At 45.2% G+C, this 249,271-nt stretch overlaps 1 protein-coding gene across 5 annotated transcripts; it reads left to right on the forward strand.

Moving 5' to 3' along the window:
- Positions 1-294: 294 nt before the first annotated feature.
- LOC146857170 (transcription elongation factor A protein 3-like) lies at positions 295-200,524 on the forward strand. 5 transcript variants are annotated; one of them, XR_014979861.1, is made up of 19 exons: positions 375-652; positions 29,500-29,562; positions 78,413-78,518; positions 84,850-84,988; positions 89,464-89,538; positions 98,491-98,571; positions 116,966-117,046; positions 118,308-118,388; positions 130,394-130,456; positions 138,084-138,161; positions 144,624-144,701; positions 146,327-146,404; positions 146,548-146,702; positions 148,003-148,059; positions 162,589-162,743; positions 166,717-166,863; positions 177,723-177,794; positions 199,304-199,558; positions 200,239-200,524. XR_014979861.1 is itself a non-coding variant. In XM_085647658.1 (18 exons), exons 1-18 carry the CDS (start codon positions 584-586, stop codon positions 199,310-199,312), a joined length of 1,587 nt encoding a protein of 528 aa, XP_085503784.1. In that variant the 5' UTR covers positions 295-583; the 3' UTR covers positions 199,313-200,524. The 5 variants fall into 5 exon arrangements, 3 of the variants coding, with proteins under 3 accessions (XP_085503784.1, XP_085503785.1, XP_085503786.1); XR_014979862.1 differs by lacking the exon at positions 375-652 and adding an exon at positions 13,188-13,538; XM_085647658.1 differs by having other exon boundaries at positions 295-652; positions 199,304-200,524.
- The last annotated feature ends 48,747 nt before the right edge of the window (positions 200,525-249,271 follow it).

A 249,271-nucleotide genomic window follows, 5' to 3' on the forward strand; every position in this document is an offset into this window, starting at 1 on the left:
GTAATCTGATGCACTAAGAGAACGGCTTCTGCCTGTTAAACAAATACACACTTTGTAATTTCGAACAGTCTGTGCCATATTTTAAGGGATATGGCGCATGATTTACATGGCAACTATTTTCAGGGCTCGGCTCGTGCACGAGCAAGTCTTCGAGCCAAACCCGACACTTGGGTCGGTCCTCCTTTTCAACTTGTTGGCTCGCCCACCTTCACTTACAACCCTGTCCGCCTGCGGCTACGGGCACTCGGGACACAGCCCAGCTTCGTGGCACCCAGAGTTGGGGGTCTAGCGCCTGCCCCATGAAGTCCCGAGTGCTAAGTATAGCCTGACACGCCCCGGGGCGCTATTATCGTCGCGCCACGCCTCTTCTCGGCGGTGTTTGTGCCCAGTGTTGTGAGAGCTCTCCCGCCACGCGCCGCTCGGCAGCCGAACCTCGACGGCTCGCGACACCCTGCAGTCCACCCCGCCCACCCGACTGTGTATGTCTCTTGAAATTCACCTGTAGAGGCTTTCCCAGCTGTGGAGTGCTGCTCGGCACCCCTATTCCTTGTATTTTGGTCAATTGAAGCCAAATAGCCTGACCATGGGGCGAGAAGACGAACTGATGAAGATAGCCAAAAAGCTGGAAAAAATGGTGGCACTGAAGAATCTGGTAGGTTATCTAGATATTTATCGAGCTATGACCCTCCCTCTGAGTTGCAAGCTAGTGCCTGATCGAAAAATGGTATAACAATATTATTGAACACTTCTGTATTGCAAACGCGAGGTGGTCTTTGTCTTTTAATAATCGATGCATTACAAAACTCGCTGGTACTCCTTTTATCTGCTTCAGGAGGCCGACTCTGTAAAGCTGGGATTCAAATCTGACACTTGCTACACACAGATCTCTGCAGCACGCGCTTTACAATGTAGTGTTAACCACGCTGATGACATGTTCAGCTGACACTCGATCACACGCAGTGGGCAATGCCTGCCACACTTGATGCCGCTCGCCATGTACAGTTTTTATCTGCACCCTCCATGTGGATTCATCTCAGTAGAGCTGATGTCTGACATGCATCGCCTTGACTCCTACAACGCCCCCCTCGCCACACCAGTTGTTTCTCTGGAGCTGGCAGGGTCTGTCGAGATGACACGGGTCGTGAGTAGCTGAACAGGTGCTTGGTGGAGGCGGAGTGAATATGGGACGTTTCCTAGCAGTCTATGGCCTGTGAATGTAAGGGTGTATGGGCAGGGCCAAAAGAATTATTCGATTCTGCGACCGCCCTGTTTTCCGCATAGTTATGGGTTTGCAGCATTTGCCACATATTGTATTAGCTTCTGCATTATTTGAAGCATTTACCCAACAAAAATGTGTCTAGCTCAAACGGATCAAAAGTTATGAAAAATGCAGCGGTATGTAGTGCTGTGTAGGGGAGGGCCCTTCACAAAAGTGGACTGGCCGAATTTCAAATTCTTATTTCTGTATTTGAGTGTTACCCTATTGCTACTGGAATGGAGCCTTTGCTTAGACAGCGTTAACGTATATAAAATACAAAATAAGGCAAAATGTGCCGCATTACGCCGCAAAATGAGTTTTTTGTTGCCACATAATTCAGGCAACCCGGCTATATAAATTGGTCCTCCCCTGTCGCATAGTTCTAGAAAAGTCAGTAGGTTTGTGGCTGGACTGGGCTCAATTGGGCTAAACCGTCGGGAGTGTTGGTACACAGTTATAATCAAGCGTTTAGCTGAGTAGGCGGGAATTCTGGAGCGGTCGGGCGAATGCCAGGCGCTGCTTGGCATGCCACTGACTCCGCCTCAGCCTGACCAGCTTTGGAGAGGCCCTGGCTGTCGAGAATCCTCTCGTTGATTAATACCTGCTTTTTTCAAGTGCCTCCTTGCCACTTTGCACCATACCATGCGCGAGTGTATCCAAACAAATGTCCGCATTTTACCCAACGTGTAAGGATGAAAGGCTGCATTTCCCGCGCTGGTACACGCTTTACCCACCTTTCTTAGTACCTCGATTATTATTGTATCTAACAATGACGTAAACCCCTTTGGAAACTACGCGGATAGGCTGTGAATATTGTCCATGTCACTTGAACCAGGCTACACCCCCGCCATTGGCTCTCCTAAAATCGTTACATCTCCATCCAAAAATTAGTATTTTCAGTTTCCCAAAGTAAACTCCATCAGTGTAGCGCCAAGTAAACTCCATCAGTGTAGCGCCATTGCCGCAGCCAAGTGGAAAAACTCTTGGGAACAAGGCAAATGCCCAGGGTGGGTCTGCTTGTGAGATAGTCCCGGAGGTTCGACGCCTAAACTCAGCAATATGTTGTGTGGGGGCAGTTGCCGCTAACAGATTTGAAAACCGACCGTTCTTCCTTGGTGAAACAAGCATTTACAATGCAACGGTCTCGGCATTGTTAAAGTTAGAGCTATTGGCATTGCTCGTGACATTATTTTTGTTTATGTTTTTAAAACATTTAAAGAAACGGCATTGTTATTTACAATGTCAATAGCTTAATCACTCTCAAAAGCGAGATTTATTATGCGAGCATTATTTGGGAAGTTTGGCAAATCCATAATTATGAGGAAAACGCTGCAGCATCGCAAAATGCCAGTGGACCAGACTAATATGCATGATTAGTATGTGGATTCCATGCCCATTCCATCTTTGTCCTCTCTGCTGAAACTGCTGTCTGAAGTGTCAAATTTTATTAATACTAAACAAAAATCGCACTACCGTGCCAGGGCCAGACTTGGCGTTGATAATGATTGTTTGAAAAGGGAACTTTGAAAGGATACGAACTTGACCAATTCTGGTTTCAAAATCTAAGAGAACACTGTAGAGGCATGCGTCTACCGACTGTTATATATAATTTGGGATATATTTCTTAATCTGTCGAGTTCAGCCACTGCATGATTATATTGTTGTCTCTTTTTGAAACTCATGAGCAGTAACATTGTCGTGGTGTCACTAGGGCTTCAAGTGGATGCTTTTTCAATATTATATACAAGCCACAGTTACTGCTAATTTATCTTATGCAACTAACAACGATTGACAAAGCCAATAGTCCTAACTTGTTGTAGGTATCATGTTACTTGTTGTATCATTATGCCTGGATGCAATGACAAAAGAGACAGCAAAATACAAGTCGTATAGACCCCGCGCAACACCGCCCCCCACCCCCACCCCCACCCATTTGTTTGTATCCCACTTAAAGCCCTGGGTAGGATACTCAACAACAGGGCCGAACTGGAACCCCAAAGTAGGCCTGGCAATTATGTCGGACCAGCTGGAGGGTCATGGGGGAGGTTAACTGTGAAGCACTTTTGCTACAGGAAACGCCCGATGCCCGGGCAAGCCAGCCCGGCCCTGCTCAACAACCCCGTTCTCTCCCGCATTTACCTGTGATCAGGCGCGCAACACCCATTGAACTCAAAGGGCTTCAGCCCCTCCCCCCCCCCCCCGGTCGTGTGTGGCAGCCCGGGATGAGACCGCTTCCCGGGCAGACACAAAGCCGCGCCTGAGCAGTTCACAGGTCTTTAAAAAGACCATTTGCATGTTAATGAGGGCTCGCTGTTGCTTCACCCCTTCTAAGAGCCCCCGCAGCTCCACTCTGCCTAGATTCAGCCCCCCCACCCCCGAAATCAGCGCCACTCTGCCTACTGTTTAAAGATTCAGCGCCCCCCCCCACATTTTCGCTTATTCCCCCCCCCCCCGAACATTAACTAGCAAGTGATTTCGCTGGTCGCTTTTTCACAAGCTCTGAACTTTGGCAGTGATGTTTCCCCTTGATAGAGAAGTTTCAGTTTCTGTATTTGGATTCCATGCCCATTCCTTCTTTGTCCTCTCTGCTGAAACTGCTGTCTGAAGTGTCACATTTTATTAATACTAAACAAAAATCGCACTACCGTGCCAGGGCCAGACTTGGCGTTGATAATGATTGTTTGAAAAGGGAACTTTGAAAGGATACGAACTTGCGAGTGCTTGCGGCCTGAAACAACAAGCGAAGTACCAGCAGCAACCCCAGAGGACCGAAGTTGCTGCGGGACCTGGAGAGCAAATTACCCGAGTCACCTCGAGGTGCAGGCATTCAACGCTGACTCTACAGCCTCGAACGGCCGAATGTAAAGCTATCGGCTGGGCCTGCCGATTCCGGACCCGGACTGCGGAGCTTGTCGGATCCGCACTGAAGTGCACTAGGGGACAATGCGGGGACGTGCTGGTCCCGAGTCATGTAATAACCCGGACGGATTGGCCATTGCACTCGGAGACTGTGGTGGAAGTACGCGGTTCGTCGCAAAATGGCGCCGAGTTGTAGCACCACAACATAAAAGGAAGGTAAGGAGGTCGAAGTACTGTTTGCCAGAGCGGAGACCATAGTCCAAGCACGGTTCATTGTGGCAGAGAAACCAGAGTTCTATAAAATAAATGTTCGTGAGGGAGGGGGTGGTTTTCGTAAAACGTGCCTGGCGCTCGGTAAAACAGCTTGAATTGTGTAACGATGACCCGCGAGCCGAGAGAGCGTGCACAAATGTTGATGTGAGAGACTGAAGACATTGAGAGTTAAAATCTGCAAGCGACAATTACTTTTATTTTCTTTGCTACATAAATGATCGAATTTAATGGAGGGCACCGAAAGACACCACCGCCTTTCTCCGAGGCACAGCAGAAATGCCTCGGAGAAAGGGAGCATCCTTTTCGGATTTGAGGGCGTGTTTTGCTGTTGTCTCCTCCCTGAGACTTCTCGCAAAAAACACGCCCCCCAATCCGAAAAGGACGGGGCATAATCGGAGTGACTGGACCTCTTCTCCAGTGGCTGGCCAGCATTTAAGAGGCCAGCCAATGGAGAACAGGAGAGAAGAGGGGCGGGTGCAAGCCCCTCTTCTTAAAGTCATTAAATCTCGCGAGCGAGACTGCGCAAGCGCAGCCATCGCTAGCCGAGACCTAAAAACATGTGCTGGTGAGGTAGGTGATAAGAGCACCTGGTATTAATTGGCCAATAGCAGTTCCACGCCTATTGTACGAATACCAGGTAAAGGGCCCATAGTGCAAAACTGTGCATTGTGGTCTTGTAATGCCGTGGAGGGGTTCAGGTGACGTCATAATCCACAAGGATTTGCAAATGGGACCAAAGCTAGCAGTCAAGACTGTGCCCCTTTTAGGATAGGGAGATCGAAGACTGTCTCAGAATTAATTTTAGTATTTGTATTTAGGGTTAGGTAGCAGAAAAGGGCAGTTAGGGTAATTTTAGGGTTTGGGGTGGGTAGTGGTTAACGGTGGTAAGGACATTTTTAGGGTTTAGGGGTGGGTAGTTCTAAAGGGAGGTAATAGTAATTATTTTTTTTTTTAAAGAGGGTTGATGACCTCCCCTTCCAGGGGCCGCGGGGATTCCCACAGGACTCAGCAGGTGCTGTCAAAATCTCCCACAAGGCTACTAGGGGTCAGAGGGCTGAGAAAAAAATATATTTTGGATTTTGGTTGTGGGGAGGTTCTTGATCCCCAGATTACCTCCTTTTTGTAACTTTCAGGACATAGGATATAACAAGTGATAGGAGGAGTTTAGTGGTAGAAAGGAGTCTTTAGTGTTCCAGGAAAGGTGGAGTTTAGGGGGTTAAAATTGGGTTTTTAGTGTTCAGCCATGGGTGGAGCATAGGGGTGAAGAGAGGTTTTTAGGGTTTAGGGATGAGTGAAACTTCAGGTGGAAGGAGTTTATAGGTTTCAGGAATGGGCAGAGTTAAGGGGTGGAGAAGGGCTTTTATGGTTCATTGATGGGTGGAAAGGGTTTTTAGGGGTATTGGGTGAGTGGAGTGTGTGGTGAAGTAGGGCCTTAAGGATTCATGTATGGGTGGAAAACGATTTTACGTTCGAGGATGGATGGAGAACAGCTTTTAGGGTTCAGTGATGGGTGGTAGGGGTAAAGACGAGTTTTTAGTAGTTAGGGATGTGACTTAAGTGCATCAAAAGTAATTATTTTTCAATGTGGCAGACAGAAATGCGAAACAAATCTCTGAATAAAACACTAACTAATAAAGCATTTGATAAAATGACAAGCAACCATACGCATGTGGAGCAGCCATCAACCGCAAATGTCTTGGTCTAGCCATCATATCCTGGGCCCCACATGCCCTGCACACCGCCACCAATGCCTAAGTGCAGTTTTAAACTTATATGGGTAGACAGGTACTACGATAAAAGAAACATTTGTGAGTATTTCATTCCCCCCTTTGCATCTCCATATTAGCTTGTTAATATATGTGCCGCCATACTTGCATGGGCAATGACTACACGCATCGTTTTATTGTAATACATAAAGGGAAATATGACCTTTGGGACAGATAATTGGGAAACTGTGATACTTTAACCATGTAACGACACCATTTGCTGCTTGAGTGGGTTGCAGGAAAATGTAAGGCTCGGTATTTGGTAGTTAAAACCAATCTCTGTTACTCTTCGTTAACAAACTCCCCAGTCTGCAAACATTGAAGAATATGGAGCGTCAGCCATTTTCTCTCCGGAATGCACTGTACCGGATGTGGTGCTGTCTGATGCACTTTAGACAGTAACTTCCTTATGAAGGAGCTCTGCTGTGTACCTCACTGTAAAGTGACTAGGACATTTACCACTGTATACACAGGAACACTAAATAATCGTGAGTGTTAAATTAATTTTTTCTGGTTTCTTAACTTTGCAGGTGCACCCCTTGCACTGGATCCGAGTCAGAGGACCAGTGTTGATAAATTATACTGCTTAAGAATTCAGGCAACAATCGTCAACTTCTTAATAAAAACTACCTTTCCTGTGCTCACAGCTGCATTTTTCAATCACTGCATGTCACTCTGAACATTGCAGGAGTTGATTTCAAATGCAAGGAAAACTATTATGAATCCCACTAACATTTTATTTTAAACTTTTAAAAATCTAATATTTATGATTAAATTGTGCTTGGATTGCTCTACACTACAACTTGTATAATAGGAGGGAGGTAGGCACATTCTTGTTGAAGTTCACCCGGTGTCCAGGGGCATGGTGTCTATGGCTGGCATACTCCAAGCACAGAGTGCAGAGTCGAGTTCTTCACCAGAGCTCATACTGTGGGCGCCTGTTCCTAGTGCTGCGCCCGACCCCTTAAGGCAAAGGCTTTTTCTTTATGTCTGACAAGTCTGCGAAAGCCCAGAGGGGAGCCAGGGATGCTTTTCTATAGCTTGCTTAGCTGCTTGACGCCAGTCCCAAGGCAGTGGAGGCAGAGACTGCAACAGTCCAGGGCTTAATCTGTAAAACGATTAGTGCCTGAGCCCAAAGATTCCTCAGAAGCGACTGGACGGCGCTGACAAATGTCAGGGTTGACGAATATCAAGGCCGTGTCGTCTTGAGTCCACCCAATGTCTCTTTCATCCACCACCACGCTCTCCCTATTCCTTTACCTCACTCTTGAAGGTTCTTTTTAATCTCTTATTTTTCCCTTTGTCACTGTTTTCTATTTTTCTCTTCCTCCTTTATCCTTGTTGTGTTTTTCTCGTTCTTGCTTTGGGTCAAAGTGTCATGGAGAAAAATAAGTGCCAGTCCCAAAAATGACTGCCAGTGGGCCCCACCTGCCACCTCTGGCTCAAATTAAGCACTGTTCAGCACACACTTTCTTGAGTAATATAGATATCTATATCTGGGTGACGGTGCTCGCAGGGTAGGGAGAACCACTGACCTCCTCAAAATTAAAACTTTGTGACCTAGGTCAACAGACATTTTTTCAAAATGTATATGCAGATCCCCAGCACTCGTCCTGACAGTAATTTCACAAGTGATAAATCAAGGTACATCAATAAGTAAAACTTCCGCAATGTAGGTGATGTTTCCTGTTCTTTATTCCTGTATGTCTCCAGGCTTGAAAGATCTCTTAAAACAATGACAGCCGACACGTGTTTCGGCGCAACATGGGTAGTATCCCGCGACTTTTTCAAGGCTCTGTCTCTAGAGTCAAATACTTATATCTCGTGGTTCTAATTCCGTCCCACGGGGGAAAAGTCATCCATAAAATTTCAAAAATGTCCAGAAGGTGTCCGGATGCCATACAGTATCTCATAAGACGTATCTCGTATAGAGAATGCCGGAGTGTCGACCCGTCCTCATCAATCAATATCCCCAACCGAGTGCGGGGCACTTTCTTGGACAAAGGAAGGGAGACAGTAGTTTCCATAAAGGGCCTTTCAGGTTACACACAGGCAGGGGCCCCGGAAGGGCTATGACTTGTTTACTTGTCTGCACTGTCACTAGTATGTTGTGACATTAGTTACAGCAAATGACTAAACGTCGTCAATTTCTCAATCTCGAGGACAGGTGGCATGACCTTGTGTTGACCTCGCATCCTTCAGGGCGGAGAGGCTTTCCGCCATGTTTAGTTCAGAGCTGCCCAGATTCACTGTCATGACCTCCTGAGTCTTAAGGGCATCGGCACTGAGGAAGGAAGCAGCCATCCTAAGAGGAAAGGACCCTGCTGTGCCTGACTGTAGTGAGAACTTCAGAATGGACCACCATCTGCCCCCACCAGCCTTATAACCAGATGCTAATGACAGCCGCTTGCACCCACCGACGTGTCCCCAAAGAGCAACCTGCATGGAATAGAAACAAACAAGCACTGCTGTAAAGGTCCACCAGCACTGGAAACCAGGGTCCGAGCCAAAACATGGGAGTTTCCGTGCAACAGTACCTAGAAACATTGCCTGCCTCTCCTGCTGCCCCCTTCCATGGCATCCCCAGCCTAAGTACAATGGGCAGCCCTGGGCTTGCACAGACTGGGGCATCAACAACAGCGATTAAATGCAAGTACATAGGTAATGAGAATAAAGTCCACACTTCGTGATTGACAGTCACAACTAAAGGCTGTGAGTTGGGGTGATCCTCATGTGAATGACATATCAGTCATTTGCTGAGCAGGGCTGGTCTTTTGCCCCTCTGATGGTAAAGCTGTCTCCAGTCAGATCTAAAAATTCAGGTACAGGGGTGCAACAAACATCATGAAAGGAGAAAAAGACAATTAGATCTTAAACATCAGATCTCCCTCTTACTGGGAAGCCAACTTACGAAGTCTACCCTCATATCCTCGGGGTTCTTTTCACTGATTTGAAATTAAGCAAAAATAACAAAAGGGAAAACCTATCCGCAGATGAGTAACTGAATAATATGCAAGACAGAGCGTTATCCTGATCATGTGTTCACCACTTACGTCCAGTGCTTAAGTTGTGAGAGAAGTAGTGCCAGGGCTCTCCTCAGAAGCCCACTGCAGCTTGCACCACCCATTTTCCCTGCCAGTGACAGTACCGATGCAACTACTAACCCTCGCACTCCTACAAGAGTGACAATTCAGACTATTCCAAGCCCCCAAAGATATGAGAATGGCTTGGGCAGCAGGTGTTAGCCCTTTTAAATGTTTATTTAGTAAACAACCGTGGTTGTGTTCATCTTTAATTTAGACAAACAGTGCCACCTAGTGGCAGACTATCACAAGTACTGATGTTGAAAATTAAGTGCCGGTGCCGAGCACGGGAAACCACCGGCTCAAATTAAGTACTGCTTACCTCATGCAGTTATCCCAAACTGCAACAAAATAATTGCATCTGGCGTGAATTAAATAGCAATCCTGCAATTCTAAGACAATGCCTGCTTTGTGTAGTTACTTCTGTTTTTTTATTGTATGACCTGTTTCCGGGGGCTGTTATCCAACACTTGGGTTGTATTGTCTTGATGGTCTACATGAAAGAATTACAGAAAAATTGTCACAATTCAAGTACAACAGCTTTATATGGGTCAGAGCTTGTTCTGGGGCCAACACAAACTATTGATGGAATTGAAAACTTGAGGACAGTGAAGGAAGTGTATATCAACTATCCATTGGTAACTCTCACTCCTCGTCACAAACTGCATTTTTAGGCAAGCCTTTTTGTGCTCTCTCCTCCCAGTACCCTAGGGTGACCAGACATCTCGGATTTCCCCGGACGGTCCCGGTTTTTGGAGAAGTGTCCCGGTGTCCCGACACTTTTCTCCAAATTGAGGAAATGTCCCGGTTTTTGGGTTGTGCCTGGGTTATTTAAAGAAATGTCCCGGTTTTTAAGGGAGAGTCAGGTGAACCTGCAAATTAATCACAGTGTTGTGCAGGCTCACATTTCGACGGGCCCTCTTAGAAACGGGAACAAAAGTTCAATTCTTTAAACTCTCCTGCTGTGCTGCTTCCTCTCATTTAAGCAGCACAGCAGGATTTAATGAGGTGTGACTCAGGGCTGCAGAGGCCATAGGGCTGGGCCAGGCCCACCAGCAGCCGGACCCTGGAGCTCTTCGCAGAAAGGGCGGTAAAGTAATGTGAACTTTTTTTTTTAAATAGAACCCAAATATATATATAGGATGTTTAGAAATATAAGCGGCAGGATGTTGGCTTGTGGGAACGGTAGTATGGTGCTTGGAACATTGGTGTTATTGGCTGGAACGTGAGCGTCACCCACAAGTGGAGGAGGTACTTACCAGAGGGGCTCATACGCCTGCCACGCCCACCATGTGATTTTCGCCTATCATAACAAAGCAGGCACCTTTTAAGTTTGGAAACTGACAGCACTGTTTGTTGGGGGAAGGCATCTGAAGAAGGAACTCTCCGAAATGCATTATGCTGTTCCAATAAAATTGCCGTTCCAAGCAAGCCTTTGTGTGTGCCCGGTCTTTCCGTGAGGGGAGCCTTGGTCGATATATATATATATATATATATATATGTATATAAAGCCCTGAGACCTAACAGGACATTTATCGTCCTATTTCTATGTCTGTGCCCGTCCCGGTTTTCATTCCCAAAATCTGGTCACCCTACAGTACCCCCTTTACGAAGACCAAGCATTGAGCCAGGCTTTGGAAAGGACAGATAAGCCCATCTTGCATGGACCCAGTTCTCAACACTGGGATGTTTCTTTAACGGTTCATTGTTTCCATGTTTGTGAAGTTCGAGTAGATCAACTGAAGTAAACCACAACTCCCAGAATGCACTAGATTGTTAAGTGAAAATGAATGCTCCGTGTCCTAGGTGCTGTAAAGGCATCTATCTGGTAACCTGACCCATAATCTACTGTGTTTGAAGAACGAGATACTCGTTTGTGATTATTGTCAACCACTCTCCTGTCAGTAGAGTTGTAGCCGTAGGGGAGAGAGGAAAATAGCATCAGCAGAGACAAAAGCACTGGGACGCGGCCCGTAGCAACTCTGGAAGTCCCGGGGAGTTACTGAGGATATCCTGTGTGCCCTTTCTGCTTGCTGAGGCCAGCCTCCCTTATTTTGTCACACTCGGGTTCCTCTTCGATTAAATGGTGCCCACAAAGTACACATTCCCCTGCCACGTGCCACTTCTGTTACAACCACTCGGCACGGCCTCAGCCGAGAGTTAGAGGTAATAAAGAGACACCGCCCTAATTCTCACTTGCAGGAGCTACTAGCTGATCCGGGGTGAGTTCACAAATCACCCTAGCCAATGCATGCATCACTGTGCCACCTGGGCACCCACCAGGGTCAGATTGGTAACACGGGTAATCACTGTGCCACCTGGGCACCCACCAGGGTCAGATTGGTAACACGGGCACTCGGGCAATGGCCGAGGGGCTGGTATGCGAGTTCCAGCTGTGGGCCGCTTATTTGGGCAGCCTGGGCAGATCTGGGCAGTGTCTGTGCTGTTCGAATGACGCAAATGGCCCAGTGGGTGCCGGAGTGGCCTTTCCGGAGGCAGATGGGTGTCCATTACCTCCCTTTTATCAATGGCAGAGGTGTCACTCCCTTTCTCTCCCTGGGCTGGCCCATTAATATATGCATATTGAGCGGGGGCAGGGGGCCTGAGCATAAGTGGCCTCACTTATTTTCAGGTGTGTTTCACCAGTGTGAACTAATCCGTGCATTTAAAAAGAAGTTAAGAAAATATGCCTCTGTCAGAGACCCTTCCCCCAACCCTTTCTTTAAAAAACAACTTTGCCGAAGCAGTGCTTTGTGTAAAGGCAATATGCAAATGTGTGCCACTTTTTTAGTGTGCCCTGGCCAATTTGTTATCCAAATTCAACCCTGGCCACCCACATTGCGTGGTTTGACTCTGCCCCAAACCAGAGGCCGAGCCACAGTGCTTGTTTTGCCATAGGTAAGGCCCGCCACCAAAAAGGAAACCGTCACAAGCAACATGGTGCCCAGGGCGGCTCGAGGTGTGCAGTGGCTGGCTTTTGTCAAGGCGGGCCTGGCGTCAGCTTCTATGAGAGCAGCCTGCTCCAATGCAGCGCCAGGTCATGGCTGCAATCGGTCTGGCTACTACAGAAATGCAAAGGATTCAGCACCCAAACCGTGTGATCGTCAGCATCCTCGCTTGTCCTTGTTTCCTTGGATTCCAGGGATCGCAGATGCAGTGAAAGGAGCGGCAAGGGGCAAGCAGCTGTGTATTATAGATTATAATTCGAGGAGATTGTAATTGGAGATGACAAAAATTCGTTAGCTATGGACTTTGAAACCAATGTAGTTTGTTTCTACAATAACAATCGCTAAAAGTGATATTCTTTTATACAGCGCAGGCCAAGGCAAAAGAAAAAAAACACATGGGGCCTACTAACTAATATTCTACCTACGCTGGAATCTCTGGGGCTTTCCGCTCAACTTTTGCACACCCTCAACAATGCACTGGCAGTTTCTGCTCTCACAAGCCTTTTTATTTTAAATAGCGCCGGCCAAGGCAAAAAAAGAACACACAAAAAACATGGGAGCCTAGTGTTCTACAGCCGCTGGAATCTCTGGGGATTTCCACTCAACTCAAAGGACTTCTAACATACATGTCAATATTTTAGAACAAGTAAGTGGGTGATTTTGAGAAAAAACTCTTGAGAATGTATCTTCCTCTGACTTCTATAGACGCAAAGGCGATTTCAGGCGAGAAACAGCTAAAATGAAGCCATTTTTTGCTTCACAAATAGGAAGTCTCCCGCGTGATTCGGGTCTATAGGCATGTATGTTCTGCCCACCTTTAATAATGCGCGGGCAGTTTCTGCTCTGACAAGCCTCTCCAGCTACTTCGCCCCTCCCCTCCCCTCTGCTGGCTCCCGCCATGAGAGCTCTGCTGCTTGCACCTGTTCCTGCTGCCACGAGCACCTATCATCTGACGCACGTGACGTGGAGCTTCTCCACGCTCTTACCACGTGCTCGTATCCGACAGTGACCTGGCAACTGTCCTGCCAGTCAGAATGCCCACCGTCACACAAATCTCACTGTGTGATCCTCGTCTCCTTTCAATGACAGTCTAATGAGAGAGTGAGTGGCTTCCTATCTAAGGCGAAAGCGCGAGGGGCACTTTCTGGGGCAATTAATACATTATGCCAAGTATGCAGCTCCCCTTCTCTGGTAAGCCCCCCGACACCTGTCAGCTGTGCTCAGTTCACGGGTTGGTGGGCAAGGACAGGGCTGTGAGAATGCAGAGACTCGGCGATTAACGCCAGCCCCCGACACTCAGGGTACACAGCGACTGGGCATGAAACGGGAAGAGAGAAATTCGAGGTAAAAAGTAAGTATATGGGCATAAGAGAAGAAATGTGCCAGGTTGTTTATTGGTGGGGGAGGGGTGGTTGGTGCCATGGCACCTGCGGAATTAATATTTAACTTTATACTGGCTCGTTGCAAAGACAAATGTTTACTCGCTAAAGCAGCCTGGCGAGGCGTCTGATTGGTGGATTGCGGGGGTGTGGCGGACATTGTGTAGATATGTAATGGAATTTAAAGTAGGCTTCAAGCTATGCCAAAAGGACTAGCAAAATCATACTCACACGCATGTTGATTTCGTCTGCCCACTTTCTGCACTTGTAGCCGAGAGGTCAAGAACTCGTGAGTATAGAACATTAACCCTCTCCTCCTCTACTTTATGGGAGTCAAAACTGTCACTAGACTCACCTCCGATCTCTCTCCAGCAGAAACGTTATTCACAGGATTATCCTGACATTGTCATTGTTGCCTGAACGCTGCTAGACACAGGAAGAACTCTGCAGCACCTGCTTTTAAATTCATGTTATTTTTAAACACTGCAACCCCGCCCCCGTCATCCAGGTCAGCGCCAGGTGGGGCTGCGGCGTTCGTACTGCCCTAAGGCCGCCCCTGACTTGGAGGATTCAGTCCAGTTCTAGATTTGACATCCAGAAAACCGTCTCTACTTTTGGAGGCCTTTTGTTGTGTATCCTGGGGCAGTTTTAAAAGCCCCTTGCAACACTTTCGCCACATCAGTGCGTCACTTTTGTGACCAACAGCGGCGTGAACAATGTGGCCAATTTACAACGTGACGCACCTAGGGAGATGCATCACGTTGTAAAGCCCTGCGTCACATTATACTTGTGTCAGCTATAATGTATGCAGAGTGGGTGCAGGAAAGCCTCATAGAAGTGACGCTGTGTCACTTCTAGGCCACCACTGTGTCAAAACCTTACGCCTGCTTGAAGCAGGTTTAAGGAGTGACGCAGCACAATGAGTAAAGGCCTCCACATGCATTGCTGGAGTTGTGTCGTGCTTGCGGCACGACGCCAGCAATGCCTGACTTTTGGGCCAACAGATGCGTCAGAATTTCTGACACATCTGTCAATACTTACGCCATGGTGCGCTGTATTGTAAATACAGCGCATCCATGGTGGCGCAAGGGTATTGCAGGATGGCGCAGGGAAACTGACGCATATCCACAGATGCGTCAGTTTCTTATAAATCTGCCCCCCTGTCCACAACTGGTGGCAACACGTGGAGAACAGTGTCCTCCCCTGAAGTATTGTATCGAGCTCCTGTGACTGTTGTGTCAACATCAGGAATGCAATGTTCAATTAGTCCTTCATTATTTAGTGTATCATGTTCACTTTTTGGGTGTTACTTAGACAAAAAAGACAAAGGAACCTTTATTGCTGTCAACTAAAAGCCGTACAGAACAATGCATCAAAATTGCAAATGTACAATTACTTTTTTTACTTAAAAAAAAAGGTAAGCTATGCAGCCTATTTATCCAAAAATTATAAGTACCTAAATGTATGCACTCATCTCAATAGTCGAATATGGTAATTTTTGATGTGGGACGAGCATCAGCGGGGCCAGCCTTAAGGTATTGGAACTGTCATAATACTATAGAAAAAGTGTCATAAAATGCACATCTAATAATCTGTCACCTCTTGGTGGAGTGCTGTGTGCCTGTCTGCCTGATGCATTAGAAGTTACCAAGTGGGGCGGGTCTAAGACCCGGTAGTATTAAAAAACAGACATTGAATAGAATCCCTTCAGGCTCTATGTTCACGTCCATAACATTTTGACCGTCAAAAACAATAATCAATTTCTGAACAATGAATGTAACATAAAAGTAATCCATTTCAGAGATTTAGTTCTAGTTTATATATTTTACATGTTTTACCAAATCCTGCTTTCCTTGAGAGTGTTATCTATTTCCAGGATGTTGGGTTTCTGTATTTGTTTGCATACAGCATACTACTACCTGATACTGCATACTTTGAACTGAGTTTCCTCCAGGGGCCGTGTTATTTATGAATAGGGCTCACTTTCCCTGTTAGTGCAACAGCGCACCTTAAAAAAGGTGTGCCATTTGTAAACAGGGAAAGTGCACCCTATTACATTTAATGCCTGCCCCTAGGGCAGCCCAAACTCGTCCTGCCTCAGGGGCAGCGGATTCAAGTGAAATACATAGCTGCTTTGAAGCAGCCGCTCCATGTTTCACTGTGCAGACGGTAACCCCCCTGCACTTTTAAGGGGGATTAGAGATCCCCTTGCAGGCGGGTGCAGTGAGTGACTGTACCCACCTGCAAGGGGTCATCTGCGGGCTCCATAGGTCATCTGTGAATCAACAAAGAGCGGGACAGATAGGGCTTAATAGAGGTCCAACCTACTTGCCCTGAATTAAGCTAGAAGACAATGAAAGGTACGGAGTTCCTCGGTGGCAAGTTGGCCACCTGGTGTGTACTCAAGGTAGTGAGGAGGTGGGGGATACCTCCTGTCGGAACTAGGACCCTCACACACCCAGCAAGCGCGGTGTCATGCTTCATCATATGGGTCTGCTCCTCGTCGAGCTGCAATGCTCGACGGGCACCCATAAAGGGGCTCTTTTTCGGAGAGCTTTAGTTCCTTGCCATATAGGTGCCGTGGGTGTGAGGGGCCTAAAGGTGTATAGATGTGGTGTGTGGATTAAACGAGGTAAGGGAATCCTTTGTGATTATTTTTATTCTGGAAAGGTCCCAACCTGACTAAAAAGGGAAGAGAGGGGGGTAACTATTTTGTTTTAATGTGACAAAAATTTGCTCTACCCCCAGATGGTCAACGTGTCTCTCGCCTCAGAATGTCACGAAGTGATCAGTTGGCGCTTCCTCAGGACCAGGTGACTAAAAAACTATCTACAGTGGGTGGTGTGGTGCAACGCTACCTACCACTCTTTCTATCCGAGGGTTAATGCCCTGGGGAAGGGCAGCAAACTTAGAGTATAAGAAAGGAGAACGATCAAAAACCATGTCAAGATAATGGCAAATGATCCTGGTTAAATGCAGTGGGTGTGTCTCACTATATACATTCTCAAAGTTAAACATGTAAAAACTTTAAAAACACACAGTGCTGTCATGCAAACCCATCAAGCTCTGTGTGTGCCTTCATATATACATATATCCCCTGTGTAACCGTATTCAGAAAGGTCATGGTTCAGACCATGGTGGGTGAGTGAACATATGCTCACCTCTTTCGTTTTCCTGTGCTGCCTCATCAGATCACAGTGGAGTAATTTGGACACACAGTGTAGTGTCCCTGTTGTATAAAGAGACAAAGAGTATCAGCTAGAAGTAGGCTGCAAGCACTTCAGATAAGCGCTCACTTCTTGGCTCTGGTTATCTATATTACGATGTGCAGGAGGTATAGATCAGGGTGGACTAGGCCCGAAGTTGTAAATCTAAACATATGACACGATTATTCAATATTATGGTGCTCAAGTCAGGCCAGTGTCTCTGGTAGTCTCGCCGCTTTCTATGCCCCTCAATTAAAATTATAATGAGGCACAGTGTTTAGCGCCTCAAGTAACCCAGCCGCGACTAGGACGGGTATTCAAAAATAAACAAACAAAGGTGTCAGTATGCCATTTAAGACTTAAGGCTGCTAACACCACTCTCCACTACCTCTTACCTTCGTTAGTTGCCGGTGTCAGAGTTAGCCTCCAAATGGTAGTGCTTACTCACCTGCTCCCGCTCGGAGCTTCGTGGCTCACCTACCCGCTCCGCTGCATCAGGAAGGTACCGTGTAACAGACGGGACCTGTTTTAAATACCTGCCTCTGAAGCCGCCGAGCAGGGTAAATTGGCCGCAGCTGAAAGGAATAAGCCTGGTGGTATCGAATGACGTCATATTTGACGGAATCATGGTGGCCATCCTAGAGTGTGGTTTAAATCAATCAAAGCTATCTCAGTATGCTGTAGGCGCACCCCTTATTAGTTTATAAATACGTGGTAATTAAGAGGTCATTTTTTATAAGTAAAGCTGATGCCTACTGTTGTAAAGTGCTAAAATTAAAAAAATTCAAGAAATGTCTTGTTTCATTATTAAAAAATACTGTTGTTCGGACTTCTAAAAACCCCAAGTCATAAAGGATGATAACACACAGAGCTTGATGGGTTTGCATGACTGCACTGTGTGTTTTTAAAGTTTTTACATGTTTAACTTTGAGTATGTATATAGTGAGACACATCCACTGCATTTAACCAGGATCATTTGCCAGTATCTTGACATGGTTTTTGATCTTTCTCCTTTCTTGTACTCTAGGTTTGCTGTCCTTCTCCGGGACATTAATCCTCGGATAGAAAGAGTGGTAGGTAGCGTTGCACCACACCACCCACTGTAGATAGTTTTTTAGTCACCTGGTCCTGAGGTATCGCCAACTGATCACTTCGTGACATTCTGAGGCGAGAAACATGTTGACCATCTGGGGGTAGAGTGAATTTTTGTCACATTAAAACAAAATAGTCGCCCCCCTCTCTTCCCTTTTTAGTCAGGTTGGGACCTTTCCAGAATAAAAATAATCACAAAGGATTCCCTTACCTGTTTTAATCCACATCTACACGCCTCTAGGCCCCTCACACCCACGGCACCTATACGGCAAAGAACTAAAGATCTCTGTAAAAGAGCCCCTTTAAGGGTGCCCGTCGAGCATTGCAGCGCCGGCTCGACGAGGAGCAGACCCATATGATGAAGCATGACACCTAGCTTGCTGGGTGTGTGAGGGTCCTAGTTCCGACAGGAGGCATCCCCCACCTCCTCACTACCTTGAGTACACACCAGGTGGCGAACTTGCCACCGAGGAATAACGAATGCAGCGAGCGAGTCTGACCACTACAATGGGGGCTTTGGGGAAAATGGTGCATTCTACAACACATTTGTCATTATATATTCAATTGTATTAGCTTTTAAAGCATGGTAAATTATGACCTTACTGTGCACCAGAAAACAACAGTCTTCATTGGGGCCCTTCAATCATTCCCTCACTATCACCCTCCAACAGTGCCTCATCTCGCCATAGCCTCTCTCTAATATGCTTAATTAATTTATTCATGTAACAATGCCTCTTCACCAACGCGTTTCAGCTCTCGCCTTGCTCATGGTGTGGTTCAAGAGGCGACATAGTCTATTACATGGTAGTCATGGTATTTAAAAAAGCAATACAAACATGCAGAATGCAAGAAAAGCAACAAACAATCACCGCCATCTTGGCATGTATACAGTGCGTTTCAAGGGGGTAAGAGCTGAAATCATAAATCGTAACGTACCAAATTTTGGGCACCATATATTACAATCTATCATAGTTATGTTACAATACTGTGGACCAATGTGTCATACAATTGTGTACTGGGTGTAATGTAACTCCTAAAAGACCCGCTAGATTCACTAACTGTAAACTAACCGCTTGTCGTAATGCTTGTTAAGCTGCATTAGTATCTCTGAACAGTGATTTTGTTGCAGGACCGCTTTGGGCCACACATTATCTATGTGTGCTAGTGCATAAACCAATTACCATACCCTCTTAGTGATTCTCAGAAATAGTTCTTCACCCCGAGCAAGTCTGAAAAGGTATCTCGTGTCGGAGGCCCCGTAGTTGTGGGGAGACCTCACACTCTGGGCGGAATCTCCACAATGAGAATTCTCATTAGGGAGATTCCTGCAAAAATGCGGAGACTCCCCCACGAGTGCGGAGACCTTTTGTGAATCAGGTGCTCAATGTTTAAGCCAAACCCTTAATTATATAGCCCACCCCCCCTTCGCAGACCTCACACTTTTTTCATCCCACTGAAAGCCCTGATCTCGCTCTTTTTCTTCACCAGGCGCTGTGCTGGTGGGATGTAGGCTGCTACACAGAGAAACAAATATCTTTGTCTAGTCATCAAAAAAGGACCAGAGGTTCTTTGCCATGCCTTAGATACTGCTTAAAGAGTGATCTTAATATCTGCTTCCTTGCAGATAGTGTCCATCCACAAAGTAGCTGGAAATGAGCTACTGTTTCTGGGCCACTTAAATCACAATCACATATTTCTGAGCAGAGGCGTAATACAAAATGATTGCCCCCTGCAGAATGTGATGAGCGTTCCCTGAGTCTCCCAGATCTCCCAGATATTCATTAGCTTGGACCTGAAAAGAGCCCCCCTGTAGTATTGGGGGCTCCCCGAATGGTTAGGGCCCCTCCTGCCCCATAGGGGCTGCAGGCACCTGCGTTATACCCCTGTTTTTGAGTGACCTTTGACCACCGTCCATTTCTTTGTGTATACAAGCAAAGTTCCCAGCCTAAATTTGAAATATACATTTCTTCACGCCTCTGGGTGAATTTTGTCTAAATACGGTTCAATGATCCTATTGGGCTTGTGCTCTAGATAGGTATAAAGCAGAGTGTGCTGCCTAGCTTTTCCTATTCACTGGACGTAGATGGTCCTCCCAAATGTTTTTCACTGTTATGGCTGTATTTTATTTAATACTACTTGGATCATTCCAGATGTTGTTGTATCCTGTCACCTTTAGGGTTTTCTTAGCATGCTTAAGCCATTTTAAGTTTGCCGCGCCACCCAGGGTCATAAAAGTCCATCAATGAGGTTCAATATATGTCTGCTGCAGGGTTTGACCAAACCAGGCCCAGAAGAGCAGAGTTTCAGCTGGATTACATGTTCCATACTTTGTCTGTGCAGCCCAGCATTAGAGCTTCCATCGGAGTTCATGGGCCTAAGCATAACAAGGTTTTTAGAAAACAATTTTAGATCTTTTGATGGTCTTTGGTTTCTTTTAGGCCCATAACCATGTGCTGTAGGCTGCAGCAGAAACTACTTGCATGCTATACACCCCCAAGGTGGGGTTAATTCAATGGGTTTTTTGCTTTGGTTAATATAGTCATAATAGGGGAGTCAATTCCTGCAGGTCCAAAAATCTCCTCTGGCCCTTTTGTTGTGGTTTGGTTAATTGAAGAGCCCCCTCTATTTTCACCTTGCAGCCTAGCACAGCCCTCACATTCTGGTTAATGTTAACTGCTTTTTTTCCCCCATTTGTTTGTTCCGTGGAAATCTGTGATCAAGGAATATACCCAGATAGCCAAAATGGGTTGTTTGTTCCAAGCTGGTTCCATTTACCCTTAAAATATTTCGTATGTAACTTTTTTTTGGTTTAAAACCATTACCTTCGGTTTGCTTGTATTGATGATCAGTTTTTTTCCAGGCACAGTAGGTTTCAAAGCCTTTCCAGAGGCAATGCAAAGCAAATTCGGCCTACTAGCAGAACAGCATCATTCACAAAAGGATATTGCCATTTATTTTTACTGCTCCATCAAGCAGTTAGATTGGACGGTAGTATCCCGGGTCAGAGCGGGAGCCTTTATTAAAGATATGCACAATGTTTGTTGATCTCTTGGATCTGTTTACTAGGCCTAGCTTGTAGACCACACCAAGAACTGATCGCAGCACTGAGATCCAAAATGGGGCCTGAAGGGACTCAGTCAGGACCAGGAGCTTGGTTTGGGTGTTCACTAAGGAGGACAATAGTCACTTCTTCCACTATTTGGGTAAAAGTATAGGTATTAAATGACATCTTCATTTCTTGCCATTGTTGCTCTCTTTCTTACCTCACATGGATGGCTTTGGGTCTTCCTGATCGTTACTTTTATAAAGAGCGGAGAAGTCTTCTTGGGTAACCCCGTCTCTAAACTAGTTGGAGGAGATCTGCATTGGCATCTAAATACTTCCCAGAACCTTCGTAATCACTGGCTTTCAGTGCACTATTTACTGATTACCAGACTTTACTTTGAACCAATTCATTTTCTTTATTTGTGTTTGGTATTTTTTCCTCAATAACCTCAAGGTCTCCTCACCTGCCTCAATTGTGTATCCGTGTGCCAATGCCAGGGCTAATATTCTTGAGGCATTTGTCATCGAACGAGCATCTTGCTGCTATAACTTCTTATTGCCATATTTTCTTTATCAGTGGTGTAAGTGCTAAGGAGGTCATCGCCGCTAGAATTTCAAAGGTGGCGCTTGCAGAGTAGTTCGCATAAGCTCAGTCCTGGATGCCACTTCAGTGATCTCCTGTCCAGTTCTGGAGCATTGTGCTGATATTGAAGAAGCGTCAGTTTCCACAGCCTGACCTGGAGTATGGGCAGCTCTTAAACCTTACGCCAATGTCTGGAGTAGTGAGTCTGGCTCTTGCAGTGTGATCTGGAATATTGTGCCCATTTCTGTGGTCTCATGTGAGCTTATTTTTTCTAGTTTTGGAGGCAGCATCTAAGGTATTGTGTTCTGTCATCACTACCGCATCTGATGTATTGTGTCCAGTTCTTGAGTAGTGTGTGTCGGTGCTGTTATAACTAGATTTAAGGGTCACATGTGGATCAACATTCCAGTTCTAGAGGGCTCTTCTGGAGTACTGTGTCCCTGCGTAGACTACAGTGCTCAATCATGGTGGTGCTATATAGAGTAATGTGTTCAGATCTGAAATAGCGCACCCACACCTGAAGTATTGTGCTCAGTTCAGGGGGAAGGATGGGGAACACATTTGGAGATTTCTCTGCATTTTTTGAATGTTCATCTGGAGCATCTTGTCCTTTTCTGAAATACAGTGTCCACCTCAGGGATATTATTTCCAATTGTTTAGACTGCATGTCCCGAGTGGGAGAGACAGGCTGGTGGCAGGGCAGTGGCAGGCAGTAACAAACAGAGGCATAGGTAACGCCCCTGAACCAGAAACCCCACGAGGGGCTTCTAAGACCCTGTACATCAGAGCAGTTTAGGGTGCGCATGGTGCGTACCGACTTTCACGTTCATAAAAGGTTAAAACAGTAGGCGAGGCTGTGCTTTTAAGCAGTGCTTAATTTGTAAAACAATAAGTGCGAGTCCCCTCATCAGGAGCATACCGCAGCTCGCACTACCCAATGCCCCTGCTGCCATCTACAGCACCAACACAACTTCTAACAACCACACTCCTACAAGTGCGACAATTCAGACTCTTCCAAAACTAGAAGAATAGCTTGTACGCAAGTGAATAGTCACTTATAATGTATTTTTCATTAATAAACAACTGTTGTTGTTCTCATTTTTCAATCAGACAAACAGCGCCACTATGTGGCAGACAGCCATAAATGCCGGTGTTGAGCAGGTGTCAAGCACCGGAAACCCACGACACAAATTAAGCACTGTTTTTAAGGAAACAACCACACCTACAAGTGGAGACCACAATGGGACCCTAGAGAAAAGGCTTTGGAGCGACATCTGGAGCCCTGGAGCAATGTGACAAAATGTATGTTTCGTAGAAGAATTATCAGCGATCATCTGCTGACTCTGGTGCTTTTTTGTGGGGGTGTCTTTTAATAAAGATGGGGAGCTCAGGGAGAAGAAAGGGAGATCTAATGTGCTGTGATGGATGGTTATAATAACCAAATAATGCACAGAATCAGTTCCAGGCCAAGGCGCGACCCCCCAGGAGGAGACAGGTAGGGGAAACGGGGAAAACAGTAATAGGAAATAGGGCCTGAACGGGGGGGGGGGTGTTTATGGTGAGAGGAGTCGCGGCCTCAGCCCTCACAGTGAGTTAGAAATTGGGGAGGCAGGCAGATCAGCCTGACAGGGAGTTAGAAATCGAAGGAACAGAGAGGTCTCGGCTCCACAGTGAGTTAGAACTCACCTCTTTTTTAGAGGGATGAACACGGTGGCGGGGTCCCTAAAATAGTGGCAGTGGCAAGCTTAGTTAGGAGTCATTTTCATGAGAAGTGTGTACGTAATTATATGCACTATTTGGGTGCCGCTCTATGAGTTTTCTGTTATTGCATCTGGACATATAAAAAACAACGAACATAGGATTAAAGCAAGCTAGACCTATTTGCTTTGCCAATGCTTGTTAGAAGTATCAGATAAATGAGTAACAGCAATTATTATATAGTGAATAATTATTGGAAAATGTTTCAATTCTGAAAATATGAGACTGAATTAGACATTGTTGTGACTGCAATATCAACTGCATGTGTTCAGTCAGGTTCCCCTGTCCTGAGTGCCTGACTGAGTGTATCTGGTATCCTTGTTTTTATTACTTTTTGGCTGTAGCTTCACACTAGCTTCACACTAATGTAGTTTGCATGCAGTAGCCTAGGCCTGTCCCTTGACAGAAGTACCTGCTGAGAGAAGGAAGGAGTCTGCAAATCCTGCAATAGGAGCGACTGTCTAGTAGCCACGACCCCGGCCCGATGGGTCCGCACGATCTGTGTATATTAGTGTTGACGGACTGCAAAGTCTCATGCAATTTCTGGTTTGAATCATGAAGACATGGCATGGCCTACCTCCTATGCCTGAAGATGTCGGTGGCAGCGTAGCCTAAGCTACTGTGCTTAGACATCCAGTGAAAATGACCTGGGCTGCCATGTCAAGTGATCAAGTGCAGTATTTCCTGAGCCACTGTGGTAACTCAGTGTATCATGAACTGAACCACTGTGCCAAGCAATTTAGTGTGGTGGAGCTACTTACATAGTACCAAGAAATGCACGACCACAGCATGATCTGAGCAGTGGACATCCCACCCACCCGGTAAGGCTCACCCGTCACCTCATCTGCTGCAAGGACCCTGCTAATCCACTGATGCCACCTGCTGTACCTGGAAAGCAGAGTGGGGCTGCAACACAGCCAGGACCAGAGAGCCCCAGCACCCTCCTGAGAAGCATTCGACCAACTAAGCAGCTGCTGATGTGACTTGGAGGAGGGCCAAACCAGGACATTTTGCTCACGTAGAAGCCCAGAAGTGAGAGAGCAGAAAAGCCTTACATGTGTTTTTGATCCAGCTCTATGTCCTGGCAGAATGTCCGCAACCCAGAAGTTTTCTGAGTATATGGTGTCACAGGTCCAGTACTTATACCAATTTCAACCTTTCAAGTATGCAAACTTCAAAGGAAAGTCATTGTAGTGCACCAGATCCTGCCTTTCCAGGCTCCAGACACACTACAGGAGGTGGAGACATCTTTGTGTAGGGACAGGCACAGCCCTAGTCCGGTGTCTGTGTCAACTCCTCCCACCACTCTAGCTCAGGAAGGCCCATCAGCATGGTAATGGGCCATCAGGTTATGCAGGGCACACCCCAGCTCTATTTGTGTGACTGTCTCGAGTGAATGCACAAACAGCCCAAATGTCATCCTGACCCAGACATGCATTCAGAGACAGAATGGTTAAAGTAAGAACATGCCAGCTTTCTAAAAATGGCATTTTCAGACCTGCAATTTAAAAATCAACTTCACTAAAAGATGTATTTTTAAATTGTAAGTCCAGAGACACCAAACTCCAATTTTCCAGCAGCTCCCAATTAGATGATACATTTGCAAGATGTTACAAGGCAGCTCCGATGCTAACCTATTAGAGAGATAGGCCTTGCTGTAGGGAAAAACTAATTTTGCAGTTTTTCACCACCAGGACATGTAAAACACACCAGTATATGCCCTAGCTTTTAAATACACTGCACCCTGCCCATGGAGCTACCTTGGGCCTACCATAGGGGTACTTTACATGTAGAAAAGGGAGGGTTTGGGCCTGGCAAGAGAGTGCACTTTTTGGCACATTCCCAGGTCTACCACTTTTGTTAAAATCTTGGAATGTGTCAAAATGCATGGATGTTGTGTGGGACCCTGGTACAGAGTAATGCAACGCAGCGATTTGCGCTGCGTTGCGTTACTCAAGATTTATAAAGCCACTCAGGGTCATACAAGGTGGCCTTGCCTGAACTTCATGAATCTCATTTTCAAATTGCGTCACCCTTGCACCACATTGCGTGGTGCAAGTGCGACGCATAGCGACTCATAAATATTGCCCCGAGTTTGGACAGTTGAAGACCTATGTGCCACTAATAATTACGGAAATAGAGGGGTTGGGCATGTGATGCTTGGGTCACCGTCAGATTCATTGTCTCTGTCCTCAGTTTTTTGGGTAGCACCTAAGTGTCATCTGTCTGTAAACTCTCTGTGCATGTCTGTTCTGGCAGTGTCTGCTAGCTTTCATTGCAGCCTTTATTCCAAAAAGTCTATTAATCCTGCATCCCCAGGGTTCCCCTTGCTTGCAATGTATGTTTTTGTTGAGAGAGTTCATTTCCGTCAGAAGAAATAGCGTCAGCTGTTTTCCTGGAGGAGGGGGCAGAGCTCTGCCTGACAGATGCAACCTGCCCTCCCATTCATTACACTTTATTACTGCCACCAGCAGGTGGCTGTGTAAGAGGGAAGCGGAGGGGCATGGGCGACAGCCTATATATACCATCTATACAGTCTATATATATATATCACCCACAGCCACTTCCACCATCGAAGCTGTATCTCAGGCTTCTGCGAAAAGCCTGTCAGTGCCCCCTGTCTTCCTTCTGCATGTATTACACAAATGTGTGTGTGTGTGAGAGAGAGATAGAAAGAGTGTGTATGTGTGTGAAAGAGAGAGTTTGTGTGTGCGAGAGAGATGTGTCTGCGCACGCTGAGAATTCAAAAGGTTGCAGGCCTTTACGCATTGCTTGGGGCATAGCTGTACAGGCGCGCAACACCCATTGGGCTCAAAGGGCTTTAGCCCCACCCCCGGTCAGCCCGGGCTGAGACAGCTTCCCGGGCACACACACAGCCGCACCCGAGTACTTCACAGGTCTGAATGGGGATTGGGAGCACACTGCCTCACAGTCCCAGCACAGTTCGCCCCTTTGCATCCTGGTAAATGCAGTACACAGTTCAAACTTACTTCAAAATTAACTGGAGTTTTTCACCAAAGTTGGTGCAGACATTGCTGTATATCTCTAGACACGTGTTTCTGGGTTGAGCCCGTCATCAGTAGAGAGCAGCAGTATTAGAGAGCGAAGAAAAAAATCATCTAGGGTTCGCTGGAAATGCTGCCAAGTTTCTCTCAGGTCACAGTACCACTCACAGGCACACAGGTTCATCTCCAAAGCCCGTCAGCTTGCTGGCTCAAGGGAGCCTATTAAACAGAATGGGGGTTGGGGGCACACTGCCTCACAGTCCCAGCAAGTTCGCCCCTTTGCATCCTGGTAAATGCAGTACACAGTTCAAACTTACTTCAAAATTAACTGGAGTTTTCCACCAAAGTTGGTGCAGACATTGCTGTATATCTCTAGACACGTTTTTCGGGGTTGAGCCAATCATCAGTACAGAGCAGCAGTATTAGAGAGCAATGAAAATCATCTGGGGTTCGCTGGAAATGCTGCCAAGTTTCTCTTAGGTCACAGTACCACTTACAGGCCCATAGGTGCATCTCCAAAGCTCGTCAGCTGTCTACAGATTTACAGCATTAACCTGCACCAACTTTGGTGGAATACTCCAGTGAAATTTGAAGTAAGCATGTACCATGAACTGCATTGACCAGAATGCTAAGGGGCGAACTGTGCTGGGAGGTGAAGCAGTGTGCTCTCACACTTTCCTACTTCACAGGTCTTTAAAAGACCATTTACTGGTTAATGAGGCTTTGTTGCTCTTTCAGCCCTTCTTAGAGCCCCTGCATCTTCACGCTGCAGATTGCTGGAAGAATTAGCACCCCCAACCCCCCCGAAATTTGACTCTAGTTGCGCCTCTGTAACTGTAGGCAAGGGAGTGTTTCCAATGACAATTCCAACTTTGTTTTAGGAAGGTGTGTGATAAAGGGAACCTGTGCCATTTTATTCAGTACTCAAGAGGGATGTGAACTGCCTGCTTTATTTGTGGGGACGAACACACGTTTCTAACATGATGTATTGTTTTGTTCAGTTATGGATTAAAAAACCCACTGTTTTACGAAATAATGGCAGATTGTGCGTTGCATAGTATATAACGAAAAACAGTAGCAACAAAGGAAGTGAATTTTCATTGTTCAGTCACTGATGGAAAGGACTGGACTTTGTATATTCAGTGATCCATTAAGTGGACTAGTTTGACTCTAATATAAAGGAATATGTTCTGTTTTTATTGACTAATCGGATTGAACGTAATGAGCGTGTTTAGTGGAAAAGAAAGTACACTCAGTCTTATTTAGGAAAGTAAATAAATATACACTGTTATGGAAGCAATGTGCAGTTTTATGCAGTCTTTGAAATGAAGATGCACTGATTAACTGAGAAATGTAAAGAAACTGCCATTGTTTTATACAGTAATGGAAATTAATGTGCTCTACTTTATTCAGTAGTGGGAAATAATGGAAAGAAACACGATTTTATATAGTAATGGGGATTAATGCTCACTGTTTTATTCAGTAGTGGAAAGGAATTCGGATTGGTACAGTACTTTAACAAAAATAATGTACAGTTTTATTTAGTATAGAAATCAATGTGCAGAGAGGAGTCAGTGTTAAAGGAACCTCTGTCTCTCCCTAATGAAATAGTTTGAAATTGCACCTTAGTCCATCATTTAATTGAATTTTCAGGGCAAGGGTAGCTAGAAACCCCCTTAACCATCACTCGCCAATACAATAGCCCCTTAGAAAGTGTTGCACTTGCTCCAGTGATACCTCCGTGGTGACAGCAACCATCTGCGCAGTGACGCAAGCAGGTACATTCTGAGGTGTTGGCATTTTTAAGTCACTCAACTGTGCCAATATCTGCCAACTTTCTTTGTGATGTACATAGTGGGACTGCCTTGGCAAGACAGGTGAGCCAGGGCACATTGTCTCTCTTTTGTATATCTTGGACGAGGTAGTCAAGGGGCAAAGTCATCCAAAGTATGAAGGCAATGTGGAGACTGTGTGATGTCATCAATGACGTCACTTGGTGACTTCCCCCTCCAAATCATGCAGAGTCTTAAGGATCATGATGGAGCCCTGTATGAGGAAGGGCGAGTGTCAGAATGTACCTTACTCAGGTAACAACACAGCCAGGGATGGATGTGGGGCGGTGTGACCAGTGCGAGTGCACTGGGCGCTGACCTGGAGGGGGTCACTGACCTCAGGTGGGAGCGCAGTGTTTAGCAATAACTTATGATTTAAAAGCACCTGCTGCAGAGCTACTTGGGCGTTCAGCTTACAGGAAGCAATAAAAATGTTAGGATAACGCATGTGATTAATGTTCCTGCTAGAGAGGGAGATTGGAGTTTTGTCTTTTGGCACTTTTTTTTACTTGCTTTAAAATACCTCAGAGGGTTCCTGCTGCAAAGAACAGATGTGTATTTTATGTGAATAGCTGAGTGGATTAATAAAGCCAGCCGTTACCAGCGCTTTAAAACAAATGAAATGTATCTGAGAGAGGGGCTATGGAGAGATGACGGGCACTTTTGCTGGGTGGTAGTGAGGGAATCCGAGGAGGAGGTCGTGGGTGGTGTGTCAAAAAAGATTGTTGCACTGGGAGCCAGCAGTGCTCAAGCTGGCCCTGGACACAGCCCAGGAGGCTTTGTATCCCCTACGTTTGAGAGCTACATACGGGATGAGCTAGTCAGTCTGGGATCTTAAGCTGGGGTTAACCAATCAGGTTATGATAAGAGAAATGTTCTAGGAGCACAGACCACCTTGTCCAGGAAGCAGCTCCTGGAAGCAGTACTGGTCCAGAATGGGCTCAGCTGCCCCTCTAGCTTCCCAGTCCAGCGGCAACAATGCTTCCTTTCCCACGCCGTTGTACAGGGCAGACATTTTACTGTAAGACTACCCTTTGTCTGTGTGTGAATACACGTGCTTTATATTTTCTTGAATCTGAGTAAAGTTTAAAACCTAGGAGAGGTTTTTGAGAGACTGCTTTGTGAATCGCGCGTGGCAGGGACTGCATCTTCTTATAGTCATGGCAGGGTAGGTCTTCGTGGGTGGGCTAGTGAGGCTGACAGATGGGTGATCTCTTGCACCCTACCCCTTGGGATCCACCCATATTCATATTTCATTTTTTTCTGAATGCCTCTCACTGTGTTTGCTTGTCATCCTATCCGCTTGCCTTGCAATGCCTTAAATGCTTCTGCTCGTCTTTCTCCAACTTCTTCTGACCACTCTCTCTTCCTCCTTGCTTCCTCCTCTTTTCATGCCTCTCTCCGCTTTGCAGGAAGGAGCCCTGGATCTGCTGAAGGAGCTCAGCCAGCAGCACATGACTGTGGAGCTGCTTCAGGTGAGGATTCAACGGAGAGGTGGTGAGTAGCAGCCGCTGACCCAGTGGTTCATTTGTGAAAAAAGAAGTGCCGGAGCCCTCGTCAGGTGGCCACTGCAGCTTGCATCAGTCCATTGCTCCTGTCAGCACCGCCCATGACAGAATATCAAGAAAACAGTCTGCACTACCTGTCTACTTCAGAAAAACGCAATTAAGTCGCTAAATATGCCACTCCAGCTGTATCATGTGCTCAAGCAAAGGAAAATAAGGTAGTTGTTTAAACAAACATTTTATTTTTGTTTTGCTATTATTCACAAACCTCACGTAAATGTATAAATCATGTCTTTACATCATAAAATATATACAAAAAGATGATATTGGCCCTCAATGATGAGAATTCCCATGGATTACCTTTCATACAGACCATTCATACATTCTCACACTCACATAACCCATTCATACTGTGAAGACACACTTAACATTCATCAAACATTAGATCTAAATGTGATACAAGGTCCCTATGCAGATGCAACAAAGAAATACACTTTTTTTTACACTTTCATAAGGCAATTAAATTGCTGGTAAGCGATCCACAGTTAATAGAGGTTTACATCAAAGGTCACAACGTAACTTTGAATAGATGAATGAAAAAGATTGATCAAATCAGCATGAATGTGTTATACATAAATCAAACAATAAGATGCATGTTGTGAGAAGTTGGCCTGATATATGCTGTCCACTAGTTCTAGTGGGCACCTTGTATCAGTCCAAACAACCCCTTATGGTGATAGGTTAAAGACAACCTTTATTGAAAGCTATCCTAGTGGTAGCTATGGAGAGTAGCCTTCAGGCTAAGTCTTGAAGGAATGTAAAGCAGCTTGTTTTACCAGTCTATAATCTCTTGAATGATCAAATGAAAGGACAACCATAACAGGTATATATTCAAAATATATGTATTTAAGATAAAACACACCCCTCTAGTCTCTTTATGAGGCTAGAGTTCGAAGTACTTAGTTTACAAGTGAGCAAGCATCAGTAATAGCACAAATACACATTTGGGCCCTAGGGGCGTACCAAACCATATACCAAAAAAGTGGTATAAGAACCACAACTAAACTAGACACAAGGCCTAGAGCCTGTAGAATCGCTGGGACCCCAAGGAACCACCCAAGGTAGTGACACAGGGGACCCACGGGGACTGTATGCAGTGTGTAAACACAACCGCGGGTTCCCGTTAGCTTCTATGGGCAATGTCGCGGTTGGAAATTTAAAGATTAGGGACACTTCTAATCGAGTCAGGACCGAACCCTTTTGGACTTAAGCAGTTCTAGGACTAGCACCCACGAGAGCACCGGAGTACTCGAGTTACCTCACCCAGGGAAGCCGGGTGCATAGGTGTCTTTTGGTGTCGGGTCGCTTCGTCGATTCCAATGGAAGCCTGCAAAGAACTGCTGGTGCCGTGAAGAGGAGAAGTGTCCGAAGAGATCCAAGCCTGGATCTAGGATGTAAGGAACCTGAAAGCAGAGGGGACAGAGTCTGGGTCACTAGCCAGTGACCGAGGGCAGGATGGACCAATGCCCACAGATGTCGGGTGATTCAGGTGAGTTGATGGGTGTCTTGACTCTTCAGCCACGAGGTCCAGGAGCATCAACAAAGTCCAAGAGCCGGATTCGAGCTGTCCCACAAATTCTGTCGAGTGCTGCGGTGTCGGTGACCAGATTGGATCCAACAAGCCTTGGCAACGGCAAGTCACTGGAATTCAGAGAAAGGACTGCGGTGCAGACCAGCAAGGTCTGAGGGACTCACCCAGCGAAGGTAAGTCGGGGCACGCCTGGAGGAATCAGGAAAGCCCAAGAAGAAGAAGAGTTGCCTTCATGAGGACTGGCTAGCCAACGGGCTAGTGATCGCGAAGGAGCCTCAAGTGGTCGCAGTTGAAATGGGCCCACAGGCCACTCGTGGAGTGGAGGCCCACAATCTTCGGTGCAGGAGGTGCTCAAGGCTGGGGCTACTCGGAGTCTAAAGCACAACTTTGAAGAGGACCAGGAAGATAGTGTTGCTGCAAAAGTTCACGGTGTCCAGGGGTCACGGTTCCACGTCACCCACGATAGCCACGGGCCTCAGCTTTGCGGTGGACTCAGGGCAGCCTCGGGGAAGTCTGGAAATCTACCTCTGGTGATGCAAAGACTTCAGCTTCCGGCGGGAGCTTCAGCAATGCAGACCAGTCAGTTGCTTCTTTGGTGCCTGCCAAGCAGGGGGAGTCACTCCTTGACCCCAAGGGAGATTTCTTCCGTCTTCTAGTCGTGATAGAAAGTCGAAGGTCCAGGATATATGTTGCAGAGTTTCATCCAGGGTAATATAAAGTCCTAGGGACTGGGTTCCTATACTTATACTAAGTTTAGGGGATGGACTAACTCTAAGGCCCCACCTATGGGTGGGCTTGGAAAGAGGGATAATTACACCCATTTCCTTTGTCCAGTTACGCGCCAGAGCAGGGGCAGGTAGCCCCTGCAACCGGTTTGAACTGGACTATGCACAGGGATACCAAATGTGCCCCCAGTGCAGGACTTCAAGCACCAGAGAGTGCTCCCGCCCAGCCCCAATACACATCAGCCTGTCTGGGGAGGTGGTTACACCTCCCCTCGACAGGAAACCTATTGTCCAGGCCTCCCCTGCCGGAGTTTCGGTCAGCAGCAGGCGGCCAGACCTGTGTCTGTGGCAGAGGCATCCATTTTCTGATGCCAGAGCTCAGGAAAGTTCTACCGGGTTTGACCAGTGTGGACATGTCTCTCCCTCTAGAAGGGTGGAATGCTACCCCCGCCCCCAGGACTGGTGGGGGGGTTGGGTAGTATTCCAAGATGTTTGACACCAAACACGACATGTTTTGATGCAGCCATTCCAAAGTTAACATTTACCGCGAGGTTATAATGCACTTAAGAGTATATGGTATCTCTGCATCACAGAACAGCCATAAGGAAGTATTTCCAAAAGCTGCAGAGGGGCTCAGCTCATGCTTGGGTACCCTCTCACACAAAACCAAGCACTCTGCCTTCAGGATTGTCAAGGCCTGCCATAGGAGTGGCTTATAGGTTTATATGTGTCTGTATATAGTTGTGGATATAGGTAGCCTATACCACTGTAAGGGGTGCAAGCACACCCTTACCCAGGCTGCAGTAGCAGACCTGTGGTGCCATTTTGGAGTGCTTCCCAGGGGTGGCATAATACATGCTGCAGCCCTTGGTAGGCCTCTGAGGTACCTATGCCCTAGGTACATAGTATACCATATACTAGGGGCTTATATGGCACTCCAGAATCCAATTAGATATGTACCTAATGTACATGGAAACCCTTTTAGAGAGGAAGCAGCTAGGCTGTGGTCCTGATTAGCAGGGCCACAGCCAGACTAAGGTCGAATAACAGTGAAACACCAGCAAAAAGTGGGGGTACCCATGTGAAGCAGATCCTACTCTCCTACACATGTGTAAGGAACAAAAGATTGTTTTCAATCAAACACACCGATGCGTGTTTCAGTGTTGCCACCCCCAATGTCAGGGTGTCACCTTCTTCAGGGCGTAACAGAAAAATATGTGTCAGGAGTCCATGGGGCCTATTGAATAGTGAAAAATATTGAATAATTCGTTTTTCAAATAAATTACAAGTTTAACAGATTTCTTTCATATATGTTACACAGTTGTGTATGTTGACATAGCACATGGTCTAGCCTACGAGTGTAGAATGATAAAATATTATCGCCTATTAGAATAACTATGCACACATTACAAAGGTACATTAACACAGAGGGGACACAGAGTAGAAAAAGAGAGTAGAAAAAAGGTTTAGTCCGCCACTAGTGTACAGTAATAATTAGGATAGAAAAGATGAATAAAATAAAAGACAACATAGACTTCAGGATGCCTAATTAGGGGAAATATTTACAACCCAAACCACAGTATGATCAAGTTTTCTTCATAGTTAGGTCTGGTCAAACACTGACTACATAAGTAGCTTGTCTGGTGGTGAAAGGAAGACCAAACAGAATAAGTTAGTCTACTCGAATAATTCAAGCAGAATGTTTGAAGAGAAAGATGAGTCTGCAGCAGAAAGCAAAAAACCAGTCTCTATAGCATCCAAGATTAGGATATAATCTGATGATGTCTGGACAAAGAGGAATTGATGACCATTTTGTTACTTGCCTGCACAGGAATGATGAATGGGGACAACCGGTAATGAAAAACGTTTAGGGATGACTGCAAATGAGTTCAAATTAGGGCACCCATCCACTAGATGGCATCATCAACCTATAGACGGAAACAAATAAAACAAATCGTGATCAAACTTACTATGGCCCCAAAGGGGGTTTGTTTAATCAAGATTCTCATGGTGGAACAGACGAGAAAACTGTTTTGATGTGGTCTCTATATAGAGAGTTTTGTCTCAACCAAAAGGCTGAGAAGGATGCATGAAGTATAAAAATCTAAACCGGAGACGTTTTTCAAGGCTTAGAAAGTCCGCCATAACTCGTACTTGCTAACCTGCTTGTAACTTGATTTAAAGCATACAGGCAACATTGCACCGATACTGTTGGCACTTTAGAATGCTCGATTGTGCATTGAGGCTTGAGATTAGAAGACTAATTGCTATATTCTTTGAAGCAAACAGATAATGTTACATTAGAATTGTTGATTTAAAACAGACAAGAAAACTACGGTCTACCTGGAAATGGACGGGGATCGGCCATCCAGGCGGAGAGTCTACTTTTGTCAAAGCTGCTCGAATGCCAAAAGTTTTAAATGCAACATCGAACCTTCTGAAACATTCAAATCATAAAGGTAAACGGCTCAGTCAGCCAGAAGAATCAAGCCTAGTAATTAACACGGGAACATAAGAGAGTTGAATTATGGAAACCCCCCACACCTTTCTGGTGAACAATTCTTGGACTACAAAGGAGCTGTGCTGCGTGTCCCAGCAGTGGCCCCGCACCAGCAGCGATGCCGAAGCACTGGCCTTCAGAAAGCACAACAGCCAATGAGAAGTGCTCTGAATGTGTCATTCAAAAACAGTCTTCTACAACCTCCTGTCGACCTGCTGGAGGCCCCAGGGCACTTGCTAGCTTAGACAAAGGTTGAAACTGTAAACTTTCACTTTTTATATCGAATATCATCCTGGTGTTAATCAGGTTTCAAAGACCTATTTTTGAGAGGCAAAAAAGAAACAGAGGCACTTGGAGAGAAAGTGATTTGCACACGATCACACAATTAGCGCTAGTGGGATACGCTAGGATTATATATACATACACCTCTGGTCTACAGGCTTCAAGGTATACATCTAGCAGAAAGACCCTACCTAGCCTCAGTCATTTTCCACCCATGGAATCTACCACCCTCCTGTGGCATAAATATCAAATAGTTGGAAAGAAGACTGAACAAGCAGGTGCCACATGGCCCCATGTCTTGTGTGAGACTGTCAGCCGAGGTTCATTTAAGAAACAAAATCTCGCGGCACCTTGAACCCACATGGAAGGCAGCTAGCTTGTCATTAAACAGTAAAACCGAAGCAGAAGTAAGTAATTTATGAAGCGAGTTAAAATACTTTGGGGCAGATTTACAAGCCCCTTGTGCCACTTTTGCGTCATTTTTAACATGGGAAAAGTGATGCAAAAGTGGTGCAAGGGGCTTGTAAATCTGCCCCTTTGTATGCAAAAGTATGTAGAGAGCACCTTTACGTAAGCCCTGACCTCAACCAGCTACATATTTTTAACCAACTATGCATTGCATTCTGGTACGTGTAGTTTAATGGGTAATGTTAATAAGCCTGGTGTGACAAAATCGCTGCACGCAGCCATGAGCCAAACAGCCTGTAAGCACAGTCAAAACGATGTCTCGACAGCATCAAATTAACTTTTTTCAAGACAACCCCATAAGAATATAGGTAGAAGTGCCGCTGGCCACCAGAGGTTCTAAGCGCTATACAAGTAGCAATTATAAACTTAAATATGTGCGCAATCTCAACTGGTCCCAGTCTAAGAGGGAGGCATCTTCTTCCAGCCCTGGATTCTCACCGACCAGCATACTGGGACTTGTAGTTTCACTTTTCTCACGGTAAGCACAGACCCCAAAAAACCCTCGCGCGCAGTGATGTCTGGAAAAACATTGAATGGTCAGGATGCAAGTCATCGCATCAGGCGCCCTCATCTGTCTTGCCAATGCCGCTGCCCAGTACAACAATCTTGATAACCTTGTTGGGCGCGCAGTCCGTGGACGGGTACTGAGAAAGTTACTCGAGTGGTGGGACATGATGGCATCCCTGTGTGTCAGACGCATTACCGCAAGCTCTGCCGGGGACTATTAACAGTGGAGTACTACATGCTAGAGATTCGGGAATAAGCTCCCAGGATTTCAGAAAATATTAAAAATCGTTCAGAAAACAATAAAGTAGGAATGTAAAATGCAGAATACTATGGTCACGAGATAAAAAAAGCAATCCCTGACGAAATATATTCATATATAATTTAGTGAGCTGTATGGCTAGGCTGGTTATTTTGTGGAGAGGAGTAGAGGGGTGATAAGTGAGGAGTTTCGAGGACCACCAGTACTTTTGAGGGCAATTCTTTGAACAAACAACGGCTACAAGCAGGGCCGGACTGGGAACTGAAATCAGCCCTGGCAAAATTTGGTAGACCAGCCCCCGTCAAATTTGGCAGACCAGCCCCCGTCCAGCGCGTAGCGAGCGAGCGCAGCGAGCGAGCCTGACTGCTATTAGGGGGGTTTGGGGGGGTTCTCCCCCCAAGACAATTTTGGAAAACAACCGACCAAAATTGTGAATTTTACAGCACATTTTTCATATTCAATTGTATCAACTTTCAAACCACAGTAAATAGTAGATGATGACCTTCAAGAGCACCAGGTTACCCACCCAGTCGTATGTACCCATAGACATTCTTTCAGAGAGCACCAAAAATAGGCACAAGTAGTAAACCAGAGAGAAGTAAAAGTGAGACCAGCCCCCACATGGTGTGTATCGAGCAAGCGCAGTGAGCAACCACTACTAGGGGGTACTATGGTGTACATGGACCTGCTGCTAAAGGGCAAAATGGATCCGTTATCAAGCTTATAAGTGAACAGGACGTCTTTCTCGTTATCTCCTCCAAGTTTCTCCCCCCAAATTTCCATTATTCCCCCCTTTCCTTTCCCTCCTCTCCAGCATTTCCTGGCTTTAATTGCGTCACTGGGGGATTTCAACATATGACACTGGCCTTGTAACCATAACATACAATTATCTCCTTTATCAGTACAATTTAGTGATCTTGTGCCATGGGGGGGGGGGGGGGGGGGGGGGGTCACAGTGGTGGACATTTAGTGTGGTATGGTAAATCTGGTCCCATTCTCAACAGATCAGTATTACAATTATTCAGAGATAGCAACGAGATTGTTGAGCAGGCAATGCAATGCAAACTGTGATGGGAATGTTTTGAAAAGTTAGGTAGAAACTTCAATGCGGAAGGCCGGTGTTATTTCTACGAGACTGCGTGATTTCTGCTACTGTACGGTACCTGTGCCAATCAATGCCTCTTCAGTGATCTGGCCTCAGGCTCTCCTCCTTACTGCAGCATGATGTTCTATTTATATCATTTTGTAGTGGCAGGCCACATGAAGTGAGTCAGTGTAAAATTGCTATAGATTTCGCATATTTGTGTGATTACATATTTGATTGCCGGCCTCAGTGAGGTAGCAGTACTTGCGAGATAAAGAACACAGCACGGAAATAGAAGCCACTGTTTTGGGGGAGGTCGCAGATTATCTTGTTGAATCAATGCGCTGCTTCAGAATGTACAACCGCATAAAAAGCTGCACCGTATAGAAGTGCGCGATCCCGGCTACTTGGAGAAGTGTCCAATAGCAATTGGTTTCATCATGACAAAGAAGTAATACCTTTCCATTACTTCTTTCCTCCCCTTCAACACTGAAGCGACCAATTTCGGCTTTAACTTGCTGGTATAGTCACGCCCTGCCCCCCCCCAAACCTCCCTCACTGCACCCACCAGCACGTCACCGCCTCCCTGAGTGTGTGTCTGTTTATGTGCGCCAGGGTCAGTGTTGTTTGGCACATGGCTGCCAAGTGCTAACTCGCTAGCCAAGCAGAACTGATTGGGGCCGTTTCAGTTTCCTCACACAGCAAAAGAGCAGGTCCTAGCAGCAGGAGGTGACTTTCAAAAGAGACACTAGCACTGAACACGCAAGTGCGCATTTTACCAGAGCAAACTCCTTTCTTGTGAAATCCGGAAAATTAAACAAAATATAGGTCACGATTCATGAAGCAACTGAGCCAGCGCATAGGGAACGCACCGAGGGCGACCTTCAACAGATGGAACTGATACAAGGGTACAAAGGCCCATTAGAGGTCAAAAGTTACATTGAAGAAGATGGTAGCAGCGCTAAGCCCTTTACTCTATAACCTGCACCATAAGATGTTAAATTACAATCCTATATCAGAATCGCGAATGATCCTGGAGCCCATAAGACACTTCTTGTAGGCTAGCTTCAAATTCTGTTCGCATTAGTTGGTGAAAACTTTATTAATAAGAACGTGCACGAGGGGCACACTTTGGAGTGCTTTAATAAAATGCTGCTCTCCAGAGAGATGTGATTTGTCTAGTACTATTTTTATTTAATGTATCCCCATAATGGTAGCGAGAGGAGAATGTTGCTGCAAGCGTGTGGCCCTAAAATAAACACCATCTTTAAAGAAAAGCAGCTGCCACCTTTGACTTGCCTATGTCTGTGTTTCAATGCAATGCCCCCTTCTATGTTGAGGTCACTCGCCGATATTGTTGATGCGATGCTGAAATTACTGAGATAAGTAAAGGCATGTAAATATTGTGCGCAGCTCATCATCTTGTCGCTGTGTGCCTTGAATACGAAGCACACTTCCTACAGCGAATACAAAATCAGGCACCGTGTTAGCAGCCGGTGAAGATGCGCTGTCTCCCAGCACACTACATCGGTTATTTAGCGTGAATACTGACTGCACAATCACAATGACATCTAGATACAAGAAAAATCCATGTGCACCACACAATAATTTGACACCGAATTGAAACATCTAACCTAATTCAGGAAAAAATGCGGACTACACTACAACAACAACCACCCTGATGTAAGGATTAAACGCAGCGCTGACCAGGCTGACTGTCACCTGTTGGCAGTATGTTCTGTTAAACTCGGTAATCCACATGGCTTGGACTCCGTCCCAAAAAACAGACTTCACTTTCATGTTCAGGACACAGCCTTTGTCCTGAACAGGAGCAAAAAAAAGCCCCCCCCACGTTAGCCTAAGCGGCGCAAGTGCCAGAGCCCAGTGGCAACACCAGGCAGTGGCCAGTGGAAAACAAAACAAAAGGACTCAGTCGTGTAAGAAAAACTTAAAAAAAAAAAAAAAAAAACTCTAGAAAGCCCTGTTGTCTGCTTCAAGTATATTTTTCAGCACAAGCTCCAAGTTGGGGCTTTTGCTGAAAATATATATTTTAAGCAGACTTGCTGACCCCAACCTTCGCCCCAGTTAGAGCCCCCCAAGAGTCAAGCAGCACAACAGCGCCACCAAAGGGAGCACAGTCACATGTATCCACATTGCTGCACTAGCATAGCCAGACTCTCGCAGGCACAGACTGGCACAAGCAGGCCAGGCAGGCAGCCAGCCACCCACCCACCACCACCTCGCTCCAGCAGCAGTGGACTCCGCCGGTGGAAGGAGGAACCAAAGGGTTGCCTGCAAAAGGGGGGTGTAGGTAGCAGGCCCGGCTCCAGGATTTTTTTTTGGGTGGGCTATAGGTACATTCGGGTGGGTCACTGCTGGCCCGATTTATCGCTTATATATTTAACAAGGCCTGCTTCTGGGCCCTCCTTTTATCTCTCCTTAGTCTTACAAGGTACAGTAAAACTCACTCTTTTCCAAGTCTCTTTCTAAATGTTATCACTCTCAAAAAGTGCTTTTCTTCCATGTAATGTCCCTTTGATGGGAAGAGGAGGTTTCTAAGGTGGGAGTATCTAGCAAGGGACTCTACTCGGGCTCCCTCAGTGCGAGCCTTCAGGGAGAAACCCTCTTTATTACTACCTCCACCTGACCCATGACTGTGCAGCGCTCTCCCTTACAGACTTGATTATCCACTTTTCTACCACCCCTCTCAATTACACCTTATCTCACAGCTGACCTTGGGACCCAGCCCCATATCAGCCACCATTCAGATCCATTTTCATTATTTCCAGTAAAAAACAAAAGTAAAATCACCTTCAAACTTGAAACATAGAATATAGCAGTAAATGTAATCAGCATGCATGTTAAAGTATGCTCCACAGTTGTCCTAATCACATGACTGTTAATTAAATAAACAAAAACAGAAAGGCCATGACAGGGCCAGCTTTAGTGCTGTTACAAAAGTCTTTTTGATCTCTTTTTGGACCTCTTTCTCTGTAGATAAGTTACCAACCACCCTCCAACCGTGCTCTTCATCTCTCCGTAGCCACTCCCCCTCATGGCCTCCTCCTCAGACTTCCCAACTACCACCCTCCACCAGTGCCCCTCATCGCTCCGTAGTTCCCCGCACCCCATGACCCCCTCATCAGATTCCCTCACTGCCACCCTACACTAGTGCCCCTCATCTCTCTGTAGTTCCCGCCCACCCCATGACCTCCTCCTCAGCTTCCCTTACTGTCATACTCCACTAGTGCCCCTCATTTCTCTGTAGCCCCCCACCCCATGACCTCCTCCTCAGATTCCCTCACTGCTCCCTCCACCAGCGCCCCTCATCTGTCTGTAGTTCCCCGCCACCCCATGACCTCCTCCTCGGATTTCCTCACTGCCACCCTCCACAAGTGCCCCTCATCTCTCTGTAGTTTCCCCTCCAACCTGTGACCTCCTCCTCGGATTCCCTAACAGCCACCCTCCACCAGTGCCCCATATCTCTCTGTAGTTCCCCTCCAGCCCGTGACCCACCTCCTCCTCAGATTCCCTCACTGCCACCCTCCACTAGTGCCTCTCATCTCTCTGTAGTTCCCCCTGCCCCATGACATCCTCCTCGGCTTCCCTCACTGCCACCCTCCACTAGTGCCCTTCATCTCTCTGTAGTTCCCCCCACCCCGTGGCCTCCTCCTCTGACTCCCTCACTGCCACCCACACCCTTCATCTCTCTGTAGCTCCCCTCACCCCATGACCTCTTCCTGGGATTCCCTCACTGCCACCCTCCACTAGTGCCCCTCATCTCTCCATTGCCCCTCTCTCCTATCCATTCCATTTGTTGTATTGTGCTACTCATATGAGTGTAGGGTGTCACAGTACTTTACATAACAGCACACATTATACAGAGACAATAAATCAGTTTACGCGGAATGTCACATAAGCTAATGAGGATTACAAGGTGTAGAAATCACTTCATCCATTCTGGTGGGCAATATATTTTACAGGGGTTTGGTCGCAAGAAGCACAAACTCAGGATTTAAAGAGTACTTCAGTTGTCAGGGTTGGCTTTACTGATGAAAAGGTATAACTGCCCAAACAAGCTCTTTTTAGTAACAGTAGAATAATGAAAGAATGGAGAAGTTCTAACTACATCACAACACAAAAAAGCGAAGTTTGTATGCAGTTCTTTAATGACAGTTCATAGGTCACTGTCTTATGTTATGATAGTAACTTCTAAACTGCAAGTAACACAAGGATATCTGTGACAGAGGTAGTAACCCACTGAGCTATTCCCACAAAATTCCGTTAATCTGCATTTAAGAACTACCAACAGACAATGGTTGCTCTGCAGCAGGATCGTAAATCACAAGTTATCTTAACAGTTTTTATTGTTGTACATCGGTGGCAGATTCACTGAGAGGGCCAAGGAGGCTCATGTTTGGGTGGGCCTGGCCCACCCTCTAGAACCGGGCCTGGTAGGTAGTGGTACTGCTAGCATAGCCGGACTCCTGCTCGCAGGCACAGGCCAGCCTGGCAGCCTGAGCCAGCCACCACCACCACCTCGCTCCGGCACCAGTCGGAGACGCCTGGTCATCCGCCCCCCTGGCCCCTGCTCACGAACAGCAAGGAGGCCTGCTCAGTGCTCTAAATGCCTGACTAAATGTCTAAATCCCCAATCCAGACTCAGGGGCTGCCCAAGGCGGTAGTGCGCTGTGCAGAACCGGCCGGGCCATGATCAACAGAAAAGTATAGGTGATAGGCGTTACGCAGGCCCTTACTTAGGCCAAGGCCCTGGGCCGGGGGAAAGGCCTATACCCTTTGTCTAATCCCTGCCCCGTGGCCCGGCCCACAGTAGTGCCAAACAAATTCCTTTGCCAGTGCAATGTTGAATTTATCGTTTCCAATTCCATCCTGATGATAAATAATTTGCAAAAGAAGTCACTGACTCACCTCTGCAGGTAGCGGGCGGCGGGCGAGGACGGACTGACAGTCGGTACTAGTGAGGGAGGTACAGGCAGCAAGCAGAGGCTGGAATTAGAAATAAATTATGGGGTGACCGACCGTGCCTTGTTCCCTCAGTCTCTGTCTTCTTAATGACTGGCTGTTGTTGTTCTGGAATGCTCCTCGTCGGTGTCACGACTCACGCGCACTTTTTATTATTGGAACCCCAATGCGCATGTCACCAGTCACCACACGGCCGCCCCCAGGCCCTAAGGTGGGTGAACTGAGAACGCGCACACGCGCGGGCTGGCGCTTGCGGAGATTTCTGCGACTGCGCGCGAGCGTGACCGTCACCCAACGACCCACCCCCTTTTATTAATGCAGGTAATAATAAATGATTCCCCGGCGAAGGCTGCGGCGCAGCCCAGGCAGTGTAGAATCCAGTCCCTAGCATGAGAGTGATGTCAGTTAACAGTGATGAATCTATCTGATATAGATATAATTGTGCGCGTCGGACCAAAACATCGGTCCCAGCAACGAAACCGGCCCCCTGCCTCAAAACCGGCCCCCACCCCTGGCAGCCTACCGGGGGATTGCCCGGTGCCCGGCATTGCCAGTACATAATGGGAGCATGCATGGGTTCTACGCCAGCTACAGCGATTTCCGGTATATTTCAGAAGGTCGTTGTCGTATAAGGCACAGGTCCCACTTGCACGTTCTTTTATTGTTGAGATCAGAGTGTAAACTTCACCGTTGTCTGCCTCCCGGCCAGCACATTCCGTGAACCCCGACTTTTCCCACCTACCTGAGGAATGCACCTGCAGGAATCTCTGCCTCCAATGAGGGTGGGCAAGGCCGGCTCTTTCTCAGTCGAGCCCTCAAGCGCTGGGGGAGGCGGGGTGATGGGGTCTATTTCTATTCACGCAGCTATTAAAGGCTTGGATGGAGCGAGGCCCCGATGAGTGAGCCTTTGTTCGGGGACAGTCACGGCTCGCGCTCCAATACTCGCGGGGGAGGGGGGTGTTGGGGGTCGCGCACGGCGCAGGGGAAGTTAAACTAAAGCACCCTTATTTAGCAAACTTAACTAGTCTAAACTTACCGGATCCGCTCCAGCAGCAGCGCCAGGATTGGCTTTAGCAGTAGTGCGCATCTTCTGTTTAGGGCTCATCATTTTTTGTGACCAGCCCGAACATGCGCACTAGGCTGCTCATTAGAAGAGCAGCATGGAACAACCCTCGCTCTTCTGATGAGCAGCCTAGTGTGCGCATGTTCAGGGCTGGTCGCAAAATGTTTAAGCCCTAAATAGAACATGCGCACTCTTGCTGTGCGCTCCGCCGGCACCGATGTCAATCACTTCCAGCTGAACTCTGTTGTGGAGTGCTGCCCCGCCCCCTTCTAAGCCGACTGCCGGCTCTGGCTGGGATACAGCCAGGATTTAATTTTTTGTGTGAGTGAGAGAGCCCCGTCCAAGTTAGAGAGTGACGGCAATGCTCAGTGGGGCAACGCCCAAGCGCCCTAATGGACGCACCGCCCCTGATATATGGCTTATCTTCCTGTGTCTTTTATGGACAGATCATAGGGCAGCGGCCTGGTGATAAAAACAGTATGTAAATCCGAATCAAATGTTTCTGAAATAAACAAGAGACTGTAATAAAATGAATGGTCTACGAGATAATGCCGTACATGTACGCTGATATTGGCTTAACAGACTCACCGGGAAACCAGGATAACAGATTTCAGGGAAACGGTCGGCAGAAACGGCAGTCTGTAGATGCCTGCAGGATGCTTTTAAGTGGAAAACGCAGGAAAAGCCTGTAGTTTAAATCCTACCTGGCGTATGGTGAGCGTGAACTGGACGTGTCATCGTGCAGTTCTGGGGAGGGGACTATTACCTGCAGTTCGAACAGGGAGAAACTTAAAGGGGCAGAGGTCCGCAGAAGGTAAATACATGCTGTAAATCAGGGTGGTGCTTTCCCCAAAAGAATATAATGACAAAGATTCCCTGAATCCGCTGGAAAATTTAAAGAACTGCACTTATAATAAAGCTTTCCATACTACATCATAGCCGATAATCTTGAGCAAACTACAGGGATAGCAGATTAAAAAGATGGAGCTAATTAATGAAGGGATAATTCGATCAAGAGCATGTTTAGGTAAAAGAGTTTTAACGGGTTACCAGAATGCAGATGGACTGTCTTAAAGAGATAACTTTCTAAGAAGCAAAATGCATCATCATAGATCATCGGAAGCGATAACAGTGTTTAGATAATGGCATTTTCCCATTGAAGGGATTCATTCAGACCGTTCTCCTTTGAGTCCAAAAGAAAGATCCAAAAAACCTTGTGCTTTTTTCGAATGTTGTTACTGTCTGAACCCTTTTGTGCACGGATTTTTTCCAATATGGACCAACGAAGATCGTTTTCACTGTGGTTGGCCTCCTCCCAGTGCGACACCAGTGGGGCTGTAAGATTACCGTGCCTGATGTTAGACTTGTGTTCCCCTATGCGGATCCTGCCTTCTCTAGCAGTTTCACCAACATAGGGGATATTGCAAGGGCAAATAATGACAGACGCAGTTGGAGGTTCTGCAGTTTGTCATTTCGTGCAGATCAATGGTCCGATTGTTAATCTTAAGGCTCTCGCTCACAAGGGCATTGGGGCATGCATGGCATGTCCCACACTTGTGATGTCCGCGTATCGGATGGTTTCCCGTGATGGATCTCTGATCGAATATATTTTGTTCAGGTAGGTTGGCCTTCACCAACAGGTTCTTAAGATTTTTATTTCTCCTGAATGCAAACAGGGATTTAGGGATCCTGGGTGTTTGATTGTCAAGATTTAATAAGTGCCACTGTGAGTTCACTATTTGACGGATCTTGTGGTCAATGTAGGAAAGTTTGGTGACGCAAACCGGTTGTTCTGTTTGTTCCCTCTCCTTGGGGACAAACAGGGTGTCGCGATTATAGAAACAGGCTCTCTTCAGGGCATTTCTAACGAGTCTGTTGGGATAACCTCTCTGAATGAATTTTTGCTTCATTATTTCCGAGTGATAAAGGTAGTCTTTGATTGACGTACAATTTCTATGGAGTCGTAGAAACTGATTAAATGGAATGCCATCCTTCTGACTTTTGGGATGAAAACTATCGAAATCAGAAGGGTATTTCTGGATGTTGGTTTCGTAAAGAGTGATACTTTCAGTTGGGAATCTTGATGTTCCACAATAACATCCAGGAATTCAAGTTTGAGGACACTTTTTTGAGCCGTGAATCTTAAGTTGGAATCAGCTAAATTGATCCACAAAATGAATTCATTGAGGGTCTCCTGGTCACCCCTCCAAACAAAAAAGAAATCGTCAATAAAGTGTGACCAGTAACAGATGTTTTCATAAAATGGGCCAATTCATTATAGATGTTACATTCTTCAAAGTGCCCCATATACAAACAAGCAACACTGGGTGCACAGGCTGCACCCATGCGGACTCCTTGTACTTGATGATAAAAATTACCATCGAATTAAAAAAAAATTTCTTCTAGGACAATTTCTAGACAGTGGATCAAAAACGTGTTATTGTGTAATGATGTCTCATTCTCAATAATATCCTTCACTACTCTAAGGGTCTCTCTTTGTGGTATGTTAGAATATAGGGATTCAATATCCATAGTGACCAAGATTTCTTGGTCATGATTATATTGCAGTCCTTCAATTTTCGATATGAAATGCCCTGTATCTTTCACATACAACTTGAGTGTGGTGACCAAAGGCTGTAAAAACCTATCAATGTATTTTGAGAGGGGTTCTGTAGCTGATCCGATCGTCAAGATGATAGGTCTCATGGGGGGATCGTTTTGATTCTTGTGCGTTTTTGGTACCCCGTAAATGATGGGAAAATGGTTGTACGTAGGTGTAAGGTATTCCGCCTCCTTGTGACAGATTTCTCTCCTCTCTATTGCTGTCTCAACAACATGGAGGAATCTACGTTTACGTCTTAGTTCAGGGTTGGTAGTGATCTTGGTATAATGTTCAGGTGACCCCAAGAGTGCATCCATCCTATTTTTATAGTCACTGGAGTTAAAAATAACGATTCCTCCCCCTTTGTCACATGGTTTCACTGTAAGATCTTGGTTGTCTTTGAGGGTTGTCAGGGCTGTCCTTTTCTCCCTCGAGATATTGTAAGGGGGATAGGTAACACATTTTATTGTTTTTTTAACCTTATTGAGAACAGCTTTTTCAAAGAGGTCCACCTCTTTGCCAACATGTTCAATGCTGGGTGTAAAGTTAGATGGCGGTTTGAGACCTGACAGATTTTCTTCAATATTGATTTCGTCTCTATTTTGAAAACATTTTTTTGCCTAACTTCACAAAAAAAGGCATGAAGGTCTTTCATAAGTTGAAATTTGTTCATGATAACCGACGGTACAAAAGATAATCCCGTGGTGAGCAATGTCTTAGTGGAATCATCCATCTGATGGGATGATAAATTAAATACTGGAATTTTGGTTATGTTCGCCAGTATTGATTCTTTCGAGTTCGAATGTATCTCTGGGGTTGAGCTTGTTCCAGGTATCTCTGTTGCTGAACTGGTTCCTGATATTGACCCCTTTGGTAGCACCTCTTATTATCTGTAAGTTCCCATGTTAATTACTAGTCTTGATTCTTGTATTTGGTAACTTCTATCAGATTAAACCGTTTACCTTTATGCTTTGAATGCTTCAGAAGTTTCGACGTTGCATTTAAAACTTTTGGCATTTGAGCAGCTTTGACAACTCTCCGCCTCGATGGCCGATCCCCGTCCATTTCCAGGTAGACCGTAGTTTTCTTGTCTGTTTTAAATCAACAATTCTAATGTAACATTATCTGTTTGCTTCAAAGATTATAGCAATTAGTCTTCTAATCTCAAGCCTCAATGCACTATCGAGCATTCTAAAGTGCCAACAGTATCGGTGCAATGTTGCCTGTATGCTTTAAATCAAGTTACAAGCAGGTTAGCAAGTACGAGTTATGGCGGACTTTCTAAGCCTTGAAAAACGTCTCCGGTTTAGATTTTTAGGTCTCGCCTGAGACAGCGCTTTAGCGCTGCCCTGGCGAGACTTATAGTAGGCGACTTTTGGAAGTGGAAACGAGTGCATTTCAGGCCGCCAACTACAGTGTATGTGCTCCGGGCGCGCGCACCATTTGGCAGCCTGAAAGCATTCGTTTTCTTTCACTTTCGCGGCCGCACGGCCGCCCGCGAAAAGTGCTCACCATTTGCCAGCCTGCATTGCCTCTCTCCCCTACCCCCTCCCTTATCCCACTTCCTGCTTGTTGTTCTTGTTTTTACTGTTTCAGAGGTTAGTTTCTAAATCCTATCTATGGCACCATCTACTGTTCGTCCTGAATTATTCTAAAAACAAAGCGTTGTGGTTTGTAACGACCATGCTGCCATCTCTTTCATGTCCGTAAAACCTTTATTTAGATTGCGAACAGGAAGTGGGCAGACTGGAAGGAGCCTTAGCTGCATCTGCCCGTTATTTCTTGGTTGTTTTCAGTTCGCTGGCTTCATTTTCATCTTGCTCTCTTTCAACACATCGCGGCGGTTCTTTCTTTTCAAAGTGCCTTTTCAGATCTTCTTGGCGCTTTTACTTGCGTTTTATTTTAAGTGTGTAGCTTCCCAAATTTTCATGGGGCTTTTGCTGTTACTACATTAGCCCATTGTTTCACGTAAACCCACACAGCAGTTCTGAATGGTGTTTCTTCTAAGTGTCTAAATGCGGCGCTCTCATAACTTGCAGGGATATTAGCGCTATAATATGTATGAATACAATTTCTCATACTACACACAGAGAAACACACAGAGGCAACATCTATCATTTGTTATTGGTGGCTTCTGCAATATTTGACCTCGTACTTGTGTGCGCCTGATGTGCTGTGCCACATAAGTGTTTGTACTTTATACTTACTTGGGGGGACAGCCTCAGGCAACATTTGCCTGTTCTTGGTCGCTTTTGCGTGCAGTATCTAGAACGCGCTGTTTCCAGGTTTATAGCGCTCCCACATTGGCGCATTGCAACATTATTATTTATATGTGCCTTTTTACACCTTTTAATTTTCACTTAACCTAATAGTGGCGCATTATTTAGGTGTATAGCTTCTGAAATATTTTAACATTACTGCTTTAGCGGCAATAGGCATAGTTTCAAATCACCTCTTGATATAGGCCCGGATGCTGTCATTCTTATCCTACCTATATACAGTGCTCTCTAAACGTACAGTCAGATTACACATACTGTACAGGGAAACAAACAAAAGCGACATCTGTTCAATAGTTACCGATTACCTCTGCACTGGTTTACAAGCAGTAATATCGCGAGATGTGTATGTGACAGGCTAATCACTTAACGCAGAGTACCGCCTGAAAATAATAAGGCACCCCATAGATTGGCAGAACTGTTCCAATATCAAACACTCAAAAAAATATACGATGAACTAAAGCTTCACTCTTGATGAATACGATTTAGTGGCTTGTCGTTTTGTCAGCAAACAGAGCAAAGCTGCCTTTCTGATTTATCTGCTGTGGGAGTGCAGTGTGCTGTTCCTGCCACCCCGGAGCTGTATACGGGTTCAAGGACCGTATACTAACTCGGTGTGTGTATGGATACGGCCCACTGCCAGCGCTATATGTGTACTGGGAACATTCCACCTAACGGACAGTACTAGGGTGTACAGAGCTTTCATAGCTGTGCGTGTGCTGGACCAGCCGGTGTAGTGAGATCTTGCCCATAGGGGTATACTGGCTGGTTGTTTTTTGTTTTGTTTTGCAGTTTTATGTAGTGCGAACTACCCCCAAAAGTAGTTGCGAGCTTTGCAGGAGAAATAGTTATATTACACAAAAAACACATAGATCATAGCGTCTATGCTGTGGTATACCAGTTGTTAGCGCTCCATGTAATTGTTTGTCTACTTAAATACTTCACATGAGGCAGACACATGCCCTCCAGCACTTTTTTTTACTGTTTCGGGGGTTAGTTTCTAAATCTTATCTATGGCACCATCTACTGTTCGTCGTGAATTATTCTAAAAGCAAAGTGTTGTGGATTGTAACAAGCATGCTGCCACCTCTTTCATGTCCGTGAAACCTTTATTTATATTGCGAACAGGAAGAGAGCAGACTGGAAGGAGCCTTAGCTGCATCTGTCCTTTATTTTTTAGTTGTTTTCAGTTCACTGGCTTCAATCTGCCTGCTTTCATCTTCATCTTGCTCTCTTTCAATACATCACGCCGGTTCTTTCTTTTTAAAGTGCCTTTTCGGATATTCTTGGCGCTTTTACTGGCTCATATCGCAGCGTTTTATTTTAAGTGTGTAGGTTCCTAAATTTTCATGGGACTTTTGCTGTTGCGACATTAGCCCATTGTGTTAGTTGTGTAGTGAGTTAACCTGGAACAAACATTAAGCAATTTTGTGATTACAATGCCAATAACTCCAACTCTAACCGATGCGAGACCTGTTGCATTGCAAATGCTTGTTATACTTCATGCATCCTTCTCAGCCTTTTGGTTGAGACAAAACTCTCTATATAGAGACCACATCAGAGCAGCTTTCTAGTCTGTTCCACCATGAGAATCTTGATCAAACAAACCCCCTTTGGGGCCATAGTACGTTTGATCACGATATGTTCTATTTGTTTCCGTCTATAGGTTGATGATGCCATCTAGTGGATGGGTGCCCTAATTTGAACTCATTTGCAGTCATCCCTAAACGTTTTTCATTACTGGTTGTCCCCATTCATCATTCCTGTGCAGGCAAGTAACAAAATGGTCATCCATTCCTCTTTGTCCAGACACCATCAGATTGTATCCTAATCTTGGATGCTATAGAGACTGGTTGTTTGCTTTCTGCTGCAGACTCATCTATCTCTTCAAACATTCTGCTTGAATTATTCGAGTAGACTAACATATTCTATTTGGTCTTCCTTTTACCGCCAGAGCTACTTATGTAGTCAGTGTTTGACCAGACAGAACTATGAAGAAAACTTGATCATACTGTGGTTTGGGTTGTAAATATTTCCCCTAATTAGGCATCCTGAAGTCTTTTATTTTATTCATCTTTTCTATCCTAATTATTACTGTACACTAGTGTCGGACTAAACCTTTATTCTACTCTCTTTTTATACTCTGTGTTCCCTCTGTGTTAATGTACCTTTGTAATGTGTGCATAGTTATTCTTATAGGCTATAATATTTTATCCTTCTACACTCGTAGGCTAGACCATGTGCTATGTCAACATACACAACTGAGTAACATATATGAAAGAAATCTGTTAAAATTGTAAGTTATTTGAAAAACGAATTATTCAATATTTTTCACTATCCAATAGGCCCCATGGACTCCTGACACGAATTTACTGTTACGCCCTGAAGAAGGTGACACCCCGACATTGGGGGTGGCAACACCGAAACACGTGTCGACGTGTTTGATAGAAACATTTTTTTTGTTCCTTACACATGCATCTTATTGTTTGATTTATGTATAACATATTCATGCTGATTTGATCAATCTTTTTCATTCATCTATTCACAATTACGTTGTGACCTTTGATGTAAATCTCTATCAACTGTGGATCGCTTACCAGCAATTTAATTGCCTTATGAAAATGTAAAAAAAAGTTTCTTTCCTTGTTGCATCTGTATAGGGACCTTGTATCACATTTAGATATAATGTTTGATGAATGTTGTGTGTTTTGACAGTATGAATGGGTTATGTGAGTGTGAGAATGTATGAATGATCTGTATGAAAGGTAGTCCATGGGAATCCTCATCATTGAGGGCCAATATCATCTTTTTGTATATATTTTATGATTGAAAGGCATGATTTATACATTTACGTGAGGTTTGTGAATATATACAAAACAAAAATAAAATGTTTGTTTAAACAACTACCTTATTTTCCTTTGCTTGAGCACATGATACAGCTGGAGTGGCATATTTAACGACTTAATTGCGTTTTTTTTTAAGTAGACAGGTAGTGCAGACTGTTTTCTTGATATTCTGACTTTCCCCTATTGCTCTAACTTTATCGTCTCGGGGGTCCCCCTATGACAGAGCCAGCACAACTACTAACCATGAAACCTTACAAGTGTGACAATTCTGACTAATCTAGGCCCCTAAAGGTGTAGGAATGCCTTGGAAGGCAGGTAATAGCCATTTTAAAGTAATTTGAATTAATAACCAACTGTTGTTGTGCTCGTGTCTATATTACACAAACAGTGCCACCATGTGGTAGACTGTTATAAGTGCCGGTGTTGACAATGAACTGCCGGTGCTTAGCACCGGAAACCACCGGCTCAAATTATGCACTGCGCTGACCCTTTCTATGCACAGGTAAAATAATTACATCCCTGCTTGTAACTCATGCTCTGCTGGTTAAATTCTTTAAGCCCCTTGCAAATTGCCTTCAAGCACATGGAGCCTCTGGTCTTTCAATTTAAGGCAGCCCCCTCCTCCAGTGGCGTGGCAAGAGAGACAAGGGCCCCATTTCAAGCAACAAAAATGAGTCTCTTGACTCTCAGCATGGATAGTAAAAGACAGTATCACTTGAAATGCACTGGGCCCCGGTGCCACTGCAGCTGCTGCACTACTAATAGCTAAACCCTACCCTCCTTCGGAATTCTCTTCTAGCTGCCATGTAAGATTATCTGCTCCCCACCATGTACTCATACTGCACTCAGGCAGAGCTGTCCTAGTAGACTACTGGAACTTCTAATGACCTCCAGCCCTCATACGATCACCCCACCCAAATCTCTCCACAAACCTGATCACTGTAAATATGTGGAACAAGTAAATAGACCGAAATATTATGTTCTGCTTGTATTGTGTTTTTGTCGTTACCATTTTCACCCCCCAATACCAGCTACCTTTTCTATATGGGTGTGCATCCAATCTGACATTGACATATGTCCTGCAAATTTACTACTGTAGAATATTTTGTAGAAATGCCCCTGTTGCCCTAAATTATACAAAACCAGTGCTTTAAATGGGCGGTACTGTCTGGTACTGAGTACCGGCACTTTTTAATTTTGAGAGAGAGTACCTGCACTTTTCAAGAGTGGCGTATTACTTTTAGGATTGGACAGTACCGGCACTTCTCAGAAGCAAGCAGGTACTCTGGTACAGGGGACCTGCACTTCTATTTTGCCAATTCAAGCACTGTACAAAACTGAATACATAGTAGTGCAGCTGAGAATGCACAGGATGCGATAGATGGGGCCTGGCCCCACTGATGCACAGCTGTCGCAGACACATGGGGAGCTCGGTAATCTGTGATCGGCCACCATCTTGACTATGCCTTGGTGGCACTGATGCAGTCACGGATGAGTTGTCTGAGCCTCGTTCGGGCACAAACTTAGTGCTGCTAATATCCAGATACTAGGAATGAGTATGTGGATTACTTCAATGGCAGGTGCCCACAACCTCACCCATGTCCAGTTGCAGTTGATAGGGTGAGCAATGAGAGAACAGCCCAACCCTGATCCTTAGAGGAAGCACTCCACGTGAGCACGAGCCCCAACGATGCCCGGGCCCAGCTACTCCAGGTGGAGGTGGCCTGGGTGACTTGTGTGAACTGCTCTCTTATACTTCCTCTGTACAGCAGCTGTAGGCAGGGGTTGTTTTAAGCACCTGTGTGAGGACAGCCTCTGGTGCTGGAGGGTAAGTTGTGGGCAGCCAGTGGCTCAGAGTTGACTGCCCTATTGGACAATCAGACAGTGCCCGATGGGCTGGTCTGACGGGTCACTGTAAGGGGCAGCTTGGGGGGGGGGGGGCTGTTTGTGGCCTCTTTTATGGTCTATGGGGTCGGTTTTTATTCTTAATTTCCCTGATCATAATACAGATATTGTCTGCAGTAAATGCACCTTCCAGGCACTCTACGCACAGCTACAGCTCGTCTTTTTAAGTTCAAAACTGCTCCAACTTGCAAACTTGGGCACCTTTTTTAGGGGCATATTATCAAGCACGGCGTTAAAATTATCGGCGCTTTAGCGGCGGAAAACTGCCGCTAAAGCGGCGATAATGGGCTTGATAATATGCCACAGAGAATTCCAATAGAAGCCCATGTTCACACCAGAACATGGGCTTCTATAGGAATTCTCAAGGGTATATTATCAAGCCCATTATCGCCGCTTTAGCGGCAGTTTTCTGACGCTAAAGCGGTGATAATTGTAACGCCTTTTCTTGATAATATGCCCCCAAGTTTTTTCATTTGCTAATGGGGGCCACTTTTATTTTGATGCTGTGTCTATTTTCTGGTCAAGTCCGACACTGCATTGGATCACCTCTTGTCAAGCACCGCCAGTAGGGGTGAGGTGCTTGATTTTCATGGGGGCAGACCTTGATCTTCCCTAGGGCAAGTGCAAATGAGGCTGAGGTGGAGTCCGGTGAGCCGTGTGGGTGGGCAGCCGCATGACTGTTAACTTTTCTTTCATTACAAGGAGGGTGAGGATAGCTCCACAACAGGGTCGGACTGGCTTATAGGGCACTCTGCAAGTGCCAGAAGGGCTTGTGTGACTGGCGAGTGTGTGGGGCCATTTTAAGGCTGTTTATGGGTTAGTGGGCAATTTTGTTACTGCTGATTTCCCTGATATTACCACAAACATTGCCTGTAGCAAGCACAATACATGCAGTTTCCCTTAACTTTCAAAACACCAATATAGCGTCCCTGTACACATTCAAAACTACCCCGATTTCAAACTGCAGGCCGCTTTTTTTTAGCTATCTGATTTGCTATTAGGGCAGTTTTATTTTGGTGCCTAGGCATATTTTCAGTCGTAACCGGACCCTGCTCCAAAGACCTGCCTTGGTTTGGTTACTGCAGCAAGGAGGAGGTAATAATAATAATAATTCCACAATTATGAAGCGCAAACCCTTCACCCCTAAGGGTATCCAGGCGCTGGGGCGCGGTCTGGGAGATTTAGTGAGCTATTGCCCAGAGTCACATGATGCTGAGCTGCCATCGGCGATCGGACCGCGAGTTCCGCGCTCCGGAGTTAGCCACTCTGGCCACTGCACTACACCTCTCCCACCAGGTAGGTAGGTGTAGATGTCCAAGTAACTGAACTGTTCAATTCAATGTGTCCAGGGATGAAAGTATCACACAGAGAAATATTTTGTCACAGTCAGTAGGCCAGACGCCTTTTTATGTCAACCTTCTCCTCTGTCACCCATAGTGAGGAAGAAGATTAAGGTCAGCAAGTGTCAGATCCGTCTAAGTGAATCCACCTTTGATCATGGGCAGACAGGTCAAGATAAAGGCCAAATAAAGGCTGAAGAACAAGACATGTTACAGGAGACCTGCTCAAAATGCACCTGCCCTTCTGTCAACATGAGCATGCATGGAGGCTCAGGACTGAAGCTCTGTCTGGTTCAATTCAATTCAATATGCTTTATTCGATTCTTCAAAAAAAACCATAAAAGCAGAAGTAATAAAAACCAGCATATATCATCATACACATTTCATATATCATAAACACACGTGTTTATAGATTGTCATATACAATGATCCAATCAAGTTGCGAAATTTATGTTATCATAGTTCTTCTGCATCCGATTATGTTCCTTATGCTCTGTCTGGTTAAAGAACAGGAGGCCAAGTGATGAAGTACAGCAGATGGCATAGACAACATATGCTGTCCAGTGCAGAGTCCTGAGGATGTCAGACCTCGTGTGATGTATGTCAGTCTAGCCATGCTTCCGGGGACAGTCCTTGTGCGCGTCCACCAACAGCTGTCTAGCCAAGTATGCCAGAGCAAAGCGCAGGCATGTCCGCATTTTACCCAGAAATGTCAGGGTTCGTTTAATAGCGTGAACCAAGGGTGCGCTTAGAGGGTGTTCCAAACTTTACAGTTTTTTGCAATAGTTATGTTCACCATAATAAGTTGGAAACGCGTAATGATGCAAAAACCTGTCCTTTTAAAAGAAAAATCTTGAGTAACTGATTTGAAATGTTTCAATAGCTGTAGCTAAACTGTGATGTATATTCTTTTCTGAATACATTCAAGTTTCTAATCCCCTTGACAATATATTCTTAATAAAAGGTTTAAGAAGCTTATATAGCTGCATGTCAGTAACTCGATTGTTACCAAAGCCGAAGTTTACAGATTGAGGGGCTTATTTACAAGCCCCTTGCGCCAGGGTACATCTCGTTGCGTAATGCACCGGCGGCGCAACCTGCTGCTCAATATTTACAAGGACACGTAAAACCACCCTGCGTGGCTTTACGTGTGCTTGTAAATATCGCCTCTTCTCACTCAACAATTTGCGTGTAAGGGGCATGACATGGGTGTTGCTGTGGGTGTTGCAACGCAACAAATGCATTTCCAGATTTAAGAGAAATCGTAAACCTGGAAATGTGTCAGAATGCTATGCCACCCCAGGGGTGGAGTAGGGAGGTGCAACGTGAAGAAATGTTTACGTTTCTCCTCGTTTTTTTTGTCTTTCCATGCGTGCTGCATTCTGCAGCAAGCATGGAAAGAGGAAATCACCTCAATTGATTGTTTTAACAAAAACAATCTCCCCAATACGCAGGCATCTTTGCACCATGGTGCAAGGGTGCCAGTGCTGGCGCATGGCAGCCGATTGTGTGACAGCGCAAGGGAAAGCACAGGGATGCGATATATTGTTGTAAATATGTCGCATCCCTGTGCTTTGAAAGTGACTCAGTGCGGCGCAGCAAAATGGCTTGCGGCAAGCAATGAGTCCCTTTCATTGTAAATATGGCCCTAAGAGACAATGAAGTTATTGGGTCTGAGTTGGCTGATGTTGGCATCTTAAGAATCTCTGATACTTCCATCTGTGGAATATGCGTTTGGAAAATATTGTCCAACTCCTGGTTATGGTGTGATGTTAACTGGATGCTCAGTGGTCCAAGCCGGATGCCAACATGGAGTTGAGTAGGTGGATTAATATAAAAGGATCCTTTCCTTCGACAGGTTATGGTTCATATTTTAAAATGTGTACATTTTAACCTTCCAGTAGATCTCAGCCTGACAATAGATCAACAAAACGTGAGTGACATATGGGTTATGGAGTGTATGAACTATGCATGCTATGCTGTATTCTGAGTCATAAATGCTACACATGGTTTTTATGTAAAAAAATTAGCACAAGCAGGGGGGGGCACGGCGGAATGGCTGACTATTGAGGCAGCTCTGCCGGTCAGGTTCGATTACTGGCCAGAAAGACTTATGCGGATCTGTTCTTGACTGCTACTGGCACGTATGTAGATCGGAAGGTCTTGGGCACAACATGCAGGAGCTGTGAGGCCGGACGCGCATCGGTGCAGCGGGAAAAAACATAATTGTGGTTTCGCCGCGTAGCTGGGGGAGGTTTGCGCAAGATGGCGGCGCCCTAAGATATGGCCGGTCTGATGCCGATTCAGCTCCAGGCATACCAACGGAGAGCACCGGGGACAGACACTGCTCCTACACGAGCGAATTCACGGGGGGCAGCAGCTCGCCCGGCACACCGATAAGCGTCGTGAGTAAACATATATGAAAGGCAAGAAAATATAAACGGTACGCCTGCACTAAATGGCGGCTCAGGATTGCGGCGCCACCATGAAAGCTGCTCTCGACCATTAAGTAGTGCGCTCTGCCAGTACGTGGTGGCATGTGAGCCCTGTGGCTGTGTAGTTTTGGAAATGATCATGTTGCTGTGTTCAGCCTAAAGTGCAGATCCTTACAGTATACACCAATGGAACTGGCCCTGCTCTGGGTGGTAGGCGTGCAGCAGTAATCATGTCCATGGCGCCGTCCTATAAACGTGATTGAGCGGTATAGCCCCACCGGGAAAGGTACCGAATGTACCTAATTAGAACTGTTGAGTTTGGAGTGTGCTAATTCCCCTACGCATTGTGAGTGCTGCTGCAACCGCACAAGGAAAGAGTGAGTAGGAGAAACCCAGCACCTATACCTCACAACATGGCTGTACCCCACTCAATAGACTGAGCCCTGCGGTCCAGAAATATCGGATTGCTATGATGTACCTGTTGTGACGGGGCGCTGTGCCATATGGAGACACTGTGACCTACCAATAGCGGGCTGCTGTTTATACTGGGCACTCTGGAAGTCTGAGGTGGTGGATTAAAACCGTGGAACTACGATATTGTCTGCTGCTAACAACTGATATCACCGAAGCTCAGTGCTGTGTGGCGCATCTTATTGCGAGTACTCTGCGGGCGGCGCCGAGGACTGGAGACGCAGGGAGCTGTATAGCAGAGCGCTGGGCAAGCTACCACTCCATCAGTGGTGATACAAGGCATCCGGAGTCGGCATCGAAAGGGCTGGCTGCTATCATCATTGGCAAGCCGGACAAGCAACAGTCAAAACTACCATAGGAAACGAAGCGACAATCTAAAAGTGCAACAGCGCTCTCGGATACTGAATTGGAAGTGGGAAACGCATTGAGCAGTGCAATGGAACAAGTTCTCAAGGCGATACAACAAAGCTTGCAGGACATCAATGGCAAACTGGATTCCCTCACTTGTGTTGACAATATGTGAGCAAAACTGGATAAGCAAGGGGAACGCCTTGATGAGGCCGAGAAGCGCATCACTACAGTGGAGGATGAATCACAGACCACAACTCATAAGTGCATGGATATGGAGAAAGTGTTTGAGGTCCTTAAAAACAAGGTGGAAGATTTGGAAGCGAGGTCTCGTCACAATAACATCAGAATTGCGGGTATTCCAGAGTCCACAAATACGGGACGGATGGAGACCTATGTGGAGGATATGCTTCGTGAGGTGTTTGATGCTAATCATTTCTCAGCGGTCCTCATAGTAGAACGTGCACATAGATCCTTGGCCGCAAGACCCCCACCAGGCGCCACGCTGAGACCCATAGTTGCCCGGATCCTTAATTATAGGGCTTGAGATGCCATCCTGCGTATGGCACGAGAAAAGCAGCAGATAACCTATCAGGGCAACACATTGGCGTTCTATCCGGACTTTACAATGACGGTTCAACTAGCACGCAAAGACTTTAATCCGGCAAAAAAGAAACTGAGAGAACTGGGAGTGGAGTATGCAATGCTCTATCCAGCTCGGCTGAAGGTGACACATGATGGGCGTTCTACGGTTCTCCACTCTCCAAAGGTAGTGCAAGACTTTATTATGAAGATGATCGGCCAATGCAGGAAGCAAGCTGTGCAGACCCAAGATTCTGAATGAGGATAGCCTTCATACTATTCACGTGATGAAGGGACAGGACTTCGCGAGGTCTGGGGTTTGAGCAGGTTGAGCTGTGGCTACGGCCCTGTTGGCCGGCCTGTAAGGTTTGTATGATACTGTTGCCAACCAGATGGCCTCCTTGGATTGTACAAAAGTGGAATAGAGGAGGTTGATTGAATTGAGACTAGACAATATATTCATGTTAGCGCACAGTGACACTGCGTACATTAGGGGGTGATGTGCATACCTGGCTCATAGGGCTCTGGTTTAGGTGGTGCTCATAAACATTGCGTTTCTATATCATTGAAGTACTTTACTGGGCCTGGGAATCTCTGCTGTCACTGGACGCTTGTCTATTTAGTTCAAAAGGTGCTACGCACTGTGTCAGCCAAGACAGATGGCAACAGCTCTTTACATCATATAACATTCCGAAATGTATGGTAACGCGGTATTGTGCCACTTGTTACACTATTGGGAAGGTTTAGATCTGCATGTATAACGTATACCTGACCACATCCACTTTGATGGATGGAGTTGTGTACACTTGGCGGTACCCCCATGCGGGTGATCGCCACAAAGTGGTTTTATTATGTTGTTTTCTACGCTAGGGGTTTGTCTTTGGCATGATTGGGGTGCTGAAGTGGGGGGGGGGCGGTGTTGGAAACTGTTATACAGACTGTTGTGCTTGAGAAACATTGCGGATATCCAGTCGTATTCTTACATGATTGTAGTTGCCGGGACTTTACTAAGCAATATGAGATGTACAAGAGGTGGACACTGCAAATAATTTAGGATATATTTCACTATTTAACGATGTCAGCAAATAGGCTCCGTCCAGCTCACTTAAATAGGATTACTTGGAATGTCAGAGGGCTTAATAGCCCGAAAAAAATTCGGCAAATATTTGCTTACCTTGACAGGCTACACATTGACATCGCCCTCCTTCAGGAAACACATCTCGCTCCTAGTTCAACCAATCACATTGGGCGCAAATGGGCGGAGGCAATATACAGGTCATCATACTCCTCCTATTCCAGAGGGGTCCTCATTTTGATTAAAAAGGGAACACAACTCCAAGTAGACAGCACGATAAATGATGAACTGGGGCGCTCTGTTATTATCACGGGCGGCTTAGGGGTCAGCGTATAGCATTAATCAATACCTATCGCCCAAACATGGATGACCCAGACTTCTATCGTACAATCTGGCGTAAAATCAATGACTTGACGGGCATGGCTATATTCTGGGGTGGAGACTTTAATGTTGCTCTGTGTGACCGCCTTGACAGATCAAACACATCTAAAGAGCCACATCGAAGAGCAGTGGAGGTATTGCAAAATATTATGAGTGAAGCACGCCTTCATGACATTTGGAGAACTCGTAATCCGGGTAGGAGGGAGGCCACACACACCACGGTGGCCCATAACAGCTGGTCTCGTATAGATTACTGGTTGGGTACTGACGATGCACTGTTTTGGACGTGTGCTGTGAGTCACCTGCCCAGAACATTGTCTGATCACAATCCAGTGTTGCTATCTATTAACCTGCCACACTATATACCACCCCCTTACACTTGGAGGTTTAATTCGAAGGTGTTATTGGACTCAGTGTACACTGATACCATTAGTCAGGCTATCACTGACTATTTTGAGTTAAATAAACCCACCACTGAGGATCCTGGCTTACTCTGGGAAGCTTTTAAAGCGACAATCAGGGGAGTTTGCATCAGCACCAGCGCTGGTATTCTGAAGGACATACGTCAACAGCTTAACAAACGGGAAACCATACTAAAAACACTAGAGCGGGAATACGAATATACACAAAATGCACAAATATTAGCTGACATTCGGGTCGTGCTATTGGAATATCAAACATACGCAGAGGAAGAACTGAAGTATGTTACAAAACATCAAATGGCATGTTTATATGGGGATCAGTGATATGCAGGGGGAGTTGCAGCAAGATGCGCAGGGGATATTGCGTGAATTTATGAGAACATATTGGGAATTGTATGCTGCGCGGACCACAGCCACACCTTCTGAGGTCATGGAATACTTGGAGGATGTGGCGATAGCATGGCTGTCTGCTGCACATAGGGAATATTTGTCCTTGCCAATCACAGTAGAGGTGGTCACGGAAATTATTAAATCACTCCCTAATGGAAAAGCGCCTGGCCCTTATGGGTTCACCTGCGAATTTTATAAGTCATTTGCAGATCGATTAGCGCCTCATCTGGTTGAAATGTACGGTGATGCGCATGACAAACAATTATTACCGCCCACGTTGAGAGAAGCCATGCTCAATGCCCTTTTAAAACCAAAACAAAGATCCAGAATATTGCGAATCCTACAGACCGCGGTCTCTTATAAATGTAGACACTAAAATATTGGCCACACTTCTGGCCACCAGGTTGCAACCCCTAATGACCAGACTGATATTACCAGATCAGTTGGGGTTTATCCCAACTAGAACAACCCCCCATAACACCAGAACATTATTTGCACTATCGCATTACTTAATCCCCAGCACTAAAGCAGCTGCGATTCTCTTAGATGCTGCAAAAGCATTTGACTCCATTGAATGGCCATATCTACATACTGTATTACGTTGGATGGGATTCCCACATATCTTCTTACAATGGGTGCAGATATTATATACTGCGCCTACAGCACGAATTATAGTTAACTATATATTAGACGCCATTCCGATTGCAAGGGGGATGAGGCAAGGTTGCCCGCTGTCCCCTTTGCTATTTGCGATTGTACTTGAGCCACTAGCCTGTAAAATAAGGCAGGGCCATCATTGTTCGGCACTACAATTTCCACAACGACCATTACATATATCCCTTTATGCAGATGATATGATGCTATATGTGCGTGATCCTGGGATGTATTTGGCCCCTCTGCTGAGGGAATATATCCGCTTCGGTCACCACTCAGGGCTTCAAATTAACTGGTCCAAATCCCTCATAATACCGTTAACGGACTCAACGCTTCCGCATCAGACTGAATTCCCCCTAGAATGGCAATCAGACCCAGTTAAGTACTTGGGTGTCTGGTATCACCAGGACCCAGAGGTAGTGATTCGTACAAACTATGGCAGGGCGATTAGCGCCATGGAGGATGAAATAGGACGGTGGATTCAACTACCTTTAACATTAGCTGATCGGCTGGCAATTGTTAAAATGGTCATACTGCCTACATTTTTATATCTGTTCAATAACATCCCTATCACTCCCCCAACAGCGACTTTTAAACGACTGACTACAATGGTGACATGGCTGATATGGGCAGGTAAGCAGGCCCGTATTAAACTACACACCCACACCCTATTATACTCACGTGGTGGTTTTACAGACACAGACTTTCTGCATTACTTCCTATGTGCCCAAGCGCAATTTGCACACTATTGGTACCATACTGTCCCCTACCTCACACATGTAGCAATTGAAGAAGGGGACGCGCTACCCATACCATTACCGGCTATCATTAGTCATCATAGGCCCCCTCTCCATAATCGAGATATAAACACTATAGACACGACAAGCGCTGCCTGGCACAGGATGGGCAAATTAGCACGCAGACTCCCACTATATGCTCCGGCATTACCACTGACACACCACTCAGAATTGTCGGTCACTCCAGAAAAGGTAGGCCTGAACTTACTGAAACAGGTAGGCATAGATAAAATGGGGGACCTTTACAATAATGGTATTTTTAGAACACCAAACGACCCTACATACATCAGCAATCAAACGCTGTTGTTTCGTTTCACGTACTATAGACTGCAGAATGCGATCAAAAAATTATACCCATCTTACCCTGCAGAACCGCCACAGCTGTCGACATTACAGTGGATACTTACTGCACCTAGCAATGCACACATGGTCTCTAAACTATATGTTAAATTACAGGAGGACATAGCTGACATGACGTCTAACGCGTTGGGGAAGTGGAATGAGGTCCTAGATGACCCACTTACGGAGGAGGATTGGGCAACAACATGTACTCTATCTGGTATGCTCACGCCAAACGGAAATTTGCGTATGGTGCATTATAAATACTTACACCAAACATACTATACACCAGCCAGGTTATGTGCATATGGTCTACGAACAGATGCGTAGTGTAAACGCTGTAAAGCGGATGTGGCTGATTTTATACACCTTGCCTGGTATTGCGAGACAGTAAATGAATACTGGATAAACGTTATGAAGACATTGGGGAAAATGGTGGATACAAATTTTGAATGTACCGTTCGCACCTGCCTGTTGGGCCTTGTTCAAGGGGTACGCACTACCAAGCACAAATTTTGTGTCATTGCTCTGTTGTTAGCAAAGCGTAGGATCTCGATGTGTTGGGATAGTAGAGAGATCCCAAAACTTAGACAGTGGATTCAGGATATGACGTATTGTAAAGATGCTCTACAAACATCCGAGGAGGAGATGCCCACTAGACCCAAACCAAGGGACGATTGGACATACTTGATTGACTTTCTACAAACGTATCAAATTGATTAGCTGTGCACCATAGTATATTTGAAGTGAATGTTAATTACTGGCAACATGGTGGAAATACAATAACTGGATGATGGATGTTGTTGTACTACAGTCTGTGGGTTTATTTTATCTGTTCGCACATTGTATAGCTTTGAAATGCTAATATAAAAAAAAAAAAGAATTAGCACGAGCTCAAAAAGAATAACAGTGTGGAGAATAGCACCACTCACTCACAAAGATATAGATTTGCATTAAATCCCCTTTAAATTAGTGGGGCTGAAGGGTTGAAAAACAGAGGGCCAACTTTTTCCTGCACATTGTCCTATATAGGTCTTGCCTAAGACAGCGCATGTGCTGTCTCTTGTGAGACATATTGTTTTGTAACAGGGAGTTTGGAGGCCGCTGATTGTTCACCATGGTTGGCTTCATTGTCTCTCTCATTTGTTTGCTTCTTTTTGGTCAGCTGCTGCAGGCTTCCTTCCTCTTCATGTTTTTGTCCCTTTTGTGGAGTGTGGACACATTACTTGTGTCATTCCACTGCTCATATTTTAAAGCGCAACTTTTTTTGCTGTTTAGGCACTATACCAGAGGGAGTCTTTTTCAGCTGTCTCCCTCATGTATTTATCCCATCACTGTGTATGTATGGGCACTTTTAGGTCGAGCCTAGTGGCAGCGCGCATGCACTGCTCGCTCTGCGAGGCATGCTGTAGTAGGGTATGCTGTGGAAGCCTCGTCCACACTCCGCCCACATTTGTCACTGGCTTTATGTCATTGTCCTTCTTAAATGCTGACTTCTGATTGTTAAATAGGCTTTATAGGCCCTCCTTGGTACCGCCTGGTCTCCATTTGTTACCGCCCATAAAGACTGGACCTTTTACTGGTCATGCTACACGGTCTGTTTTATCATGGCTAAGAGCACTATTTTGTTTATTTTTCTTATTTGCAGCACGATCCGCTTTCACTTTTACGGCAGCGCTTGTTTCTTTAATTAATTTGCAGAGCGGGCCGCTTTCACTTTTGTGGCAGCGCTTGTTTATTTAATTAATTTGCAGCGCGGTCCGCTCACTTTAGCGGCTCCGCTTGGTTATTTAATTAATTTGCTGTTTTCTTCTGTGTGTACTTTGTTTCCACTCCTTCAATTTAAAATGGCCTCTTTTATGTTTTTCTGTCGTACTCGTTCTCTGCCTCAGAAACACATACTCCAATAAAATCCTAATTACATCCCGCACAAAAGTGACCATCGCTCTGCGCCTGGAGAGAGGCCGGGGACTGGATGTGCATGAATTAAGCCGGTCACTCGGTGTCCCAAACAGCAACACTGCACAGGCTCCGCCTCGGCAGCTTCCACGGCCCAACCCCCCCCCAGCCTCAAAGTTCAGATGAGGGGCAGAGGCGGGGCTCGAGCCAGGCACGTCACACGAGGTTTGGTTCTGTTGTGGTGAAAGGCAGGCACTTTTACCTAAACAAGCAATGCAATAAGTCTCGCATTTACGCAAGTTTGAGCTATTGACATTGCAAATGACAATACATTTAATTTTTGTTTTCGTTTTTAAAACATAAATAAAGGCATTGTCATTTACAATGCCAATAGCTGAAACTCGCGTAAATGCAAGACCTATTGCATTGCAAATGCATTTTGTTTTAGCAGCCAAAAATATCTGAACTATGTTACCACTACACAATGATTTGTGGAAGGAATTATGAGGGCTGTGTGGCTTCAATTGGGCCATCTTGAACTGTGTGTGTGCTGACTCCAAAGAGGGGCGTTGTTAGACCCGGGATCCCTGGTTAGCTGAGGTAGGTTCCTTAGGCCAAATAGGGACCCGCGGTTCCACGTCAGGGAAAGGAAGGTCACCTTCTGAGATAGACCCGCTCACCCCCTCGGTAGCTTGGCACGAGGAGCCAGGCTTATCTTCAAGGCAAATGTGTAAAGTATTTGCAACAACGCTCACAACCACCCAATAATGACACCACAAATAGACTCCACACGAGTTTTATAAAAACGAGTATAAACTTTACATAATAAAGATATATGATAAGACCACACAATATAAATCCAACATATGAGTTTGTGTACTATTTCTCCTGGTTGGTTGTTAGGCCAGCGAGCCCTTGTAAATTCTGGCGGTATTAATGAGCACTTCTAAACAATCTCCTGTAATCCTAATATCATGTTATACAGTTCGTAATGCTAGAATCAGGCACTTTTGCAATGTAAAAAGAATGCAATGCGTAACGCAACAATCAGGCACTTTGCAAGGTAAAAATAATGCAATGCGTAATACAACCACCAGGTACGTCGTTATGCAGAAATAAGTCAATGCGTAATAAACTAATCAGGTAATTCGTTATGCAGGAATAATGCAATGCTCACTATGCTAAGGGCCAAGTCCTACACAACCCCCTCCCAGCCAAAAGACATGGTAGACCAATCAATTAACTTGATGGACTTCCCTGCTTAGGGCGATAGAACATGGACACAGACCCGCTACCACAGGGACACCCTCCGGTTCTATGCCTTCCTGATCCCAGGGGATTCTCTTGGTCACTACTCCCTGGGCCAACTATGCTGCTCTATGGGTGCTTCCAGACAGTTGGGGCCTCTCTAGGGGTGCTGGTCCCTTGCCATCCCCCACCTAGAGTGGTATCCCTGGAAGACCCATCAGTCAGGACACTGTTCCCAGTTATCCTGTCCTCCAGGTTAGAAGGGGGTTTTCCCTGGTCACTCCTAGGGACCCAGCCCTACTGGCTGAACACAGTCCCATGGGTTATCCCACGGGGGAGGGGGGGTCACCTTCATCCCTTAACCTTCCATTTAGATTTCTGTGTCTGCCATTTAGGAATGGCACCCACAAACTTCAGGACCGCGGGAGCTCTGGTGACAGACGCCCCACGCACTCCTGACGCTAGGTGTTCTTCCTCGCACAACTGGCACGTAGGCACTAGGCTTCCAACCTGGTGCTCCTCTAAGGAACCCTCTAGTCTCTGGGGTGGGGTGGTGAAACCCTAGGGACGCTGCTCAGAAGCCCTCCCTCTTCTTTGAGACAGGGTGCTTGCTCATATGCCCCCCACTACTCTGGAACCTAACAGTTTTACTTCACCTCTCTTCCCTCTCTAGGGCCTTTTCAAGCCCTTGGAACCATGACCAGGGGTCCGGCTCTTGTGCCAGCTCCCGGGAATCAAAGAGCTCGCACCCTAACACGGGTTGGCGCAATCCTGGAAAACAATTACTGAGCCTAGGCTCCCTAGGGGAAAGGTTGAGCAACCCCTTCAAATCATTTGCCATGCTCACCAACACCCAGTCATCCAGTGCACGCTTGTACTCATCCATACTTGGCACGGGCTGTACGCTGCCACCATTCAAACTGGACTCTGCCTTTTTAACCTTAATGTCCAGTTCCCTCATACTTAACTCATGAGCTAAGAGTTAAGAGTGGAGAAGTGTGGCTCAATGATTAGAGCGGCAGACCCTGATGCAGAGGTCTAGCCCGGGACCAGGGTTCAATTCCCCGCCTCGGCGGGTCTTGGGCTCAAAAATTCCATGGACCTGATTATTCTCGCCTCAGTGCCTATTCCAATCATGGAGTCCCACTCTGCAACTCTGGGCAATAGCTTGCTTAATCTCCACAACGGCCCCCACAACGCTAAGGATGCCTGGCCTCCACCTTGGGGGTGCCCAGGAGTGGACGCCTCACAGGGAAAGCCAGGATGGGTTCCACAGCGGTATTCGTACAAGCGCCTTGAGACCCTTGCGGGTGAGTAGTGCGCTATACAAGTATCAATTTACATTTACTAAGAGAATCTTTTTCTCTTCCAAGGTGAGAGCGTTCCTGCTCTCCTCAGCTCGCTTTTCACTTTCAATGAGCAGCTTCTTCTCCTCTGAGTTTTAAGTTTTACAACCTCCTACTCATGCTCTCTGACCCTTTGGTTTTCCTCCAACTCCTCTGGTGAAAAACTCCTCCCCAATGGCTACTACCAGCCCCTGAAGCTGGTCCCTCCACTGGTAAATCCTGTGGACCAAATCCATTCCCTGGGTCATCCTCATCCACCTCAACAACACCCGCCTCCTGAGTCCCTTTGGCTTCCCACCAGGCCCTCAAGGCCATTTGCAGTTCCTCCTTTTTGGTGCTACTTTTCATGGGACAATCCAAAGCCCTGCAGAATTGCCTCAATTGATCAACTTTGTAGGTAAGCAATGAATGCCTCAATGTCGAACTTTAATTCTGCAGACTCACTGGCTACTTGACTCCTCTGAGACATGATGTGTGGCTCAAAGGTTGCTAAAAAATTAAACCAACAAATCAAGAACACAATATGTGGTTGCGTTGTGGTCTGCGCTAAACTTGTGATGTACACCAATCACTGTGTTTGAATTTGCGAATACACATTCAAATCCCACACCGCTGACCACCAAATGTTAGACCCGGAATCCCTGGTTGGCTGAGGTAGGTACCTTAGACCAAATGGGGACCCGCGGTTCAGCGTCAGGGAAAGGAAGGTCACCTTCTGAGATAGCCCCACTCACCCCTTCGGTAGCTTGGCACGAGCAGCCAGGCTTATCTTCAAGGCAAATGTGTAAAGTATTTGCAACCACGCTCAGAACAACTCAATGATGACACCACAAATAGACTCCACACGAGTTTTATAAAAATGAGTATAAACTTTATATAAAAAAGATATACGATAAGACCACACAATATAAATCCGAACATATGAGTTTGTGTACTATTTCTCCTGGCCGGTTGTTAGGCGAGCCAGCCCTTGTAAGTTCTGGCAGTATTAATGAGCACTTCTAAACAATCTCCTGTAATCCTAATATCATGTTATACAGTTCGTAACGCTAGAATCAGGCACTTTTGCAATGCAAAAATACTGTAAGGCGTAACACAGCAATCAGACACTCTGCAATGTAAAAAGAATACAATGCGTAACTCAACAATCAGGCACTTTGCAAGGTAAAAATAATGCAATGCGTAATACAACCACCAGGTATGAATGAATGAATATTGGATTTATAGAGTGCAAACTTAGCCCCAAGGCGTCAAAGCGCTACAGGAGAGACAATTTAACAGAATAAAATTATATGCTCAGACTGATATTTGTGTAAAGAGCAAGGTCTTCAGAGCCCTGCAAAAGCGGGAGTGGGACGCTTGTACCGACAGATCATCTGGGAGGGAGTTCCACAGCCTAGCAGCAGCAATGGAGAAGGCCCTGCCTCCCCATCTAGCCTTCTTGAACCTTGAAACTATCAGCAGATTTTTACGCGCCGACTTAAGTTGCTTGATAGGAACATAGCGCTGAAACCGCCCTTTGATGGAATCGGGGGCTAGGCCATTGTGGGTCAGGCAAAGGGTCTTGGACAAAATTCTTCGTTCCAAAGGGAGCCAATGCAAAGCAATAAGAGAAGCCGAGACTGAATGATATTTTGGAAGGTCCATCACCAGCCTAGCAGCAGCATTCAGCGCCAGCTGCAAACGTAGCACCATACTCTTGTTGATGCCCAGATAAAGGGCATTACAATAGTCCAGTCTGGACATCACTAAGGCAATGACTGCCTGTTTTCGTCAAGCGACAAAAGAAACTGGGAAATTTTCCTGAGTATCCTGATGATTCCAAATCACGTGGACATTGTTCTGCTAATCTGCAGACTCAGAGAGAGAGAATTGTCCACTATGACCCCTAAATCTTTACCATGGGGCACAGGGCATGGACAACAGTCAAGCGTGTCTGGCCACCAGTCGTTCGACCAAATGTTCTGTTGGTTTCCGAAGATCAAGACCTCTGTCTTTTCCCCATTAAGTCTAAGATAGTATTTGACCATCCAGGAGGAGACTTCCTGCATACAGCTTTTAAAATATGCCGCCGATTCCCTGATGCTGAACTTGTGTGTCGGCAGCATAGGACAATACCTCAAATCCAAATGATCTAACAACCTTAGCCAGGTACGTCGTTATGGAGAAATAAGGCAATACGTAATACACTAATCAGGTAATTTGTTATGCAGGAGGAATGTAATGCACAATACGCTAATCAGGTAGTTCGTTATGCACAAACAATACAATGCTTCATATGACAATCAGGTAGTTCGTTATGCAGAAATAATGCCATGCGTCTTGCACTAATCAGGTACTTTGTTATGCAGAAATAATGCAATGCGTAATACCCTAATCAGGTACTCTGTTATGCAGAAATCATGCAATGTGTAATAAGACAGTCAGGTACTCCGTTATTTAGAAATGGAATTATGCGTAATACACTCAGGCACCGATCACCGTGCCTTAGGCGGTCTCTCCTTCTGACTTGCAGTCAGCCTCTCAACAGTTACCCCTAACATGGTGTTAGAAATGAGGGGGCTCTGGTTGACGCAGGTGTGAACCCACAACAGGGACCCTTTACTTCTTGTCAGGGCGAAGGATGACTCCCCAGAATAACCCCTGCTCACCCTCTAGGTGCGTGGCGCGAGCAGTCTAGGCTAAGTCTCAGGCGTACACGGTTAAGCAAATGCAATTACACTTACAGTAAACCCCTTGCATGCACCACAAACGGACACCAATCAGGAAGTATATAAAAATAAGCTTTTATGTAGTTTCAGCAGATTCAAATACAAGGCCCAGTAACGTTGAACTGATGGGGCCACAATTCTTGGAAGTACGGTAAAGTTCTCTTTGTGTTACGGAAAGTTCTTTAGGCGGGCACAAGGTAACTGTAGGCCTCAGCGCACTTCGGGCTGAGGCAGCGCCCAGGGAGCACACAGCAGATGACAGGGAAATAAGAACGTTGCGGACCCTGGATCCGATGCGAGCTCGCGGTCGAGTTCGTAAGTACAGTACCTTGTTTCTTGACGCAAAGGCGGGTGTGGGATTTCAGCGGCTCTTCGACAGAAGAGCGAGGCGGCGTCCGGGGCTCCCACACTTCACGAGGGTGTCTGATCCTCAGGCTCACGACAAGAGCGGGGTGTTGTAGGTGGCGGGTGAACAAAGCGGGGCAGCCGGGCACGCAGATGCGTCCGGGCCGTCCGAGGCTTGGAGATGCTCACAAATGCCGATTCCGGCGGGAGGGTGAAGGTGCGCAGCGAGCCTCCACGAGCGAGGTGACAGGGGCAGCCCAGCACAGCGTAGGGGGAGCGGCTCCGATCGAGCGAGGCTCTTCCCAAGGCGGGGGCGGCTAAGCAGTCCTGGTCACGGCTCAGGGAGGGACTGGGCACGAGGGTCACAGCTCCGGCGAGGGAAAGGACACCACAGTCCAGCAGCAGGCGAGTGAAGATCAGGTAGAGCCCAATGGTCCTGGGGCTCAGTTCAGGGGGCAAGCTCAGTTCCAAGCCCTTGGAGATCGTTTTGGAAAAGCACAAGTCTTGAAAGTAAAAGTAAAGTAAAAGTCTTCAGCAACAGTTTCTCTTCTCCCCTTTGGCAGCAAGGTCACCACTGCAGGCCAATCCCCCAGGATAGGGACAGTCTTCCTCCTACAGCTTTCCCGGTGCCTCCTCCTCAGGCAGAGATTCTTCTTGGTCAAAAGCGGATCTAGTTTCTCAGGAGCAGGGCTCCTCCATTTATACAGCAAATCTTTTGTTCTCCCAGGCCAGGGGGGCCCTTGCCTAGTTCAGTCCGGTTTCTGAGCACTTTGTTTGCGTGATGCAGGCTTCTTCTTTCAGAGTGCAGGGCAGAGTCATCAGACGCTCCACAGGGGGTGGAGCCGGCATTGAGGTAGCGGAGCACTGTCCTATTCAGAGCCTAGGAGCACTCCTCCCACCCATCTACCTGTCGATCATCCTATTCATACCAGGCTACCTAGCCCTGCCCATCTGGGTTCCCCCAGCCCTGTCACTCACACCAGCCAGACATCAGATACACATCATGCAGAGGCGGCTGAAATGTTTAGGCAAGCAAAGGCCGACTTTCTAAAAGCGGCATTTGCAAACCCGGAATATTAAAATAACCCTTGCGAAAAGATGTACCTTATTATTCCGAGTTCAGGCATACTAAACTCGATCTTCTACCATGTTCCCTGGGTCGGTTAGGATCATAGGGTGTAATAATCCAGGCCGCCCATACTGGCCTATGAGAACAGGGTAGCCTTGCAGTAGTGAACAACAAGATGGCGGTAATTCACTACTAGGACATGCCACGCATCCAGGCTTGTCCTACCTTAGGCTTACAATGCACCCTGCCCGTGGGCCTACCAGAGGGGTGACTAACATGCAGCTAAGGGAAGGTTCTAGGGACTGGCAAGTGTGGGCACTTGCCGGTCAGCATGTCAGTACCAGACTGCACGCAGGTTCTGCGATGGCAGACCTTAGACATATTTTACCGGCCGCTCCTGTGGGTGGCACAACCAGTGCTGCAAGCCCACCAGCGGTCTTCGCATTTACATGCCCTGGCGCCCCCGGCGCACTTTACTGGGGTCTGACAGTAAATCAAACAATCCAATCATGGAATCCAACCGACATATACAATTTACATAGGGAGCACTCGCACCGCGACACTGGTTGGCAGTGGCACAGTGCGCTGAGCGGCCAACACCATAAAAACACATGAGGCACAGCGACAAAAAGAGGAAGGGAGACTCACGCCAAGGTGCCAGGTCTAACACATGGGTACGGTGTCATCAAAAAGTACAGCTCCACACTCCGGCCCCTGTACTGCCACTCCCTTGGCAATACGGGCCGCGATACGAGCCGAAGCAGAGGCTTGCGCTGCCGGAATGAGAGAGGGAGAGAGCGTCTCCCTCCGAGCCCGCACCCTGCCCCAGGAGTCGACACACGTTACCTGGGGGGCGCAAACTCACTCCTCTCCTCATCCAGCGGCTGGGCCTCCAATGCAATCTTTGTGAATTGGCAACAGTGGGCTCGGGCCGGCGGCTCAGCTCCTCTGGAGCTGCCGGTCCAGGCCGCTACAGGTACGAAGATCTCAGGCTGCCACAGGGCACACACACACACACACACACACACAGAGCGTCGCTGAGACTTCCTTGAGCTTCGGGTGCACCATCACTTGGCACTCCACACGAGGGTCTCAGGCTGCACGAAGATCACGCGCACAGCATCGCAGAGAATCACTTTAACTCCGGTGCGCATGATAACAAGGCAAATCCTCACTAAGGTCTCACAGTCCACAACGCACACGCACACAGCGTCGATGAGACTCACTTGGACTCCGGTGCACATGATAACAAGGCAAATCCTCACGAAGGTCTCACGGTGCACAACGCACACACACACAGCATCGATGAGACTCACTTGGATTCCGGTGCACACAATAACAAGGCAAATCCTCACGAAGGTCTCATGGTGCACAACACACAGGGTCGATGACACTCACTTGGATTCCAGTGCACACGATACCTGGACAATCCTCACAAAGGGGTTCAGGTAGCAAAAAGCATATGCACACCGCGTCACTGATCCTTGCTTGGACTGCCGGTGCCCACGATCACAGGGCACACCTTACGAGAGTCCCAGGCTGCAACAAGCACGCGCACACACAGCGCTGCTAGGACTCTAATGGAAACTTTTGTGTTCCTGTGTTTCCGCAACAGGGAGCCAGCTCACCTCGGGCCCTTGGGGATAAATTACTTCAGGACACAGCACAGTCCTTCCAACCAGGGGGACACAGCACACAGCAAAGTCCCTTTAGCCTTTCCTTGTTTAAAACAGCAGACTGCAGGCCAGCCCCAGAACACACAGCAAGGGTCAGTCCTATCCTTTAGTCTCTTCAGTTGTCTCTTCCTTGGCAAAGGTCCTCTTGACCATGAAGTAGCTCCAGTCTTGTTCACACTTGATCAAGCCATTCTCCAAAGTTCAGGGGCTTCAGCTCTCATAGTTATACCCCTCAATGGCTTTGAAGTCTTTGTGTTCAGGGGGCACTGACCCCCTGTTCAAACCAGTTCTGGGTGCCTCCCTGCCAGTGACACCTTCTTCCTTTGATTAGTGGGGGTCTGGATTCTCAATCACTCAGCAGGAGATGGGACAATTGTTTTATAGCAGCAACCCAGGCCTCTTCACCTTTAGGGGCTATCCTCCCCCTAAACTCCAGATGCAGGTCAGCCTGTTGCTGTCTCACCTCCTCCCCTGGGTCAAGACATTCCCCAGATCCTATCGCTTTCAAATCCAGACAATCAATCCACAGCCAGGCAGAGACACACAGAAATGTTAGAGCACAAAAACTCAGCCACTTCTAAAAGAGTGGCTTCTAAACATACAATGCAAACACCACCTTCAAAAAAAGATGTGTTATTACATTGTGAGTTAAGGCATACTAAACTTCACCTTTCCATCTTAAGCCTTTAGGAAGATAGGTTGGAAAACATATTACACAGCCTTCCCATTCTGTCCTATGGGCAGGATGGCCTTTCAACCATGAAAAACAAAATGGAGATTATTTCACTGTCAGGACATGCTACACACCTTAGTACATGTCCTACCTTTCACATGCACTGCAACCTGCCCAGGGGGTACCCCAGACCTACCATAGGGGTGTCTGATGTGCATAGAAAGGGACGGGTAAGGTCTGGCAAGTGAGTGCACTTGTCAGAACAACCTGGTAGTATATCAAACGGGCTGCATGCACTGCAAAGACTGACTTTGCCAGTGACTTTGCCAGTGTTTCTTTATGGACTGGAGGCCAGATTGCCCCCTTTTAGGTCTGTGAGGCCTGTTCTAATTCGGTCACCACTGCTAATGGCTGGAGGGTGCACTGGAAGGGGTGGCAATCAGTAAATGGCCATGATGACCAGTGTGCATGGGGGCGAGGGTGCTCTACTGACAGCCAGTGTGATCTGTGTCCGGCAGATGGGCAGGTGACGGCACTCTGCACTGACACGTGTTCATTCCGTCTGCACGAGCTGCCCTGCAGTAAGTTACTGTTCGTGTCTCACGTCTTCCTGCTCGGTATCTTGACGTATCCCCCCACCCAGCCCAGTGTGATGTCATTTCAATTCGATTTCATAACAACTCGTTTGTTGCTTCTCTTTCTTCCTTGACTGTCTTCTGTGGCCTTTGTACAGACTGACCTCTGACCTTTTTGCCTCCTTGCAGCGGGTTGAGAGGAAGGGAGCTATATTGTTGACGAATGCAAGTTTATGTAGCGCCTAGTGCCATCCTTGTGATGTGTCTAAGCTCCTACCATTATAAAAAAATGGCACAGGTTTGCAAATTTTTTTTGAGGGAGTGGGGCTGATTGAGTCGACAGGGTGCTGGTTTATGACTGAAAGTTCTGGAAAGGGTTTAGCAGCCATAGACCACATCAATCCTTTAACATGCATTAGCAATGCAATAGGTCTCGCATTTATGCGATTTTAAGCTATTGGCCTTGTAAATAACAATGCCTTTTATTTATGTTTTGGTTTTTAAAACATAAATAAAAGGCATTGTCATTTACAATGCCAATGGCTTAAACTTGCGTAAATGCGAGACCTATTGCATTGCAAATGCTTGTTGAAGCTGAACCCTAGCCTCAAGGCAGCGGTGCCCTTTATAGTTTCAAAGATATAGATAAAGTCAAATGGTGATTGGAGGGAAGCTGGGATCTCGGAGCCGAAGTAGACTATTAACGCATCATTATGTAGTGGTTTTTAAAGAGCTGCATCTTTAGCTCTTTCCTAATCCGGCTTTTTATGTAAGACTCAATTCAAATAAAATAATCTTTATTCAGATTCTTTTCAAACCATAAAAGTACACAAGAGAATTAATAAAATATAAACGTACAAAATCACAGTATACAGAACAATCAGAGTATGATACATTTTAAAAATTAAACCCTTTTAATCTTTCCACAAGTTCCTGAGATTGAGAATAGCTTTTAAAAAACATACTACATTAAAAAAGATAAACTCATCAGTTAGCCTCTGTAGAAATATAAGTGGCAGTCAGGATAATAAAAACTCTTCTAAGTTCGATAAAAAATGTACAAAATATAACAAAACTTAAGGTGTCCTGTGGAGACACATTGTCGCAGTCACAGGAACGCAAAGACCCAGGATCATAACATCCTCTGGGAGAAGCTAGCAACAATTGCAGAAGATTTAGCTTAAACCTAGTGAGTAAAAATTGATCTCTGTTATTTTTAATAAGGGCGAGGTAGGGCTCCATCAACTGTGTCGTTGTTAACTACACTCACCTCCGAATTGTGGGTTTTATCAGTTTGCTCTCTTCTCTATACATAGATCTTCTTTCTAGAAAGTTATCCTTCACCCACTTTGTCCGATTTACTTATACTCAAAGTTATTAAAAAGTTCCCCTCTCCCCAAATACAGGAATGAATCCTTAATGTATTTTATACAAGGAGTTTTAAGAGCATAACCACGCAAAAAACAATCCTTAAACATCAATCTATGTAGACCAAGTTCCTCATTGGCCCACAGTCAATTCCAACCCAACAAAAGATGGAGGGCTAATAAATCACTCAAGTAGCCGATACCAAACTCCTTGTGAATGCACAGGGAAGAGGTACTTTGGGGAACGCATAGTGACCACAGCAAGAATTTATTTTTGGTAATCTGGAAAAGGTTAAATGCCACATAGCCCCAGGTGTCTCTGCCATATGAGACCTTGGGGATGCATTTAGCTTGATGGATCTTCTCCAGGTTTTTAAGGGGTCTGCTCCCCAATCTTGAAGCAAAGCTGAAAATTGTGGCAGCAGATCTACTAAGCTCCTCATTCCTAGCTGCCACTAGGGGTTTCCAAATCATGTTGGAGTCGTTCAAGACACCTAAATGTGAGAAAGCCTTGACCTTAGTAATTATATGGTTACAGATATTGAAAGTTTGGGTCTTAGTCAAGCTAGGACTCATCACAAAGGACTTTGTATGTAAGACTCACTATTAAAAAGCCCCTGTAGTTACCTTCATTAGACTCAGGCACATTTCCCTTTAGTACTCTAGTTACTTATTTTATTAAAGTTGAAACCTCAGGTACAATGGCCTTGTTCTTCCTAAAGGGTTCTATGGTGACAGAGAAATTACTTGGGAGTACAGAAGTTCATGAAAAGCCAATAAAAGTAACAGAGTGGATTAAGAAGCAAATTAATGAATATTATTCATTCATTTTGAATGACTAAATGCTATAAAATGTCAGCTAGTATTTTGTGATGTCTGTAAAGGTAGATATTCGTGATTAACTCTCTAACTTAAAAAAACTTCACCACATCCTTATTAAAAGAATGCAATAAAAAACCTTAAACTGAGCGAACACAAGCTACACACGGTGCATATATTTATGTACATATGAAAAGAGTGAGAGATGGATGAACAAAATAAAAGTAATTAGAGTGTGGCTGAAAGAATTAAAAAAATGACAAGAAAAAACAAAAAAGACGAATACATGCGAGTCACCATTTTCTCCCTCAAAGTCATATTCAAAGTCCTTCCTGGGAAACAAGTTGTCATCACTTCCACCTGGATGATGTTTCTCTGATCACGCCCTCTTCTTCTGATCCACGTGGTGCTGGTTCCAGCCTCTTGAAGCACCAGGATTCTTTGTGTTGTCTTGTTTTTCAAACAAGTGGAGGATATACGGTCCCTTGGTAAACACTACTTGGTCTTTAGTCACCTATCTTTGCTCCTCTTGGTGTGCAAGTGGTGGTAAATTTACTAGTCAAAAATCTTCATAAGTTATGGGTGGTGCTAAACCAGGCCATCCTGGCTGGTGTCACTCCAATCTCTAATTTAATATTGGCTTTACCTTCTCTCGGTTATTGATTGATACGGTTAGTTAACAACATAAAAGAGATATCATGTAATTGATAATTCTTTTAATCCACCACTCTTCATGATCGTCAATCTATTTAACTGCAATTTTCCAATTCATGATTCACTTGATTACATGACTTCTTGCATGTCCCCAATGTATTTCGGGTATAAAATCCATCTTTTGTGAGCGGAATAAGGAGTAGCCATGCGTTTTTCAGTCGTGGTATTTTCTCACATCGAACGTCAAAACCTGATTAACACTCCCATAGGTTCATAACAAATGAAATCATGTGCGTAACTGTCAACGAAAACCCCGAAAAAGTGTTTTAATTGCCCATACCAGAGAAATTCCTAAAGTAGCTCAAATTCAACATAGCCACGAACGATGCAGTCTTTCTCCAGTAATGGTGCGATACCATAATGTATATCTGTTTTTAGATTACTTTCTTTCAGTAGCTGAAGATCGGGTTTTATTCCCATTGGTTTCAACCAGCCAACTGTTTTTTCAGATTATCCCGCTCTGTAGTGTAAAATAAAAATGTCCCTTTTCAGCATGTGGCTACAGACCACTTTAGCTATCTCTGCAGATTCTTATGTCATCAGTACAGGGACACAGTACATCACGGATGGGTACATGCTGCACAAGTAGTTTTTCAATTTCACAATTTTACATACATGGAATAATGGTGTCGCTCTATTCTGCTTATGTGTATTACAGGCATACATATCAATGCAATCTTGATGCGTTGGCATTGTCAATGCTTATTTTCTCTAGTACTTAACCCCTTCTGTGCCACGCCCTTTCCCCCTCCTGTGCCGGGCGTTTTATTAGTGGGTGGGGTTCATGACGAGATAGTCTCGTCATGGGCACAGCGCGACCGTGCTCCATGACGAGACTATCTCGTCATGGGCACTGAAGAGGTTAAGAGCGATGGTGTTTTTTTGTTTTCCTAGTAGGCAAACTGTGGTCCAAAGAGAGATGTGATTTGCATCACAACTTTTGGTCACGTGGGAAAGCCAGAATTACATTTCAGATTGTCAGATCTCCTGGCTCCACAACAAACAACTTTGCTGCTATATTGCACCTTCTATATTACACTATATCTTCTGCACTAGGCTATACCACTGGCAACATATCTCATGGCCTTCATTAGCACATGCCTCCTGAAGTAGGTCACGTTTTTGCTCGACTACACCACACATGCTACACTAGACCACATCTCTTTCATAAGGCAGAGTACCCACCAAAACACGGTCTCATTTTTTACATCACATCTCCCCCATATGTACATCTCTCCTCAACTAGGCTACATCTCCTTCAGTAGACTTAATCTCCACTACTAGGTCAAGTATCCTCCAATCAATTACATCTCCATTAGACGACGCCTCCTCCTCTAGCTGCTTCATCCATACTAAGCTACATCTCCTTCATAGTCTGAGCCTTCGCCCCTGAATCAAGACACTTTCACTCAATCACATCTCGTCCACTATACTACAGCTCCTTCATCAGACTGTATTCCCTCCATAACACCACATCTCCTTCACCAGACGACACCTCCTCCTCTAGATGATGTCTTCTGAAGTAGACTACTTAGTTTCCACTAGATCACTTCCCCATCACTAAATTACAATTATTTCACTAGAGTACAACTCCTGCATTGGGTTACATCTTGTCCATCTGGATAGATCGCCTTCACTAGATAGACTCTATAGACTCTTCACTACCATATCATGTCTCCTTCGCTAGATGGCATCGACTCTAGTACTGTAAACCAAATCTCCTTCACAAAATCACATCTCCAGTAGACAATGTCTCCTCCATCAGCTGTCTCCTCCACTAGACAACCTATTCACCCAGCCTCGCCAGTCATACAGAAGGTTTCCCTCCCTACTGTCCCTCCTCATGAGCACCTCTGTATTACTAAAGCTCCCTTCAGCTGGTCACACCATCACAAACTGTGTGCAACTAGCATTCTAGTATCCTGGCTTCTTTGACATGTGGTAAAGACTCTTGGCCAATGTGAGCTTTAATTTATTTGATCTGTTGGAAGATTGACTGGGCCACAGGGTTCTAAGAATGGCAACTGATTTGTCAATTTTTCTTTCTGTGAAGGCCACCAGGCTCGGTGTGATGGTCAATGGCTTGCGAAAGCACTGTCCAGATCAAGGAGTCACAGAGATGGCCACGATGCTGATCAAAGACTGGAAGCGGCTGTTGGGTGAGAGGCTCTGACCAGGAAGTATCCAGCCTGCAGCATGGGCATATACATGTCTGAGGCCTGCTTCACATATGAACTGGAATGCCTCACAAGATCTTCTCATTTTCCAATATTTATGTATTACAACTTTTCACAGCTCCTACCTTTACATAGGAACTGCTCTTGTATGCAAAACGTGCAACCTCTCAGTGATCCTATATACTCACATATGGATGACGTGGTACTCCTGTACACATACATCGAGACATCTTATTACAAAAACGTATCAATGCCCACACGTCCATGAATCTTCCAGCGCTCCTTTAAACATGCATGAAAACTTGGTAGAGCTTGTATATTCACACATACACATTTTCCACTGTTCATAGACACATGAATAACCATTTTGCTGTTCATTTGCTTATACATGTGAAATTCTGGAGCACATAGTTGGGTATTTGAGGGTTCTGATTGGATTTCTGGGTCAGTGTTTTAATTAATGTAGGGTTGGGACTAGGATTTGGGTTAGGCTTTCTATTGGAAGTAGGGATTAGGTGATTGGTTGCTGGGGCTAGCGTTGGGACTAGGACTAGGGTTAGGCTTTCTATTGGAAGTAGGGATTAGGGTTTCCTGTGTGATTGAGTGCTTGGACTAGGGCTATGATTGGCTGTAAGGTCTTGGTCTCCTATTGGTTCTAGATATTAGGGCTAGTGTTGCGATTGGTTAGGGTTAGTTCTAGGGTCCCATTTGCTGAAGGGGTCACTTGATTACTAGGGCTATTTAAGGCCAGGGTTTAGGGAGTCTCAGTTTAAGTGTGGAATGGACAAGGGTGAGTGCCTGTTCGAGACTGGTCGGGAACAGGGCCAGAAATGCTGCCCATTGTCTCATTCAGTAATACCCACACTACACCATCCACAAACAGAGCAACACACTCGCACCAAATGTACTCCACACATTTACTACAAACTAACCCTATGCACAATTCAATGTCTCAGCACCCACTACAAAACCACACAAACCACATCTATACACCCTTCTATCCCAGCTACCACACATTTCCACCATCACCTACACACAGTACACAACTCTATCCTATACCACTAACCAATCCACTCATCACTAACACAACCCAATTCCACACCATACTTAACTACAACCCATCCAGACACACACTCCCCACTCTAATTACTCCTAACAGACCCCCTTTTATCACTAACAAATCTATACTCAGCCTTCCATAATTTGTCCAACCAACACCCTCCTGTTCTTTCTACCATAATAACACAACCACACAGCACATACACTGCACAGCACCACACATTTAACTCTTGCAACAAACAAGTCTAAGACAAACACTCTTACCTCTACTTCATCATCTCCTCCTACACACAACATACACTCTACTCACAAACACATCACCACCCCCTCTACCTTACAACTTCCACTTGCATACAATAATATACAAACAAATCCATCTCATGAAACAAATCCACCAGCACCTCTTTTCACTACTCCTCAAAAACAAAATATATCACGCACACCAGCACAATAAAATCTCTAAAGCGCAACACCTCATAATACTTACCGTCACAAAATACAAACATACAACCCCCTTTAAAACTACACAAAGGAACAAACTCCCATGCCAAGCTTTCTATCTTCCACCACACTTAACACACATACAGCAACTCTCTTCCAACCGCCTCTCATCCATTGGACAATTTAGAACCTAACTACATAACCCTCATGCTGCACCACCACCCCTGACTCATGCACCTTGCGGTGTATGACACACGCAACAATATAAGCAACGTGCCACACCTCACAACTTTGCTTCCATGTTTACTGCACAACAAGGTTACACCACAAAAACAACACAGCGAACCAACTCACTCTCAAACGCAGTCCCATCAAAATGCTTTCTTAGCCTGCTGGACGAGGACCACGTCATGGAACAGCTACACGATGCTATCCTAATACAGCTAATACCAGCACTAAAAACACACCTGCTACAAACCCACACGATATCGATCACTCTTCTACAAAACAAAGTCTCACTGTCACCAAAGCACATACTCTAAGCTGTCTACTAATAAATGCATGCTTGATCGCTCTCTAAAAACAAACATCACATCTACGACCTTCTCAGTGACACAAAAACAGACATACTATTCATAACTGAATCATGGTTGGGAGATGATGTGGCTCCAGTCCTGCATGAAGCCATTCCTCAAGGCTATCAAACGACCACCTATGCATTCTGGGTGACCTCAACATTTGGTTTGACAAACCCAATATGCCCCATCCGAAAACAATAATCAAAGGCCTAGACGCACTGAACCTGCATCAGGTCGTCCACAAACACACACACATCACTGGACACATCCTAGATGTCATTTTTGCTAATACCAAACTAGTTACCTTTCAATCTATAACTCCAGTCACATGGTCAGACCACCATTTGCTTGCTATCCAACATAAAACAACACTAAGCGACTCACCTAAAAATACCTTACATGTATCCACCTATCGACTGTGGAACAAACTTAATTTGGAACACTTAGAAACACAACTAACATCCAGTACAGATCTGAAAACAATAAATTCTGTTCAAAAACGATATGAGTGGCTACAGGAAGCTTTTGAAATCCTGATACCACTCAAAACCACACAACAGAACAAAAGAAAAAAAAGCACTTTGGAGAAATACAGAGATAAAAGACATAAAAAAAACAAATTGGAAACGTGCCTGGCTCAAAACAAACGTCAAACAAGACAACCTTCACCTACAGAAAATTTATAAATTATACAAGTCAGCTATCAAAAAACCCAAGAAAAGGTACTTTTAAGGCAGAATTCAAAATGCTAAATGTGCAAATAAAGAATTCTATAAAATACTCAATGAATTTCGTAAACCAAATTCCCTAGAAGGAACTCATCCCATTACTCAAGATTTCACAGAAAAACTGGCAAATCATTACACAGACAAAGCAGACATGTTGGACTCGTACTTAAAACAGAGACAAAGCACCAGCACTAACCCTTTAACAAAACAACAATCCAAGAATACTCTAACCCAGCCACTCCGTTCCTTCCAACACATTTCACACGATGAACTTATGGACCTGGTCAAAGCAAGCAGGCCCTCCTGACCAGTGTCCACCGCAAACTTTCAAGACAATTCTTCTAACAACCTCTGCTGCCACTCCTTAATTCTTTAACTACTGGATTATTTCCAGAAGAACTCAAAGTCATACATATGCCATTTACTGAAGAAAACAAACTTGGACCCGCTGAACCCCGACGACGACAGACCCATTACAAATGGACCTTTCCTGGGCAAACTGATAGAAAGAGCAGTGTTCGCCCACATGTCACAATTTATTAAAGAGAATGCCATACTTTCAGACTTCCAAACAGTATTCCGTCCGGGAAGAGGCACAGAATCTGCCCTCCTTGCCATCTGGGATGACCTGAAGAACACAGTTGACCGCAACTGGGTTGCTGCGCTACTCCTCTTGGATCTCTCGGCTGCCTTTGACACGGCTGACCATGACACTCCGATACAAAGACTCTACGAAGCTGGCATAGATGGGACTGCTGTAGACTGGATTGCGTCCTACCTTTGAACGAGAACTAATGTCATCCATACCCCACCTTTCTCGTCCAAACCATACTCCACAAAAGCAAGGGTCTCTCAAGGCTCTATCGCCCATGCTTTTTAACATCTACATGAAGTCTTCACCGGTACTGATCAATCAATTTCACCTCACGTGCTATTACTATGCAAATGACACGCAAATACTCCTTCAAATGGAATGCCAAAAAGACATTGGAAACTCACCAATTTTCAGCTGTCTCAGAGCTGTGGATCAATGGATGACTTGGAGCCATCTCAAATTGAATGCTTCCAGAACAGAAATACTCAAGCATGGCGATTGGAAACATTATGACCCACTTGCCGCCGCCTGGCCTGATGAACTGGGATCACCACCTAAAGTATTGAAGGAAGTAAGAAACCTTGGAATGACCATGGAATGCAAAGCTATCGATGAATGCCCAAGTGGACAAACTAGCAAGATCAAGCTTTGTCACTATAAAAACTCTGCCACGAATCTTCCCCCATTTGGGATTTCCACACAAGGTCCAAGCTGCCATCTCCCTTGTTCTGTCCAAACTCGATTACGCCAATGGCCTCTACCACGGATCACCTTTAACGACCATGAAAAGACTACAACGGATTCCGAACTCGGCTGCCAGACTACTCTTGCATATCAAACCGCGAGACCACATCTCCCTGCCTTGAAAGCCCTGCATTGATTTCCGGTTGGCAGAAGATCCACGTTCAAGATGCTTTGTATCACCCACAAAGTGATACATGGAATGGGACCACTCTTCATCAGGAATAAAATCACCAAACACATTCAACAAATGAACCTCCGCTATAGAGTGGCACCTCACCTCAAAATCCCAAGATACAGGAAAAAATCATGGGTGGCACATCCTTATCTGCTCAAGCAGCCAAACTATGGAACTCTTTACCCCCAACATAAGATCCACGGACAACCACCTTATCTTCAGAAAACTACTACAGAATTGGCTCTTCCCCACATAAGCAAACAGAAATATACAGCATATCCCTCTGTATATAAGCATTTATTTGTACTATAGATACGTACCTATATATGTTTATTGCTTGGTATAAACATGTAGAATAATTACGTTAATTATTATTATTTTTTTAAGTACAACAAAACTTGAAAACCAGGGTTTATCTAATGTATCTTTAATCTACATATACTTACTTCCTGTATGCATCTATATACCTTCCATGTACTTGGATCTATATATTTATTACTTTTCTCCTAAACAAGCATATTCAATGCACTACTCTACACCTATATCAATATCTTTAATCTACATGTACTTACCTCCTTTATGAATCTATATACTTTCCATGTACTTATGGATCTATATAATTATTGCTTTCTTCTAATTCAGCATATTCAATGCACTACCCTATTTCTCACCCTATACCTCTGTCAATATATCCTCTACATCCACTCTCATTCATCCCAAACCCCATACCACTACGATGATCCCCAAAATAACCCTTTCTAGACTCTCCCCTACTCTACCCCTCCTTGCATCATCTGACACCTCTTTTACTATACCAACCTCCCAAAACAAGCCTTTCTAAACTCTTCCCTCTGACTCTTCCCCTTCACATCCCTTTTACTCATCCCAAGCCTCCTCCTACTGCTATGGCCTCCAAAACAAAAATAAAAGTCTAAATCCTTCACTCTTCTATCCCTCCTCTATCCTTTTCAATCAAAATAACAGACTGACATGTCCACTTCTCAAATTTCATATTTCACTATACTAATTCACCACTAATCCTTTATGGGTTCCAGAGTAGCGTGCTACTCACCAAAAAAGCGCTTCAACATCCCATCAGGGGTAACAAGCGCTATATAAATGCAAACCTTTTTCCCTCCTTCTATCCATCCCCTACCGTTTTCAATCCAAATAACTGACTAACATATCCACCACTCAAATTACTTTCATATTTCACGATACTAATTCAACACTAATCCTTTATGGGCTCAGGAGTAGCATGTTACTCGCCGAAAAAGTGCTTTGACGCCGCATCAGGCGTAGTAAGCGCTATATAAATGCAATTACAATACAATACAATACAATACAATAGAAGCAGTGTGAAGAGTTGTTGGGGATTGGATCCTTAAGAGCGTTCCCTGTAAAATAAGAAACAGAGCTCTATCTGGTCTGTAGAATATGAAACACAGCGCTATCAGGTCTGTAAAATAAGAAACGCAGTGCTGTCAGGTCTGTAAAACATGAAACACAGCGCTATCAGGTCTGTAAAATAAGAAACGCAGTGCTGTCAGGTCTGTAAAACATGAAACACAGCGCGGTCAGGTCTGTAAAATAAGAAACACAGAGCTATCAGGTCTGAAAGGTTTTCTGGACTGGGTGGAGCCGGTATTAGACGTTTGAGACTTGAGGGTGCACTGATGCTCCAGGGTGTATGCGAGGGGAGTCCTGGAGCACGCGCAGCTCCCTGTGGAAGTCTTCCAAGAGCGAGAGTGCACTTAGATCCTCTTGGAATTCTAATAGGGGATCTGGGAATGGGCTGCACAGCTCCTGCGTGTCTGAAAGAATGTTTTGAGGTGGGCAGTACCACGCTTAGATTTCTTGGTGGTACTTTTGTTAGTGGGAAGAGCAGTTACTGGTAAATGTGGGTTGTGTCTGAAGGAGCAAAGTTGTTTTTGACATTCTGGGAGGGATACTGACAATTGGCAACATCTGACACTGTGGTTTTCCCTCCCAGACATGAAAAGACCCAGGCATGAAGTGCATAAAGAGAAAAAAGACAAAGAGAAGGGACTGGAGACCTCGTGTGGCGTGGGAGCCGGCGAATCCATCCAACTGTGCAAGCGCGTGGCAGAAACACCCAAGGACCAAGACAGGTGCCACCCTCCAGGAGATGTGTGACGTGATAACAGTGCCAAGACACTTAACTGAACAGTTTGGGTCGGGGTGTATTTATTTCTCTGTGCTTCAAATAGTTTTAACTGCAGCTACTACAGAAGACCATTCTCTGCTCTCTCTTCTGGCCTAATGAAAACTGGGTAAATATCAGCACACCAGTGCCTGTGAAAGCATGGACGTCAATTCACCAAAATGCCAAGGCTAGCGAAAGTGACATCACACGCCCTTTAACCTCCACTTTCACTCACACACATACTTTCACATACATACAAATTCATACATATACACTCTTTGATGCATAAACACACTCTCACCCGCAAGCACACACACAGCATGCATTTAAATGCATTTTTTACTTAACTCAGCTGCCATGGAAGGGCATATTCCAGCTTTTGTATTACACTATTAATGAATAATACATTTTATTTATTCACTATTAGTGTAATAAAAAATTGACGGAAAATAAAGAGTGGAGCCCCACCTGCCCCTGTGTTCCTTGCACTGATTTTGCCAACTCTGAGACCAGGGGTAGCAAAGGTCAAGCCAGGGGTTGCACCTGAGACCCCTGGCGACCCCTAAATGACGTCCATGTATGAAAGAACAATAGGGCCTGGGAAAAGCCACGTCAGGGACGTGCCTGATAGTGCCTAGCAGTATAAACCCTTTCTGAGGCACCGTGGCACTCCGGAGTGTTGCCCCACTGCTTTTAAGCAGTGTAAATAAAATAAAAATAAAATTATAACACCTCAATGTTATTATCATTTTAGTTGTTCCTGCTGCTTTGTGGCCTGGGCCGGTGGGGTTGCTCTGCTCTCAGAGCAGGGCAGGGGCAGAGTGGTTTTCCCACTCCAAGTGAGCATGAACGTTTGGCCAGCCTTCTCAGGCCGACCAAACAGTCATGCGCCTTTTGCATTTTCTCCATTATAGCCTGGGTGGAGAACATGCTCAGGCCCCCAGTCTCCGTCTGAGCACCGAACCATAGCACTCTAACCAATCACAACGCTGCATTGTAGCGTTGACTGGTCAGTGGAGCCTGGGGACTTCCTGCTTCCTGTACTGGCCCGAGTCCGAAGCGGAGGAGAGACACAGCGATAAGGTACGTGTTTTTTATTTTATTTTTTTACATCCCACCCTCTCGCCCCACTCAACCATCCCCGATCCATGTCAGCCGCCACTGCTGTGGCACCGAACCTGTTGGGAAATACCCCGCCTTCCCTCTAGCCAAGATGGCCTCTAGCTGATGCAAAGCGGTGCAGTGAGTGGGCTGGAGAACTTGGTGCAGTAAATGCCATGATATATGCCCATGCCTGAATTATCAAGATTCCAGATCGAGACGGTTTCCCGCCGTGATACTGAGACATACTTCTCTCTCTAAAATGAATTTCTGACTTAATATCAAGGGCATTTCATAGCCCATTATCTTTGACAAGGTTGCTTATCAAATACCCTTTTAAAAAAAGTTAGATTTATTACTGATTCAGAGCTCTATATCAGCTTCCACAACTTTCTAAGTGAGACCTCAGATTGAACACATTAGATGTGGAGCATAATTACTAGTTCCATAAAACGAACCTTTTTACTTGACTAGAGATTGGAGGTTGGATTTACCTTATCAAGGATCCTTACTGACAGATGGTTACTGTGAATAAGGAGTTATTGGATTCCGGTGCCATTTTATTATAAGGTCTCCTGATTCTCTCGCCGAAAGGTTTACTGTCTGCTCATCGTGGACGGACTTCCTAAACTTGGAGTATTGCTCTCTTAGCTTAAGCCTTGAGAAAGTTACAGAAAGTAACGAAACACGTGTCGGCTGCCATCTGCCACTAACCAGGAGGCTTTAAGAACAGGACCTCCACACATCAACCATACTTCTGCTGTGTAACAATAATCAACAGGACTGTATTAGCCTTATTTGTATTACTGTTTTAGATATTGGTGTCCTAGACATGACTGTAGATTTCTAGTGGAACACAGCTTATTTAAGGTTAGTCAATATAAAACCTGATCTCTTTTGAATTCATGCTTCCTGACTAGCGTTTCCTGTGAGTTGTCACATTTAGTTTTATATGTATCCGTTAGGCTTACAGCCATAAACAAATGTAATTTGAATACGAAGGGCTATAAGAAAATTCTGCCACTAGAGGGCAGAATGTTCTAACAAATAAAACAAAGGCCTCTCGGAGCTCGAGGGGATTTAAATCCCCTCGAGCTCCGAGAGGCCTTTGTAAAATATTGGAATGTTGCTCTGCGGGCATTTACTGGCCCGTAGAAGCATGGAGCACTCCATTGTCTACAATGGAGCTACCAACATTTCAATGTTCTAATTAAAATTAAACCTGATCTATTTTTAATTCATGCTTCCTGACTAGTGTTTCCTGTGAGTTGTCACATTTAGTTTTCTATGTATCCTTTAAGCTTACAGCCATAAACAAATGGTAATTTAAATTTGGAGAGTGCCGAGGTACAATCATTTGTATTAATCGGTTTAATATGGGAGTTCTGCTGAACTTCCGTTAGGTGACATCCTGGGTAGTGGGGTGTTTTGTTACCTTGAGGGGCACCTTAACTGTGGATCTAATATTGTCAACTTACACCATATTGAATATCCATAGGATTGATGTGCAACTGCTTTGACCACCACTACCTCGTATATTCATTGTAGTGGGCTGGAGAACTTGGTGCAGTAAATGCCATGATATGTGCACAGATTAATGCATATTCCGAGTCATACACAGAAACCGAACGCGCTCTTCTAGTGTGTGAAATACTATCGTGTGCTTGGAATGCACGGTGAGTGATTGTTCAGGTGTTGTGAGCACAAGTACAGGATTCCTTGGGATTTCATCATTCTTTCCAGTGTAGGGGAATGACATCGAGGCAAATTTGGGGAAATTGTGGGGTGCTTCATGGCGATCTAGGGTCCCTGCTCATCTGTCAGCATTGGTGAAGTCAGGTCTTCCTTTTAAGTTTTCAATTTCAATTGATAATTCAGAGCGCCAACTAACACAGTGATGTAACATTAGCCCGCTTAGCCCCGTGGTGCAAGGGGGCCCCCCTACGGCAAGGGTGCACGGGGGCGGGCCCCTGCGCTGAGATCTCCTGACTGGGTCTGGGGGGTGCTGTGAGAGGAGGATCTATGTACTTTGCACGACGGACCCCCTCAAGATTTGTTGCACCACTGAACTAACAGTTAACACTTTGGTTGGCTGTTGATGTGTCTTCCATTGTGCATAAAAGTTATATGGACATTGAGTAATCTGACAGGCTAGACGGATGTCTAGTAAGTTAACCTAACTCCAATTATGAATTTTAACAAGGAAGAGTAGGTAGTCCAAAAGAATCTCAAGCAGAGAAGATGGTTAATTAGATGGTGCCTTTAATTAGTCGAAATTTGCACCATCCCTGGTGTTTCTCTTGTGAATACCTCTCCCTTGACTATTGTACCTACTCAAGGGAGGTGGATGTTGCAACCACCGAATGCATTTTTCCCCTGAAGTATGCCTGCCAAGGCGTCAATTTAATACAACATTTCACAAAAAATTATAGTGATTGTGATTGGTAGAAACTCCAATGTAGACAAATTAGCACAAAGAAACATGTGCGGCGTTAGACAGACCCCACAGCAGACAATCATTTTCTCACTCTATGCCCACGGAGGTAGTTTGGGTCTACAGGAATCCAAGTACATCATGGAGACTGACAGACATAATTTTAATTGACGAGAATCAAGGTATGGTGATTGGGCGGGTCTAGGTCCTCAAATATTTCTGGAATGGGAAGAAAACCTTGGATATCACTTGCAGAAAATACTATTATGCTAATCCATTTTTATTTCCTGTTCTTGGGGCGAGCAGAGTGAACTGAGCACACAATTGTAATGCAGATCATGCATTTCTCTTCAGAGTAACAGAAGCCTTAACAGTAGGTTAAATGATGAACAAGGTGAGACTGATAGGGGTAAAAATGGTGATTTTGAGTGCCATTGTTTCCCTCATTTCGGTACTGCACCAAAGCAGAGTGGTGTACACTTAGCACACAACAATACTGCATGCAAATGTGCATGCTCGGGCTTGTGCAAGCACCAAGGGTACATGGAACAAATTGCGTGATGTGCTTAAGTACTCTGTGACATGATTAAGGAAGACATTTCTTTATTATCTAAGGGATGTATTCACTGCCCAACTCAGTGGTGCTCCTTTTATTGATGTTCAAATGATGAAAGGCTGAGTCAGCCCTGACAGTTACCTATCTAATGATCTGCACGTTACGCATAGACGCCTGTACCAAGAGCTAGCCCCACCGAGCTGAATGAAATGCCCTCACCATGAAGGAAAGACTCACACTGCTGTCTCTTACCTGCATCCCACACCTTCAGGCTGTCTTCCTTCATCCTATTGCTTCTTGTTCTTTGTACTCAAGCATGGTAACACTATTGTTTTCCTCTTCTCTCAAGAACCTTCTCCGATCTGAAAGCTCTCAAACTTGGAACTGTGCCAGATAAGCATGCCAAAGAGCACAAGCCTGACAGGTAAATTTAAAGTAGGCCAAACGCTAGCTAATGGTAAGTCATAAATGTCATGTAATTGTCTGCACTGGTTTGGCTTTAGCTTTCCATTCTACCATTTTCTTTGCCATACTGTAGTAGATTCAGAAATCTAGCTCGAAATCTCAGCAATTTGTGTTCTCGACATGGCTGCTGCATTCTCAGACTAACAAAATTGTCGGCCTTTTCTATGCTATTCTTACACAGGGGAATTCTCATGAGTCATCATTAGGGCCTAATTATGAATTTGGAGGTCCATTGGACCGTCACACACAGTGGAGGTGTGGCAGCAGTCGGGGACTGCTGCATCGGTGATCCAACCGCCTTATTTATTATGACTACAGTGGTCGGATCACAATAGGACCATTCAACCACCAGGGATCCGCATTCCCTGGAGGTGGCGCGGCAGTCTGAGGCTGCAATATGCTTCGCGATGCCGCACCGCCAAGCATATTACGAGTTTCCTCACCGCCATCGGTCTCATATCATGCTCACACAATGAAAATGCTGGCGGTGAGGAAACTAAGGGGGCCCTACAGGATCCCTGTTGCCTCTGGGCCTAGGAATACACGCAGGGGGGCACATGGTGTGCCCCCTGTGTGCATGCACCCCCTTTCCTGCATGGCATGGACTTCACAGTCCATGCCGTGCAGGAACTGGCTTTGGTGCTCCCATTGCGTTGCCTTTCTAATAGGCACCGCTGCGGGACCACAAAAAGGACCACCCGCCAGACCAGGAGGAAACTCGTAATCTGGAGGGTGGCCGTTGGTCGAGTTCGGAGGTGTGGGAGCGGGTCGCTGGCATGGTGGCACCCCCTTGCCCTTGGGACTGCCATCTTCCCGTGGCAAACACAAGTAAACTTATGTTGGGGAGCCCGCACGGCCTCCTGCAGCCCCAGGGACCTCCACCTCCCAGGGGCTATTTATTGAAATGAGTGCGGGGAGGCCCATATGGCCTCCCTCTCAGCCCCGGGGACTGCCACCTCCATGGGGCTAATGCAGTGGGGGGGGCTCGTGGACCCCCCCCCCCCCTTCCCCGGGGACCACCACATGCCTGGAGCTTTTTAGTTTTGACATGGAGGGGCCTCATGCCCCCCCATTGAACACCACCTCCCCGTGGCCAAACTCCTTTATTATTTGAGAAATGGGAGGGGGGCCGCATGGCCCCCTCCTGGGCCATTCTCAGCCCCAGAGACCCCCATCACCCGGGACAGACTCTTAATCAAGAAAGGAGGGTGGGCAACATGGCCCCTCTCCTGAAGCCATACATGGCCAGGGACCGTCACCCCCAGGGACGGCTCCTGCTATGTACAGGGGTGCGCCCCAGGACATATATGTTTGTTATGACTTGGCAGGAGCTTTGTTATGACCTGGTAGGAGCATTTTGCTCTCGCTTGCTCAAAGCGGAGCACAATTGATTAACAGAGAGGGAGCTACACGTTAGCAATGCCGGTTCCCGCAGGAGGTGGGGAGCTGGCAGGGACCGTGGAGGCCTTGAGGTTCCCACCGCGGTCCCGAACCATCCGAAATGGGGGCACTGGGCCTTAGATGCGGGGCAGACATCGGCACTGATCCTTTTGGATCTCAGTGCCGCGTTTGACACTGTGTCCCATGTCATTTTGCTGAATCGTCTGTCCGAGGCTGGAGTCACTGGTTCAGCTCTTAAGTGGCTGACCTCCTTCCTCGCCGATAGGACGTTTCAGGTGGTTGCCCCCCCCTTTTGCTTCTTGTATCTTCCCTATAGGCCAGGGGGTCCCACAAGGCTCATCCCGGAGCCCTCTGCTCTTTAATCTTTATGTTCAACCTCTGGCGGGTGTAGCCAGGAGCAGAGGTCTGACCATGGTCTCTTATGCCGACGATACTCAGTTGGTGGTGACTCTCTCGAGTGACCCCGAGCAGGACGCCAGGTAATTTCAGGGCGACCTCTCGATGGTTGCCGAGTGGATGACTGCCAACTGTCTTCAACTGAATACCAACAAGTCAGAAGTGTTGTTGGTGGGAGGGAACCATGGTTGTTGGAGCAAAATGTGGTGGCCCAAGAGCTTAGGTACGGCTCCTATCCCTAAGCCCGTAGTGAAGAACCTGGGGGTCTGGATGGACAGCTCACTTAATTTTCAGATTCAGACAAAAAAGGTGGCGGGAACATGTTTCGGTTTGTTGCGCGGGTTCAAACCTATCCTGGCTTTCTTTGATGCTACGACCAGGCAGGTCATTATTCAGACCCTGATCTTGTCTAGGCCCGACTATGCTTGCTCGCTGTATTTGGGAGCTAATAAATCTGAAATAAAGAGGCTACAGAGAGTCCAGATCGCGGCCGCAAGATCTCTTCTGGGTTTGCGCAGAACCTGCACAGTGACCAGTGCTATCCGTCGCCTCCACTGGTTGCCTGTGGCCAGGCGAATTGAGTTTAAGGCACTGTGTATTGCCTTTAAAATTTTGAAACTGGCATCTCCACAAATTCTGTCTGATCTTCTTTTACCTTACATTCCTACACGATCACTTCGATCCATGGGACAATGCCTGGTAGTGATCCCCCGGGTGAGAAGAGTCCGTGCAAGCGGGTGCTCTTTTCGTAATAGAGCTGCCATTCTGTGGAATTCTTTGCCGGCCCACATCCGTGTACTCACCAACTATCTTCACTTTAGGAAAGCCATTAAGACATTCCTGTTTCCTCCCTTGTAGGCCTTCCGCGCTGCTCTCTTGTTGATTAGCGCCGCAGCTGTTGCGCTCTACAAAACTTTAACAATACATAACACATAACATAACAGGTGGGGAGCTGGCAGGGACCGTGGAGGCCTTGAGGTTCCCACCGCGGTCCCAAACCATCTGAAATGGGGGCACTGGGTGGGACTAGACCACCCACACTAGAGGCCTGATCCCAGGGGATGGGGGTCCCAGGGGCCAAAATTAGCCCAGGGAAAGGGGGCCATGCAGCAATTCACCGGAGGCCACGTCGCTTTCACCACCACTCTGCAAACACGCCTCCTGCTGCACAGCTGGTTGGGGAATGAAGTTCCCTTGACTGTAGAGGGTCCTTGGGGGGCAACAAGCCCTCCTGTTATCTCCAGTAAGTCCCACACTGCTGGATTGCAGAGAGGTCTTCTCCACAACTGTGCAAACGTGCCTCCTGGCACACTCCTGGTTGAGGGATGAAGTCTCCATGGCTGCTGAGGGTCCTTGAGGGCCAACTACCCCTCCAGTAACTTCCAGTAGGTCCCACACATCGGGATTGCGGAGATGTTGTTGGAGGCCCACCCCCTTTACCCTCCACTCTGCAAATGCACCTCCTGGTGCACTACTGGTTGGGGGATGAAGTTCTCTTGGATTCTGAGGGCCCTTGGGGGCCAAAAAGCCTTCCTGTTACCTCCAGTAAGTCCCTTACAGTGGGATTCCTTAGAGCTGGTTGGAGGCCCGTCCCCTTTTGTCATCACTCTGCAAACATGACTCCTAGTTAAAAAATGCATAGAAATTCCCTTAAAAAACAAAGGTTACAGGGAGGTTATGGTAAGGAGTAATAATGTGAAAAATCTTAGAAATTAACTCAACAAACCAAAGGTTACAGAGATGTTCTAGTTAGGAAATAGAATTAAAATTACTTTAGAAATTCACTGAAAAAAAACAAAGGTTACAGAGACGTTATAGGTAGGCTCAGCTTTCACTCATACAAAACCAGTGAAATTCAGCAGTTGTAGTTAGGGCTCCCGGTTTTACCGTATTTTATTTTTTTACATTTCTGTCCTTATTTATAGTTGTTTTATGGTCATTTTATTTGTGTTTATCCACATTTATTTTTGTCGCAAGCAAAAGAAGACCCTGCAGCTAGTATTTTTCCACATTCTTTTAGACAGACAATGTACACTTGCACTCGGTTGTTATAGCTGTTTCTGAAATTGGAGCCCATGGTAAGTGCATTTTACATATTGTAAGCAAATGTCTTCCCTGTCCACTTGGAAAAGATGCATGAATTAGGGGTATTGATTAGGTCTTGTTAGTGCAGCTGTCTGCAAAGTCCAATTGTTGCCCACTCTTTAAAATATACCTAGAACAAGCTTTGTATCTACATACAAGACAGTTTTTTACCTCACCACATGCCACTAGATATTTCGTGCTTCATTGCCCCCTCTAGAAAGTGATTCAATTGTAATGCATGAGGAATCTCAAAAATGCATTACCCCTGAAAAGTATACTAAATCATTAGTATCTGTCTTGTTAACTCCCTTATCTCCTGTGTGTGTTATATGAAGAATGCCATCCCAGTATTGGCAAAGTCAGAAAGACTAACTTTACTGTGCTAAATATCATCTAGGCAGAAAATAAGTATGGCACGAATCAAACACATGGCAGCAAATTTAACATTGCATCACTAGTCATACACAGGCATCAAATAAGGGTAGATCTTACACTTCACAACATAAACAATGAGAATGTACCACATTTAAACCAAACCATTTCTTAGGAAGTAACCCACATCATAAGTGTATACGTTCCAAATAGGACCGAATTAATACAACTGTATCAAAATATTCCATCACAGGCAGATAACGAGTCTTTTACTCCGGTGAGCGATCTCTCACCCAAAGTTCCTCACCAATACCAGATACCAGGAGATGCTTCACAGGATTTCCAAGAGCAAAAGTGGGCTATCCAGTCAAATGGTTGCAATCCAAGAGGTTCCGGGTGTAAGAACCTCTGCGAAGGATGGCGCTCTCAGCACATCGCTGAAGAGTGACATATTGTCAATGAACTTACTCGATTTTAACAGATAGCGTGCTTGTCGCTGTGAAAGTGGGTCTGATGACACAGAATGCTCACTGGGAAAAGAAAAAAACAATGCACTTCTGGTAAATAGCATGCGCTGACTTCCTTTCATTACAACAATGGGGCCACACAGCCCCTCTCCCCAAATCTTCTTGGGTTCCGGGGACCCCACCACAGTGACAAAATATAAGCGGAAGGGAGCATGCAGTCCCCCTCCCTCAACCCAAATAGGCCCAAGGACCCCATCCCCCAGGGTCAATCAAATAAAAATAGGAGGGGGCCGCGTGGCCCTCCTCCCCCAGCACTAATTGGCCCCAAAACTCTACCCCTGGTACCAAAAATAGTAAAAAAGGGGGAGGGGGCCTTATTAGGCCACAAGGACCCTATCCCCAGAGCCATTTATTTTTTAAAAGGGGATGGGGGCCGTGCGTCTATCCTCCCCAAGCCTTCTCATGCTGCAGGACCCATCCCCATGGCCATCTGTCTTTTAAGGGGAGGAAGCCATGCTGCCCTCCCTCGCTGAGGCTCTTTTGGCCCCAGGGATTCCATCTCCGGGGCCATACATTTTTTAAAAAGAGGAAGGGGCCCTTATTAGCTGCCTAGGACCCTATCCCCTAAGACCACATTAGTGGAGGGGGACTGTGTGGCCCTACTCCCCAAGCATTATTAGGCCTCGGGGACCCATTGCCCAGGGCCGTATTTTATTAACAACAAGAGGGGGCCATGCGACCCCCCTCCCCCGAGCCTTATTAGGCCTCAGGGACCCCATCCCTTAGCTGAGTAATTAATAAAGGGAGGGGAGAGCAGCCACCTCCCTGCCCCTAATTAGGCCGTGGGACACCATCCCCCAGTGCTGAAATTTAAATAAAAGGGGAGCGGGCCACATGGTCCCCTGCCAGAGTCTTCTCAAGCCCCAGGTACACCACCCCCGGCACCATCTGTTTTTTAAATGTTGAGTGACCACATGGTCCTCCTTCCCAAGCCTTATTAGGCCCCAGGGACCCATTGCCCAGGCTGTATTTTATTAAAAACTCATGCACTTCCATACACAGTCATGTCAACTCACTTGCCAGACTACATTAACTATAACTTGCCCATTCTCCATGGAATACCTATACCCTTGCATATTATATAATTTATAGGATGTGAAATTATTGAATTAATATCAACACTTATGACATCTGAAATTAGTTGATTTGCAAATTCGTGAGTTATAGTTAATGTAGTGTGGTGAGTGAGGTGACAAGACTGAGTACGGAGGTGCACATGTTATATTAACATGAAGGTGGTACGCAAGTATAAACGTGAGTTATAAGTAGGACTTATAGTAATGTGAAAGTAGTGTGTAAATGTTGAATTTACCAGATAACTGTAACTTTAGAATTTCTAATGTTTGTGTAGTTTAAGTTGGGTTTGTCATAAATAAGAAATGAATAAGTGTGTAAGTTTAAATTTAAAAAGATAACTATAACTTTCAAATGTTTGTGTAGTTTAAATTTGGTTTGTATACCAAACATCAAAATGTTTTCCTAATTATAACTTATCTTTAACCTTTGTTTTTTAGGGGAAATTTCAATGGTTTTTATAATGTTAATAAAAAATGTGTAATATTAGTACAGTTTACTGTTGTCGAGTGGAGTGTTAAGTGGAGTGTAGTAGAATATAGCAGATGAGTGTTGTAAAGTGTACTGTAGGACAGTAAAGTGACGTACAGTGGAGTGGAGTAGAGTGGAATGAGGTAGACTGTAGTGGCGTAGACTGGAATGGCATATGGTGGAGTGGCATAGAGTGGAGTTGCATACAGTGGAATGACGCACAGTGAAGTTGGATAGAATAGAGGGTCGTACAGTGTAGTGGTGTATACTGAAGTGGCGTACGAAGGAAGAGCATATAGTACAGTGGCATAAACTGGAGTACCATACACTGGAGTGTTATACAGTGGGATAGTATACATTACAGTGTGGTAGCGTAGAGTTATGTCATCTTAATAGTATAGAGTGTATATGTGCACAGTGTATTGGTGTACAGTGGAGTGGTATAGACTGCAGTCTTTTACAATGTAGGGGCATATTTTAGAATGTCGTATAGTAAAATAGCGTACAGTGCATTGGCATACAGTGGAGTGTAGTGGAGTGGTGTAAGCTGGAATACCGTACACTGGATGGGTGTTCGGGTACAGTGGACATGCATAGAGTGGAGGGTGGGACAGTGAACTGGCGTAAAGTTAAATAGCGTAAACCAGAGTTGCGTGGATTGGATGCGGTGTAGAGTGGAGTTGCTCACAGCAGAATAGCGTACACTGGAGTGGGGAAGAGTTTAACAGAGTACAGTGGAGTGGCGATAGTGGAGTACTATAGAGTGGACTGGCAAACAGTGCAGTAGCATATAGTGGAGTAATGTTGAGTTGAATAACGTTCAGTGAACTGGCGTTAAATCATAAGATGTACAGCTGAGTTGCATATAGTGGAGTAGCGTAGAGTACAGTGTTGTAAAGTGAAATAGGGTTAACTGTAGAAGCGTAAAGTATAGTAACATACAGTGGAGTGTGTTTAGTGAAGTGGGGAACAATGTAGTGTTGAAAAGTGTAAAACCTTACAGTGGATTGCGGTAGGGTGCACTGGTGTATACTGCAGTTCAGTACAATGGAGCACCATAGAGTGTAGTGGCATACAGTGGGATAGCGTACAGTGGAGTTGCATACAGGGGAATTTTGTGGAATAAATTGCCGTATAGTGTAGCGGCGTACAGTGGAATGCCATATATTGCAGTGTTGTAGAGTTTACCTGCATACATTTTAATATCATTTAGTGGAATAGCTTAAAGTGCAGTTGTGTCGAGTGGAGTGTGGTACACTGAAGTGGCGTAAAGTGAAATAAAGTAGAGTGGAGTGGCGTAAAGTGGAGAAGCATACAGTTAAGTGGCATACAGTTGAGTGGTCTGCAGTGGACTTACGTAGAGTGGATTGAGGTACATTGTAGTGTGTTAAAGTGAAATAGCGTGTAGTAGCGTGGAGTGGCATACAGCAGAATAGTGTACACTGTAGTACAGTACAGTGCAATAGTATATAGTGCAGTAACGTACAATGGAGTAGCATACAATAGAGTGGCATACAGTGGAGTAGCGTACACTAAAGTATTGTGGAGTGGACTAAAGATTAGTTTAGTGGTGTTAAGTCTAGTGACACAGTTGAGTGGTATATAGTGGAGTATCGTAGAGTACAATGCCATACAGTTGAAAAGGGTTAACTGTAGAAGTGTACACAGCAGTGAGGTACAGTGGAGTGGCGTAGAATTTCATGCTGTAAAGTTTAATAGCATACAGTGGATTGTGGTAGAGTGGAGTGCCAAATCCTGCATTTCAGTACAATGAAGAGGCATATAGTGGAGTGGTGTAAATTGAAATAGTGTAAACTGCAGTATATATAGATAGATAGATATATATATATATACAGAGAGAGAGAGAGAGATACATAGCTATGGATATATATATAATAAATATTTTTTTCATTGAATAAAATACTGAAATACTCATGAAAAGTGATTTGTGGCTCTGGCTCAAATGTGTAAAACCACTGAAATTTGCTAGTAATGGTTCACGGTGCACACAATGCACACCATAACTATCTTTGCCAACCATAATTTAGTTTTGCTACACAGGCTCTTTTCCCTGTGCCATAGTCAAACTGTTGTTTTTAGCATTGGGGCAACGTTTGTTACCATTGTACCCTATTTATATCCATACCTTTGTGACATTATGGCATCTCAAATTGTGGGAATCCGAAGCCTTGTATGCAAAATACATGTAATTTTACATTGTGTACCCGAATCTATGGGATACCTTCCCCCCAGTACTTGCATGTAGAATATTTCAGGTTCATTGCCAACCACATCTTGTAATTTAACTTCCACATTAAAGATGTGAAACAAATATGTGCTATGTCAAATCTACCTGCTCAGGGAAGGCAAATATGAAGCTACTTACTGATTTCAGAAGCATTGTTCAAATCCTTGATTTCTCAAGAAGAAATTCAGTGACTGGTTCTTTGGCTGAAAGTGTTTTCTTTGTTGGCTTTACCAGTGGGTATGAGGAGGTGGTAAATGACTGTGCAGTCATACGTTATACAAGGCATACTTCCATATTCCTAAATTCCAGTGTCTCATGTTGTATTTTTCATCTACAGGAACCTTTCTATCACATCTCCAAAACCCATCTCTCATGCTGCTGGACCACAAACCCACCCAACAGACCCAAGGCGTGAGAGGTAATTTGGGAACATACCTGGTAGACTGATCTTGAAAAGAAATGAAGGCAATAGCTTTTTAATCAGTGTATTTATAAAAAAAAACATTTTTTATGTGTATGACCTGAGAGTGTCTCTTTGCCCATTTCTGTTTTCACAGGTATCGCGCCTGTCATAGAAAGAGCGTTAGGTGTGAGTCTCGCAGTATTATTGTTTGTTGAATTAGATCATACCTCTATTTTTCATTTGTCCATACATATTATGATTGCTGCTTTTTTGCATCTATCACCATCTTTGACAAAGGCCAGAACAATTACAGATGTATTTTTCATGCTCATCCTGTCTTATTTCTCAGTTGTATTCCCTTATGAAGGCCTTATTAAGAGCAGTCTTTGATCAGAAAGCTGATAATTCATATTTTTCTCGCAGTCAATGGACAAAATAATGCCACGTTTGGAATACTTAGCATTTTTATGAAAATCAACTATTTTAAGACAAGCAGTTATATTTTAGATAATTTGTTTTAGATTTTCTTTCCAACCTACAGAAAGCCTCTATTGAATCCCAAATGAGTTCGAATGTGCATGCCTCATTTTGAGCTGCCAAACAGTCAGTTATCTTTGGTAGCATTGTCCTCTCAAAGGAAAATGTTGAGGCATCAATAATGACTCTATTCATTGCAGGATTGTGTTGATCTATAATTAAAATAATTTGCTTGCAATACATTTAAAATTCAAGATCTTTTATACCCTACTTCCATGCTCATAATTGCCGACTTTGTAGTTGGTTTTGTGTTTTCATTGCTATAATTAGGTTTCAAATTGTTTATTTCATCAGACTCAATGGGGAAGTTGTTCAAAGGTTTCCACTTTCCACTCATTATCAGAGACCTTTAGGGTTAGTGTTCATGAGTGTAGGGTTGTCATATAGGATAAAAGAGAGTACTTTCCATTACTGTAACTTCAATGACAGTCCCTTTCCTCCCACATCCACATGACCACCTAGCTGGTGAGGGTATTTAAAAAAAATAGCTAATCTTAAATTCTGGGGTCAAAACACACGAAAATTGTCTAATTACAACAACATGGACGTAAATGTTTGAGTACTCAATTGAAAATTTACTTTAGTAGTAATTTCTTATTTGTACACCTCCCCGCGCTGCCCTTTAAACTTACTTAACACACATGTGAAATCTTAACTGTGTTAAACCATTTTGCATTCTCCATAAAGTGCTTTGTCAATCTTTGTTTAAAATTCTGTCTTCTTACTGATGTAAGTACATTCATTCTCATTTTTATTTCACTAGATATTTGTCCAAGATGAAACTTGCCACGTGGACATATCATTTTAATATACTACATTTGGAATGTCACATGTTGCGCAATACTTGAGCTTTGTTATTGTTCCTGTTTTCCTCTGTTTTATTAGTGAAACTTTCACTGCAGTATTGTAATTATGAATGAATTAGAACGTTCTACAATCAGGTCACATCATTCACTTCACTTAATGTAAAAATGTGACCCAAATGAACATTATTTTTTATATGGAAATGATGTTAAATAAAAATAGAAGTGTCTTCTTATGTAAATAAGACTGACAGGAACCGTTTATATTTGGCAACAGGTTCCCATCCAAGACCGATAATAAACGTTTCCTGTGTGGCAGGTTACTTTGGGTGAACTACATTATCCCAAACAGTGAAAAATACAAGAAATGTGAAAAGTGGATGGTGAACAAATTTCGTTTAAGAGGAAATGTGGTAAGAGAACGAATAGAAAACATCACTTAGGAAGAAACTGCACGAAGGTCATTGGAAACGGAACCAGACAGGAGAAGGAAGGTTATCACACCTTCCAGTCAATAATCTTGAAAGACTGGCATACTAAATGTAACATATTTAATGAAATGTCCTTGTGGCGAGTAAGTTATATCGAGGAAAACCGTAGTAGATAGGAAAGAATGCATGCATATCTACCATGAGAACACAGATTTTCAAATCAAGTTAGCTAATTTGTTCAAAGATCAGCGAGGACAGGGGATAGAAATGAACAATTTCTACAACGGGAAGCCTGGTGGATTGAATACTTGAAAACATTAAAAACACTTGATACAAGATTTTTTGTGTTTGTTGGGATAGAAAGAATGACATCATCTGTATGAGAAAAATTCAAAAGGTAATGTATTTAATCTCGATCTTTGGAGGAACAGAAAACAACGAAGTGGGTCATTGTAGATAAAGAGAACTGGAAACAGATATAATAGTTTTGTAGGATTTTAAGAGAGACAACTGGAAAGTCCATGACGAATGAAGCATCAACGACAATGCAAGAAGACATGAACAAAAGTATTTAAGAACTGTAAGAATTTCACAAGGTTGACATATTTAAAACAGATTGAGTTTATGTATAGAAGCAATAGTAAAACAACTTATAATGTAAAAAATATATATATATATATATGGTGGTACGAGGTGCACAAATGGAATAAAATTCACCTTGCACTATATTCTCTTGGGTCCATGGTCGTCTTTTCATGTTGATTGGGAGCAGTAGACGAAGTTCTTCGCATATATATATATATATATATATATATATATATATATATATATATATATATATATATAATTATAATCACAGAAAAAAACAAAGGTTTCAGGGGTGTTCTAGTTAGCTGGCCATTTTACTCCTACAAAACAATAAAAATTCCTCCGTTATAGTTAGTTCTGCTAACTATAACTCGCACGCCCGCAATGCACTGCTGATGATGTCACATATTGCATCATTCATGACATGGTCAGTAACATCACTGATGACATCTCAAATGACATCACTGATGACATCACTGATGACATCATCCAGTGAATGTGGTTTAGTTTGAAATTTAAATATGTATTGTATATATATACCAATCTGCATTGAAGATTGAGTGGATATATAACTGTCTGGATGGAGGATTTAGTAGCTGTCTGACTGTCTGTTTAAGTGAGTAATTAAACGTGTCTCACTTAATATATGGATTAGTAACTAATCTATGTGAATGTGTGCATCACTGTCTGTTGTATAACATGCTGCATCAGTTGGTCACTAACTACATGAGTGTGTATATTAGTTATTGATTAGTTGGGTGAGTATTTGTATGGGACACTGAGTTTATGTGTGGTTGGATGTGGTGTGTGTAACTATGCATAGATGTGTGAATGGTTGATTGACTAGGTGTATAGGTTTAAGAGTGCATGTGGAAACAGTTGTTTGGGTGACTGAGTATTTATTTGTGTGTTGGTGAGCGAATATATGTTTTAGTTGTACATCTTCAACAAAGTAAAAAAATAAAAGGCATTGTATGTGAGAGTTGGTGTATATAAATAAGTATGTGTAAGAGTCAGTGATTGTGAGAGTAACTATATGAATGAGTGTATAATTGTAATGGTGATTTCCTAACATGTTAACTATGAGTTTCTATGTGTTTGAATAAATGAGGTGTTGTTGGATAATTGTGTAAGTGAGTAAATGCAAGTGTGATTAATTTTTTTCATGAGTGAGTAGGATGACTGCATAACCGACTAAGATGACTGCTGAAGAGTCAATGTCTATATATGTGTATAAGTGCATTTGATAGTGTTCTATTAATTAGTGACTGCATGTATAAATGATTTGGTTATTGAATGGGTAGTTGTGTGTGTAGACTTAGGAATCAGTGAGTTCGTATGTAGTAACTGGTATTGGTGTGTGTTAGACCTGGCACCATTGGCGTGGGTCTCCCTTCCATTTTTGCTGGTGCCTCATGTTTTTGCTGGTGACAGATGCTTTGGGCGCTGTGCCACTGCTGTCCAGTGCCACAGTGCAAGTGCTCCCTACTGTAAATTAATGTATTGATTAGTGATTCCATGATTGACTGATTTGGTTTACTTGTCAGACCCTAGTATAGTGCACTGAGTGTGCCCAGGGCTTGTAAATCCAAATGCTGCTGGTGGGCTTGCAGCACTGGTTGTGCCACCCACAGAAGCAGCCTTATAAAATGTGCCTAAGGTCTGCCATTGCAGAGCCTGCGTGCAGTCTGGTACTGTCATGCTGACTGGGCAAGTGCACCCACTTGCCAGTCCCTAAACCTTCCCTTTTCTTCATATCAGACACCCCTATGGTAGGCCCAAGGGCAGGGTGCATTGTAAGTATAAGGTAGGACATGCCCTGATGTGTGTGGCATGTCCTAATAGTGAATTACAGCCATTTTCGTTTTTCACTATTTCAAGGCTACCTGTTCTCCATAGGCCAGAATGGGCTGTTAGATTATTATATGTTTATAATCCTAACTGACTCAGAGAACATGGTAGAAATCCGAGTTTAGTATGCCTGAACTCAGAATGATAAAATGCATCTTTTAGTGAAGTTGGTTTTAACATTTTGGGTTTGAAAATACCACTTTTAGAAAGTAGGTATTTTCTTGACTAACCTTTCAAGCCTGCCTCTGCTAGGTTGTGTATTCCTTTGTCTGGTTTCTGTGAGTGACAGCGCTGGGGGATTCCAAGAGACAGGATGAGTCAGCCCAGTGGTGAATAGAGAGATCTGCATCTAGATGGGAGGGAGGGGTTAGACCTGAACCTTGAATAGGGCTGTGCCTGCCTTCCACAATGCTGGCTCCACCTCCTGGGAAGCGGCTGATGTCTCTGCCCTGCACATTGACTGAAGAGAAGGAAGACTGTCAACAAAGTGCTCCAGGGCTGTACTTGCCTTCCACAATGCTGGCTCCACCTCCTGTGGGGCGTCTGATGTTTCTGCCCTGCACTGTGAAAGGAAAGGAGAAGTCTGGTAAACAGAGTGCTCAGGAACTGGTTTGGACTGGGCAAAGGCCCCTCTCCCCTCAGAGAACAAAAGATTTTGGGGTACAAGTAGTGGGACCCTGATCCCAAGAATTTAGATCACTTTTGGAACAAGAAGAAACCTTTACTGAGGAGTGGAACCTGAAGAAACTGAGGAGAGACTATCCCTAAGCTGAAGTGCTGCTTGGGGGATTGGCCTGCAGTGGTTTGTCTGACTGCCAAAGGAAGGAGAAGAGACTTTGTGTGCTTATTTCAACTTGTAAGGATCTCCAAGGGCTTGGAACAGAGCTTGCCTCCTGCTGAAGTCTCAGGGACAACAGACTTCAACCCCCAGCTCCCCAGAGTTCTTTGGAAGTGCCTGCTGCTGTTTTGGGCCTTTTGAGGGACTGCATGTCACAAGGAGCTGGAAGCGCGACTCGCCGAAGCATGTCGCCGTTGCTGCTGCTGCCGTCGCACTTCTGAACAAGGGTGTCGCCGCTGGAGTTGTCGCACTGCACCGCATCGAGAGAAGCGTCTCGCAACAAAGAGGAAGCGTGTCGCCGTCGCTGCTGCCTACCGTCGCGCTTCTGAACAAGGGTGTCGCCGCTGGAGTTGTCGCACTGCACCGCACCGAGAGAAGAGTCTCGCAACGAGGAAGAAGCGTGTCGCCGTCGCTGCGTCACACTTCTGAACAAGGGTGTCGCCGCTGGAACTGTCGCATTGCACCGCATCAGAGAAAGCGCCTCGCATCCCCAAGAAGCACGCCGCCGTCGGAACTGCTGCCATCGCATTTCTGAACAAGGATGTCGCCACTGTAGTTGTTGCATCGTGCGGAAGCTTCACGCATCATGGGAGAAGAGTGTCGCAGTTGGAGCTGTTGCCGTCGCACTTCTGAAAAAGGGTGTCGCCGCTGCAGTCCACGCATCGAACCGAGAACTTCTCTCATCCCCGGAGAAGCGTGCCTCATCTGGAAGATCTTCACTTCTTTATTTCTTTGCACCAGAACTTTGCCGCCTTTCCATCGCTGCGACATTGCTTGTTGTGGAAGCACAACGCATCGTAAGGTACATTGACTCAAAGTGTCGCATCTTAAGAACTGAACTAAGCTAAAAAAACTACCATCTTAAAGTAATAGTATTGAGTATTTTTGTCGTTTATGGTCTTGTGGTAAATCTATATAAAGTATTCTTATTTTTTATATAAAACCTGTGTGGTGTCCATTTGTAGTGTTGTCACTGGATTACTGTATGTGGTCACAAATGCTTTACACACTGCCTCTGAGATAAGCCTGTCTGCTCGTGCCAAGCTATCAAGGGGGGGGAGCAGGGGTTATTTTAGGAGTCTACCCTCTTACCCTGACTAGAGGCAAGGGTCCCTATTTGTCACAAGTACCTACCTGTGCCAACTAGAGAGCCCCAAATCTAAATAGTGTGTCAATGGTTTCAAATTTGGTACTCTGTATTTTACAGTGAGTGATGAAAGGTTATACTAGTGTATGATGAGGTGTATCAGATTGTCACATGGATGATGTCATCAGTGATATCATCAGTGATGTCATTAGTGATGTCACTGACCATGTCATGAATGATGCAATATGTGACATCATCAGCAGTGCATTGCGGGCGCGCAAGTTATAGTTAGCAGAACTAACTATAACAGAGGAATTTCTATGGTTTTGTAAGAGTGAACTGACCAACTAACTATAACACCCCTGAAACCTATGTTTTTTTCTGTGAATTTCTAAGGTTTTTTAAATGCTAATTTCCAACTATAACGTCTCTGAAACCTATGTTTTTTTCAGTGAATTTCAAAGCTTTTTTAAATGCTAATTTCTAACTATAACGTCTCTGAAACCTACTTTTTTTTAGTGAATTTCAAAGGTTTTTTTAAATGCTAATTTCTAAGTGTGATAGTAGTTATACCTATTTTTTTGTACTGATTTTCTACATTTTTTTTAACTATTTATAAATATTTTATTCATTACATAACGTTATATATTTTTCTGAAAATTGCAAGAAAAATGTAAAAAAAAAATTCAAACTGAAATATTGATTAATTTTTTGGTTTTCACTTTAATATATTTATATTATTTTCTTTAAAAATAAAAAGTTTCCAATTTTTTTTCGGAGTCGCGCACTCAAAGCGTACACATCACAGTGGGTGCGTGGATTCTAGCCGTCATTTTAGAAAAGTCGTGAAGGATCCGCTTACGGTGTGTGACGGCTGCATGTTTTTCAGTTACATCATATACATTTAATATTACGTGATGTGCGCGATTGGTATGCGACCAGTCCACGACTCCTGCTCCTGCGCATTCGCGACATGCGCATTACGGTACGAGATGCTTTCGCGGTGGCGGGTCCCGCGTGACGTCATATACGTGCTGGGGCACGCTGGGTGTGCCATTCCCCCCCAAAAAAATGATGTTCCAAAATGATATGTTTGTGTCTTTAATATACATATTAGGGCAAGAGATTATCAAAGATATTCATAAAAATAATATATTTGTACTGATAATAAACTTATATTATTTTTAAATATATTTTCGCAAAGTCGGGTGCATGCATTTTGAATGCAGAGAACCAGGTCAGCAAAGCTGCTGTAGAGCCAGAGAAACCAGGTCAGCAGAGCCATTGTAGAGCCAGAGAACCAGGTCAGCAGAGCTGCTCTGGAGCCTAAGAAGCAGGTCAGCAGAGCTGCTCTAGAACCAGAGACCTAGGTCAGCAGAGCTGCTCCAGAGCCAGAGACCCAGGTCAGCAGAGCTGCTCTAGAGCCAGAGAACGAGGTCAGCAGAGCTGCTGTAGAGCCAGAGAAACCAGGTCAGCAGAGCTGCTTTCGAGGGAGAGAAATAGGTCAGCAGAGAGCTGCTTTAGAGCCAGAGAGCCAGGCCAGAAGAGCTGCCTTAGAGCAAGAGAACCAGGTCAGCAGAGCTGCTCTAGAGCCAGAGAACCAGGTCAGCAGAGCTGCTTTAGAGCCATAGAACCAGGTCAGCAGAGCTGCTCTAGAGCCTAAGAACCAGGTCAGCAGAGCTGCTTTAGAGCCAGAGACCCAGGTCAGCAGAGCTGCTCTAGAGCCAGAGACCCAGGTCAGCAGAGCTGCTGTAGAGCCAGAGAAACCAGGTCAGCAGAGCTGCTTTAGAGGGAGAGAAATAGGTCAGCAGAGAGCTGCTTTAGAGCCAGAGAGCCAGGCCAGAAGAGCTGCCTTAGAGCAAGAGAACCAGGTCAGCAGAGCTGCTTTAGAGGGAGAGAACCAGGTCAGCAGAACTGCTTTAGAGCGAGAGAACCAGGTCAGCAGAGCTGCTCTAGAGGCTCTAGAGCAGCAGAGCTGCTGTAGAGCCAGAGAAACCAGGTCAGCAGAGCTGCTTTCGAGGGAGAGAAATAGGTCAGCAGAGAGCTGCTTTAGAGCCAGAGAGCCAGGCCAGAAGAGCTGCCTTAGAGCAAGAGAACCAGGTCAGCAGAGCTGCTCTAAAGCCAGAGAACCAGGTCAGCAGAGCTGCTGTAGAGCCAGAGAAACCAAGTCAGTGGAGCTGCTTTAGATGGAGGGAACCAGGTCAGCAGAGCTGTTGTAGAGCCAGAGAACCAGGTCAGCAGAGCTGTTGTAGAGCCAGAGAACCAGGTCAGCAGAGCTGCTCTGTAGCCTAAGATCTAGGTTAGCAGAGCTGCTCTAGAGCCAGAGAACCAGGTCAGCAGACCTGCTGTAGAGCCAGAGAAACCAAGTCAGCAGACCTGCTGTAGAGCCAGAGAAACCAAGTCAGCAGAGCTGCTTTAGAGGGAGAGAACCAGGTCAGCAGGGCTGCTTTAGAGCCAGAGAACCAGGTCAGCAGAGCTGCTCTAGCTGACACTGACTGACTGACACTGACTGACTGACACTGATTGACTGACACTGACTGCTCTCTACTACTCTACTACTCACTCTCTACTACTCACTCTCTGATACTACTCTCTACGGCTCACTCTACTACTCTCCACTACACACACTCCACTACACACACTCCACTACACACACTCCACTACACTACTCACTCTCTACTACTCACTCTCTACTACTCACCTTCACTCTACCACTCACTCTACCACTCACTCTACTACTCACTCTCTTCTACTCACTCTCTTCTACTCACTCTCTTCTACTCACTCTCTTCTACTCACTCTACTACTCACCTTCACTCTACCACTCACTCTACCACTCACTCTACTACTCACTCTACTACTCACTCTACTACTCCCTCTGCTACTCTCTCTGCTACTCACTCTCTACTACTCACTCTCTACTACTCACTCTCTACTACTCACTCTCTCCTACTCTCTCCTACTCTCTCTACTCCTCACTCTCTACTCCTCACTCTCTGCTACTCACTCTCTGCTACTCACTCTCTGCTACTCACTCTCTGCTACTCACTCTCTGCTACTCACTCTCTGCTACTCACTCTCTACTACTCACTCTCTACTCTGTTACTCATCCTCTACTCTCTACCTCTCTCTCTACTACTCTCTACCTCTCTCTCTCTCTACACGCAAACATATGCACATATATATATATGCATATATATGCATATATATAGATGTGTATATATATTCACTTAAAAAACCATAGGTTTCACACACGTTATAGTTAGGAATTAGCATTTTAAAAACCTTGCAAATTCACTGATAAAAACCATAGGTTTCACACATGTTATAGTTAGCTGGACATTTCACTCGTAAAAAACCATTGAAATTCCCCCGTTATAGTTAGTTCAGCTAAATATAACTCGCGCGACCGCAATCCACTGCTGATGACGTCACATATTACATCACTCATGACATGGTCAGTGACATCACTGATGACATCTCAAATGACATCACTGATGACATCATCCAGTGTATATGTGTTTTTCTGAAAAATAATTTTTTTTTATATATGTATATCTAAAAGGTTAATGGAAGAATAAATGGGTAAATAAGTGTCTAAATGGATGTTTTTTTTTGTAAAATTAATTGTATCACTGACTTATTAACATTATCTTAGTGATGTAATATGTGACATCATCAGCAGTGGATTGCGGTCGCGCGAGTTATATTTATTTATTGCTTATTAGATCACTGTAGTAAAGCTACTGCTCACCAGTGAAGTCTGCTGCTGGTATTGAAAGTGCATGTTTCAGTCTGCATGTCAGAATTTTTTAATGAAATAGAAGAGGATTTGAGAAGTCACTCAAAATGTGCCCTAATTTTTCTTTTTTCAGCACTAATCATAATTTCTATGGCAAAATGAACCCCCTCATTGTGTTCCTTTTAAATTAAACTACTCACTCTCTACTACTCACTCGCTACTACTCTCTACAACTCACTCTCTACACTCACAGTGGAGAAGTGTGGCTCAATGGTTAGAGTGGCAGACCTCGATGCAGAGCACTGGTCCGGGACCAGGGTTCGATTCCCGACGCGGCAGGGTCTCGGGCTATAAATTCCGCGGACCGGATATTCTCGCATCAGTGCCTATTCTAATCATGGGTCCCACGCTGCAACTCTGGGCAATAGCTTGCTTAGTCTCCACAACGGCCCCAACAGCGCTGGGATGCCTGGCTTCACCATGGGGGTGCCCAGGAGCGGACACTTCACACGGATAGCCAGGAAGGGTTCCTACAGCGGTATGAGTACAGCGCGGAGATACCCCCAGGGGTGATTCGGCGCTATATAAGCTCATACACATTTACACATTTACATTTACATTTACTCTCTACTACTACTCTCTACTATTCACTCTCTACTACTCACTCTCTACTACTCACTCTCTACTACTCACTCTCTACTACTTACTCTACTACTCACTCTACTACTCACTCTAATACTCTCCACTACTCAACTACTCGCTACTACTCTCTACCACTCTCTCTACAACTCTACTACTTACTCTACTACTCTTTCTCTACTACTCACTCTACTACTCTCCACTCTACTACTCTCCACTACTCACTCTACTACTCTCCACTACTCACTCTCTACTACTCTCCAATACTCACTCGCTACTACTCTCTACTACTCACTCTCTACTACTCACTCTCTACTACACACACTCTACTACACACACTCTACTCTGTTACTCATCCTCTACTCTCTACCTCTACCTCTCTCTCTACACGCAAACATATGTATATATATATATATATATATATATATATATATATATATATATATATATATATATATGTGTGTATATATATATTCACTAAAAAAACATAGGTTTCAGGGGCGTTATAGTTAGCTGGACATTTCCCTCGTACAAAACCCTAGAAATTCCCCTGTTATAGTTAGTTCAGCTAACTATAACACGCGCCCCCGCAATGCACTGCTGATGACATCACATATTACATCAATCATGACATGGTCAGTGACATCACTGATGACATTTGAAATGACATCACTGAAGACATCACTGATGACATCATCCAGTGAATGTGTGTTTTTCTGAAAAGTTTAAATATGTTTTATATATTTATAGTGAAAGGCCTATGGAAGAATGAGTGGGTGTATAAGTGTGTGAATGGGTGATTTTCTAGGTGCGTAACTGACTCTATAAGTGAGTCATTAAATGTATCTTACTGCAGACTAGTGACTAAACTGTGTGAATGTCTGTATGTGTCTGTGTGTTGGTGTATAAGTGGCTGCATGGTTTTGTGAATAGCTATATGAGTGTCTATATGGGTTATTGATTGGTTGTCTGAGTATCTGTATGGGTGCCTGAGTGTTTGTGTGGGTAGGGTGTGTGTGACTGTGCATAGATGTGTGAGTGGGTGATTCAGTGGGTGCATAGTTTTAAGAGTGCATCTGTGATGGACTGTATGGTTGGGTGACTGTATGTAAGGGTGTGTTAGTGATTGAATGTATATCTCAGTTGTACATGTGTCAGTAACTACATATGTGAAACGCAGTGTATATGTTTGTAAGAGTATATAACTATCTATATGTGAGTGTGTGTGATTTTGGGAGTGGCTGTATGGATGAGTGTGTGCTTGTATCAGTAATTGTATAAGAGCGTCAGAATTTGTTAGTATTTTTATGAGAAAGTGAACTTGAGTGTTTTTAACTGTATAGGTGAGTAAATTGGACTGTGATTAATTATTTGCATGACTGACTTGATGTGTCAGTACCTCAATGGATGATTGGCGGTGTGTGAGTGTCTATATATGTGTATAAATGCATATGATAGTCCTGTACAGAGTGACTGTAAATATGAGTGACTGTACAGGTGAGTGAGCGGAGATGTATGTAGACCTAAGAGTCAATGAGTGGGTGTGTAGTTATTGGTATTGGAGTATCTATGGTTTTCAAAATGGGCGTTTGAAATTTTGAGTCGGTGTATCAAAGGTTATATTAGGGTGTGAGAAGATGCACTAATTTATCACATGGATGATGACATCAGTGATGTCATCAGTGATGTCATTTGAGATGTCATCAGTAATGTCATCTGTGAGGTCACTAACCATGTAATGAGTGATGTAATATGTGACGTCATCAGCAGTGCATTGCGGGGGCGCGAGTTATAGTTAGCTGAACTAACTATAACAGGGGAATTTCTAGGGTTTTGTACGAGGGAAATGTCCAGCTAACTATAACGCCCCTGAAACCTATGTTTTTTTTACTGAATTTCTAAGGTTTTTTAAATGCCAATTCCTAACTATAACGCCCCTGAAACCTTTGGTTTTTCAGTGAATTTCAAAGGTTTTTTAAATGGCAATTCCTAACTATAACGTGTATGAAACCTATGGTTTTTTCAGTGAATTTTAAAGGTTTTTGAAATGCTAATTCCTATCTATAACTTATCTCTAAAGATATCATGTTTAATGATTTTCATTGGATTTCTATATTTTTCTAATTCAGTGTGTCAATTTCATTAATTATGTTTTTTTGAAATTCTTTATCACCATTTTTAAATTAATTTTTTAATTAATTCTTTTAAAAATTAAAAAATATTTGTTTTTATTGGGTTTTTCAAACATTTTTGTATATTTTAAAAAATATTTCTTTAACTATATGTTCAAAACTTTATTTTAAATATATATTTTTTCCATGTTTTTGGATCCGCGCAGCCTATGCGCACCGTTCTTGATCCCTACGCGTTAGCATCCGCGCATGGTATGCATTGGGTACGTGTTTAGTGCGCGATCGCAATGCGACAGGTGCGCGACTCCCAGCCTATACGCGACACGTTCGATGTACGTAACGCGACGTTTACGCGCTTCCGCGATGCGTCATCTGCATCTATGACGCGGTAGGTACGCGGATCCCGTGAAATTTTTAACATTTAAAAAAACATGTATATATATGTATTTCATGTGAATATTAATTCTAGACAAACTCTAAACTAGTCTTAAAACTAATATATTTTTACATCTAATCCTATAATTTTTTTTCATTGTGAATAAATCTGTTTCTGCTTTTCTCCGAGACTATAGAATGGGGTCCATTTACAATAACAATCTGCGCTTTTATATACAAGAGATGTATAGGAGAGATGGAGTACACTTTACTGATGAAGGAAACAGAGTCTTCTTCAACAACTTTAGACTCTGTATAGGTACTTACTTATAAGTACCAAAAACTCTCAATGAACACAACGGCTCTTTTTAGAGCCACTCTAGAACAAAACACTTAAGCTTGATGTTTATCTCCCAGAAATGTCAGGTTTTTTTTCCTTGGGTCCGCGCACCCAACGCGTTAGGAACCGCTCACCCAACGCGTGAGAATCCGTGCACCCAATGCGGTAGGATGTGCGCACCCTGCGCGCATTGCCATTTTTTTTTTTTAAAAAGGGGGCCCCAGGGGGTCCTTCTGGGACCCCCTGAGCACCTCTAGAGGGTCAGAGTATTTCCACTCTGCCCCCTTTATATGTTTTACACACTTATTCCCCTTGTTTCTTCAGCCTCGCTTCTACCGAGGCAGAAAATGGCCGCCAACAGTTCCTGGTTTCGAATGTAGACAGACACTCAACAGCCAATTAGCATTCAGCGCGCGATCTGGAGTGTGCGCGCTTGGTTCGGGGAGGGTGCACTTACGGTGCGGGTAGGGTCCGCGGATCCTCCCCGGCCATATATATCACTAACATTTTTACCCTAATTTTCTCAGGAACTACTGAACAGATTCACACCATTTATGCAAAAGGCACGAGCCTGAACTGAGGACTACCTCTTTGCCAAATTTGGTGTCATTCCGTTCGGGCTGTAACTGCGACAACAGATCCTATGGGAAAATGCATGGGGAAAATGCATTTTGGGACCCCCCTTTTTTCTCGGCCCCCGCTTGACGGATCACCGCGAAACTTTCAGAGTAGGAGCGGAGCGGAGCTGGCCAAAAGTTTGGAAAAGTTCGCGAGGATTCATCAACCAGCGCCAGACTTATTGGGAATAGAATGTTGCAGATTTCCTATGGAAAATAGGTCCTAACTATAACTATCTACTGGCGACCGCCAAAATATATATATATATATATATATATATATATATATATATATATATATATATATATATATATATATATATATATAACCTACTGGCGGTCGCCAGTAGGTAGTTATAGTTAGGACCACGTTTCCATAGGAAATCCGCAACATTCTATTTTGAATAACTTTTGCGCCGGTCGACGAATCCTCGCAAATTTTTCAAAATAGGTGGGGCGCTACGCTCCGTTCCTACCCTGAAAGTCTCGGGGGGATTCGTCAAGCGGGGGCTGAGATAAAAGGAGGGTCCCAAAACGCGTTTTTCCCATGCATTTTTCCATAGGACCTTTAGACACAGCTACAGCCCGAACGGCTGAACAGAATTACTTGAAATTTGGCAGAGAGGTAGTCCTCAGGTCAAGGAAGTGCCTTTTGTAGGTTTGGTGTAAATCTGTTCAGTAGATTCTGAGAAAATAGCCTTTAAATCAATATATATATCTGAGCCAGCTTACGGTGCGCTTACGGTGCGCTTACCGTACGCGTACGGTGACGTGCGCGAGCGCGATTCTGATTGGCTGTTGGATCTTATTAAACATTCGAATCGGCCGAAACCAGGAAGCGACGGCCGCCATTTTCTCTCTCGCACTCTGAGGGGGGCAGCATAAATGAAGCCCAAAAATGTGTAAAGGGGCAGTATATTGAGATAATAATCACCCAGCAATGATATACTGGCCCCCAAACAACACACAATGCCAAAAAAAAAACATTTTTTTTTTTTCGAAAAATCGCCGATTACGCTTACCGTACGCGTACGGTTAAAAAATTTTTTTTTAAAAAAAAGTATCCACACTCTCCCCACCCCATGTGTAAATGGCGCCCGAAGGGCACCATTTGTGCATGTCTTATAAAATAACTGAAAACAATAAACAAAACATTTCACAACGATGCGCATAATATGTCCCCCATGTGCGCACGGTGCGCGAAGCGCATCGTGCGTACATGGCCCATCTCGCATAATGTGGGCACGCGGTGCGCGCAGCGCACCGCGTGACCACCGTGCGTGCATGGCACTAACTGCGTAAAGTGGGCGCGCGGTGCGCGAAGCGCACCGCGTGCTCACTGTGCACGCACGGTGCACGAAGCGCACCGTGCGCGCACGGAACGAACTGCGTTAACTGGGCGCGCACGTCACGAATGGCGTAAAGTAAGTTAGCATTTAAAAAACCTTGCAAATTCACTGAAAAAAACCATAGGTTTCACACATGTTATAGTTAGCTGTACATTTTACTGATAAAAAACCAATGAAATTCCCCCGTTATAGTTACTGTAGGCAACTGTAACTCACGCGACCGTAATCCTCTGCTGATGACATATGTGTCTTTATGAAAAAAAAATATTTGTAATATATGTATAGCTAAAATTTAATGGAAGAAGACATGGGCAAATAAGTGTCTAAATACAGTATTAGCATCAGCAGAGGATTACGGTCGCGTGAGTTATAGTTGCCTACAGTAACTATAACGGGGGAATTTCATTGGTTTTTTATCAGTAAAATGTCCAGCTAACTATAACATGTGTGAAACCTATGGTTTTTTCAGTGAATATATATACACATATACATATATATATATATATATACACACACACACATACATGTATTACCTACTGGCGGTCGCCAGTAGATTGTTATAGTTAGGACCGTGTTTCCATAGCAAATCTCAAAATTCTATTTTGAATAACTTTAGCGCGGTTGACGAATCTTCGCGAAATTTTCAAAACTAATGGGGCGCTCCGTTCAGCGCCTACCCTGAAAGTCTCGGGGGGGATTAGTCAAGCGGGGGCCGAGAAAAAAGGGGGGTCCCAAAACGCATTTTCCCCATGCATTTTCCCATAGGACCTTTAGTCGAAGGTACAGCCCGAACGGCTGAACAGAATTATTTGAAATTTGGCAGAGAGGTAGTCCTCAGGTCAGGGATGTGCCTTTTGCATATATGAAGTCAATCTGTTCAGTAGTTCCTGAGAAAATTGCAGTTAAAAGCACATACATAGCTATAGCCGCGCATCGTGCGCGCACCGTGCACGCACCCTAACGTGCACGAGCGTAATTCAGATTGGTTGTTACATGTCAGTCAACGTTCGAATCAGTCGAAATCAGGAAGTGTCTGCCGCCATTTTGTTTGTTTTCAGTGCGAGAGTGGAAAAGGAAGGTGGTGAACGTGAAAAGGGGGCAGGGTAGAGAGTTCCTGACCCCCTAGCCTTGGTCAGGGGGTCCCTGAAGGACCACGAAGGCATAAAAAAACATTTTAATTTATTTATTTATTTTTTTAAATCGCGGAGGTGCGCGCACGGTGCAAAACCATAAAAAAAATTTAAAAATTTAAATACGTCATTTATTGAAAAATAAATATATAAAAAAAATTATAAGACATACATAACTTAGCATTTAAAAAAACGTACAAATTCACTGAAAAAACCATAGGTTTCACACACGGTATAGTTAGGAATTAGCATTTAAAAAACCTTGCAAATTTACTTAAAAAACCATAGGTTTCACACATGTTATAGTTAGGTGGATATTTCACTCGTAAAAAACTAATGAAATTCCCCCGTTATAGTTAGTTGAGATAACTATAACTCGCGCGGCCGCCACTCTATCACAAGGATGATGTAATCAGTGATGTCATGAGTGATGCCACTGACCCGGTCATGAGTGATGTAATATGTGACGTCATGAGCAGAGGATTGCGGGCGCGCGAGTTATAGTTATCTCAACTAACTATAACGGGGGAATTTCATTGGTTTTTTACGAGTGAAATATCCACCTAACTATAACATGTGTGAAACCTATGGTTTTTTAAGTGAATATATATATATATATATATATCTCCCCTGAAGAGGCGAACAGATAAATTGAGGTAAATCCTGGTAAACCCTGAATGCATCAACAAAATTAATATTAATGGAAGTTCACAAGAAATAATGGACTAGCCGTAAAATAATGATGAATACCTAACTAAAAATGTTAACAGTATTAATACATATTAATGTAATTGTAACTACACTCTTGTTCCTGAGAAAAGAAACTTAAAATATGTGTCTCATCATTTCCTTCCCTAAACAAAGGAATGTGTCTAATGTGTGCACGTGTGAGGTCTCTGTAACCTCAGACTGCAAAACTGGTACAACTGGAGTCAAACTACCTAGACATATAATTTGAACTGCCTGTGATAACATTCCCAATTTAGCCCCCAAAAACAAAAAAGGAGACACCAGTTACTTTTCTCCATCCCTTCCCTTCTTTCCTCGTGTGCACATAGGGATTGTGTTCCTCATCCCGTGTGTCTAGAAGTAGATAGAGGTGGGTTTGCATCTGACTACCAACAGCCTTTCGTCCTGCACTCAGATATGGGACTCAGGCAGGGTGTGAAGCCCACGTCCTAGTAGTTTTGTTTTACTATATGGTGTGGCTCCTGCTGAGTTGCACATTCCTGTGCATTCCCGCCCTTCAGGATCTATTAGTTCCTTATGCTAGTTCTGCTTAGAATATTCGTACAGTGGCTTAGTCGAAAGGAGACTTGTTTTTGTCTTTTGTTTTTGATCTTTCAAATGGTCTTTCAAATGTGCCTCACAGAATGTGCCAGCTACCAGATCTTTTTCTATATTGGTACACATATATTTCGTATATGTGTACCTAAAATTCTATTAAAAAAAAAGAATTGTTTAAAAACATATCAGTGGAAAAGCTAATGTAAGATCATCACACAGATAGATTCAATAAGGTACCTAGTAGAGAGAAGATGTTTTTAGAAGATCCGGATGGAAGATGTGTGTCAGAAATTAGGCGCTTTAGATCTTTTGAAAGTCTGTGTAGGGAATTAGAAATCGGGAGTTCAAGCAAAAGGATTGTCTATCTTTTTGGAATGCAGTGTAAGGAAGCCATTAATTTTGTGTGATATATATTAAATCCTGGATATTCCTAATGTAGTGAGCCTAGTGTAAAAGCTTCGATTAGGTCCCAGGCCTTCCTGTTTCAAAGGGACTGTGTTAAAGTTTGGAGAAACAATAATTAGGGCTGAGTTTGAATGTGACATCTACGCGTGGTTGTCAGATTGACGCATTCATGCCTTTGTGGGGGGAGGGTTGAAGTCTTATGTGGCATTAGCTCAATTTTTCGGATTCACTTGTTTCATGCCTATCTTTCTTCTGCAGGACCACCTCTATCACTGCTCCCAACCCCTTCTCTCCCGACACAGCTTCAAAGTCCGCTCTACATGACCCAAGGCTCGACAGGTATTCCAGGAATGATCTATATTAGGTTTACCTTATTCTATGCTGCTTTGCCTAAGTGCTACTACAATCTCTGTTTTTGTCTTTGCCACTTGTGGAATCCGGAGCCAGTTGTCTACACTAAGGGCTTGCTCTCTTGTTGGAGCAAGCACTTGGGTATTCTACCATTTCATCGGTTCTTCAGCATTCAAATACAGCGCCACCTTATCCGTTTCGGCTTGTTTAGCAAGCTTTAACGAAAGCAAAACACTGTAATGTCAGCAGGTTACCTCATCACAAATGAAACTGTACTAACTTTTTTAATTGAAATGAAATGATCTAATTGAAAATGTATTATTGACCGCTAAAATGAATGTATCTGTTTTTATATTAGTTTTTTTATGAACCTAGAAATGTGTGTAATATTTCTATAAGAATATATTTCTTGGAAATAAATGACTTCTGATCTGATCTGATCTACTGCTAGAATGAAGACTGACAAAAGAAATGAAAAAACAAAGCACTGCCTCAGCCGCAATGCAACGGGTCGTTACTGAAGGCATGCACCTGTGATACGTTAAGTGTGGTTTGTGTATGTATAGGGAAGCAGCCTTTGTTGATAGGGTTGCATTGTAACTGGGTGAAATCTTCTACTCTATTCTTCTCAGCAAGCTCCACCTGGCTTCGGTCGGGGAATGTTGATATGTCCCAAAGCCCTCTCTCAAATATTTGCCTTCACGTATCCTATCACTTGTCCAAATGACATGCCCTCATGTTATTCTTTCCCACCACAATCTCCCCTTCCAAGTACATGTTTCCTCTTCTGTTGCAGGCAGGTAATATATACATATATATAGTACAGCAAATTTTAGTCCTCACTTGTGAATGTGTCCAGCAAAGCTCTTGCAATTGATAATGGATGTGCAATTAAGTAACCATGATGTTTTTTATGGGACCCTACGCCCAGGAAGGCGCTATCTTGGGGTTAAGCTTTAATACTTTTGTAAAATCTCTTTTGGAAATGCTTAACATATGGATTGAGTTTCATACACCGAGTCCTATTTGCAAGGGTGCCATTCCACCACGGTTGAGATTTCATCACAGCCCTTATTCTGGCCAATGGATTCCAAATAAAGGGCTCTTGAAAGGTTCACATCTCCTGTCAGGATTTGAAGAGGATAGGGGAGAGGTCATAAATTACATGTAATTAGGGATTTACATTTTTATGCAACATGGCTCCATGTTTCTGAATCCTTCTGTCTGATGCCACGTCTTCTTTCCTCAGGAAGCCATCTCTTGCCTCCGCAAAGCCTGTCCCCGAACCTGCGACACCAAAGGCGCTTCCATTAGACCACAAGCTGGAGAGGTAAGCCAGGATCTCTTCTTTTGTGTAGTTCATCTTGCAATGAGGAGGAGCTTTACTACGTTAGACCTCATTCATAGTGTAGGTTTAATACAGCATGAAATATCACACTGTGTTTATGTTATCACCACTGTTGGGAGGCATGTAAAAATTGCTGTTGTTACAAATCATCTCACAGATTGTGATGATGAAGGCAGTAAAACAAGCTGTTTGAGTGCTACACCTGTTTTACCACATTTAGCCTGCACCTTACCAGTGACTGAGTGGTGATCTATAGTGGACCTACTTGTGAACAATGGCAGTGCCCAAGGACACTTGCGACAAACGATATCAGTGCTGGCTGTTGGGAACAGTCTAAGGGTCCTTATCACATGCCTAAAAAGCCACTCCTAAAACCGTGTGAAGCAGTGGTAGTGATAGTGATATCCGCAGTCGCTGACTTCTTGAGATATGCCATGAGACTCCTCCTTCTAATGATTTTTCAGTGCTTTAAATGTTGCTTTTGGATGTTGTTTTTATGTGGTTTTTCTAGATTTTTTTTGGTATAGTTGAGTGTTAGGAATTGAATCTCCCCTGCATGGTGTACAAATGTGTTCCCCCGAGTGCCTGACTACATGTATCTGGTGTCCTGATTTTGATTTTGACCCTGGCGTCTTGCTAATCTAGCATGTGCACAGAGGCTTAGGCTTGTATGATTACATGAGCAGGTCCTGTAACATTGAGGGGCCCACCAAGTGTGCACTCATGATAGTGACAGCGGGCTGCAGCACCACTCATGGGTTTAGTGCTTAGAATAGTGGTGGCAGTGTACCATGATTTGTGAAACAATTCTTGACCCAAGCTTTTTATGTGGGTCACTGAATTGGAGACCTACTGGCCGTCTCCTATAAAGTTCTGCTTATCCGGTCCTTTGCGCTAACATCCCAAGTGTATGTTGATGTTTGTAGCCTGTGTGGTATATGCTTGATGTATCCTTGAACCAGATTAATGGAGGCCTGTGAGATCCATTTGGTTTTCCCTGGCTTCTGCACAAGATGGAGATGAGGGTTATTTTCCCCATCAGTGAGCGTGTTTTGCTGGCATTCCCTATGTTGGGGTGATGAGATCTAGACACTGGAGGGAGGGGAGTGAAAACAGGACTCCTTAGTTATTCAATTTGGCCTTTTGCTTAGCAAGGAGCTGCTGGCTAGTCTTACTGAACCCTGTATTCGGTGGGTGCTGGGGTGTGGGGTTTACTGCAGACTCCGTAGCGGTGCAAAGTGGGGAAAACTTTTAGTGAGATTTGCTCTTTTGTCTTTGCCTGATTACTTTTCCAGTTGGTTGATGAAAACGCCAGATGCAGAAACCTAATTCCTCTTTGTGCCTTTATCGAGTGTGCTCCAGGTTGGAGACCACCCTACTGTGATAAGTATCACGCTGCACAAATGCTGCGTCTGGAGAGCACCTTGGGTCCTTGAAAGGAGAACAGCCTCAGCCCAGTTCACATCTCCGGTCTCATTTTGTTGTATTAGTGGGACTGCACAACTTTTATTACTTCTTGCTGTTTTAATTCCAAGTCCTCTATGGCCAAGGAAGGAGGTGCTCTGCAAGACACCCAGAGTATTGCCGTTCAACCAGGACTGGTTTCTACATGACAACCACCTTTCCAGAGGTGAGGATATCACTTAAGTCTAAGGGGCATATTTACAAGGAAATGACGGAGCGCGGACCTGTGGCAAATTTTGCAGCGCCACGCTCCGCCATTTCCTAAATGCAGAGATGTGCCGTATTTGCAATAATACGGTGCACCCCTGTGTTTTCTCTAGTGCTAGCATTAAAAATAGCTGCCTAGCACTAAAGCAGACACCCTTGTGCCATAGTGCAAGGGTGCCTGTGTTGTCGGGAATCATTTCTGCACATAACCCCTAAATAATGGCGATTTGTTACTTCTATGTGTACTGCTATCTACAAATCAAAGCAAATCCTCATTATTAAATGATTGTTTATGTGCAGGATGGGACACATTTCTGCACATAAACAATCTTTAATGGCATTTAGCTTTTTCTATGTGTGCTGCAGAAAAGCAAAAACAAGGAGAATAAAAGTATTTCCCTTCGTTGCGCCATTCTAACGCCTGCTATTGCATGGCCTTCCTTTTTGGTGCTGCCTGAGATTTACAACTCCTTGTAAATCTGGGGCAACAACAAAAAACAATGGGTGTTGTGGTGGAACGCCCACAGCAACACCCATCGCATGCCCCTTTCATGCTGATACCTGCGTGAAAGGGTACCAAGTCTAAAAAGCAGCGTTGAGACACAAAAAGTGGCTTAACGCCACTTTGTAAATATGGTGCAGGGCATTGCGGCAGCGGAACGTCAAAAAAGTGACTTTCCGGTGGCACAATTCCCTTGTAAATACGCCCCTAAATCTCTTGCTAGAGGTTGCATTCTTGTCCTGAAGTGTCAAGAAGCGTGCCTGCCTACTGAGAGAGGAAACGAGGTTGCCAACCTTACAGGATGAGTGAGTGCAGGAGGAACGAAATGGAGTGTCTGTGGGGCTCCCATAAGAGAGACTGACTGCAATTGCCAAAGCCCAGTCAGGGCTGCCCTTGTGGGTGGGACCCGGTCTGTGCAGGGCCACAACTGCCAGTGGAAGAGTCGACCTATGCGAGACCATGCCTTCTTGAGTTGATTGGCCAAGCTAATCTGATTTATGTACACAATGGCAAACTGGAATCCACGATACATAGGAAAGCCACTACTACAAATAATGTTCTCCATGCTGCTAGCCATCATGACAACAATCTAATATGGAATTGAGATGCTTAGAACAAAAGAAATTGTTCAGAGAGAAGTGAAATGGAGAAATATATCACTAAAGCAAAAAAAGCGATTTTTGGATCGCGATTATCCTGCTGAGATGATAGAAAGAGCGTGTGAAAGTATGACAGAAATCAAAAGAGAGGAAATCTAGCAACAAAAATCTATGAAACAAAGATAACGACGAGGGTAACAAAATAAGAATGATAACAACTTATAAGCAGCAGATCCCACTAATCAGGAAAATATTTCTGAGACATTTGCACCTATTGTTGAAGGACTCTGACTTAAAGGAGAGAATAGAGAATTGCCCTCTCCTGATGTTTCTGAAAGCCTCTTAAGATCATCAATGCTGGCAAAAAGCTGCTTTGAAGAAGAAAAAATATATTTGGTTAAGAAGGAAAAAGGATGTCTTTGAAGATGTTTTAAATGCAAAGCATGCAAGCAATCAATGAATGTTGGTTACTGAATTTGAAGTGCATGGTGGAAAGTTCTTGGTGAGGAAATATATTAATTGCAAACCTACATCTGTAATTTACATGTTGGAATGTCCGTGCAAAAAAAATTATATTGGGAGTATGACTTGTCCACTGAACAAATGTATTTTGAAACACATACAGGCAATTGACAACCAGGACCCACCGTATCCTATCATGGGACCTTATATTAAAGAGAATAATGGGCAATCTAAATCACTACGTTTTTAGGAAGCTGATGGAGAAATCAGTACGTGGGGGTGATCGTGTTAGAGAACTCCGGCAATTGGAGTAAAATACATAATGAAAATTAAAACAAAGGATTCCACGGGACATAAACAGGATGAAGAATTCCATGTTCATTTATAATTTTTGAAATTATTGTGTCCAGAGACATTGGCTCTACTCCATTGCTGGGACTGAATGACATGTTAAGTAAAAAGTTAAGAATCATGACATTGGGAAATTTCCACATAGAAAATATGCCCACTAGAGGGAGGGATTGTGCTGTTTAACTTTCTACATTTTGAGAAAAGAAATCCCACCTACTGGAGCATGCATGAATCGGTCACTTTATATTGAAAGAAATTATGATTGTTTAATTGGATGTGATTCATTTGATGAACAAATAGAAATGGATTATACAATTTGCCTCAAATCAATAGGAAATATAGTGATATTACGTTATAAATTCCATGGGAGGTATTTAAGGCGTAGTCACAAAGAATAGACTATACTCGTGAACAAGAACCCGGTCGAATCGCCTCATGTGTATACTTGATTTATAAGGTTCCCTGTGGCATATTAAAAAATGATTTCACCACATTTAAATGTTGCCTTCATTTGTGGATAAAGATATCTCTATCTATACACGCACGCACACATTTATAGTTAGGTCAGCATTTCCACAGGAAATGTATTTCCAAAAGTTGCTCTTTTTGACTAGTTTCTACCTTGAAAGTTTTGGGAATTGGGATGATCCGTAAAGCGGGTGCCGAGAAAAAGGGGGGGGGGGGGGCAAAATGCAAAATCCCCATGCCTTTTCCATTTTTGTTTTTTGAACAGTGGTACCACTAAAAATGAAGTATACCACATTTGGAAGAAAGCTAAATGTTCATCCAGAAAACGTGCTTTTTGTATTTTGGTGTAAATCCGTGCAATTGTTTTTAAGAAATTAAAATTAAAAAATATTTGTATAATTGGATGGTGGGGTTTAAATGATTCTTGCAAGAGTCCCTCAATCCCAATAAAAAAAAACCCAGAGCATTCTGATTGGCCCTGTTTTGTATTTGGATCAAATTACTGCCACAGTAGCGAGGCTCCAGGAGGTGCGAGCATTCTGATTGGCTGCCTGCAACGTGAGAAAAAATGTCGCAGATAGCCATTGCAGGACTTGGGGACTTAGTCACCTGTCCTGAGATTATTAAAACAAATATAAACAAGGGTGCATGGTTGGTGTACTCCGCACTCCTAGCCCTTGAGTGACCAAAATATATATTTGTTAAAGCCGTGATCCGAATGTAGTCCTGTGGCACAAAAAAAGGAAAACACCGGCCAGCGTAATTTCTTATTTAAATTATGAGACCCTTGGGGTGGGCCAGAGTCCGTGGGTCTTGTTAGGATATATTTGAGGGAATTAAGTGTTTTTAGTGGCCCCCTCCATAAGCCTCCATTAGGCAGCGAGGAACCCATTCCTCGGGCCAAATGGTAAATAGAGGGGAGGGTGGCATGTGCGCCTCCACCCTGACCCTGGTGAGACCCAAAGGACCCCATACCAGATGCTCTTTCAGGCAGGGAAACACAGATTGCTTTCGCCCAGCAGAAGCAGTGAAATTATACCTGCCACTGCCAGGCAGGAGTGATGCTGGCACCCTATGCACTCAGGGTGGGTGTCTACAGGGAACTGGTGAGGCCGTGGGGGCTGTCCTGTGCCTCCCAACTTAGGGCCTCATTACAATCTCGGTCGGATGGCAACCGACGGCCTGTCGGTTGCGATCCAACCGACATCTTTACATTCAGTCCGACAATAATCATCATAATGCTGCAGTCGCAGGCAGAGGGTGGAGGGACCGACTGCTGCCTATCCGACGGGCTCAAGGAGCTTATCGGGGCAGCGGGTGGAAAGTAATCCCCTACAATGGGGCAGAGCCTGCTCAGGCACCACCGTAGGGATTACGATCCACGTTTCAGGCAGCCTTTCAATCAGAAACAGACTTTGGGGCCCCTAGCAGGGTCCCTATCCCTCCACGGCCTCCGCTAAGAGGCCTGGGGGGGCACCTGTGGTGCCAACCAAACATCAATACCCCACGTGCCAGGCACCACATGGTGCCTGGCTCACGGTGCATGGATGTTTATAAACATCCATTTTCCAAATGCGGGTTGTGCTGCGACCATTTTCTGCCCGCTGCACAAGCCACATCAGGAAAATGGATGTTTATGACTGCCTCATGGGCGGTAGCATCTGAATTTGTAGGATGGAACCGCCAACTACTAGTCGGTTGGTTTCCATTCCGGCATGATGCCGGTCGGACACTCGTCAGACCGGCATTAAAATGAGGCCGATAGTGTTTTGTAGGGGTCCAGGTGCCCACCTGGGATATAGTCCCGAGGCCACTATTGGCTTAGGGAGGGGGGCCGCGCTTGTGAAAAAGCAAAGGTCCAGCTGGATGGGGACCCCAGGACCCAAAGTGGCTTGGCAAAGGGAAAATCACGCTCCTCTCCAATTAAAAATAAAAAACAAAGGCCATTTAAGATGGGTTCCCGGGGCTCGAAGTGGCCCCCCTCTCCTTAAAAAACAAAAGATTGCTAATTATAACTTGCGCCTTCTCCATGCACTGGTTATACCCTTGCATATTATATCACTTGCACCATGTGAAATGACAGCATTGATGACAGCTCTTATGACATTGCAAATCACATTATGTGGCATAGTGGCGATTTATAGTAAATGTAGTGTGTAGAGTGAGGTGACAACACTGTGTAGAGAGGTATGCGATTTATAGTAATTTGAAGGTGTTGTGTAAATTATAAATATAAAGTAAAAGTATAAGTTTAGAATTCTACATTTTGTGTAGTCTAAGATTTGTTTGTATAGAAAGAATAAATAAAGTTACAATAATTTAAAGTTGGTGTGTAGATGATATATTTAATAAATAATAAAGTATTCCCAACAATAACTAAGGTTTAACTTTTGGTTTTTGCATTGAATTTGATTGTTTTTTTAATTAAAATGTGTTTGATATTGTAGAGTCCAGTGTTGTCAGGTGAAGGGTCATTAAGTGTAGTGTCACACAGAAAAGAGGAGGAGAGGGTCATGTAGTGTTGTACCGTGTAGTGTTGTAGAGTGGAGTGGCGTAGTGAACAGTGGACTAAAGTTTTATACAGTTCAGTGGTGTGTTGTATAATACAGTGGCGTAAAGTACACTAGAGTGAACAGGCGTAGCTTAGATTAGAGTAGGCCTGAGCTGAGTTCGCTGAGTTTTATTCCGCGGAACTCCACGAAGTGCTGGAAAAACTCAGTCTGTGGAAAACTAGCTGCAATAGCTGTTAGCATCTGCTGAAGCCATTTTGTTTGTGGCAGCCATTTTATTTGGCCATGTGCTCGCCATGTGCTTTCTCCCTCTTCGCTGTTGACTGCCCTTGTATTCTGCTTGTGTCATGTGATATAGTTAACTCTTTTAGCACTGAGCCAGAGCCTTGCACATGCTCAGAAGAGTCTGTAGCTGCTCATGCACCTGCCTTAGACTGTAACTGTCAGGCTGTTCTAACGGATGTCAGCAACTCATTACTACTCCTACTTGTTGACTGTGCATTTTCTGTATGACCATCTGTGTGTGTAACTCTTCTCATGTGTACTTGTACCACCTCCTTTTGAGCCCCTGTGTGGGTATAAAAGGCGCCTGTTCTCTGCACTCCTTAGACTGTCTCCTACAGTAGCCTGAGGGTACTGAATGACGCAGTGTCCCTCATGTGAGGATAATAAATACTTATTTTTGATATTACAGCTTCTGTGCAATCTCTTCTTTGTTGGGTTAAAGGACCAGGTGTATCAGTGAACCCCTAAAAAATTTTTTATTTCTTCAATTCGGCGGCGGAGTCTGTTAAATCGCGCTGCTCGCACAAATTTTTAGTGGCAGGAGTTTGTCCCATGCTGTAAAATCAGCATGAACGGCACCACACATCATGCCAGAGGGTGCTGCTGCTTTCTGCCGCTCAAGCAGACATTCTACTCGAGCAGTAGCATCCTCAGCGAGAGCGGCAGATTTCTCAACGTGAGCGGTCGTGACATGCTGCGACCACCTGCGTTGAGAAATCTCGACGGGAGGAGGTCTAGTGCTCAGTTTTTTCTTGCGAGCACTCGTCAACTTAACATTGGCGAGCTGCTTGAGAGAAAAAACTTCGCTCCGCATCACTTCGCAGAGTTTTTCAGAACTCTGCGATATGTGCGGAGTGGGAAAAACTCTGCAAACTCCACCGGTGGAGCGAAATTCTTCACCCACCCGTAGCGTACAGGTGAGTAAAGTGCTATAAATTGGAGTGGCATGTTGTACAGTACAGTAGCATGGTGTGGTGTGTTGTAGATTGTTGTAAAGTGTTGAAAAGTGGAGTATAGTGTTGCACAGTGGAGTGGAGTGGCATACAGTGGATTAGAGCAGAGTGCAGAGTGGTACAGCGGTACAGAGTGTAGTAGAGTCTTGTAGAGTGGAGTTGCATAGAGTGGAGAAGAGTGTGGTAGAGTGGAGAGTTGTACAGTGCTATAGCAAGGGGTAAAGTGTTGTGTAGTAGAGTGGGATGGAGTCCAGTGGAGTAGTGTAGCATAGAATGGAGTAGCATGTTGGAGAGTAGGGAACTGCACAGCAGAGTAGAATGGACTGGCATAGCATACAGTGGAATAAAGGTTTGTACAGTGGAGTGCTGTGTGGCAAAGTGGAGTGGACTGCTTGTTGTAGAGTGTCAGAAACTGTCGTAGAGTAGAGTAGAGATCTAAAGAGTGGATTACAGTGTTGTGCAGTGGAGTGGCATGGAGTACTGAGCAGTATAATTTGGTAGAGTGGAGCGGCATAGACTTTCGTGAGTGGCGTAGAGTAGTGTACACTGGAGTGGCATAGAGTCTAGTAGTAGAGTGGAGTGCTGTCTCATGGAGTAGAATATGGTAAAGTGGGTTTGAGAGACATAGATGGAGTTGCGTAGTGTGTTTTACAGTGTTCTACAGTGGTATAGAGTAAAGTACAGTGCTGTACACTGGCATTGACAGGAGTACATTATTGTACACTGTAGTGCCACAGAGGGGAGTAGCGTGTGGTAGAGTGGAGGGGGCGTAGACTGTTGTTAAGTGGAGTACAGTGTAGTTGAGTGGAGTTGGGTAGAGTGGAGTACACTGGAATAGCATAGAGTGGAGTGACTTAGAATGGAGTCGTAGTGTAGTATACAGTGGAGTAGCATAGAGTGGAGTGGCATAGAGTGAAGTGGAGTACAATGGAATAGCATACAGCGGAGTGGCACACAGTGGAGCGGGGAACACTGGAGTGGCATGAAGTCGAATTGCATAGAGTCGAGTGGCGTAGAGTGTAGTAGCGTATAGTGGAATAGCATATAGTGGAGTGGCGTACAGTGGAATAGCGTACAGTGGAGTGGCAAAGAATGGAGTGGCAAGGGGTAAAGTGGAGTGGTGTAGAGTAGAGTGGCGTAGAGTGAAATAGAAGATAGTACAGTGGCGTGGAGTGGCATGGAGAGGAATAGCATACATTGTAGTAGCATACAGTGGAATGCGTACAGTGGAATATCGTATAGTAGAGTAGCATATAGTGCAGTAGTTAATAGAAGAGTGCTGTGGCCTGTAGTGGTGTGCAGTGGAGTGGCAGAGTGGAGTAGCATACAGTAGAGTAGCGTATAATGGAATAGCGGATATTGGAGAGGCATTGAGTGGAGTTGCATACAGTGGAATAGCGTAGAGTGTAGGGGAGTACAGTGGAGATGCATATGGTGGAATAGTGTGGAGTGGTGTAAAGTGGAGTGACATATACCGGAGTGGTGTAAAGTGCAGTGGCATACAGTGGAACAGCACACAGTGGAGTAGAGTACAGTGGAATGCCAGAGTAAAGTGGTGTATAGTGGAATAGTGTACAGTAGAGTGGCATATATGGAAGTGGCATATTCTGGAGTGGCGTAGAGTGGAGTGGCATAGAGTGGAGTGAGGTACAGTGGAATGGTGTGAAGTGGAGTGGTGCAAAGTGGAGTGACATACTGGGAAATCGCGTACATTGGAGTGGGGGTAAAGTGAAGTGGTGTAGAGTGGAGTGGCATACTGTAGAATAGCATAGAGTGGAATGCTGTTGAGTGGAGTGGTGTATAGTTGAGTGACAGAGTGGGGTGAGGTACAGTGGAGTGGCATACAGTGGAGCTGCAACGCGTCGAGTGTTGTAGAGTCAAGCGGGATAGCGTGTACTGGAGTAGACGGTAGTGGTGTACAGTGTAATAGCATACAGTGGAGTGGTGTAGAGTGGAATACAGTAGAGTGAAGTGTTGTAGAGTGGAGCGGGGTCGCGTGTAGTGGGGTCGACAGCAGTGGTGTAAAGTGTAGTAGCGTACAGTGGAGTGGCATAGAGTGTAATAGCTTAGAGTGTTGTGGCGTAAAGTTGAGTGCCATAGAGTGGAGTGGCATAGAATGTAGTAGCCTACAGCGGACTGGTGTAGAGTGGTATAACGTTGAGTGTAATGGCATAGACAGGAGTGCCATATAGTGGAATAGTGTAGGGTGAAGTGTTGTTCAGTAGAATACAGTAGCGTATAGTAGAATACAGTGGAGAGGCATACATTGGAGTGGTGTACAGTGTAATAGCTTGCATTGGAGTGTTATAGAGTGGAGTGGCATATGGTGGAGTGGTGTACAGTGGAGGGGTGTAGAGTATAGTGGCGTACAGTGTAATAGCGTAAAGTGGAGTGGTGTATGCTGGGGTGGCGTAGAGTGGAGTGGCATAGAATGTAATAGAGTAATGGGTCGTATCGTATCAGAGTGGCGTACAGTGGAACAGCAAAGATTGGACGGGCGTACAGTGGAGTGGTGTAGAATGGAGTGGCGTAGAATAGAATAGCATAGAGTAGAGAGTGGTGTAGAGTGGAGTGGCATACAGTGGAGTTGGGTAGAGTGGAGTGGTGTACATTGAATTAGCAGAGAGTGGGGTGGTGTATAGTGAAGTGACATACAGTAGAGTGTCATAGAGTCTAATAGCATAGAGTGGAGTGGCACAGAGGCATAGAGTGGAGTGCGGTACCCGAGACAGACATAGCATGAAAGTGGGTGAAAGTGTATAGATGTAATGTGGTAGAAATATAGATTGAGGTATAAATGGTCATTTTTGGTAGTAGGTGTAAATAGTGTAAGGGGTAATAATGTTATAATTCATAAAATACTTAAAATATATTCTGTAGCTGTATATCTCAGTACCTTCATTGTATGCTGTGGTAACTTCACGGTATACTGCAGTGGATGCCGATGAGAAGGCACTATTTCATTGGATAATGGCTGTCTTTACAAAATGTAAAAGACAGCCATGTTGATTTTATTACAGTTTCGCTGCATTGTGGGTTTGGGCCCTAGATATAGGTAAGTAGTAGGTTTTATTAATGTTCCCTACATATTATTATATTATTAAAGTGGTAATAGGTAGAGAAATGTATTTATATTTTTCCATATAACATTACAAGAATTTATGGTGAAGCACACTTTAAAAAAAATAATTATTATCTAGCGTGTTAATTTTTAGTACCACTGTACTTTGTAGACTTTTTTTTGTAAAGAATTAAATGTGTAGAACAAATTCACTGTAGTACACTATATTTGTAATATATAATGTAATACTTTGTATTTTTAATTTCTTAACTTTTTTTAAGTACCTCAGTGCTTCTTAGGAATTACCTCAGTACATGTTTATTTTTAAAATATACAGGAACTTGAAAGAAACTAATTTTCCTTACCTGTTACCACTTGGCGGTAATAAGTAGAGATAAAATATAAATCCTAATACTTACCTACATCTAAGGTTGTAACGCAGAACATAGCCAAAGTGTACTTAAAACAACATGGAAGCCTTTAACCTTTGTAAAGGCCTTCATTAGCAAATCACATAATGCCTTGTCATCGTTATATACCACGGTACAAAATACAGCACGTTTTCACAAAAGTACTGCGACAGCAGATATCAATAAACTAAAACGCCTCATAACTTAAAAAATACTTACCCTACTTACCTGTACTACCCAAAAGGATCATCGACACCATGCAATGTATATTCCTGCCAAATTTTATTGCAATCCATTCAGTCATTTTTGCACTATGCATGAGTATGAAGTCTATGGAAAATGCATTGGTGCCCCCCCTTTTTTTCTTTGCACCCCTTTGACAAATTTCCATGAAACTTTGCATCATCTGCCAATGTGGAAAAAGGAATAGGCCTGCAAAGTTTCATGGAGATTTGGGAAACGAGCGCAAAGTTATTAGTGGACAAAGTTCTGAAGAATTCACATCTCTGTGAATCCTAACTATAACTAGAGTGGCTGTTGCAGCTCTGTAATGTAAGATTTAACCATACCCATGTGCTTTCCCTGGAAGTAATTCATTTTCTTCTCATTTGTTTTCTGCACTGAAGCATTTTGTGAAGATTTGCAAGTGCTCTCCCTCTACCAAGGAATCAGTGGAATCATTGCCTCTAAGTTTATTCTATCTTTATCTATCCAGGAAGGCCTCTGGAGAGTCAAGACCCACCACCCTTTCTCCTCTGAAGCGTCCATCTACAGAAAGGTAAGCTGTTTGGATTTGGACATTCTATTTTTCTTTTTTTTACTTTCCAAGTGATTTATTTCTCATATCCCTTATGGTTAAGAACCTACCCACTCTGGGCTGGTCGAGTGACACTTATTATCTTTCTTACAGTAAAGCATTTTACCATGGAGTTATGAAATGTACTATAATTTCCTAAACTTAAAGCCCTGCACTTGCCATTACATCTTATCCTTTTCCTCTCACGTAGACCACCGTGGTAATATTCTGAAGAAGAAAGAAAGTAGAATGATTGGGTTACCAGAGATATCCCACTCTCTGGAGAATTACAAGAATTTCTGAAAATTGCTGGAAGCTATGCCTGTAAAGCTCATACATTTGATTAATTTCAGAAAATGCCTCGTTGCTTAGGGCAAACATGTGATACTGACAGTAGTGCTGTATTTAAGAGTTCTAGCAGTAATGTTGTTTATGTTTAAGTGAATCACATTAAAGTCCACATGGTATTGCCTAGAGGGGATTCCTCTCAGTTTACTTTAAATCACATGTATTTGTGATTGGTCAATAAGAACAATTGAACACACAAAAAGGTTAAAAATGAGAAATAAATATGTGAAGTATCACTAGCCCTAGATATTTTTGCAAGAATACAAGAGACTTTAGTGACACTGCAACACAAACACCATTCACCTGTTAAATCGATAAAGTAACCACCACCATTTAATACAAATTAGTTACATCCCAAGCACCACCTGCATTCACTACTGGCAGACTAACACATTTATCATAGAATCGCAGACTTTTACTAGACCAGATCATAACAGATGGTTGGTTCCGCCAAGACAAGTTGTAGCCTCTATTCTATTCTCAAACCTGATTCCCTTGGAGTAGGACATAGAGAATTGATTTCGAATTTGGCAGAGTACGGACCGTAGGTCTGGCAGAATACTTTAATACTTTGCCTGCCAAATGTACAGATGTCCGCCTGCACAGCGGACATCCCTTGCATTGGCGGAAACTGCCATAACGGTGGTTTCTGTACATGCATTGAAAGTTAGACTGATGGCTTCATTAACAATGATGGAGTCCGATGGAACCTTTCAAAGTAAAAAAAAAAAAAAGTATAAACAAAATCCCAAAGCTGAATTTTGTTTTTGAAAATAAAAAAAGCAATTACACTGTCACCATGGGAGGTTTCTCCTATGGCGTCGGGGTCATGTTGCAGTTTTCACTGCCCTTGCTGCCAGGTTTTACCTGATGGTGACAGAGTGTGAAAACTTTCCATTTGTTCACCCACTCTAAATGGGGTAGGTGGACACATGGCAAACCCTCTGACTGCTCTTAATCTGTTGGCCTGTCTGAAGGTGTAGGTCAGTGGCAGAGAAGGAGTATTCTCCGTTTGTGACATACTGAAGGTACACTCGACTTTGAATGAAGTAGATGGACCTTCAGTTTGGTAGAGACGGTACTCCGTCGCCGTTGCGATGGCGTAATCTCACAGCCAAACTCTACATCAGGCCCTTACTGTGCTCATTAATCAGACCATAGCTTAAAGATAACATATCAGATAGATCTTCCACTTTGTATACATAACTTCTAAAACAGCTAGAGGCATTAGGTGAATTTAGCTAGGAAAATTGATTTATCTTAACCGAGAGCACTTTGTCTCTAAAAATAAGAAATTTGTGCCACATCTATTTCAATGTCAAGGCTGATGAGTTAAATCTAAAAAACTGGACAATAGGTACACATTTATATACAGTTACAGTTCAGCACCTATTTCGACTTTAGGCACGTTACCTCCCAAAAACAGGACGCTGTTGTCATCACCAAGTCATTCAACGAGTCTAAATTATAAAACGTATTTTTCTTTTTTGCTCCATCTCCATCCAAATCAGAGACTTGAGACTGCAAAGAACGTAATAGATATCTTATATATTTGGCATCCTAATTAAATTAAGGCCAAGAAAAACATATTCCAGTCTGATTCCACTCTGGTCCACACAGGTCATTTATGTGCAGTTGTTGTTGTATGTGGCCTGTGAACTGGATAGTGTACATGTGATAAAATGTGTTGCAGCTGGCAGATATATCATATACATCATGTGATGGTGCTGAGTGTGATCCTAAGGCTTAGGATATGGTTTCACTTTAATACTACCCCCGCTCGCAGTATGAACCTTGCTGTTAGGTTGACAGTCATTTATGTATCTTCGTCTAATGAAAAAGTACTGTTGAATCAATACATAGTCTGTACTTTTAACCTTTTATTTGCATACAGGCTTTCTCAGTCTTTCAGTCTTTCACTGTTTTGTCATCGTTCTAGTATGGACATCTATCTCCCACTCTACTAGCATTAGTTTGTCATCATGTAAGCATTTTAATCTCTTTCTTCCACATCTGTACAGACATTGGGCATGATTCACAAAGGTAAACATACACTTTTGCGTAAGTTTACTATTTTTTTTACTATTCACAAACTACAAGTTAATAGTAAGTTTACTCGGGTGGAGAACATCGCACAAAAAAGTTGGGGCAGGCCTATCTTTAAATATGCGGTGTTTTCCGCCCCAATTGCGGACTCTCAGCAGTCTTGAACGTCCTATTAACTCATAGTTTGTGAATAGCAACAAAAATATTAAATTTATGCAGAAAGTGTAAGTTTACCTTTGTGAATCAGGCCCTTTTATTTTAACCCCTTCAGCGCGGCGCGGATTACCGCGCCGTGCTGAAGGTTCGTTGCGCGGGCGGGGCCGTGACGGAGCGGTTCCGACATCCGCACAGTGCGACCGATGCGCATGACGGAACCGCTCCGTCATGCACATCGAAAGGGTTAAGTGGTGTCTGTTAGGTCATTTGTCCCAGTGTTTGCCCAAACCCCTACAACCCCATATTTTTGTTTTTCCCTGGTATTTCATCTCTTCTGAAAATCAATCCATATTTTTTTTAATGAGAAATGAGAATGATCTCTTATTGTATATCATGTTCCTTGGGCGAGTTACTGTCTTCCATCTGAATGCATGTTCTTATGACGCATTCTTTTTCCCTGCAGTCGTCGTTCCGACTTGCGGAGTAAGGGTATGCGGAATCACTACGCGGTCGTTGTAACGACCGCGTTGTGATTTCCTGCGGTGAAAAAGATTTGTGGTAAACGTAGTTCACCCTTCCATCTTCATTGTATGGCACGCTCAGGTACTCGTGAGATCCATTGAAACCTGGTTTATGCTGGCGGATTGCAATCCTTGAAACTTGAGTGGTTATTAAACATCGATTTCTGCGCAATCCAACCCTTCCAGTTATCTGGTGAAGTTTGGAAAATTTGTAAACTTCCAACAAAGTGCTTATTTCATATTCAGGATATATTTACCTCTTGAAGTTAGTGTCAGTTGATTAATGGGCAGACAAACCGATTTTGCATTTACCATAATTTAATTGTTTCATATTTTTTTTTAATCTCATGCGTAATTTACTGTCTTTTTTGCTAGCAGAGCGCAAGCGCTAAATGGCCGACCATAGACGTGTCATATTTGAGAGGATAAGATGAATACTAGGCCTGGGTGAAGTTCCGCGTAGTGACCAAAAAACTCTGTAGCGCTACGCAGAGTTCTGCAAGTGGTGGAGTGCGTTAAGTTGCGCTGTTTACTCTGATTTTTAGCGCTGTGTGTTTGTCCCATCCTGGAAATTCAGCACGAATAGCACTATGCTAGTGCAAGAGGGCGCTGCTTTTTCTGCCACTCGAGGAGATGTTCTACTTGAGCTGCAGCTTCTTCATTGCGAACTGAAGGTTTCTCAACGTGAGCTGTAGCAGCCATCCACGATCGTCCGCTTTGAGAAATCTTGCCGGGAGGTGTTCTGGCGTAGGATTTTCCAAGTTCATGCTCTCCAAATTAACGATGGTGATCACAAGTGAAGAAAAAACTTGAGTTTTTTAAAACTCTGCATGCTACGCAGATTGCGAAGTGGGAAAAACTCCACAACCTCCATGAGTGGAGTGGAATTCCACGCCCAGGCCTAATGAATACATGCTGTAAATTTAAGTTGGGGAGAAAACGTGATGTTCAACAGGTCCATCAGCCACTTTTCCAGAACTACTATTGAGTCCTCTCACTGTACATTCTCTGGTACGCGGCTCTTGTCTTCCAATTCTGTATTCTTTATTGTAGGTGGTAAAGACCTAATCCCTATTCCGGCATATTGATTAAATCCATTATCACATCTTCCATCTTCTCTAGTCTTAGGGACACTTGTCATGTCAGAAGGAATTGACTTAATTTCTTATTGTCTTGGAGGTCCTCATCCAATCTAGCCGATTCTCATTTTGAGGTTCGCAGTTTCTCTTAGATTTGTGTTTAATGTGACTAGCAACACTGTGGAGGGGTGGGTGAATTTTCTTTAATTTATCATGCTCTTCATTGGACTTCCCCTGAAACAGTGGCTTTTCTCTGCCTTAGGTGCCTCAGATTTACAGCATATTTTTATTCCTAATATTTCTAAGGGCATGTGTGTTATTTGATGCATATAATGTGACATTAAGTTCTCAACACATCACTTAGTATATATGGGAATCAGACTGGATTATTGAAACAATTGCCACATGAGATACATTTTACTTATTGGTACCTAAATCCTCAATTTGTTTTTGAATTTGTCATAGATCAACTGTAACCATATCGGTGATAGAGTTACTTAAAAGCGGAGTAATATTTCCTTGAATTTCAAATTCTGGTGGTCATTTAGAATTTGATAGATTGGGTGAACTGCCCTGCCAAACCCTCATTCTCACTGTTTAGAGATGGGCAAAACACGGGGTTTCTTGTAATGGAGCCTCAGCTGGCTCCACAATCGAAAACCTTTATTTGGGCAGCCCCTGTACCACCGGGCTGCAAATTCGTAGCAACAGGGTGATGGTCACTAGATTGTGTACCAACGACTGCCATGTAAGGCTTGATGATCTATGGCAGAGAATGTAGTGCTGAAGGAGAGCATGCCGTGTACCGCAGGGCCTTTCATATTTAGTTTTTTTAAGAACAAATTCGTGCTGTGGAAGTTTGTTCTTGTAAAACAAAAAGTAATCAAGTGAATGCAACAAACAAAGTACTCTATCAACATACTCTTTAGCTTTCAGAGCACCCTTCGTAACAATAGTAGCTCTGAAGTCAAAGAGATCCTTACGGGCCTGGCATGGATGTCTAAATTTGTCATGTAGTCCTTCATCACAAGAACGGAGTCCATAGCCTCCGCTGATCTGGCAGCCAAAAGGCCCACCTCAAAATAAGTGTGGTTCTATTGTTAAGTTCGTGTCTGGCATTCTAGTCTACCATGACAATAACCACAATCTATTTAGCCTGAACTTTATGTAATACCTGAAAAGCAGTCTTGATGGACCGAACTGATTGATGATGTTTCCAATTGCAATGAGTTGTTTCAGAAGAAAATTACTCAAGTTCATTCAGCGCTCACTGAGTGATTTGATTGTCACCTTCAGTGGTGCACGTAAGAGGGGATTGGTGCTCATGAACATTTTTTAAATCCTTTGTATGTGGATAAAACTACTTGTAGGTGTCATCAGAGTCCTACTGATACCACATATCACATTGAATTTAAGATTGTTGAGCTTGTAGAAGAGGTCACTGGGTATAAAACTTGATAGACTGGGTGGTTTTCCTGGTTTATTTTGTATTTTATTTGATATTTCAAGGAAGAAGTTTGGACATTTGGTGGCAGTTAGAGGGCGAGTAGATCATATGCTTGAAGCAAAATGAGAATATTCAAAATTGTATGTATAGTCAAACATACCTCTGAGTGCTAAAACTTTGAAATGGCAATTTAAACATCGAACCAGCCTGGAACCACTGCTTTATACATTTATACAAGGTATTGTGATCTTTGACCATCTGCACATATGTGATCTGTTTAAAGCTTACAGGGAAACATTTGAACTCTAGGGGCAGATTTACTAAGATTTTAACTGTATTTGTATCACCAAAGTGATGCAAATCGGCGCAAAATCCTTTTGTCTGATTTACTTTCGAGCACTAAACTTATTTAGCACAGGAAAGAACATGAAAGTAGCACAATGCAGCACATAGTGCTCCTTTGCATTACTTAGCACTAAGGGGCCACACCATGGGTGGTGCATGGGCATTCCCATTCAAACACACAAAGTTTCTGACGCTAAACTCAATTTACTAAATAAGGTAGCCAGAGTTTAGCGTCAGAAAATAGCACTTACTTCAACCAGGCCGAATGAAGGAGAAAAGAGTTAATTTCTCCTTTATTTTCTGACTTCACATGTGTGCTGCACCGTACAGCACACATACAAAGTTGGATTTTTTTTTAAATTATTCTAAGCATAGTATTTTGTACTGGAAGGGTATCCTTCCAGTAACAAACCTATGCTTGACTCATGGAGAAACCATTGCACTATAGTGCAAAGGTGTCTCTGTGGCACACGGCAGCTAATTTCAGCGCTGGTGCTAGGGAGAGGGAAGGAGAGTGTCATATTTCAGCAAATTTGATGCTCTCCTGCTCTTTCCTTCTCAAGCAGCACAGCGCAGTCTTTGCGGCTGCTGCAGTGCGCTGCATGAGAAATTAGTACATTTGGCCATAGTTCTGCTAAATCAAGGCCAGAGCATTCTGTAGGACAAGAACTGTCAGGGACATTTTGACATAGTTTAAAACAGAATGCAATCTCATTGGCAATTAAGAACAGGCTGACTTGGCACACAGTGGAGTTGCTGATGTTATCAGCCTTAGGTACAATTACTCGATGAAAAAAATCAAAATCATATTGCTGTAAAACTTGGCTACCAAATTGTTTGGTCACTGGCTTGGTGGCCCGCTGCATCAGAAAATGGCATCATGGGGGTATCTCCATAGCAGTGGACAGTGGCCCTCTGCAACATAGACATACGTTCTCCATTGTATTCTCTATCCTCGTTTCTTCTGCTCTCAACTTCTACTCATCATTGGTAGGTACAAACTCCTGTTTTTTCTCTGTATCACTTGACTCTCAAGTTCTATTTCCCTAGTCTTTTCTGACTCTTTTTCAACTTTTGCTTTCTCCAACAGCGTTTCATGTGCCATCTTCTGTTGTGCAGTCCTCCCACAGTCTCTCCCTTCCTCTTCCTTCTCTTATTGTACCCGGTCTTCTCTGAGCCCATCTCCCTAACGTATTCTTCCCTTGTCCACTTTAGAAAACAGACAATAAAATACAACAGTTGTGTGGGTATGGTAAACTAGACTGTAAGCCGGTTGAATTCTAACAAATCTTGCAATCGTGATGCCCGCTTCCATGCCATACAAGAACAATGAATGTTATGGAGATGCTTAAGGTATCACTTAAACATCAATGGGATTATTCCCATCATTTTTAGCCTGCCTATGATGGTAAAGAAGTTGACCAACCGTATGAAAATCTGTCAGTTCCATCTCTAAAATAGTCTGGCCCAAACTTTCATGCAACATCCTCTCCACATGGGACAATAAACAGCCCCACATATGTTTTAACTCACTGGGTATAGACATAGAGTTGCCCAAGTCTGTTGTCTAGCTTTCCAACCATGGGTATATCCACCCCTCTGAGAAAGACTCAATGGTAAACAATATATGTTGACTTTTTTCTCATGTTGTCTTCCCTGACCTTCAGGAGACCATCTACAAGCTCCAACCCAGCAGCATCTCCCCCAGTCTCTCGAAAGAACTCAACCGAGGACAGAGATGAACGGTAAGGGTCAAATCTGTAGATACGGGAAACTGAAGAACACAAACAGGCATGAGCAGAGCCAATAGATCTCGTCTTCGGGTCCTATTGGCTATACAGATGCATTTTAGCCATGCTGTACAGCATTGGCAAAATGCTTTGGAGGATGGCAAAAATCTAAAAAAAATAAAAGGCACATTATATTGTAGGTGCACTCATGCTGTATTACACACGCATACCTACAAAATGATGCAGCCGCCATTTTTTTTATTTATTTATCTGAGATGGATTGGCCAATTAAAAATATATATAGAAGTAGCACAAAAGTGCTTTGAAGGCAGACGGGGCAGAAGCAATTCACTGCTTGGTCCTCCGCGAAAAACAGATTTTTTTTTCAGTGGTTTAGAGTCAGAGGCAACAACAGGGAGCAAAAAGGTTTGAGGCAGCAGCAGGGGGCAGCAACGGAAGCATTACTGTGGAAGGGAGCAACAGCGGGGAGTGGGAGGATGGGAGGTGAAAGCAATAGGGAGTGTGCAGCACTCAGGGGAGAAGCACATGAGTGAGAAAGCAACTCGCAGAAGAGAATCACACTAAGGCAGTCGCAGAACGGAGGGGGATATTCGAGAAGTACAGGGGTGAGAGGGAGCAACAGAGAGAGAGCAACACTGATTGCGGCGGAGGGGAGGAAGAGAAGTAGGGAATGGAGACAGCTGGAAATCACATGCACTCTCATGGAATTCTTAGCCAAAAATAAAAAATTTAGTTTAATGAAGAGCAAGCAGTGGAAGAATACAAGAAAAGAGGCTATGTACCATTGAAAGGAGAAACACAGAAGAGGAAGGAAAAGCAGTGAGTAAAAAGCAAGCTAATGCGAGTGACAATAAAACCAACTGATGGTAATCAATAGATGAGCTCTAAACCCACTGTAAGTTCTCAATAGTTTTTTTACATCCAGACAGCTTGTGCTGTCTGGTAGGTGAGACCTATATATTTGCTTTTTGCTTGGATTGCTTGTACGTGTTGGTTCTGGTTGCATTAAGTAGGTGTCTTTGGGGACCTAGGACTATTTTCTGTGTCTGTCCACTCATTATTCAGATTTACTTCTTTTTCATGTTCCCTTGCTCCTGTGGGTGAAAGGCCAACCCTAAACAGATCTCTCTTTGCACGTTTGTAAAGTTTCAGACAAGAGCAAAGCTCTGAATGCGTAGCAGAAAGGATTTGTGGCACCCTGTTTTTCTTCTTATTTGTGGAAAGAGGCCTCTTCTTGTTCCACACTCTAGAGCGCTTCAGGTTAAGCTTTTTTGGCCTTGCACAAGTTGGACCACATCACAACGGACTCACCTATTTCTATTCTAATTGCCTGGGTCTGAGACATCATAGGTCAAGTCTGTTTTGTTTTGGGAGAAGGTCAGTAAAGCAGGGTCCGTTTTACGGCTTAGATATGATAAGCCTTTCCAAACTAAGGAATGAGGAGGGTCCATACTCCTGGTCACTGCTGTATTGTATTGTATTGAATTCAGCCTATATAGAGCGCACTGTGACCCTACGGGTATCCTGGCACTAGAACACGTGAGATCAGCTAACCTTGAGTATAATGGAGAGCACAGAGTCAGAAAGGATAAGAAGGTCACGGCCACATACTTCCGCCCTAGGAAAGAGCCAAGTCTTTAACTTCTTTCTGAACGGCAGCAGGTTTTCTATCTGTCTAAGTTCGGCTGGGAGTTTGTTCCAAGCCGAAGCTGCTGCAATACTAAAAGCTCTTCCTCCAGACCTAACTTTTCTAAACCTGGATACTCTCACCAGTTTAGCTGAGGAGGAACGAAGGTTACGGGAGGGGCCATACCATTCAAATCTGCTCTGTAATGGCTTGGGCCCAATGCCATACAGAGCCTTAAAGACTATGCATATCGACTTGAACTGTACCCTCTGCATAACTGGAAGCCAGTGGAGCTTGGCCAGGTCCTGGGACGCCGATGACTGGCGTGGTCTCATTAGAGTCAACTTGGCCGCCATCGACTGGATTCTCTGGAGTCTCCCTATCAGATGTTTAGGAGACTCCAGCAGCAATGCGTTGCAGTAATCCAGTCGGCTTAGGACAATACTCCCTACTGCCAGCGATCTGGTCTGTTTAGGGAGCAATGGAAGGATCCTTCAGGACACTCATCAAAGCAAAGCAACCACCAACTATCTTGTTTACTTGGGACTCTAGGCTCAAATTACAATCAAAGCCGACTCCTAGATTGCGTACCACCTTAGCGGGGATCAGTGGAGTTGTTACCGGTAGTGGCCAAAACCCAGTAGGCAGTGGAAGGGGAACTTTCCCAGCTGAGCAACAAAGGATCTCGTCTTTTCCCCATTAAATTGCAAATAGTTGTTTGGTAGCCATAATGCCGTGTCTTGCAAGCAGTCATGAAATGTATCCAGTGAGAGTTCCTGGTGGCCTTCAAGCGACAAAATCAGTTGGGTGTCATCAGCATAGTTCACAAGACTGATATTATGTGATTTGATGACAGCAACCAGAGGCCTCGTATAGATGTTAAATAAGATAGGGCTGATAGCAGACCCCTGTGGCGCACCATGCTGGACATTCATGAACTATGATTGGTACGGGGGAAGAGCAACCGCCTGTTCCCTATGCGAGAGGTAGGATTGAAGCCACTGCAGTGTTAACACTCCCACACCTGCTCCTGTGAGCCTGGCCAAAATTACCTCGTGATTGACCGTATCAAATGCGGCGGACAGGTCCAACAGAATCAAAATTGTTGATTGTCCCCTGTCCGCCCGCATTCGAAGATCGTCCAATACGGTCACTAAGGCAGTCTCTGTCTCATGCCCTGGGCGAAAGCCAAATTGCACATCCTCCAGTTTCCCATCAGCTTTGAGAAACTGGGAGAGTGCTCTATTGACCAGTCGCTCGGATCTTCACTGGATAGGGCAGCAGTGAGATAGGCCTGTTTTTCTTAGGACAGGCTGGGTCTCATGAAGATTTGTTCAAGAGAGGTGAGATTATCGCTTTTTTCCAGCATGCTAGCACCATTCCACTCTCTAGAGATTGCTTACAGATCAGCCTGAGCACCGGAAAGAGCTCTATTCCTAAAGTTTTCCATATTTTATGGGGTAGCGGATCCAGCAGGGAGCCTGAGGACACACTGAGGGCTAATTTAGTAAAGTCTTCCTCTGATGGTATTTCAAAGTGGTCAAGGCTACCAGAGGTCTGTCATTTCCTTCTCTTGTTTCTCGAGTATTAAATATCTCCAGACAACTAACGTATTTCCCTGAGAAAGAACACATTGTTCTATGCTGAACATTTGTTCAAGCACCCCCCACCACCTTACTTCAAAAAGTTTATAATGTTCATTATGATTTTTTACACACAATAGGAAAAAACTAACTATTTTGACACTAACCATTTGTTTATGATACTCTACGCTAACAGTCCTGGTATGGGAATAGCACTATTAAATATTTAACTTAACAATAAGGAAATATTTTCTTAAAGACACATTTGAGATTAAAAGAATGAAAAACGAAAATTTTTAGGCTCTATCAGTGTGAATCTGAGAGAGAAAAAGCAATCAACTAAAGTCTCACCCAGAATTGACATTCCAAAATTTGGAGGGGAACAAAACCCACCATGCACTGAAATAAGGAACGAGCGTGCAAATGGCAGACAGAATGCTGGTAAAGACACTAGACTAGTATATTCAGCAGGGCATGCTATGTCGGTCCAGAAATGTCCTATCCAAACCATATTTTTGACTCACTATTGGCTATGTAAATCTGGTTGATGAAGATTAACTGTATATAATTTATTTTAGATACATAGCATGAAGATATTACACAGAACGTGTACGCCTTTTCTTACGTCCAAAATATAGGCAGAGGGCCTTGGTCTCTATGACTATAAATGGTATTTATTTTGATGGAAAGTCATTTGAAAAAGAACTAGGCAAAATTAGTTAACCAGTGAATTTTACAAAGAAATGTTTAAGAATACGTTAAGCAGAGACTCCTCAAAAGCACCCTAGCTGTTGAATTCCAAGGAATCCAGAGAGAATTAAGAAGAGAGGCAGTGGGGAACTGAGGCATGATAATCGTGTGTAAAATGATGAGTGTTACCATGCTCCTCAGTTGAGATATTTTTAAGTAAGTAGTGTGAGAAAATGCCCTATTTTGCAGTCACTCCCATTTTCTTTGCTGAATTTTAAAATGCTGGTTTTTAGACTCTGCACCCTGGGGCATTGCTCTCCAGTGCCTACTGTATGTACTCTGACCCTTAAAACAGATAAAAATTGGCTAATCCCAGATTGCCATTTTTAACTCTCCTGTAAGGATATAGTATATGGTTTAGAAACTACACATGTTGCATGGAAAGTTAAATGTCTCCTGTTGACAGCAGCACTTATTGTGCCATCCACTAGTGTGACAAAGGAAAACATGGTTTCAGGTCAACCATTGTAGACGGATTGCTGCAGTGTAAAGCCTGCACTGGGAACTACTAAATTAGACTTTTTGTAGGTAAAAGCCTCAGTTTTAAATATTAGTAAGTCCCACCTATGTAGGTCTTGCAGCCACAAGGTAGGGTGCCTGGTATTTAAAAGTGTGACATGTAAAAAATGTATGTTACCACTCCCTACAGCAACAAGGTCCTAAAAGCTATTTTCACTGTGGCAGGCATATCTGTCCTATATAGAAAATCAGAGTACAGATTAAAATACTGTATCTTGTGAATGGGACTGGCTAGAAAAATAATTGAACAAGTATTTCAATAGTTATTAAAAATCCAATTCAATGTTGGTTAGATTTTATTTTATAGGTATTAAGGAAAGCTAACTTTAAAGTTATATTTTCCTTACTTGAAGTTCCTAGAGGCTAATTTGCTTTAACTCTCCAGCAACTACCATCTTAAATTTGGCCTGGATGAGGTGTGAAATTCCTCCTAGGAGATGCACGATAGGTCACTGTGATTGACAGGCTGACCTGATTTGGCTGGGATGTTGAGCTCAACAAAAGGGTGGAACCTGCCATTCTGTTGGCACCACAATGCCAAATCCTGCTTGACAAGCTTGTTTGAGCCACACATAGCACTTTGACACATTTGAGAGGGAGCAAACAGGATTCCAAGACAATTCTCTGGTATCTCTGTCTAGTGCTGAGGGGCGCTGCTTTTGTCTTATCAGCGGTTTGTCTCCTGGTTTATTGAGGTTAGAGGACCTGCTTCAAACTGAATTTAAGTGGTAGTTGTGGGTAGACACTGGTGATTTCCATAGTCCATTCCCTTACCCTCCACTTCAGAGCCCAAGCTTAGTGTGGCTAAAGACTCAGGCCATCTTGACATTTCTCTGGCACATGGCATTTTGGGACTGTTTGCTTTGGTTAGGGAGTGCCCCGGAGGAACTAGCAGTTCCAAGGTATCAGATTGAGTTTCAGGTGTGTTCCAAGAGGAGATCTCTGCACCTCTGACAAAACAGTCCTTTTCTGCATTTGGACTTAAAACCTTTTTAAAAAAACAAAAACTCAAATCTCCAGAGCTTCAGCAGGACCAGTGAGATTCACATTTCCGACCTTCGGTTCCTCAGCTACAATTTCAGCAATGCCCCTTTTCAGATTGGGACTTAGAAATTTGTTTGAACTTTTCTACTTCCAGGCTCCAGCAGAACCAATCTACTTGGTGTATCAGATCCGTGCTGCATCCCAGTCGGCCTCAAATTGTGCCTAGGTCCCGGTCTACTCTGACTATTGACTACCATTGTTTCTTTACATCTTTTAGCTCTATTTCCCCTTAAATCTTTAAAAAATCATATCCCCAAGTTCTCCTTTTTTGTGGTTTTGGTGCCATTTTTTCATAAAATGCTACTCTATTTTTCTAAATTAGAGTGGGACTTTTACCGTTTTGTGTTTTGGACTGGTTACCTGTTTTGCTATAACTAAATGCTTTACACGGTTTGATTAAATTAAGCCTGTTTGCTGTGTGCCATATTTAACAAGGGTTGAGCTCAGGTTTAAATTACTAAAACCTTTTACTGGACCAGACCGGATAGTGACTTTATTACTTGTGGTGGATACCAATTCAACACAACTAATAAACCATTTTTTTACAAATCAATTGCAAAGAGAAAAAGGCATCGCTATTTAAAAGTGTGGGAAGGATTACCAGGTTCATATGACTAGCAGAGGATATTGATTGATGGAGCATGAAAAAAAGAGAAAGGTACCAATAAAATATTAATATGATCCTGTTCTTGGATGACCTAATTAAGGGACAAAACTGAGGCTACCAGTGTTGGACTGGGGAAGGCAGTGAAGAAGACATTAGTTTCTAGACCCTTCTATTCTTTCCCAAAAACATTGTCCTCTATTACATTTTTAAGACATTTACTGACTAATGACAGACACAATCAGTTGTCATTCAACTATTCATTAAACAACAAAAACTGCAAAACCTAAACTCTTGCACTGACCTTACTTTCTTTCCTTGGCTTTCAGGAGACAATCCGCTGGCTCCAATCCCACAGCATCGCCAATGGACTCACGGAAGAACTCCTCTGATGGAAGGGAAGAAAGGTAGACAAGGGAATTACTTTGGAGAATGAGGATGCAATGTGTTCAAGGGATTCACATTATCACAAATTCTAACACTGCTGCATTTATTGTGTCTCATCCTGGGAGTTAACCAGCCCATACACATATCCTTGGGACATTGGGTTTCTGAACCATTCTTATCAATCAGAGATTTTAACAATGAGCCAGATGTACAAACAATGTGTAACTTACATCAGTTGTAAATTAGGTCTACTTCTGATAGTAAAATACACATGTTTAGGTAATTCACAACATATTCCTACTTAGAGAGCCATAAAGTGGCTGTTGGAAGAAGCAGGTATAAGTGTACTGTATTCATGAAATAACCACACCTATGCATATTTTCTGACCGTACTTAGGCGTATTCTGTGCACTACATGAAAAATGTCTGTTTGTGGTGAGGATAATAATTTTTTTTTTACTTAACTTATGAAATTCGTTTACTTTACGGCAGAAAAAAGTTTTAGATAACTTGTATTCTTTCTACACTCATTTACTTGCTTAGGCTAAATACTACAATTTCTTAAAATGTGTACACATAAGTATCTTCCAAGTCTATTTCTCACAGACACTCACCTTGGTGTATTAATTACATACATGTAAATTATACCTTACTCCATACATAGGTCTCACGTGGAGAGAGCCTTTATATCAAACCAGATGTTTAAGTGGACTACTATTTCTCAATTGTAATGCGATTTTAAGACGAATTCTGTCCTGAGTCAGAATCCATATTGTATAATCGCGTAATTTCCTGTCACATTCCTAAAATAACTTGGGATCCTTTTTCGAGTGGACAAAGTTCCCAATAATAATCTAGTTGAGAGCTCAGACTCCAACGCATAATGGCCAGCATATGGTCTTCTGCCTCTTGCATCATGATGTGGCAGAGAGTTGGACCTAGGGTACAGGAGTGATTGTCACCGGGCATGCTGTCTTTCAGAGATACTCTGAGTTGGCGGAGGTGCTGAATTTTCTTGAATACATGAAGGTTAGTTGTTGATCAGACTTCCATTAAGAAGATGCCCCTTCTAGGAGGATCTAGTAGTAGATAATGGATATTTTGACACAGCTAGGTGATGATTGATTTGCGAATTAATAGGGCAGTGGGGGAATATTGGGGGCACAACAATTGCGTTGGAGGGGGAATTGTGTGGACCAACTTAAATGCAAAGTATGGTGTTCTTGGGCAGGGGTTGTGTCACACAACGCCTAAGAGGTGTCGAGGGTGAACGGTATCAGGAATGCTGGAAAAGTTCAACAATCGTATGAGTGGGAAAGTTGAAACCTTTGGCAAAGTTGAGACCTTTGTTGAGGAGATGAAGGGGAAGATTCAGGAGAAGGCTGCATACGTTTTTTTTTTAACTCCTGACAAGACTGCATATAAATGTTGTAGCTGACTGAAAGATAGGGTGTGGTTAAGTCTCAGGAAAGTTTAGTCAATGACAGCAGGAGAAGGTTCTAGGCTAATGTGCACATAGCTTCTCATCTAGCATCCTTGAATCTCTGCCACATATATATTGTCATTCACATTTAAAAACTTGATTCTCTAAAAAGATGTTAAAACAAAAATAACTTGATTCTCACTTTTTCCCTCAAAAATCCAGAAGACCATCCATCCGCTCTCTCTCAATCTCGTCACCTCCAAGCGCGCTGAAGAAACCTCATGATAGCAAAGATGAAAGGTATGGGGCCTCAATCTGTATTGAATACGGAGTGGGATTAAGCTGTGCTCTACGGCATCGGCCTGTTTTTTTTGTCTAGGTGGTGTCGGTGGGACAGGCTCAGATTCACAAAACAAAGCATGTCTCTTTCCACTTCATTTCAGGACAATCAGCAACAGAACAAAACCTGAAACACCCAAGACACCAAGCAGCCCCTCATCTCCAGTGACCAACTGTGTCCTTAACCCCCTCTATCACACAGGAGATTCTGTTCGGGACAAGTGTGTGGAGATGATAGCTGCAGCTTTGAAGTATGAAGGTGAGCATGTGTGGGTCAGAGGGCACCAGAAGGGGAAAGAGGGGTTGATCAGTGGTAACTTGTCTTTTGACATTCATTTGACTCCTCCTGCTCTCACTCTTCAATGGGATCGAATTTACTGGCACATCAATGCCTCTAGGTCTTCAGTGAGCTGTCATTTCCTTATCATTGGGCTCGTAGTTGTCAGTGGGATCTTATTCTGCATCATATTCCAGGTTTCATCCTGTTTAAGGTGCTCTCAGCCTCACATCTTAGGTCCCATACTATTCCGTGACACATCAGTCAATCTCGCACCATTGTCCTTATAATCTTGAATGACTATGTTATTCCAGTGTCAATGCATCATGCTTTTTAAAGAATTTGCACATTATGAATGATCATTATATATTCCAGCATAATTGCCCCTGTTCAACTGAACAGAGTTTCAATAATTTAGCAGTTCACTGGTCAAATGCATTCAAGAATCTCACACATTGTCCCACTCGTGTCCCAGACACATCAATGGAAGATACCTTGCTCTGAATGACACTGGCGCACACAAATGGGTCACACCAATTTCCTCAACTCTTGTGTCAGACATCAATGGGAGACAGTCACTGATTGCCAATTTTCACACAGCCACATACAAACTTAACATCCCCACACTCATTCAATAGTCTCACACATTTCCACAACTGTGGCTTTATTCACTAAGGGGGGTCCTACATGCACACTTCACTACTATACTCACTGGGTGAGCCACTGGGAAACAGCAATAACAACGATGGCCTAACCATGCGTTGCCTTTGCAACGCAGTCGGAACAACAAATGCACCTTAACCACACATTCCTTCACCACACGTCGTTACAACGATATGCCTTAGGTATAGCAGCGTTGGACTTTAAAGTCCAATTCTTCCCCTCCTGTCGGGCAGACTGAAGTTGGAATAGTATATTATAGTGTTCCAAAGTCTAGCGCTTTCCCCAAAGCAAGCCGTTGTAAAGACTTGCAAGGTAAAGGAATGCATGGTTAAGACACATTCGTTGTGTCAACCTTGTTGTTAGGGCATGCATGGTTTAGCCATTCCTGGTTCTGTCATACAACCTGAACCACTTTATCATCATTCATACATCTTGGCGTGGTTGACACCACACTAAGAAATTCCAGTTGGGTGGGGGGCTCCCATGGGCATGAATTCTATGCATGAAAAATATCTGAGGGAAGAAAGGTCTCCACCGAGGTAGAGGGAGGCGGACCCTTTCATGAATGTCTTCAGAAAACCGTTCTCTGTACTCAGTATTTTCAATTTTTCTGTTGAAGATGATTATAAGCAGTTTGGAACCCACTGTGATCGGAAAGCTGCAGAGATTGAAGACTATATCCTTTTGTAAATATGAGGAACCATGACATGGACTTAAAAGTCAACCGATGGGCCTCCTTCAGATGGGCATGGGCTGATGATCAGTGATGCAGACAGAGGGGTTCAGTTTGTGAGTGCTGAAGAGGCTTGGGGACCAGATTGATGGACACTGTACAGGCTCAGGACTGATTGACTGGCACAGCTAAAGGCTGAGGGGCATTGACTGAGTGGAGTAGAGGAACTGAGGCAATCCTGGGCATAATGAGTGTTACAATACAAAGTGTCAAAGAATGAAAAAGGACATCACATGGGCACAATAAAGGATCTTGTGTGCTGGGGAGACAATTATCCTGTGTAAAAGGCGGCATTGAGAATTCACATTTGGGCTCTTTGGGACTGGTGAAACAAAAAGGCTAAGACTATACAGACAGGAAGGACTTTACGGTACAGAATAAGTGACAGCGCAAAGATTAGGACATACATGAGCATGAGGAGCGTATGGAAGACCAAAGAACAAGATTGACATGTACATATTTAAGGATTCCGATTAATGTGAGACAGAAAAGGCAAGTTGACTTCAGGGGCACCTCGACGAGAGTGGAAAAGAGGACCTAATGTCTCAACTTTATACCAAGATTTCTAGTCTCTTGGGAAATCTCTGTATGATAGATGAACAACCATCACTGGTCTGTGTTTCAGTCTGTACCACCCAGAACTTCGAGGTGTTAGGAAGGCGACGTGTTGGCACTATATATTAAACAGATACCAACGTTAATTCTACTCAAAATTGCAATTTTATCAGTGTATTCTTTAATTTGAGTTGTGCAATTAATTGTGTAAAACATTGCCATCATGTCTAAACAAGGTGATCACAAATCTAGAAATTATTTTGTGAGTACAAGTTTACAGCACTGTGCAAAGAAATATTAAAAAATATGGACATCTATAGAAGTTGCACGAAAGTCAGAGGAAGTAACAACAGTAGTTGTATAATGCGAAGATTGTTTTAAATAAGATTACCATGATGTATATCAATCAATAAAACTTTATTTCGGCTCTAAGCCATAAAAGCATAAAAGATACCTTGTTATATATAAAAGTGAAAATCACTTTTTTTAGGTGGCACACTGTCAGTGCACCCCTCTCAGCATCTTTGCTTCTGCACCCACAACTATAATACGGCGCTGGCACAGAAGCAAAAGGATTCACTCATTTTCTTGGGGCCACGTCCTGCTGCTATCCTCCTCTTGGCTCTGGCACTGCTCCTCTCCCTCCACTTCTTCCTCCTAGGAATCTTGGTCCTGATTTTTCTGGTGGCTGTGGTGCCGGCCATCTTGGCGATCCCGTGGCAGGTGTTTCTAATCCTCCTGGTTGTCCTGGCTCTCCTACAACTCCACCTGTTACTCCTCCTCCTCTTGTCTTCCTGATCCACCTTTTGTTTTGTGCCCTCCTCTTCTGTGCCTTGCTTCTCCTTGTGGTCTTGGGCCTCCTGATTCTCTTGGTGCTCCTAGATCTTCTGGTGATCCTTGTCATCCTGGTATTCTTAGAGATCCTGCCAGCCTGACCTTCCTCTACCTCATCGTGGTCCTTTTCCTCATGATTTACCTGGTCAGGCTCTTCCTCGTAATCTTCATGGATTTCCTGGTCTTCCACATCCTCCTTCTTGTCCTTATCTTTCCTCTTAACCACCACTTAAGTCATCCAGGTACTTCCTCAAGGTTGGAAGTACACAAGTAACCCTTGAGCAGATGTTGGATGACCCTCTGACACCTTTTCCAGTGCTTAGTTTGTATAACAATAAGTGCCAGGGCCCTCATCAGTAGGCCACTGCAGCTTGCACCACACATTGCCACTGCCAATAACAATACTTACACAACTACCAACCATCACACTGCTACTGTGACAATTCAGGCAGTTTGAGCCCCTCAAAGCTATCAGAATGGCTTGGGTGGCAGGAATGAGTGGTTTTTAATGTATATTGAATTAATAAACAACAGCTGTTCTGCTTATCTTTAAATGACACAAACAGCACCACAATTTGGTAGCTGCCATAAGTGCCGGTGTTGGCAATTAAGTGTCAGTGCTAAGCATCTCAAACCACCGGCTCAAATTAAGCACTGATTTCCACGCTGTAAATCAGAGCTCTGCAGAAGTGCCTCTAACATGACCAGCATTTGGTACGGAAGGCATCCTGCACAACACCGCTTTAAGAAACCATTTACCTTTTCAGTTACTGAAAAGGGGACTGAGAACACCAACAGTGAAAAAGCCAAGAGCAGGCAGGAGAGGAGATTTACACCAGCAGGAAGCCAATGCTAAAGTGGCAATATGCAGGTGGGTGGTTAGTCAACCCCTACTTGCAAGCCTGTCACCCTCTTTATTTTTAAGTAGCTGAAAGCAGGCTGTCAAGGACAGAAAAACAGGGGCACTGTAGGCACCCGTGTTAATATCCTTTTTTTTTAGCTCTGCATTTGCAGCACCTGGCCCATTTATGTCACTGCCAATGTCTCTTGATGGCACTTCTTGTAAGAGATAAACACATTTTTGGTTATTATAGCCACTACTTGTACTGCCATTTGTGAACAATTTAGAGCACTTTTCCAAATGTATTGCCGCACATTAAGGTTTATTTTTTTAATTAAACGAAAAGGCAGGTGTGGCAAATGAATTATGAAATCCTTCTCAATCCCCACTACTTTTAAACTGTGTGTGTGTGCTTACCTCATTTGTACTAGATTCCCCCTGCAACTCAGCTAGAAACACACAGTGCAGAACTGTGCATGCAATGTATGCATGAGTGACTACAGAAGACAAGCAGATCTCACGGACATAAACAACTGTTTCAACATTTATCAGTCGTTGGCAAACTATGCATGAATATGTAATACATGTTTGGAGTGAAACCGAGTGCATTATTCTCTCAAGAAGTTTGGTTTTCCCTAAAAAGTACAAGTCTTTTGAAAGATACTGAATTGAATATCATAACTGTTGGGATGGAAAGGTCGTATGCATGGTAAGAGACGTGTACCTCTGCTCTCGGTGCCCAATTGTGCTGTTGTCGGGAACCCTAATGCTGATTTTTTGTCCTAGGAGATCATGAGTATGTGCCATAACATAGGCCTGTATCAGGGATTGGGGTCTTGATGGACCGGAAAGGGCACCCAAAGCGCCACCCTTATAGTGGTGGGAGGCTCCTGTCTTCACCAGGAGATAAGCAGCACAAGCGCGATGGTGGCAGCAGCCTGTGTAGTGATCAGTAGTAGTGAACAGGTCCTTTTTAGGTGGAGCCTAGCTCAGCGCGCATGCGCTGCTCTATGGGAGGCTTCTTGTGAGTACTCTAAACTTCTCCATGTGGGTCTGACTCCTCCCACACATTAGATTGGCTTTTGAGTGTGTCTTTCACTAATGAAAGCACGCAAATGGCTAAAGGTGGGTGCATGTCCTATCTCTTCGGCAAAGGTTCACTTCCACGGCGTTTTGCTCTCGGGAGCGAGCAGCGGCACACAGGGTGGCAGCTGCATTCCTTCCACAGCGGGTGCCTTTAACAAGGCTGTTTACGAATATGTGCGCTTCTGGGAGGGGTCAGGGGGGCGAGGGCTTGGGCTTTGAAGGTGTCTGTTTACAGCGCAGGGCTCTTGTTTACAATTTAGTACGGACGGGCACTTATGTGAAGGTTTTATTGCAATTAGTAGCATGTGCACGCTACTTGCTTTGCCATGTCTTCCACAAAGGTAGTAATTTCAGAGGGTGTAACACAGCCCTTCTTTTTGCACTCTCAGCACAGAGGCCAAGAAATGCCTGGCAGAACCTTTACTCGTTCAGTTTGGAGTGCGCTGGTGCCGGTGATAAAAACTCTGTTGGATGTGGAGAAATGCAAGCCTGCAAACGAGTGCAGGTGTTGCTGCATGCACAGCAATGTATCAACCCCAAAAGAAGGAAGGATGATTTGGGATTGCCTGAACCGGAACTTAAGAGGTCACGGTATATATCAGGAGCAAGTGTTCAACTTGCTCAGCTATTTTGACTGAACAGGATCGCGCATTCACACCCACACGTAGAGTATGATTTCCCTTCGTCGCCTTCTTAATAAAACCTTGCTTTATTTTCCGAAACATAGCGCTTTATATCACAGGTATTTCTGTCATCAAATTAATAGTACTGACTCAGCACTGTTGCTGAGACCTTTAGGTTACACGTAGAGAGTCGTGACGAACAAGTTACTTACCTTCAGTAACGATGTATCTGTAAGATACATTAGTTAGATTCCTCACCTTAGAATATCCCCAGGCGTCAGACTGGATCCGGAAGATTTTTCATCAACAATACCCCTTGCGCGTCGCTAGGCGTCGTCTGCGGCTCCGCGTCCGTCGTTGGCGTCGTGCGCCGGAATGACGTCGGAGTACTTAGACGCCGCCCTCGCGCACTGTCGTCAGTTCTTGTACACAGCTTTCCGCACCAGGAACGCAGAGCCATGCAAGAGACCGACACTGGTGCCAAAAAATCTAGGGGCCTGAAAAGGATAACCTTAACCCTAGATGTCGGTTCGCAGAACGGGGAGGATGGGTGGGTCGGTGAGGAATCTAACTAACTAATGTTTCTTACAGATACATCGTTACCGAAGGTAAGTAACTTGTTCATCTGAAAGAAACACGTTAGTTAGATTCCTCACCTTAGAATAGATACCCAAGCAATACCAACCCCAGTGGTGGGTCTGCGAACCAAGATCACACCAGAAAGTCCTGGAGGACAGAACGGCCAAAGAAGCCATCCCTCCGGACTTGGCTGTCTAGGCAATAATGCCTGGCAAACATGTACAGCGAAGCCCACGTCGCTGCCTGACAGATGTCCTGCAAAGGGACACCCCGTCCCAAAGCAGTAGTAGCCGCCGTGGCCCGAGTAGAATGGGCTCGCAGCCCAACAGGAGGGTCCTTTTTTGCCAAGGAATAACAGATTTTTATACACAAAACGACCCACCGGGAGATGGTCCGTTTGTGCACAGCTTTTCCCTTCTTTGCACCCACGTAGACAACGAAAAGCTGGTCGTCCACTCGGAACTGTTTTGTGCGGTCCAAATAAAAGGAGAGCGCACGTTTTGGGTCCAGACGGTGGAACCGCTCTTCCTCTTTGGAAGGATGCGGAAAGAAGGTGGGCAAGGTGACAGATTGCCCCAGATGAAAGGGGGTCACCACTTTCGGAAGAAAGGAAGGACGAGGCCGAAGGACAACCTTGTCCGGATGAACAGATAGAAAAGGAGGCTTGGACGATAGAGCCTGGAGCTCACTCACCAGTCTAGCCGAGGTGATGGCAACCAGGAAAGCAGTCTTAAAAGAAAGAAGACGAAGAGGACAATTGTGAAGAGGCTCAAAGGGAGCACACATCAGGAATGTTAAGACAAGATTCAAGTCCCACTGAGGCATTACGAAAGGGACAGGAGGGAACGTGTGAGTAATGCCTTTAAGAAAGCGTGACACTACAGGGGATTTGAAAAGAGAAGGCTGATCAGTATCCCGTAAGAATGCAGAAATAGCAGAAAGATAACCTTTAAGGGTGCCCAGAGCAGAGCCCTGCTGGGCCATGGAAAGAAGAAAGAGGAGAACCTCAGAAAGAGGGGCGGAAAGGGGATCCACAGCCTTTGCTGTGCACTATGCCACAAATTTGTTCCACCTGCAGGCGTATACCGATTTTGTGGAGGGACTCCTGGCTGCCAGAATAACATTACAGACTTCAGGAGGCAAGTCAAATGGCATCAACTGCTGCCGCTCAATCTCCACGCATGGAGGTGGAGGCTGGACAGGTTCGGGTGGAGGACCGTCCCCTGCTGCTGCGACAGAAGATCCTCCCGAAGGGGCAGACGTATCGGAGGATCGGTCAATATACTGAGTAGCTCGGGATACCAGTACCTTCATGCCCAATCCGGAGCCACCAAGAAGACTTGGGCCCGGTCGTGCCTGATCTTCTTCAGCACTCTGGGCAGAAGTGGTATAGGCGGAAAGGCGTACAACATACCGCAACTCCACTCGTGACGAAAAGCGTCGCCGAGCGAGTGCCGCCTTGGAAATTCCAACGCGCAGAACTGCTGACATTGCGCGTTCTCGTCGGTGGCGAATAGATCTAACCAAGGCTCTCCCCACTGCTGAAAGAGACCTTGCGCCACCTCGGGGTTCAGACGCAATTCGTGATCCATCATGCACCAGCGGCTGAGTTCGTCTGCTCTGGCGTTCAGAGAGCCCGCTAGATGTTGAACCACCAGGGTGATGCCCTGGTGTTCCAGCCATGTCCAGAGGCGCAGAGCCTCCTGACAAAGGGTCCACGACCCCACCCCGCCCTGTTTGTTGCAATACCACATGGCAGTGGTGTTGTCCGTGAACACCTGCACGACACTTCCCCGGACAGAGGGAAGGAAGGCTTTCAGTGCAAGTCGGATCACTCTCAGCGCCAACAAGTTGATGTGGAGGCGAGACTCCGCTGGAGACCAGAGGCCTCTGATCTCCGCCTCTCCCATATGGCCACCCCATCCCAGGAGGGACGCATCCGTCACTACGACATGCTCCGGTAGGGGTAGGGAGAGGCTCTTGCCCGTGACCCAATCGCGGTCCGTGAGCCACCACTGCAACTGCTGTGCAGTGCCCTCCAAGATCAAGACATGGTCGGACAGGTTGCCGTGATGCTGGGCCCACTGAAACTTCAGGTCCCACTGCAGAGCCCGCATGCGCCGCCTGGCGTGATGCACTAGTAGGATGCAGGAGGCGATCAGCCCCAGAAGCCTCAACAATAGCCTGACCAAAACCCAGGATAGAGGCCGAAAGATGGGAATCAGGGCCTGTATATCCCGGACCCGCTGTTCCGGTGGATGAACCCGGAACTGCGCCGAATCGAGAACCGCTCCGATTAAGAGGAGCTTCTGAGAGGGGCTCAGGTGTGACTTCGGCACGTTGATGGAAAACCCTAGCAAATGCAGGAGATCCGCCGTAGTCTGGAGGTGGGAGACGACTGTCTGGGGCGAGCCCGCCTTCAACAACCAGTCGTCGAGATAGGGGAAGACCGGAACCCCTGATCTGCGGAGATGAGCTGCGACCATCGCCATCACTTTCGTGAACACCCGAGGGGCACTGGTAAGGCCGAAGGGGAGCACGGTGAACTGAAAGTGCACCTGACCAACCGTGAACCGCAGGTAACGCCGGTGGGCCGGCAGGACCGGGATATGGAAATATGCGTCCTGCAAGTCCAACGCTACCATCCAGTCTCCAGGGTCTAGGGCAGCTAGAACCTGAGCCAAAGTCAACATTTTGAACCGTTCCTTCCGGAGGAAGGGATTGACGTTCCTGAGGTCCAAGATAGGGCGTAGGCCTCCTTTGCCCTTCTTGGGAACCAGAAAGTAGTGGTAATAACAACCATGACCTACTTCTGGGCTCGGAACGCGCTCGATGGCCTCTTTGGCCAAGAGGGCCGAAACTTCCTCTTGCAGAAGATTCAAATGATCCTCCGAGATACGGTGGTGCTGCGGTGGCATGGCTGGAGGGGTCGTCTCGAAGGGGAGGGAGTAGCCCCTTCGGACGATCTGCAGCACACACATGTCCGAAGTAATGGTACGCCAGAGGAGCAGGTGATGGTGAACCCGGCCTCCCACTGGCGAGGAATGGGCCTGAAAGCTCGGACTAGGAATGCTTTGAGGCGGATGCTGCCGGGGTGGATGTGGATTGACCGCGTCGTCCTCCAGTACCGCCTCGGCGGAAACCACGTCCACGACCGCGTGCAGGCTGGTTCTGCGGCCGGTGTCTAGGCGGACGTGAGGAGGAGGAGCCCCTTCATTGGCCACGAAAGGAGCGAAAAGCGGAAGTTTGTGGCCGCGGAGCCGAGAGGCCCAAGGACGTGGCCGTAGCCCGGGAGTCCTTGAAGCGAGCCAGTGCACTGTCCGCTTTCTCACCAAAAAGGCGAGCACCATCAAAGGGCATGTCCATGAGTGTGCTCTGGACATCCCCTGAAAAGGACGTGGACCGCAGCCAGGCGTGACGTCGAAGCGCTACCCAGCGAGTCCGTAGTGTCGAGTCCACATCAGATTGCATGGCGCGCTGCATCTCTCCCATCGGCCAGAGACGAGGAAAGACGCGCCCGGGCCTCCTCCGGGCACAGTGGCAGCACGTCCTCCACCGTATCCCACAGAGAGTGGGAATAACGGTCCAAGAGACAGGCGGTGTTCAAAGACCGCAGGCCCAAACTGAGCGAGGAGAACAGCTTCTTACCGAACTGTTCCAGTCTCTTGGAATCCCGGTCCGGAGGAGCGGTCAGGAAGGAGGATTGGGAGGTAGAGGCCTGGATAACCAGACTCTCGGGGGTGGGGTGTTGGGACAGAAAACTGGGGTCGCCCGGAGCAGGGCGGTGGCGCCTGGCAACGTTCCTATCCACAGGAGGGACTGTGGAGGGCTTGGACCAGGTGCCCTGCAGAACGTCAGTGAGGGCCTCATTGAATTGCAGCAGAGGCTCAGTGGAGCATGCGGCAGACTGAAGCATCTCAGTGAGGATGTTAGTCCTCACAGCCACGGCAGGCAGCTCAAGCCCAAGGGCCGCGGCAGCCTTGCGCAGCACCACAGAAAAAGCTGCACCCTCCTCCGAAGCCACAGTCGGAGGAGAGATGAATCCAGTGTCCGGCGAAAGTTGCCCCTGAAGGGCCATAGGGTCCTCAGACCCCTCCCAGTCGCCCCCGTCATCCGATTCCTGGTAAACAGGAGGAATGATCGGAGCCGGTCGATAGACAATATGTGTCTCCAGCGGCGTCGGATGCGGCGTCGTTCGGCGCCGCATCGGCGTCGGGACCGGACAGGGGCTGAACCGGGGATCGACATCGACCGGAGTCGGCGTCGGGGGTGGTACCGGAGTCGGCGCCGGCGGAGGAGGCGTAACGAGGTCGACCGGCGTCAACGGGGGCCCAGGCTCGGGCCCCTCGGGGACCTGCGGCGTCGGGGCCGGAGCCTCCAATGGCGCCGGGGCCGGAGCTGCCGGCACGCGAGGTCGCCCAGTCGAGTCCGCGGGGCCCGAAGGTGCGCCAGCGGGCGTCGACGGCGGGGCCAGGCTCCTCATGGCCGAGAGGAAGACACTGACCTCCGCCGGCGTCGCGTCAGTCCCATGGACCGGCGGGTATGGGGACTTATGCGGCGCCTGCGGCTCCCGCGGAGCCACGGGGGTGGAACCATCCGGACCCTCGGCCGAGTCGCGCGACCGGCGAGGGGAGTCCGAAGAGCGGTGTTGCCTCTTGGACTTCTTGGAGTGCTTCGACTTACCCGAAGACTTCGAGCCAGACGAGCGACGATGTCGAGTGCGGCTCCGTGACCGATCCTTGGACCTCCTCCTGGACCGGGATCGAGAGGGGCGCGGAGCAGAGTGGCGAAGCTCGAGAAGCTTGCGGGACCGCTCCCGCCTAGCTTTCGAGGTCAGGGCCATACAATCGGAGCACGACTCCGCGTCGTGGTCGAGGCCCAAGCAGTACAGGCACCGGCGGTGATGATCGGTCACCGACATCAGGCGGTGACAGTCGTCGCAGGCCTTGAAACCAGGCATCCTACCGGCACCAGAGTCGAAAGTGACCAAAAAGAGTCAAAAAAAGTTAGTCAAAAATTGACTAAAGGGGTAGCTCTCCCGGATCGGCGCTTACTGGCGCGGAAAAAAGAAGAACTGACGTCAGCGCGCGAGGGCGGCGTCTAAGTGCTCAGACGACGTCATTCCGGCGCACGACGCCAACGACGGACGCGGAGCCGCAGACGACGCCTAGCGACATGCAAGGGGTATTGCTGACGAAAAATCTTCCAGATCCAGTCTGACGCCTGGGGATATTCTAAGGTGAGGAATCTAACTAACGTGTTTTTCAGATGAGCTGTTATTAAAATTAACTTTTTTCATTGTTTGGACTTTAAATTGTTTAGGAGCTTTTTCACTCCCACCAACAAATATGAATAAAAACAACAAAAGCATAAGAAACCACCTTCTGTTCCCTAGAATAGCTCAACTGATACCTGACAATTACTCCTTCAGCTGTACTCCTTTCATCCATCTTGAATCACCCAAAGAACACCCCGGTAAGCGCAACAGAAAATCTGTATGTCATTACCTAATTTGTCTATTTGAGACTTGCCCTGTAACCATGGGGATACATTTGCATAAAATTCACCATGGATCTCTAGAAAGATTCCTTCACAGTGTTCACACTGCTATCCTCCTGTGACAGAAATAAATCTGTCTACTTTTTAAGAATGCAGTTCTTTAATGTGCCTATTAGTGTCAAAGCATCTTCGTTAAAGAAATACTTTTTTGAAATTTGAAGAGTCTTTATCATATCTTCATCAAATAGCATAGAAGCCCATCCTCGGGTGTGTGTGGCCGTTACCAGTGCCACGTGAAGTAACAGAAGATGTTGTAGGACTTAGGATAATGTGCTGCATGGCTAAATACTTATAAGGCCCCAAAGGTGAGACCTATTGGAAATGCCAATGCTTGTTACCATGTGTCACTATAGTGAGGTCTACAGACTCGCTCACCTTTGTTAAAGTTCTGCTGCTGTGTGCTTAACTCAACCCTTGGCCTATATCAGGTAGATGTGGAAGTGCCCTGCAGTTCAAGAGTTGTGACTCTGTGCTGGTTGCATGTCTGCCTGTGAAAGGTACATTACAGGGATAGAGCAGTACTGTGCAGTATGTGTATGGTCAGTGCATGTACTGAATGAATGTATGCCTGTTGGTATACAGTACATGAAAGATGAAGTGCTGTGCAATGCATGCGTAGGGAAAGCATGTGCTGAGTGTACATGTGCTTGTGTGAAGTACAATACATGAAGGGTGAAGTGTTGGGCAGCATGCACATGGTGAGTGTGTGTGTTTTAAAATAACACACCCTGGTACAATGCAGAAAGGCTACAGTGCTGAACGGTGCACGCAGATTAAATGTGTGTGCTAAACATATTTGTGCCTGTAATGGCACAATGCATGGAGGACCCTGGGTTCCATTTTGGGAAGCCCAGGCCTGCCTGGTGAAGACAGGAGGAGCAGAAGAGTCCCTCCAGACAGATTTGTGTATTGCTGCATTCCTGTGAGTTGGGTAGGACACACTGGAGGAAGGGAGGAATGGATGCTTTCTTTACACTACAAATGGTTGCTCTTTGATTCAGTGATAGATCACACAGAATGGGCCTGGACACATCTTAGGAAAGGAGATGGGTCTGATAAGGGACTCAAAGAGTAGGGCTGGGAGCCTGGGACCACCCTCTGAATGCACATATCACTGGGGCTGAGATCGAGCCATATGTAAACTCTGTTCACTCCCAATAATTGTGTTTTGGGTCAATCAGCTGCAGAATTGTGCCTGCTGTGACAGACATCCTTTCAGAGGAAATTAGAAAAGGAAAGATGCCCACTTCAAAAGAACCTAACCCCAACATAAAACTTCAGACTCAGACCCTCAATCACATTTGGTGTCTGGAAAAGCACTATAAGAAGGGGAGATTGAGACTCCAAACTTTGTCATCTGCCAATCATTTAGACAGGTTGTTTGAGATGAGAAAGTGCTACAAGACTTCTGCCTGTGACCAGGACTGGGGGTGAAGGCCTGTTAATTTCCCTTCTGGATGAGGGAACATCACCCAGGAAACCAAGTTCACCTGCCCTGGAGGCTGGAGCACCATCGCCTGCCTGCTTACCCAGACCAGTGTGCCCTGTGAGGGAAAGGTGAGCATTGGAGGGAGTGAATGCTAGTGAGGAGTCCTGCACGAGGATTCCCTGAGCAAGATGTGAAGCTGTGCACCGATTGAGCCATTGTCCTTGTTCAGTATCGGGTAAGTGACCCCTGTATGCCAGGAGAGGACTACCTTGTTCTGACCCATACTAGAACTGTGGTGCAGGAAGCATCAGGCCTGCACCACCACGGTGACCCCAGATGCCGGGGGGGAGGGGTTGTCTCAGTTGAAATGATTTTGGGCCAGAAGAGCAGCACTTGTGACTGCTAAAATCGGCCACCCCTAATGCCAGGAGTGGCAGCTGCAGTGAAAGTGATTGCAAAAAGAGAGTCCGAGTCTGGATCGTGAGTACAATGGCATACCTATATGCCAGGAGGGGCTGCCTGTACCACTTTGGCAAAGGACTCAGGTCATTGCATGGACCGAAAGAATACTGCTGTGACCAGTGCTCAAGCCCGTGCATTGTGATCGGCATCTGATGGATTCCCTGCTGACGAGGACGTCATACCTTTGTTGGTGCTCTGGTAGGGACCTGTAGGATCACACTAGGATCTTCCCCCCACCCTATGCTAAGGGAAAGATCAACTTACCTTTGTGTCTGTCAAGCGGTGGCAGCTCTGACCACTAGAACGAACTGGCAGCGCTGCTCGACAGAGAGAGACTGCCCTACTGGGTGCTCCTGCTTACTCCGCAAGTGGCCCGACTATGCCATACAGGATCCAGTGTTCTGAGCTCCCGAGGAGAGGGCACTCGTGGCACTGCTAAACACTGCCATACTGCCAGATCAGATAACACTGGGAGTCGGCCTTTGGGGAGTTGCTGATAGCGGCACCATAGACACATTTTTAGCTAATTCCTAAAGAGTCAAAGGAAAAACTTTTGAATACAGCCTAATAGTTTGCCTTCCCTGGATGCGGCCACCAGTGAATGTGGAATAACCCCAAACACGTAGGAAGGAGGGTGGGACAGGAATATTTCTGACAACTACTAGAGCCCTGACCTCAAAGGGGATTATGCTATTGCTTCTGAATGTCGTATACCTTTGCATGTGTAGAGTTTAAAAAATATATACTTATTTTGTCTACAAAAGGGAGTGTGGACTGGACATCAATGTATTCTTACTACTGTTTGCACTTTGTGTTTTGAGGCATCTTCACTGACCTCTATCTACATCGCCCCCACCCCCCAAGGGAGCCTCAACTGCTCGACCACAGCTACCACTGAGAGTCAAGTGCAGATTGTGTACTTGGCCCAGTTGCTCAGGGTTCATAGTAGGTCAGGCCCAGGGACATCAGAAGTAATACCATTGAGAGTCAAATTGCAGAATGGGGACTTGGCCCAGTTGCTCAGGACCCATAGTAGCCCCTATGTGCCCCATGACTCTCTAAAAGGGGTTCTGACAAGAACATTGAGCAAATATTTTGAAATAATTGTTTGTTGTATTCTACTACAATGAAGACTATTAAAAAAATATACGAAATCCATTAAACTGTGCAGAGTGCTATTTTTTAAGATATACATCATTTTGTTAAAATGTGCCCATAACTCTATTTAATAAAAAGGGCCCAGAATTCACTTGATAATGCCCAAAATGGATTAGAAAAGGCAATGAGTTATAGATAAACGTGTTCAAGACGTTATGTAAAGCCCAGGATAAGCGCACAGAATACCTTAGAAAAGCAGATCAAATTAAATAAACATTAAGTGCAATCATTAGGAAAATTCATAGGTCACCAGATGTACCACAATAGTCGTAGCAAATCCAAATCACAATTTTCAACCGGTGTTTTTATGCCCAGCATGGAAGTTTGTTAACTCACCTATGTACTAATAGGTCGTTTACAAAATTCCAAACTTGATTGAGTCGTAATCCGACCTATCAAATAATTGTTAGGATTGTCACAAATTGTGGATTCGTTGGATTAGGTACAATCACAGGGATAGTGGCCTGCAAGGGTCAGCAGGAAACAGGTCTGCAACTGAAAGTTGTATTTTCTGAGAGTTGGAAGTGTTCCCTTTTGACCGTTGCTTAATCTCCCAGAAACGTTTTTCAACATTCACAAAGGGTAAGGGGTCCAAAGGGGATCCCTTCTATTTACAAGTGAGCCGCCACCCCATACCGGGAGTCGGTAACTTTTCAATGGTTTGCGACTGGAATTCTGGACACAAACCATTGATAGATATGGTACTGATTCTGCATTTGGAAGGGACGCCTATACACACCTCCAAATTATGAATAATGTCAATTTGCAATCCCATTTAAAAAGTTTTTCAGTTTACCACCTGCTAAAATTGGAATTGTACTATTTTGCAGTTGCCCATGTTACCATTTTGGGAATTAAAATGTTTGTGACCACAAAATAGGCTAGTACACCTGGCCTAGAATTATTGAGTTTTCAAACGTGTCACTAACAAGGAACATATAATTCCAAAATGGGTGTATATATCCGACCTCTGCTTTTAACTTTTGTTACCTTGTCTTACAGCCTTGATTTGCCCTTTATGACCTCCATTCAATATGCAAACTGCCAAAAGAAGCTTTACAAAAATATGTGAATGTTCTATATATAAAAGCACATAAATGTGCAATAATTGCAATATAAGTGAGTCAGTTATTCTATAAGTGCACCAATTTACATCAGCAATACACTTTGTAATTTTCTTTTCAAATTGAAAGAATAATTTGTGAGAGCATTCCTGGATCAGCTGAAGCACAGCTTTGAATGGCCACTGCAAGTCTAAATGAATTCCCGCCACTTTAAATATTCCCTGGTGAGATCCCAGGCACCACTCTTTCCCACTCTAAGGTCTTTTTCTTTGACACTATCACGTATATACAAAGAGGTGAAGGCCACGGACATGAAGTACCGGAACCGGGTACGGAGCCGCATTAGCAACTTGAAGGACCCCAAGAATCCAAACCTGCGTCGCAATGTGCTATGCGGGGCCATCTCTGCGGAGCGCATTGCAGGCATGACATCTGAGGTGAGCTGCTGGGGAGCTAAGGTGAAAAGGAAGCGGGAGAGACATCAGATAGGATAACTAGGAGTCTGAAGAAAGATGTGAACATGACAGACATGAAGATGTGAGCCTGAGGAAGAGGATGGGAGAAGAATGGGGACAGGGTTTACATAGCAGGGATTTAGGAGGGACTATGCAAAAGTACGACATAAGGGTGTAAACAGGGTCTATAGAGAAGGGTTTACTAGGGGTGGGTGATAAATTCTGCATTGCCAGCCAAGTTGCTGACTTTTGTCCACTCTGTGTTACGCATGTAATGTGGAGTTCCAACCAAATTCTCCTAACCATCATGTGGTGGAGTTTTTTCTCACACGTGACTCGCCAACGGTAAATTGGCAAATGTGAGCTAGAATTGGTGTCCCTTAGCATGGTTTTCGGGTGCTACGAGTTCTCCTGGCTGATGAGGGGTGAAACCCCAAAACCAGTTCCGGGATGCTTGTTTCCGGTCCAGGGTGGACCTGCCTGGCAGTTCGGGCTAGACTGTTCCTATGGAGAACAGGGTCAAGTTTAATTTGCATATGTTTTTAGTTCAAACTGGAATGGCATGGGGAGCACAAAAACGATGGATTTAGGCCCAGATCACTGTGCTGGGGTGAATGTTTGACATTGTTCAACATTCTGTTTATCAATTGTTCTTTTTGCATTTGCACCCCGAGTGGGACGGGTATGCCGAGACATGGGTCACATGCTCTCCAAGCCACTGGAGTCAAGCTAACCTGGCTGATGAAGGGTTATATCCCGAAACTGGTCCCAGGATGCTTGTTTCAGATCCAGGGAGGACCTGCCTGGCAGTTGGGGCTGAACTATTCCCATGGGGAACAGGATCAAGACTGATTTGCATATGGTTGGGTTCAAACTGGAATGGCAACGATGGTTTAGGCCCAGATCTCTGTACAGGGGTGTATGTTTGACATTGTTCAACATTCTGTCCATCAATAGTTTTTTTAGTGATTTTTCCCAACAAGAGCGCTTGTGGGTGGTGGCAACCGTTCGTGGTGAGAAAGATGCAGCCGAAGTAGAAAATCTACTCGAGCTGCAGCAAAACCAACTCTAGCAGCTGCGCTCTCTGGTGCTCCGGATGGTACCTTTTGCGTGGATGTTTCAGCATAGAACAGGCTTTTGGTGCTAAAAATCAACCCGAGCAGCTCAACAAGCCAATTTCTTCCCGTTCGCAGAACTCTGCAGAATCTCACTGAATTATCATGCAACTCCATGGAATTCCACGTAGTAAAACTCAGTGAGTTCCACCCACCACTAGGGGTTACCAGGAAGGGAAGCTGCATGTGTGAACTAGTGGGGATTGGAGATATATGCATAAGGGAAAAGCTTGTATGCAGGATGGACAGTGGAGCGTGCTAATAAGTGAGGGAAGAGACTTAGCAGGAAGTGGAGAAGGTGTGAGCAGGAGGAAAGGATTGTGATTAAGAGAATTAGTGTGGTGAAAAGAAGCAGTCACCAGTAAAAAGGACAGAAGGCAAGCAGACACTCCTATTACTCATTGGCCACTTCCTTGTTGGTTGCCAAATCTTTTTGATCTTGAGCTCACCGATGATAAAATTGCAAGTTACCCGCTCTACTAAACAGGAATGCAGTTAGCACTACTCCTGTCCCTATTCCACAAACCAGCACACACTACACAGATTATATGGACTCAAAGTAAGAACATTGAACTAAACACAGAGTGCACAACAAAGCACTTGATAAATTGTGTCATGCCTGGTGTAAGCATGGGCTTTCCCTCCTTTCAAATGTTGAGTAAAATGCTAGCTTGTTGCCTTGCAGGCAGTTGGTAGTGCTTGATAGTCTGTAATCATTGATTATTTTGTCATAAAACATCTAGTCAAGGGAAAGGCATACACTGATAGTTTCTTCCATGTAGATCGTCAACCACGAATCTTGTATCAGATTTCTGAAACAATGTTCAGTAGGATCCTGTAAATTCTTATTAAAAAGCATCAATTCCTTCTAGTAGGAGAATGGTGAGCCAGGAACCGTTTGATTAATTCTTGTGAATTTTGTTCAGTGCATTATAGGTCACTAAATGCATACATATTTTTTTATAGCATTTCTTTTTATAAATGACCCCCCTTGTAGTTCACTTACTTATTTTATACTGTTACCCAAGCTCACAAGGGGGGTTATTTGGTTCTCTTCCTCCCTTCCGTAGTTTTTTGGGCTGTTTGTGGGCCTGTTTTATGGTCTGGTGGGCTGTATCTTTTTTACTGTTGGTTTCCCTGATATTATGACAAACATTACCTGCAGCGAGCACAGCTGCATACGGTCTCCCATACCTTGCATAACCGACACAGTATGTTTTTATATGTTCAAAACTCCATCGATTTGCAAAAGTGGGCCACTTTTTCGCAATATGATTCGCTAATGAGGGTCATTTTTAGAGTCAAGGCCTATTTTCCTTTCCAGTCTGCCGGATATTCCTGAAGCTGGTATGCAATTTCCTCCTCCTCTTGAGTGTACTTGGGAATAGGAATATAGAGATTGGTCCCCAGTCCTTCCAGTTTCTTCAGCATTGAGGTGATAATGTTCTGTTGCAGTGTCCTGGTAACTTGACATATTATAGGTGTTCATTGCTCATTCGTTCAATATCTAGTACCTTGTTGATGTGGTCTTCAATTGTGGACAATGTGTGATTATTGTTCAGTGTGTGATACCTTGATTTTTTCCCAACTTTTGAGAATTTGTCTGATACTCAACACTGAGTGAAAGAATAATGTAGCTTGAATTTCTAGTTGTGAGATAGGGGGCATTAGGGATGTTTTCATTTTGGCGTTGATGTAGGTCTAGATTGCCATAGTCTTGTCGGCAAAAACAGTGACTTGGTTTTTGTTAGACGCTTTTGTTGACTGGCTTGTCAGATTACTTTGATTTCATTAACCGAGCTGGCAATACGACACAAACTCCTGGAGATGATTATGTGAAAAGTTCAAAGCAGAACTTCTGGGTCTGAAGCCGAAAGAAGTGGAGGGAGATGCAGTGGTGCTAAAGGCCATTCAGAATCTGGATGTGAACAACACCTTTTCATGACTAAATGTGATGCAGCTCAGGTGACCGTAAATGCACAAAAGGCATTTTGAAGCAAGAGGGAGAAGATAAAACAGCCCTACCTCCCTCTCACACCCATGTTCCATGTTGCTGATGGCAACTGCAATGAAATAGAAAGTTATGTGGCCTGAAACTAGGACTGGGTTTGAAATTCCTCTCCGCTTGTGGAGTTTGCAGAGTTTTCCCCACTCTGTGCTCCACACAGCGCATGCCGTTCACAAAAACACTGCTACGCGGAGCAGAGTTGTTTCTGCGCTTGCACTTGCCAACGTTTATTTGGCGAGCAAAATCTTACTCCAGACCACTTTCCAGAGAGATTTCTCAATGCGGGAGGTCGCGGATGGCCACTACCGCTTACCTTCAGTTTGCATTGAGTAAGTTGCCGCTCGAGTAGAACATCTACTCGAGCAACAGAAAGAAGCAGAGCCCTTTTGCACTGCACATGGTGCCCTTCGCACTGATTTTCCAGCGTGGGACAAACACCCTGCGCTAAAAATCATTGCGAATGGTGTGACCCAACACACTCTGCCTCTAGCAGAACTCTGCGTAGCGTGTTGGAGTTTTTTGGTCACTTCGCACCTCCACCCAGGCCTACCTAAAACCATGCACAGTTCAGTCTTATGCTCCATTCCTTTGCCAGTACAGTCTTGGGGGTCAGACGGCAGCATTAATATCGAAACCCGAGAAGCTCAGACACAGTGCTGCCTCCAACCATCTGCAGTGCAGTTTAAACTGCTTGTCATTGAAACCCCCAGGCAATCTCTCTTCTGGTGTCATGTTTAGCATACATGAGTTGCTAGCAACAACATCCTGTCTGGTTTGCATTTAAGGTCATGACCTGTCTATAACAACATTGACCCAGCAGTGTTCCCTGCAGGAAATGGCGAGCGATGAGATGAAGGAGTTGCGCAGCAACCTGACTCAGGAAGCAATTCGGGAGCACCAGATGGCAAAGACTGGTGGCACACAGACAGACTTCCTCCAGTGTGGCAAGTGCAAGAAGAAAAACTGTACTTACAACCAGGTAAGCCAAGGCAGTGTCAGCGAGGGGAGGGCGTGGTAAGTGGCTCAGAGGGCTCAGTGAACTAATGCATCTTCTTCAAGAATCTATGTTTGGTTTCAGGGTCAAAAATTCTAATCCTGGCGGGTCTGCTTAGTCGTTCATCATTTTTATGTTGATATAATAAGAACTATTGCACTGAGTAACAATAAACATTGATTTTTCAGCAGAAACAAACCCAGGTGTGAGCATGTGCCTTGCAAATACATAAGCCTCAGCCGCCACTGGCGTAACGAAAATGGAGGGGGCCTCCCTGCACGGTACGAAGAGGGGCCCCCTCCAGGTTCAATCAGGAGCTCTCTGGCCAGAGTGCAGTGCCGAGGGGGCCCCCTGGAGCTTGGCGCCCCCCTGCACCACGGGGGCTGTGGGGGCCTGTGTTACGCCCCTGTCAGCCGCTGCAGGTAAGAGCGGGGGTCCAGGTGACAGGGGATTTCGAGAGATGACCACAAGCGAAAATTAATTATCATCTGGCCTCACCGCTCTTACCTGCAGTGGACACGGCTGCAGTCACAGTCTCGTGGAGGCCAGAGAGAAGGAGCGCAAGAGGTTCCACAGCCTCGTGGAGGCCAGAGAGAGCATAGGGAACAGTTTCAGCCTCGTGGAGGCCAGAGCGAGAGAGTAGGGAGAAGTCTCAGCCTCGTGGACGCCAGAGAGAGCGAGAATAGGGAGCACCACAGCCTTGTGGAGGCTAGTGAGTGATTGTAGGGAGTGCCACAGCCTCATGGAGGCCAGGAAGAGGGAGCGTAGGGAGCAGCCACAGCCTCATGGAGGCCAGAGCGAGAGCATAGCGAGCAGTCTCGGCCTCATGGAGGCCAGAGCAAGAGACCGTAGGGAGCAGTCTCAGCCTTGTGGAGGCTAGAGAGAGCGAGAATAGGGAGCACTACAGTCTTGTGGAGGCTAGTGAGAGTGATTGCAGGCAGCGCCACAGCCTCATGGAGGCCAGAGAGAGGGAGCGTAGGGAGCAGTCTCAGCCTCGTGGAGAACAGAGAGAGGGAGTAGCCAGTGGAAAGGCATCAGTAGTGGCTCAGGAGGACTTTAGGTGCCTATGAGCCCCACAGCAGCCCCACAACGGAAGGTAATCTCGTCGTTGCCTCCCTGTATCTGAGAGTAGGGCACTGCTGTTTTTTTCTGAATGGCTGGCAGTTATCAGAGCACAATAGGGCTGGGCAGGTGGCACCTTCATAAAAGAATACAAACAAAGAAAAGAGGAGGTATAGGGGAGCAATGCAAGAGCTGCAAGAAGGAGCAACAAGAGTTTGACGGGGCACGAATGTGAAGCAGGGCCGGCTTTAGCGCTGGTGGCGCCCAATGCAAAAATGTTTGATGGGCCCCTCAATTCATGGTTGAGGTGATGACACACCACCTTTTAACAGTGCCCCTCAAGTCTCCATAACTGCTCTCTCTCATATGCATTTAATTTGTTATATAGCGCCACTCATACCAGTGTACGGTATCAGAGCACTTTACATCACACACACATTACAGAGACAATCAATCATACTTGTGTAAATCAGCATATAGGAAATGTTACATAAGCCAGAGGACTACAAGTTCTAGGAGTGACATGTCCTCAGGAGTGGCTCCTTCACAATGGCGGGGGAGCGTTGCCCCACTGCCTGGCTCAGAGCAAGCAAATGAAAAATAAAACGATGTTCTTGCATCATTTTATTTTTCATTTGCTTGATCTGAGCCAAAGCTGTAGGGAGGGGCGTGGCCAAGGCATGGGAGGGGGGAGGAGGAGTGCTATGTGTGTTCAGTAAGTGCACATATGTGTTTGGCCGGCCGTCTTCGGCCGGCCAAACACACATGCACACTTAGGTTTCTCCAGCCAGGCTGCATTGAATAGCCGGGATGGCGAAACCCGACAGACTCCGCAGTCTGAGCGCATGTCTTTCCAGCCTGCTGAGGCCAATCCCCGTGCTACTCTCAAAGCATGAGAGCAGCAAGGGGATTGGAAGGAAGCCTGCCCCAGAGGCTTCTGGGACCAAGAAGAGGTCAGGAGGCACAACGCAATGCGGGAGGAGGCCGGCAGCTTCAGGTAAGTTCTTTTTTTAATAAATTACTCACACATTCACTGCGTGTCATTCATACTGGTAGACAGCATAGTTTAAGAGTGCTTGGTTTGGAGAAGCACAAACAGAATTGAAAACGGATCACCATAGTTGAGGATTTTCTTTAATAATTAGAATCAATCACCTATCCAAATGAACACTTTTTACAACATGAATCTAAGCTCTAATCTTGCAGTGTGCATCCAGTCCTTTCATGACAGTTAATAATTCACTGTTCTAGATTAGGATTTTAACTTATAAACAGCAAGTAACAAAAGGATGTCTCATAGAAAAGAAGTAACCTGCTGACCTATTTAGATTATTTGCACTTTGTACATGTTCATTGCAGCAGACATATTAATCCTCTGTGCTATTTTATGACCAGTAAAAACCTAAACTAGTCAAAACTCCGATCTCTCTCCAGGAAGCACATTTATCACCGGAGTTATCTTGACATTTTTATTGTGGCCTGAAAATTGCTGAAAGCAAGGAACGCAGCAGCAGGTGCTTAACAAAATTTAATAAACTTGCATACTTGGCGCCCCCTGAAGTCAGCATCTGGTGTGGTGGCACTGGTCTCACTGTCCTAGAGCTGGCCCTGATGTGAAGGGCGAAGCAGCACACCAGGGAAAGCACACACGAGCACATGCACACTCATGGTGCGCTTATAGAAAAACAGCAGTTCCCTGAAAGTGAGCAGTGGAAGATAACAAGTCATCCAATCACGAGGATGGTAAAGTGAGGGACCAACACAAGAAGAGGAAGGCAAGCCATTGAATAAAAAGCAAGGAAATGAGTGAGAATAACACCAACCAATGACAAGCAAGGGACAGACTCTTAAACTCAGTGCATGTTTTTGGTAAGCCCACAAAATGTAGTTTGTAACCAGGCAGTTTGTGGTGTCTGGTATGCTCAACTTAAAAATGCCTCACTGTTCAGGCATTTCAGAAACACACTTGTAAATATGCGTAGTGTAAGTCTAATATGGTGGTCATATTATACCACATTGCTGGGTTGAAATTGAATGCAGCAGGATTATGGATTCAACAGCTATAATTGGAAGAGGATCCGGAATCCATGCTGGTCCCAGTGAATTGTGCTTGTGTGGTGTGCTGACACCACATTCACTGTGTATTTCACCGTTAAAAGCAACAGCCTTTAGAGGGGATGCAAACACCTCCATTAACATACAGTCAACTCCCTTTGTCCATGTTTTGTAATGCTAAGAGCAGTTTGAGCTCATACCAAGTACGGCTGAAGCCTAATGACTTGATAATCAGTGAAAACTAAGATAAACTCAGCAAGCTCTTCACAAGTTTTAGACTTTCTCAAACTCATTATGAATATATGATACCTTCCCTTCTTATGGCGGCCGCTGCGCGGTGAAGAGAGCAACCCTTGACCTTGCTCCAGGCAGGTCGCTCCCCACGCCGCACAGCTCCACCTAACTGTGTCCGTTTCCCTGCTCCCTGATCTCGTTCCACCCGCAGGCTCCCGCCTGCGCCTCATCCCTGGTAGCCCAGTGCTCTCTCTGTTCCCTTTCTGCCTGTTTTTCACTTGTCTGCTGTTTTATTTCATTTTCTTGTATTCTGCTCTTTTATGCCCGTTATTCTCTCTGTGGCCCTACCAGTGTTCCAGCCTTTGCCTTCCCCTTCCCGCCGCTGCGTCCCCTGCGACCGCGCCCCCCCCTCGCTCGCCCATTCGTTCCCACTCCTGACTCCCAGCTGCTCGTCCCTCCCACCTCCTCTTCTTCTTATGGCGGCCGCTGCATGGCCGTGCCGCTGGCGTGCCAAAGGCATTCACATCAGTGCCCGTCCGTGCCTGGACCCCGCCCAGTGCCAGACCCCCTGGCCCCCGTGACAGCCACGAAGCCCACCTCCACTACGATGCCAGCACCCTCCACGAACTCAATGCTGGCTGATCATCCACCTGCTTCCTGGCCACCCCGAAGCGCACCCATAGACCCTTCTCCTGCCGGAACTGCAGCTTCACCAGCCTCCAAGCCACTGCCCCACCCACCGGGGTAGGATGCAAACACCTCAGATGCATACTACGCAACACCTGCTCTGTCCACAAGCACGCCATCGAACTCTGGGACCTACTCGACTCATCCTCCCCGGACGTCGCCTTCCTGACAGAGACCTGGAGGAACCCGTCCTCTACGCCCGACATCGCCATACCGGACTGTTACAAGATCACCCACAGGGACCGCACCAACGGAGCACGAGGAGGAATCGCCATCGTCCACAGGAAGACCCTCAGAATCTCGACCAGCACCGAAGACAACCTCAGCACCGCCAAACACCCCTGCACTTCCAGATCCACATCAATCCCAACACCACCCTCAGAGGAACCCTCATCTACAGACCACCCGAATCCTGGCCACAGTTCAGTGACTCCATCGCCGACTTTGTCAGCACGCACGCCCTTGCATCCACGGACTACATTCTCTTCGGAGACCTGAACTTCCACCTCGAGAACACCAACAGCAGCAACTCCACCATCCTGCTCGACAACCTTGCCAACGTCAGACTCAAACAGCTCGTCACAACTCCCACTCCGCCGGACACACGCTCGACCCCATCTTCTCCGCCAGCAACCATGTCACCTTCAGCCACACCACCAAACTCAACTGGACCGGCCACCGCTGCATCCACTTCACCTTCAAGAAATCCACCACGCACCACCACCCACAACGGACCCCCCGCCGCAGCAGGAACAAAGTCACCGAAGACCAGCTAATCCCCACCCTCGCCCGAAACCCACCAACAGACACCGGCTACACCGACACGGCCGCCCGCAACCTCAGGAAATGGATCGATGACTGCGCCAACACTCTTGCACCGATGAAGAAACCCTCAAACAGACGCACCGACAGAAAAGCCATCTGGTTTACCACCGACATCCAGGCTTCCAAGCAGACCTGCCGATGATTCGAGAAGAAGTAGCACCACGAACAGACACCGGACAACAACGCGGCCCACAAGAATGCCATCCGCAGGCACCACCAACTCATCCGAACTACCAAAAGGACCTCCTTCAAGGAGCGCATTGGCAACGCACACAACAGCAAAGAGCTCTTCAACATCGTGATGGAACTCTCCAACCCCAGGTCCAACTCTAACAACATCCTGCTGTCGCAAGACCTCTGCGACTCCCTAGCCACCTTCTTTCACCGCAAGATCGCAGACGTCCACAACAACTTCAACAACCAGGCTCACCTGACAATCGATGACACCTCGGCCCCCCAGCCACACCAACCCCCTGCTCTCCTGGACCCACGTCAATGACAACACCATCAAAATCATGAACACCATCCACTCCAGCTCACCATCCGACCCCTGCCCGCACCATCTTCAACAAAGCAAACTCCATCATCGCACCCCATCTCCAGAAGATTGACAACAACTCCTTCGAGACCGCCACCTTCCTGGACAGTTGGAAACACGCTGAGATCAAAGCCTTACTCAAGAAACCCAAGGTGGACCCTAAGGACCTCAAGAACTTCCAGCCCATCTCCCTGCTCCCGGCAAAAGTCATTGAGAAGATTGTCAACAAGCAACTGACCACTTCCTCGAGGAGAACAACACTCTGGACTCTTCCCAATCGGGATTCCTCAGCAACCACAGCACCGAAACTGCCCTCATCGCCACCACCGACGACATCAGGACCCTGCTGGACAACGGCAAAACTGCGGCCCTCATCCTCCTGGACCTTTCGGCCGCCTTCGACACCGTCTGCCACCACAACCTACACACACACCTCCACGACGCAGGAATCCGCAACAAAGCCCTGGACTGGACCACCTCCTTCCTCACCGGCAGAACCTAGAGTGTCCGCCTCCGTCCATTCCAATCTGAAGCCACCAAGATCATCAGTGGTGTACCCCAAGGATCATCCCTCAGCCTGACCCATTTCAACATCTACATGGCACTGCTCGCCAACATCGTCCGATCGCATGACCTCAACATCGTCTCATACGCCGACGACACCCAGCTAATCATCTCCCTCACCAACCCCCGCCACCGCCAAAACCAACCTCCACGAAGGAATGAAGGCAGTTGCCGAATGGATGAAGAACAGCCGCTTGAAACTGAACTCAAACAAGACGGAGTTCCTCATTCTCGGCTCCACCACCTCCGCCTGGTACGACTCCTGGTGGCCGGCCACACTGGGAGCTGCACCAACACCCACCGACTACGCACGCAACCTGGGGTTCATCCTAGACTCATCGCTATCAATGACCCAACAAGTCAACGCCATCTCCTCCTCTTGCGTCAACACCCTCCGCATGCTCCGCAAGAGCTGCAGATGGATCCCCACCGGTACCAGAAGGACGGGCACCCAGGCCCTCGTCTGCAGCAGACTGGACTACGGCAACGCCCTCTATGCAGGACCCATGGCCAAACTCCAGAAACGACTACAACGCATACAGAGCGCCTCCGTGCGCCTCATCCTCGACATCCACCGCCACAGCCACATGACAGCCCACCTGAGAGACCTGCACTGGCTCCCCATCAACAAGAGGATCACCTTCAAGCTCCTCACCCACGCTCACAAGGCACTCCACAACACCGGACCAGCATACCTCAACAGACGACTCACCTTCTACACCCTGAACCGCCAGCTTCGCTCCACTGACCTCGCCCTCGTTCCACGCATCCACAGAACGACCGCCGGCCGCAGATCATTCTCTCACCGCACCGCCAAGACATTGGAACACCCTCCCCACCCATCTGCGGCAGACCCAGGACCAGCTGCCCTTCAGGATACATCTCAAGACCTGGTTATTCGAACAGTAGCAGCACCCCCCAGCGCCTTGAGACCCTCACGGGTGAGTAGTGCACTCTACAAATGTTTGATTGATTGATACTTAGGCCTTTTTGTGCGCTATGAGAATGGCGGATATGTTTGTGTGTCTGTTTTCAAAACAAACATTTCTATGGCATAATCAAAGATTGAGTTAAAGCCCTTAAGGTTTCAAACATAGGGTTTTCAGGTTGCATGGATTTGTTTGAAGCAGCTGCATTACTCATTCAGCTAAATTTTAACTAGTGACCTGCAGGTAACACAAGCATCTACATTAATTCCGCATATGCAGACTTAACATGCCAGTATTACTCCCTGAAACGTGCTGCGTTCACATAGATTTCTTTGGCAAGTACCTTAACCTCAGTATTTCCCAATTTCAATTGTAAGGAAAAATGAAGGCGTTCAGGAGGGGCCCTAGACTCTCTTTTACTATCCCCAGTGCCCCCTCACCCATTATAAAAACTCAAAATCTGCTTAGAAAAAGAATACTATGAGTGACAGGCTCGGGGGTGGTGCCCGAATTACCGGGGACAGAGCGGAAGAGGAAGACCAGGAGGAGGAGGAGAATGCAGGGCTTTAAGTGGGATGAAAAAACTGGGTGGTCTCTCAAAGGGGTGTGGCCAATGTAATTAAGAGTGTGGCTAACAATCTGTGCTTAGCATAGTGCGCCGCCCGACTTGTATTTTGCTGTTTGTGTCATTGCATATAGATATATGATACAACAAGTAACATCATGTAACATCATGTATACAACAGCTCAGGACTATTGACTTTGTTAATGGATGTTAGTTGCATAAGATAAATAAGCAGCAACTATGGCTTGTATATATTATTGAAAAAGCTTACACTTAAAGCCCTGGTGACACCACTACAATGTTGCTGCTCCTGAATTTCAAAAAGACCAGGGAAATCCAGAGAGAAAATGACTCTTTAAAGGATTTCCCTTCCCCTACAAAGCTCACCTGGCATGACGTCATGCCGTAACTTCTCAACTAATGAGAAGTGAGCAGCGCACATCGATGTACCTGCTGTTAGTGGAGTACTGTAAAAAACGGACCCCCTGTGCCAGGGCACAAAATAGAGCCCGATAGAGACCCCCTTTGTAAAACAAGAAATGAAGTCCTGTGCACACGTGTAGGATAATGCTCTGGGTGTGCCCGGTAAAGATCAAACAGATATTTCATGTTTTCGAAATCATGAGGGTCGACATCAGGTGTATCATAAGCAAATTTTCTTTATATATGTAAATTCAGGCCAATACAGAATGAAAACAATTCAGCCGACACGTGTTTCGTCACAACATGTTAAGTGGTGACTCTTCAGGGCTGGGAAGGACACAAAACAAAATAAATAAGTAAACTGAAAGGACCAAAAGTCAAAACAACGGGCTGAAATGGGCCACTGTAATATAAGTAATATTAATAAACAAGGAACAGAAGAGACATGTGGAAACCACTATTGTGCGAACAGTACATGTAATTGGTGACTTAATAAAAAGAGACCCAAAAGGAGTGTTGAAGTCACTGTATGGACAGAAAGATTACGACCAAACAGACGAGCGCAGGGAAAATACAAATGGAACGAATAAGGGTGTAAGTTGAAGGAAGAGAACACATAATTAACGACATAAAAGGGTCATCACAAACATTTCAAAACAATTTCAGAAGGTTAACACAAAGGTAATTGTTGAAAAACAATTCACGGTAAGGTAGGTATAATACATGGGAACAATCAAGAATAAAGTGGTTAACTATGGTGCTAGTGATAACCGTCTGATTAATTGATTCATGCACTGATGTAAAATTGAAGAAAAGAAAATCATGGCGTAACAATCACAATTCGCGGTAAGGTAGGTATAGTACAAGGGAACAATCAAGAGTGCAGTGATTGGCTGTAGTGCTGGTGATACACATCCGATTGCTTGAGTCATGAAATGATTAAATTAAGAAAAGATAAGCATGGCGTAATCGTTGCAATTAGTAATGATCAGGAAAACTGTAAATTGAAAAGAGGAATCAGGCATGTTAAAAAATAGAATTACATGATCTCAAAAAACACTTGTGTACAATTGTTAAAGTGGTGTCAGATAAACGCGTTAGTCGCATATCAGCAAATCTGGTATCAAATGTATAGGTACAGAATAAGTCAAGCAAGTCAAAATTCTAATATCAAGGTCTCGAAAAGGCAGAACATTTAGCAACCAATAACGGTGAAAGAGAACAATCCGTACTGAAACATAAAGTGCACATATAATCTAGAATCTGATGGGTGCTCAGTATACCGATTACTGTGATAGATGTCGTGGTATACATTCACAGAAGCAAGAGAAGATCACCGGTTGGTCGTATACCGGAACATAATTGTGACAGCAGAAAACAAGTGAGGAAAGAGAAAAGAAAATTAGGTAGGACAAAAGTACCTGGTTGTAATGTGTTGCAAGATAATGGAGCCGGGTTGTGGCACGAGTGAGGCCAAAAAACGGCTGGAGGGAGGTGGGAACCTCCCAGCGTGGAGTGAGAGGGCGGTAAGCCCAAGCCGAACGGGTATGTTTAGGCTTCAAAGAAGGTCTGGAAGGGGAGTAGAAATGAAAAGCGGTAATGATGGGCAAGCACCGGTGAGACCTAGCCCACTTAAAGCTCTGGGAGAATGAAAGATCGGTTACCTTCATAAAGTTTGATTTAGTTTCATTAGTAGACTGTGCAGGTTCAAATATACATTTTCAAAAATGCACCAATATTTGCCAGTTCACGAAGAGCGTTTTTTGGTGCATATTCACAAATGATAGTTTTTCCCATTATTATTTTGGTAAGGAGCAGCATGCCAGAGCGGTCTTCCCCAATGACAGCGCATCACTTTTCACAATGGAATCTGCTGACAGCGCAAATCCTCCTATTCACTTGCACCAACTCCTGGTTGGCAACCTTGAATGTTGAGATCATGGAGACGGAGTATTGAACCTGTGTGATGTGCAGCCCTAGTGGGGAGTTATTGTCATAGTTACGGTGATTTAAACTTAACACTACATTATTGCCACTTTGACAAGGGCTACATATGTATACATGCCAACATTTTAGAAGAAGAAAGTGGGAGCTATTTTTAAAATAATCAGGAGAATTAGATTTCTCTCATTGACTTCTAACGAGGCCTGAATTGGGTCTATTGTCATTTATGGGACTAAAAGTAAATGCATGTTTTTTTCCTTGCCTGTCAGGAGCAAAGAAAACACGCTATAGCAGGCAGAGAGAACATGGCAACAATGTTGTGCACTGGCCTGCAGAAGCAGTTTACTGGCAGTGTATACTTTGTCATGCAAGACCAATCCCTGTCCGCAGAAGCCGGTCGAGCAATCTAGTTTTTGCATACAGGAATAGGGAGGTGGAGATTAGCCTTGAAATCAGTAGTTTCCCCCTGAATGGGGAGGGATGGCATGTATGCATATGCATTCTAATTAAGTCATATCCTGAGATCTATCTCTTCAAGGCTGGGCATATCAATATATGTGCTTCTCCTCTGCAGGAAGTATAGCGCAAAATACAAGTCTGGTGTGCCCTGGATGTGACAGGTTTGGGTCTGGTTGTTGGCATCATTATTCTTTTGGCATTTTAGCTTTGCTATATGGATTAGTGTTAACTGATCAGCCATTCCAACCATCACAAAATATGGACCAGCTATAAAATGCAAACAGCTGGCTGATTTGCTGATTCTATCTTTTCAACAGGTCTTACTGGCAACCAATGATGGCAGTTTTATCACGTTGAGATTCAATAAACCGTGAGATGACCAAGCTGAAATTCAAACCTATGACCTTCTAGAGACTCACAGATCTTTCAATGGGATGACAGATCCTTAAACTCTTCTAATGATGTATCTCTGCTGTGTCATCCATTCCCTCCGCTTGTATAGGTGGGTGCACCACCACCGTTCTTGTTAACTCTGCTATGTTGTATTATGTTCCCTCAGGTGCAGACGCGCAGTGCTGATGAGCCAATGACCACCTTCGTCCTATGCAATGAGTGTGGCAATCGATGGAAGGTATGTGCTCCTTGGTGAAACCTATATATTTTGTGGGCTTCTCTTTTTGCAGGGTTTTTATTTATCATGCACTGGACATGAATGAACAAACAGTGTATAATATGGACACAACTACAGTTCGACCTGAACTGCTGAACGGAATTACACCAAATTTGGCAGAAAGCTAAATCTTGGTCCAGAAAGAGTGCTTTTTAGGATTTGGTGTAAATCTGTTTTGTAGTTTTCAAGTTATTAAAGGATAAACAAATTTGTATATCTAGAGGCGTGGAGCATTAGCATATCCAACAGATCTCATGCGGAGATCTGATTGGCTGCCAGCACTTCAACCAGTAAGTCTTGACAGCCGTTTTGGGACTCAGACTTAGCCAAATCCCAAATAAAAAGGTAAAGAAAAGGAGAAGGGGCAGGGTATGAATTCCCTGATCCCCTAGGCCTGTTGGTGAGGTCCCCGCTAGGACCAAAAATCTTTTTTTCATAATTTTGCAGCAATTTAACAGTGAATTCACAAATTTGCGGCAAAATAGGAAAAAATAAACAACCATGGTCCCTTACACTTGTTTTCTATATGTCCACAATACATCTTCTTTATATTACTAGATGCGAACTGAGCACCAGGCTTGGTCTCACCGGACTTCAATAAAAATGTTATTTTAATTCCTGACATTGTCAGCTCCTTATAATGAAAGGAGGCAATAAACTACAACAGAAGAAATACCATGGGCATTGCAGGAACCCGCTTAGAGAGCACAAAGCAGCAGTGACGTGCACTAATGCAGGCGGGAGGGAGAGATTTTGGTAAGTGACGTGACCTTCAGCAGACACAATTACAGTTTCAAATTGGAAAGCTGCAGATCTGCTTCAAAACGAGCACAGCCAGGTTCATGCTGTTCCCACAAGGAGCCGTAGCAAGAGACAGGAACAGCTATTTTATTATTATTAAAGTCAGGATTGCGCCATAAAGTCCGGAAAATATGCAGCTAATCTCGTTTACCTTATAGTAACAAGAAGAGTCGGTCTGTGCATGTATGGTGTATGTTGTTTAATGGTAGATGTTTGTGTTTCCGCAAAGTAATATAATGCTAAATAGTTGAGATGGGTTGGGGGAAGGCTTGAAGAGAGGGGAGTGTGATCTGTTTCTAAGCAACCCTTATATTAGATATTCGGAAATTAAGGCACAGGAAGGAATAGCTGTGTGTCCAGCATCCCAGCATTTGACCAAGTGTGCAAGCCAGGACTCAAAATCATTGCTGCTGCATTGGCAAACTAGACTACCAGTACTCATCCCTTTTGATAACAGTAATTGATAGTCAGTTGTTTAAAAAAAATGAACTATTCGGTCCTGATTTAAAAAAAACAGAAAAACAATTAAATTAGAGTTTATCCGGCGTCTACGAGATCACAATTCTTGGCAGATAAGTGTGTGCTTAGTGCATAATGACCCTATGTGACTTGTCTAGGAATTACACCATATGGTCAAGTGATATTACTGACCATGTCATGAGTGATGGAATATGTGAGCTCATAAGCTGTACGTTGTGGGGCGTAAGTTATAGTTGGCTCAGGTAACTATAACTGCTGAATTTCTATTGTTTTGTGCGTGTAAAATCTGAGCCTATCTATAACGTCCCTGTTACCTTTGGTTAAGATATATGTATGAACATATTTGTGTGTGTGTCCATCCTCGGTTTGCTGGTGTCCATCCCAACCGCTAGTGGTGCATAAGTAAGGTGCACCACAAGCGCCCTTAATAAACAACAAAAAAGTATTTTCCTCCATAGAAGAGAAGTCTGCACTCTGGCAAGTAAGATAATACTGCTTCATTCCAGAGAGCGCCCTTTAATGGAATGCATTTCGGCTGCATTATCAGCTTTTCTCAACCATTAAGTGCCATGTTACCAATTAATGAAATGAAAAATTATATTTATATAGCGCATAGACTACCCGGAGGCCTCGCAGCGCTTTAATTGATCACTGTGGCGGGTCGCAGGGTGAGAGTAGCACGTTTTTGCAAACAGGTGGGTTTTCAAAGCTTTCCTAAATTAATGACTCATCAAGTGATGCCAATTAGACTGCCATCGAAGAAATACTTTAACAATCATTAATTTAAGGTCACCATCACTTGTAAATATTGCACATGTAAAATTCGGCACTTTTATCTGCACATACAGTCACCAACATATTTATAATGAAGCAACCTGAATTTAAAAGGCATACGATTGTCATTTATATATAAATATCTTACCCAGTGGCAGTTATAGCTAGGATCGTTTTTCCATGGGAAATGTATTTTTTGTGTTGTTAATAACTTTGGTGCCATTTGACAAATCTCCACAAAACTTTCCAAAAAGTGCTACTTTTTGACTAGTTTGTGCATGGAAAATTTCAAGGCGATTTGTCAAGCAAGAGCCAAGGAAAAAGGTGGGTCCCAAAACACATTTTCCCCCTTCATTTTTCCACAAGAACTTTAAACTCAGCTACAGCCTACGCCTCTGAACAGATTAACCTCAAACTTGGCAGAAGGCTAGATCTTGGTCCAGAAAAAGTGCTTTTTGTGTAAATGTGTTAAGTAGTTTTTGAGGATTAATGCTAAAAAATGAATATTAGGGATTCAGAGACTCCATGGATCTCTACAGATCTGATTGGCTGCCAACACCTCAACCAGGAAGTGGTGGCAGCCATCTTAGGACTTGGGACTGAGTCCTAAAGAAAGTTTTAAAAGAAGCCATACCCTGAACCCCTAGGCCTGGTGGTGGGGTCCCAGTTGGAGCCTGTCTCGGGCCCAATTATTTTTTTTACATTTTGCCGCAAATTTGCAGCAAAATAAAAATAAAATGCTGGCTCCCGCGTGGGTTTTAAAATAAAGAAATCCTAGTGGGCTAGGGCCTGGTGGGAGAGGAGGGTTGGGGGTGGGTACAAGGGTTTTTGGGGGGTGTGTGTGGCCCCCCTCCCGAAGCCAATTAGGCCCCTGGGAACCTATTTCCTGGGCCCAATGTCTTTTTCAGGAGTAGGGGGGGGGACATCTGGCCCTCCTCCCATCCCCCGGCCCAACAACTTTTTGAGGGGAAGGGGGGCATGCAGCCCACTTTCCTTACGCCATCAAATTTATGAAAATGTAGGGGGCAGCCCCCTTCCTGAACAAATAATGGCCGGGGCATCTCTTTCCCCTTGGGCCAGCTCACTAGTTATGTCCCTAGGAGCCCACCCTAGGACATAGTGGTCTCCCTGCCTGCACTGGTGTGGGCAGGGAAACCTGTGTTTGCAGGAGCAAACACAAAGGGGGAGATTTACTAAGATTTTGCGCCGTGCTTGCGTCACAAAAGTGATGCAAAACGTTGCAAAATCTTTTTTTCCCAACTTTCCGGCGCTAAACTTGTTTAGCGCTGGAAATAACATAAAAGTAATGCGAAGCAGCACATTGCGCTGCTTCGCATTACTTTGCGCCATGGGGGCGTGTCAAGGGAGGTGCATGGGCGTTCCCATGCAACCACCCAAGCTTTCTCACGCTAAACCCAATTTACTAAAAACAGAAGATTGAGTTTAGAGTAAGAAAACTGCGCCCTTTTCAACCAGGCGCAAGGATGGAAAAATGCTTTCATTTCTCCTTCCTTTTCTGTGCAGCACCCATACAAAGTGGGAAAAGCTTTCCCTCGTGTCTAGCATAGTATTTTGTACAGAAAGGGTACGCTTCCTGTATAAAACCTAGTTACACTCATACTCACACCCTAGCACTACAGCGCTAAGCTGTGTGCATGGCGCACGGCTGCTGAAATCAGCGCTGGCACAAGGGAAAGGGGGGAGAGAGCCATATCTTTAAAAATATGGCGCTCACCTCCTCCCTTCCAGTTGCGCAACGCAGCACAGCCTCTCAGCGGGCTGTGTTGCGTTGCTAAACTTTTTTGTAATTCTCCCCCAAAGTCTGTTTCCAGCTGGCAGGAACTTTAAAAATGCTCCCACTGATTGGGAGCATCCTTTTATTCGGTTTCCCTGCACACACTGATGCGGTCAGGGTAACAGATCAAACTATTACTCCCATCCGGAGGGAGCAGGAATAGTAGCGGCCTCCTCCAGGCGGGAGCCGGCTGGGGCCGTGGGTGCCTAGGGACTCTCCCTGCAGCCCCCCACCAGTATATCGTGGGTGTCCTGGGTGGGCACCAGAGCACCCACCTTTAAGTAGTGAGGGCCTCTGGGATGAGGTCCCTGGGACGGATAACAGCGCAGGGAAGGGGGCTGCACGACCCCCTTTATTTTTTCCATTGGCCATGGGAGGATGGGGTCCCCAAGGCCTAACAAGGCTTGGGAGGGGGGCCAAGTGCCCCCTCCTTTATTTTAAGTAGTGGGTCGGGGGGATTGGGTCTCCAAGGCCTAATATGGCACGGAAAGGGACACCACGGCCTCCCTTCACCCTAATTTTTTTTAAAGTCCCTGGGGATGGGCCTCCTCCCCTTTAAAATAAATAAGGCCTAGGGAATGGGGTCCTCAGGGCCATAAAAGGTTTGGCTAGGGGGGCCATACTGCCCCCTCCTCTTTAAAAATGGAATGGGGTCCCCAGGGCCAGGCCCTGTGCCCAACTGCCCGCTGCGCATGGCAGAAGACTGTGTGCAGGGTGGGGTTAGCTACATGCAAGGGGTTGGCCGTAAGTCCTGGCCGATGCTAAGCCCCATAGCCAACACCCCGCCATGCACTGCCAAAGGCCCTATGCAATATGGGATTGGCTGCCTTCATGAGGGTCGACCACAGGCCAGACTTTGTGGCCAACTCTCTAGAGCACAGAACCGAAAACCTGCACAGCGTGTGGTTGGCTGCTTGCGCTTAGATGGCCGCACAGCCCAACCACAGGCCAGGCCGTGCCACCAAACACCTGCCACACGTGGCCAAAGGCTGTGCATTGCACCGGGTTGGTTTTACGTATGGTAATGAAATATTACTGTACTTTAAAAAAAGCTGTAGAAATTCACTGAATAAAACAAAAGTTAAAGTAACATTTGAGTGGGGAGAAATGTTCAGTAATAGTGTAATGTTTTAATTCTAAAAAAAACACTGAAATTCATCAGTTATAATTATCTCAAGTAACTATAACTCGTACCATAAGGTAACTATAACTCACACCCTCACCATGCACTGCTAATTACCCCACATTACATCATTCATGACATCTTCTATGACATCATTGATTTTATTACTGCAACTTTTGCTGTGAAATTATTGATGAGAAAACTGTGCATGGGGGTGCGCGAGTCATAGTTACCTTAGGGCACAAGTTATATTTACTTGAGATAAATATAGCTATAACTAGTGCATTTCATTGGTTTTTAGAGTTTAAAAAGTTTAATTGTTACTGAACATTTCACTTCGCTATAACGTTACTTTTGTTTTTTTCAGTGAATATGCATGTAAGAGAGTTTAGCCAAATTTATATTACAGTATCGCAAGCATTAACTGTCATTTATAGTGGGCTTGTTTTACAGAAAACGAGTTATCTTAACTAGTGATGCCACCTCATGTAGATGGGCAACCCTAAACTCTTTAGCCTCTATCGCTCCTTCTCATGTACAGAGCCTGAGGTCTCTTCCAGAGGTTGACACTGGACTCCAACATTCCTCAAAGCCTAGTATGAATCTTCTGTTTAATAATACCTGCGAATATGCTCTAGCTAGCAGAGTGTAATTCTGGGGCACAGATTTAATAGGGCGCTCAACCACCAACAGCAACCAGCTCTTCTACAGCAAGATACGCCTGTATGCTGGAGCTATCTTCCAGAGTCAGGTATTGGACACCTTGCGGTTGCGTGGGCATCCATTAAGGGTTAGCCAGTTGTAGCCTCTTCTACCGACATGCTTGCCCTTTGGTATCCTTGGTGTGGACTTTGGTGTCCCTGGTAATCAGGGTTATGAAGGCAGCCGCAGTGCTCTCAGATCCATGTTTATATTCGGCAGTCTGGTAGTTTGCAGTCCTTTCTACTACTCACAAAAGGAAATTGGAGGTAAATGAAGGGCAATGGTTAAACCGTGTGATTATATTGTCGGTAAAAGGTTACATAATGTAATTTCTGCTGCCCCCGATATTTTGTTGAATACACATTCTTTGGGGTTAGGGACTTCTGGTTGAAATCTTATCAAAAAGAGCATAACATAGGGTGGCACAGGCCACTGTCATCTCTCATGGGGCTGTATTTGAATACTGCGCACTTTCCCTGTTTGTGCTAGGCTCTCCTTTCAAAAGGAAAGGCGCAAAGAGGGCTGGCTCCTCTGTGGAGGGGAGGAGCGTCGCCCCACTTAACCCCCCCCCCCACCCCCCAAAAGCCCCTGAGATGAAAAATCAAATGGTAATTTATCACCATTCTATTTTTAGTTCCCGGTCTTGAACCAAACAGGGGGGGCGGGCCGCTGCTGAGTGACTGCAGCAGCGAGGAGGGTGGGCTAGCTATGCACTTTTTAAAGTGCACATGTCCCTTTGGCTGGCTGTCTTGCGATGGCCAGCCAGACATGCACAATTTGAAATCCCTAACCGAGCTGTCTTAAGACAGCTGGGTTAGAGTAAGTGCAGGCCTCCAGGGCTCTGTGGAGCACTAAGTGAGGCTGCTCCCTCCAATCAGGGTGCTGGTCTCACAGCATGAGAGCAGCGCCAGGATTGGTTAAGGGAGTTGAAGCATCCAGTTCCTGTGAGCGTTGGTGAAAGAAAAGCTCTGAAGCCAAGGATGTCGTTCAGCAAGTCTTTTTTATTTCATTTTTTGCATGGGTACTCCCGTCTCCCACTTCCCGGCAGATGCCAGCCGCCAGTGGTCGGAAACGGGAAAGTGTACCATATTATAAAGAATGCCCTGCCCCCAGGGCAGCTATGAACTCGCACTGCCCTGAGGCAGTGCATTCAATTGAAATACAGAGCATCTGTTTAAAAACAATTCTGTGTTTCACAGTGCAAGCAGCAATCTGCCTGCACTTTCATAAGGGGAGAGAGGACCCCTTGCACATGGGTGCAGTGAGTGACTTAAGGGAATATCTAGGGCGGGGGGTCCATGGGACCCCCTTTCTCTCCTCCAGAGGGCTGCTTTGGGAGGCACACTGAAAGTACACCACCTTTTTGTGGCACAAAGGTATATATATGGCGTGGGTGCAAAGGCAATGTACTTCCCTCATTTTCAAGGGGCGACGTTCCCATGCAAATGAGGGAACATTGCTAGATTTTGTGAAGATTCTCTCTACCCACTAACTCTACCTGTTATGAAAACTCTGCACGCTCTGCGTGTACTGCACACAGTGCCACGATTTTTTCATAGGACCCGTTGGTACAGGCACCATCATTGTGTGCAGCCACGGAAAAAAAGAAAAAACATTTCTATGGATTCCTTATAAAATGTGCCTTGAAAGACAAATCTTCACCGTACTTCTTAAAATCAAAATGTACAGCCAACTTGGTGACGAGAGCTGGGGGTGTGAGTGCGTTTAGGAAGATTATCGAGATTCTTTGTGACAAAGTCTAGTATCTTGTCTCAGTGGTAGACGCACTAGAACACTTTTTTGAGATGCTCAGTAACTTAATATGACATCTGTGGCTGTCTTGCTTCAGAATGACTTCATGTTTATTGAACATCAAAGTGTATTCCAAGGTTTCTGGATGAGGCTGCTTGAGGTAGGCTATCTGGGGGGGAGGGGGCCAAAGGAAGTGATCATTTGGCTGATGAAAGAGGTATTGAGGGAGTAGAAGAGAGGGTCCAGAACATGGACTACATGTAGCTGTGAGGGGATGCAGTGTGAGGAGCAGGATGACACAGAGAAAGAGTGATCAGAGATAGGATGGGAACCAGTTTAATGCTGAGTGTGTGATACCAAGAGTGTCCTGATCAACAGTCTCAAATGCAAGAGAGAGAGAGAAGTATGAGAGCAGAGGAGGAATGATCATGAAGGAGAGAATTTATGAAGTTGGACACATGAAGTGTGCTGTAAAAAACAGATTAAAGGGTATCAAGCAGGCTATGAGAAGTGAGTGAGGAAGCTAGTGAGGAGATTAAATGCCAGTTGTTCAAGACTCTTAAAGAAGAAACGGAATAGGGAGACAGCACAGTAGTTAGCAAAGCCAGAAGAGTTGGTGGTGAAGACACAATGTAGAGCAAAATATGCACCAAATACTTATAATTGTTAACGTGGAACTTAAACTTAAAATCCCAGCATGCAGGGTACTGCAGACTAAAAAAAGGAATTTCTCAAAGTGTCAAACACGACATTTAGTAACTTCATTGCAATGTCACAAATGCCATTTAATGGGCCTTTTATCTTCTTAGTCCTGAAGGTCAGCGAAATAGTTTTTTTATTAGGCTATCAGCGTCAATGTCCTTCCATTCCAGGTTAATGCAGAGGCAGGCCAAGCCTTAGGCTGTCAGTCAGTGCCATTTTCAAGAGATCTAGTAGAGATCTCCCTCATTCTCAATGAGAATCGTGGCAGTGCTAGCTGTGGTCTCAGACTTTATTTCTACATGAGCTCCATTTAGTGGACTTAAACAGCCTTGATGACCCCCTCCACACTACCAGACATCAGGGTGGAACCTGACTCCTTGTGTTCAAGTCAATTTGCTATGGCCACTCTGCTCAGGCTCGTGCTGCATCTCCACTCGGCTCATCATGTAGGAGCAGATCTAAGTGTAAGGAGGGTGGCTTGGATCTATCTAGTTCATCAATCCAGATGTGAATTAGCATGGAACATAAGACTGATGTGAGGGGTCTAGCCATAGATTCTGCACAACAAAAAACTAGTATGTACGAAATGTATGAACGGTCGTGGGCTTGCTGTAATGCGAAGGTTGGACCCAAATGCACTCCTGACACGTGCAAAATGTGGCACTTGACAGGCACACTTAGGTATGCTAAAGCAATGTTCCATGAAGGTTAGTCAAGAGGAGAGGAAGAGAGAAGGACCCAAAAACTCCATTATCACTGAAATCCACCAAAGAAGTCATTGACAAGTGAGAAACACGAACCGGAGGCAAAAACATATAGCCAGAGGGAGGACTATGCCCAATCAGTACTAACTAAAAGGGAGTGAACACAATGCATGTTTGAAGGTCATGCTAAGTACCCGGTATACAGTGGCTATTTGGGGTGGAACCCTATGCAAACAACTTGGTCAAAGGTCATATCCTGTGCTTGGTGGCTGCTGGGGATAGGAAGACTGAAAGCTGGGTGTACCTAAAGGCCATCTTATACCCAAAGTATCTATTGGGGGCATGACATTGGGTGCTGGGTGCGGATGAAGGTCACAATCCCTTTTCTATGACCTGTTGAGTAGATCGGGACTGCTGGCCAAGGACCCCACTCTGTCTTCAGAGCCCAATGTGAATGACTAAATACCCTTATACCCTTTCTTGCATATCCAATACCTAGAGTGTTCTAGGTTCCAGGGAACTGAACGCAGAACAGGACCAAAGGCCACACACTCTTCTCTGGCAAAGGCAATGCCTAAGCTTAGAAATCACGGGTAACATGGAACATGCTTTCATTGTTGGCGATAGCTGTAACTGTCTAAAGTCAGTAGGTCTTTTTTGGTCTCTTAACATACATATATTCAGTGAATAAAGCTTTCTGAAAGCATCGCTTGTATGAGGATCAAGCCTCCCACTTTGACATTATACACCTTGCCCTGTTAGCATGAAGTGGTTTAGTTTTGTTAGAACCCAACCACAACCTTTGCCACAGGCTGTATGGATTATACTAGTTATTCTTGAAATTAGCGGAGTCCTATGCATTTTTAATGTATAAAAAGAGCAGAACCTGCTAGCAATGCTGAATCTACAATGAACACGTATGCAATAGTAATACAGCATATTTGTTAGGCACACCAAAATAACCACAAAACCACAAAGGATTATGCAAATATAGTATCACTTATTAAGCAATCTGTAGAGAAAGTGGTTGCTTAGATTGTTCCCAACTCTCGAGTCTCCTAATGTTTGCAGATAATTTGACTTGTAAATCCAACAAGTAAAGTTAAGAAGTCTGATTTGATCAATTAGGACTCCAGCATTAAATTAGGTTTTTATAGCAGAAAGTATGAATTTTGTACTTCCGGGGGATATTCTCAAGAACATGCGATAATCATCGCCAAAATAGGTTAACGCAATCTTTCATATCACCGTCTATCGCTGGAAAATAACTCCATGTTAACGTACTATTCACAACACTGTGGTAATATGCGTTAGATTCCTGTTAACGCGTCAAATACCCATGATAGAATCACCGGGATGGCGAAAAAATCTATACCCCAACGTGACAATAGCTGCGATGGGCCCAACAGCGATAAGCAGCGCCATTCCTGCAAGTCAGGCGGGAAAAAAATCACTATAAAAACGGCTGCAAAAAACACATACAACTGCGAAGCACCATGGAGGTAGCCGAAGCAAGCACAGAGGACAACCAGAACCCCACAAGCCCCACGGAGGACCAGCCTGGGACCATCATTTGGGAGACGGTGGCAGGAGCTGGGGGACCAGACACTGCACAACAGGACATAAGCCAACAGCAACAGGGTGAGTAATGACCAGGGACTGTGGGGATGGGCACAATGGCACACATGCCCAATTAAGTATAGCACATCTGCGGACAAACCATGCCCAAGTGTCAAAACTCCGACCAAGAGCCCAATTTACCCAAGTCTGCAACATCTCAGCACTGTAAAAGCACAGAAGTGAAAGGCACACCGCCTGAAAGGGATAAGGACCCGCAAAATCAGAGCTGAAGGGGCAACCCATTCACAATGCAGCACACACACATAAGAATCCGAGCACCTCAACATTGTCAACAATGTGGTACAAACTGCAACACTTTCACAACAGAACAGAGGACACAACTGCTGCAGCTTCTGTGCAGAAAATGGCCATTCGCTTTTGGCATAGCAGGAAACTGTGAGATGACAATGTACAAGTACCACCTCACATCCCTGATGGTGTAGAAATGTCAACTGTCCCGCATCAAATAGGCATCTCCTCACAAATAGTCACAATGTACATTGTCATGCAGTCTGTTAGTTAACATGTACAATGTGTGAACATACAGGGACAATCAACACCTCCTCCAGAGCAGACCCAACAACACAGCACTGATGATGAAGAGGACCTCCCCAACATCGACACCGATGCCCTCCAATAGCTCATGGACAGCCCTGGCACCCCATCCCCAGGAGCAGGGCAGCCCAGCTGCATCCAGGAGCCCCCACCCCCTGCACAGACCACACAGAAGGAAGCACCCACCACCACAGCTGTCTCCCAGGACCCCCACGACCAACACATGGCATTCCAACACCTTGTGTTATGGTGCCAGGAGAAGATGGCTGAGCAGCTGTGGGTGGGGTTCGATCCCATGGCAGCCAAGCTAGATGCCATACATGGTTGTCTAAGTCCCATCAGGGAACACTTACAGTACCTAACGGGCACCCAATGTCCGCTCCATGCTCTCCAACAATCCATGGCTGACATCGCTGGAGTCATGACTCTGAGACAAGAACAACTGTCTAGTCAGAGTGGCTCCACCGATGTCACCCGTAAGTTGGGACACACAAGGAGAATGATGGAGAGCTTGGAGCTGATGCAAGTGTAAACAATGTTTCACAGCTGCACACCAGCGAGATGAAGCTGGGATCTTCCATGCCCTGCGGATCCTCTTCATGGCATTGCCACCACAAGGCCTGGTGCGGATGAATGCTGCTGCTACCACTCCATCCACATCTCCGCTCACTGAAGTGTCAGTGCCACACAGTGCGGCAGACATTCCACCTCCGGCTCCTGATGTGTTACTGCCACACAGTGATGCAGACAGAACACCACCACCATCATGTGCGGCACCTGAAATATCAGAGGACGATGATGATGACAAATCCAGCTCTGTGCTCAGAATGAAGTGGTAGCATTCATCTCCGCCATATGGCCGGTATCCGCTTGGTTCCACACTCTGCATCATGCCCTGGAACAACAACTTCCACTGTCCCCCGATACACTCAGCGACACTCACCTTGGACCTCGATATGGACTGCCATATTTTTCTGGTTACCAATGACACAGCAATCACACTGCGGACTGAAGTCTTCCACTTTCGCTGAACTGGTCTATCCCTAAAGGACTCTGGCTGGCCCTCCACGGGGCAACAATGTGAAGTGGGGTTTGCATGGCCCTGTACTGCTCCAGCTACAACACAACCACTGAATGTGAATAAAACATTCTAATTCACACAGATGTGTCATGGCCATGATCAATCAAGTATGTAAGTATGGATGAATGGATGAATGTAGGGACAGTGATTCAACAAAAAGGTACTCCCTGGGTAATGCTATCAATGCGCATGTCTGGCCGTGACCCAGATGGGAAGTGAGACACACAGTCATTCAAATCAACACTCATCACAGTTGAATACAAGTGAAGATGCGTACACTTTATTAGCATATGCGTGTTAGTAGGGGTAAGATGAGTGCCACAACATGCAGACCAATGCAGCAGTATGTCAGAATGAGGAACGTTGCCAAGCACCACTGTCCACTCCGGGGGAGTGCCTCACCTTTCACAGGTGTGTGTCAACCCGCGTTGTTGTCCGCCCATGTAGTCGGAGTCCAGGCGAATGCAGCCATGTCCACTGTTGTCGTGGGATATGTGACCAGATCTCCAAGATGCAACAAGGTGTCAGGACATGTGCAATGGGTTCAAATCAGTTGTGGCTGCAGGTACGTAGTTACTCGTCCATGAAAGTGATTGCTGCTTCGTAGGCCATCATTTCCAACATGAGATCGTTGTCGACTTCATCAAACAGGACATCGAGTCCATCCATTAGCAGGTCCGGAAAGATGTGGTGTCCACCCCCTTTCACCAATTAGCACTACAGCCCAATAGGGGAGCGGTTCAATGAGGTCACTGCACACGAGGATTTGTGCAATCTCCCAGGTCCAGCTGCCAGCATGTATGCCAAGTTGCAAGGCATCCCATAAACGGGTATCACGGTGAGACTGCTGGTCGTGTGCCAACAGGGGGCGCACACACGTCAAGATCCAGTTAATCTACCGTCCTGTTGGATAGGCAGACATCCATGCACCACTTGAATATGCACGATCGACAATGCCACACAGGCTGAACGCAGGTGACTTTAGCAAGGCGGTAGCCCCCAGTAAATGCAGCATTTGTGCATGGTACAGTTCCACGTGACAGGGGTTGTGCATGTATCCGGGATGTTCTGCCATTGCGTTAGTGGCTCTTGTTGAAGCGGCACTGTTCTGACCTGCGCCAGTACTGTGGATGAAATGTCACATCTCGGATCAATTAGTTGTTTTAGTGTGCACCGGTTGTACGCCTAGGATGTTGTGGGAGTAAGTGTGAAGGCCATTCCATGCAAGATTACTTCGAGCAAGGACACCTGTGAGTGGGGTGTGTATACGTTGGTCTCTCGGTCTGTGCGTCGTGTGGGAGTCAGAATCAGCTGCAATAGTATCTGTCAGGGGTTGCCAAGCACATGCAATTCCGAGGTCGGAGGTGCAGATGTGATTCCGCCTGATAGTTCAGACAAAGGAGCTTTCATCCCTAGTGTAAGTTTGTAAACTGCTTGCATTCATGAAATGTGAAGTGGCTTGTTGGGGGTGGGGTGAGATGAGTGCGACTTTGGGATTCATTTTTGACACGTCTTGCAGGTGGCATATGAGCGGCATCACTGTGTGTTACATTGCCTCACAGCTGCTCCTCCCTCCCCCTGAATCCATTTACTTATGTGTGCTGCGCGATTGCATCACTTGCACTCCTACGGCACAGTATACTCATGCCCGTCTGCGCATGTCCACAAGGCTGACAAAGGCACTGTGATGTTGGACATTGAAGGTGATGGGTCACATGAGTGTAGGCCTATGGCAAGGATGGGCCAGACACAGATGTAGGGTACATACCTGGCTGAACAGGCGCTGCTAATGTGTCATTTGGCTCATGCTGCGGCAATACAGATACACACAACACTTGTATGTATGATCCTGGACCCAGAGCGGTCTTGCACTCCTTCATTACTCTGTTCGTGCGAGCTCGCCCTCCAACATTGTCGCTTACAAGGGGGGACGACTTAACTACATGTCCAAGCTCTAACCCACTGCCTGAGGTGACATGGTTGCGTCCGCTGTCTACAGCACAATGTAATGTGGTAGGGCCCGGGGTCATCATTCATACATAATGACCACATGGACACACTTGGATAGATAGTGGAACTGGCTACAGGCACGTGCGCCTGGCCCCTTTTTATTACCAGGATCACATATCCAGTGACGCCTGTGCTGAATGGGTGTGGGGTGAGTGTGAGCCAGCCCTCAGGGAGTGGTTGGTGCTGGCAACAACTTGAACAGTGATCACTATTAAAGGGGAAACAGAAAACACCAACATAACACAAACAACTGCGAAGCATCATGGTGGTAGCCGGAGCAAGTACAGAGGTCACCCAATATTCAACCAGAAGGGGCCATGGCTTGTGGTGCACGGAGGTAGGGGCACCAGAGCTGAATGTGCTCATGTGAAGAAATTGTCAAGGCTTGTGTCCCCTTCTGGATATTCCTGCTGTAGCTGCAGTGGGGTGTGTTACACCTGCCTCATCTTCATCATCATCGTCCCAGGTCTTCCACACTGCCTGAGGTGACATTGTTGCGTCCGCAGTCCACAGCACGTAACTCAATCATAAAGGGTCCATGAGCTGTGGTGCACAGAGTTAGTGGCACCTGTGGCGCTCAGCGGGTGCGCAGGCTGCGATGATGCATCGTCCGTGAAGGTCAGGAATGGATCTGACCGCAGTGTAGGCCGGAGGCAGAGGTCAGCAGGGTCCAACAGCCATGTGGCGTTGACTTGTGGTGTACAGAGTTAGTGGCACCTGTGGCGCTCAGGGGGTGCACAGCCTGCGATGATGCATGGTCCGGGCGGGCCACACTGGGTGCAATGCCTTTTGGCTACTGAATTCTGCCTCAATAGGGCCACATGGCGTTGACTTGTGGTGAACAGAGTTAGTGGCACCTGTGGTGCTCAGGGGGTGCACAGCCTACGATGATGCGTGGTCCTCGCGGGCCGCACTGGGAGCAATGTCTGTTGCCTACTGGGCTGCAATCGCGACTCGATGTGAATTGTGAGCCCTGCTGAACGCAGTGTAGGTCGACGGTAGTAGTCAGCGCAGACATAACTCTGTGGTGCTGTACCGCTGGATGCCAGCGATCGGGCTGAGGAGGCAGGAGGTCACGGCGGTGGCCTCGTGGCAGGGTGAGGGGCACCGCCCTGGCAGATGCGTTGGCCATCCCCGAAGTGAACCACACCCAGAGCCCCGGGCTATTTATTCACACTCCTATGCTGGACTGGCATACGCCGGACCAGCCCACTCTGCTTACGCTTACAGGGGTGGACGACACAGCTACATGACCAAGGTCTTACCCACTGCCTGAGGTAACATGGTTGCGTCCACTGTACACAACACTACAAACACCAGCAGTATATGTCCACATGGACAGGTCTGTGCCCTTCATACCGAGGTCTGTCCAGCACATCACCGCCACACTTGGCATTGTGTGCATTCTTATTCATGGGTGACTTGCCTCCTTCACACATACTTGGTTCCCACCTCCCCACACATTCTGCTATTGTGTGGCTGAGGGGCCATGCCGTTTTCGGAACGTCTGCTGTCCTGTTCTGCGCTGCCTCAGTGGTAGTCGGGGGGGCATGGGGGTGGTGGCGGTGGGTGTTGTGGACCTCTTGGGTCTCCGAGCTGCATGATCAATGTCTCCATGACATGTGTTGGTCTTCAGATGTATCTCTGGGCTGGGCTCCCTTTCATACTGCAGGTAGTCGTCCTGCTTTACACCAGTAAAAGGCAGGTGTTGAATCGCTGCTGCTAACGCGTCTTATCGCCTGTTTGTGGGTCGCATCGCAGGTATGGCTGGTCGTTGAAAATAGTGCTAAGTGGTGTTTTTGTGTGTTTTTGCACAGGAACGCCTACTTTGCATATCATTAGCGTTAGTTGTCGCTCTCATCCGTGGCAATGTTTTTTGCGGAAGCTATCGCTGGAAAACTGGCAATATTGGCAGTTTGCAACCGCTTGAGAATGGGGCGATAATTTGTTTGCCACTTTTGCTGTGCTAAAGTGCCGATAACTCTGCGATAAGTCCTTGAGAATATGCCCGCCTGTGCTTTCCGGAGCTCTTAACTATGAAAACTCTACCGATCACTTTGTGTAAAATCTATTGAGAGAGCAGAGGTACCTTAAGGTACTGAATCAGTCCACTAACCTGCCAGCACCACAGTGGTGGTATCTACATGCAATGTACAACGGCCCAGTCAAGATTTTAGATGTGCAAAGAATAATAATATTTTCTATGGATTATAAATTTCCTATAAATTCATGTCTCAACTCTGCACCGAATAATTTTAGTTCATTTTAAAAGGGGTTTGTATCTAACATTTTTATACAGACTCCTAGTAAAACGAGCGATTTCAAAAATTGTTGAAAATGTAGCTTATAGTCATCATTCACGATTCAAAATCAAGGAACACCTTATCCAACATGGGCTTCCAACTTTATAAAAAAATAGCTGCCTTCTTTCTGGGTTACATAACCGAAAGGGCACAGTTACTGGATAATTTAATGGGCTGTTACGAAACAAACCTTGACTACTTGTCATCCTTTTTGTAGAAAAGCCCTCAAATCAATAAAATGTCTTCCATCCATCTCCCGACCTAGACCCTTCTCTCTGCAAGGAAACAGGCAAATCTCCAAGGAAAATGGTTCATCATCCACAACAAATCATCCCAAGTATCCACCAGAGACACGTCAATGCCTTATCGTCCGAGAAGGCCAACGTGGCATCAGTCGGAATGATTATGGAATCCCAGAGCAGAATGAAATTGGACCACTTCCAAGTTCTCTACCGTCAGAATGAAAAAAATGCAGCTTTTTCAGTATTCTCAATTGTACAGTTCTCAACATCCCACCAAAATTCAAATGAATCGATTTGTTCTAAAGAACATTGATCCTGGGGATTCAACTTAAAATATGTAGGACATAGTGGCAAATGTTGATATTTTCCAAGTTTTCAGCCAATATCTTTAATGTGATTTTCTTTTCTTAGAAAACCATGCTTCTCAAGTCTCGGGGACCATCTGCACTTGCTCCTAGTAGGTCATCTTGTAAGAACAAATTAAAAAGATTTGCTTACTGGCTTTAAAGGTTTTCAGTCAAGCAGAGCCTTTAATGATATTAATTGCTGTCGTCATTTGAGAAACGTATTGACTATGACAAATTTAGCCTTTATAAGAAATAACATTATACCTATGCGTGTCCTCAGCTATATGACAAAAATGGCATGGATTGTAAAACGTGTTCCTGTGACCTCCACTATGAAGTGTAGAATTTGCCATTTGCTATAATTGACTAACAGTATTGGGTTAAGCTCCATACAGGTATTTTTTTTCTACATACATACAAGGCAGGCCTCTGCTTGGAGAAAAACAGGGGCTGCATTACACATGCGGCACACTTTCCTTCATTGCATCGGGTGCACCTTTAAAAAGGTGTGCCTGGCGCAATGAGGGAAAGTGTGCTGCATTATGGTGAATGCGCTGCCCACAGGGAAGACGCAAACTTGTGCTGCCCTGGGGTAGCCCATTCATGTGAAATACGGAGCTGCTGCTTTACAACGCTCCACAGTGCAGGCGGCATTAGAGATCTCCTTGCAGGCGGGTCCAGTCAGTGACTGCCCTCCCTTGCAAGGGTATGTCTGGGTGTCCATGGGGCCCCCTTTCAACCCGTCAGAGGGCTGCCATCAGGGGGCACACTGACAGTGTGCCACCTTGGTGGTGGCGCACTGTCAGTGCGCCTCCTGAGGGCTTCTTTGCCTCTGCACCCATGTCGGTAATACGGCACAGGCACTGAGGCAAAGGGATTCTCTCATTTGCCTGGGGCACACCCCCATGCAAATGAGGGAACACCCCCTACAGATAGCACTGACTCTCTTTGTGCACCAGGGCTATTGGTATTCCAGAAGGGGAAGCACAAGCGTCTGCGGCCCTTTCTGTAATAAAAGAGTGCCCCAGGGGCACACAAAGCGGGCGCAAACACCCATTGCGCCCCAGGGGCACTCTCTATAATACAGCCCCAGAAGTATAATATAATGGTGTAGAAAACCAGCTCACTTTTCAGTTCGTCCATTCAGATATGGCCAAAATTTTCCAGCTCGGTTTTCAAATGTTCACAAATTTTATGATTTCTGCAGACTGACTTAGTTTTTTTGTTTTGCTGGAAAAATTCAGAAATCAAAGAAAACGAGGATTTTGTCTGTACTTAAATTAAGCGATGGTTGTGAAAGGCAAAAGGGATTTTGGAAAACATCAAAATTGACACTTAATATAAGTCAATTGAAGCTAAAATATAAAGACCGGTGTGGCGTGAGCTTGTGTATCAGCAGGGAACAAGCTGGTTTCAGAGAGAAACCCTTCATACTCTTGGAGCAAAAGGTATTATGACTAGAACTAACTCAAGGGTGTGGGTTTAAACTGGTGTGTGGATGCACAGATCGCAACAGGAAACATGGTCATATATGGGGCACAGAAATAAGCAAGAAGTGTTCAAATGGGTGTGAGTTTAGCTTTGGTGTGTATATGAGCAGATGTTGAAATATAGGAACTAGGGCAAAACAAGTTCGTATGGGCTAGGAGTAACTCCAAAGAAACATGGATCAAAAACTTGGCATAAAATGTGGCTGTGTTGACATGGCTGTGATCACGGGGAAAATCAGGGGCGAGTTAGAAAATAATTTGAGGATGCTAAAGGAGTATCTCGGGTGTCATGTTGTACATAAGGTTTGATCTCTGGGTTCTCATGACTCATGCTTACTTTCTTGGCTTGTTGGTCTTCACTTTTGTTTGCTGAACTTTCCTTACTTGGTGTCTCGTAGCCCAGAGTGCTCTTCTTTTCTCTGCGGCTCTTGAAGCAGTGGTAGCTTATGGTAGCAAGGCTGCGTAATTTGAGAGAGCATCCTCTCTGACAAGGTATCTCTCACTGGTCTGTCTGTCAGCAATAAGAACAGTCATTACTCCCTACAGTGTGGGGTGAGGGTCTTCAGCAATGTTCCAACCTCCCCTACATCACCCTTAGATGGTTCACCTGGTTCTGTAGGTTATGGAGGAGCCTAGAAGATGGAGATTGTCAAGCTACTCAGGGGGCGTGGTTAGGGCAGAGTTGGTTGGGTGTGAGGGAGAGGCAAACACTGCTGGGAATCTCGGAGACTGGCGGTGGAGGAAAATAGGCTTCTCAGAAAAGGACATGTCGAAAGAGGGATGTTCTGTTGGTGAACGGACGAATTTGACTTTCTGTCCATTGGGTGGATCTATCTATCTATCTATCTATCTATCTATCTATCTATCTATCTATCTATCTATGACAATGAACTCTCCTGTAAATCCCAAATTAGGCAAGTCTCTTCCTCATGCTTTGGGAAGTTACGTACTATGCAGACATTTCTCCACTTCCTGCCTATGGAGTGTCCAAGAACAGTAGTCCATGCCCCAATTACATCACACTTGGACTACGCCAACAGTCTTTATCTGGGTCTCCCCGCCTATCTGACAAGTAGACTGCAAATAATCCAGAACGCTGCTGCTAGATTGATTTGCAAAATACTTTTCCGACAATCTATCACTCCCAACCTGAGAAATCTTAATTGGCTACCTGTGATCCGGTGCATAGAATTCAAGGCACTTACCTTGGCATTCAGAGCTACCATGGAGCTGGGCCCGGCGTACCCGAGAGACAGAATCAAGCACTTCCATCATGACCGGGCCCCAAGATCCAACCAATTGCATCTCCTTGTAATCCCCCGCTTTCGTAAGGCGAGGACAGGCGGCAGAGCCTTTGCGGTTAAGACCGCCAAACTCTGGAATGCCCATCCACTCTCCATCCACTTATCGGAGACTGAACTTACTTTCCATCGTGCCCTTAAAACGTGGCTCTTCACCAATACCTAGTTTCCCCTTGCGCCTGTTTGTTTCAGGCGACTGCCTCAGCGCCAGGACACCCTCGTTGGGGGTAGCTGCGTGCTCTACAAACACCAAAAATAAAAATAAATAAAATAAATATCTATCTATCCATCTATCTACCTCTCTACCTACCTGCCTAGTGAAAAACCTGCACCCAAATTGGGCCTTTCTTTTCGCGCTTAAAACTGAGATAATGAACAGAGGGGATCATGATGACGCTGGTAATGTTACATATCTGTTCAAAAGCCACGTTTTAGGTTTCTTTGTAAACACTAAATGGTTGGGGATGGATGAAAGATGTGCAGGCATTGGGTTCCATTAAGAAACCATATCTAGACTTCCATGTCTGATAAATTACATGTACATCATGCTGTGCCTTATAAAAAGGTTTTACAATATCACTACACATCACCGTGCCGAACAAAAATATTAAGCTACATTCAAGGTGAAGGATAACACATTAATTGTGCGCTTATTAAAGTGAGAGATTTCGTCTATAAATTATAAAATAAACGCCCCTGCCTCTTAAAGAATGTCACACTGATAGGCCGACATTAAAAATAATTGTATGCATTCAGGTTTATTTTTACGACCTATATCGTAAAGATGACATTCTGGTTCATGCCAACAAATTAGGGATATAGCAGTATTTTCTAACAAACATGCCAGACAACACGATTGTGCCAAGTTTCCTGCTATCTGGCGACAAATGGGGATGTTGCTCACTATTTAAATGTAATGTTCGGATGTTTTTCTCTATCTATCTAGCCCATTTGCATGTCGTTCTACCCTCATTCATTTAGCCCATGATAATGTGCTAAACCAATGTGCACTGCCTGTAGCCTGTCTGTTAGCTTCTGTTTGTCTGACAACTTTCTAATATGTCTAGTTGCCAACCGACCACTGATTACCAGTACGTAATGTGTGCAGGTGTGGGAATTGGCATCCCTTGTCAGGGACCTGGAATTATTTTTCATCCTCAGTTTTGACCCAGAGCAGGGGAGATAAAGAGAGCAAAAGGAGAAAGCAGGAGGAGGAGGCATTGAAAAGAATCTGCAGGGGAAGGATGCAGACAAAGAGTGTCGGGTGGTGGTACAAAGTGGCATGAGGTGGACTCAAGACTTGGCAGCATCGGGACTAGGCAGAGCTGGTATTTTGTACCACTGGTGGTGGGGTCCTTAGGAAAACTTTGCACCTCTGCACTTATTTTTATTATTATTTTTTTTCAAATTAACTGCTGCCCCCTCTTGTTGGTGGCCACCTGTACGCAGACAGACTGTATCATACAGGCGCGGCCCATGCAGGTAAGAGCAGTAGGGTGGGGGAAGGGGGGGGGGGTTGACAGCCGGCAACGATGATGGAAAATTTATTATTTATTTAATTTTCCCTTGGTGTTATCTGTCGAATCCCCCTGCCCCACCCATCTTACCTGATTGGGCCGCTCCTGGTATCATGGCAGATTGATGAAAGCTCCATTGATAATGAATGTCTTCTCTTTCCTACCTTTCAGTTCTGCTGATGGCCTTGCTTCGCCTCAGACCCTCCTCTAAAGAGATACTTTCAACAGGAAAGAAAGGGCAGAAGAGCCTAGAATTTACAAAAAAAGATGACTGCAGGTCTGAAGAGGTCTGACCAGTTCACCCGCAGCGCATTCCCTACCATGGCCTCATTCAGAGCCATTAACTGGGATTGTTTTGAAAATATTGGGAATACTTTTACACAGGTGGAGTCGAAATGAATTGAAGCCGGGAGGACTTGGGGCGGGGTAGGTGAAATATTGGAAAACAAGTGGTATGTGTGGCCAGGTTTGTTTATTTTAATTAACATCCAGTGAGAGACTTATCTTTCTAATGCTGTACTTTAAAAAGCCAACATGCTATTGCTGTAAAATATGTATCTTAATCTATATGGTAGGAGGCGCTTGAGAAGCGGGAAATTGAGAGAATTAATGGTGGTGTAAGAGGTACTTGAGAAGAGAGAATTTAGAGCATTAATGATGGTGTATGAGAAAATAGGTTTAAAATTTGATATCTTTCTCAACAAATGTAGTTCTCCTCAAACCAGACATCCATACAACTCCAAGCCTATTTGGAGGTAGACTGGTTATATTGAAACCTTAAAGCAATACTTAACTGTCCGGGTAGTGTCTCAGTAATGACAGTAGGGCTGGGGAAGTGGCAATCACATAATTAGCAGCCCGATATGCACACTATATTAACCCTTCTAGCTCTTCAGAACTCGATCCTTACATGAAATCACAAGATCACATTGAGGTCAGTCTGCGATTTCACCATAGGTTCTTCTAAACCCCCATAAATGCCAAGGAGTTAGTCTTAAAATTAACTTTGTGTGTGTGTTTTTTTAATAAGTTTAGTATACAGTAGGCTTTGAGGTAGGGCAATGAAGTCTCTGGGGTGTCTTATCTGGTTTTCCATTGTGCCTTAGTGTTGGAGTTATCCATTCATCCATTATTCGACTGCAAAGTCTCTGCAAAGATGTGACCACGTTGGCTGGCTATGATGTTACTACCCAAAGAAGAAAGCGTTTCCCTATTCGTGGACTATTGTGGGTATTAAAGTAAATAGAAAGACAGCAATAAAGCTGTAAAATGCCGCATCCTCTACAGTTTTATTCAAACACTTGAGGCTAGAAGTTTATTCAACCTCAAAGCTGGGCCAAAGAAATCCAACGAATGCTTTGCAATAAATATTAAAATTTTGTTAAAAAGCGATGAAAATACGTTTCTTTTTTAATTTGGGCATTTGTCTAAATATAATTTTTGGGGATTAGTAACACTATCTGTTCAGTTGTCATTTCTAAAAATGAACTTTCTGTACCATCCACTTGTTGAAGAGCAAGGGTTTGTATTTTCAGAAATGTGAACCATGTTGAAAAATGGACTCTTTTCCCATCATTCACGGTGTCTAGGGAGGTTTCAGGATGTTTGTGATTGGCACACATGATGAACCTGATTGATGCTGGCTCCTGGGCACACGACTCTTCAATAAAAAGACAAAGTCCAAGAGAAGACCAGGGACTTGATCCAACCGGATATTTCCCCTGAGCCTCAGATTGCTGATGGACGGTATTTACAGGTCGAAGATGGTATGTTGTCATCTGGGAGCCATCTTTCCGACATGTGTTTGTTACTAAGAGACTAACTCAACCCGTCAATAGCAGAGTCGCAAAGCTCAGACACTGATCGTTGAGGCTTAGGTGCAATCTAGTAGCTCCTAACTTACTGCATTACGCCAAACTCTGGGGTAGAGGTTTTACTATGTATTTATTACATTAAAAGCCAATAACAGGAAAAGCAGAATAATATATATATATATTACATCAGGAATTGGAAGGAAATGTATAACCAAATCATTTCAGTACTTCCCGTTTAGTCTGGCATTGTGATTTCTTGCTTCATGTTGGTGCACAGAATGCCAATCACAGATAAGTCCAACTTTGCCCTTTTTGTGAAGACATCCACCCTTTAAGCCACGCACCAAATCTATTTGGCTCTACCGTTTAATTGGGGTGCTCTATCCATAACTTCTTTGTGTGGTACGTACCGTTGATTCTCTATTGTTAAGGCAGAAATCACAAAAATACACCAAATGTGTGGTGGAAAATCACTCTTAACGATTTCAAACTGTGCATAACCTCTTTTTCGCGCTTTAACGTTCGGGGTTTTAATCCATATGTTGGGTGGCAGCTGTAGTTGTGTATGCCAATGATCTCCCTGTAGACGTCCTCGTTAATTTTTTAACTCGAAAAATTGTTGTGTGACACTATTCCGCCATCAAATACATTCTGTACCTTTGTCTAGATCTCCTCTTTATAAGACGACCTAAATCGCTAAAATTAAATGTTTCCAGTGCCCCTCTGTACAGCCCTTTCAACACCTTACAAACATCTTGTCAAGGAGGTAGACCCCACTTTGAGATAATTTTAATAGCTTCTCCTGTATTATATCCTGCAGATGACAGTTCATTTCTTATCATAACCACATTAGAAGAATTCAAAAATCCAACCCCTCACTAGCTCCAGTGAGCAGTGTCGCTAAACCCCTTTTTATACACATTTTAGGTAAAGGTCATATTTTCATTGCCCGTTTTGCACATGTTGGAACATAATGTACAATATCACCTTAATTAATATTAATCTGCAGCATGCCATGGCTACTAATTCCTGCACATAAGACACTCTTGCACAATTTTATTTCTGAGAATGGAATAATTCCCTAATTTGCTGTGCAAAGGCTGTTACTTATCAAACTGTTGTCCCTGATCTAAGATACCACTCATTTTTGCAATCATTACCTCATGACCAGGTTGAAATATACTTTGTTTGCACAATTATATACATGACATTCATTTGCGCACAGCCAAAAAAATAAAAATGTATTACAATATCTGCAAGTGAGACCTAAACATCATTTCCTCTAAGCATTGTCACATTAATTGTCCTCTTTTCGTAAAGACCCTATTTATGCTGAATAATGTGGCCAATAGTGTATTACAAGGTGCATTTTAGCCAAACTCTATTATGATATTTTGCTGCGTGGTCTGCACCTATCATTTTCAAATGAAACTTGAGAATTCCAATAGAAGTCCATGTTCTGATGTGAACATGGGCTTCTATTGGAATTCTCCAGGGCATATTATCAAGCCCATTATCGCCGCTTTAGAGGCAGTTTTCTGCCGCTAAACTGGCGAGAATTTTAATGTCGTCCTTGATAATATGACCCAAAATTCCTAGTCTCACTTTAGATTCATTCTACCGGCCCTCGAGCCCTAGGCACAAAATAATGATTTACTCACACTGTTCAATTAAATGTTATTGATTGGTATTGTGAAGCAGTCATCCCTCCACTGAGGGAATTTAACTTTACTCTTGTATTAAATAACAGATAGGTGTGATTAACACTCCCTTCAAAGGTTTAAAGTGCTAAAGTCGCATTTTATCACGTGCTCTGACCTTTTTCTGTTATTTTAGCCCTCAAGATCCAATAGAAATGGGAATGCAATCACCAACATTGTTAAGCATACCGAAAGCTGAAAATGTCGGCCCCAGTTGATATTTTCTCCCTTGTAGCTGTCACGTTTGGATTCTTTGGCAACCATTGTTCTTCATTCATGTTAAGGGCAGCTCATTTTCAAAATGTTATTTAAAAAGTGCTTTAGTCAGAGGTTAACTGGTCACCTTTTAGTTGCTAATTGCTCTGGTAAGGTTTTAAACTGCTACTATTCTGCCCAAACTTTTGCCAAGCAGTAATAATGTGTTTTAGGTGTCAAGATAGTGAAATAATACTGCCACACAATGTGTGTTGCTTTAAACTGCAGAATAATGATGTTAGAAATGGGTTATCTGGGTGGCTGAGGTATGCACCCAGCTAGTCAGGAACCAACACTCTAGTTAGGGTAAGCCAGATACACACTTAAGGATAACTTGAGCTCACCCTCTGGTAGCGTGGCACAGAGCAGTCAGGCTTATCTAAAGTGGCAATGTGTAAACTATTTCGGCAACACACACACACACAAAACAAAGGCATTTATTCAACACACCAAAAAAGTGAAATACCCCCAAAAATACACATTTTGCAATTAAATCCAATGCCATCCATGCCCTAAATGATGTTTAAATTCAACAGACACCACAGAAACAGTTGTTTCATTTCATGCACCCATGACTAGCTCTGGGCCTACTTGATGAAAGGCCTATTGGCAGACTAGGCCACAAGCTTGCAGGCGTATGGCAAAACCACACTGCCTGGCTTCAAAATGGCAACCAGCGACATTGCCAGGCCCCCAAAAACAAGAAAGGGAAGACAGACAATGCAGGCCTATGGCAAAAGCACACTGCCTGGCTTCAAAACGGCCACCAGCCACATGGCCAGGCTCATAAGAACAAGCCTAGTCCAAAAATTACAAAGGAAAGACATGCAGGCCTATATGGCAAAAGCAGCACACTACTACACTAACCCCACAAAATGGCCACCAGCCACATGGTCACTGACAGTCACAACAAGCAGGAGGCCTGGAAAACAATGAACTCAAAACAGGCCTATATGGCCAGAGAAAGGAGGCATGCTAAACAACACAGCTTTAATGCAAAAACGAAAATCCACAGGGCTAAACAAGGTGTGCAAGTTACACAACAACCACACCACACACAACAAAGGCATTTATTTAGCACACAGCAAAAAAGTGAAATATACCAAAAAATAAACAAAACATTTTGCAATTCAATCCAATGCCATCCATGCCCTAAATGATGTTTAAATTCAACGGACAACACAGAAAGAGTTGTTTCATGCACCCATGACTAGCTCTGGGCCTACTGACTACCCACAATAAAAAACATTAAAAATGATGAAAAGTACAAAAATTGTAGTTGTAGCAACTGCAATGCCCCAATCAAACAAACACCAACTTACTTGTAAAATCTTTTTTCGGATCGGGCGGCCGGCTACCAAAATCTCCTGGCGCATGCGAACGGATACGAAAACTCGTCAGCGAACGCAGGGATCCCGGTAAGTCTCTACTGCACGTGCAAAAACGCATTTTGAAAGTGCGAACAAGGGAAAAACTCCACTCCGCCGTGGATCGCGGAGTTTTCGGTAACTCCACGTTCTACTTGGAACGCAGAGTTGCCAAAAATCCGTAAACTCTGCGAGCAGAGCGGATGTTACCGCCCAGGCTTAGTCTCAGCCCCCACAGCTTAGCGCAATAAGGAAGCTACGTTTATCCATATGGTATGGAAATGTCCACAACTGATAATGTACTGGAAGACAGTGGCTGATACGCTCACAGAAGCCACAACACTACAATCACATCATGCAGTTCGCACTTTTTGCTGGTCATCACAAAATGTTACACAAAGCGTAGAAAATGTCTAGACCTAGCCTTGGTATTAGCCAAATGGAGACTAACCATGTCCTGGAAATCACACTCAGATCGTCATGTGCAAACATGGCTCCCTGACCATCACAGAGCACTGGTGGTAGTACACGAGATGTCCCACAGCAATTTACTAGGTTGCCCTATGGTCCCTAATCCCTAACCCCCCAGGCTGGAAGAAATATCTCACGATTATCTAATCGAAACTACCCTGCACCCTCCCTGACCCACTACCTCCTTAGGGTGATATTACGCCAAGTCCATCTATAGAGAGACATACAACACTCCTTCAACTTGGAAGACCCCCCTCTCCCTACTTTAACCTTGGGTGGGCACACCCACCCAACCCCCCCGGCATACAATGTATTAAAGGCGTACCCGTGCATCGGTACGCTGGCGTTTTACCCCCTCCCCTGCGAGCGTACGGTTAGACTGTACCTCCCATCTACATATGGATAACCACATGGGAGTCAAGGTATATCCTGCCCCCTTTTGCTAAATGGTCAGAATACTTCCAGATGAGAATTGCAGAACTTATTACGCTGAATTGTTCTATAAATGTGAAATGGATTTATGGTGATAACGACAGCAGCACTGTAACCAAGTGGATGTACCTGTCAATTATACTATAGATCTTATTTTTATAATAATAATGGTACAGTATGGGAAACGCCTACCTTTTTTGGAGTTGTGTAAGCTTCACAGACGCTTAATAAAGAAACATTCAACAACAAAAGACTTTGAAAATGTGTATTTCATGCATGAGTAATTATAACATATGTAATTCCTAATAGGCACTTTGTGTAATGTGATAATCTAAAGTCACACATTTGTTTGTCATTGAAAAGTGTATTGTGGAGTGGGAGTTAGGATTATGTGACTGGGCCTATATGGGGAAACAAATGAAAGATCCTATCTTAACCTGTGGATTTCAAATCTTTTTATGTTTTGTGCTAGAGGCAATATTCACAACCATTTCAAGCTTTACTATCTGTTAGTTGTTTTTTTAATGTATTATTATTATTTTCAGACATTTTCTGCACATATAATGTTGAAAGCAAATAATTTGTTTTGGGGAGTGGGGTTGCTGTGAGTTGCCCTTGGCCACTTTGACCCTAATTTCATTAAGGTGAAAGAGGTCAGGGACATCTAAGAGCTGACCCTGTGTCTTATTTACAATTGTAGAGGGGGGCTCTCTGTTAGCTGTCATCTGGTCAGGTGGTGGCAGCTGGTGATACCTGAAAGTGAAAGGGTGTAATACTTTCCATAGGTACACCTCATTGTTTTCACATTTTTCCTTGGGTGTCCACCATATGTTAAGAACTTCGAACAGTGTGGCACTACCGGAATTATGTCATAGGCATCCTCTTATGCCAAAAATTAAATACCATATGTCAGTAACAGAATTTCATTGATAGCAGCTATATATCATGGGTGACTGTTGGACTTGGCACTTTTTGCAGGGTCATCCCTGAACTTTTTGCCTCCCTCCTGTATTTTCTCTGACCTGTGTTTGTTGGTTTTATGACTCTGGGCACTTTACCACTGCTGATTAGTTCTAAAGTGCACATGCTCTCCCTATTGTAAATTGATTAATGGATTAGTGACTCCATGATTGGCATACTTGTCAGACCCTAGTACAGTGCACTGCGTGTGCCCAGGGCTTGTAACCAATGCTGCTGGTGGGCTTGCAGCACTGATTGTGCCACCCACCAGAGCAGCTTGTAAAGTGTGTCTCAGGTCTGCCATAGCAGAGCCTGTGTGCAGTCTGGTACTGCCATGTTGACTGGGCAAGTGCACCCACTTGCCAGTCCATAAACCTTCCCTTTTATACATATTAGTCACCCCCATGGTAGGCCCAAGGGCAGAGTGCATTATAGGTAAAAAGTAGGACATACCCTGATGTGTGTGGCATGTCCTGATAGTGAATTACAGCCATTTTCGTTTTTCACTATTGCAAGGCTACCTATTCCCCATAGGCCAGAATGGACAGTTTGATTATTACATATTATAATCCTTACTGACTCTGGGAACATGGTAGAAATTTAAGTTTAGTATGCCTGAACTCAGAATGATAAAATACATCTTTTAGTGAAGTTGGTTTTAACATTCTGTGTTTGAAAATACCACTTTTAGAAAGTAGGCATTTTCTTGTCTAACCATCCAAACCTGCCTCTGCTAGGCTGTGTATTCCTTGTCTGGAGTTTGAGTGACAGGGGCTGGGGGATTCCAGGAGACAGGGTGAGTCCGCACAAGGCTGAATAAAGCGATCTGCATCTAGATGGGTGGGAGGAGTTGCACCTGGGACCTGAATAGGGCTGGGCCTCCCTTCACAATGCTGGCTCCACCTCCTGTGGTGTGTCGGATGTCCGTGCCCTGTGAAAGGAAAGCAGGAGACATGTCAACAAAGTGCTCCAGGACTGACCAGAACTGGTTTGGACTAGGCAAATGCCTCTCTGCCTTCAGAGAACAAAGAGAAATGTAGTATAAATATTTGGACCCAAACCCAAGAACTTTAGATCACTTCTGGGAATCAAGAAGAAACTTTGCTGAGGAGAAGAACCAGGAAGCTGAAGGAGGAGACTACCCCTGTGCTGTGTGTTTGGGGGTTGGTCTGCAGTGGTTGCTTCATTACCAAAGAGAGGAGAAAAGGACTGAGTGTGCTTTCTATCAACTTGAAGAAGAATCTCCAAGGGCTTGAACTAGAGCTTGCCTCCTGCCTGAAGTCTCAGGAATACAAGACTTCCCCAACCAGCTCCCCCCTGAATTCCCTTGCTGGGAATTGAAGTCCCTGCTGTTGTGCTGGGCCTTCTGAGAGACTGCGTGTCGCTGGGAGCTGGAAGCACGACGCAACAACGAGAAGCGTGTCGCCGCCGCAGCCGCTGTCATTGCATCACCGAGGAAGTGAGCCGCCGCTGCCATCATCGCATCGCCGAAGCGCGGCGCATCGCCGGAGAAGCAGGATGCTGCCACAGAGGTCATCGTCGCATCACCGGAGAAGCGCGTCGCAGGGCCTGTCGCGGCTCCAAAAATCATCGAGTCGCCACACGGCTGTCGAGCGTGCACGCATCACACCAACATTGTCGCATCGTAACCAAGACGCCATTTTGTCGCATCGCACCGGAGAAGTCTAACAGTGCCACATAATTAGAAAATGCTGGTTTTGATATAATGGGGGTACCTTTTCACTTGTTTGCTACCCCCAATCAGACCTCCCTCGCCCAGTGAGCTACGGCTGCCAAGGATTAACAGTGTGCCAGCACAGTCATTTTGACCATGGTGTCTCCCTTTTGGCCAGAATCGCAACCAATATGTCAGGGCCTACATTTTTTTAACAGGTACCCTTCCATAAGCCAAGAATTATCTGGAGTATACCAAAACCAGCAGCAGGCTGAGAAGCATAAGACATGCTAAGAAACACTCTTACTCATTTATACACATTCTCACTCATTCACTCTGTCATTCACTCTTTCTCCAGCTCACTCACTCTAACTCACACTCTCTCACTTACTCATTCTGTTTCATACCCACTCACTGTCATTCACAGTCACATATACTCACTCTCAGAAGCACCCTTACACACACTGTCTTTCACAACCACTGAACCTCACTCACAACTACTGGTGTACAGGGGCTCTAATATGAACTCCTGGGGTGCAGGTATTCTGCTTTAATACATAGGATTCAGTAGGCTCCTCAGACCTCTGGGCCCTGGTCTCACAATCTCCCCCTCACTCACTGCTTTTCTCACTCCCTTGCCCTCACGTTCAATTATTCATACTAACTCTTACACCTTCATTCTCACACCCCTTCACTCTCATTAACACTCCCAAACACACGCCATCAGTGTGTCACTTTTAATATGGGAAAAAGCGGTGTGCGGAGATGCAAGGGACTTGTAAATAAGCCCCACTCTCTTTCAATCTCATTCTCTCTCGATCACTTACACTCACACATGAACAGAGAAAAAAAAACACCATTTCTTTTGCATACCTTTCTTCCTTTACTTGCAGCTCCAAGGCTCCATGGCGGAAGCAGAACAGAACAGGAATAATGCAGTGAACATTGGAACTAGCTAGCCATGAATTTCAATGAGGAGCAAGAGAGAGAAGCAGGACCTGGATTAAGAGGAAGACCCACCTCTTTCCATGTGTCCTGCAGACTGCAGCACACATAGAAAAAGGAGAAACTAGGAGAAATAACGGTATTTCTCCTTATTGCGCCTCCTTAAGGCTTCCCATGGGAAAGCATATGTTTTCGGAGCTTCCTCAGAGTTACAATTCCTCGTAAATCTGTAGCAGTGTCAAAAAGACATGGGTGTTGCTGGAACGCCCACAGCAATACAAACTGAATGCCCTTTTAGTGCAGGAAACTGCATTAAAGGGAGCAATATTTACAAGACCGCATTAGGCCACACCAAGTGGCTTAGTGCTGCCTGGTAAATATGGAGCAGGCCCCTGCTTTACCAGAGCATCGCAAAATGTGACACTCCGGTGGCGCAGTCTCATTGTAAATGAGGCCCTGAGTTTCTGGTTGGCAAAGTTATGCACCCTGTCCAAGCAGGAACCACAGTCCTAGACGGAAGAGTTACTTACCTTTGGGAACTATATATCTGGTAGAGACACAGTCTAGCCACAGATTGCTTAACTTAGAATTTCTCCCCAGGCGTCATACTGGATCCGGAAAATCTTTTTTCCCCAGCAATATCTCTGCACGCCGGGAGGTGGCGCCGCTCGGCTCTGTCCTGACGTCGCCCATGGAAGTGACGTCAATGGAGCCATATAAGCCCCTCCCGGCGTGCTGAAGTCAGTTTTCTACAGGAAACTTTTCCGCGCCACAATGCGGAGCCATGACAAAAACTATGATAGCATAGGAACAGTGTGTGTTAAAAACAAAAAAAAGAGTAAAATCATTTATGAGAAATAAAAGTAATTTGAAAAATCACCCAGTACCAGGAAGGACTGGAGGGAGCTCACAGAGCCCGTGCTGCAAGCAAGGGCCGATCAAAAGCCCCAAGCTGTGCCCCACTTTGAGGGGGTTACGGATGCGGCACAAAAGACACGACAAAGCAGACACGACTTGTCACCATGGGAGGGAGGTTAAAAGAACCACAATATTGATGGAACATGTTGCCAGACAAGTGACCAGAAGTGAACGACCACCAGAAAGTTCACTACACACACCCTCCAGTAATCGAAGGACTGGAGCACTAAAGAGAATCCAACCCAACCGACTGCCATAGAAAGAAGGAAGCACAGGCATGGGCGGTGGGAGGGAATTAAAAACAGAATAACTTCACGCATGATGAACACCGGTGGAGCAACATGAGAAGACAGTGGAAAGCAGGGACCTTAACCACCTAAAAAACGTGGACGGAGCGAATAGCCAAAGGGCTCGAAAGCCGAACAGCACCACTAGTTCCAAAGGAAGGCGCGAGAACATGCCACCAACCAAACACTAGGACGGAGGGGAGGCCGAAGGGCCCCACGCAGAACAACACACCCTACCCCAGAGTGAGGTGCGAGAGCACACCTCCGTAAGACCAAGGCCATCAGACAGAGGGAGGCTAGGTGGCAAGACACCATATGAAAAGGTCTTCGCAGAGTGGGGAGGATGGGCGGGTGTTAAGGAATCTGCTGCTAGACTGTGTCTCTACCAGATATATTGTTACCAAAGGTAACTAACTCTTCCATTTGATAGAGACATCTAGCCACAGATTCCTTAACTTATAATAGATACCAAAGCCATACCCCATAGGAGGAGGTTCTGCGAAACAACGACCAAGTTCCAGGATAACATATTCGTCAACTGCTGATGAAAAACAGTGGAAACCGCAATGCCAGGACAACAGGCATCAGACCCATGACCCACCTTAAGGAGTATGACCAAGGGATGGTAAAAACACCAAAACCGACGAGGGACGATGTGAGACCTCTCTCGCCCAGACACAGGCGAAAGGAAAACAGAACTAGAAAGTTCTGTGCCAACATAAGAAACAATGCAGCAAGACCTTCAAGAAGGATCCAAGCATCAGTCCCATCCAAGAGGAAAGAAGTTCCAAGGGTCAAAACAACATGACAATGGTAGAGCATACCGCCTGAACCCACACCACAGTGGAAGCTACAAGAAACAGGGGACAGTTGGGAGACTGTCCACCCCAGAAAAGGAGCCGCAGCATGAGGCACGTGAGTGTAAGAAACAAATTAATGGGTACTGCCTAGGACATGTGAAAACAGTGGCAGGGCCGAGCCCAGAGCCTAGTGCCGACAGAGACAGAGGAGCCACCATTGAGCAAAGCTCAGGAGGGAGGCTTGCAGCCAACCGAAGTAAAGGCACCACTGTGAGTGGATAACCTGCAAGGCTATTAACACATAGAGGACACTATCCCGAAGGAAAGAGTAAGCAAGAATGTCTGACACTAAGGCAAAAAGACATAGCCTGCGAGCATCCCAGTGGCGTGTAGAATCCACTATATACCCATAGACAGGAATGTTGACACACGTACATGGAGTGACTAATCCTAAATAGGGAGTCATACAAGCGGTACCACGGCACCGGTGTGCTGCAGAACAGTTAAGAATGCAGAAAAAAAACAGGTCCCCGAGAGGAAAGAATCCTGGTCTCCCGTGAGACAGTGGAAACATAGATCACAAAAACCCATAAATGATAGAAAGAAGGCACAGACAGAAGCCTGGCACCAAAAACCTACACCGCCAAAGACCGACACGGTCTACCAAAATGGAGAACGTCAAGAAGAATACACACACAGTAATGCACCTGTGCCAGAATGGGAGTAAGAACTCACACCCAGAAAACCATCAGGGGTGGAGCACAGACTCAGTGGCAGAAAGGCATAGACCAGAGCCACTCCTTGAGAACTAGGAATATGCACAGGACAGGAAGGGACAAACCGGACACCATGTCCCGCAAGGAACCGGAGACCGTGCCAGGGAAGACCTGCCCCCCCAACCCCCAGGGGCGCATGTCCTCCGATAGACAGGCAAGATGTGCACAGCGAGGTTGTAGGAACACGCCAGGGTGACAAAACTCCCTACGGAGGCGGGGATGTATTACGGACCAACCGTAGATAACCAATGGTAACCCTTGGAGAGAAACCAATCCTATGGATCTCACCAGAGGAGACATCCTACAACAGTAGGAAGAGTCAGTTTGCGTCAAAAGTTCCTGAGCATGGAAGAGTAGCAATAGGATTGCCAACAAATACCCCACATAGGGCAAGGCACAACCCTACAAAAGAAGGGTCGCTCTTGAGACAAGCTCGTAGGCAGTGGCTTAAAAGAAAGGCAAACACAGCTCAACCAGCTGTACCAAAATAAGTAAACAACACGGCTGAGCAGCCACACAACCCAGAACATCTGCAGCCCACAACGGGTAACAGAAAGAAAGGGACAGCACCGTCACGAAACCAAAAATCCTCCACGAAGATTCAAACTGAGGAAGATACATATACAGGAGACACCTGACCGCTGAATCAGCATGGGCGTCTAAAAAAGAGACCCCATCAAACGGTATATCTCTAAGCCGCTTCTGAACATGCTCTGGGAAAACACCAGCACGCAACCACACATGGCGCGTATGGCAACCGACCTGGCCATAGTACGACCCACAGAGTCCGTGGTGTCCATGGCAGACTAAATTGAAAAGTGCGCCATAGCATGGCCATCACGGATTAGGCGGGCCACATCGGCACAAGAGTTCTCCGGCAAGGAGTGGAGGAGCCGTTCAACAGCGTCCCAAAGGGCAAATTGAGCCCGAGCAAATACACACGTGTTGAGGGACCGGAGTCCAGAGCTAGCAGATGCAAGCACATCGCGGCCATATGACTCCAACCACCGAGACTCCTGAGTGGGAGGATGCAACGGAACAGGAGTCAAAGAGAGAGCTGCCTGAAGCACAAGTCCTCCAGCTCCAGGATGTAGTGTCAAATAGGCAGGAGCCGGCCGATGACTATGTGCCACAACACGATCCACGGGGTCTCCCGAGGAGGGCCGTGCCTACTTTCCGAGAAGGAAGTCAAACAATTACTCCGCAGGCTCCGAAGGACTAGAGCTTGAGGGCGGCTCCATCCTTAAAATGTCTGCAACCCGCAACCAGCCCTGATGAAATGTCCCACTAGACCCCATGGCCCCACGAGGCGGTGAGAGCAAGTCATCAGTAGGTGATGGACGCAAGCTAAACCGGCCACTTAATAGAGGCCCAGCAGCAGGATGAGTAGGCCAATGCTCCACTGGTGCCTGCGCTGGAGAGCAGTGAAAGAACTAATGGGGTGGTGAAGCCACCGGGACCACATCCTCCACCAATAAAGCTGGAGACAGTACTAGCTTCGATCGGGGTCGAGCCGGAGTCGGAGACCTCTGAAAAGGCCCCGACTGGCAGAGCGGAGCAAGCGTCGGTGACCTCCGAAGAAGCCTCGACCACCCAAGTCAAGCCAGTCGACCTCCGAAAAGGTCTCGACCCCTCGAGTGGAGCCAGCGACCGCTGAAAAGGCCTGGATTCCTCGAGTCGTCGTCGGCGACCTCCGAAAAGGCCTCGACTCTTCGAGTCCAACCGGCGACCTCCGAAGAGGCCTCAACCCTGCAATTCGAGCCGGTGACCTCTGAAGAGGCCTCGATTCCTCGAGTCGATCTGGCGCCAGTGACCTCCGAAAAGGTCCCGACCGTCCGAGTCGAGCCGGCGTCGGCGACCTCCGAAAAGGCCTCGACCGCTCGGAGTCGGACCTGCGTCGACTCAACATTCCCAGAGGTGGAAACCTGTGGGAGAGTACGCCGAAGCGGTGTCGTGCACCACGCCGCAGCCACCTCCAGTGATGCTGCAGGGAGCCTTAGAAGGCTGTGCAACAGCGCCATGGAAGGGCTAGATGTCGTAGGATGCCCCAACGGGCCGTGTCCTGATGTTGCGGTGACTCTGGTGTCAGAGTCAGGGCACTCGGTTGGAGCCGAGGGTAAACCCGCCGGTGGTGTCCCAACCGGAGTCCCTACCCCCCCTGTGGGGCCCGGGGGCACACCAGGGAGGGGGGTAATGCTTACCTGAGGTAGGCAAATGACCCACGTGGACGACTCTGCCGGAGAAGGTGACCTGCGCCGTAAGGGGACCGCTTAAGACATCCGGGCAGACAGCAGCTTCATGCGGCGTTTCCGCAGGGATGTCGGCCGCAGCAGGTGGCAAGCAGCGCACTCCACGGAGTCATGGTGCTCTCCCAAGCATCACATACAGAAGTCATGAGGGTCAGTCGCTGACATCTGTCGCGAGCAAGACCGGCACAATTTGAAGCCCGCAAGGGGCATCAAACACACTGTTCCTGGACGCGAAAAGGCATCGAAAAGGCCTGTAAGTAACAAAACAGGCCCGCGGTATTACTTTACCGGAGCCGCGTTAGGACGCGGAAAAGAAGAAAAACTGACGTCAGCATGTCGGGAGGGGCTTATATGGCTCCATTGACGTCACTCCCGTGGACGACGTCAGTACGGAGCCGAGCTGCGCCACCTCCCGGCGTGCAGAGGTATTGCTGGGGAAAAAAAGATTTTCCGGATCCAGTCTGACGCCTGGGGAGATATTCTAAGTTAACGAATCTACGGCTAGATGTCTCTATCAGATCGGGTAAGTCAGATGTACACCATATATTAACCTGTGCTCGCTCTCTGGTAGCATGGCACAGAGCAATCAGGCTTAGCATAAGAGGCAATGTGTAAAGTATTTGTGCAACACTTCAAACAGTAAAGCAATGAAAACACCATGAAAAGTGTTTTAGAACAATAAAGCATGATGTTATAAATAAAACATGACCAAACTGACAAATGTTCAGTAAGTAGAAGTTATGAATTTTTAAAGATTAAATTTAAAAAAGTGCATAGAAGCAGTAAGAGCCTAAAGAGTTAATTGGTCGTGCAGGACTGAGACAAAGTCAAGTGTTCAGGCCGACCACGATGGAGCATGAGCCTGATACAGGGCCCAAGCAGGCACGCTGAGCAAAAGTACCCTAATCCTGGTCGCAATCAACAAAATGTGGGGTGCAGCGAGCAATGCATCGGTGTGGATCCTGCAGTCCAAGAGATGAGTTGATTTTCTCCACACAACGATGGAGATGCGCCGGTTCCAAAGGCGAAGCACCGGTTCTGGGATGCGTCAGCTCCAAAGCCAATGTTCCGGGTTTCTCCAGGTAGTCAAAGGGATGCGACGATCATTCTTCTGCAGTGACAGCTATGTGGTGCTTTCGATGGTGATGCACTGGTACAGAGTGCAATGCGCCGGTTCCGTTCCTGCAAAAGCGGCAGTGCATTGATTCTGCTCCTGAGGCAGAGGATGCATTGCTTCTGCTGGAGCAAGCACATGGGTTCACTTCCAATGAACCAGGCACAAGAGCAGGATGGACGATTTCAATGTTCTTGAGTATTCTAGGAACAGGAGGCTATTCTGCTAGGCTTTGGAGTCACTTTGGACCAAGTGATAACGGTCTAGGAAGATAGAGCAGTGGGCCGCCGCTGGTCAGCACTGCAAGGTAGCAGTGTTCCAGAGCAGCAGTCCATAGCACAGCAGATCTTCTTGGCAAGTTGGTTTCAGGCCCAGAAGTGTACTGAGTTAGTAGGGTCGGAGGTCCAGTACTTATACCCAGTTGTGCCTTTGAAGTGGGGGTGACTTCAAAGAATTGTCTTTGAAGTGCACAGGAGTCCCTTCGTTCTGCCCCTGCTCCGGACTCACTACAGGGAGGTATGCAGCATTTTGTGTGTATACAGGGCCCACACTATTCTGGTGTAATTGTTAGGTTTTGTCCAGCTCTCCCTACCTTCATCCCAGAAAGATGCATGATGTACCACCCAACCATTCTTTATGTGTGGCTATCTAGAGGGAATACACAAACTTTAACTATCACCCAGTTATCATAAACAGGCAGAAGACACCCAAGCTAAAAGCAGGAAATTGCCATACTTTCTAAAAGTGGCATTTTCAGAATAGTAATAACAATGCCAACTTTACCATTAAAGAGGATTTATCATTACCATTCCATAGGTACTAAACATGAGAATTCTACCTTCTCTCAATTATGAATTACAGCTTATTCAATGTAATAACGAATCCCCAATATTAACCTATGAGAAGGGTAGGCCTCTCAGTAGTGAAAAGCGAATGTGGATGTTTTTGCTACCAGAACATGTAAAATTTAAAGCACATGTCCTACCTTTTGATTACACAGTGTCCTGCCCTACGGGCTATCTAGGACCTACCTTAGGGGAGGTTTATATGTAATAAAAGGAGTGCATGGCTTGGCAAGGGGTTTTGACAGGCAAGTCAACATGGCAGTGTAAATGGCAGTGGCAGGCCTGAAAATGTTTAAGGGCTACTCGAGTGGGTGGCAAAAGCAATGCGGCAGTCACACTAACAGAATTTAATTTACACCCATGTAGTGCACTGTTAGACCTGGCACCTTGGCGTGAGTTTCCCTTCCACTTTTTGATGGTGTGCCTCGATTGTTTTGCTGGTGTTGTCCGCTCAGGGCACTGCGCCACGGCTAATCCGTGCCGCAGTGCAAGTGCTCCCTAAGTAAAGTGTACCTGTAATTGATGTCCATGATTGGTTTATTGGATTCACTGTCAGTCCCCAGTAAAGTGCACCAGGGGTGCCAGGGCTTGTGAATGCCAATGCTGCTGGTGGGCTTGCAGCGCTGGTTGCGCCACCCACAGAAAGCGGCTTTGTAAAGTGTGTCTAGGGTCTGCCACCGCAGACCCTGTGCGCGGTCCGGGACCGTCGCGCTGACTGCGCAAGTGCCCCCACTTGCCAGTCCCTGAACCTTCCCTTACCTACATATTAGCCACCCCTCTGGTAGGCCCAAGGGCAGGGTGCATTGTGGGCATAAGGTAGGACATGCCCTGATGTGTGTGGCATGTCTTAGTAGTGAATTACAGCCATTTCCGTTCTTCACTATTGAAGGCTACCTGCTCTCCATAGGCCAGAATGGGCTGCTGGGATCACGCCAACGCTGTGACCCCAGTGGACTCAGAGAGCATGGTAGAGTGTCAAGTTTAGTATGCCTGAACTCAGAATAATAAAATACTTCTTGTAGCCAAGTTTATTTTAATATCCTGGGTTTGTAAATACTACTTTTAGAAAGTTAGTATTTACTGACCTGACCATCTCAGTCCGCCTCTGCTGTGTGTGTGTGTGTTCTGCCTGGCAACAGTAAGGAGCAGGGTGGGGGGATCCCCAGAGACAGGTTGGCTGCCAGGTGGTGGGTAGAGAGGTGACACCTGGATGGGTGGGAGGAGTACACCTTGACTCTTGAATAGACCTGTGCTCTGCCACCACAAAGCCGGCGCCACCCCCTGTGGGGCGGCTGATGTCTCTGCCCTGCTGCTGAAAGGAAAGAGCAGAGTCACCATAACAAAGTGCTCCAGAACTGGACTGAGCCAGGCCTAGGCCCCCTGGCGCTAAAGAACAAAAGAATCATGGTATAAAAGTAGGAGCCTGGCTCCTAAGAAATCAGAATCCTGTTTACCACAAAGAACCTCTGCCCGACTAGAAGGAGAAGAAGACGCCGGAGGAGCTGGCCTGCTGCTTGCCTTGCTGAGGAAGGAGAGGAAGAGACTTACTGAAAAGACTTTGCTACTTTGTGCTTGAACATTCTCCAAGGGCTTGATCTGAGCTTGCCCCCTGAACTGAACCCCAGGAACAGTGGGTTCTCTGTGCTTCTTGCTCATCCTCCAATTCGAGCCTTGTGGGCATCCCGCTGGAAAAGAGACTGCGCCCCTCATCGGCCCTCCTAGGGCCGTGACACTCAGAAGCTCGCCTGCCTCACACCCGTGAGAGCCCCGCTCTGTCCCGAGCCGCTCTCTGTCCCCGGGCCAGGCCGCCTGCATCCCTGTCACCGCCTGCTACTGGAGCGCGCTGACCGCGCTATCACCCCTCCCGCCGGAAGCCGTCCGACGACTGTGATCTACGCCGGGTCATCCAGCTGCACTGACTGTGCCCTGCGACCCCGCTTCGCTATCCCCGGACATCTCAGGCCGCGCCGCCCCCGCTGTGGAGACCCCCCTGCACCGCCGTGCTAAAGGGTCGCTGGCCGCGCCTGCCTACTTGCCCACACCTGCTGATTGAGGACCCAAGAACACTTCTTAAGCCGAGAGTCGCACCGACCTGTGCCGACTTTCCACATCACGAAAGAAGTTCCAGTATCGGGCTCGGGGCCCGCAACGCCTTATTTCCCCGTTCGCAGGAGCCGATCGCTGTGGGTACTGGAACCACAAGTAAACACTTGCAAGAGACTACAAAGTCTCCATTCGGAGCTAAGAACAAAGAACATTTGCCTGCTTTACAACCTGGTGGCATAGCGAAAACGTTATTGGTCTTGTGATAAGTCTGTTGAGATATATATACCTTATTTTTACATAAAGAATCGTATTTTTATATATATCCAAGTCTGGTGTCCGTTTCTGGGGGGATTGATGTATTTACTGTGTGTACGATTGTAAGTGCTTAACCAACAACGCCTGAGGAATCGCCTTGGCTGCTCACGCCACGCACCTAGAGGGTGAGCAAGGGTCATTCGCGAGGGGTTATCCTGCGCCCTGACGTGGAGGAGAGGGTTCCTGCTTGACACAAGGGCAACCTTGCGCCAACCAGAGATCCCCGACTCTAACATGCACTATACTAGGGACTTAAAGGAAAATAAATGTGCTAATTGTGGATAAGTTAATCAATCATGTTTAGGGGAGAAAGCACATGCACTTCAGCACTGGTTAGCAGTGGTAAAGTGCTCAGAGTCCCAAGGCCAACAACAAGGAATCAGCAAGAACATGAGCCACGAAGGCTAAAGGTTTGGCGAGGGCCACTCTAATGCTGTCAGGTCTAACAGTCTCAAAAAAGGCATGGCCCATGGTGAGTAGGAGCAGATGCCACAAGTCATGATCTTCTGTGTGCTACTTCAAATACACTTGTGGGGAAGCAGGCTTTAATCCTACTATCTTGCCCATAAGTGAGAGAAGGTAGCTTTCACCATTGTTACCTTGTTAAAGGGCAGGAGGGATGAGTGTTGCCCTCACCTTTTCACCTTTACTAAAGCTGGGGATTGTTAGATATATTCACCATCTCTTCATGCCACAGCCCCAATGTTATGGATGTTGTATGGTGTTCACTCCTTCTTGCACAATGATGGGGTGTATATATGGTTCTACAGGCCTTATCCAAAGACACAGATAACCCCCTTCCTTTACTCTAGGTCAAGGGCATATTTTCTTTGCCACATTTATTTTGACCAAGACAGAGTTGGTGACTGTTGAAAACCTATCTTGATCAATGACTGTGGGATAGATCTTTTCTTTCCTTGCCTTGCACAAGTGTCGGGGTAGTGTGTGTCATCTCTCAATGTCTTGTCCAAAGGTGAAGACAGTGCCTATGCTCACCCCACAGTCCGGTAAATTATGTAAATTAGTAACAACCTCTATAAGTACATCATTAACCTCAAATGCACACAATGAGCACACTACCCCTTCAGTGTTGAGGACTTGAGCATCCTATCCAAGTGCTAGAGACAGCTTTCTAGCAGTTGGATCTTTCTGGTGCTGACAGCAGAGGGGTTTTCATTTAAGTCAAAAGTTAAGCTCTGAGGGAAAAGCTTCCTTCACAGCCTGACATTTTTTTGTTCGGCTGTGACATGCAGTGTGCCATGTGCCCGACATCCCAAATAAAGAAAGTGAAAGAAGTTGTAGCCATTAGGCCGGCCGCAGGGGATTGGGTTAGGGTGATGCCACGTAGGGACAACGGCCATGCATAGTGTTGTCATCACTGATGATTTGGATTTTGCATTAAAATTATCAATGATGTTAGTGCATGTCATGAGTAATGAAATTTGTGAGGTCATAAGTAGTGCATGGAAAAGATGTGAGTTATAGCTGCTACAGTTAACAATAACTGGTGAATTTTAATGTTTTTTGTAGTTTAAAATTGTTTCAATTGACATTTTCACCTAACTATAATGTCAAATTAACCTTTGTTTTTCCAGTGAAGTGTTGAGGTTTTTTAAATGTAAAGTAAGATAATATTACCATAGCCTAACTGAAAAATAATTTTAACAGTTAAACTATCATTGATTTTTTTTTCTAACATGAAGCAACTGTATAAAATCATGTCATTATAAGTAAGGCAGACAAACTGGTTTTGTCAAGTGGTCAGAAGACCAAAATAAGAAAGGCAGACATATTGGCTTATTTAGAGGGTCATAACATCAATATAGGTAAAGGAGACCTATGGACTTTTTCAAAAAATGGTTGCAATAATTTATCAATTACCATAATCAAGTGTATTCTTTAGAAACACACACAACAATGCCTATTAATAATGATTATCCCAAAAGTAATTTAAATAAAGCATTTTTATTCAAAACAACCATCAACATGTGTTTGAATCTTTCTTTAACACTCTTCGGGCCTAAAAAATATAGAACCAAAAACAAGAGGTTTCCACACTCCAGCTAAACAGCATACACTCCAGCTATGAGCGCTTTAAAAATAAAGTAAGCACTCCTGGAGTCATGTATTCAATGATCCAGGGAGCCTATTGCAACTTTTAAAAATCATCCTAGAGGGACTGCTGCACTCCCTGCAGTCCTCCACAACAGGTTTAAAAATGCATTGTGGTGTCCCTGCCACTTCTTGGGGCACCAAGAGGATGAAATAACACCTACAAAAAGTCCTCTGAGGGCATTATGAGGAGGCTCCCAGGCAGGAATATAAAATGAGTGGCTACTCCCCTCATTTCATATTTGTGCCAAGTTTTATATTGTTTATATTTTTTGGATGAACCAGTTCCACTGTGGCAAACACTGGGAAATGCTGGGGAGCCCAAGAACCGGTCATACTTTTTTCGTGGGTGCCCTAGTCCAATCTAGGGGCACCAAACAACTTTAAAACATTGGGGGCCATGGGAGGGAGACCAATGGCCCGCACATCCCCCTAGCTCCACAGCCTGCACACTCATGACAGGGTACCCACAACATTGAGAGCCCTTGCGGGCCACAGGGGATATTTGGTGCATCACGCCAAAACTTTCCAGGAAGGAGTTGAGGTGGATGAAACTTTTTTTAAAGAAAGTTTAGTCAAGTTTCGTCAAACTGAGCCAAAGTTATTAGCAAACCAAAAACTCCATCTCCTACAGAAACTTGCTCCTTACTATAACTACACCAGTATGAGCTACTATAAACGTATGCACCAACCCTGGTTTCCATGTTGCTGGATATAGGAAGTATAGCCTTTCTGAAGTTGCAGGACTGAGTGTTTAGAGCATAAACAGCTTCCACAATGTTATTTTCTGTTCCGTAGATTAGTCATAAACTTGTACAATATTTCTCATTCTATAATTTATTAGGTTTACTAGACTCTAATAGTTTAAATGTGCATCAGTTAAATTTCATTAGGAGCGTAACTCAGTTATGGAGATAGTGAAGTACAGAAAAGAAAGCTAAAGAGAGACTTCCTCAGAAAGGGATAGATAAGAGGAGATCAGCTAGACTGCTGCTCCCTCTACTGCTCCTGCTCCTATGGCCGGGACATCGAAGTTGCAGAAGCGACCAAGCCACAGTTTCTTAGGCTAGAGACAGGCACTGTTAGTCTCTGGTAGCAGCTGAAGGCGGTGGCGGCCACAGGCTGATTGGAGTATGCGGAGTCTGCAGCAGTGAGCAGTGCGGTGGATGGTCGGTGGACTAAGCTTTGGCGTTGCAGGACAGCATGATAGCATGACCATTGTCCGACTCGCCCTACTGCCATTTCGCCGTTTTCTCTCTTTTCTTCTTCCTCTCACTGGCTGCAACAAGAAGGTAAGGAAGTAAGGAGCCTGCAACACGATAGAGTAGGGAGTATGATGGTAGATCCCAGTGGAAGAAGCAGAGGTGGCGTTAGTGTGCTGTTTCTGATGGACGAGCCCAGGAGTCATGGCGGTGGCTGAGCTAAGTCTCAGTGTGGCGTGCACCTGCCTGATGTGCTCCTCTGCTTCCAGCTCTCCACTCGCACCTGCGAGATCCATCAAAGGCGAGCTGCCCCACCCTAACCTGTACAACCCTGAGGAGGGCCTGGATCCACGGCTATCTGCTTGTATCAAAATCCGTTGAAGGAAAGAAACCAACAAAACTGGACCAAGATACCAAAGGAATTAAGGGTATAAGGACTCGTAGAGCCTGTTACACAAAGAGCCTCCGCACTCGTGGCAGGATCTCTGCACTCATTGCGAGATCTCGGTGTAGGAGAGTAGGATCTGCTTCTTATGGTTACCCCCACTTTTTGCTGATGTTTCACTGTTTTTCGACTTTTTCTGGCTGGGGCCCTGCTATCCAGGACCCCAGCCTAGCTGCTTCCTCTGTAAATTGATTCCATGTACCTTAGCTACACTCCAGATCGGATTCTGGGGTACCCTTATAAGCACCCTAGTATATGGTATACTATGTACCCAGTGCATAGGTACCCCAGAGGCCTACCAGGGGCTGCAGCATGTATTATGCCACCCCTGGGAAGCCTTCCAAAATGCGATAAGGTCAAATCAAGATCTCCGGCTGATCCCTTGAAGCCTGATCAATTTAAAAGAATACTACCTTCTATCATTTATCCTCTAGAAGAAGTAATCAATGGATCTTTGCGTGAGGCAGTTGTGCCTATGGACTGGAAACAGGCCAAGGTCCTCCCTTTACTCAAAAAACCCTCTTTAGACCCTCGGAAGCCCGACAGCTTCCGCCCCATCTCTTTGCTTCCTTGGGCTCCTAAAATCACAGAGGCATACATTACCCCTCTCCTCACAGATTTTTTTACAGCTCATCAGAGGTTTGATGTGTCCCAAAATGGCTTCCGACCCGGCCACAGTACGGAGTCTGCTCTTCTGGCCGTCACTGAACATCTCTGGGCAGCTTTGGATGCAGGGTAGATGTCGGCACTGATCTTGCTGGATCTCAGTGCCGCATTCGATACTGTATCTCATGCAATCCTGTTGAAGCGCCTCTCTGAGGCCGGGATCTCTGGGACAGCTCTTGGTTGGCTGTCCTCCTTCTTGGCTGACAGGACCTTTCAGGTAGTAGCCCCCCCTTTTGCCTCTGGCATCTTCACTATTGGTCAGGGGGTCCCACAGGGCTCGTCCCTGAGCCCTCTGCTCTTTAATCTTTACGTTCAACCTCTGGCGGAGGTGGCAAGGAGTAGGGGGCTGACCATGGTTTCCTACGCCGACGACACGCAGTTGGTGGTGGCCCTCTCGAGCGACCACGAGGAGGACGCCAGAAAATTTCAGGGCGACCTCTCTGCCGTTGCCGAGTGGATGACTGCCAACTGTTTACAGCTAAACTCTAACAAATCGGAGGTGTTATTGGTGGGGGGGAACCATGAGTACTGGAGCGACCGGTGGTGCCCTGCTAGTTTGGGTGTGGCACCTACCCCTAAGCCGGTAGTAAAGAACTTGGGGGTTTGGATGGACAGCACACTCAACTATGTGGTTCAGACGAAGAAGGTGTCTGGCACTTGTTTTGGTCTTCTTCGTGGTCTGAAGCCCATCCTGGCCTTTTTTGATGCCTCTACCAGGCAGACCGTCGTCCAGGCCTTGATTTTGTCGAGGCTTGACTACGCCTGCTCGCTGTATTTAGGAGTTAATAAGTCTGAGATACAGCGGCTTCAGAGAGTCCAGAATGCGGCGGTCAGATCCATCCTGGGCTTACGCAGACCCTGCTCAGTGACTAGTGCCATTCCACAGCTTCATTGGCTGCCGGTGGCCAGGCATATTGAGTTTAAGGCACTTTGCTTTGCCTTTAAAATTCTGAAGCTGGCCTCCCCTTGCATTTTATCTGATCTTCTTTTACCGTATATCCCTAGGCGACCTCTTCGCTCCATGGGACAATGACTAGTCACGGTTCCTCGGGTCAGGAAAGTTCGCACGGTGGACGCACATTCCGGCATAGAGCGGCCCTGTTGTGGAACTCCCTGCTGGTTCACATTCGGGAGCTCACCAATTTCCTCCAGTTTAGGAAAGCTATTAAGACCTTTTTGTTCCCCTCCCTCTAGGCCTCCTTATTTCTTTTCCTTGTTTTGCTCTGCCGTTGCTTAGCGCCGGGACGCCTCTTAGCCGAGGCAGCTGTTGCGCTTTATAAATCCGGCTAACATAACATAACACCACAGGTCTGCTACTGCAGCCTGAGTAAGGTGGTGCATGCACCACTTACTGAGATATAGGTTCACTATATCTCACCCTATCACTGCACATATTAACCTATCAGTTACCCCTATGGCAGGCCTTATCAATCCTGAAGGCAGGGTGCTTGGTTTTATGTGAGCGGGTGCCCATGCATGAGCAGAGCCCCTCTGAAGCCTTCGGAATCTATTCTCTGGGGTTGTCTGTGATGCAGCCTGACCATATACTCTTAAGTGCATTATAACCTCGTGGTAAATGCTAACTTCGGAATGGCTGCATGGAAACATGTGTTTGGTGTCAAACATCTTGGAATCATACCCCCACACCAGTAACTGGTGTGGGAGTATGATCCCACCCCTTTAGAGGCAGAGACATGACAGCACCGGTATACCCGGTACCAGCTAACAGAGCCCTGGCATCACAAAATGGATGCTGCCAGCCCCAAACACAAGTCTGGCCTCCTGCTGCTGACCGAAACTCTGGCAGGGGAGGCCTGGACAATAGGTTTCCTGTCACAGGGAGGTGTTAACACCCAGACAGGCTTTAGTGGATTAGAGCTGCGTGGGTGCACTCCAAGAGTGCTTTGAAGTCTGCATTGGGGGCACATTTGGTGTCCCTGTGCATAGTCCAGCTCAAACCGGTTGCAGGGGCTACCAGCCCTTACTCTGGTGTGAAACTGGACAAAGGAAATGGGTGTAGCCACCCCTCTTTCAAACCCTCCCAAAGGTGGTTCCCCTGAGTTAGTCCAACCCCTTCCTTGGGTATAAAGAAGGAACCCCTGACCACAGAACTTTAGATATCCCTGGACGAAACTCTGAAACTGAATCCTGGAACTTTGGCGATCTACACAACGCTAGATGACTGAAGAATCTCCCTTGGAGTAAAGGAGTTACTCCCCTGCTTGACAAGCACCAAAGACACATCTGACCGGTTTGCATCTCCGAAGCTCCCGCTGGACTCTGAAGTATTGGCAACACAGAAGGTGGGTTTCCAGACCTCCCAGAGGGTGACCCTAGTCTCCAGCAAAGCTGGGACCCGTAGCCCTCGTGGGTACCGTGGAACCGGAACCCCTGGACACCGTGCACATTTGCAAGTGCATTAGCTTCTCGACATCCCTTGAGGCTGTGCATTGGGTTACTTATAGTCCAGACCCCGAGCACCTTTTCCACCAAGATTTCAGGCCTACACTCCACGAGTGTTCCATGAGCTGCCCTTTGTGTTTTCGCTCAAGGTACCTTTGCGATCCCTGGTCCGTTGACTGGTGGGTCCCTGTGAAGGCCACTCTAACTTTAATTGGGCTTCCCTGGTTTCTCCAGACGTGCCCTGACTCTGCATCAATTGGGGAGACCCCAGGACCTTGCTGGTCCGCACCACAGCAGCTTTCCTCTTCCTTCGTGGGTTGCTGTTGCCAAGGCTTGTTGTGTCCAATCCAGGCACTGATGCTACAGCACTCGACATCCTTTGTGGGACAGCTTGAATCCAGCTCCTGGTTTTCATCGACACCTCATGGTCCTCGTGGCTGAAGAGTCAAGCTTCCCCTCTTTCCACCTGAAGCACCCAACATTGGTGGACATTAGTCTATCGTGCCCCTGGTCACTGGCTAGTGACCCAGACTCTGTCCCCTCTGCTTTCAGGTTCTTCACATCTTCGATCCAGGCTTGGATCTCTTCGGACACTTCTCCTCTTTCCGGCAGCATCTTGCCATTGAAATCGACGAAGACGCCCAACACCATTTGACACCTATGCACCCGGCTTCCCTGGATGAGGTAACACGAGTACTTTGGTGCTCCCGTGGGCGTTGGCCCTAGAACCATCTAAATCCAAAAGGGTTTGTTCCTAGTCCACTTCTAAGTATCCTTAAGCTTTAAAATTCTCACAGCGACTTTCCCCATAGAAGCTAACGGAGCTCGCAGCTGTGTTCTCACATTGCACACATCCCCCGTGGGTCCCCTGTGTCACTACCTTGGATAGTTCCTTGGGGTCCCAGCGATTCTACAGGCTCTAGGCCAAGTGTCTAGTCAAGTCGTTGTTCTTTTACCACTTTCTTAATATATGGTTTGGTTCGCCCCTAGGGCCTATCGTATATTGTGCTAATTTACTGTGATATATTAAGTGTAACATATGTGCTTTGTATATATATTCCTGGTGTGGTTCTCCTCTCATTTGGTCATTCAAGAGATTATAGACTGGTAAAACAAGCTGCTTTACATTCCTCCAAGACTTAGCCTGAAGGCTGCTCTCCATAGCTACCACTAGGATAGCTTTCAAATAAGGTTGTCTTTAACCTATCATCAATAAGGGGCTGTTTAGACTGGTGCAAGGTGCCCACTATAACTAGTGGACAGCATATACCAGGCCAACTTTTCACACTTGGCACTCATGGTGGGATCGCCGCAGTGCAGTATCTCATTGCGGAGATCCCACCACGAGTGCGGAGATCCTGCCATGACTATAGAGCCTCCACCACAAGGGCGGAGGCTGTTTGTAGATTGGGACCACAGCTCTGAAGTTATCCATGCAACAGGCTCTCTCTCTTTTTCTAAACAAAGTGCATAAATAAGCACATATGAGAGCATAAAGCTCAAAAAGGAAAGCTCTCACCCTTTCAACTTTTTACTTTTATAAAAGCTCAAATCTTACTGAAAATAGTGGGCTCTGAAGTATCTGAAATATCATAGGTATTTTGGAAAATTTTAAAAGTCACACTTAATCCAGCTCGGTGCACTTCCACATTGAAGATCCCAGAATCAGATAAAAATACCCTAAATCTTTCTTAGTCCCCTTGGGATGAAAACACGCAATTCCAATCTTCTCCAGGGGGGCAGTTGGGCGGGCAGGCAGGCCCAAAGGTAATTGAAGCAGAAAACGATGCCCTCAACATTTCAGGAGGGACCCTCAAATAGGGACCAGGATTTGTGGGTGGCTAAAGATCACCTCCAAACCAGGTGGGTAAGACCCAAGATAAACAGAACAGGAACCCTCACCATACATCATCATAAGAATAAAGTCATTAGGCAGACTGAAGTAGGCCAGGACACCAAGAGGGCAAGAAGCAATGTTTTAGTGAGGGATGCCTGAATACCCTTGTCTAAGGCAAAACTATCCAAGTAATATCCATGACTCACTCAATAAACCAGTCACTCTACCTTTATAGAAGGCCTCAGTAAGGCATCAAAAGAGCAGTGATTGCAATATAAGCAACCAAACGGGAGATGATGAGGAAAATCAGGAGATTGAGGTCCTCCAGGATGAAATTGAAGAGTGGTGCCCAACTGCCACAGGGCCCATCCTATCTCCAAAGATTATTACAAATGTGCCAAGTCCCCAGACACAAAGATACAGTATCCCAAATAGAAGGTGAAATGGAATGGTGAGAAACTCCTGGAAATTGTTTTAGAGGAGTAAGACCGCATCTTTGCCACAGTGGAGGTTGAATGTGATCAGCAGAATAACTGCAATTTGGAGGATCAGCATCCTGAAAACACTTAGGTACTGACAGCTAACAGCTCAGCAATGATAGGAGGTGAAGCCCTAATAAAAACCCTATAGGCCATCACCAATGCCAGTAGTCTGCATGCAGATAAATTAATGTGCTACATACTTTAGCCACCTTCGCAATGACCGTTGATGCCAAACTGGAGCAAGTAAACCAGCCAAAAAGGAATGCAAAAAAAGTTGCCATGGACAAATTGGTGTTCAGGCAGTGTGATCCAATAGTGGACAAGCTAGCGAGTCTACCGAAAGTCATCTCAACATTACTGATCAACTTAAAGGCTGAAGTTGCAGTTAACACCTTAAGTGTAAGAGGGAGTACTGAATGTGAAGTACCAGGGACAATAAGAATTCATCACAATCACTCAGCTTCTGAAACACACGTGGGCATCCATGGGCAAAGGGCACCCAGGGCTCACTCAGATATAACATGAAGTATGCATTCAAGCAAAACTCAGGATACTAAAACAAGAGAGCCCAATGCGTGCAGTGCAATCAAAGTTGAAGAAAGCTAACCCAAAGAGGATGCCAAGGAAAAGGACAAAGCCAGTTACCATCAAGGTATAGCCCAAAAATGAACTCCGCAACAAATTGTGCATCGTAACAAAACTAAAAAAGAATCAAAAGAAAAAAAAAGAAGCATATGGCCAATCTCTCCCTCTGGGAGATATTACACCTTACCGAGTGCAAATGAAAATAACTACTGTATGCACCCAATGTCAACTAATCCTTCATTGGATATCATAACCCCGAATTCACGGATCCTGCTGGAAAAATTCCCTCCTTTGACCCAATCTTCCCTTCAGGGACTACTGAGGCAGCTAAAATCGGGTTCCCCTATCGACCACGCTCCCCTACCATTTTAAACCAGATCACTGAAATAGTATCTCCGGTCATTCTTGAGGCGATAAACACCTCTCTCCACACAGGAATGGTGCCCCCCCCCCCTCTGGTAACAGGCTAGGGTCAAAGCACTTCTGAAAAAACACTAATCTTGACCCTGAGGAACAGGCTAATTATCGACCCATATCTTTGCTACCAGGAATTAGCAAACTAGCTGAAAAGCATGTTAATTCTGCACTCTCAGCATTTCTGGAAAATAATAACCGCCTTCAGCCCACGCAGACAGGTTTCAGATCCCAACAGGGCACGGAGACGGCTCTTATGGCCGTGATAGAGGAATCTAGAAAAATACTTGATGATGGAGGCTGCGCTGCCCTTATTTTGTTAGACCTTAGCGCAGCCTTCGATACTGTTAACCATCAATTAATGATCCAAAGACTCCGGGAATGGCTGGAATTGCCTTGAACTGCCTTCAGTCTTTCCTTGAAAATAGATTCTTCACAGTTTATGAAGAGGATGTTGCTTCAAAGCCGATTCCTCTTATGTGTGGTGTCCCCCAGGGTTCCTCCCTAAGTCCTACCATGTTTAACATCTACATGAGTTCTCTGGCAGAAATGGTGTGTCCATGGGGGCTACAGATCGTCACTTATGCTGATGACACCCAACTGGTGGTACCCCTCAGCCAGCAGGACAAATCTGACCCTGGTTTAACCCTGTGTCTTGAGAAGATTTTCGAATGGATGGACAAGTCATTTTTAAAACTGAATGGAGCAAAAACAGAACTGATGCTCCTTGGTCACTCTGCCCCCCTTAGGCCCTCCACCCGTCCTGAAAAAACAGATCAAGAGTCTGGGAGTGTGGCTTGACTGCAATCTGGACTTTAAGGAACAAGCTCGCAAAGTCACAGCCAACTGCTATGGACTCCTAAGGATGATCAGAAGGATTCTTCCTCTTCTTCCTTTTGTTGCCAGACGGTTATTAGCTCAGGCACTGATACTCTCATAGCTGGACTATGCTAATGCAGTCTATTTGGGACCCCCCCAGGGCACGACTAAGAGACTGCCAAACGTTTAGAATTGTGCAGCCCACCTATTACTGAACATTTCCAAACGTAATTCAGCCAAACCAGCCCTTACTACTTTGCATTGGCTCCCCATCCAGGAAAGAATTACATTCAAAGCAATGTGCATTGCCCATAAAGCTATCTCCGGGAAAGGCTCTCCAATGATTCACTCTATGGTGGAACTCCATCACCCTATTAGGGCCTTGAGATCCGACAACAAACGATTACTCGCAGTTCCCAAGATCAAGCGATCACGAACTGGTGGTCGGCGGTTCTCATATAATACAGCTAAGTTTTGGAACCAACTCCCCGACCACATAGGTCTGGAATCTAATCACCTTAAATTCCGAAAGCAGCTTAAAACCTTCCTCTTCCCTTGATGTGCTTACAGTTTAAATAGGCACCACAGTAAGCGCTTTATATAGATTTAACACAAGGCCACAAACAACAAAAATCCACAATACCGTTACTTTAAAATGGTAGAATTTAGCTTAGTTCACTTTTAGATCTTAAATGCGACAATTTGAGTCAATGTACCTTTAGATGTGACACGCAGGGCAACAAAAGTTTTGCAACGATGGTGATGCGATGAAAGTTCGGTGCAAAGAAATAAAGACGTGGAGATCTTCCTGCTGCGGCACGCTTCTCCGATGCTGCAAGAATACTCGATTCGATGCGTCAGCTGCAGCGGTGACACCCCTGTCCAGTGATGCGATGACAGCAGCTTTGGCGGCTACACTCCTCTCCGACGATACGAGACGCGTCCGTTCGATGCGACAGCTGCAGCGGCGACACCCTTGTTCAGTGATGCGATGGCAGCAGCTCCGACGGCGGCACGCTTCTCCGTGGATGCGAGGCGCTTTTCTTGATGCGGTGCAATGCGACAGCTACAGCGGTGACACTTGTTCAGTGATGCGACGGCAGCGGCTGCGACACGCTTCTTCGGTGTTACGGGATGCTCCTCGTGGTGCGGTGCAATGCGACAGCTACAGCGGCGACACCCTTGTTCAGTGATGCGACGGCATCGACGGCGACACGCTTCTTCGCCTTGAGTCGCGCTTTCAGCTCCTTGTGACAAGCAGTCCCTCAGAAGGCCCAAAACAGCAGCAGGCACTTCCAAAGAACTCTGGGGAGCTGGTGGTTGAAGTCTGTTGTCCCTGAGACTTCAGCAGGAGGCAAGCTCTTTTCCAAGCCCTTGGAGATCCTTACACAAGTTGAATGAAAATGCACACAAAGTCCTTTCTCCTTTCTTTGGCAGTCAGGCCACCACTGCAGGCCAATTCCCCAAGCAGCACTTCAGCTTAGCGATAGCCTCTCCTCAGTTTCTTCTGGTTCCACTCCTCAGCAAAGGTTTCTTCTTGTTTCCCAAAGTGATCTAAAGTTCTTGGGTTTGGGTCCCAAGATTTATACTAAGATTCCCTTTGTTCTCTGAAGGCAGAGCGGCCTTTGCCTAGCCCAAACCAGTTCTGGTCAGCCCTGGAGCACTTTGTTTACATGACGACTCCTTTCCTTTCAGAGTGCAGGGCAGAGACATCAGACGCACCACAGGAGGTGGAGCCAGCATTGTGGAGTGAAGGCACAGTCCTATTCAGGTCCCAGGTGCAACTCCTCCCTCCCATCTAGATGCAGATCTCTCTATTCACCACTGGGCTCACTCACCCTGTCTCCTGGAATTCCCCAGCACTGTCACTCAAACTTCAGACAAGGAATACACAGCCTAGCAGAGGCAGGTTTGAATGGTTAGACAAGAAAATACCTATTTTCTAAAAGTGGTATTTTCAAACAAAGAACGTTGAAACCAACTTCACTAAAAGATCTATTTTATCATTCTGAGTTCAGGAATACTAAATTAAAATTTCTACCATGTACCCTGAGTCAGTTAGGATTATAAGATGTAATAATCAAACTGCCAATTCTGGCCTATGGAGAACAGATAGCCTTGCAATAGTGAAAAACGAAAATGGCTGTAATTCACTATTAAAACATACCACACACACCAGGGCATGTTCTACCTTATACTTACAATGCACCTCGCCCTTGGGCCTACCATAGGGGTGTCTGATATGAAGAAAAGGGAAGGTTTAGGGACTGGCAAGTGGGTGCACTTGCTGGAGCAGAGTTTTCTGTTTGAAAATTCGTTGGTTTTTGAAGCTCTGGCATGTCTATTCGTTATATTAATTTTATTAATTACTAGCAATTAATTATTTGTCTTGTGCAAGTGTGTTTATATTAATCAATCCGTTTGTCCTAATAAGAGAGAGTTACACGTGGGTGCGCATAAATGTGCTGTTTAACAATAACGTGCGTGTTTTCATGTTTAAACGTTGCTATGTGCTGTTTATTTTTGAGCACAAAACGCTTTCCGAATTAATGCTATCCTATGTTGCAAGTGCTAGATAGATGCATACACATAAGGGTATTAGTGGGGTTAACACTGTTTAATCACTATGCTGTGGTAATGTTGTTTTTGTTTCTTTTAATTAAGATGGTCTATTGTGGCCTATGGTGGCCTAGTTAAAGATGGCCGATTTTGTAAGCCTGGCCTCGATTAGAAAGTAGAAAACTGTGATGGAAGAGAGCCCTGCTGAATATGGTCCTGAAGTCAGCTGACCACAGTCCTTGCTTGCCTTGCAAAATTTTCCGTGAGGACATCAGCAGCCTGGGTAATCTTCGAGTGAAATGGAACGTCCTTGGCAACCTTGGGAAAACAAAGGAGCCTTAGAGAAAGACTCTGAGCATTGGTCTCATTGCCGAGGAGAAGTAAAACTAACAAGATACATTTGTGATTCTTGGTTCCTGTTCCGTAGTCTTTATTTTGTGATTTTTCCTGAGCGGAGATTTTCGAATGTAGCAATGTTACATCCTTTCCTTCTCGCTCTGCTCAGCGGTCCAGCGGACATTACAACTTTTTTATGTATCTTTCTTTTGTTCGATTCAGTATAAGAATTATTAGCCTAGAGAGGTTTCTTGCCACTTGCCATTTGCCTTTGCCGCGTACCGAATCTGCGTTGCTGAGGATTGATGCTGAAGGGACTTCGTCTTGAGAGACTTTACCGAGAGACTTGTCCTGACCCGTTCTGACATTTAGCTAGAATAGGTAACTATGAGAAAAATGATTTAATTCTGCTTGATTTTCATTTGACTAATTTAGATAAAGCAATATAATTTGAACATGGTGTTGGATATTATTTCTTGTCAATTATTGTGTATTATATTTTGATTATTGCCGTATAGGTTGTATAGATTATGTTTATGGACAGTCACAATAACCAGGTCTTATCGACCTCGATATAGATGCAGGGTGATTAGGAGTTTTCTTTCCACAGGTTTATTGCCGGTAGAGTATTTGAGCGTATGTTAGTGAAATGGGCCCTAGTGTATGATGAATGTATGTGCGTGTAACTGTGAGATTACTCTATCTGTGGTAGTGGGAATATTATACACACCCTGATCTCTATCAATTTCCTGGTAGCAGAGTAGGATGGTTATTGATGATTGTCTTGATCTGATAAGATTGCATGTACATTAGCTTATTGATTGATTATTGGTTGATGTTGGTATATGTACTAATACTATATGTTGGAGTCGTAATGTTGAGTTATATGTAGTGCTTCTGGAACTTGGAAGCTGGTAGCAGTTCTGTAGTAGGGCAGAGGGAAGTATATGCTGCTCTCGGGAAAGACGGAATTGTAAGGAATAACGTGTGACAATTGAAGTTGCGCGTCACATTGTCTGGGTTCGGAATCAGTGACATCGTCGTATGTTACTATTAGACATTTCTGGTAAATAAGGAGTGTGTATGATAGTGAAGGTTATCTGTGAAACTCTGGTCTTAAGTCCCAGGGATCCGTAAGGATTACCGTTAAAGCTTATCGCGGGAGAAGTAATAGGTATTCTCTGAGCTTGTTTGAGAAACTGAACAGAGGAAAGCTGTTTAGTTGATGTATGTTATAATTCTGTAGTGGAGCAGATTATTGTCTGTTCTCGGGAAGCAGGATTCTGTATGTATGTACTATATTTTCTTGTATGAATGTGCGTAAATGTATACATATTTAGTTGACTGTAAGACTCTTTTGGACAAGTCCTAGAGGAAACAGTTAATGAATGTATGTTAGAAGGGCAGAGTAGAGGAAGTGCTACTGTGTCAACGAGAGGTTTCTTGTGAAATAAATTCTCTTTTACTATTCTGTGGTTAGCGAAGCAGACAATGGAGATGTTTCTATGTTGTAACTAATAGATTTTGTAGAAATTTTGACGCGAAGTCTACTGAAAAGATTTTGTAAAGGAGGGGTAGACGAGTGACAGAAGACAGGAGACAAGCGACTGCAGCGACTGTTGACGTCAGAAAGACCGCGCTCTGATTGGATAATAGATCAGAATAGTGTTCGCGCTAGGATTGGTGCGTTAGTGTGAGCCGCGCAAGGATTGGAAGAGCTATTTAGTGACGTAGACGCTCCAGGATTGGTGCGTTAGTGTGAGTCGCGCTGCTATTGGTTGAAAATTCGTATTGCATATTTATAATACGGAAAGAGTAGAGAGTTTTTGGTAAACGTTAAAATGTATTACCAAGAAGAGAAAAAGAAGAAAACATTTTTTGGTAAAATTAAAAAGTGGTTTAACAAGGATAAAGATGTTAAAACGAGAGAGGGTGAGTTGTTACCTCCACCGAAAACACCTGCATCCTTCATGGCTGCAAGACATGGGTTTCATACCTGTATATGGTTGGAGAATTGGGTTAGGTATACTAAAGAAGATGGTGTTCTAGCATTTCCAGAACATGGTTCATTTAATCTGGCCGTGTTGAGAAATTTACGGGAAAAGATGTTATGTCTAGACCCGAAACCAAGACCTACACAGTTCGAGGCTTTAGTGGAATGGGAAGAGGAAGTACATGAGCGAGAAAAACAGAGATCTGGAGGGTACTACAGGTACATGTTTGGGAGGAGACATGATCGTGAGACTCATCATGATCGAATGAAAAGGTGGCGAGATGTTAGTATGTCAGAGGGATTATATCCGATGAGAACAGTTGAAGGAGGAGCAGAAAGGGCTCCTGAGTCAGAAATGAGAAAATATGGAGTTAATGAGTATGAGGATGAGGTCTTGAATGACATGATTTACAAGAGACCACCTCCATATAGACCAGAACCGGATAAAAGTACACCAGTTGTTTCTCCGATAAGAGATACAGTTTGTGTCAGTGAGACAGAAAATGAGACACCTGAGGTAAGAAGTGATCACTACCTTGATGAGAATGCCAGACAATTAGCCAGAACTACAATAGAGTTGACTGAGAAGATTAGGGAGTTAACGAAGAATCTGGAAGCTGTTACAGTGCCTGTAACTATAGGTCCGGTTATGCCTGTGTTTGACAAACAGAGGACAGGTGAAAATGGACTGGTGATTCCATATGTTGGGAATAATTTGACAAATTCAGTTGGTCCTTCAGGAGATTCAGGCAAAAGAGCAGAGAGAAGTGACCTGAGACAATCAAGACATGACACATGTAGTGAAATATTAGATGCTAGTGAAGCTAGTTGTTCAGGGATGCCAATTTTAGAACCGCAGAAAAGAGTGGTTCCAGTGAGAAAAACTGCTGAAATAACAGTTGAAGATTTGAATGATTGGATGAAAGTTCTACAGAAAAAGGATAAAGATTCACAAGTAATTGATGTGGCTAGGTTGCGTGTAGAACTAGAAGAGCTTGTTACAGGAACAGTTCCAACAGAAATTCTGAAGAGTCATCATGATGGTGAGCTAATGTTTATGTGCAAGAACATTACCTGGAGAGCAAGGAATACACATGACAGGCTAAGAGCAATAGCGAATGAGCAGGGAGTTGACATTGATAAAGTGAAAGCTTTACAAAAAACCTACAGGATGGATTTTACAGAGAAGGATATTGAGAATTTGAATGCTACTGGTAGAACAGGACAGATTAAGGAAATGGTGGCATTATTGCGAAGATGGGGTGATGTAGAAAAGTGGAAGGATAGGTGGTATAAGAAAAGAGATGAAGCTGAAGATAGAACAACTTATTCAGCATTTCCAGTGAGAGAAAAGGAGAAACCAGTGGATAATTATCCTATGAGAGAAATACCTGGAGGAGGATATGTACATGTTCCATGGACCAGACAGGATATTTTATCATTTACGAATGATTTCCCTCGATTGAGAGAAAAGCCCGTCGAGTGGTATAGGCAGGTAGATAGGTTTGTGAAATTGTCAAAAGTGCTGTGGGTTGACCTGAATAGTCTGTTTGATATAATTGTTCCAGCAGACTTGTGGACTGAGTGTAAAATAGTTGTGAGTTGGCCTACTGAGGAATATCCAAGAGACCCAAGAACAGGGGCACCAGATCCAGAGGTAATGAGAAAGTATGATCAGGTGATGGTATACCTGAAGAGTAAAGTTCCTGCAAAAGAGACAGACTGGGTAAAGATAGATCGAACACAACAGGAAGCGAAAGAATCAGTTCATGCTTTTTACGAGAGGCTGATACTAGCATTTAAACAATTCAGTGGAGATGAACACCTGGGTGACAAAGATTTGAGTCATTTTGTATACAGATTTGTATATGGCCTTAGACCTGAAATTGGTGAGAGAATTCGTGAGCATACAGTGGATTGGCAGAGTAAGAAAGTAGATGAGATTCTGAGACATGCGAAATACTTCAGTGATGAAATTGAAGCGAAACAAAGAAAGCTGAAAGAGAAAGCAATGTGGGCACAAGTGAAAGTTGCGGAAAGACAGGAAGCACAGTTAGTGGAACAGGCGAATAATCCAGGAAACAATGCAGGGAATAGACCTAGATATGCAGGGAAAGGAAAAGGAAGTCTTGAGGAAGCGAAAAAAAAGTTTCCGTGTCACAACTGTGGCCAATTGGGGCATTGGAGATCGGAGTGTCCTAATCCACCATTAGTGAGTAATGAGAATAAATCCTTAAATCAACAGGTGCAGAATGAAGGAAATAATCAACAGCAGCAACAACAGAAAGTTGTGAGACAGCAGAGTCAAGAGCCAAAACCGCCCTTGCCGCAGAATAAAGGGTTACAAAAGTATAATCAGGATTCAGGATTCTACAATGATGAACAGGTAAACAAACCAAGACGTTCAAACAAGGTACAACAGTACTTGTTAAAGAGTGAAGGGAGTGAATCTGAGGGTGATTATTGACGGTGCCGAGGAGAGGAAGAAGAGTGCATACTTGGTGCAACTCTAGAAATAGACCAGGCAGGACCATTTGTGGATGGGGAAAATAAATGAGGAGAGTGTTACTTTTTTGGTAGACACAGGTGCGACAAGATCAACGGTCAGGTCAACAGATGTTAGAAATCTTCCTCTCTCGGATGAAGCAATCCAAGTAGTTGGTGTAGCCAATACGCAAATCAGAACACGTCTTACTGAACCAGTAAGAGTACAGATAGGGAAATTTTCAGACATGCACAGATTCATTGTCTGTGACACGAGTCCAGTGAACCTGTTAGGTAGGGACTTGTTGTGCAAGATGAACTGCACAATTTTTTGTACACCGGATGGAATAGCCTTTGAGACACCAGATGAGGATGTTTTGTACCGAGTGACTCTAGAGAATAGAGAAAGTGAGTTAATTGGTGCATTTGCTGTGTTTAATCCGGAGGATTTGCCTCGAGAGCTGAGAGACACAGTGAAAAGGACAGTTTGGGATTTTACTGGAGAGGATGTGGGATTGATGAATAATGTAGATCCAGTGAAAATTGCAGTAAAAGAGGGAATTACATATCCTAACATTCCTCAATACAAAATGACACCAGAAATAATTGAAGGAATAACTCCTATAATTGAGAAAATGATTCAGCAGGGAGTCCTGAGAGAACTACTGAGTAGTCCGTGTAATTCACCGATAATGGGACTAAAAAAGCCTAATGGGAAATTTAGGATCGTACAGGATTTGAGAAAAGTTAATCAAATTGTGGTGGCATGTTGTCCTATCGTGCCAAATCCATCAGTGATCCTGTATCAAATTCCACATGATGCAGAGTGGTATACAGTAATTGATTTGTGTCATGCATTCTTTTCAATTCCATTACATCATGATAGCCAGCCGATTTTTGCATTTAGGTTTGGCCAGCGTATCTTAGCATGGTGTCGTATCCCACAGGGGTATACGGAGAGTCCTTCGATATTCAATCAGTTATTGAAGAAATCGTTGGAGAGTTTGATTATGCCTGAGAGCTCAGTACTAGTGCAGTACATTGATGACCTACTTGTGGCATCAAAGACACGTGAAGCTTGTGAAGTAGATACCATAGCTTTACTGAATCATCTGGCAGATGGAGGGTTAAAGGTATCTCCAGCCAAATTGCAATTTTGCAAGAAAGAGGTGCATTATCTTGGACACAATATTAAAAAGGGTCTGAGAAAAGTGACGGATGACAGGATCAGAATAATCAGAGAAATGAAAGCCCCAAAAACTCAGAGAGAAGTGAGAATGTTCCTGGGTATGGTGGGTTATTGTCGTCAGTGGATAATTAATTTTTCCTTGATAGCAAAGCCACTGATTAAACTGACAAAAAGTGAGATGACAGACCCATTGGATCTAGATGCAGAACAAATGGCAGCATTTGAAGAGCTCAAAAGTAAAATGTGTGAGGCTCCAGCTTTAGGTATGCCTGACTACGAAAAGGAGTTTGAGCTATACTGCAGTGAGAGAAATGGATGTGCACTTTGTGTTAATTCAGAAGCATGGATTACTGAGAAGGCCTATTGCGTACTTCTCATCGACACTTGACCCTGTAGCTGTGGGTTTACCAGGTTGTCTGAAATCTGTGGCTGCAACATGCAGGAGTCTGGAACAGAGTGAGGGAATCATAATGGGATATCCTGTAAGGGTATTCGTACCTCACAATGTGGCAATTCTTTTGACAAGAAGCAGAACCCAGTACATGTCACATAGTCGGTTGACTAAATATGAGAAAGTGATTCTGGGAGCATCAAATGTGACTCTTGAAAGATGCGTGAATGTGAATCCAGCGACACTCTAGCCGGATATTGAAAACGTGGGTGTGAAAATGGAAGATGATCATGATTGTTTGGATGTGCTTGAGTACTGTACAAAACCGAGACCAGACATAAGGGATCTTCCCTTACATGAGAGTGATCATGTGTTGTTTGCGGATGGATCATGCCTGAGAAATGATGGTGTGTTATGTGCAGCATATGCGGTGTGCAAAGTTTCAGAGGTCATGGAAGCATCACCATTGAAAGGAGTGAAATCTGCGCAAGTTGCTGAATTGATAGCATTGACAAAAGCTTGCGAAATTGGGAAAGATTTGCGGACGACTGTATTGACTGATAGTCAGTATGGATTTGGAGTTGTGCATGATTTTGGCCAGCTTTGGCTACAAAGAGGTTTCTTGACATCGAGTGGAACTCCGATAAAGAATGCTGAAATGATTGGTAAATTGCTTGAGGCGATACAGCTGCCTGAAGAGTTAGCAGTTGTGAAATGTGCTGCCCATGGACAGGGAGAAGATTTTATCACGGTTGGAAACCGTTACGCCAATGATGTTGCGCAATACTGTGCCAAGACAAATCAGTCCATTAATCGGGACCGAGAGGGGGAAATGTCTTTTCTCTCTGTGATGTTTACAAATGTCTTAGAAACCTGGGATGAAGTGAAACAGTTGCAAGATGAGGCAGGAGAGGAAGAGAAAAAATATTGGATTAAGGCAGGATGTGCTCCAAGAGAAACAGACCATGTTTGGGTCTACAGAGATGGCAGACCAGTAATGCCCAACTCCATTTTGTCGTCAATAGCAAGAATGTATCATGGCCAGGGACATTTGGGGAGGGATGCGATGGTTAGGTCATTTAAACAGACCTGGTACAATGCAAAGTTCAGGACAATTGCAGAAAGCATCTGTCAAAGGTGTTTGGTTTGTCAGCAATTTAACACTGGGAGAAAGACAGTGGTGAGTCTGGGAACAATAGGCAGAGAAGGAGGTCCTTTTACAAGAATGCAGATTGATTTCATTGAAATGCCCCAAGTAAACAGACTGAGGTATGTTCTAGTGGTAGTCTGTTTGTTTTCAAGGTGGGTGGAAGCTTACCCGACTAGAAGAAATGATGGAATAACAGTGGCAAAGTTACTGTTAAGGGAGTTGATTCCTAGGTACGGGTTTCCAGTAACAGTTGAGTCTGATAGAGGTGGACACTTTCAAAATGAACTCATGGGTTTGATTTGTGAAGCATTGAAAATACAGCAGAAGCTACATTGTGCATACCGACCAGAGGCTTCTGGTGTGGTTGAGCAGATTAATGGCACAATCAAGAACAGGATTGGAAAAATGTGCTTAGCCACTGGCATGAAATGGCCAGATGTTTTACCTCTAGTGCTGATGACTATTAGATCTACTCCAGATAGAACTACTGGCTTGAGTCCGCACTAAATAATCATGGGACGTGCAATGCGCCATGCATTTGTGCCTGTCAATAAGTTGGTGACAATAACTGATGACATGATTTTGGATTACTGTAAAGGCCTGGCTGACGCAGTTCATTCTGTGTTTCACCAGGTTGGAGAAGAAGCTACCACACTTGAGAAGAAGCAAGCCCATGATCTGAGTCCAGGAGACTGGGTGAGGATTAAAGTACACAGAAGAAGAAATTGCTTGGTTCCAAGGTGGGGAAGACCGAGACAAGTTATTCTGACTACGACGACTGCAGTAAAGTGTGCTGGAGTGAGACACTGGGTACATGCAAGTCATACTCTGAGAGTTCCAAACCCAAAAGAAGGGACTGGTAAAGAGTATTTTGAAGAGTCAGATTCCAGTGATGATGAAGATACAGAATCAGTGGGGAAAGAAGTAGGAAAATCTTCGAATGAACCACTGCGAGTATCAGAGAAAAGATCAGATTCTTTAAGAGAGCCTGAAGTTTCAAAAAGCAGTGAAGGAAAAAGAAAAGAAAAGAGAAATTTCACAGAGACTACTCCTGAATCAGAAGAGGAGGAAATTGAGGAACCACTTGAGATTATACTTGAAGAAGTAGGGTCAGAAGAAGATAGAGGGGGACAGATTGCGGAAGACCCCCGAGGAGGTGTAGGGAACATTCTTGATGAGCTAGGTGAAGGGACAAGTAGACAGCAAGAAGATTGCGTGTCGGAGACTCGAGGAGGGACAGAAGTAGGGAAATCTCAAACAGTGGTGAAAGAATCTGTGGAAAAGAAGAAAACTGCTAGAAAACGGAAACAAGAGGCACTTGAAACAGAATTGGATGATGAGAATGAACAAACAGAAGGTCAAGTTCTGAGAAACAGAACTTGGATTGGAGAAAGGAGTAATGAAGAAATAAAGCCGAAAAAGGTGATAAAAGGAGATCGTTGGCCTAACAACAGAGTTAAGAGGCTGAGATACAAAATAATAAGAGCAAGTACATCAAAAGCTGAACAAGTGAATGAAGTATCGAGTCAAAGTTCAAAAATTGAAGGAGAAGAATCAAAGGAATCAAAAGAACCAGTAGAAATAAAGAGAGTAAGAAGACCCAACCAAAAGTACAGATCACCGGAATGGTCTTATGTGGCACTGTCTGAAGGAGGAAAAGAAGAAACAGTGACTCGAGATAATCCGGAAGAGATCTTGAGAGAAGTGGTTGAGGAAGATACTGGTGAAATTCTGAAAGTACTTTTGACTGACATTGGAGAAGAGTCGAGTACTGAGGATTTTGATGTTGGAGATCTAATACAATTTGATGTTGAAGAAATTGAAGTGAAGAATGACAAGTATCCAAACTGAATAAAGGAAGGATTCACTTGGATTAAGTGAATGAAAGGATCATTTGGAAAGACTGAAGACAAATTTGGAAAGAATTGTTGAAGAATTTAAGAGTTCCAATTTCAGTAGTGGAGTAGTAGAGGTTAAACTAAAGTAGTAAAATGGCTAACATAGAAGATAATCGAAATAGATGTGCCTTCTTTAAAAGGTGGTGTAGAATGTGCTGCTGCTGTACTGGATTATTAATGCTTCTATGGGGTGTTTTAGTTTTATTAGTTACTTTTAAAGTAGAGTTTGAGATGCATACAGAGAATGTGACAAATGTAGAGAAGAATTCGCAAAAAGTAGTTCCAATTAGAATTAGTAATACTTAAATACACAAAGATAGGTCAATTAATAACTTTTCTAGTAATGTTTTTTCAAAATTGTTATATGAATATGTGAAAACAATGGAAGTGAGGGATTGCTACGTTTGTATGCAATTACCTGCATCCGTTTCAGAGGGTGTTACTTATCATCATTTACCAGCTACATATGGTATTTCTTGTAGTATTTTAAGTAGTGTTTTTTATTTGTTAGGGAAAGTAGATTATAAGATGTCTAACAGAGATAGTATTTTTGGGCATTTGCCAATGAACAAAGAGCTGAATCCAGCTAAAGAAGCTAACACTTTTGGTGAAATTTTTATTGAAGAAAAAGGACTAACATTAGATTACATTTTTAAGAATAATTTAACTTGCAGTCTGAAAGGAGAGGAGAAAGCTTTCCTGGATATGGTAGAGGAAAGGAGATTGAACATGCAAGTGAAAGCAGGAAAATATAAAGTGAGTGAGACAATTTGGGACATTGAGATGGGAAAAGAGTTGAAGAATGGGGCTAGTCCAACTTTAGCTTTAGAGGCACCACAGAAGGGTAAACTTTGCATTACAAGAAAGAAATCCCAATATGATACATACTTTGTTGGGACTAGTGAGTGCCATGATACATACTTCATTGCAACAGGTTGGGGTTTCAGAGGTGGAGAAGATACAATTTTTCCAGGAGTATACTATGTTTGTGGGAACAAGGCTTATTACAAGTTGCCTGACCATTGGTATGGCACGTGTTATGTGGGCCTGGTTTTTCCAAAGATTTTTCATATAGATAAAATAACAGATGTAGAACATATTAATTTACTAATGCGTTTTAAGAGAGAAACTTGGTCTGAAATAGTAGGTGATATTTTTGGAGTTTTGATTCCAGCAGTGGGAATTTCTTTGAATGCTTATGGAATTCGGAAACTGTCCACAGTGGTTGATCGCTTATCGACAAATACCGCTGGAGGGTTTCTTTTGGTGAATACGGAATTAAGTGCCGTACGTGCCATGTCTATGCAAAATCGATTTGCCCTTGATATTCTATTGGCCAAGGAGGGTGGAGTCTGTGGAATGCTGAAAGTTCAACATTGTTGCACTTACATTCCGGACGAAAGCAAAGACCTGAAGGTTTATATCAAAAATATTACTGATTTGCATGAAGAATTAGTACCACTTGAAGCTGAGAATTTATGGACTAAAATAGCTAATAAAATGATAACTGTTAAGGATTTTATTGCAAAAATAGGTAGTACTATTATAGGTAGAATATTGTTTCCTTTAACTTGTATAATTGTTGCTTTATTGATAATAAGATTAGTGTGTGTGTGTTGTAAAAACAGGGGAGGGAGGAAGAAATTGAATAAGGAGAAGAAAAACAAGAGGTTGAAAAGAGAACCGCAAGAAATTGAATTGGAAGAATTGAGGGAGAGTGTTTACTTAGAGACAAAAAGGGATGATGAAAGAGTGACTGGTGTGTAATGTTGTGTAAGGGGAAAAGACATTTCCGATTTCTCCTAAAATGGGACTAAATTTTCACAAATTTGTTTTTTGGGTTTATTTGGTGATAAAATCACCAAAGGGGGGATTGCTGGAGCAGAGTTTTCCGTTTGAAAATTCGTTGGTTTTTGAAGCTCTGGCATGTCTATTCGTTATATTAATTTTATTAATTACTAGCAATTAATTATTTGTCTTGTGCAAGTGTGTTTATATTAATCAATCCGTTTGTCCTAATAAGAGAGAGTTACACGTGGGTGCGCATAAATGTGCTGTTTAACAATAACGTGCGTGTTTTCATGTTTAAACGTTGCTATGTGCTGTTTATTTTTGAGCACAAAAAGCTTTCCGAATTAATGCTTTCCTATGTTGCAAGTGCTAGATAGATGCATACACATGGGTATTAGTGGGGTTAACACTGTTTAATCACTATGCTGTGGTAACGTTGTTTTTGTTTCTTTTAATTAAGATGGTCTATTGTGGCCTATGGTGGCCTAGTTAAAGATGGCCGATTTTGTAAGCCTGGCCTAGATTTGAAAGTAGAAAACTGTGATGGAAGAGAGCCCTGTTGAATATGGTCCTGAAGTCAGCTGACCACAGTCCTTGCTTGCCTTGCAAATTTTCCGTGAGGACATCAGCAGCCTGGGTAATCTTCGAGTGAAATGGAACGTCCTTGGCAACCTTGGGAAAACAAAGGAGCCTTAGAGAAAGACTCTGAGCATTGGTCTCATTGCCGAGGAGAAGTAAAACTAACAAGATACATTTGTGATTCTTGGTTCCTGTTCCGTAGTCTTTATTTTGTGATTTTTCCTGAGCGGAGATTTTCGAATGTAGCAATGTTACATCCTTTCCTTCTCGCTCTGCTCAGCGGTCCAGCGGACATTACAACTTTTTTATGTATCTTTCTTTTGTTCGATTCAGTATAAGAATTATTAGCCTAGAGAGGTTTCTTGCCACTTGCCATTTGCCTTTGCCGCGTACCGAATCTGCGTTGCTGAGGATTGATGCTGAAGGGACTTCGTCTTGAGAGACTTTACCGAGAGACTTGTCCTGACCCGTTCTGACATTTAGCTAGAATAGGTAACTATGAGAAAAATGATTTAATTCTGCTTGATTTTCATTTGACTAATTTAGATAAAGCAATATAATTTGAACATGGTGTTGGATATTATTTCTTGTCAATTATTGTGTATTATATTTTGATTATTGCCGTATAGGTTGTATAGATTATGTTTATGGACAGTCACAATAACCAGGTCTTATCGACCTCAATATAGATGCAGGGTGATTAGGAGTTTTCTTTCCACAGGTTTATTGCCGGTAGAGTATTTGAGCGTATGTTAGTGAAATGGGCCCTAGCGTATGATGAATGTATGTGCGTGTAACTGTGAGATTACTCTATCTGTGGTAGTGGGAATATTATACACACCCTGATCTCTATCACACTTGCCCAGTCAGCATGACAGTACCAGACTGCACGCAGGCTCTGCAATGGCAGGCCTTAGACACACTTTTACAGGCTGCTTCTGTGGGTGGCACAACCGGTGCTGCAAGCCCACCAGCAGTGTTTGGATTACCAGCCCTGGGCACTCCTGGTGCACTGTACTAGGGTGTGACAGGTAAACTAAACCAACCAACCATGGAACCACTAATTCATACATCAATTTACAATAGGGAGCACTTGCACTGTGGCACTGGACAGTAGTGGCACAGTGCCCAAAGCATCTAACACCAGCAAAAACACATGAAGTAACAGCAAAATATGGAAGGGAGACTCACACCAAGGTGCCAGGTCTAACACTGACCAACCAAGAAAGGGAATCTGAACAAAAGGAATGTGCCACCTCAATAGCCAAGCAGCTCCTGATGGAGCTGAGAGCTGTATATTTGGGAAGTGATAAGCCCAAAAAAATAGCAGTCGCGCTTTGAAAACCTGATGCGGTACTCAAACTTTGGTATAGGGAAATCCTAGCAATGCAATTCAAGCAGTAGAAGCTCTCAAGGGGCAGACAGGTGAGGATAGATAAGCTACAGTTGACAGTAATGTTGACCCATTTGTCAATAGACGCGGAACCCTGAAGTGACCAAGAAAACGAAGAGAGGAACAGCAAGCCACGGCCTTGAATGCCCAACAACAAAGGTGTTGTTGGAAAGTGGATTATTAATAGTGTTAAGTAGTGACTTACCACGGGTAATAAGACAACAAATAAAATAAAAGCTTCAGTCAAGTTCTCAATACATTTTTCCCTGGTGCAACCAGCAGACAGGTGTAACTTAGGAGACAGGTGTATGAAGCATTTAAGAGCAACAATACATTAAATAAATAAGACACTACAAATAAATAAATATCCAACACTAATTGATAAAAATAGGTTATATTTGTATGAACAAATAACGCAAAAATGACAAAAATTCGATACACTGAACCGGAGATGATAATTTTTAAAGAATAAACATTTTTTAGTGCTTAAAAACATATAGAGCCAAATTGGGATATCTGGTCGTGCTTGACCTAGACAAACCACAATGGAGCCTTGGTCGAATAAACTAAGTGGGAGGCCTTGGTCAAAACTTTACCTTTGCATATAGTCATTTTTCTGGAGATTGTTCTCTAGATGTCGAGCGAGACTCACCTCAATGTAGTCAGCATGGTTTTCTGCGAGGCCCCGGTCAAATCGTTGAAGTCTGGAGCGTTCATCAGGATGAACCTGAAATCCAGGCCGAGTAGCAGTTGATGATTGCCGGCTTGACTCTTGACGTCTAGTCGGTCACCAGATGGAGCTTTTTACGGAAAAGCTCCCAAACTTCACCCAAATTCAGGATCTTCTGCCAGAAGGTCTCCTAGAGGAATCAAAGTGGGTCGAGCTGCTTTCCACACCCATTAGAGTGATGTTTTACATTATATGCAATGTAACATGCCTTCTTACACGGGAAATCACATGCAAACAGCACCATGCAGTTCACATGGGCACAGCCATCCTGTTGTTCCTCTATTTATGGTGTTGGGGCTTACTTTTCTCCTCCCCCATCAAACTTATCTGCCCCTCATTTTTATTTATTATATTACGGTGTGTCTTTGTTTTTGAGTATTTTATGATTTTTGTTAGTATTTTCTTTTTTTTCTGACTTTTGTGCTTTTCTTGATCTTATGCTTTACATTCTTATCTTTTTCTGTCCTTTTCCTGTTTCTATTCTTATCTTCCCTTCCCCACACCCACCACCATGGCAGAGCAGGGGATTGGCAGTGCCAGGCCCCCCTGAACCACCTGTAGCACCAGCCGCCTACCTTACGGTCACGAGCGTCTCAAAGGGGTGCAGCCCATGCCATTTATTCAGAGATGGCTCATTTTTTATGTGCAGCACCACCTCCTCTCCACCTTGGCAGCAGGCTGGGAAGTGGGTATGGTCTTTGGGAGCCTTGAAAGGTGCTGAGAGAAGTTGTGTCAGACTGTGGCCGGCAGCTCTGGGGTCCAGAACACCCAACAACTGCTTACGTACTGGTGGGACAACATCCTGGACAGGGAACAGGATCTGCTCGACCTACTGAGCATTTAGGTTGCGGGGCTTGGTGAGTAATAAATATTTATTTGTTGTCTTCTAATATAATTTTTTTCAACATAGCAAGCATGCTGCTCACACTACGTTAAGTTTATATTTCAAATGTGATGTGATCATCTAGCCAGGTGCTTGGTGCTACCTAACCATACACATTGGTGTTCGCTTGGACTGATTATTTAAGAATTCATGCAAAATCGCCATCCTCCACAAGAACACCCTCCTCCTAACCACCCACTCAGATGACCCTATGACAATCATGGAACACCTCCACTTCCAGCTCCAGACCAACCCCAACACCACTCTCTGCAGCACCCTCATCTACAGACCTCCTGGCCCATGCCCACCCTTCACTGACACCATTGTCAACTTCATCGCACCCCAGGCCCTTGCATCCACTGATACATATCCTACTCTGCAACCTCAACTTTCACCTGGACAACACCAGTGACCAGAACACCTCATTCGTTCTGGAGAACCTCACCAACATCAGACTCTAGCAGCTAGCCACAGGTCTGACCCACGCAGCAGGACACACGCTTGACCCCGTCTTCTCCATCAGTGGAAACATCACCTACAACCACACCACGTAACTCCTCTGGACCGACCACCACTGCATACACTTTTCCTTCACCACACCCACCGTAAACTACCACCTACCGCCCCACCATCGTAGCTGAAACAAGGTCACCAAAGAACATCTCACTGCCTCTCTCAGAACCACCACACCACCGACATCAGCCAACACCTTAGCAAACAACCTACACAGATGAATCTCCAACTGCGCCGATTCTCTGGCACCCCTCAAGAAGGCACCTGGCAAGCAATACTCCAAGAGACCAGCTGGTTCACTCCCACCCTCCATGAGTCCAGATGCACCTGTAGACTGCTCAAGAAGAGATGAGGGAACAACAAAACCCTGTAAAGCCATGCAATCTTCAAAACTGCCACCACTGCACACCACCTCCCTCCTCAAAATCACAAAGTAAACAGCCCTCCAAGACAGAATCAATGCCAACACACACAACAGCAAAGAACTCTTTGCCATAAAGTCAAAAGTGTTCAAGCACCTATGTGCTATCTAGGAAGCAAATTCCCCAGGGCTGTCTAGGCCAAAACCAGAGCCTCTCCTTTTCACACAGCCCAATTGGCTGCTTGATAGTTGACAATTTTTGGAGGTCTCAAACTCCTCTTATTATAGACCACCTTTTGAAGTGCCCACTTCTCTGTTCTCTCTTCATCCAGAAAGCAGTCTGTCCCAGCAGGAGTGACTCCAATTTAAAAGTGGTGGTAACCTTGGTGACAGGGACATCCCTTTGGGACCCCTTCCCCTCTGAAAAAGTAAAACAAATATTTTTAAGAGCAGTCAGTGATAACTGCCTTCTCTCATCAAACAAACCTTAAATGCTTCATTGACTTTTAAAAAAAAAAAGGAAAAAAAGTTTGCTTTATTAAAAAGAAATAACAGACAAAGCGGTCTGCAGACCCCACCAAGCCACCATCCCTGTGATGACTGTCATTCCTATTGGGTCACAAACTGAGACCTACCTCATTATTATTCATGAGGGAGGTCATTTTGAGATTAGCAATTTTCCACTCTGAATCTCTAATAAAAACAAATAAGTTACATGTATTTGGAATAATGAATTCTCATTTGAGATTCAGAGATAAGGTCAATTAGGCAATAACTGTTCATAATGTTAGTACATCGGGCCCTATTTTCTTAAATAGATGTTCAGTGATGGAATTCTGTGCTTGCCTTTTTGCAGTGCCACTCGTGATTTGTGTAAAACCAAAAATCCTCTGTGATAAGCTGGCATCAAAATCAGTACTGATTTTTATTCTCCATTATTTTTTAACTGGACATGTTTTTCTTTTTACTAAATTTTACTCCTATCCTCATATTTTGCACCTTTGATTTTTTCAAGAATGGATGTGGATCTCATCAAGATTGAAAGCTTCACTGAGGCAGAGCTGAAGCTATTCTGTTTGATAGAGGGGTTGAAGCTAGCAAATTACTCCAGGAAGCTGGATTGCCAAATAGCCCTCAGAGCCTGGGAGGAAGTTCAACTTCTGTAGTATGCAGTGTGAGAAAGTGCCCTCTTTCTGCATGGTATGCCCCCACTTTTGCTGAATTGTTGATGTTCTTTGACTGAGTGTTGCCTGAGCTCCTGCTAATCAGGTACCCAGGGCCTATGTTCCTTCCCTAAAATTGCATTGAAGCCTAAGCCCAATCTGCATCTCTGGCCACATGTCAGTTCCCCTTAAATCGTACCACAGGTACCCAGGGCATTGTGACCACAGAAGGCCTCTAAGGGATGCAGCACTTATGGTGCCACTCTTAGAGGCCCTGTACCCTGACACTCTCACACTGCCTTTGCAGGCTGCGTGTCTTGGTACAGAACAAAGTGAATAGTTGACATGGCACACATCCCTGTATAGAGTATATGGTGCTGGGAGTTTGTCATTACGAACTCCACAACACCATAATGGCTACACTGAAAACTGGGAAGTTTGGTAATAAACTTCTCAGCACAATAAACCCACACTGATGACAGTGTGGGATTTAATGTAAAATGTACAACAGAGGGCATCTTCGAGATGCCCCCTGAAACTTGACCAACTCCTAGTGACCTGACTGAGAGGCTGCTTAGGCTGCCACCAACAGAAATGTTTTTGGACCCCTGGGTCGAGAGCCTGCTGCTCTTGGGGACCTGAAACAATGAACATCCTGGGGCGAGGTGCCAAGCCCCCTCCCCCAGGATGGGCAAGGTTCACGAAGGGGAAGCCTCAAAGGCATGCCGCCTTTGTGAGCCTCCCTAGACCATTTGCTGCTTTCAGCAACTGGCCCCCACTGGTTCTACCCCC

This window comes from Triturus cristatus, chromosome 3_2, assembly GCF_964204655.1.
Source record: "Triturus cristatus chromosome 3_2, aTriCri1.1, whole genome shotgun sequence".
Classification (NCBI taxonomy): Eukaryota; Metazoa; Chordata; class Amphibia; order Caudata; family Salamandridae; genus Triturus; species Triturus cristatus.

Bases quoted from the DNA above. Each gene is read 5' to 3' on its own strand.
- LOC146857170 (XM_085647658.1), top strand. From the start codon at position 584: ATGGGGCGAGAAGACGAACTGATGAAGATAGCCAAAAAGCTGGAAAAA. The intron at 84,989-89,463 runs GTGCCACCCTCC...TCTTCTCTCAAG, and splicing joins ACACCCAAGGACCAAGACAG to AACCTTCTCCGATCTGAAAG. The intron at 162,744-166,716 runs GTGAGCTGCTGG...TGTTCCCTGCAG, and splicing joins TTGCAGGCATGACATCTGAG to GAAATGGCGAGCGATGAGAT.